Source organism: Paroedura picta, chromosome 16, assembly GCF_049243985.1.
Source record: "Paroedura picta isolate Pp20150507F chromosome 16, Ppicta_v3.0, whole genome shotgun sequence".
Classification (NCBI taxonomy): domain Eukaryota; kingdom Metazoa; phylum Chordata; class Lepidosauria; order Squamata; family Gekkonidae; genus Paroedura; species Paroedura picta.
Genome location: NC_135384.1, coordinates 1,206,169 through 1,460,297, shown reverse-complemented (window position 1 = coordinate 1,460,297; position 254,129 = coordinate 1,206,169). Strand labels below are relative to the sequence as shown.

The window sequence follows — 254,129 nt, the reverse complement described above, 5'->3', positions numbered from 1 at the left end:
AAGAGGACTTGAACCTGGGTCCCCCGGATCCTAGTCTCCCATTATTTCCCCAGGACTAGCAGGGTCTTTCCTGCCGACTCGCACAAACAAAAGCCTTGAGGGGAGGGGGGAATGATGCTAGAACCAGCCCCGAACAGACTCCCACCTGCCCCCGTTCCTTCTCCTTTCCCAACTTTCTCATGTTGTGAGGTTGCTGCAGAAACGGGGAGGGGGGGGGCTGGACTCTCCCCGCCTGTGCCTGCCAGGCTGCACCTGCAGCCGTTCGGAGCTGCCATCCAAGAACGGCAATTAGCCGGCGCGTTTACCCCATCCAAGCCTAATTAACGAAATGGCCCACAAATAACGCCCAAGTCCCGGTAATCAATTACATTAACCCGTGAGAACGTTCAGCTGCAGCACAGCATTCCGTTTGGGTCCACAAGCAGCAAGTGAGGGAACCTCCACATCCCAGGGCACTAGTCCTCGGGATCCCAGAGTCAGGAAACAGCCTCAGGGGGAGGCCTCGGCCTCGGCCTCTGTGGCCCGTTGGTGGGACCTCCAGACATACTGGCTGGCCCCTGTGTGAGGCAGGAGGCTGGACTTGATGGACCCCTGCTCTGACCCAGCAGGGCTCCCCTGAGGTCCTTAGGAAGGCCTCGGCCACCACGCCCCATTGCTGGCCCTCCGGAGGAGCTGGCTGCCCCCTCAGTGAGATGGGAGGCTGGACAAAGCGGCCAATCAATGCACCGCCGGGGTGGGGAGGGCTTGGCTTCCTGGCCTGCCCCACCCGAGCTGGGTCTGAGTCCAGCCGCTGCAGCATTACCATGGGAGCAGGACTCAGACCCGGCCAGAGGCAGCAGAGACGAGGCAAGGGAGCTGTGCCCATCGCAAGATGCTGCGGACAGCTCAAGCCCGGTGGACGGAGGGGCACTGTCCAGCAGCCACCCCCAGCCCCTGACCGGCCGCACGGAGGGAGAGAAAGATGACCTGCAGAGCCCCATCCAGGAGGGCATTGCTCCAACACATGCCCCATGGCAATGGAACATGCCTGGGGGCCAGGGGGGAACCTGGATTTGTCTGGGGCCAGCCCAGGACTCCTCACGGGTGCCCACTGCAAGGGGAGATGCCACACTCCACGCAAAACCAGGCTGCGCGTCAGCCAAGGCGTGAGGCCACTTTCCCTCCTTCCGAGGGACCCCTGGGTGTTACCTGCGCATCACCTTGGGGGGAGGGAACACTTCCCCCTCTGCCTCCCCCTCCCTGTCTCTCTCTCACCCCCCCCCTTCCCCCTCCCGTAGCCCTCCGCTTCTGCCTCAAGGGCTCACCTGGGCCGGGCTCTCAGAGACGGCCGCTTTGGAGTGGGGCGCCAGCTGTTTGCGGCCTCCGCTTCCAGCCCCGGACGAGCGGCAGGGGACCTCACGAGGAGAGGCTTTCCAAGAAGCGCAGGACCCCAGCTGGGCCGCACAGCAGGGCCGGCTTTTGCCAGCTTTCAAGTCATTTATTTTAATGTTATTTAATCAAACGCATCGCCACCAGCTCTCTCGCAAGGGTTCGGGGAGAGGGCTAGAGACACACACACAGGTGAACGAGCCAGAGGGCGTCACAGATGGGCTGAGAAGGAGCCTCGGGCGGGGCCGGGCTCAGCGGCAGAGACCCTGCTTGGCAGGCAGAAGGCCCCGGCTTCCATCTCCGGCGTCCCCTGTGAAAAGGCCGCGGATGGGAAAGAGAGACAGCTCTGACCTTGAGGGACCGGGGGCTTGGCTGGGGGCTTCAGAGAAAGGCCGTGCCTCGGGGGCAAGCAGCTGCCCAGGTTCAATCCCTGGCAGCTGCAGCTAAATAGAGCAGGGGGTCGGTGATGGGAAAGACCCTTACCTGGGGATGCTGGAGAGCCACTGCCAGTCTGACCTTTGCACCAAGGGTCTGATTCAGCAGAAGATGGCTCTGTGCATTCACAAGGCCGGTGTGAGAGTTAGCATGGCATGTTCCGACGGAGCCACGAGGGTCCCTGAGTGTTGGAGCCACGGAGTCCACCCTTCAAAAAGCTGCAAATTCCTCCAGGAGAACCGGTCTCCATTGTCTGCAGAAAAGCTGTAAAAGCGCCAGGACCCACCTGGAGATTGGCAACCTGAAGTCCTTCCCAAGCTTCTTGGGCAGGGCTAGAGAGGATCAATTGGGGCACAGCAGCGCCCTCTGCAGGCGGCCTTTGCAGCTGTCCCGTTTGGCTTTTCCAAAAAATTCCGAAAGACAATTCAGGGGCTCGAAGGACTGCAGAAGGACGGCTGCAAGGGAAGCAAGCCTGAGTCCAGGGGCACGACAACCCCCCCCCCCAGTTTTATTCAAGGGTTGTTTTTGTGGGCACGCACCCCGTACCTGACGGAGAAGAGGGCACACACACAAGCACCCGTGCCTTGACCCTTGGTCCTCCAGGTGCCCCTGGACTCAGCCTTTGCCCTGTGGCTTCAGACCAGCACTTGAATCTGCTGCAAGGGCAGGCGTGGAGCAGAATCCGGCCCAGAGGAAGAGGACAGAGGGGTGCAAAGGGATGCTGGTCCTGGGCCGGAGGGCCAAACTGGACGTGCTGGTTTTCAAAGACTTGGGCCTCTTGAAAACCTTCCTGAGACGCAGCTCGCTGGCTTGAGTCATTCAAGGTTCTGAAGGGCTCTGGGTGCAGCACCCCATTGCTCTGTGTGTGGGGCTGGACTCAAAGTCAAGAGAGAATTGCTTATCAAGGAAAGAACCATGGGGCATGGTGGAAAGGTGGGACGGTCAAGGGCCCAGCCACAGGGCGGGAAATTCCTGGAGATCTAGGGGAGTTTGGGGAGGGAGAGGCGTCAGTGGGCTCCAGAGTATTCATTTTCTCCAGGGGAACTGATCTCTGACAGCTGCAATACCTGGAGATCTCCAGGCCTCACCTGGAAGTTGGGAACGCTACCTCGGGCGGAGTTTGGCTCCACAAACAGCTAGCAAGCTTCTCCTGCGGTCCCTTCCAAGCAAAACTTATTCTCAGCCTCTGGGATTATTCCGCAAACCCTGATTCTCCGTGCGGCGCAAAATCCCCCCCCCCCCAAACCGAGTGTGTGTTTCCATGGGGAGCTAAAGATAGACTGGGGAGGGGGGAGTAAGCAGTGGGGTGAGAAGAGGCTGGTGGGGTGGTGGGGAGGAGGGGGTGCCAGAACAGGGAGGGGGAGCACAGAAAGGTGTGAGGAAGGAGAGGGAAGAGGAAGAACGGGAGGTGCGAACGGCACGACGACGGAGAAGAGGGTGTGAGAGGAGTAATGTGGCGGAGGCTCGGGGGGGGGGGCTGTGGGGGGGGAATTCTGTGCGCAGGACGCTGGAAGAGAAGCGGAGGGGGCAGAGGGGTGCGCCTCCCTCCTCTCCCCCTCCCCAATGTGCTCCCTTGAATGCGGCTGGAGTCCTGCCTCACTGCAATGCAATTGGGTGTGAGCAGGTTGCTCCATGAACGGATGTCCCCGTCAAAAGATCCCAAAAGATCCCTTGGGGCTCAAGGGTGGTATTGAATGGCGGTGGGAGGCAGGAGGGCTCTGAGCTTCCTGCCCCACATCCAGCCTCCAAGGAAAGGGCCACATTCAAAGCAGCCTAGCTCTCCCTTGGCTCTCCTAGCAAGCCGCTCTCCCGGCCCCTCCCGGGACAATCCTTCTGCGTCAGCGAGCGTCACGAGTGACACCCATGCGTCAAAAAGAAATAGTAAAAAGGAAGTGGGGGGGGGAACCCACGGAGAGGGGTGGGGCTTCCTGGCGCACCTGTACAAAACCTCGGCCCAGCTGGTGGGAGGGAGAACTCATCTCACCTGAGAGGGGAGAAGAGGAAGCAGCCAGCTGTGGAGACGTTTGGGGTGCCCTGGGTCCTCCAGCCTGCATTTGGGGCCTATCCCTGTTTTTGCTTCTGCCCCCAAGATGAGGGAGGGCGGGGGCTGGAGTTTAGCCGGAAGCCACTTGTTTTGGTTGCCCCCCCCCTCCCCCCGGATCAGACCTGACCCATCGGCCTCCTTTCGCGATCGGGGCAAATTGGTGGCACTCGGAACGGACATCTCTCCGCAAGGCCCGGCCAAGGGGAGGGAAGGCACCGCGGCCTCGGGAGAAAAGAAGGTTTTCCTCCATGCAGGGGCCTTCGAGAACAAAAGCCGGCGGCTGAAAGAGCCGAGGCCGGAGGGAGCGCTGGCCTGACCTTTTCCCCAGCCTCTTAGATTTGGCACACCTTTTTTGATGCTAAATCAGTGGCAGAGCGGGGGAGAGACACTTATATTAAAAAAAAAAAACGCTCCCCTCTTTTCTTGGCTCTCTGGCCGATCTCGTCTCTTTTGTCCTCCCTGCTTTATGTCCCGGTGGCCTTTCGCATCTCCCGCCTCCCAGGCAGGTTCCCACCAGAGCTCCCTTTCACTGTCCGAGCTCCAGGAGGGGCAGCCGATTCTCTACGCTTGTAAGAAGTGAACTTTTCAATCCGTCAATATTTAACTTCTCCGCGGGGGCCTCCCCGTTCCAGCTCCCTCTCGCTCCCCACGCCAGACGCTCCCCCAAATCACACGGCTGGCGCTCCCCGCTTCTCCCCCCCCCCAATCACCACCGCAGCCCCTCGGCTGGCACCGTGCCCACTGCCATAGTAACCCTCTTGCCAGATGCAAGGAGAGATGGGCCCGTCTGTGTAAGACCACAAGGCCAATGTGGGAAGCGTCAGCACCTGGGGGAGGGAACCGAGTGGGGAGACCACCCAGCCGCCCTTTCGAAATCTCTAATCTAATTGGGAAAGGGCCATTCCATTCCCATGCGATCACGCTCCCGGCCAAGGAGGGGACGGGGCTCCCTTCGCCACTCTTTAGCGCCGAAAAGCATGAGCAGAGCATGCCGGGAGGCAGGAAGCCGGGGGCCTCTGGGGAGCCACCTGCTCCGCGCATCAACTCCCCACAGAAGACGGCCATATCCCAAGTCTTGGGCCCATTGCGGCAGCCCTGGGGAAGCCCGGGTCCCACGGACTGGCCTCCCGCATTGGGAGATGAAGGCCGCCCGGAAGACCCTCCCAGCAAGGACGTTCACAGCTTTCTGCACATGAGGCTGCCTTCGACTGACCCGGCCCCTCGGCCCATCCGAGGTGCTCTTGTCTAAGGCAGGGAGCAGCTCTCCGGGGTCCCCCGCAGTGGAGTTCCGCGTCCGCTCCTGCCCGGCCCTTTCTAAGTGGCTTGAGCTCCAGACCCGCTGCATGCCCAGCAGGGCTCTCCCCTGAGCCACAGTCTGGCCGGCACAAGAGGAGCCCCGGGCGCTCCGGGGAAGTCGGAAAGTGCCTGGGGCTGGAAGGGGGGCTTCGTGACTAGCCCAGAAGGGGCCGAAGGAAGAAGCAGCAAATGTCGTTTGGACAAAAATACTTTTTTCTCTCACCCAGCTTGCTCTTCTGTTAGAGCTGTTCTCACAGCAGTTCTGTCAGAGCTCTCTCATCCCTACCTATCTCGCAGGGTGCCTGTTGTGAGGAGAAAAAGGGATGGAGATTATAGGCCACTTTAAGACTCCTTTGCAGAAAAAACACCCCTTCTTCCCCAGCTTCTTCTTTCTCCATCCAGTGGCCCTTTTAAGACCAACCATGTATTCTTCTGGACATAAACGCCCGTGTGCACGCAGGCCCTTCTATGCAGAATTCAACTTTGTTGGACTCCAATTTTGCTGTTGCCTTTGTCATGAGCTTCCATTATGCCTTGTGAAAAGGTCAGTGTCTACTTGGTTTCTGGCTTTGTCCCCCCCCCCCCCACATACACACACACACTCTTCCTTTGTCCTTAGAAACCGACAGCCATTGTGTGAGGCCGTGTGTGCATACACACACACTCTCCAAATTATGAGGGCAGCCAGAAATGTGCACTCTGCACATAAACACCCAGATGCCTGCAAGAGCCGTCCTGTGGGAGGGCTGGCCGGACCCCCTGAGATGCTCGGAACGGACCCTCCCTCTTGACCCCGTCCGACTTGTGTGCCCGGACCCCTGGCCGTGAGAGGCACCCCCCACCCCGCCCCATGCCCACCCTCTCTGCCATGGGCACCACTGCCATAGAGAGGGGTGGGGAGCTCGAGGAGGGAGGAGGGGCTGACACCATGCAAAGGAGGTGAGATCAGAGTTTGTACATAAAAGGGAAATGTCATTAGTGTTACTTTAAATGGAAATGCAATCAAAGGTTCTTCCCGCTCCCTTTGTCTTAATTAGGGACTATTGATATGTGTTTCTTCCTTCCCAAGCAGACTGGAAGGGTGTCTGGGGATTAATAAAGTTCATCAAATGAGCTCCTCTTCCCCCCCCCCCCGCAGCCCCCCAATGCCAGCCTTCCAGGTAGCTCCGCTCCTCCCTTCCCCACTCTCTGGAGCGGCCAGGGGCCCAAATCTAGGGCAAGGCGTCAGGAGGTGTATCTGCGAAATTGCACAGCCGGAAGCAGCCAAGCTGCTACCTCAGCAGGTGTCAACCCCCCCCCCCCAAACACACACATCCCCAGCAAGGTGCCACAGCTGTCAGGGGTGAGGGAGGTGGTCCTGCAGCAAGGACAGGCAGGCAGGCAGACAAGGGAATTGAGGAGAGCGACAGAGAGAGAGAGAGAGAGAGAGACTGGTGCCCAAGGAAACAGACACAGGCGCATGGACACGGAAACAGACACATTTGTTAGCGCATGCAATTGCATGCGCCAAGGCAGACGCACACGCAGTCCCTCGTTCCCAGACACAAAGAAATGAATACACAAGCACGACAACCACAGACGAAGCCAGGGCTGCACACGCCTGCCACAAAGGCAGGATCACACCGCTGCTCCCCCGGCCAGGGTCGCTCTCGGTGGTGGCTCCAGAATCTCAATCAGCAGCCAGGGGGTGAGTTCTCATGCAAGCCCTCGGCCTGCCCCCAGTGAGCAGCCCTCCTGGTCCCGTGCGCTCTGACCTGGGCGGAAACGCCGCTGCGTAGTGCAAGGCGCATTTCAGGGGCACGAAGGGGGGGGCAGCCATGTGAAAAACTGCTCATGCTTGGACACAAAGAACTATGGCGACGCACACAATACACACAACTGTGTTTGTGCAAGAATAGCTGGGTTTATTTTATACCCCACTTTCTACTCCCTGAGGGAGTCCCAGTGTGGCTTCCAATCGCCTTCCCTTCCTCTCCCCACAACGGACACCCCACGAGGCAGGTGGGGCTGAGAGAGCTCTGGGAGAACTGCTCTGTGAGGAGAGCTCTAAGAGAACTGTGACTAGCCCAAGGAGGAGGGGAATAAACCCGGTTCTCCAAATTAGAGGCTGCGGCTCTTTAACCACCACGCCACGCTGGCTCACTGGTACGGATGGCTCTGGTTGGCCCTGCCGCTTGAGGTCTCAGGAACTAAGCCGGATCGGCCCTGGTCAGTACTTGGATGGGGGCCCGGCACGGAAGGCCAAGGTTGCCGCGCAGAGCCAAGCGATCGCAAACTACCCCTGGGCACCTCCGGCCCTGCAAAGCATACAAGTTGCCCCAAGCTGGCTGGGACCCAAAGGAGGGTGAGGGCTGGCCTGAAGGGCTTAGATCTCGGAAGCTATGCAGGCCAGTCCTGGTGGCTTTGTGGAGGGCAGACCAGCCAGCCGGGGGAGGAAACAGCCACGCAGGTGGAGGAAACAGCCACCTCTGCTCGCTTGGAAAGGGCCACCAGGGAAACCATGAATCCACGGTGATTCAGTGGTGTGTCCCACCTGTGGCAGCCTCCAGAGACACGTCGCTCCTGGGCAGATGCACCCTGCTTTCAGGGGAGGGGAGACACACCACACCCATTCCCAGTTCCACACAGGTCCCTCTCCGCCACCTCCAGCCCCGGCTTGGCGGAGAGGTCAGGGGCTGAGAAGTATCCAGGAGGGGCTTCTGCACGTCATCCCTGCCTCTCTGCCTCCACAGGGCCCCCAGTCCCAGGGGAAGAAGAGCCAAGCCCACCCACCTGCCCTCCTCAGCATCTCCCCCCTCTTTGCACAGGGAGGGTCTTGGATGGAGAAAAGTCTGTGTGTCCGTCCCCCCCCGCCCCCCCCACCCGACGTCCACCCTGGAAGCTCTTCTACCATCCGCAGGCGGTGGGAATGGCAGGACATTTGCTGGTCTCCACTCCTGGGGCGTGATTGATGGCGGTTTTAAATTAAAATCCTATATATTTCCCCCTCTTTTAATAAAACCTGGTTTCTAGGATCCCCCTCCCTCCCTCCCCCCTCCCCCCTGACTTCGCCATCCCACCCACCCCCGTCCGCCCCCAGATAGCATGACGGACGTCTCCTTTGTTCCCAAAGTTTGCTGAGCAGAGGCAATTCCAGCAGCAGAGAGGCTATTTCAAACCCTCCTCGCAATCTGTCGCTACTTTTTTTTGGGGGGGGGGGTGCTGGAGAACAGGCACATTTGGGGTTGGTCCCAGGGAGGGGGGTGTGTGGCAGAGATATACCCAAGAGCCCTTTCCTGCCAGGGGGTGCTGATTCTGACCCGGTTTGCAGCAGGTACTAGATGGGGGGGGGGCGCTTTGCAAAGTGTCAGGAGCCAAGAATGACCAATGAGGACCCCCCCCAGTTCCTCTGCCATGCCTAGTTGGGGAGTTCCTCCTCTTCTGATAAAAGCCAATGAAGCAAAATGAATTTTGGGCGAAGGAGGGCAGGATCCGGGGATGCGGATGCAGGAAGACGGAGCCACCCTAGCAGGCAGAGAGCTCCTTGGGGAATGTTCATAAGGAGACTTTCTTCACGCGTATATATAGAGCTGTTAACCAATCAGAATTCTGCCTTGTGTGAGCCAATCAGAAGGCAAGGCTAGGAGCCAATCAGGGCCTGGCAAGCCAGCCAGGTCTCCTTCTGGCCCTCACTGGGATGGAGAATCTCAAAGGTTCAGCTTTAGTCCGAAGGGGAACCTGAGAAGGGGCTGGGGGGGGGGGGGAGTTTGGAGGCTGTTTATTTATTCAGATTTTTGCCAACTGGAAATGCAGCAAAATGGTGACTGCAGGAAAAACGCGAAAGAATCGCATGTTCCTCCTTACGACTTACAATTCCATGTTTTAGTTGCTGCTTTTATGTTTTGTATGTATATTAACTCTTGCTTTTTAACTGCTTCAATGCTGTATTTGGCTTTTGGGGGGGGCTGATTTTATTGGTTTGGAAATGTGATTTTTGTCACGTGTGTTTTTAATGGTTTGTGCACCTGGTGGCCCTTATAAGTGCAGACGGGCGGGAGACCAATTTTGTAACTAAAATAAATAATATTATTGAAACTACAGCTGGAAAGTCCAGGGAGGTGGAGGGGGGAACTCCACCTCCCTTGGGAATGGCTGTTTCAGGGGGAAACTTTGAATCCGGGGCACCTTGAAGGCCAGCCAGGCACTGTACGTCAGCAGAGACTTACAGGCACTTAGCTCTGCTCGAAGGCTGCTTTGCAAGATCGGAACCAGCCTTGGTGGCTTGCCGGTCACTTCCAGATTGCTACTTCGACATGCCGCTTGCACCCAGCTGCCCGGGCTGCCCCCTCCCCCAGGTGCTGAGATGTTTCACGCTTCCAGTCCCTTTGCAGCTGCTCCCCCTTTCTGCATGCATGCGGCAGACACAACCTCAAACCTGTCCCAATTAACACCTCCCTGGGAATGTGGCAGGCAGGCAGGCCTCGGTGGAAGGAGAGGAGGGGCTCAGTACAGGGGGTGGATCAAGCCCTCCAAAAATGGGGCAATGGCAGCAGAAATGAGATTGTCTCTGAGCACACGCAGAATGCCCTTCTCATTGGCTTCCTCAACCAGCCTCCTCCCCATCCACGCAAGGTGAGGCTCCCAATCTCCAGGTTTGGAAAGTCCTGGAGATTTGGGGATGAGGCCTGGGGGAAGGGAAGGACCTCAGTGGGGTCCCATGCCAGAGCAGCCATTTTCTCCAGCCCAACTGACCTCTGGAGGTTGGCAACGCTAGAGACAGGCCTCTCTATCCAAACGGAAGCCAGATCCCCAGTCGTAACCTTCACTGCAGAAGCTGAGGTCCTGCCCTCGGCAGAATTGGAACTCAGTCCCTCAAAGCCAGGGAACGAGGAAGCAGCCTCCACCCTAGAGGCCACGGCAGTCCTAGGATTCCGGGCAACCTGCGTTTAAATCTCCTCTTCTCCCATGGATGGGTGACCTTGGGCCCTTCACAAATGGCCAGCCTAGCCCACCCCACAGGGGTGTTGTGACCGAACAGAGGAGGGGAGAACAACGTTTTAAGATGCTCCAAACCTCAACTGTGGGAAGAAAGGCTGGATATAAATAAATAAGTGCCCCCCTGGCCCCCCATCAAGATGTGTGCTTCTTTGCTCCTGCATCCCGAGTCCTGCAGGGAGAGGGGAGGGGGCAGCACTTGGGCGGGGGGGGGGGTGGACCGGGTGCATGAAATCCATCAGGACCGCTCCCCGGGCCCCTTCCAACCAGCGAACTGCACGGAAAGGAAGTGAAGAAGGGAGAGGAAGCAACATCTCTGTGCCGGGCCCCTCCGCAAAGTCATTTTCTAGCTAATTTTGAGACTCTGTGATATTTTGGAGCTTTTCCCGCTGCCGCGGCAAACCCAAACAGAGGGTTATTTCTGATCCGTCTGACAAGCAGCTGCCTGACCTTTCGGAAACCGACTTTGCTTCTCGATGACAGGAACTCATCAAGATGTGCCGGAGCCTGATGGCGAGAAGGAGCTCCTGGCAGGGAGGGGATCATACAGAGACATGACGCACAGCTCCCGCTCCAACGCCTCCAAAACCGGCCGGCATCCGAGAACGGGAAGAAATCGCTCGGCCATCGCTGCCTCCCGGCCGCCGGCCCCACCCTGGGAAGGAAGCACTGCTAGCCCGGGGGCAGCCTTCGGCCCTCTTGCGCCCCTGAGCGCCTGCTGGGGATTTCGGGGGGGCAGGGGCAAGCGGGAGGCCTCCTTCTCTCTCCAGATGCCTCCCTCTGGGGCTGCTGGATGTTCAATCAAGGGGGCAGCTCCCACCCCCCAGGGTCCGAGGGTCCTCTGGGTCACTGGGAACTGCCCCATGATTGGTCGGGCCTGGCCACACTGGTGTGTGTTTGTGTGTGTGTGGAATCTCTCCTTAATTTGCAAATTGGCTCACTTGCAGGAGTCACCTGATCCTACTTGCTGCTTAAGTGCCCTGTTGCCTTCTTAACATTTTAATTGGTGTGGATTCCTGGCACTGACATGCTTCCGGGTCTCCCTCTGGCCCCCGCCCTCTCTAGAAGCTCCACCGCTTGTGTGGAGGCAGCATGCGTCTAGGCCCCAGGGTTAGGGGCCACCCAGGGGCCCTGCTGTGGCTCTCTCCCCACCTTGAGGCTGCTGCAGGTCTCCTCTGAATGGCCAGGAACAGGGCGGTCTGGTGACCCGTCTTCCCTTGCACAGGCCAGGCCGCTGAGGGGCAAGCGATCCAGTACGAAGGGAGCGGGCTTGGCCCATGGAAGAGGGCTCCTTTTTGGCACGCCCCTGACCCACCTCTCCTGCACGGTCTTGCCTTCTTCTCTGCCACAATTCTGCCCCTCCTCTTACCAGAGCCCGGCCAAGCCGAGGCTCCCACCGTCCTGGGTGGGGATTGCCCAGGGGCAGAAAGGGGGGAAGCTGCCCCCTCCAGGCCTCCCTCTGCCCTGCAAGAGCTGCCCTTTCCCCTTCAAGCCACCCCCCTCCTGCTCGGGACCCCAGGGGCCCTCCGGGATGCACCCCCCTTCTTTCCCGGATCCCGCGGGATGGCCGGTCCGGGGAGTGTGCGTGTGTGCGTGTTGTACTTTGGGGAGGGGGGGGGCCTAGCAAAGAAAAGCCCCCTCCCTCCAAGAAGGAGACCAGGGTCAGGACATCTTCCTTGGCACAGTGTGCGGCTTGTCGCCGGGCAACAAGTTGCCATGGTTACCATTACTGTTGCCCAGGGCGATGGCCGGCGATAGGAACACCTCCCCGTGGGGTGTGGTGGTGGTGGTGGTGAATAGAAATGTAACATTCCTGCAAAAAAGGGGGAAAGGTGGGGGGGAGGCTTGTGGGCAATTTTCCTCTCCCCCCCCCCCTCCCCCTTGTTTTCTCCCCTCCCCCCCTTGCCCTCCTGGGGGGGGGGATTGCATTGGTGGAAATTTAAAATATTGGGAGTATTTGCTTGCATATCCACCTCAAGCCAGGTTCTGTCCTTCAGGCTCCGGAATCGTCTCTGAAGCCCACCTCTCTTGACATTCTGCTGTGTACAGAGAGAGCGGCATGTTTGCAGAGAGGACGGGGAGGAATTAATGTATTCATGACTTTATTGGGAGAGAGAAAATGTCTCGTTTTGGGTCTTCCTCCCCCTCTGCAGCCAGCCCCCCTTCCTTTGCCCCCCGGCATTTGCAATGTTTCCTTACCCAGACTGGGGGGGGGGGATTAAAACAAAAGGAGGAAAAAGGGCTCCTCTGTGCATGGGAAGGGGGGGGGGACCCAAAACAAAGCAGAAATGCAAAAATGAAAAAAGCTTTGGAAGTTCTTTGGTGCTTTCAGCGTCTCTCCACAGGCCCCGGGGTCCCTGGTGGAAGGGGATGCGAAAGAAGGGAGGGGGCTGTTTCTCTTGGCTTTCTTCTCCTCCCAGCCCTTCCTGTCCCGTGTCCCCCCCCCCCAGCACAAAACCCTCCGTCAGTCTGCTGCCCCCCTCCCCGTTCCCCGTAATGAATCCCCCTTTCCTTATATTCCTTTTTTCAGACTGAGGAATCTCACCTCAGTCCCTCCAAGATAAAGGAGCCGGCCTCCCGAATTAAGCAGGCGTCTTGCAGAACAGTCACTGCTAATAGAGTCATCGAGGGAGACGGGAGCGCAGGCCAGCAGGCGTGAGCCTCTGGTTAACACCTGCGGCACTCCACGGTCATGGGGGGAAGAGAACAGACCCCCCACACACCCCCTCCATGCTCACACACACCAGGGGCCTGGTCGTACGGTACGAGGGACACCCAACAGCATATATTTCGATCTTCTTTTCATGCCCGTCATGCTACATTCAACACACGTTGGCCCTTTCGTACCAAAAGATGCAGGCATGTACAGGTAGGCTGTTGCTACCTGCTCACAATCTCCTGCTCCACTGAAATGGAAGCTGCCACAGCATTTACTTATTTCTTCGCTTTTGTTTATATCCCATCTTGCTCCCCAGAGGGGAACTTAAAATGACTTGCAAGCTTCTCCTCCTCTCCAGGTGACCCTCACCACCACTTTGTGAAGCGGGTGAGGCCAAGAGCCCAAAGCCACCCAAACAAGCTTCCACGGCAGGGCGGGATTCGAACTCGAGACCCGAGCCCGACACTGCAGCCCTGACGCTGCAGTGGCTCTCTAACCGCCCATCTGTCAGTCTTTCGGGTGCCGCTAGCTTCTTTTCATATTTCGAATACCCACAGACTAACATGGCCGCCCCACTCACCTGGAATCTGAAAGGTCAGGATCTAGCCCAGGGGTCCCCCGGCATGGTGGGTGGCCATGGCTTTTTTAAGGGTGCTCCTCTTACTGCTGGCGCTGGGCCTTCCTCGGCTACGCGGCTGGCACCCTCCCCATGCGGCCGTTCTGTGGCTCAGCCAAATCCCAAACACAAATTCCAGAGGCTCAGAAAGGCTTGGGACCCCTGCCCAGCGGCATCCTGGCCTTCGCCCCTTCCCAGGTCCAGCGGGATCCTGACTCTAGTGGACCTGCCCTGTTTGAGCGGCAGCCTGCCCTGCAGGACGGGCTCGGGACTCCACCAGGGGGCAGTGCGGTGTCACGGGTCCTGTCCTGCGTCCCTGCAAGGAACACCGGAGGGTGGTCTTCCACCCACCCCACTTAGCCTTTGGCTGGCCCCTTCTGTGGCGGCCAACCTCCAGGTAGGGCCTGGGACTCCCTGGCAACTACAATGGAGCTGCAGGCTGTAGTTGCCCTGGAGGCCATGGCTGTTTTGGAGGGTGGCCTCTTTGAGTATCACATCCCTGCTGGGGTGGCTTCCCTCCTCCTCCTCCCCAGGATGCGGCCCCAAATCTCCAGGGATTTCCCAAGATGGCGCTGCTTCCCTCCCCTCCACCCTCTGGCCTCGTGCCCCCTTCTCTGCTCTGGGAGGGCTCCTTATGGTTCCTCTCCCTCAAAAGCCAGCTGGGCCAGGGCGGGCGCACGGCAGAGGGGCGTTTGATTGATGAAGCCCCCTTTCTCCCGCTGACAGCCCGGCCGGCAGCTGCCCTGTGGCTTTGGGGGGACCCCGCCTGCCAGGAGGGGGCTGAAGAGGCCTGGTGGGAGAGGGGAGACAGGCGGAGGGCAAAGAGGATGGAGAGGAGGCAGGGAGAGGGACAGGATCGGGGCCCCAGGGTGACAACCGTTTTGTGCCCGTTTGGCCGATCCTAGTAGATTTTGCGGTTCCTTTGGGACTCTGCCTGGGCCACGAGGGCAGCCTGGCTCTGCCTGCCTCGGCCCGACCCTGCAGGGCCTGCGTGGGAGGAGGGTGACAGGAGTGTGGATGGCCTGTCTGGCCCTGCTGGCCCTGATGACCAGCCTCTTGTAGGGGACAAAGGGCAGCCCAAACATTCACCCACGCCGCAGTAGTGCCACGTGGCTGCGAAAGAGGCCACGTTGCCGCAGTGACCCGTAGCCATCGGGAGCAGCTGCAGGACTTCCGAGGCTGCTGTTCTGGCTTGCCCAATCTGGCTGGGCAATTCTTGGGAGGTTGGGGGTGGAAGGGGGGAGGATGTGATACGATACAGCCCCCCCCCCCCCCCGAAGCAGCCCCTTCCTCACAGCCTCAGGGAGAGGCCAGGAGATCTTCTGAAATGACAATTTCTCTACAGCCTCCAGAAAGCAGTTCTCCTGGAGGAAACAGCAGCTTTGCAGGGTAGGCTCCTGGCTGCCCTTCTGGAAAGCTTTGGCCAGAATCAGGGATCCGGGACAGACCCAGGCAGTCGGAAGGTCAGGCTGACACCCCCCCCCCCCCCAGTGTCATTGTTTCCCAGGCAGTGGGCTGGGGCCAGGGGTCAAGCGAGGCGGGGCGAGATTTAAAGAGACAGCGTCATGGCCCGTTAGGCTGCCAGGGGATGACCGCCGGGCGACAGCTGTGCTGATTTGGGTGCCGCAGAGCTGCTCCCCCCCCTCTGCGCAGTGGCATTTTCAGGGTGGGGTGGGGGCTGGCGCTGCTTTGGTGCCAACGGGTGCCAAGACCCCTTGTAGGAACGTGGCCGCGTGTGGGAGGGTGGCCCCGCCAGGTTTGAAGATTCCTGAGGATTTGCGGATAGTCTGGGGAGGGCAAGGAGTGCCCAGCTGTGCCCGTTACTGTAGAGCCCACCCTGTAAAGCGGCCGTTTTCTCCAGGGGAGATGGGCAGTTTTATGACTCGGAAGCCAGGACCCGAGTTCAAGACACGCACAGGGGAGGTTTTGACAGTGGGAAAAGGCACTTTGTCCTCGATCAGGGGCTGTCTCTTCCATACTGCAACGCACTGGAGATAGGTCCAGGGCTACACTCCGACCCAGCCTCTGGGTTTTAAACTTTTGAACCAGAAAATATCAACTCCGTTTGTCACATGGGAACCCTGACCCCTCTGTCAGGCCCAGCAAGGTCAACGAAGCAAGGGATGCGAAAGAAATCACCCCCCCACCCCACCCATGGCTCTCAGCCTGGACCCTCCACCGCTGCCCACCCCCACCCCCTTGAGAAAGGCAGCCAAAACACCCCCAGGCCCCCTCCTCCTAGGCAAGGAACCCCAGAACCCATGCTCATTAGCAAGTGTGGAGACAGGAGGAGAAAATGTGACCTAATTGGGGAGTGACCCCAGGCGACCCCTGGCGCTGAGCCGAGCGGCTGAGCGGCTGAGCTAATAGATCCCCCCCTCCCCACCCCACCCCACCCCGCCTCCATCTCTGGCTCCCCATAGCCCTGCCGCTCACGCTGGAGGGGACCCTGGCACACAGTTCTCCCAAGGCATTCCCGGCTCAACCAGGCCAGGGGAATCAGGGTTTCCGGCAGTTTCCAGTGGAAGCCAAATTTCATCGCCAGGTGAACTCCGATGTTGTGCAAACCCAAGTCGTAAATGAAGCCATTTCCGGAACGGCCGCTGAAGACTCCTTCCAGAGGGCGGCCACCCTGGCCTGCAGTAGGAAAGCCGGAAGAGAGACCCACAAGATTTGGGGCGGGATAGGCTGGAGTCTCTTGAAAGCTGACACCCCCCAAAGCTGGGTGGTCCCTAGCTAGGGGACTGGGATCCAGCTCTTCTCCGGGAGTTCCCAGACAAAGGGAATGTTGATTTTGGAAGCAGAAGCCCAGGAATCCAGCTGGTCCCGAATCTGGCTCTTTTACTGCCTTGCTTCCTACACCCCACATTGGTGTGTCCGGCAAACACGTTGAGCCCCAAGGCCCTAAAGCAGAATTCACATTTCAGCTTCGCAGAGCGGTTTTGTCTATTTCAAGTCAACTGCATCTGGAAACTTACATTTGGTCTCAAACCTGCTTCGCTGCTTTCAGAACAGAACAGAATGCTGGGGCAGGAATTATCTGGGGACGGGACGGCTTGCGGCTGGGGTCAGAGAACCACAGAGCCGGAAGGGGCTTCCAAGGGTCATCTAGTCCATCCCCTCGACCTTTTCGACCCTGCAGGAACCTTTGGAATTCCGACACAGGGTGGTGAACACAGCCAAAAATGGCGGAGCTAGCCACAAAATGGCTGCCAAGGGAGGCAGACACAAGCACACACACACACACACAGAGAAGGAGAAAGCCATAGTGCAGAGGGAAAGGGAAGTAATTAAAAAATACCTTGGACTAGAGGAAGGAGAAAGCCCACCTCCGGCGGCAAATTGCCCCTGAAAGGTTATTTTGATCTGCCTAGCCAATCAGAGCTCCAGTGACCAATCAAGGGACCTGTTGAGCAGCCGCCTGATTTGACTTCACGCACTTTCTGATGACACTAGGTGGGCACCATGTTGGGGACCTCTGCCCTGGAGAAACCCAAGTGAGGTGACTCCCCGTGAAGTCACTGGCAGAAGAGGCTTCCCCCTCAGACCCCCCCCCCCAAGCCACATACACGTGCGTTTCCTCAGCAGCCCAAATAGGTTGGTTCAAATCAGGCACGAGGCCCGTGGGAACCGAGGAGAAAACAGAACTCACACGTGTGTCTCTCCCGCCCGGCGCAGGGCAAGGACCCAGGCCCAGGACAGGGAAATCAAGGGGGACACCTTTTGCCATCCATCCGGACACTTCTCCAGCTCCAAAAGTCTGCAGCTGCTGCCAGGTCTGCTCCTGGACTCCAGCAGGACGTGCAACGTTGGCGTCTCTCCGGCTCCGTTCCCAAAATAGCTACTCAAGCCCCTGTCTCTTTCAAGCACTGACAAGGTAGAGAAAGGCCCAGAACACAAGGGGGGGGGGCTGTCACCGGGGTGGGACACCCCGCCTGCTGTGATCTGAGCACTCTTGAGTGTTGGGAGACGGGCTGCTTCAGGAAAGCACTCGCTCCCTTGCTCGCTTGCCCGGCCTCTCCACCGCTCCCCCCCCCCAAAGCACCCCCCAGCTCCCTTTGCTGGCATTCTCCATTAGATCCTTGTTCCGTGGGACAGACACAGCCCTGGAGGGGCAGGGCGCGGATGCTGCCAAAATCCATCACGTTAGCGGCAGCTTTGCTGATCCAAGTTCTCCGTTGAAGAAGGAGATGGGAGGAGTCAGAAGCAAGGTCAGGGGGTGTGTGGAGCTGGCAGCAGCAGGGGGGCAGAGAGGAGAAGCAGGAAACACACTGGGCCCTGCGTGCCCCCTCCTCTGCCCAGGGGGCCACTGGCTTTTCTTTGGGATTCACTGGCTCTGCTGTGGGCAGTGGGGGATAGGAGGCCTAGCTGGCCCCCCAGCCAGGACAGTGCCCAACAGGAAACATATCCCACGTGGACTACCCCCAAGCTGCCAAAAAAGATGCCCAGAGGGTCTTTCCCATGCACAGAGCACCCCTCAGCAGAAGGCCTTCCTAGCCAGAAGGGTCGGGTGGGCAGCAGCGAGCTGGCAGTACTGGGGAACCTCATCTTTTTGGACCTTGCCAAGAGCTGTGGCACGTTCTCCAAGAGGGCATGAAACCTAAAAGCCAGGCATTTGCACGGGGTGAGGGGCAGGAGCTGGGCTGGTGCTTTAGGGCTAGGAGCTGTCCAGACTACACTTCTCCCTCATTTGCATCTTATGGGGTGGGAGGAAGGGGTGGTCTCCACCTTCTTGGTGCCCCTCTCGGCATGCTAGAGAAGGAGCAGATTGCCCACCCTACCCACCATCGGTTCTCTCCCAAACTCCCCATTTTTCCCCCACCTCCAGCCCAGAAAGAGGCCCTGCTCTCCTGGTCACCCCCTCCCTGGGCCAAGAAGCACCAACGGACGGTGGCCTTTGACCTTGTGGAGCCTCAGGCCTCTGCTCAACCTCAGGGCCCAGCTGGCCGTCTGCTCCACAGCCCGGAAATAAGCAGAGTCCAAACCAAGCTGCACAAGAACTTCTATAATCAACATGATTCAACAGTAAAATTCCACCGACAAAGCTAAGAAACTCTTCCATCAAAAAAAAAAAAAAAAAGATCGAACAAAACTCTGTTAAAGCTGAAAAAGACCACATTTTTTCTCTTTTTTTTTTTTTTGTGTTGTTTTCTTTTGTTTCCTGCCCAAAGCAGGAATTGCTCAACCACGGAGCCAGTCTTAGGCACCAAGTCCTGCCTCTGTCGCGATTCACAAACTTCACACACGATAACTCAGCTTCAGGAAATCCACCGGATGCGCCCGTGCGGGAGCCGTTCAGTCACCGCCACGTCCTCCCTGGGCCGGACGGCAGAAGCCGGGGCTGATCGGGGAAGCCCCTGCCGCGTTCTTGCCACGGATCGACAGGGGCAAGGCGGCCATTTTGTTCCGGATTCTTCTGCCGACCGAATAAACAAGGAGATGCTTCCAAAATGGCCACCGGCAGATAAATAGGCCATCCTCTTCCAATATCAAATCCCAGATTGTGCTTGTCGGTCGAGTCTCCCCGATCCAAACACGGGTAGGGAGAGGGCCCCCTTCCTCTCGTATCCACGTCAACCTCTGTGCCCCCAAAAGAGCACCGGAGGACCAACCACAATGGGCTCAAGGTTTGGAGTGCAGGGGGGGCACAAGAGATGCACCACGTCAGCTGCGGGCGGGCGGGTGGGGTCTCTAGTCAATGTTAGAGGCCACGTTTGGGCACCTGTTGGGAGGGGACGACGACGGGCCTCTTGAGCCCCTTTGCTGAGGGACCCGCAGTGGGGAGAGGCCAGTCCCTCCTGCCCCCGTCGTCCGAGGGGTGTACCGGAGGAGAGAGGACGGCATGCCCACCTGACCGAGCCACCAAGAAGAGGAGCGGAGCCAAACTTTCCGCCACTTGAAAGTCACGCACCATTTCCAAAATCAATTCCTAAATTTCAAAAAACGGCACCTTGGAAATTTCCATCGTGAGGGGCACTTTAGTGGCGGGGTGGGAGGGGGAAAGGTAAACCTCAACCGATTTTTTTTAAGGCAATCATGGAATCAGATCAGCAGAGCTTCCGCAAACGCAACCTTTCCCACCCTAGCTAGGGTCTTCCTCCCTAAAATCTCTCTCCCCACCCCCCACAGCATTGTCTGAGGCATGTTTTCTTTTTTAAAAAACGAATGTCAAGAAAATAAATTCGAATTTCTGCATGGAATTGACTGACTGAGTAAATGGGTGGGAAGGATTCTTCCCAAATTCATTGTGGCCCTTCTGGGTTGACGGGGAGTGTGGCTCCCCCAACAACAGGCACCTTCCGCTGGGCGGCTTGAAGCCAGAAAACAGGTATTGCGGGGCCCTGTTCACCTTGTCCACGCCTCATTCCACGGGGGGATCAGGACTGGGGAGGGGGGCTCAACCCTTTTGTGGGCAGAAAGAGAACGGGGGAAGCGGGGTGAGACCGGACTGGGAGGAGGCCAGCTGTATCCCACGTTCTGTCAATCCCAGCCAGCCCAGAGTCCATCGTCGGAAGGGGAAGATCCCCAGGAGAAAAGGATCCGCTTCCCAGTAACCCCCCCGACGGCTGGAGGACGACTCAGGCACTGACCCCGCTGTCGAGCGTCCGGGGCTGGGGGGGAGGGACGGGGGGGGTGGCTCGTCCCGTCCACCCCGGCCAAGCTGAGTTCTCCCCTCTCCACCTTGGCGTCGGAGGGTGTCCAGCCGCCCCTCCCTCTCATACTTTGTAGTAGATGTTGGCGGGGCTCTGCGGCGGCATCTCCTGGACGATGTAGACGGGGTGGCCGTAGTCCCCGCTCACCTTCTCGTAGTGGGGGCAGAAGGCGCTGTCTGAAGTCCTGAGCGGGATGATGATGTCGCTGGGCTCCGAGCCGTTGTTGTTGCCCCCGCCGGCCCCGACCCCCCGCTTGGGGCTGGTCAGGGTGCTGAGCGAGAGGGGCGGGTGGTGCGACTCGCTGTGCTTGGCCTGGCGCCGGCGGTAGCACAGGGCCCCCGTCACGGCGGCCGCCACCAGCAGGACGAAGGCGGCTCCCCCGGCGGCCCCGGCGATGATGGGCACGTTGGACTGGGGCAGGGGCCCGTTCTCGCCCCCCACTTTGCCCGTGGTGTTTCCCGTTGGGGGTCCTGTGAGGGGGCAGGGAAGAAAAGGAGGCTTAGTGGAGACCTCCCGGGAGGGCAGAGGCCAGGCCCTCCGCCTGACTCGTCCCGTTACACGCTTGCTTTTCTGACTGCACGGCTGGCTCCCAGCTGCACAATGGAGCCTCTACCCCATGGGGCCCTCAACACTTCTCCTGGGGCGCTTTTGCCTACCAAGGCTTCTGACTGGCCACCGGGTATTCGGTTGCCTTGGCAGCAGATGCCAGCATGGCACAAAGCTCTTCCCTGGCAGACTGGAGGTTTGCTGCGGCTGCCATTTTGCAGCTGGCTCCGCCTCCTGCAGAAGCCATTTTGTGGTGGCCATTTTGTGGCTACGTCTATCACATCGTGCCAGGATTCCAAAGGTGCCCCCGGGCTCAGGAAGGTCCGGGGCCCCCGCCCTGCCCCCACATATCAGCGTGGGAGCAGGCTAGGCTGAACCCAGGTGCAATCCATGCCACTAAATATAGGACAGAGAAGAGCTATTTCCCCATAAATTATGTTTCCCAAGCCACTCCCTGTGGGCCATGTGGGAGCGCAAGAAAAGACTTGCTGGAGATGCTGGCGTTTGATTCCCCACGGACCAGATTTGGGGGGCAGGGAAGAAGGGGAGGCCGGAAGCCATAGGATCCCCGCTCGCCCTGCAGAACAGGAGCCCCGAAAGAACGGCCATCCATCTGAGGGAGGATTGGGCTGCTTACCGGTCCCCCCCCCCGTCCCCCCCGCACAGCTGCCGCGCTCTCAGAGAGAAATTTCCGCAGCCTTGGCAAGAGCAGGCATGTCCAAGCAGCCCCACTTGGCGGGCAAAGGGGCTCGTTAGTGTCTGTCGTCTCTGGTTAATGGAGCTAATTGCCTCCCCGATCCCTCCCCTGGCCCGGCTCTGCAGGGTTCACTTCAGCCATCAGCATCAATAAAGCTCAATCCGAACCCACGCTCGGCTCCCTGGCCGCTCCCTGCCACGGAAGAGAGGCGGGAGAGCAGGAGGCTCCCCTGCAGCCGGGCCCCCAAAGCCACCCCCCTCCCACGCCTGGGCCCAGAGGAAGCAGCCCTCGCCCTGCCCTCTCCCGCCCGGCCGACAGCCCCTCTGCGCCTCCGAGGTGGAGCCAGCGGGCTCAGGGCCGGGACCCCTGGGTCCCCCGAGAGCAGGGAAAGAGCGGCCAGGGGGAGCCTGGACCCTGGGGGTCCCTGGGAAATGGGATGCCCGCAGCCCCCCAGGGTGGGCTTTCCTGGGTCTCACCAGCACTCATACCCTGAAACCCTGCTTGGCCTCTAAGGTGCTGACGGGTAGATATTCCTTCAGAGCCAATTTTCCTGACATGCTCATTGGGACATTCTTTGGGAAAGGTGGAAAACACCGCCGGGAAACGGAATTTCTTTGGGCCCTGGTGTTGAGGAAGGGGCAAGGCGGCAGGTCACTTGGCTCGGGGGCCGGTCCAGGCAAGGAGGGCGTCCCTGCCGGTCTCTGGGCATACCTGGGTTCATCTCCTTGCTGGGCTCAGCGGCACCTGACGACCCTCGCTCCTTCTCAGCGGGTGTGTCTGGAACTGACTTCTGGGATTTCGAGCCCGTGTTGGGATCTGGGGTCAAGGGCAGAGAGAGAGAGGGGGGTGGGCAAAGGCAGAGCCAGCAGCTGAGGCAGGGCGCTCCCAAGGGGGGCTGGGGGGTCGGCGAGGCAGCCTGCCGTCCCTCCCTCCCAGAGCACCACCTCCCCCCCCCTGCTCGGGCACCCAGGGTGTGGGCATGTCGGTCCTGGGAACCTGGAGAAATGCAAACTAGGCTAGTAGGTCAAGCTCCCATTTCAAAAAGCTGCCTTTTGAGTCCCACAGAATTCCGCATCTGCCAGAGCACGGGATTACACAAGGAGCTCCTCCTTTTCTTTCCCAGCCAGCCCCCAGAGCTCAGGTCAGCCGAAAATACTCCTTTCAGTGGTTTTATTATTGAGCCGAAAAAGAGTTCCCAAATTATGGAACGGGGCGAAATGCTTTCAAATTTAAAAACCCATCTTCTGACTTGGGAAAATTTCAAATCTAATAATTGGAAAAAAACTGAAATGGCTGATAAAAATTTCGGGAGAAGCTCGGTCTAGCAGATGCCCCCCCCCCACGCAGCAAATCCATTCCTGCTCTAGTTTGCTCTCACAACAGCCCTGCAAGGAGCGCGGAGGAAGGAGCAGCCCTGTGACCTTCACAGCGAGGACTCCCATGTCCCAGAGGCATCCAGCCCATGGCTTGTTCTGAGCCAGGCGTGCCTGATCCGAGGGAGGGGCAGGGAGGGTGAGATTGCAGGTGCGCCTGAGGGGGTCTTGGCACCCTGGGTGGGATGACTCCCCCAGCAGGGAGAAAAGGAGACCGGAGCTGTGTGAATCCACTCCCCTTTGCTCCCGCCCTCCCTGCTTCCCTGGCAGTAAGGAGTTGGTCTGAGTAAGCCCCAGGAGGTACCAGGCCTTGCCAGTGCAAGCCCCCAAATCCAGAGGATTCTGAAGGCGGGCAGAAGGCCTGACTGGCATACACATGGAGGGACTGCCCCGTGACCCCCCAGAGCTGCCAACGGCCCCCGTGACCTCTTTAGTCCCCCTGGCTCCTCTCTCTTTCCAGGGAACCCAAGAGTCCCGGCTCCCAGAACGATCTGCTCTCGACGAGTGGACCTCATTCCTGCCCCAGGAGCCCCAAGATTCAGGCGCCTCTTCCCCCAGCCCCTCCCCACTCCCATGCACGAAGCCTCCCACTTCAGACCCCCCCCCCCATCTTCAGCCCCCGGGCAACTTACGCTGGCCGACTTTCAGGACCACTTTCATCCCTTGGGACAGGCAGGCTCCCCCCTTCGTGTTCTCGAGGCCCTCCTTGGTGCCGTCAGACGTCGCTGCGGGAGAGAAGGGACAGGTCAGCCACGGCTTCGCGCTGGGCACAGGCCCCGCTGGCCTTCGACAGGGGACGGGGGAGCCGGAAGACCCCGCAAGGGAAGAGGTAAACGCGCCGTCGATGGATCGGCCGTCCCCCGCATCTGACTTCCACCCCCACGGCTCTGAAGGGGCACGGCACCACTACCGGGGGTCCCTGAAGCCCCCAAAATATTTCAGGGGTTCCTCCACTGCCAGAAGGTCCAAAAAAGCTGTTCCAGGGAGACTTCAGGTGTGACATAAACCTGGATCATCGCCACTGATGTTTCCTAATGGTGTGGGGCAGAGCTTTGGGCGTTGAACTAGCAGGGGGAGATCTATCGAGCAGGGGCCGTTGTGGGAAGAATAAAATGGAGAAGAAGCTGCCCCAAATGCCTCGGAGGAAGGGGGAGATGAAAATGCACAGAAGACCAAAGCAACCATCAGTCTCCTATGCCCACTCCAGAGGCACCAGGCACAAAGCCCAGGCAGGCGGTGACTTTGCTTCTCTTCGGGACAGGCTACCCATAGCTAGTGGGGAGAAGGAGCCGGGATGGCCGTCCTACCCAAACAGGGGCCCAGGCTGTGCCTCTCTGGGGTGGATCACAGAGGAGGCCACAGATGAACTTCCCTGCCAGGGCTGAAGATGCCAAGCTCAGCACCACCCAGTGGCCCTCCTGGCAAGCGCCAGGCCGCCAGGGGCTCTTCCACGCCCTTCCGAGCGAGACGATCAAGCATCTGACTCAGAATGAGACGACTGCGGCCTCGTCCGTGTGCCGTGAACCGAGCCAGGTGCGGCGGGGGAGAGAAGTCCAGGGCCTGCCGTGGCTTGTTCTGACTGCGGGGATCCACCCCAAGGGGCTCCCCAAAAGAATCACAAGCGTCAATCACAGAAAGAGCCCCCCCCTCCTTCCTAACTTACGCTTCTGTCCCTGTTTTTATGATTTATGTCTTTTCACTCCTAAAAAATGGTTTGAAAGGCGTTTGTGTGCGGCGGGTGGGTTTTATTGGTTTTCAAGTGTGATCTTGATCGTGTCTGTTTTAAATCACGAGTCACCCAGACGGCCCTTGTGAGGGCAGGGCCAAATATCCACTGGTGCGGCTAGGTTTAAGCACGGTGCGGGTCATAGGACTGAAGTTCTCTTCGTGTGGGTCTGGTCTTCCTTTGCACCCTTGGTCCACGCTCCCCCCTCCCCCTGGCCATGGGCCTCTCCCACCCCTCTCCAGACACCCCCAGGACAGGATCCACTCTGGATCCACTCAAAACAGCCTCAGCGGCCCTGCAGACCCGGTGGGCTCTCCCTCCAGTTCTGCAGGAAGAGCTGGGCTGGATGTGGGGAGAAGGGAGAATTGCGTGCCGACAGGACTCTCTCCCTGGCAGCTGCCAGAGGCACTGGGAAGACGGGGCCGTCGTTTTGTTTTAGATGTGCTTGGCTGAGTCCTCACAAAAGAACACTGCCAGCCGGGGGGGCGGGGGGGACGCCTTTCAGGGCCATTGACAGGATGCACCAGGGCCTCCGCAGGATGGGGACGCGGCTCAGGGACGGAGCCCCTGGTTCTGCTGCTGCCCCCACCCGGAGAGTGCCCACTGCCTCGGAGTCCCTCTTCCCTGGTCAGGAAGCGAGAGGATCCAGGGCTCGGGCAGGTCTGGAAGTCGCCCTGTTTATACCTGTGTGGACCCACAAAGCAGCAGGGCCACAGGTGGCTCTGACCGACCGGCAGGGGCTCTCTAGGTCCTCAGGACAAAGACTAGCGCCTCACCCTGGAGATGCCGGGAACTGAACCCGGGACCCCCTGCACGGCAAGCAGATGCTCTGCCCCCGAGCCACGGCCCCTCCTCCTCTGCTGGGATGCTCTTCACCTCCTGTGGGTGCTCACAAGCACCCTGGCTTCCACTTCCCCTCCACAGCCCCCTGGGCCGAGGCCGGCCTACGGATTCCGGCACCCTACAGCGTCCCTTGGCCTTGAAGCGACCATCTCCGCATGATGGGAGTCCAGGAGCGCCTCTGAAACCAACAAGATTTTGGGGGTATAAACTTCGGGGCATCACAGCTCCCTTCGTCAGACAGCGGAGCCCCCATTTGTCTCGGGTGCAGCAAACTTCCCTGCCAGACCCCCTTCCTCAGACGGGTCCGTCAGCCTCCCTCCGCCTTGCCCTTCACGTTGGCCAAACCTCTGCCCCCAAACCTGTCTCGTGGGGCAGCCGCCTTTCCCAACCCTCCAGAGGCCCTTTGGACCCTGACCGAGGTCCCCCTGCGGCTGCAGAAGCAGCAGAGGCCGGACGGAACAAGAGGGTGGGCTTTTGATGCCGATAGGGTCAAAGTGACATTCGGGACCCTCCTCGACACAAACAAATGAATACCGTCCTCCTGACATCCTCCCCTGGGGGTCCAGGGAGATGCTTTAAAAAGGCGCCAGCGTTCCTTTGACAGAGCTAGAGGTGTCGGTGGGGCCTAGTGGTTAGAGGGTCAGGGGAGAAAGACCCAAGTTCGAATCCCTGTTCTGCTGGGTGACCTTGAGCCCGTCTTCCGCTCCATGAGCTTCTCACAGGGTTGCATCTCCTTGGCAGGCAGAAGGTCACAGACTCGTGGAATCATAGAGCCGGAAGGGGCCTCCGGCAGAATGCAGAACGGTCCCCGGTCCAATCCCTGGACCAGGTAACCGATGCTGGGAAAGACCTCGGCCTGCACACCCGGAGAGCCGATTCGGCATAAAGCCGCTTGAGGTGTTGGGGGAGGGGTGTGGCTCAGAGGTGCAGCACCCGCTTGGCTCCCCCCAGGCCCCCAAGGCCCCCAGCCCTTATCTGGAGGAGCCGCTTGGGAGGGCTCTGCTCCTCACTCGGTCGCTCGCGAGGCCACGATGCCCCAGCTTGTCATTTCCTCTTCCATCACTTCCTGTCCACGGGGGGGGGGGCATCGCGCCTCACAGCCCCTCCCCGGCCCCCTCCCTCCTCCCACCAGGCTGTCTCCCTCACTCCCCTCATGCATGGCTGGGCAGAAAGTCGTCTGAAAAAGGAAACTGGGTCAACGCGCCTTCGCCATCCCTGAGCCCCCCCCCCATGCCGATTCTCCTCCGGGGGCGCTTCCATCAGCCGGCTTCCGAGGGGTGTCAGGGAGGGGGGCCGCCCAGCAAACCAGTGGACCGCCAGGCCCAGCAGAAGGATCTGTGACCTTGAATTGCCTCTCCTTGGATTTTTAAAAATGCCTTTCCACATTCCCCGTCTTCCCCATTCTTCCCCCCCCCCAGAACTGCATCCTGCTACCCCACTGGAGAGGCAGTGGTGGGGAAGCAGGGCGGGGGGGGGCACGCAGGGCGGGCAAAGAGCCCGTCTCTTTCAACAGTGTCTCCTTGCCGAAGGCGCAGAGCGGGCTACAAAGCTGGGAGAACTGAAGACGGAAGAAAGACAGAAAGAGGAGATATTGTGTGTGTGTGTGTGTGTATGCAATTGTTCGGGGCTGGGGTGGGGGGAGAGGAAATCAGAGACGGCTCCTCGCTATCCGCTGCTGCACCCAAATCCCCCTAGACCCTGGCCCCGCACACCGTGGTCTTTCTCCCAGCGGGTCCCTCACCAGGCGGGGAGCCAAACTTGGGGGGATACGTTGCCGCTGAACAAAGGTTGCGTTGGGAGTTTTCTGGGAGGATGGAGGGAAAGGGGGGGTCCCCTCACTCCCCCCTCCCTACCCAGTGGAGAGAGAACAGGATGCGGGCACAGGGGAAAGGCTGGCTGGTTACCACGACATGGTTGCCGTGGTACAGCCCAGTTGCTGGCTCCTCGCGCAGGTTTGCCGGGAGACTGTTCCCATGGCGATGGCTGAAGGGCCACCCCAGGCATCCGGAGCCGATGCGACAGGGATGCTGTGGGATACGCGGGGGGGGGGGAGAAGACTCGGCCCCCCTCACCTGCCTCGAAAGGAAAGCGTCAGCCATGCCGAATGCCACCCTCACCCCCAGGGGGAAAACGGGCCAATCGCCACCTCCTCTCTCCCCTCGAATGCGGCAGTCGCTCCTTCCTGCCGGTGCCATTTTAACCCTGGTTGTTTCTGGGAGGGGGCCTTGGGCAAGGCCTCCCCCCCCCCCCGGCTTCTCTCAGCTGTGTCCTTCTGAAGACTTCCCACTCCGCCAGATTTGCCTTTCCTCATCACTCGAGCCCGGGGCCCGCTTGATGCTGGGGGCATGGCCAGCCACACAAGTTGGGGCAGCCACTGACAGCCCCAGCCAGGGCCTGGGGTGACTCCCCTCACCTGAGCCACCCGCCTCCCTGCCCTCCTGCTGTCAGCATCACTGGGAAAAGTGGGCACATTTGGCCCTTGCAGCTGCATAAGCAGGTGGTGGAAGAGCCTGAGACAGCAAGGAAGGGCACACGACCAGGAAGTTGGGGAGGGGCACACAGGGCAGCGGGGGAGGGCGGGGGGGGGGGGGAGGAACAGGGAGCAGAGTGGTGGGGAGGGGAAGGGAGCCCAGCATCTCCCTCTCCCTCTCCCTCTCCCTGCCCAGGCCCCCACAGGACCGGGTCTGCTCTCTGCTGCCTGTGCGGCCAGGAGAAAGGTCCCCGTGGGCACTTACTGATGATGTAATAGTCCAGGTTGGTCTTGAACTCATGGCCCCAGAGGTTGGGGCTGTACTCCTGGAACTTGATGGTGAAGCGCATGTCCTGCTCAGGCCGGTCGCAGGTCAGCAGCAGGTTGGGGGTCCGCAGGATCTCGCAGCGTTCAGCCTGCTCCGTCTGGACCAGGTAGAGCTTGTAGTATTCATAGTCCTCCGTGGAGAAGGGCCCCAGGGGGACCGAGCGCGGGCAGATGAGGTCCAGGCGGTCGCCAATCTGGGGGTACAGGACGTAGCCCCCCTCGTTCTGGAACCTGCAGGGGCACAAGGCGGCAAGTCAGCCAAGCAGGGGGAGTGGGGGCGGGGAGGGGGCCGGGCGGAGCCCCACACTGCAGGCAGGTTCTGGCAAGCGGCAGAGCGGGCAGGGGGGCAGGCTCACGTTCGAATCCCGGCCTCTCTCGCAGAAGTTGGTCGCGCGCTTGCAGGGGCAGGGGAGTCTGCTGCCCCACAGGAAGCCACGGTAGGAGGAAGGGGGCTCACCGCAAGCGGCCAAAGGATAGGGTCACAGAGTTGGACTGGGCCTACAGGCCATCTAGTCCAGCCCCCCAGCTCAATGTAGGATCAGCCTAAGCGGCATCCAGGATAAGGATTTGTTTAAAGACCACCTCCTTAGGCAGTCAATTCCACTGCTGAACTACTCAGATGGTGATCCCCCCCCCTCCCCAGTATCTAGCAGGAACTATTCTACATGTAGTTTAAGCTCTCCTCTGGTGCCAACAGGAATCTCTCCCTGCCCTCCTCCAAGTGGCCACCACCTATTTCAAGAGAGCCACCCTGTCCCCTCTCCACCTCCTCTCCTCCAGATGAACCTTCCCAAGTCCCTCAGCCTTTCCTCCTAGGGCTTGGTCCCCAGGCCCTGGTCATCCGTGTCACTCTCCTCTGCCCCCTCTCCATTCTGTCCACCCCCTGTTTGAAGTGAGGCCCCCAGAGCTGCCCACAGGACTCCAGGAGGGGTCTGACCAGTGTGGTATACAGTGGGACATGTTGTGTTTTCGATGGGATTTTCCCAGACTGCATTTGCCTTCCTTCCTGCCGCATCCGACTGTCTGCTCCTACTTGGCTTACAGTCCACAAGTACCCAAAGCTCTCGTTCACACACATCGCTATCCAGAAGTGGATCTCCCATCCAGTCCGCCTGCTTCTCATTTCTGTGACCCAGATGGAGGACTCTGAGCTTCTCCTTCCTGAATTGCATCTTGTTCTCACTTGCCCAGTTCCCAGCATGTTCAGATCCCGCTGAACTCTGTATCTTCTGTATCTACTCCTCCCAAAGCCCAAGCTTGCCTGGACGTGAATTCTTGCAGGGACTCCGCTAGACGCACTCAGCAGTCAGAAAAAAGACACTTTGCCCATGCACTGGGACCCAGAAGCAGGGCTCCAGAAGCAAGGCCGCCTTGCAAAACCTCAGCAATTCTGCACCTGGCCAGTGCCCGGCCAGGAGATTTCCCAGGACTCCCCACGGAAGTTGTCTTGAGCCCAGGAGGGAATCAGATGCAACATGTCTGTGACGGATGCGCTTCAAAGAGGAACCTGTCATTCCAGCAGGTTTGGAGGCTCAGTTAAGATCTGGGGAAATGCACCTCCTGAAGACAGCAAATTGCGGGGCGCGGGTTGCCGATTTATTCCATCACACGCTTGCTGTCAAGCACACCGGAAGGCAGACTCAGGGGGAGACAGACCCCGTCCCATTCCTCCAAAATTACATCTGACAGCCATCAAGGCCAAAGGCCCTTTCCCTCCCCTACTGACTGCTCAGGCTCCCCATAAGTATTTCGCATGGGATGGAGACAGCCGATGGCTCAAATAGAGACCCTGGGGCCGGATGCAGTGGGTCCCTTCTTTGCTCAGAAGAGCCCTGCTGGGTCAGGCCAGGGAGGGTCCAGCCAGTTCCCTCGGAGGGCCAACCACAGGGCAGAGAGGCTGAAACCTTCCCCTGACAAAAAGAAGAGCTGGTTTTTCTATACCCGACCTTTCACTACCAGAAGGAGACTCAAAGCGGCTTACAATCCCCTTCCCTTCCTCTTCCCACAGTAGACAACCTGTGAGGTAGGTGGGGCTGGGAAATCTCTATGGGAACTGCTCTGTGAGAACAGTACTATCAGGACTGTGACTGGCCCAAGGTCACCCAGCTGGCTGCATGGAGATAAGTGGGGAATCAAACATGGTTCCTCCAGATTAGAGTCCAACACTCTTAACCAATACAGCATGCTGGTTGTCTAAGAACCAGAACATGAGAATAACAACCTGAGAAGACCAGGGAGGGTCCATCTAGTCCAGCATCTGGTCTCACACAATGGCCAACTGGCTCCTCTGGAGGGCCAGCCACAGGGCCCAGAGGCTGAAGTCTTCCCCTAATGTCCCCTCCTGGCACTGGGATTCAGAGGTTGACTGCCTCTGAATGTGGAGGTTCCCTTTAGTCACATGGCTAGAGGCCACTGATAGCCCAATCAGGCCCCAGGGCCTGGTCTCTACCAGTTTTTGTGAATGAGGATGAAAGTGACTTGCTTTCCTTTCAACAGTTTGCACCACGTTTATTTTTTCCTCTTCAGTCAAACAAGTTTTGCAGGTTTCAGGGCGGAGGGGGGACGACAAACCTGCAAGTCCTGTTTGCCAAACAGAGCTGAGTTTACGCAAGGCGAGCAGCAATCCCTCCTCCAAACCCTCCTCAGCACTCAGCAGAATCCTTCTCTTGCTCCTTGCCTCTTATTTAAAATGCCCGGCCTGCCCTGTCCTCCAGCTCTGAGATGGGGAAAGATGCTATGAAACCATTTCAAACAAACCTGCAAAAGTCCCCCATTCAAAGGTAGCCGACTCAAGCGACCATTTCGGAGGGCAGCCGTGCTCGGCCACGCAGAACAGTCAGATGCAAGTCCAGGGGCACCATACAGCCCCACAAGAGCTCTACGGAGCCCCTGGCCCTGAACCGCCTGGATTCAAAGGGAATCAAACAACAACGCGAACCCCCTTGCAGGTTTGCACAAGTTAATTCCACTTAGCCTGAACCTCCATTTTTCCACCTCTGCCCTTCAAAAAAACGAGTGGAATGGAGCTCCTGCCCCACCCCTCGCAGCCCCACACGGCCCTTGGCCTGCCCCTCCCCGTGTGAGCAGGACCAGAGAGCTGACAAAGGATTCCAGCCAGTATTCAAACCTGTTGACATCTGACCCCGAAGCCGCCTGGCCTGGCCCCCTGGGACAGATCAGCTGCCAAAGGAGATAATAGCTGGAGGGGGGGAGGGAAAGGGCCAGTTATTTGGGGGCGGGGTGGAGGCAGGGGGGTTGTTGAGTTATCCATGCTCAGATGCTGGACACTTAGGGATGGGGGGAGGCAGCTATCGGGGACATCTCGGGCAGCAGAAGGCGGACCAGGCAAGCCAGATAAGGGGGAGACCCTTCACATGACTGGCATCCCTTCCCATGCACACTAAAGTTTCTCCCCAGTATCAAACGCCGCTGGCCTTCACGGTTTGCTCTGCTGCTCCAGGCCAAGGCAGTGACCCATCTGCATCTCCCTGTCCTTGCTGCCCCAATGGATCGGCCACGATGGGGCTCAAAGGTGCTCCTTGCTGCATTCCAGGTCGGTTAAATCATCCATCCGCCAGGATCAAATTCTCAACAGGACAACTGACCTGGCTTGTATCCCTGGTTGGATAAAATGGGAGGATTTGTAAACACCCCCCCAAAAAAAACCCCACAGTTTCCTCCCAGATTCTCTGTGCTGCAGCGAGAGGAATCCGAGGAGACCCCGCCCTATCCAGGGGCTTGGGCAGCAGAACCCAAACGTGGCATGTATGATGGGCAGATTTGGGGTGATGCCGCCTTGACAGCCCAGATGGATGACCTTAACCAAGAGAGGGGCAGGAGGAGGGGGACCCCAAGGATGGCTGGGCAGCTGTGGATCCCGTCAGTCATGGCTTCCTTCTGGCTGGGGCATCAAGTCCTGGGGCCCCTTGAACACCAGCTAACTTTTATTCACGGCATGAGCTTGTGCCCCTGGGCCCCAACTGTCTTCTGCCCAGCCTTGGGGCATTTAGGATGTGGGACCCTTCGGGGTGTGAAATCTCCCTGACGGCATGGCGATAAAGGCAATGGCTGCACGCTTCCGCCTGATCACACAGGTATCGGAAACCGGCTGCAGTCGTACGGATTGGCTTGCCTTGTTCCTGCCCCTCGGTGCCTAAGAGAGCCGCGCGGGACTTTTGGAATGTAGTTTTTCGGCAAGCCCATAGAAGGAGGCTCGCAGACAGGATGCTGATGTTTATGCCGAAGCCAAAGTCAAGTTAACCTTATCTCACAGCTGGGCGCCAAGATCGGTACGAAGAACTGTGCTGCCGCTCATGTAAACTTCGGGAAAGGCCATGCGGGCAGAGTCCTGCGAGCAGCTTTGGGGGGGAGGGCTGTAGGGCGGTGCCAGAATGAGAGCTGGAGACCCCGGCTTACTGGCCCATCCTGTCAGGGCTTCATCTCCCCCAGCCCCCAAGGAGAGGCTATGGACTATGTCATTGCATTGTTTGGGGCGCAGGTACCTGCGTCTGTGTGTTTTTTATCTCACTGCAGTCAAATAAAAAATCCATGAAACGTTTTTCCTGCTTAGCATCGTTTGGGGTGTGTTCATGCTAGGCCCTGCTGGGCCCCGGGTCACGGCGGAAGGGGCATCAGCATATGGCTAATCTGCCCCTCTTTCTATCCCGAAAAAACAATGAGCCGGGGAACGTCTGAAACAGACACCCAGAAGTAGCAAAAGGAGACTGGCACAGCCTGGTGAGTCCAGGCACCTTTCCTTTCCTTCCTTCCTTCAGAAAAAGCACCAAGTAAAAAGGTGGACCAGAGCCAATCAACTAAAGCTCAGTCCAGAGAAAACTGCTGGTCCGGTCTGTACCTTTACCAGCCTCCAGGTAGGAATCACATCCCCACCTTCCCCAAGCCCCTCCCCTTCACCTTCCAAACCAGGAGCTGCTAAGGCTCGCCAGAGGGGTGCTGCACACGGAGTTCTCCTACCCTCCTCCCACCCTAGAGGGGCCTTCCTCCCTCCTTGGATCGGGCCCTGCTCCAGGTGCCATTCTACACCTCTAAGAGGAACAGATTCAAGGCTCACAGGGGTGGCGGATCCAGATCTACAGATGGAGAGGCAGATTTTGTCTCCCGGCTCCAACTGGTTCGCCGGCTGCGGCTTTTCCCCGAGAAGCAATATGTGGCGGTTTCCGTCCACGCCGACTGCCGCTTACATGGGGGGCTAATGAGGATATATTTGTTTTAAGCCAGAAACCTGGCACAGGAAGACTCCAAACAAACAAATAAGGGCCCTGACGGGGCTGGGACCAGGCAGGAGGAAAGCCAGGGCTTCAGGGTCCCTGAGCCTGTGGAACAAGAAGGCGGGGAGGCTCAAGGAAATGGCCGGCAGGACCTGTTTCCGTGGCCACGGAGGCAGTGGGCCTTGGACCACGGGAACGTCTGCCACACAACATATCTGCTAGCCAGATCTCGGCAGCCCAGCAGGGTCAGCCCTGCTTAGATGGTGGATGGAAGACCACAAAGTAGGAAGCCACGCAGAGGCAGGCGACAGCCACCCCACCACCCTGGAACATCTCCTGTCTTGACCTGGGCAGCCCCCGTCAGCCTGATCTCGTTAGATCCTGGCTGCTAAGCAGGGTCGGCCCTGGTTGGTATTTGGGTGGGCAGCACAGGGCTCCTACGCTGAGGCAGGCCATCGCCAGAGGCAAACAAACGCGATGGGGAGGCCATCAGTGGCCTGTGATCCGGGGTCAGTTTCTACCACCACCAAGACTCCTCTCGGGTTTCCCTGGTGGAGGTCAAAACGGCTACCAGAGGGGCAGAAGGAGACCACCATGCAGGCGGCCCCCTTAGAAAGAGGCATCTTCCCCAGGAGAGAGAGAGAGAGAGATTCTTGGGAACATGTGACTTTCTTACGGGCCACCCATTGGCTAGTGTCTGTGATGTCGCTGCTCCTGAATCTCACACCCCAACACGTGGATCGCGCATTTTTGTGCTAGGTAGAGAAAACTTCTATTTCTGTCTTTAGTTTATGTCTTTAGGGGCCGGGGAGTCCCCGTTCCTGCAGATAAATGCCAAGGCAACCCTTAAAAAAAATAAGCCATTCTCAACGGGGGGGGGGGGCTGTCTTTTCCGCCTGCTGTGCCACGCGAGGCACTTGTTACTCCCCCCGCACTAAAGGAATGGCTCGGCAACACAATCACTCCCGTTTTTTTTCCTTGACACAGGAATGCATCGCTCCGCCACTGGCACAGATTCGAGCACTAAAAATAAAACCCCATTTCATTTTGCTGTCTAGAAAGTCCCTGGGAAGCACATTAAGGAATATCGACCCTCCGTACAAAAAGGCGGCCCGGGCCTCTCCAACCGGCCCAAGCCTTCAACTCGTGGGGACTTTTCTCCCCAGCTGGAGTCGGAGCTTGCAAAGGTGCAAAGTAACCTGTGCCTGCCCACCTGGGCCATGCAGCCTCGTGCTTCCATGCGCACACGCCCATGCGCTCAACACCGCAAAGAAATCCCCCCTCTCTTCGCTCTGCCCTGCCATCCAAACGCACACTTAGGGCCAGGAGGAAAGGGGCCGCTGACTATGCACAGAGCACACGGACGCCGTCTCAGGCTGCGAGAAACACACTCCCCAAAAAGCGGGCGCAATGCGCAGGCCCCCACCCTACCACACCCCGCCCTGCTCCTGCAACGTGGGCACAGCCCAGAATTCTCGCCCTCCCGTCAAGCCAGCTGCAGGGAGGTGAAGCAGATCTGCTGGAGCGATACATACGAGATGAGGGCCAGGTTCTTTCTCCGTGGGGCAGCCTCCCCACGGCTCCAGGGAGAAATGTTTACTGGGGAAAGGGCCAAGAAGAACACTCTGGCAGACTCCTGGGATTCTCACTGCCCTTTAGACAAGAGGGATCCTTTCTCTGGCCTCCTTGGGCACACCCTACAGCAGGTGTGAGGCGAAATCCCTCCTCCAATCCCACCCCCCCTCCACGGGACCATCCCCAAATCTCCCAAGCCGCAGTTGGAAACCGAACTTAGCATCGAGGCCCTGTCTAAGCATGTGGGTGGAAGGAAGGAGCCCACCAGCAGCTTTTTAGCCTTCAAGGAGGCAGGAGGAGATGCGTACAAACCCCTTTCCCTTCCTCTCCCCGCAACAAGCACCCTGTGAGGGAGGTGGGGCTTAGAGAGTTCGGAGAGAACTGTCCCTTGTCCAAGGTCACCCACGTGGCTGCATGTGAAGGACGAGGGAGGAATCAAAACCTGGTTCTCCAGGTCAGAGGGCTCCGTAAGTCCTGACACCACGCTGGCTAAGTAAAAAGATCGAGGGGGGAAACGCTGAAGTCCTAGCTCTAACCACTCGACCCCAAAGCTCTCCGTTATCACGCCTGTCCCTGCAACCTCCAGCTCCCTTTGGGTCCAGCCAGCCACCGGCTTCCAGGTGTGGCCCAGAGCAGGGGTAGTCAACCTGTGGTCCTCCAGATGTCCATGCACTACAATTCCCATGAGCCCCTGCCAGCGTTCGCTGGCAGGGGCTCATGGGAATTGTAGTCCATGGACATCTGGAGGACCACAGGTTGACTACCCCTGGCCTAGAGTTCTCCTGCAGTTACAAATTATTATTGTTATACTATTTATTGGATTTACATCCCGCCCCTCACCAGCGTCGTGCGGTGGCTAACTTCATAATTAAAATGCAGCCTGAAAATGACACTAACCTACAAATAAATACCTTAAAATAGCAAACTGCGTCCAATTAAAAGACCGGAGAACTGGGCAACGACAAAACGGCTGCTGAGGGGGAGAAAGGGCTGCGGTCACCCCACAAACCCCGAAAGGGCAGAGATTTCCCAGCCGGGAACCAGCACAGGGTCGGGGGAAATACCTGGAGGTTAGGGGGTAGAGCCTACGGAGAGGGATTAGGGGAGGGGAGGGGAGGGCCTTCACCTGGAGATCAGGTGTAATCCCAGGAGATCTCCAGTCCCCACCTAAAGAACAAGGCAGAGACCCTTCCCATCCTGACCGTCTGACAGCCTCTACCCGGCCCCCCATATTCTCCCCCCACCTGCGAGCTCTGCCCCCTTCGCCCTACAACCCAGCCCCTGCTCATCTCTCCCAAGGTGCACCTTCAGCCCCAAGGCCTCATCTGTCACCTCCCCCCCCCCCAATTCCTGCAAGGGCAAAATGCCTGCAGTTGCCATAGCGACGCATGCCAATGGGTGGGGGGGGGCATGGAGGGGCCTCCCTCTGAAGGCGGGTGGGGAGGGGGTGGCCGGCGGAAGGGAGCCAGTGGGGCAGCCCCTGCAATTGGATCTGGGTCGGGGCCGGAGTGCGAGGAGATGCCGGGCGTTGGGCTGGGGCCTGTGGCTTTTTGCCCTGCAGGAGGGTGACCCCCTTCCCCGCCCTGCCTTCCCCACACTCCCCCCTCCTGCAACGGGGTCATGAGCCCAGCTGGAAATGGGGGAGGCGGGAGGGGAGACACAATGAGAAGCGACAACTCCGGAAAGGAGCTAAGGAGCAGAGGGGGAGGGGGGAGAGGAGGGGAGGGGAGGGGAGGGGAGGGGAGAGACCCTGGGCTGAGCCCTGAAGCCCTTCTGGGGACCCGCCCTGATCCTCCCTCCCCACAGACCTGTTCCCAGCAGAAACTCTTCCTTCTGTTCCCCCCTCTCCAGACCCCCACCCACTCGCTCAGAGGACCCAGAATCCCAGGTTTCAACCGCTAGGAAACACCCGTTCCTGCTTCAGCACTCAATGTAGTGCAGATGCTTTCCCCTTCCCTTCTTCCACTCTATCCCACAACAGCTCTGCCAGGTAGGCTACCTGGTGGCAATGGGGCCACCTGGTAGATTCAGAGCCGGGTCTTCTGGGCCTCTGCCTGTGATTCCATGCTGGAAGGTGCTCATGCCCTTTGCAGGACACCCAGTTTTGCCCCCCACGGACCCAAAGGCCCTGCCGGAAGCCACAGAGCCAAAGGCCTGGTCGGAAGCCGGCCCATCTCCTGCGCCTCATCTGAGACACCTGTGGCCAAGCGAGTCACACCTGCTCTGGGGCAAGGCTGAAATCGCTCAGCACGTGCTCAGAGGCCCTGTGCCAAACTCAGGCATTTCCAGAGGTCCCTGGGGCTGCCTCTTAGAGACACAGCGGGTAGAGAGCAAGCCTTCCCATGCTGGAAACCAAGGGGGGTGGGGGGTGAAGCACAAGGTTTGGGGAGGGAAGGGCCCTCGAGGAGATCTAACCCTCCAAATCTGGTGTTTTCTCCGGGGCCGTCAATCTCTATTGGCTGGAGACCCGTCGTGATTCCAGAAGATCTGCAGGACGCATCTGGAGGCTGGCAGCTCTGGAAAGGAGCAGGGCGGTGTTTGAGAGGGGAAGGGGGCAGGACATCTGGTCTCTTGGGGGTTTCCATCTTCTGGCAATCCTTAACACGCCAGAGAGTGAAAGTGGTCTGGCAGGATTCCCTGGGGGGGGAGGGGAGGGGAGAGAAGGGGAGAGGAGGTGGCGAGGAGCACCCCTTCCCCAGCCCCACGCCAGCCCCCAGAGCTGGTCAGGAAATCCCTGCAAACCCTCTCTCCCCAAACAGGGGCACAAACAGCTCTCCCTGGGCCCCGCCATCTGTCTCCTGCCGCAAGACTCCAGGCATCCATTCCCAGCCCCACCCCACCCCACCCACCGGGCTGCAGTGCCCTCCAAAATGCCCGGCTCTGCCCAGACGCCTCCAGAATGCCGGTCACGGCCCTGCCAGGACTGGCTTTCCCACCGCTGGGGAGGGGGGAGCATCTCTTTTGATTCGGCCTCTTCTGCGCTCGCTCGGCCTCCCTCTTGCTCTCACGTAGCCACACCTGCGCAGGAGCCCTGGGATCTTTCTCGCCCGGACTTGCCTTCCCGCCTCCACCTTCCCCAGCTCCGTTCCTGAGGCCACATTCCCGACATTTCTTTGGTGCGTTCCCTGATTCCACAGAGCTTTCCGATGGAAAAGACAGATGGGGCGGGCCAAGGTGTGCCTCGGAGGCCTGGCCTCCCTCCCGCGCATGCACACCCGCACAAACAGCCAGCCCCCCAAGGCGGCCTCGGACCCCTCCCCCTGCAGATCCCCTCCCCTCCCCTGTCGCCTCCCCAAACCTGGCTGCTGCTCAGACTCAGGGGCTCCCTCTGAGAGCACCAAGCAGGGCATCAGAGGTGGCAGAAAGCTGTGGGCCTGGATTGTGTTCAACATGTGTTGCCGTCTTTCCCCAAAAGGGTGACCCAGTTAGGAGGCAAGCCCCCGACAGTGGTTTTGAGGCCCCACGAAAGGGGGCAGACGGGGAGAAGGGCAGACCTGGCCTTTCAAGGCCACGATCCACCAGGCACAGTCCTGCATAAGCCACTTTGAGAGGGCGCACAGCAAGGCCTGTGGTGTGCAGGATTCAGAGAAGGGGCATCCTGCGGGAGGACATCGGAGGAGATGCGCATTTGGTGTACAGGGAGTGGGAAATTCCAGTGACGCTCAAATTCTCTCCTCCAGGGAGGCTTCCTGGTTTGGGGGCCTGTTTCCTCCCCGCTTGCCTGTAGAACAGTAGTTGTACCGGCTGCAGACAAGAGCTAGCCAGATGGTGAGGCCTCTTTCTCCCCTTCTGTGCAAAGCTATTCTACTGTTTAGGCATCCTGGTGCTTCGCCCTCTGCCCACTCAAACTCTGCTGACCCTGTGTGCCTCCAGACCGGGGTGGGGTGGAAAACACCGCCAACATCGCTGCCGACGGATGGCGAGCGGAGAGCAGAGGAGGTTGCCGGTTGCCTGCCTCTTGCACAGCGGCCCTCGGCTCCCTGAGGCTCCCCAGGGCTGACCCCGCTGGGCCCCGAGGTCCGACACGCTCGGGCCAGCCGGGGCCAAGAGCCAGGCCGGGGCTTGCAGGCTGCGCCTCCATTTAATTGATGGGAAGGGCCCGTTTGGCGGCTCCCCCCCCCCCCGGCACCAGCACCGAGAAGCAGCGTCGCCCGGGCAGGCAGAGTCCGAGGGCCGGAGGGCAGCCGGGCCCGGCCGGCGGTTGGGAGAGCCTTCCCGGCTGCGTCCCACGCGGGGGCGGCTGGCGGCAGCCTGGGTGGCAATGCCGTCGGGCGGCTCTAAGCCCTTAAGAGGTTAAGGCGATGATGAGGGCTGGGGGAGGTGGGCATGCCTTGTCTTGAGAGCCGCCGCCGCAGCAGATGATCTCAGGGGCGTGGAGGCGATGATCACCCTCTGCAAAATGCGGAGATGCTCGCGGGGGACCTCGTCGCCACTACGCCTGGCCGAGACGAGAACGGTGTGAGCAAGAGCCCCGTGGCTGCGAGGGGGTGAAGGGGAAACTCCCGGACATTTGGGGAGGGGAGGGCCCTCGGGGGGGGGGGTGCAGCGTCACAGAGCCCCCCTCCAAGGCAGCCGTTTTCTCCAAGGGAACGGATCCCGGATGTCTAGAGAGGAGCTGCCTGACCTTTGTACTTCCACGCACTCGTATTTTTGTATCTTTTGAGAAGTGGTGTTCATAGCAATTTTAAAGCTAAGATTTTACATTTGAGGATCTTGCCAACCGTTGACATGGTATGTTTTAGCTGTTGTGACCCACCCTGAACCCCTGGGGAAGGGCAGGCTAAAAGTACACTCGTCAATCCATCCCTCCAGGGGATCCCCAGGTCCCACCTGGAGGCTGGCATCCCTCCAAGGGCAAATCCGAAGTCAAAGACCTGGACGATTTTTCAGCCAGCCTTCCAGAAGGAGCCTGGTCCACCTGGTCCGCCATCCAAGGAATGACAGCCAGGGTGTCTTCAGATACCACGCTTGGCCACGGCATGACTCACAAGCTGTCAGGTTTCACCTCCACAGTCATAAGGACTAGAAACTTGATTTTCACCTCCAACTTGGAATCCAACTTTCCCTTCCTCTCCCCACAACAGACACCCACGTGCTGGCAGGAGCTTGTGGGAATTGTAGTCCACAGACGTCTGCAGAGAGGGCCTGCCCACACCTGCCCTAACCTTGGGACTGGGGTGCAATTCCAGCTCACCTCTTATTGGTGCACCCTGGATAATGCTAAAGAGCTGGGACATTTGGCTACCAGAGGAAACTGAGGGAAACAGCGACACTGTAGTAGCCTCGAATGCTGATTTATGCACAGGCAGGAGAGAGCTGGCAAGGAGAACTTTCCCTCCCCCTTCCCAAATACCAGAGCATCCAGTGGGGACAGAGAACAGGAAATACTTCTCTACACAATAATGGATTAAAATGTGAACTTTACTGCCGGAGGATGGCCACAGGGACGACAGCTTTACAAGTGGGTCAAACGAATTAGTTGAGGATAGGGGCTAAAGGGAACCTCCGGATGCAGAAGCAGTCAACCTCTGAATCCCAGAACCACAAGGCAACATCAAGGGAAGGCCTTGGCCTCTCTCTGCCCTGTTGCTGGCCCTCCAGAGGCCCACATGAGAGACAGGAGGCTGGACTGGATGGACCCTCCCTGGTCTGGCCCAGCAGGGCTCTTCTGATGTTCTATGTTTTATTTATCCACCATAGAAGGCTCTCAATTTTGCCCCACTTCTTTTAGTTGTAGAACGCTCTGGCCGGCGTCCGTTGTGGTCGTCTCTGACCACCATGCCCTTTGTCGGCCTGGTTTCCCTTTTCCACCGACCGATCCCAGGACAATTGCTCTCTCCACTGAGTGGGATCGGAGTTCGTGATCTTGCCTTCCAGCAACAGATCAGGCTTTATGTGCAGTAGCACTTCCTTGTTTGTGACTTTTGCTGTCCGTGGAATCCACCCCAGTTTTAATCTTTGTACATGTCTTACGGTTGTTCCCTGCCCTAAGCGATGGAAGGGCGGGATAGAAATTTAAAAAATAATTATTATTATCTTCTAATGACAACCTTGCGCTCTCCAAAGCGGGCACGGACACGCCCCGACGTGGCTTAGCTCTTTTTAGGAGTGCCCTTGAGATATTTAACGGTGTTTCAAGACAAGTGGCCCACTGGTGCATGCGGCAGCCTAGAGGGCTGATGCTTCGGCTCAGTGGAAGAGCCTCTCCACGGCCTGCACAAGGTCCCAGGTTCAATTCCCCGCATCTCCACTTAGAAGGGCCAGGCAGGAGGGGATGGGAAAGACCTTTGCCTGAGACCCTGGAGAGCAGCTGCCAGCCTGAGCAGACAATTCTGACCTTGACAGGTTGAGGCCCTGACGCAGCAGAAGGGAGCTTCATGAGGTTTAGTTTCCTCAACCCTTAAGCAGCTTGAGGTTCAAAAGTAAAACTCCTGCAAGCCAGATGTGGACCCCCAGGGCTGCCAGTTCCCCACCGGTCAGCTCATGCATCCTTCTAGGAGCAGGTTTGGCAAAGACTGCAAAGTGTATGTAAGAGTTGACCCTTGAACCCCCAGGAGGCCCCAACTGTGCTGGTCAGAAAGGGAGACCTTGCCCCCCTCCCCAATTGGCCCACAGGCACACAGTGATAGACACAAAAAAGACAAACTCCTTCGGACGGCAAAATAGCTAAATGATAACAGAAGACGGCTTCCTGGACAAAAAGCAGAATGTTAAAGTTCACATCTGCTGGGCAGAACAGGCTCGCAAGGAGGGGGGAGCAGGGAAGGGGGGAGCATTCTGGTGCCAAATCTCTGGGCACAGCTCTGGAGTGCTGGGGGGTGGGCTGCACAAAGACCCCGGCCACTACTAGGCGTTGCTCTTAATTAGATTGTGTTCATGTCCTGATATGCTGATTTGCCTGCTAACGGCGTTATTGGACATCTTGGGTGTCCACGACGAAACAATCAGAGAAATTTCTCTGAAGACGACTCTTCCCTCCAGAGCCTGAGATCTGGACTATTCAGACTCAGGCAGGTTCCAGGGGGAACAAACACTTGGGCATAAGATTAACTCTCCCTCTCTTGGCCACTGACTTTCCACTCCCCCCCACCCCCGCCATTCCCAGTACCTGGCCAAGGTAATTTGCCCGGCCCTGTTTGCAAACACATTTCCTGAGGCGCCTGGCATCTGAAGGACCTGGGCACACAGATCCGTATCGATTCCTCTTGCAAATTATTGGTTGCCTGGTCACCACCTGTCCATTTAAGATAGGGGGGGAGCGATGCATTTCAGAGTGGAAATAAATGGACCATTTCAAATCTGTAATCCGAATTCAGAGGCTGCTGTAAGGGAGCCGGTTGGTGAATTCCAATTGGCAGCCTGAACCCGCCCCTCGGTGCATCCCCGTCGGCCATTAACTGGGGGTCAAACTAGACGCGGCGGTGGAGGAAAGACTCGTGATCTATTTGCTCCCCTGGGAGAAACAAAGATACATCGATGATCTTGCTATTGTGTTCTTACGGAGGGTCCTGTCAGTAGACCATCTCTGATTCTGATCACGTGCCTTAAGTTACTCTTGGATCCCGTAGCTACAGGCATGAGACCGTCTTCTCCTGAATCAGACCACCGGTTCCACAAGGTATTACCCACTCAGGCCGGCAGCAGCTCTTCAAGATCACAGGCGAAGAAAGGCCTTGCCTATCACTTACTGACTGGTCCTTTTCTCTTGAGATGCCGGGGATTGAACCCGGGACCTTCTGCATGCCAAGCAGGGGCTCTGCCACTAAGCCATGGCCACTGCCTGAGCAGCTTGGGGTTTAATGTGGATTCAGCTGCACTCAGGCCTCATAAAGAAGCCACCGCTTGTTTGGGCCGTGCAGAACGCTGAGCTTCTCCCCTCCCAGCATGCCAAGGCCTGAAGACAGGAGTTTGCTTTCCTCATTTAGTAGGACCTTTGCAGACCACCTAGTGAGCGCCCACTGCGGCCGGCTAGAATTGGCTTCCCTCTCAAGCCCTGGTGTGCCGCACAAGAGCAGAAGGGGACGGGGGAGCAGGAACTAAATCAGGTTGCGCCTTAGTTACCTGTTAAGCCAGAAACCCCTTCCTCTGCATGCCCCCCCCTTCCCATTTCGAAATTCCTCTCTCTTGAGCTTCAGGAACTCCCACCGTTAATGCTGCCTGACGCCACGTCTAGAAACGTGGCAGCTTCGTTTTGCTCCGGCTTCCCGGGAGCAACTTCCCTGTAGGTGGCAAACGGAGCATGAGAGCTGTCTGAGTCTCCAATCCTAGAACTGGAGCGGAGGGAGATCAAGGGGGAGGCCAGGAGGGCGTTGAGGGAGTGGCATGAGTCAGGAAGTTGACCTGGGGGCTAGGGTGGGGAATTCCTGGGCAGGGCACGGTTTAAGGAGGGGCGTTCACCCTCCAAAGCAGCCCTGTTCTCCTGGGAGGCTGATCTCTGCCATCTGGTGATCAGCTGCAAAATGCTGGGAAATCTGGGACACAGGGAGCAGTTTGATAAACATGAGAGAGGAACAAATTGGAAAAAGAACTATTTAGTGGCCGCAGTGTCAATTTAGGATGGAGGGGGGGTGTCTTTCTCTATCATGGGTGTGTCCGAGAGAGGCATTTTCTCTCAGAGAGACCCACCTTGCAGGGTTGTTAGGAGGATGACATGAAGGTAGGAAGGAAAATACCTGCCGTTCTAAGTTTCTGAGAGTAAGGGAGGCTGGAACCGAATCAGGAAATCATTTCTTCAGGCTCTTGTCCAGGGGTAGTCAAACTGCGGCCCTCCAGATGTCCATGGACTACAATTACCATGAACCCCTGCCAGCGGTTGGCTGGCCCGCTGGCCCCTGGGTCTCACTCTGAGACCGCGCAAGGGCTGGCAAAAAGGTGCTACGGGCCTGAGAGACTGGCCAGCGGCTTTTTAAAAAGAACACAAATCATTGATTTTTAAAGGTGCCTGGAAAACCGAAGAGTGTTCTTCAAAGTTTTCCGCTGTCTCCCTTGGCAGGGAAGGCCTCTCTCCTGATGCAACTCAATAGGGACCTGGGACTCCCCCTTTCAAAATCATTTTCCTCGCATGCAGATTTAATCAAGCAAGCAATCACGGGCTGAGGCATCTTTGATCACGGAACAGGCCATCCTCGAGATGCATAAAATGGAGGAAGTGAAAATCCCTCTGCTTTGGGTCGAACCCCCAGATTTAGCCCAAAAAGGAGGGGTGCCTTGGAAAGGGGCCGCTGCGGACCCAAAGCGACTCGAGGCAGATCTGCAGCAGCAGATTGGGCTCCCGCACCCCCTCTTGCTCAAGTCCAGCCCGGGGACGCCAACGCAGAACGCGAGAGCCCTCGGACAGCACCGAAACAAAGGGGTCCTTTTGCCACCTGCTGTATCCTTGACTCTTAGGAGGGGGAGCGCATGCATGTAAACTTGCGCGTAACATTTTTTGCACCAAACTGTTCCAAATTGTTCGTGACCTAATTAACGAGAGCTCCACCGGCTTCCTCTGTCTGCTTGTCAGGAAAAATTACCTCGGGACGGCTCCCGGCATGTGCTTCGGCCTACCTACCTCACGAGGGCCGGCCTCCCCGGTTTCAAAGAGCCATGCTCCATCCCCTTTCCCTCTCCCCAGCATATGTGGAGTCGAAGCAATAAGAATTTGTGGCCCAGAAGGCAATAGATAAATATAGAAATCCCGAAGTTTGCTCTCATGGTTGGAAAAAAACATATAACCAGGTGTCTTTCGACACAACTCTTAACAGTACAAGGGTTTTGGGGAGGCCCTCTCAGGTCCTGAGGAGGAGACCGGCAGAAATCAGGGCAAGCTTCTATGTACCATCAACTTTTCTTTTTAAAAAAGAAGCACTGCTTGGAACAGATTGGCAAAGGGTTGGCTCTTGACGTTCCCCCCGAATCTGCTGCCTCACCCAGGCGAACAAAGGCCCACTCTGAGCTTTGCTCCTAGAAGAGTCCATCTTTAAGTCACGGGCTACAACATTAGCATCAAATATTCATTTCCAAACCAAAACCACATTAAAAAAAAAAAAACTGGACGCTGAAGATGCAGAACAGAAAATATTTCACGAATAACCCTATACCGTCAGCAAAACGCACACGATTCAGGCGGAGGGGCGGGGGCCGTCCTACTTTAAGCCTTGCAGTTCTCTAAGCCCTTCTCATTAACGTCTTGCTGGTTCCCAAATGTTCCCTCTTTCTGCCTTTCAGCCATAGAGCCCACCGGGTTGGACTGAAAACCCACTTCCTGCCCCACGCTAGCCCCCACGACACAAAAGAACGGCCTTGCTCACAAGTTACACTGAGTGCATGTACACCCAGCATGTCTGCAGGGACACTTGCTTGTTCAAAAGAGCCAACGCAACTTTCATTGTGCAAACAAAACTCGACAACCGAAGCCAGGGTAAGTGTGGGCTTGGAACCACACACTGAGCAGCAGACACAGTAAACGTGCCCCGGGAATCGCTCGATGCTCGCAGAAAGGAAAACCAAGCCATGGTTAAGGGACGGTACACGCGTTCACCATCAGTTGTGACCAAGGACACCATGCGGGCTAAAAGCATGTTCTTTACACCAGGGGTAGTCAACCTGTGGTCCTCCAGATGTCCACGGACTACAATTCCCATGAGCCCCTGCCAGCCGGCAGGGGCTCATGGGAATTGTAGTCCGTGGACATCTGGAGGACCACAGGTTGACTACCCCTGCTTGACACGACTCGTGAATAAGGCTTCACCCGATTTCTAAAGCAGCGGGCTTCCCGGGGCATCTCCAGGTCGCCCATATAGATCCGACGTGGCAAATTGCTCGCCGCCCGAACAGTCGGCTGTTGATTTAACAAGAAGGGCTGATTTTTGAGTGGCTCCGGAGGAGGACCGATTGGTGGCCGGGCCTCCGCCGCTCCCGTGCAAGACGCCCGTCGCACAGGTGACAAGATGGCCTCTTCACCAGCCCCCTTCCTGCTTCCGTTTCCAAGGGGCTCTTGAATCGCACAAAGGTGGGGAGGGGGGGGAGAGGAGGAGACAGAGCGAAAGCCCAATGAAAAGCCTGTGGTGGCGGAGAATTAACGGCACAAACAAGGGCCCCCTTTCCCTCATTCTTCCCTGCACAATAGTGGATGATTTGACCAATTGGACACAATGCCGGGATGATTTGGCCCCCAAATTTGAGGCGGGGGGAGGGGGTGGAGGCTGGTAATCTAGCTGGCTTGATGGACCCCCCAGTGGAAGTCTTGTTTTTCAAGGGCTTAATTTGCGCCCTGCTATTTGCTGGAGTTCAGGAAAATAGAGACCATTTGGTGCCCCTTCCGCAGTTCCCGTCTTCTCGAGGCAGGGGAAGCTGCTCCGGCCGGGTCCAGGGAAGCCAAGAGGGGCAGAAGATGGCGTCCGGTTAAATTCCCCCTCGGATGGGTTGGGCGGCTGAGTTCTGTTCATCCGTTTTCCAACAAGCCTTTAGATAAATATATTTCAGCTTTTAAGCGAGGCGCTGGCTGCTGGTTTTTTGATTGATACGATTGTATCGTGTTAGTTTTGTAATTTTATGTAAATTGTATTTTTTCAGGCAGTGGGGATGATGCGTATTCTGGCAGTTGCTCGCAGAATAATCTTGCAAATAAAGATAGCGGTGCTTAGGGTCCAGCCGATGGCCTAATTCGACTCTGCGGAACATTTTCCTCCTTAATCCCACGGCCTGCAAATTCCTGCATCCTTGCTTACCACAGCGGCCAGCTTCCAAGAGCAGACCCGAATGGAGGTAGCCAAGCCCTGCGGTTTACCACCAGCATCTAATAATCCCAGGAATCCTGCCTGGGATTTCCATGCATAGTCACCGTTTTTCCTCTGTGATGTTGTTTAAACCTTCCAGACACACAAAAGCAATCTGAGATCTCCACCAGCTAACAGGCAAATGGATTTCAGAAGCTAATTAGGCTAACTGGAGTCATTTGGGAGCACCTCCCTGCCCGAACCGCCTAGCTTTCCACCAAGGGCTTTCCACCAGGCAGGCACTGGGCATCGAAAGGCTCAGCCGGAAGCGACAGCAGGTTCTCCCCATTCAAAGCAGCAGAACAGGTGAGAAGAGAACCCAAATCGTGTAGGGGAAATAGAGCCAGGAGGGAGATTGTTTTAAACAGGGCAAACAGAAGGTACCCGAATCTTGCGGCAGACGAGCGCGATTCGGGTCCAGCAGCAACTTAGAGAGCAACAAAATATTGGGAGGGGGAGAGCGTTCGAGGGTCAGTCCTTCCTTCTCCAGACAAGAGTGGGACTGGGGGTCTCTCAGAGATGCTACTTGTAGCTGATGAAGGGAACTTGGACTCCCAAGAATCTAAGCTCTTCCGGGCTCAAGCCCACCTCTCCCACTGCAGACCAGCCTGGCCGCCCTCCACCCAGCTCTCTTCCCACTTCCAGAAAGTCATTGGGGGGGGGGCTGCTCCTGCTTCTCCCCCCTTCTTGTCTCGGGTAGCCCCACAAATGCATCCCTGCCACTAAAGACGGGACACAATCCGGCAATGAGCCCCCCTGGGGGAGCACAAGGCTGCCCTCAGCACCAGTGGGTGTGAATTACGGAGGGGAGGGGGCCGTTTGGAAGTGCTCCTTCAGGCCCCGAATGCCGGGAGCCGGCTTGGGAGGAGGAGGAAGGAGCAAGGGAAATGCTCTACCTCTGGCTTGGCAGCACTTGAAAGGGAAGGCCACGTCGGCCACAGCTTTGCTGAGCTTGATTAGGGGCGTTAAATTATTTGCTACCTTAATTTTATCAGGAATTTCAACATTGTAAGCAGAGAATTCTTTAGAGACGCCACGGCGGTGGCAGCCGAGCTTTTCCCTGGCTCCAGGATACCGAGCTGTCGATTCTAATAAAAAGGAAAGCCGAGATTTACTGGGCACATCAGCAGATATTTCAGCGCAAACATGAGCGATAGAAAAAGACACATAATCACTCGCATTATAAAAAGAAAGGGAGAAAGATCTCTCTCCTTATCCACACAAAAAAGCCCGTTGAAGAACATGACGGTTTACGCTCGTGGCAATTTCCACAAGAAGGTTTTGAGCCAGAAGTCCTGGTGGGGGCCAGAATATGATCCCCGTAAACCGCTGCTGGATCGTGGAGTGCCAAACACAGCCCCCCAGAGGGATCCTCCGGAGAGCCCCTAAAAGGGCCATGTCTCTTCTCTGAAGTCATTTATGCGCAAGAGGCAAATGAACATAATGCGGTTTTAAATGGGCAGGAAACCAGACTTCAAGAATCGGCCGAGAGCCGCACAGGAAGGTGGATTTACGGTCACGTGTCAATTTTCATGGGCCTCCCGTGACACCTGCGAGCAGATGCACACCACCTGAAGCAGTCTGTTGCCCCCCAAACCCCCATCGCCGCCACAGAGAGCTCAACCAAGTTGCCGACTTTTAAAAGCTCTTCTTCGGGGAAAATCTTTTATTTTTTATGAAATCACTCATTCAGAAGTATAACGGATGAGATGCTCTGAGCTGCTGCAGTTGGTGACACACTTATGGACCCAGGTGACATGGAGCTGCAAGTGTCCACCTGAGGAGCCTTGCCCAGAAGAGGAAAGGGGGCTGATGGAAGGGGGGGTGCAGAAGCCGAGGTCTCATGGTGAGGAGGCAGAAAACTTCCGCAGGCTAATTCCAGATATGGCCGAAAGCTGCCAAGTGGCAGGACAGGGAATTCGAGTCCAGGATCCTAGCTCTTGGACGCATCTTGGCCGTTTCAAGGAGGCCCCAGCAGGCCTTCTCCCGGGGGGTTTCCTTCCTCAGATAGGGCTGCAGCTCTTGTGAGCTAAGGGAGCATCTCTGGTTCAGAACCTGCATCCCAAAAGCCCCTTCCGGGCTGCAAATCAAGGCGGTCACCAATCTGTGTTGCTCGTTTTAAAAAAATCGATTCGCTATCTGGCTTTGCATCCATTTGTTAACAAGCCGACCGAAGACAGATCTCAACCTCTGATTAAAACGTTAGTCGATTAATCCTTCTAGTTTATTGAGGAAACCTGGAGCCGCGCTGACAAAACGTCTGAGGATCCAGGAGACAGAGCGTCCGTGTAGCTCCCCCCACTCCATAACTGTCCCCAGGTATTTGGGGTCCCCCTGGAACCCCGGCAGGTTGCTCCATCCCATCCCATAGGAGCATCTCTCCCCAGATGCTGCAAGCCAGATAAGGAATGTCGAAATGCCAACGGGGAAAAAACCAGTTTCTGACGCCCACAACAACGCAGCCTTCCGAAAGGCACGCCAAGGCCTGGGAGACAACTTTGGCTACGTAAACAGTCGTGCATCAGGGCCAGGCAGCGTTTGAGAGATTCCGTGTTGAAATTTGAAAGATTGATTTTTTTTTTCCAGAAGGCAAAACTGGTTTTGCTTGATTGCTCCAGAGAGAAAACACATCACTTTAATTTCAAAAATATCTCGTTTATCCCCGGAGGCCTGAGGGATGGAAAGAGGGGGTGGGGGGGAATAACTGAACATGTAAAAAATGGGAATAGTTTGGGGTGCTTCTTGGAAGAGGACAATTAGATTTCTCTGCGAGAAAAATGTTAAGGCTTCTGGCCGACTGAGAGCTGACAGAGTTCCCTGGGAAGCCTTGGTCTTGGCATGTGTGAAAACAGGAGACAGTTGCTTGGTGAGGAAAAGTCCCTCTGCACATGCCCCGAGAGACTCTTGACCAGGGGTAGTCAAACTGCGGCCCTCCAGATGTCCATGGACTACAATTCCCATGAGCCCCTGCCAGCGAATGCTGGCAGGGGCTCATGGGAATTGTAGTCCATGGACATCTGGAGGGCCGCAGTTTGACTACCCCTGCTCTTGACTGTTCCTTCCCATATTCCTGGAGTCACACGTAGTGACTGTAAATTCAGATGTGTGTTTTTGGAAGACAAAAAATCTGTTATGTGTTTCGTATGTCAGCGGTATACGACTATATTCCTAAATACTAAAAGGTACTGGAAGGTTTTGTTCTTTGTATGTTACCTGAATTTTGGGAAATGCCAGGCAAAGATTCTCGACTTCGGTAACAAATAAACCACATTTGTGCCTTTGTATCCTAACTACAGGGATATTAACAGCCTCTTAGGTTGTGACAAGGCGAGTTCCCTTATTGACAAACGAAATTTTAGGATTCCAGCCACTGCAGCCGCATCCACTTCTATACCTTTTATGTATCACTTGGTTCTTTAGGACATGACAGCACAGAACCTGAGACATCTGTGGATCGTCGGATATGAGTAACCGGCAACAGAAAAAATGTCCAACAAGCCAGAAGGTTTTTCATTTCAGGAGGGGAGAAAAAATGCATGAAATGCCACCCTCCCATGGACCTCCCACCAACACACAATAGACACCCCTCGAATGCAGTCTCAATGGGCCATTTCCCCCAATTCCCCTTTCCCACCACAGACGCCAAAATGCCATCCCTTAAAGTTCCCCCTGTCCCCCAGGAGAAGGATTTCACGGGGATCAGCGGGCTGCCGTGGGCCGGGATAGGTCAGAAAAGTTGGTCCTGCCCCTGGGAAACGGCTCTGGACCCAGCTCTTGACCCTCCCTCCCCTGCAGGCGCTTTGACCCAAGCGGGGGTGAGAAGCAGTTGCCACACTTTGAAAGGGCTCCATGAATACAGCAGGCAGGTGAGTTTGGGCAGAGGGCAAACTTAGGAACACCGTAGAGGAGCAACGTCTGATTTTTTCATACAGTGAGGGATATCCGTGCCTCAAAGACGGTCTCTTCAAAGGGAGGAAGATAAAAATCGGCAGAATTTAAAGCTGCCTGAAAACGATGCAGCTTCTGGGTAGCTTCCCAAGGAAGATTACAGCCTGGCACAATTATAGGTCTGAGGAAGCCGGCAAAGGTCATCCAGTCTGCCCTAACCCCCAACCACACTCCCCGGCAGGGCACCTCCGTGCTCAGATCACTTCTACGAGGTCTGTCGGCAGAAGAGAAGAATAGCAGGCTATGATCAGCACAAATTACAGCCTACCACAACCCAGCCGTGGGGAGGGGGAAGCCAGCCGGGGCCTCTGGGGCCAGGGCCTCTCACCCGGCAGAAAGTCAGGAGAGGAGTCAACACAGGTGGGTCTTTAATTCTAGAAAAACAAAACCTCCCGGCCACACCCTCACCTCTCTTTTGGGGCCGAAACAGACACTACAATTACCCAAAGAGCAACTGCAGCACCTGAGATGCTGGAATTTAGGCATGCCAGGAAAAGCCAGTTTTAAGAAGGGAGGGAGGGCAAAAGGAAAAGGGCCGGCCGGCCTGCCTGCAGGATTACCAGAAGGACAAATATTGCAAGCAGCACGGCACGCTCCCCACGGGGGTCTGGGGCATTTTGGTCAGGAGGCAAAACGCTTGCTGGTTTGCATTTTTGTCCCGAACTGGTTCTGAAAACGGCTCGGACTGGATCATCATGAACACACAGGGCTGCCCTGTACTGAGTCAGACCCCGTCTAGGTCAGAATTGCCTGCTCAGACTGGCAGCTGCTCTCCAGGGTCTTCCCCATCATCCGCAACACGATGCTTTTGACTGGCGATGCCAGGACTTGAACCTGGGACCTTCCGCATGCTGGGCTTTCCCACTGAGCCAGGGCCCCTGACCTGACTGAAGCTGAGGTCTTTCCCCTCACCCCCTGCCTGGCCCTTTCAACTGGAGATGCTGCCAGGGATTGAACCTGGGACCTTCCGCGTGCCGGGCAGAGCCCCTACCGCTGAGCCAGGGCCCATGCCCTTAACGGGGAGCTCCAGTTTGGGAAGGGGGGAAAGGCACGTGTTTCTTCGTCCCACAAAAACAGAGGAAGTGGTGACAGCAAAGGCCTCCAGGCATCTCACCGGCCTCCTTCTAGCCACACTCGTGTTTCGGTGCAAAGAGATGCAGCTCCGGATCCTCAGAGCGCGCGATGACCTCGCCTGCCACTGGCTCACAAGCAGCCGGAGGAGCGGGGAGGGAAACTGAGGCAGCGAGCAAGAGAGAGCGTGCGTGGCTTGCCCTCGGCCACACAGCGGGTTGATTGCAAGAGGAGCGGCTTGGAGGGAGGTCTCCCACATCCGCCCGGGGGGATTCTCCCTCCCTGGCTCCACAGTGACGGAGACGCATGCCAGCCCCAGCTACCGACAGGACAAACATCCTGAAAAAGTTCTGTGCGCCTCAGAAGCTCAAGCCTTCCCGGTGCCCCTCCTGTGCCCTCTCCGACTGAAGAGAGATGTCCATGAAAGGCTAGATCAGCCTCCAGGGCTGGCAAACTTCGTGGGCTTCCCTGGCTGGCACGCCAGGCTGTCTCTACACGGCCGCCCCGAGCCACTTTCTCTGCTCCTGCTAACCGGGGGTCTCCCGCTGGCTCCGCAGACTAAGGGAGCCTGGACTCTTGAAACCTCCTGCCTGGAAACCATGACCTGGACGGGCCAGGCAGACCTCAGAAGCTATGCAGGAGCATCCCTGGTTTGTACTTGGATGGGAGACCCCTGAGGGAGTCCGAGGTCCCAAGGCAGAGTCAGGCAATGGAGACCCCACAGGCTCTGCCATAAGTCAGCTGCAAGTGCCCCTGGACCTCCTGGGCTTGCCTCTAAGGCTGACCCACATGTGTCCCCAGATGAGGATTACAAGGAGCTTTGGACGGAAAGACAACAGACCAGTGCGGGAGGGAGCGGTCATTTGTCCTGAGCCTCCAATGGGTCGACAGAAGATGCTCCAGTTGATTGGGTGCCGACTCTGGGCCCACTGCCTGAGCAAAGAAACCCATTTCGTGCCAGCCTCAAGATAGGACCTGGAATCACATTTCATCTCCAGATGACAGCGATCAGTTTCCCCAGAGAAAATGGCAGCTTTGCAAGGCAAGCTCAAGGGCAGGCGGGAGATTCCAGGCGGAAACGCCTTCCCAATTCTCACCTCTACAGGCACCCCCTCCCCCAATCTGCAAGAATTCCCCAGGACAGAGCAGGTGACACCGTGCAGAATGGGTGAGGCACCCACACCCACCGGGACAGGGGAGACGGATCTCCTGAATGGCCACATGCAAAGATCAGCCCTGGAGTGCCTGTTGCAGATCGGTGATCTGATCCCTGAATTTTATCTCTGGGTATCCAGGTGGAACCGGACTCCGGCTTCCTCCAAATCGTGGCACCCAGCAGATTCAGACAGCTGGCGCCAATCCGGGAACCGGTACAGGCCAGAAGGAGTTAATGTGTCTCCACCCACCCCTTGCGTCTCTAACTGACCCAATTCAGGGCACCTGCAGATCCTTTACGGGAGTCTGAGCCCAGCCTAAGGCAGGCGTGGACATCCAAACAGCGCTGGGGGATGAAATCCTAGGATGCTCCGGGAAATTTTCACAGCATCTGAGCTTTGTGGAGTTCTGCATGCCAGGGATTTCACACTCCGTCCTCAAGGAATCCCTGCCTCCTCTTGGGAGTGAATTAAAAATTAAAAGCAGAGCCCCAAACACAGAATTCCCAGGTTCGGTTTGTGAGAAGGTGATCCCTTTGGGCATGAAGCACAGCTTCAGAAGGTCCTCAGGAGAACGGCTGAGATTCGAGTCCAGTTAGCATCTTAAAGACCAACAAAAGTTTTGGGCAGAAGCATTTAGAGAGTCCAGGTGTCCATCGTCAGAAACAAGCAGAAATGGAGACCTTGAAAACACAACTTGTGGCTCGATCTAGATTTGGCAGTTTTCAGAGCAAAATTCTGAACTCTGAAGACCTGGATTCTGCGTCCTGCATCTCTGTATCTATTTTAAATATACATCTCTATTATTTAATGGGGAGGGGGCCCTGATGGGACACTGAAACACCTGTCCCTAGTGATCCTATCCAGGATCACATTCCTGCTTCAAAGAATTCCCTAAGTGCAGCTTCTCAACTTTCCTTTACAGTCTTAAGGACTAGAAACTTGATTTTTTTTTTAAAAGACACCTGCATAATGGTTCTTGGGATATGAGTTTTGCCCGGAACAATCTGGTAATATTTGGTGGGCAAATATAAATATCGACCAGTAGCCAAGCCAGTCAAGCTTCTGGGAAGATTGATCAAGCACACGCTCAATACCAGCACAGCTCTGGATATGCAGAAACGAATTCTGCCACGCTAGCTTGGACATGGACCGCCTTATGCCGCCCTCCAAAGTATTCTGTGTACCCCATTTCTGAACTACGTGAATGGGTATTTTTTGTGTTCATCCCTGATTCTGGATGGTGTAAATTTCAAATTCTTGTTAATAGAAGAGTACAAAATAAAGGGAGTTTTCCCCAAACAGAATATAAATTCCCTGTACAGGTGTGCAGAGAGGGGAGTAATTGAAGATCTCTCCATGGTGGTGGAATACGCAGAAAACAGCCTGCGTACCGTACGATAATTTGCCACAAGTGGTGCGATTGCGTTTCTATTGCTGCATTTACACGCTTGCTTCCGAGGTTTTATGTCACGGGTCCACAGAGGAACATCTGCAAAAACGCTCAGGGATGGCCATCGACACAGAGGGCGTCATGATTTTGAAAGTGTGCAACCTTAGAAGCAGTAACTGAGATTCGTCTCTGCCACGTTTGTGGGCCTGCAGACGGGAGGATTTGAGTTTGGGAAGAAGAGGTTCTCCCAGGGTAGCCTCTCGTGCCGGAGTGCTGGGCGATCAAGGTGTAAGGCTCTCTTTTGGCTCAAAAACAGTGATAAGGACCACCAACAGACCCTGAGGATACCTGCCCTTAGGAAAACATCGGCCAAATTCCCCTGTCCTCAAGGCGATTTTGGCCACATCACCACGGAGGGGGAGATGTTCCCCCCCCCTCCCGCCACGGCCATTCTGGACCTCCAGATGAAAAAGGAAGGAGAGCTTTTCATGTTGGAAACCACTTCAGTGTCTTGAGACGGCAGCCAACCAGGCCTTGCCTTTGAACCAAGAGATCGACTAATGAATTCGCACAAAGCACCGACACAAAGGTGCACGTTAAGAAAAACACTCCAGATAGTGCCCTTGCTGAGAGATGGAAGGAAAGGCAAGAAAATTTACAATTTAATTTTAATTCCCCGCTTCATCCAGAATAGCTGCCAGCTTGCATCCATATTTCCAGGGACCTCATAGGTTGGGTCCCGAAGGGGAGCCGCCCGAAATATGCCTTCCTTCCTCGCTACAAGTACGGCGCAGTCCCAACAACTATATTCTGGATTCTCAGATTATTCATCAACTAAATATTTTTAATTCCAGGAAAACGCCAGCCTGCAAAAGATTCCACTACAATACATCTGTTAGCCTTTCTTTAAAATGTTTCCTGAGCTCACGGATCTACTGATTCACGGGTGCGGCACTATTTATCTGCGGGGGAAGAGACACCCCCCCAGGCCAAGCTCTCATGCACACCGGTCAATGGGGCAGCCGATCAGACACAGCCCGATCTGCCAGCCTCAGTCCCCGGCTCCCAAAGCCACAGGAGACGGGCCCAAACCCATGTCAAAGTCCACAAACTGCGTCTGTCTCCAAACCCATCCTGTCTTCAGGGAGGCCCCAGGGCGAGTTAATGCCAAACAGAGAGAGACAGAGGTGAAAGGAGCCTAGGAGAGCAAGATAAATGGACATCCCCCTCCCCACGCCCCCCCTCCTCAGCCGAGTTGGGCAGAACAGATAGAAAACCGGCTCTGTGTGCGTTCTGTCTGGATGCAACTTTTCCGGGAAGGAGTCTACTCCGGTTGCTTGGTTTTAAACAATTCAGAGGGATTCTTCAGAAGCAGAGATTCTAAAGTATGAAGGCGTGGGGGCGGGGAGGGGGGGAGGCTGGCCATTCTATCCCCCCTCGACCGACCCACAAATAAGCCTTCCGCACCCTCCAAGCTGCCCCAAGGCTTCCCTCAAACGGACACCCCCGATCTAGTCCTGTTCCCCTGGCTCGTTCCAACTGTGCCCACAGCATGAGAGTCCAAGACCACAGCCCCCCACCCCACCCCCCACCCCCAAAGGCTGGGGGCACAAATACGCAGGGAGTTCTCTGGCTCAGCCCCTGGGGAAATGGGCAAGGGAAACATGCTGGCACACTTCCCCGTCGTTTCCGTGGGGGGTTCCAGACAACTCCTCCGTGGATCGCACCCCAAATCAAGCCCTCCCCCCCAATTACTGTCTCCCACACCACGCGAAGAGGACGGGGCCCGGCCAGAAGGGTCTCACTCTAAAACCGAATTCATCAGTTAAAATTATTAATTGGGAGCGCCTGTCACTCTGTTTCGATTATATCGCAGAGAGCCAAAATGTGGGGGAGGAAGGAAGCATTCGGAAATATTACCTCCCCCCCCCCTCCCGTAGTTTCAGGAGGATTGAGGTGAAGGGAGGGAGGGAGGGAAGAAAAGAGGGGAAAACATGCACTCTCTCTCGCTCGCTCTCTTTCTCTCTCCATGATTTAGGCAAATAGACCTATTAAGCTCTAATATATATTTCTGTTGCTAGGAAGCACGCTCTCACATGGCGAGAGAAGCACAAATTGTGGCACTTATGAATCACAGGTTTTATGTGCTAGATTTTCTGACAAACAATTAACACCAAGCCCCCTCCCCAAAAAGCAGGCAGCCATTCCCTAATGCTACTTTCTAAAAAGAAGTGATGTAATTCGTGGATCGCAGGACTCCAGCGCAGGCCCTGCAGCCGCCCGGCCTCCTTTCCTCCTCGCCTTTAAAGAAATGTGTACAACGGAGGGCTTGGGTTTCAGGAGTTATTGGGGGTTTAACCACAATTGTTAACAGATGGAGTCATTTCTGGGCTGGAGCGGAGTGCGTGTGTGTTGTGTGTGTGTGTGTGTGTGTGTGTCTATCCGCAGGACTCTGTGTGAGGAAGAGGGCTGGACGTGATCTTCCCATCTCCAGAATACCTCCAGCACCACCAGGGGAAACGGCCAGGCAGGCAAACTCCAGCTAAAGGAAAGGCGGCGGAGAGAGAAAAATCTTCTCGGTTTGACCTATTAAAGCTCTGATCTGGAAGAAATGGGCCTGAGTGCGTCTGGGCACACATTAGGATGGAAAGAAAAGCAAGCCAAGAAGTTACTTCCACAACTCCCGGCCCCTTCAGCTGCAGCCTGCCCAAGAGAGCCTGCCTCCCCCCCCCCCTGGGCCTGGGTCTGGAGATGTGTAGTTCTTTATTTCTTTAAATCCGCATATCCACGCGGAGGGAAAGAGGTCTGTTTCGAATTTCTGCTTGTTTTCAGATTTGTGTAATCCGAACCCTGTGCCATTGTTTCTTGGATGTCTCCTCCTGCAGAGCGTGTTGACTTAAGCGCTGTAATCCGCCTGGAGAAAGGCGGCCTATGGGGGGGGGGGAGGAAGCGGCCAAGATCAAAAGCCCAGGAGCCACGCTGGCTGCCCATGCAGCAGACGCAAAGTGGAAACCACGGCCCTAACGCCCGAGCCACATTCCCCGTTTGCTAGCAGGCCGGCCTTCACCGGTTTGAGTCCTGCTGACCTCCCCAAGGGCCCCGGAGCAATTCCCAGACCAGGTGCTGCCTCACCTGGGAACACGACCCCCGCGGCTTTCTGAGCTTCCACGCCCGAGTGGGAATGCCCTGGTGGAGCCCAGCGGGTGCCTGGGCCACAAACTAACTTTTCCTCACCAGCAAGAAAAGCGAAGAGGGGCTAAGTTCAAAGGAGGGGCGGCTTGCCCCTGGTTGGACCCCCCCTGCCCCCTCCCTTCCCTGTCTGGCCACTCAGCCATGAAGGGCTTCTCCACAGGCAGGCAGGCAGGCAGGCAGGGAGCCAGCGCTCGCTCGGGGAATGGGGCAAAGGGAAGGAAACCAAATGCAACGGGGGGGGGGGGGATCCACACCTTGAACATTCTGGCCGTGGCTGTTCTGGTCTCCTGAGAGGGGCCGCCATCGCGTGGCCCCCTCCCCTCCCCTCGCCATTCAAAAACATTTCGAAAGTTTGCACCCAAAATAAAAAGGGAAAGCGCTGGATTTTGAGCCCCTGGCCCCCAGTTAGACTTCTTTGCGGCTCGGAGTCTCCTCCTGCTCCGCTTCCCCGGAGTCCGGCCGCCCCAAGCGACCATTTCACGCCAGCGAGTCCCGAGTTCTGTTCCCGGGGCTTTGGCGACCCGGGAATCCAGGAGGGCTCGCGCGGCTTTCCTGTTCTTAAGTGAGCGGCGAAGAAAGGGCGGCCGTCCCTGCCCCCAACCCCCCCCCCCCCATTCCTCCTCCTCTTCTTCTCCCCAAGCTCCGCTCCCCCGCTCGGCGCAAGGGGGGCCCCGAAGGATGCCCCCCGCCCGGCCCGGGACTCACTTCTTGTTGGAGGAGTTCCAGTAGATGGGCTCCAGGCTGAGGCCGTCGATGAACCAGAGCTCGAGCAGGGAGAAGAGGAGCCCCCCGTAGAAGCCGGCCCACGACGCCCCCGGAGCCATGGCCGAGCCCACACAGCCCGCGGCGGCGGCGGCGCCCAGGGGGGGGGTCCGCTTCGGTCCGGTCCGCTGGGCCTCCCTGGCGCCGGGCTCCTCCGCCTTTGTGCTCCGGAGGGGGCCCGGCTGCTCCGGCTTCTCTTCGTCTCCTTCTTCTGGGGGGACGGGGGGGGGGTCCTAGAGCTCGATCCGGGGGTCCGCCGAAGTTTCAGAGATCCTCCTCCTCATTTTCCCAGCCGCGGCGGGGTCGATCCGCAAAGTTTGAGGCGCGCGCCGGGATCCCGGGCAGAGGATGGAGGCGCTCCCGGTGCGGGGGGAGGGGAGGGGAGGGGGCGCGGCCGCATGCCTCCTGCCTCCTGCACGGGCTGGGGGGGGGGCGTACAGGCGAGCAAAGGGGGCAGACCCCCGCCGGCTCCCGGGGCGCCCGGGAGAAGTGTCATCCACGCTGGCTCCGGCGGGACTCCTCCGGGCGGCGCCGAAAGTGGCGGAGGGCGCGGGGGGGCGGCCCACAGGCTCGGGCCCCGGGCGAGGCGACCCCCCCTCCCCCCTGCTGCTGCCGCCGCCTGCCGCCTGCCGGCTGCCTGCCTCTCGCCCGTCCTCCGTCGGGCCCTCGGTCCGGGCGGCTCCCTCGGGGCAGCGGCGTCGGGCTCTTTGGCGGGGCTGAGCCGGGAGAAGTCCAGCGCGGACGGCGCGGCTGGCAGCCGGGAGGGGAGGGGAAGGGAGAGGGGAGGGGGCTTTTGGCGAGGGGAGGGGAGGGGCGGGCGGGAGGCGAGGCGGCGAGCGGCAAAGTCTGGCGAGCCGCCGCGATCCCTGCGCGTTCCGGGAGCCGGAGTCAGCCGGCGCGAGAAGATCCGGAGTCCGGATTGTAGGCGCGCACCCGCCACCCGCGGGAGAGCCCGGGAGCCCGGCAGGAGGGGCAGGGGGAGGGGAGGGGCAGGGGGAGGGGCAGCCCCCCCGCCCAGAAAGAGCCCCCCAGTCCCCAGCCCCCTTCCGGAGGAGGCGATGCCCCGAGGGGGAGGGCAACGTGGGGCTCCTTCTGAAAACGGGGGAGGGGAGGGGAGGGGGGGGGAGGGGAGGGGAGAAGGGCGGGGTGCTCTCCCCCCCTCCAGGTGTGATGAAGAGAGGTAGACAAATGGCAGGGAGGGGTTTCCAGGGAGTCAGCAGAATTATTTATAGAAGGAAGGGATTGGGGGGGGGGGGGGGCAACAAACATTTAGGAAATCTGGCCTGGCTGTGGAGTTTGCAGGGGCAAGGGACTTCTTCCAGGGATGATTCCAGGGGGCAGGACCCACCGGGAGGTGGGGGGGCTACACAAGGGCCAAGGCTTGCTCTCCTCCCATCTGGCCACTGTGGCCCCTAACAGTAACTCACCAGGCAGCAACTCCCCCACCCAGAAAAGAAGCTCCCCAAAACAATGGGGGGGGGACCCAGGAACTGGCCACTCCCTGAGACTGAAGGGAATGGGACTCTAGCCCCCCCCCCTAGCAGAGCTTTGGTTCCCCGGGAGAAGGCCCAGCTGAGCACCCTGCCTGTCCCACAGGCTCAACATTATGCAACCCCCTCCTGGGGGACAGAGACCCCCGATGCCGGGCCCAAGTCCCCACGGCCAGCTCAGCACTTTTCCTACTAGAGCTGCGATAGATTATTAACGAAGCAGCTTCTCAGCGAGAAACGCAGGAGCCTGAATGGCATTCGGACGGACCCTGTTGAGGAACACGGGGGGGGGGGGCGTGGGCAGGGCTTTCCCACCAGTTGCCTTTCGCTCCATTGCGGGAGGGGAAAGCAAGGTTTCCCTGTGGTCCAAAGAGCGCTTTGTGGGGAGGAGATGAGGCCTCCTGCTGGCCTGACCCCAGACTCCCTAATGGGCTCCCCAGCTGGCTTCCAAACTTCTCCCACCACCCCCATTTATCCTCACAATACCCCTGCAAAGTAGGCTTTGTACAACTGGCCCAGGGGCACCCAGCAAACGTCTACGGCAGACTGGGTCTTGGAACTGGGGTCTCCCAGATGCTAGGCCTTCCTCCCACTGACACAGGGGAAATGTCCTAAATCGCTCTTTCAAAGGGAGCCCAAGCACAGCTGATGTCTCTAACATCTGGACCGCAGGTGTGGTGGCTCTGCACGGAACCGCTACAGGTAGAAGGGAAACTGACGGAGGGTCAGACCAGGGAGGATCCCTCTAGGCCAGCCAATGGCCAGCCAGTTCCTCTGGAGGTCCCACAAACAGAGCACAGAGGCTGAGTGAGGCCTTCCTCCATGTTACCTTCTGGCTCTGGGATTCAGAGGTTGACTGCCTCGGCCTGTGGAGGTTCCCTTCGATCACCATGGTCGGTAGACCTCTCCTCCGGTCTGATTCCCCCTTTCCTCCCCACAAGGCCCCCAGCAGAACTTTCGGAGACCTCCCAGCCTCTGAAGACCCCGCCCCTTCTGTTGACAGGTCTGCTTACTCTGCAAACAGACAGCAAAGACTTTTATTTATTCCCTGGGAGCAACAATTCGCCGGCAGAACACTGTGCAACAAGATATAATGATGGCCATTCATATTAGACTTAAAAAGAGAGGGAGAAATATCAGATCAATATCAGGACATTAGCTGCATCAACAGCTTTACACGAAGAGAGTTAATGGGCCGGGCTTCATTCACAAAAATATCCCTCTGATTTCTCCTCCCAGCCAGGAATCCAGAGAGAAAAGGACAAGCGGACGGACCAGCGGACAGGGAAAGGCACACACCTCCCAAACACAGGGCCAGGGCGCAGGGGCAGAGCCTCCGCTTGGCCCGCAGAAGGTCCTGGGTGCAAGTCCCAACATCGGCAGTTAAAAGGACCCAGACGGAGGTCACGGGGAAGTCTCTGGAGAGCTACGGCCAGCCTGGCTGGACTATCCTTCGATGGACCGAGGGCCTGTTTGGGGAATGCTGGGGCTCATGGCAGACGGCGGCCACTCTGCCCCCCCCCCCCGGCACGGACGAGGCCGAGGCAAGCACGGCTGTCATCAGGAAGGCCCTCCTCCTCTCCCCCCCCCCGCCTCCATCTGAACCTGGATATTAGATCTAATCCAGAATTATTCTGACCCAGGTGGGCAGGGCACTGAGTTTTAAAAAAACTTTTGATACTGATTTATAAGTGGCTTTCTACCGACTACATACGGGGCTTTATTGCTAGCCGCCCTGAGTCTACTGTCGGAGAGGGGCGGCCAATACATCAAATCAAATTAATATAATAATAATGCTAGCAGTCCGGTCCTTGCGTGTTCAGAGCAGGCCCTCTGCTGCCGTGGGTGAGTGTGGCGGCCTGGGGGCTGTGGGGGAGAGCACCCAGTGGGTGACAGAAGCAACAGGCTTGACAAGGGGGCCGTGAAATAAATGAGCTCCAGATAGGGATGCCAGCCTCCAGGCGGGGCCTGGAGACCCCCTGGAATTGCAGTTCTGATGTCCGGGCAGAGGGTGTTGGAGCAATGGTTGCCAACTCTGGGTTTGGAAATCCATCACGATGGGGGCCACAGGGCCAGAGTCTACCCTCCAAGGCAGCCATTTTATCCAGGAGAGCCCCTCTGTTGTCAGATCAGCTGTAATTCCAGATCTCCAGGCCCTGCCAGGACTGGAGTTGGTAAGCCGAGGGTGGACTCCAGCGCATTGCATCCTCCCCCTCCCCAGTCTGCTCCACAACTCTCTGCCCATTGCCTAACCCGGAGTTGGCAACCCTCTGGACTACCCCCCCCCCCTCTCCCAGCAAATGCTGCCGGCAGTTCCTTCCGCCGCGCAGAGCCGCCTCGGCCTGGAGAAAAGTCCAGACCCCCCAAAGCCACGTCACAGGCCGGCCTGGAAGGGACCGACCCCCGTAGCTCAAGCCGGGCCCTGGGAAGGCGGCATATAAATCAAACCCATCCGGCGAGCTGGACTCTCGGCCCGAGATCTGGTTTGGTCCAAAGGACAAACATCTCCCGGCTTTCACGAAGTTCTTTGGGAGGAGAAACTGCACCATCCCCTCGCCCCCCCCCCCCGCATTCGGCTCAGGCTGGAGAAGGGAAGGGGCGCCCTCTAGAGGCCAACACGAGAAAGGAGCAGAGCAGACCGAGAACAAAAGAGAAACGGAACGCCTTCAAAACAAAGAGCAAAAGCAAAACACACCAAAAAACTGTTGTTGTTGGGTGTTTTTTTTTTGGGGGGGGGGTTGAGCCCCACGATGGCGTCACTAGCTGACATGGGACCGCGGGAGGGGGGAAGAGGACAAAGCGGGGTCTCTACCCGTCAGTTCCCCACAGGGGTGGGCTCCAGGGAGGAAGGTGGGCAAGGGGCTTGCATCCCAAACGTCAGGCCAGGGCATGAGGCCTGGGGCTCTGGGGGGCTCACAGCTGCCCCATCCCTGCCTGTCCCCAGGGGCCCAACCCCCTGCTAGTGGCAAACCCTGAGCCCCTTCCCGCAACAGCACAGGTGGGCTGTCAAAGGGCCAGTGAGCATCAGCGCTCCGGATAAATCCGGGCTCTGGGGGACAGCCTTCTGGATGACAATGCAGGAGTTCCCAGCCCCGAACCCCAGCAGCACGACCCGTTAAAAGGGCCAGGCAGGAGGGGATGGGGAAGACCCTTCTCTGCCCTGGAGACCCTGGAGAGCAGCTGCCGGCCTGAGCAGACAATACTGATGGTGATGAAGCAAGGGTCTGATTCAGAAGGCAGCTTCAGGCATGCTGATGAGCCCCCATTTCCACCCTAAGGATAAACAGATCTCTGGCCACAAGCAGAATCCAGCCCCGGATATCCCTGGGGGACCCCAGTTATTCCCCCCCATCCTACTTTACAGAGCAGGAGGCAGCACAGGATGGCGGGCTTGGGGGTCTGCCCCCTTTGGGCTGAGAAATCTCCCCCCCCCCACTTTGCCTTGCCAGAGGCCCCCGAATGCAGCGCCTGCCTGCCTGCCTGCCTGCCTGCCTGCCGCCTTCTCTACAGCTAATTGTTCTGTACCTGGCCTCACCTTAGGAAGCCGGGCCATTTAGATGCAAATCACCCAGGAACACGCTCAAAGTGCCTGGGCACGCCGGGACCCCCGCTGGCTGCGCAAAAACCAGCTACCCCCACTGTGCCAGACGAGGCCCTCTTGGCGGAGAGACGCTGATGGGCAGGAGGCACGCTGGCTGCAGCCTTTTGCAGGGAGATGCTGAGCAGGCTGGGAAGAGATGGGGCTGGAGGAAAGGAGGGGAGAGGAGAGTCAAGTCCCCCTCGACCCCCCAGGGCCCCCCACCACCACCACCACGATGCCTCCACGCCCTCTTTCTAATGCTCTGCCTTCTGCAGGCCCTTTTCCCTCAGCCACCCTTTGGCCATTAATTCTGCCTTACTGATCTAGAGTCCTGTGGCATCTGAAAGACAGACACATTTGTGGCAGCAGCTTTTGAGACAAAGGCAACTGTGACTGCTGGGGTAGATGCACGTAGCCCAGCCCTGCTGGAATTGGCCAGGGAGGGTCCCTCTAGTCCGGCATCCTGGCTCACAGAGGGGCCAATCTGTTCACCTGCAAGGCTAATGGGGGGGGGGAGGCTTCCCCCTGATTTTGCCCCCTGGCTCTGGGATTCAGAGGTTGGCTGCCTTCTGAGCTTGGAAGTTCTGTCCCCATCCCTTTTCAGGACTTTTTGGCTTGCAGCAGGTGGAACCCCCACCCAAGTTCGATTTAATTCATTTATATCTTGCCTTTTAGGCTGGAAATCTGGAGAGGTCCACATAGTTCTCCTCTCTTCCATTTGTCCTCACCACAAACCTGTGAGGTAGGGCAAGGGTGTGGCTGGCCTGAGGTCACCCCGCAAGTTTCCACGGCACCCACCCTTCGAGGACCGGTTTCTAGGCCAGCCCAAGGCACCATTCCCACTCTCAGAACGCTCAGGGCTAGAAGCTTGCTTTTAAAAAGGGGAAATTCAGAGAGCAAAGAAGAACACAGAGCTAATAATAGCAGCCCGTCCTTGGCACTTGCGCTGGTCCATCGAGTCCCCAATTGGAGGGGGTGGAGGGGGAACACAGACACACAGCTGTGTTGATCCGCCTCCCTCCGTGCAGGAGGCCAGAGTGGAGCCCTCGCCCCCGTTTCAAAATGTACCGGACAGGCATCGCATTGGAGCCGGCTAGCTTTCAAAATGGTAGAGTGCCAACCTTCCGCTTACACAGAGCGCTTCCTCAAATTAGCAACTCAGCAGAACAGAGAGTATTCGAGGCCAAGAGCACAAACATATCCCTAATTAAAGGCAAAGTCTTCCCTACTTGGGGAAGGGGGAGAAAACGGCAACGTTTTCTTAAGGATTAACTTGTCCTGTTTGCAATCACAGAGCGATACGGATGCCAGCTCTTCCGGAACGGCCACTGATCTCCAGATGACAGAGATCTGCCCCCCGGAGAATACTGACATCTTTGGATGAGGACATTGCACCTTGCCAAGATCCCTCCCCAGGCTCCAGGAATTTCCCAGCTTGGAGAAAGTGTGTGGCAGACACGAAGGACCACTAGAATACCGCATGCAAGACACCAGAGCCAGGGCAAAGGATCCCGGCCTAGCAGACCAACCCTCCTTCCCTGAGACCAGGTGTCCTCTCTGTGGAGAGAAAGCTGCTCTCTTGAGAAAGGGGCCCAGACAGAAACCGTTCCCTTCCTGCCTACTCAACACGGCAAGCACATGGCGTCCCCATCCCGGAAAGCTAGTCGCTCTGGACATAGGGTCGCCAACTCCAGGGTGGGGCATTCCTGGAGGCTTAGGGGTGGAGGGGACCTCAGAAGGGTCCACCCTCCAAAACTTCAGTTTTCTGGAAAGAAAGAAATCTAATGCAAAATAATAATAATCATCATCCCCAGGCCCCACCTGGAGGTTGGCAACCCTCTCTGCACAAAACAGGCGAGTCAAAACAGGCGAGTCTCAAAGAAGTGCCACCCTGGGATCAAGCCCCTCGGGCAGCCTCCTGTTTCCAATCAGGCCTTGCTCTGGTTTCGGAACAATTCCAGGTGGCCTGTCCCCGCCTGAGCACACCAACCCCCCCCCCACCCCCCGTCTCCCTTCTGCAAATCCCATTCGACTCTCCATTTCCACACCATTTCCTCTCTCCCGGAGCGGAATGCTTTCTGCACAGGGCATGCAGGCAAGAGAATCAAAGCGGCAAAACCGACCGTGAAAAAGCAGAGACCCGAAACTGTTGACAAGAACAGAACGAGGAAAGCAAGGGAGGGAAGCCGGGCACGCCGCCTGACGTGGTTTAGCTGGTCCCACACAGCCTCTCCCCCCCCCCCAATCCCTCCGGTCACCAGAGAAGGGAACAGGTCCACCTTCACCTGTCGGTGTGCATGCAAAGCGTCATGTTAAGCCAGGGCCACCCATCCATCTGGGCACCCCCTGAAATCGCCCGCACTCAGTGATCTTAGGTTGGGGGTCCCCCCGGCCCGGCCTCTCTGCCCTATTGCTAGCCCACTGCGTGAGACGGGAGGCTGGCCTGGAGGGACCCTCCCTGGCCTGACCCAGCAGGGCTCTTCTGATGCACTCAGAGAGGTCCATTTATGCAGCAGCAGCTGCCCTCTATCAGAGCAAGCCAGAGCAACCATCCCAGAAGCTGCAGGGCACATTCAGATCAGAGTATCTGCATGGAGTATGAATTCTTTATTTCAATTCATTTGTCTCCTTTTCCCCTCCCAACGGGGACTCAAAGTGGCTCACAGCCTTATTCGCACAACAGCCCTGTGAGGCAGGGCAGACTGAGGAGGTGTGCAACTGGCTCAAGGTCACCCAGCAAGAGTGGAGCTCCAGAATTGGCTGCTCAGGCCGGCAGCCGCTCTCTGGGATGTCAAGGCTGAATGAAGTCTTTCCCATCCCCTCCTGCCTGGTCCTTTTAACTGGAGATGCCGGGGACCGAACCGAGGACCTTCTGCTCCGCCATTGAGCCAGACGCCAAGTGAAGCCCTGGGGGGCGGGGGGTGTCTCCCTCCACCTTCCCAAAGCTAGGAGCATCTCTTGGAAGTCCATGAGCCCTCTCCAGTGGCCCTCTTGGGCCGCCGAGGGCAGAGCTCCAACAAGCACCAGCCCCCCCCCCATCTGCTTCAGGCGCTGCAGAAAGACTCGGGAAGGGAGCCATTCCTGAGCGCACGCTGGCGGGTGCACCAGGGCCCGTTCAGTTTACATGGTTGCCAAGCAACACTCACTCCGTGTGAGAATTCACTTTGGGGCCATTAACGGCAATGATTTATACCGGAGCTGAGAGGGCCGGGCTGGAGGGGTAGGGGGAGAGAACACGGGGACAAACACTCGAAGCCCCCTCACCCAAATCCCTCTGGCCACAGCTGCCCTGGCTTTAACGGCCTTTGTGCCAATGGCTGAAGGACCCCTCCCCTGCTAGGAAAGGCACCCTGCTTCTCCACTGCCCCAGACCTGGAGGCCCCTCCACGTGCAACTCTATGGTAAGCTGGAGGACCACCATCCTACTTCAGGAGGGGTGGGGGGGGGGGTGGGCAGAGAGAATCCCACCCGTAACTGGAAGGGCTTTTGATTTGGCTAAAACACTATTAAGACACATTCAAAGCAAAGTTGGTTTCAAGCGCACAAGGAAGAGGCGAATTTTAAGCAGACCTTGAGATAACAGTTTTACAGACTGTTTTATGTATGGTTCTCTGTTATAATGTAAACCGCCCTGAGCCTCCGGGGAGGGCGGTATAGAAGTATGATAAATAAAATAAATAATAAATAAATAAATAAACCCTTGGAGTGAAGAAGGACCTTCCAGCCACCCCGTCCACAGCATGAATGCCATCTCACGCATGTTGCTTCCTTATTCATCGTGGCTGGTATTGCCTCCTCAACAGGCAGCTATTCTCCAGGGTCTGCATCAGAGGTCTTTCCCATCACCTGCTACCAGATTCTAACTGGAGATGGTGGGGATCGAACCAAGCAGATGCTCTACCACTGAGCCATGCCCCCTCCCCAAACATCCCCTTGGTCCTTCAAGGTCAGCACTGTCCACACCTCTCTCACAACCCTTCCTCCGAACAGCCTCTCTGGGCGGCATTTTGCAAAGAAACGGGGGAAAGCAGGCTACAGAGCATCGCAAGAAACCCCAAGCCCCTCAAGAGGCGGCCAAGGCTGACACGGAGCCTGCGTAGGACCAGACCGCCCCCTGGTGGCGCAGCCTCGGCCCACAACCCATCGGAACAAAAAGCCCGCCAGGATTTTCCTGGGCAGGAAAATAAGGAGAACTTTAACAGGGCAAGACAGTTCCTTCCTCCCCACATCATCACCCCAAACAGCAGACGGGACATTCCAGGGCTGGGGGCTCGGAATCTTTCTGTAGTTCCTGCTTGGACTTCTTTCCTGGGACCGAAACGCCTGTGAAGATGGCAGAAGGACCTTGTGTGATTCAAGTGGGCAGCCGTGTTGGTCTGAAGCAGCACAACAAAAACAGAGTCCAAGAGCACCTTTAAGACCAACAAAGATTTATTCAAGGTGCGAGCTTTCGAGTGCAGGCACTCTGTTTTTGTCTTGCGTGATTCGACAGCCTGCGAATTAACATTTTGTGCGATTCTTTCATGCCTCACTCGGTGGGGAAATGGGTGGTAAAAGTGAGCACAATATGTGTGTTTGGGAGACCGGGTGCACTGTTTTATGGTATCGCAGTCACCCCACTCTGAACAGAAGTTTCAGCGCATGAAGAAGGACGGATGATTCCCCAATGCGCTCATGCATCAGGCCGTCACGCCCTGACAAGGGGAATCAAGAAGCCTTACCGGCCCCCACCCATCCCACCCACCCCAGACCGCTCAGCTCTCAGCATTCTTGCGGGAGCCTTTGGAAGAACGAGACCATCAAAGGTGCAATCCTTTAAAAAGTTTATTAAATCTCTACAGCTTTGGCCAAAGGTCACACTCTCTACAAAAGAGGCGGGTACTAAAGAGTAATATTCCAAATACGCTCTCTGTAGAGACCCCCCTGTCCCCTAACCAGACCGTATCACCACCACCCCTTGTCCAGCAAGTCAAGAAAACAGAAGTGGCTCCCATGGCAGAGAAGAGGACCTAAAGGAACCTGGAAGATCCTATTATTCTACTTATCTTTTTGGTTTTTAAAGGAGACACGCTGAGTTGTTCGCTTTCTCTCTCTCTCTCTCTCACACACACACACACACACACACACACACACACACACGGACTCTCACACCCCAGGTGCCACAAAGAAGCCTGAAACCTCACCTACCCTCTTTTCCAGTGGGGACTTTTATTTAATTCATTTATTTATTTCATTTATTTGTTTTTATACTTATTCCCCACCATTCCCGAAGCCGGCTCCTGGCTTGTTAGACAAATTCATAAAGTCACATTAAAAACCCCATTAAAAGGACGTAAAAATTTCATTAAAATCAAGGCAAAATAATAACACACAAAATTTGGTAGAAAATATAGTCCCACCCCCACCCTACCACTTGAGGGGGGAGGGAGGAAGATGGCTTGAAGATGGCCAAGCAATCGGTAATGGGAGGGGGGACACTTCGATCTTCCTCACCAACCCTGGCCTCAACCATAGAGCTGGCGGAAGAGATCCGTTTTGCAGGCCCTGCGGAATGCCGAGAGATCCCGCAGGGCCCGCAGCTCTCCCGGGAGCTCATTCCACCAGGATGGGGCCAGGACCGAAAAGGCCCTGGCCCCTGGTTGAGGCCAGACATGCTTCCCTGGGGCCTGGAACGACCCCTTTGGGGGCAAGCACAGGAGTCAAGCCAGAAAGCAAGAATCTCAGCCTGAAGGGCGGGAGGCTCTTGGAGGGCAACCAAATCCCCCTTTTCTCCAGACCGATGAGGAAGTCATGGCTGTTGCCAGGAAGGGAGGCAGGAGCTGTGGTCCACCCCCAAGCCCACATCAGTCCCGGAATGAAACAGCATCTGCCCCCCCAGTTTCCCCGCTCCCAACTCACAAAAGAGGCCCCCTCGGCCTCCGAGTATCCACGCCCTAAATGGGGCCACTTCTCCCAAACAACTTCCACTTTAGCCTATGTACAACCTTTACGGACACACAGACATGCGCTCCATGTCCACAGGTACTGGCCAAGCCCCGCTCAGGACACTCGCCCGCAAAACCCGGCACTGTGCGCATGACCGCCCCCACCAACTCTTCAGGAGACACACGGCCAGTCTCGAGCCTCCGTGGCACCTTGTGGCCGGTCACGCGACTGACGGGGGCAGACCGGCTCCGGCAGCCGAGGCACAGAGCCACAGCAAGAGGGAGTTGCTCGCGGGGGCCTGGGGAGAAGCGGGCGGGCGGACCCCGCTCTCCTCTGCCTCGTCCCCGCTGTCCGCCGGGTCGGGAAACTTGCGCTGGCCGGAAGCTGTGGCCAGGATGGGCAGGCTGGGGTGGAGGCTGAGCAGAGGAAAGGAAAGGAGGAGAAAGAACAAGGTCGGGCGGGGCCCATTGTGAGCCACTGGACTGACCCAGCAGGGCCCTCTGGCTCTTCAGGCGCCCGTCCACAGATCCCATCCCAGAGCCGGCCAAGAGAGCAGGGGTTCCCGCCAGAAGGAGAGAGCCACAGGGCCAGTACCTGATGCCGTTGACGCAGTCCCGCAGGGCCTGAAACTGGAGGACCGGCTGCAGGACAGGGTGGGGGTCGCTGCTCGGAGGCTGGCAGGTGTCCCAGACGCTGACCAGCCCCTCGGTGTCTCCGCTCAGCAAGTACCTCCCGCTCCTGTGGAGGAAAGGACGCAAGCCCTCGGGCAACTCCGACCCAGCTGATACCGCTCTGTGGCAGACCAGCTCACGCCACAAGGGTGTGGGGAAAGGGGATCTTCCCCAGGTGTGCCCCTCGCTTCCCACAGAGACTCCCCCCCCCCCAGTATTTCAGCCCATTCTTTGCTGGTGAGGACCCAGGAAATCTGGCCTTCCCAGTGGAACGTGACATCAGGGAAACGGAACAAAGTGGACACTTACGGATCCAGGTCGAAGTAGAGCCTCTGGTTGGTGGCCACCGTCCGGGACATGGAGAAGAGGACCTCGCCGGGCTGGCGGAGGTCCCAGCACAGGATCTCTGAGTCCTGGGGGAAGACGGGGGACGACAGGGAAGAACACGACTCAGGGCTCAAACCAGACCCCCTAAAGCTCTAGCCTATGTCGGTGAATGGAGGAAGACAGACACAGCACTGTTGATTTTAAGCATTTATCGGCCTTCTTTCTCCCTCGCAGGCCTCAAGGTGGCTTCTATTATTCTATAAACCCCGCCTCCAGCCACTCTTAGCCACACCCACCCACCTCCTCTTCACCCCTCCCCTTCCTGTGACAATCCCTCACCTTGCGGCCTCCGCTGTAGAGGCAGAAGCCGTTGGGGGAGAAGAGGGCGTGTGTGACCCCTCCCCGGTGCCCGTGCAGCAAGGCCAGGGGGTCCCCGTCTGCCCGGGAGTAGAGGCCAACCGTCTTCAAGTAGGAGGTGCAGGCGTAGACCGGCTGGGTGGGGCTGAAGGCGATGCACGAAATGATGCCAGACTGCCCTTGCTTCTTAGCTGGAAAAGGGGAGGGGGTTGGTCCACGTGAGACCCTCCTTCACGCAGGGTGAGGTCACTCCCAGAGACTCTGCTGCCCCCTCCCCCCTCCCTCTTTGAGGGCAACTCACCAAAGGTGGGCCTGGCCTCGCACATCCGGCCTGGGCGGGACGTCTCGAAGACCCTCACCATCTTGTTGAAACCGCAGAAAAGCTGGGAGCCGTCTGGGGTGAAGCTCAGCGCGTGGGCAGGAGCCAGCTCATCCTGTGCGGGGGGGAGGGGGGTGGGAGGGAGGGTCAGCGTCTGGCCAATCCCCGGGGAGTGATGCGGGCAGCCCATGGGCCGGGGCCACCCACGCAGGTACTGACCAGGTGGTTGTACGAGCGGAAGGTCGCCCTCAGGTCTCCGCAGAAAGCGTCCCAGAGGTGGATGGGGTTGTCACGGCTGCTACTGGCCACGCTGCAGAGGAAGAGGGCGCTGAGGGACAGCCAGGGACTGCTTGGCTCCCAGAAGAGCTACCGGCAGAGAAGGAGGGCACCCAACGGATGAGATCAGGGATCCCCGACGTGGCTCCCATGGGCACCAGCCACTTCCTTGGCACCCACCAAGTGTTTTTGAAAGTAGTCGGGGGCCGGCGGAGAGTTTTGTCCAGCAAGGCTTCCAACTGGCCACTGGAGATGGTGTTTCGGCATGAGCTGCCACCATAGCACCAGACCCTTCACTGTAAGGCAGCCCTTTTGTCACTGGGCCCACCATGCTGTGTCCACAGGCTCAGAAAGGTCGAGGAGCCCTGGGTTAGCCCACGGCTTGCTCTCACGGCGAGCATCTCAGCCGGGGGTCTTTCCCCCCTACAGTCAACCCAGAACTTCATGGATGCCCAATCCTACAGGCATTTATGTATTTTAACAAAAGCAAGTTCCTAGCCCTGACTGTGCAGGTGACCTAGAAGGTACAGGGGCCAAAGACCGAATCATGCAGTTGCCTGGGCTTCAAACCCCTGCAGAGCCCCGACCTTCCCCTGGACCCAGAGCAGCAGAACTGGGCCACACCGACCAGCAAATTCTCCCATGTCCAGATTCTTCGCAGGCTGCAGAGTCCCCTCCCTCCCTCCCTGAGAAGACCCCCAAAGAGCAGCAACCTTCACCCCCATGAAAGGCAGCTTGCAGCCCCCAATCTAAACTTCCGGCCACCAGCTTCAGTTAATAACTTCTGTGCATTTATCTGCAAGTCTCACTGAAGCGGCTGCCCCCCACGTCCCTCCAACTCAGGCTGGGGCTCAGCTCTTTCTCTGGGCCCCACACACTAGGGGGGTGAGCGGGAGGCACGAAAAGGGGAGCGAGACTTACAAGCAAGTCTGTGGGTCGGCGGAACTCATGAGCGGGAACCAGCAGTAGTCGTAGATGGTGTCTCCTTCCACCATGCGCAAGACAGGGCTCTGCGGGGGGAGAGAGCAGAGATCGGTTGCCCACACATATCCGCGCAGGCAGCAACGAGACTCCCGTCAGCGTCAGCCTGTCTGGCTCATGTGGAGGTTGCCCAAAGCGGGACTCAGGTCTGATGGAGCTACCTCCTAAATATGTCCTCTCTGAGTCTGCATTTTGTGAAGAGGACTGAGATCCCACCCCTCCAAGAAGAGACCCAACAGCTGACCCGATGAACCGAGAAGTGTAGCACTCCAGAGCACAACAGAGCAAAGAGGCACCAACAGCAACGCAACAGAACTCCCCGTCGGCACAAACCGTGGCGCATTGAATGGCTCGAGGCGAGAGCAACGCGCACGGAGGGGTTGCCCAACAGCAGGCATCCTCCCCGCCGGCTGCCACCTACCATTTCCGCAACTGTCCCCCACTCTCTTCCGTACAGCTCCGCAGGGAGGTTGTAAATGCGCAGGCAGTTGTCGGCACTGTTGGTGAGCAGGCAGGTCCCGTCGGGCGCCCTGAAGAGAAGGGCCGCAGAGTGAGGAGCGCAAGGAGATGTGCTGCCCTGCGCATTATGCCAACATCACCACACGCGTATGCATCCAGAAATGTCTTCAGAGAAGCAGAGTGCAGCGGGGCCAAACAAAGATCTCAGAAATTAGGGGAAATGGGCTGGGTTGCACAAGGGGACCCCGAGGAGGGCCAGCTGCCTTGACCCGGGGAAGCGTCACACTTCACACCTTTGCCCTCCAGTCGCTAAGAAGTCTTAGCCTTCCACCTTCCCTCTTAACCCCGCCCTCCTTACTTTGCCTACAACTGCCCTCCTTCACTTCTCCGCCTCTCGTGGACTTTTGTGGGGCCTTTGTTTGCTCTGCCACGTGGCTCTTTCCTCCTGAGCCTCTCCCCCACCCTCTGACCTCAACCAAATTTCGCCACCCCAGCCACAGACCCACCAGCCCAGGGCTCCCTGACAGCCTGTCCAGCGTCACAGCCTTGGTGGGGGGGGGGGGGGAGGTACTCAGTGGTCCTAAGGAAGGCCATGACAATGCAACAGCAGTATCAGAGCTCCCCAACCAGCCACCCCACCCTGGGTTTCCAGAGTGACAGGTTCCCTCACTCCCTAACGAGCAGAGCGCAGGCCAAGAGGAGCAAAGCGAGGTACCGTTTGCAGACAAGGCCCCCCGAGACCCCTTCCCCGTCCTCACCATTTGCAGCCTTTCAGGAAGTTCTCCGGGATATGGCCGTACTCTGCCCACGAACCGGTGAGAAGCTGGGCGGGCTCTGAGAAGTCATAGGCGGGGAAGCTAGGAGGGGAGCAACATCAGAGGAGAGCTGGTCTCAGGCAGGGCAACCCCAGTAGCAACCAGGGCCAACCCTGCTTAGCTTCCAAAATCTGACAACAACGGGCTCCCCTGGGTCATCCAGGTCAGAGCTGGCCCAGTTTTGGAGGCAGAAAGTGCCATCCTGGGGTTTTCAAGACAAGACAGGAGCAGAGTTTGCCACTGCCTTCCTCTTTACCCTGACCCCCGACTTCCTTGCTGATTTCCCATCCAAAGAGTGACCCCTACTGAGCTTCTGAGAGGCGACAACATCGGCCTAACCACTTTGGTCCTTGTTTACTCTGCCTTTCCACCCTCCCCAGGGACCTGAAGGGGGCTCCCCCAGCCCTCCCACCTGCTCCATCTTAGCGTAACTGCACCCACATCCCACACACAGGGGGGCCCTAGAGAATGAACCAAAACTGATGGGGGAAAAACCCCAACCTTAAGAAACAGCAGAGTTTGGAACCCAAAGGCCAGGTGAGAGAAAAGCGATATTTTGAGAAATTAAGCGAAACATATCCGTCGATTACAGAGTGCCCTGAATCTCAGTGTTAAAAACATTGACACGAGCCGCCCTGGAAATGGCAAATAAAGCCCTGACATTACTCTCTCACTCAACTTTTGGCTGCCCAACCCCGAGAACAAGCTCCACTCTGCACTGCCCCGTCCCTCTTCGGCCTGCCCGAGGACCAAATGCATTCCTAGGAAGAGCCCACACTCACTAATATTCCCCGCCTTCCAGGGCCACTTCTGCTCCTTCGTCTCCTGCTTCTTCTTCTTCCTCTGGGTGCAACGATGCAGCCTCCGGACTGGGCTCTTCTCCAGGAAGTTTTGGTCCCAAGATGCTCTCTCCCTGGCCATCCTGGTCTCTGTTCAACCACAGCACCTCAGCTGCAGGTTCCAGATCCTCTCCTGCTTCCAAATTCCCGTCAGGCGGCTGGTCCAGTTCCAGAGCTTCTTGATTCTCCGGCAGCGGCTCCGCCTCCATCATGCAACCCTCTTAGGGCCCCCCTCGAACCCGACTCCTAAGAGGCACTACTAGGACCGTGCTTGTGTCGGCTTCCGCCCAAGTCCCGGCCAGACTTCTGGATGGAGCATGAGCAGACAGCAGCGCCAGGTGTCCTATGCATTCCGACACAAGAGCAGGCAGGGGAGCCACCAGCAAGAAGGGACAAGGGATCTGCAGGCAAAAACACAATTAACCCCAAAAGCCACACCCAGATTATCCCACTGGTTTTCCCAAGCAGGGCAGTGAATATCCCATCCTCACCTGGGCAGGAAGCAGAAGGCTCCCAAGGGAGCAGCCAAGTTCCCAGTCCCTGTGGCAAAGGAGGGCCGGGAAAGCCACAAGAGCTTGGGAATCCTGGCTAGCAGCAAGACAGACACCTGCCAGGGGCTACCCCCCTTTTCACTGCCAGAAGGAGTCTCAGAACGACTTACTACCCCCTTTTCTCCAAGGGAGACCCCACATAGTTGCCCCCACCCCACTCTGGGCCATGGGCGGAGGGGCGAAGTTGCCAGCTCCAGGCAGGGGAAATGCGGGAGTCCTGCGGGTGCAGCCCCAGAGAAGACCCTCCCCAGCAAGAGCCCCCAGCAAGAGCCGCCCTCACCTCTCAGCGCGTCCTGCAGCCCTGCGTGTGCCAGCCCTGGAGGCGGCCATGACACCCGCGCGCCCCGCCCCCTCTCGCGAGAACTGGAGGGGAAGGCGAAGGCGCGTGCGCAACAAGGCGCTAGTCCGCAAGGTCCCGGGAGAGGAGACCATAGAGATGGGCAGACCTAGACGGGGCGTGTGCACTGGGCAGCACTGACAAACGAGACGCCTCCCGGGTGTCTCTCAGCCCAGAGGTGGCAACCCAGACAGGGCCTTGCCTACATTTTGGAGCCTCCCGCCCCAGCCATGTCCAATGCAAAGGATAGAGGGCTTTCATTATAGAGCTGCAGCGGCCTAGAGCGGCGCCGCGAAGCCTCGGGGCCAATGGCCGCTTACCGGAAATGCGCGCCTCTCGCGCGAGCTGAAGGCGGAAATGGAATTATTTTTCTTGCCACTTGCCTCTTCCCACGGCCCCGCCTCTTGCTTCCTCACGGGTATCGCGAGGTTTCGACGCCCCAGCCGGGCTTCGCTTCTCAAATCTCGCGAGATCCGGCTTTCCGGCTTCGGTTGCTCCCCATGGGAAGGCAGAGGGACCGTGGTCCGCCTGCAGCCCCGGGAAACACCGGGAAGGCTGGTTCCCACGTGCAGCGGGCAAAGCCAGGGGCACGGGACAGGCCTGTTTCGCCGTGCACTTGGAGGACTGGCTGTGCATACGGAGTTCCGTGCAACTAGAAAACTGGCACAAAAGGAAACGCCCCTCTGCAGCTGGCTTTCTTCTTGGAGGGTGCTTGCAGTCCCCACCCATCATGCAACTCTCAAGCCACCTCTGCATTTTTAAGACTAGCAAAGTTTTATTTGAGGTATAAAGGTTTTCGGTGTGCGCACCTTGAATAAAACTGGGTTGGTGTCAAAGGTGCCCCCGGGCTCATGTTTTGTCCTGCTTCAGACCAACGGGACAACTCACCTAAGGGTGTTCTTCCAGCCAGTCCCAGGTACAACTGCTTCTGAAAGCAATGTGGAGCAGAGCTCTTTTGTGGCTAATTCTTTTATTATGAGGTTTTTTAAAGTCACTTCTTATATTTGGAGTATAATACTGTATATAATCACTATAAAATAATAATTAAAAATATATAAATGTAAGTTCATTCCCAGATAAATCCAGAGGCTGTGGGTCCTTTCTGTTTCCTGCCACTTGGAAGGGTCCCTCTGGATGTGGCCTCCTGCCATGGCCAGCGGTGGCTGTAGTGTTCTTGACAGAGGCCTGCCTGTCTCCTCCAGGGTTCTCCGCTCTGCCTGGTTTCTTTCTGCAAAGGGCAGCTCCCCTGCCCCAACATCTGGGCATGCCGTGGGGGGAGGGGGATGCTTGCCGCTCCCCCTGCTATAGACGGAGCAAGCCCAGGAAGGTTCCGTGGGGACTAAGGATGAGGGAGGCGTTGAAACGAGGGACGCGCAAATTCACACGGTCTCCTTTCTGCAGGTGGAATATACCTAGGGGGAGAATTAAACAGTTCAAGGACCCCAGCTTTGAACAGGGATGGGCTACATTCTGTACAGGCACATATAAAGCTACCTCCTGCTGAGTCAGACCCTTGGCCCAGCAGCTCTGACCAGAAGCAGCTTCCCCAGGGCCTCAGGCAGAGGGGTCTTTCCCATCACGGGCTGCCTGGCCCTTTGGACTGGAGATGTTGAGGGCTCTGCCACTGAGTCGCTACCACCCCTGCCCATCTTGCAGGTCTCCTTGGCTATATTTGCTTGCAGTAGAGCTGAAGGACAGCCCAGTTCTGAAATGCTCATCTGCAGAAGAGATGCTGGTGGGCAGGATCCAGCGTGCACCTAGAGACTGGGTTTCATGGGCAGTTCTCAAGCCAGGGCTTACAAATGGCCAGCTTGTACAAATTCAACAGGTGAAGCTTCCCAGCACTGTTTCCAGGACCTCCAATTCACCATATTCTATCCCCTCCCCATCCCTCAGGTGCTGTGGATTTTGCCCCGTCTTCCTTCCTCTCCCAAGCTGGCCCTGCATGCCCTTTCTTCCCTCACCTCCGCTGTAGCAGCTGTTGTATGCCAGCTCCAGCTTGGCCGGCATGCTCTGGATGCAGCGGAACAAGGTCTCAGCCTGCCCCTCTGGCCCCAGCCGCCGCAGCTCCTGCCCCATCGTGAAGGTGTGGTCATGAAACAGCACCTGGAAGAAGGAGAGGAAAGTGTGCAGAGTTTGGGTCCCTCTTGGACAGCTCCATGGCCAGTGGGCCGGAGAGGGCGAGGATGAATCGCTGGGGGTGGGAAATCCAGTGAGGTCAACCAGCCCCGCCTCTCTACCAGCACTGGGAGGGAGGGCTCACAAATGAGTCGCAGTGAGGGTCAGGGCCCCAGGCACTGTGACCCCCTGCTTCCTTGGTGGTGGGAAGGGCTGTGAAGTCACGGCTGATGGATGGTGACCCTGCAGGGTTTTCAAAGGTTTGCCATGGCTTGCCTCTGTGGAGTGACCCGGGATTTCCTGCCCGAGGACTGATCAGGGCCGACCCTGCTCAGGCAAAGCGAAAGCAATCAACCCAATGTGTAGGTACAATACATGTCTTTTACATTCACCATACATTTTTATAAACTAATGACATACCAGTAATACCACTAAAGTATCCGTACAATTCCTGATTAAGCACAAAAATGTTATATTTACACAATAAGTCACCAGAGCCAAGAGCCATAAAAATAATACAATCCTCCCCTAGCCTGGAAACTCCCGGTGGCAGCTGGGCTTGCTTATCAGGCCAGCCGGGGCCACCCTGGGTGCTTACCTGACTGTAAACAAAATAAAGTCCAGTGTGCTTCACAATCACGTCTTGGCCGCTCAGTTCCAGGGCCCGGCCCTGGTGGAGGAAGGTCGCCCACCAGATCTCTGTGGTGTCCCCGTCACCTAAAGGAGGCAGGAGAAACCACAGTTGCCTTCCCTTCCCTTCCTCGGCTGAACAGGACAGAGATGCCTGGCGCAGGGAGGGTGTCCCGTTGTGACATTTTTGCTTTCAGCCAGTTCACTACGGGTTGAAATTCCACTGGTAAAACCATTCTCTCAGAATCCTCTGCTGGAAACCTGAAAGCCATCATTCGTCAACAAAGGGAGAGTCCAAAGTGAAACCGGCCCTGCAAATTCATCCGGAAGTCTTCTCGACCACCGTTGGCCAAGCAAAGCCAGGAAGTCGGTGGGACCAGCAATGCCAGCGGCTGCTGCGGAAAGCCCTGGTCCTTCTGGCACTCCAGCAGGATCTAAGCATGTCCTCCCATAAGCTGTGTTTGTTTTCCCGCCTGCTGTCAACCCCCTTGGTATGTCTGATGAATGGGCCGTCGTCCACGAAACTTTCCGCCTCAATAAATCGGCCTTTCTGTGAAGTGCCACAAGCCTTGTTGAAGCGTGAGCCAAAGGATTTACGGCTGTGCTTGCAAAGAATATAAATATTTTACAGGTCTCAGCTTCTCAGAGCTGGACAATCATTCAGAGGCCCTACCCAGCACTTTCTAGAGAGAAGAGGAAGGAGAGCGGGGCCGAGGCTGCACCGTGGCAAGGAGGGACAGAGTCGGAATGAAGCCAAGAAGCGGGCAAATGCCAGGGAAAGGGGGGCAGAGGCCTGGAATGGGAGAAGGAATGTTTGGGGTTTTATACTTGACTCCAGTGTGAAAATGGAAACCAAGGAGAAGAATGTGACCCAGGAGAAACGTCAGCAAAATTAGATACAGACAAACAAGCAAGGAGGCCCCAGCCTCAGTCTGCTAGAGCTGGGCTAGGCTGTGAGCAGTAGGGCCTTAATCTGTAGGGTCACGATGGGTCAGAAGTGGCTGGTAGGCACTTAACCCTCACCAAACACCGCAGGGAAGGGGGTGAGCGGAAGGAAGAGAGACGCACATTTGCCAAAGTGGGAGAGGAGCTCTGGAGAAGGAGAACCCACAGCCCAGAAAGAGAAGCAGCTACCAAAACTGGACCTGGGGTACAGATGGAAGGAGAGCCAAGAGCTATTCCCCAAAGCAGGAAGAGGCAGCGGGTGGGAGGGACAGCAGGGCTCCAGAGGGAAAAGGGGGCCAAGAGAAGGGGGGGGCTTCAGCCAAACGCAGAGAAAGAGGCCTGCTCAGTAAAAGATGGGAGAGTCAATAAGAGAGAGAGAGAGAGAGAAGGAAGGAAGGAAGAAGAGCGTGGGATGCACATTCCTCTCCGGTGACCCTGGGTGCCCCCTCGCTGTCGCTCCCTCTTACAAAGCACTCTTGTTTTGCTCGCCTGGTTTTGGAAGCTGCCACGCAGAGACAGTTCCAGATTTTGGGGGACCCATCATTCTGTTCCCTGGAGGGGCCCTCTGCCTTCGGGAGAGCACACAGGCCTCCCCTGCCCTGCTGCGGAGGGAAGGAGGGAAGTGGGACTCACCGCTGCTGGATTGGCGGACGGGAACCAAGTGCAGGACGGACTGTTTTCCTGGCAGGAAGAGAAAAAACACGGCTGTCAGCTCCGGGATGGGAGATTCCTGCAATTTGGGGAGGGAGGTGTGGGGGGGGTATAATGCTGCATGGTCCCACCCTCCAATTTCCTCCCCGGGACCTAATCTCTGCCCCTGGAAAGCAGCTGTCAGTCCAGGAAACCTCCCGGCCCCGCCTGGCGGTTGGCAGCCCTACAAGAAAAGGCTTTGGCCTGGCCCAGCTGTCCCCTGCCCCAGAACTACTCCTCTTCCCCTTTGGCCCTTATAACTGAGGCTGTTTTTGTGCCGCCAGGAAACCCACAACCGGCCGTGGCCTCATCCAGAACTTCCGAGAGGGGCGATGAGCAGAGAGGGGCTGTTGGTCTCTCTCCCACGGCAGGCACTGTGCAGACGGTATGTCGTGACAGCCCTGCGATGGGCTCTGCGGCACCCCTCTCGCCTTGCACGTGTGTCGCCCCCTCCCTTTCTCTTGGCAGCACGGACAGCAGCACAGCCTCCACCCCTTCGGCCCTGCGGGAAAGGGCCACGCAACGACGGATGCACCTCTGCCATCACAAGGAGTCGCATTCCCAGGGTTCTTTCCCCGGCAGGGCCCCCCGTGCCTTTTCACAGCCCCATGCCAGGCAGGAATCCAACAGATGCAGCCGTTTCATAGCACCAAAGTGGAGAGGGGGGATTTCGAACTTGCTGACTTTCTCCCCGCTTTGCAAGAAACACCTTGGCTTGAGTAGGCTCAGCTTCCAGATGTGGAAGCTGAGCCAGCTCAGCCCTGGAAGGGGGTCCACCCGGAAGAGGAGGGTCACAAGGCAGAGGCAAGCAATGGCCAACCACCTCTACAGGGGAACAACTGGGTTAGAGTCCACTAGCACCGGAGGGGACAACTAGATTTTGGGAAATGAGCTTCTGAGAGTCCTGTCCCGCTTTCACTCTCCCAAGCTTGCTCGGTCTCCAAGGTGCTTCTGGACTGTAATTTCGTTTGGGGGGGGTGGCCGTGCTGGTCTAAAGCAGCTGAACAGAGTTGGGGTCTGGGGATGCCTTTAAGCCCAACAGGCACAGAAAGCTAACCATGGCCTCAAGGAAGCCACAGGTGCAAACAGGTTGCCGAAAGCAACACTTGTAAGCAAAATCGGGTAATCCTGATTTGCTTCCTCTTTGTTTTGTTTGCACAGGACAGGTGATTCAGGAGGTGCATTTTGCAATGGCCTACTCACTGCGTGGGTGGGGGGGCTCCCGGGGGATCTTCCGCAAGTCCCTCTTCCTCCTTTCGGGGGGTGTCGGAGGCCTCTCCTGCAGAGCCCAGGACATCTGTAGGTCGCCAGCCCCCTGGAGCTAAGACAGAGAGGTATGTCACGGGTAATTTAGCTCCTTGTCCCCCCTCAACCTGGGCATGTCATACCAGGAGGATGCCTGGGATGGGGTTCCTAACTCTGACCTGGGAAAATCCTGGCAATTTGGGGGCAAAGCCTGTGGAGGGAGAATTTTGGGGAGGGATTCCATCTAGCATCTCTACCAAAGAGCTTGCCTCCTCCTCCAGGGGAACTGATCTCTGTAAACTGTAATTCCAGAAGAAATCCAGGCATCACCTGGAGGTTGGCAACCTGGCCCAGGTACAGGACAAGTCACCAAAGGGACGGCCCAGCCTACATCCCTGGACAATCCCTGGCCTTTGAAGAGCACCGCAGCAGCCGTCTCTGCTGAAAAGGGGGTGACCAGAGGCCAGACTGGGGAGAGAACTCATAACAATAATTCTTCCTCACCGACACCCAAACCTCGGCCCAAAAGCACACAGGGACTTGCTGAGAGATGCAGTAGCTGACCTCTTCTTTTCTAAATGGCTTCTGCCTCATTATTTGCTCCCCAAACTGCAGAAAGTCACATGACGGAATAACAACTACTCTACGCTGAATAACAGCTGCGGGGATTGTTTTTGCAGGACACTGGAAACAGGAAAGTGTTTCTGAACATCCAGGCCTGGATCGATAAACGCAAATAAAGCTGCGAATGGAATTACTTGAACGGCACGGAGGCGGGGGAAGGATGGGCAGCAGGCTGAGTCAACACGGCATTTTCAGGCAGACAGAAAAGCTGTCCCTCGTAGGGAGCACTGGCTTTCTTTTCCAAAAGATACACAGCACAGCCGCAGTGCGAACACAGACAAAGAAAGATTCAGATGGGTCGCCGTGTTGGTCTGAAGTAGCACAATAAAATCAGAGTCCGGTAGCACCTTTAAGACCAACAAAGATTTATTCAAGGAGCTTTGACCAACACGGCGACCCATCTGAATCTTTCTTTCTGTGTTCGCACTGCGGTTGTACTGTGTATCTTTTGGAAAATAACAATTTTTAACCCCCCCACAAGAAAGTGACGGGGAAAGTACCCTCTGGTTCATTTCCGCGTGCAGAAGAGACCGTTAAAGCCGGGGAGGGGGGGGCAGCAGAGAAGGCTGCAGCCACGTCCCGAGGAGGCACACCAGATGCAGAGAAAGCACACCGGGAAGCAGCTGGATCTGTGGGTTGGCAGGGGACCAGATCGCAGCTTCTGTTTAGCAGGCACACAGTAATAATGTGGGTCCCCCCCCCCATGGCAGTAAAGGAACAGGAAGTTCAAAGGGGAACAGTGAGATATGGGAGAAGTGGAGAAGGGATGGGAACTGGGCTGGTCTCAGGAGGACACGGGGAGGCCGGGAGCCCTGGTGTCTCTTCCCCGGCCTTGAATCAGGCCCTAACCCTCACTGGGGTCCGAGTTTTTGTCTCCTGTTTCAGAGTAAGAGCTTGCCACAGAGCACGTGCAGAGCCCACCACTAAGGGTCGGTTTGAGTCCAAGCCTGCCTGGGCAAGGGAGCTTTCTGCAGATGCTCAGAGACCCGTTTCTCCCCAGTCTCCGCTTGAGATTAAAGGCATTGTGCATATATCCGGTCCCTCAAGCTACCTTTCCTTACATGACAATTGCCTGGGGATCATTGAGGGGTGGATTCCATCGATCCCCCTCCCCGTTGATTGATTCCTGGCTATGGCTGGGAACTCATCTGCCTTCCCGGCGCTGGCCAGGAGCCCGACTGGGATTTGGAAAAGCCATCTCTCCGCTGAGGAGAGGAGGCTGGCTTTATTGACGTGCCAAATAAACTAATCCCGTTTCTCGGAAAGCACAAGGGGGAGGCGGGGAGCCGAAAGGACGCTCTGCGGGAGAGGTTGGAGGGCTCTGTGTGCGCATGCAAAAAAGGCCATTTCTAGTAGAGCAGATTTGCTTGGGAGGAGCAAGTTTAAAAGGTCCCATCTCATGAAAAGGGGAGGGGTCCCCTTGAATGGGCCAGCCGGCAGCAAACACGCCCAGGTGCCCCGGAGGAGGCTGCTGCATGGGGCTTGGGTCTGTCCTGGACCCCTGGTGGAGGGGAGGGGCCCAGCCCTTGCTCCCTGTCTCCCTGGCCCCCGCCTGGACCATCATCATTTTGCATCATTCAGTTAGGGGCGACAGGAGACTTCCACATCTCCTGGCGCTCTGCACATGCTTAGAGGCAATGCTTGCTTATTAATTTGAGGGGTTTCAAAAAGTGGGTTTCCCTCTGGTGCATCAGCGCGATGCCCCCCCAAAGCGGGCAGCCCACCAGGATGTTGCCAAGCGAGCTGGCCTTGGAGTCACACCTGGAGCCCGAAAAATTGGGTTCGTCTGGCTCTTGAAGCTGTTGACTCCCTCCTCTTGCCGAGAGGATGCGGCTCCCTCCATCGCCCTGGCCCCTCCTGCCCCTCGCGGGCCCACCCCCAACCTCGCAGCTGGAGCCAAGCAGACCCCGTCGTCTTACCTGGGGGGTCCTGAGCGGTCCTTCGTCTCGGTGCCTCTGAGCCCGCAGCCCTTGTCTCAGCTGGGAGAGCTCCCCGTGCAGGACCCCCAGGCGCTGGTAGAGGCAGAGGGTGCAGAGCAGGCAGGCGGCTACCCCCACCCCCAGGGCACCCCCACCCACCCAGAGGGCCACCAGCAGAGAGGGGCAGCGGGGGGGCTCCAGCCTCAGCCCAGCTTTGGCCTTTGGTCCTGGGGGAGTGGCAGCTGGAGTTTGCATTCTGGGCCCCCCTAAACTCCTTCTCAGAGACGCCCTTTCTGTCCCCCCCCCCCAATCCGAATGCTAGACACACACGCCCACACAAATTCCTTCCCGGACGGCAGATCTCAAAAGCTGGGTAGGTGGACTCTAACTAGACTATGGCAGAGGGCAGGGAAGGGGGGCCAGGAGTGGGCGTCCCAAAGCCCTGGCCCCGACCCCTTGGGCCTGGCTCAGATCCTCCAGTCCAGAAAGCCTGCCCCACAGCCCAGCCCATGGCCCCCACGGACGCTACCAAGCGCTTCTGGCCAAGGGACGCCTGAGCGGAGCTCCCCTCGCCGCCCTGCCCGCTCTGCCCATCTCGCTCTGTGCCACCCGCCCAGCTCAGTCCGGGCCCTTTCCAACGGGCTCGGTGCCAAAAGGGAGGCCCCTCCGAATCCCCGGAGCAGCCGGAGCGGGCCCTCGTGCCCCACGGCCGGCCTGGCAGCGCTAGTGAGCAGGATCTGAGCGTGGGCCAAGGCAGGCGGTGGATTGTGCAATGCCCGAGGGGGTTTGAGGAAGCTGCTCGGTGCCCATCGCTGCCAAGGTACCCGCCCAGCCTGGCACTGAGCCAAGGTGTTATTCAGCCCTTCAAGGAGAACCAAAGGAAGTGCTCCTCACCACCCAGGCCTCCCTCCCTAAGTGCCCAGTGCCCACGCCGGCACCTCCCACGGCTACAAGCTAGGCTTGCCAACTCCAGGCTGGGAAATCCCTGGGAAGGGGTGGGTGGGACGGGGAGGGACTTCAGCCTCACAGCCCACCCTCCAAAGGCCCCCCCTGATGGGGGCCTAAAGCAGCTTACATTGTTTCCCTCTCCTCCATTATATCTTCACAACCACCCTGTGAGGTGGGCCAGGCTGAGAGCATGTGACTGGCTCGAGGTCACCGACCAAGTTTCAGTGGCACGGGTGCAGGATTTGAATCGAGATCCGGACCCTCTTCGCCACTACGCCCCACTTGTTCTCCCGTGCCCATTACCTCCCAGGGGACTGATCTTTGACCTCTGGAAGCCAGTAGCCGTTCTGGGAGATCTCCAGATCCCACTTGGAGGCTGCCCCCTCTCCTAGAAGCCGCCTGCATGTCTCGCCCCATTGAGCATCCGGGTTTTGAGGTCAACGAACCCAAGCCTCCCAGCTTCTCCCCCCTCCACTGGCTTCAAACTGAAGCCCTCAAACCCAGGACTCCCCTTCCGCCCTGTTCCTACTGGTGGACGGAGATCCCGGGCCAGGAGATGGGCCAGGCTGGCACAGGGAGAGAGGAAGAAGCAGGGCGGCTTCCCAGGGCAAGAACATGAGAATTCGGGGGAGGGAGGGGGGAGGGGGGGAGATTTACAGCTTTGGCTTCTTAGAGGTTCTTGGGACAACCCTCAAGACCTTTCCTTGCTGGAAAACTCACCTCTAGTGGCCAGCCTCCAGGTGGGGGCGGGAGATCTGCCAGAATGACCATTAGTCCTGTTCTCTAAGCCTCCTGCAAGGACTAACCCTCCTAAGGGGAGTATTTATCCAGTAAGGCTGTTATCAAGAAATTTTCATTAATTTTTTTTTTCATTCAGTGTTAACAGTTATAATAATTGTGGTCCCCACTCAATTCATCCTTCACTTGCCTCCACTTCCTCCCCCTGCCCAACCCCACGTCAAAGTCAGCCGATGGCTGGAGGGGAAGGGCTTTGAGGCTCCCTTTGCTTTCCTCGGCCAATGGGGAAGGTCCCTGTCGTTCCATTGGCTCTCAGCTGGCCCAGTTGGGCGGGATTAGTCAAAGCTGGCCACTTCCTGTCCGTCTGTGTCTTGTGACACCTCCTGGTGGCTGTTCCTGGAACTGCAGACTGCATAGACAGATGTGGCCTCCGTGGCCTTAGCCGCTGGACAGAGGCCTTTGAAAGAGCTCGGCCGCTTCCCACGTGTGGCAGAATAGCATGAGGCGTAACAATTCACAACGCTGCAGCGCCCAGCGGAGGAAAGAAGCGAGCAGCACTTGGAAGACAATAGAATCCACAAAGGAAACGTGGCCACTGGGCGGGACAGTCCACACCTTTGGGGAAACACGGGCCTTGTGCCCTTTTGGTTGGCAGCTGACGCTGGGGTCCAGAGGCTCTCCGTGGGACTCTATGAGAGGGATGCGGGTGCAGCTTCCGCTCCTCTTTCCCGGCTGAACGGACGAATGGACCACGGAGCTACTGGTGATGAACCCTCGAAGTGTCCACAGAATTCCCAGGGGCATCGACGGGACGTGAGAGCCCCTGGTGCCTGGACCCGGCACGGCTAGAAGCAAAAGGTGCTGGCAGTACAGAGCCAGCGCCTGCGTCCTTCCTCTGCCCCGTCCCCCCCAGGACCGAGGCACGCTGCTCCTCCCACGTTCTGCTCCGTCAGTGGACTTGGAAGAGGCCGAAGTAGGTGAGGTAGCGGTCAGCCTTCAGCTGGACGTTGGGGATGGTCTTTAGCCGGATGGTCTCATGCGGCCGGAGCAGCACCAGCCCGGAGACGTGGCACACCCTGAGTTCGGCCTTCTGGGGGCCAGAGCTGGTGGGGCGGAACTCCTCCACACAGCGCAAGGCCAGCTGGCCCCCCAGCACCACGTCTAGCTTCATGTAGTTGGTCTTGTCCTCGTTGAAGTGGACCTGGCAGGGAAGAACAAGGCGGCAGCGAGAGGGCCATGAGTGCCCGGAGAAGACGGCTCCCAACAAGGATGGGGAAAAGTCACCGGGGGGAGGCCGAGCCGCGGCTACTGGCCGGGGGGGGGGCCCAAGGAGAACCACAACAGTTGCAGGCTCAATCCGTGGCAGAGCCTCCCGTGAAAAGGACCACTCAGGGCGCGGACGGGATGGCTTCAGACCCTGGAGAGAGAGCGGCTGCCATCTGAGCAGGCAAGGCTGAGGGTGGGAGACCAAGGGGGCTCCATCTGTCCTCAGCAGAGGCCTTGGAGGCCCTGAGCCCTGCAGCGCCCGTCCATCCGTCCGTCCCCCCAGCCTCACCTGGCAGTAGAGGTAATAGAGGCCCTTCTTGAGCACGGTGAACTCCCCGCGGCTGCTGTTGTAGCGCAGAGGGCTGCTGGTGTTCAGCTTGGCCTCCGCCCAGCCGCAGATGGTCCCGCTGCCGTCTAGAGCAGGGCAGGGAAAGAAAGGGCTGAGGCCCTGGGCCGAAAAGGGAGAAGCCCAGAGCTCTCCCCCTGCCCCCTCCCCCCGGACAGCAGCAGAAGCCCTCCCTCCGCCCCAAAGAGGCCCTGCCCAGAAGGTGTTACCTGCCTGGCTGCCCCCGCGGCCCTCCGTGGATTGCACTGGAAGAGAGACGCTTTGGTGAGGAGGGTGGGAGGTACGCATTGGCCTGGGGAGGCTTCCCTTTATGGCTGGGAGCTGGCACACCGCCCTGCCTGCCACGGGAGAGGGAACGGACCCGCCTGCGGAGCGGTCAGACACCAGAGACGAGCCTCCTGGCGGCCCCCCAGCAGTGTCTGGCCTTGGGGAGGGATCCTCCCCACCCAGCAGCAGTCAGCCCCTGAATCACGGCTCCAGGGGGCAGCCTCAGGGGAAGGCCTCGGCCGCTGTGCCTCGTGACTGGCCCTCCAGCGGAACTGGCAGAATGGGCCCTCCCTGCTCTGATCCCGCAGGGCTCTCATGTCTACGTCCATAAGTGGCATCACGGGGCAGACTTGAGGCGAGAGAAATCCGGGAGCAGGGAGGAAAGCAGGAAGTTAGGGGAGAGTAAGAAGGAATGAGGGCGGGGACACAGGAATACAAAGGAAGAGGCCCAGGCTGGCCTGACTGGTCTGACCCAGGAGCATGAAACATCTCTCACCTTCGTAGTGCGCTGCCAGAACAGTGCTGGCTCTGGATGAACGGCGCTTCCCTCTGCCGGCAGCTGAAAGGGAGGGGGGACATTGTTGGCACAGGGGGCAGCAGGAAAGGGGGGGGGGAGCTGTTGCCTAGCAGGACCTGCACCATTTCCCTTAATTCACCTCCTGCAGCCACCATCCCCTCCCCACACCCGACAGTTTTTTGAGGACCTTTAAAACAAATTAAGAACTGCTAGATTGCTATCCCGCTGTAACTCTAAGTGATTATGTACTAGTTCCCAGGTCTTGGCTTCATTTTTAACCTTATCCTTTTTTGTTGCAGAGGCATAAGAGGAAAAGTGGAGGCTGCCCTTACTTAACACAATGAAAGTTGCCAACTTGTCCATAGTTACAATGCAGTATTGTAACATTGCAGCAATCTAACCTTGCCTGATCTGAAAGAACTATGTGGGCCTCTACAGCACCAATATGGCACATGCCTGTGTGGGCTGTTTGCTGCCTACTAACCGTTCCGGCCCCCCAAAGCCACCCTGCCAGTCCGGTGGCTGGATCCAAATGGCGCCCAACTCACCTTGTCTTCGCTGCCGCAGTGCCCCCTGCTGGGCAAAATGGTGCAGCAACTTGCCCTGGCTGTTCCAACTGGTAGAAAGCACCACCTAGAGGGGCAAGGGGGGAATGCAGGACAGAGACACCCAATCGTCATAAAGGAGGGGAAAGAAGCGGTCAAGCGGACTCTTGCAGGCCACTGCCGTGGCTGCCATGCCAGCATCCCAGAAAGTGAGACGTTCTGGGCTGGGGGTGGGGTGAGGCAGCCTTAGCTGACTATAATCCCTGCCCAAATCAAAAGATTAATTCCCTGAAGACAAACCTGGCCAAACACCCCAACGGTGGCCATTTGCAAGCCCTGGCCCACCAGCCGAACACCAGACCCCGTCTCCTAGTGCAAGCCGGACCCTGCCCCCCAGCCTCTCTTCTGCCCGGGCAGGGGGGCTTGGCAGCAGAGCCTCGGCTTGGCATGCAGGAGGTCCCGGGTTCAGTCCCTGGCAGCATCTCCAGTTCGAAGGACCAGACTGTAGTTGATGCACAAGGCCCGCCTGCCCATGACCCAGGCCCATCTGAGTAGGCTAGACTGACCAAGCTGGACCAAAGGCCAGACCCACTATAAGCCCGTGGGCCCCCAGCCCAGTGGGGCGCGTGCATACAGATCACCCCAAGGCCGAACCTCGACTGCTTCCCAGAAGAAAAAGCCACCTACTGGATCGATCGCCTCCGTGTCGTCCGCAGAGAGGATCTCCTGCAAACCAGAGAGAGAAAACGGGAGTGTCGTCATCTTATGAGGTCCCACGAGAGCTCAGCGGGGAGCCCCCCCCCTGCCCTCGCAGGCTTCCCTTCCCAACCCCTGGTCCGTGCTGCAGAACCAAGCCCGGCGTGGGTGGCCGCTGCCACCACTCGGAGGTCAGGAGGCCAGCCAGGCCAACGAGGATCCCTTTGGATCACAGTGGAAGTGGGCTACTCAGGACACAGGCCGAGTGGATCTCCAGGGACACCTTCTGCCCTGAATCAAACTCGGCTGGTCTTTGAGCCACGTTCTCTTGCGTCAGAGCAACACGGCGACCCACCAGAAACAGATTCTGTCATGTGGGGTGGTCTTGTGCGTGTTCCCCTTCACACAGGCCCCAAACGCCTGGCTGGACACCCTTGGAGCGTCCCCAGTCCCGGCTGACTTCAGAGAAGAGGCATTTTAGCAACGTAACAGTTTGGGCTGATTGAGTACTTTTGTACCTGGGATGTGCGTGTGTGTGTGTGTGGGGGGGGGGGTCACTGGCAGAAGTCCAGCCCTGCGGAGATGGAATGTGTTTGGGGGGTTAGCCTCCTGGAGGCGGTTGCCACGGACACACAGCAAACAACTGCCCCCACATCCCTGCACAGGGAAACAAGGAGGCTCTGCGATTCCGCCCCGGCTGCTCTTGATCCCCGCAAGGGAGGCAGAAGACCCCGCTCGCCTGGAGGCTGGGCTCCGGAAGGGCCAGGGCACTGCGGGAGGCGCCAGTAAAGGGAAAGCACTCCCCACGGGCCCCAAAGCCCCCTCTTTCCGCCGTTCCCCACCCGGATCCCCAGGCCTGGAACTGGGAGGTTCTCGCCCCCCCCCATCCCCCCTGCTTGACAGCTGTGCATGTTTGCAATTATCGCTGACCGGGGAGGCAGATGTCAGAATGTGGCTGCAGAGGAGCGGCCAGAGGGTGTTGGGAGGCCAGCCCAGCTGCTGGGTGTGATCCGCTGGGTGGGGTGGGAAAGGAAAGGAAAGAGCTCCCCCTCCCTTTGCCTCTGACCCAGGGGGCCCTGGCAGACTCCCACGCTGTGCCTGGATATGTGATGCGCCAGCAGGTCCTCCCCAGGTCTCCACTCAGGCGGGGGGGGGCAACCTTAGCGCTGTCCGCGTGGGCCACGGGCTGGACTGAGCCGGGGGCACTTGGGGGGCGACGGGCAAGCCCTGCCCTCCCTTCTGGGCCGACTCTTGGCAGCGGCCTCCCGAACCCCCCAGGGTGGTGGGCAGCTCCGCCTGGAGCAGAGGGGCGGCCACCCAGGGCGAGCGCGCCCCCCCCCCCAGCGCTGCACCGGTTGGACTTCCGCCTGGGGCGCGGCCGGCAGCGAGGCCCTCACCTGCGTCCGGGCGGCGTCGGCGGGCCGGGGCCAGGCGGCCAGGAGGAGGCTGAGCGAGGCGAGCAGGAGCGCCGAGGCCGACGCCAGCGCCAGCGCCAGCAGCGGCAGCCGGGAGGGCGGCGCGCGGGGACGGCGGCGCCTCCCCATGGCCGGGCCGGGCGGGCGGACGCGGGACAGCAGGCGGCGGCGGCGGCGGAGACGGAGCAGGCGGGCGGGGAAGGCGGCGGCGGCGGCAGGAGGAGGCGGAGGCGGAGGGGCGCGGCGAGGGCGCCCGCCAGCCCAGCCAGCAGCAGCGGCGGGGAAGGGGGGGGGCTCTGTTTTGGAGCGCGCCCTGCACGTGTCTGCCTGGCCGGCCGGCGCCCCCGCGCCCCCTCCGTGCCCCCCTCTGCTGCCGGGCGCCGGCCGGGAGACCCCAGCGGGAGCGGAGGACCCTTCGCGGGCGTCTGGCAAGCGCGGCGCTCCGGCCCGGCCGGCGCACGTCGAGTCCAGTTTCGGGGGCCAGAATAGCGCCCCCGCCCGGCTCTCCGGGGATGTGCGCGCAGGGGCCCCGCGTTACCAACTCTGGCTTGGGAAACTCCTGGAGGTTTGGGGTGGGGCCTAGAGGGGAGGGGCTTCGGCAAGGGATCAGGGCCGCCCTCCCCAGGGGGAACTGCTCCGCTGGAGATCCGCGGTAACGGCGGGAGGTCTCCAGGCCCTACCGGGAGGCTGGCAACCGTAAAACTGCAATGCCTCTTCCTTTGCGGTCGGCCAGCCTGGCAAAGAGGACGAGAATGCCCGGGGGTGGGGTGGGGGCTAAGGCGGGCCAGGAGGCGCTCTGGAGACGGCCATGGCCGCAAAGGATGCTAAACATGGAGGCGGGGTCCCAAGTTCACTGAAGGGAGACATTTCATCTGCAGGAGAGAAAGGGTGCCCCCCCCACAAGTACGTCGTTTAGGAGCTAGCCCCCCCCCCTTCAAAGGACTTGAGCACCCCCTGGTCACAATGCTCTTGAACAGTCAGCCAATTGTACAGGGCAGGAATCAAACCCAGGGCAGCTGGACCCCCCCCCCCCATTTCCAAATGCACTTCCACTCACACCACTTCTTCCCACCCCGCAGCCTCTGCTTGGTGCCTTTAATGCCCAGTAGCCCCTGAAGGAGCTGACACCCTTCTCTTCCCATGTCTTATCCTCACAACATCCCTGCAGGGTAGGTGCAACTTGAGTGTGTGTGAGTGCGGCCCAAGGTCACCCGGCCAGCGTCCATGGCAGAGTGGGGATTCGAACCTGGGCCTCCCAGAGATTTTGCTGACACTAACCAATATGTGTTTCCCCAAAACATGGCAAAGACAGCTGTTTCCCGACCTTCTCCCCAGAATAACCAGCAACCGGCTTCTTCAGAACCTGGAAGTTCTTTTGGATAAAAGGGGGGGGGGCTTTTTCAGCACTGCTCAGCATGAAAGCACCAGGAGGCAGCTTCAAACGGGGGGGGGGGAGTTCACCTGCAGTCACCTTTCTGTGACTCAGAGGCCCTGCCCTCTTGCTTAAGGTAGTGCGGCTGAGCGGCCCAAGGTGTTGGCTTTAAGCTCCAACCCTGCAGAGGGATGTGGATTTGAATCCCACCGCTTCCCATGGATTCCTTCCTCAGCTGTTAGCAGCAGGGTTTTGCTGACTTGGCACAGCTCCCGCAGTGGGCGGAAGGGGGAGGAGAATTTCCCACTGCTGACTCTCTGCTTGTTTTCTCTCTCTCTCTCAACTCCTGCATTTCTAGATCCCAGCAGCCCTGCTTTCCCCAGCCAGCGTTGGTGGTATAGTGGTGAGCATAGCTGCCTTCCAAGCAGTTGACCCGGGTTCGATTCCCGGCCAACGCAGCTGCCTTTTTGTCCCCTTCAACCTTTGAGTTGCTCATTTGCTATAAAAGGCAAAGGATGTGCCTTTGGCCCCAAACAGGCAAACTCTGGCGAAAATAGGATTTTACGTAACGCCAGCTGCTGAGAGTTTTACTTCAAATCCGCACGTGTGGCAGACATGCTAAGCCTTTTGCTAGGCTGGGAACAGAAGAGGTTCTCCTGGGGGCTGCGCCTCCCTCTGGGAATTGGCCTGATTCTACTGCTGCGTTGCAACACAAACAGCCAGAGGCTCCCCCCCAAATCCTCCAACTTCCCCTGCAGGCTGACTGGCAGGAGCCACGGACAGGGAGTCATGCAGAGATACAGCAAGGAGCCTCTGTGCAAGTCCGTATTCTCCCGTGAGCATTGGTTCCCCATGTGGGGAATTATTGTAGGAATTATTGTAGCCAAGACTAGTCAGCATTAGCTGCATCAGACTCATTCATCTTGTAACACTGTATGTCCCATTAAATACCAACAGTTCTCTCCAGAGGGGCAAACAGCTCAAAACCTCTGCCAAAGGAGGAATGGCCTGCCATCAAGAATCACAAAACTGAGAAACCTGTGGGGCATTTCAGCCTCCCAAGGCACTCAGTGGGTGACCTCGAGGTTGCTATTTGCTGCAAGGTAATTTCAGAAATGGACTGCAACGGATTACTGAGTTTAAAGTTATCACATTACTGTGGAACCACCGGGGCTTAACAGAGATACTGGACTCTCATCTCACCAGACGTGCCAAGTCACTCAGTTCTCATATATACCCAGGATTAAATTTTTTGGTCTTAAAGGTGCCACTGGACTGTTAACGTTTATGATCCGTATGCTGCTTATTTGTTCTTCATAGACCTTACCCATGGTATTCCAAACTTACATTATGTATTGTGACCCCCCTTATATGTAACACTTGAGATGTTTCAATGTTTCTGAGGAAGGGTCTTGCTTATATCTAGAACTGAACTTTATTGGCATTTGAAGTGTGTGCACATGCAGAGGCTTACACCAGGATTACGCTTAGTTGGAAGGTGCCCCTGGGCTCAAACTCTGTGCCAAGACCAGATGTTTCACACCACCACCCTCTGAAACTAATTTCTTGATGTCACTTTTTAAACGTTCTATTGCAAGCTACTTTAAGGACTGGAAAGGGCAGAAAAACAACACGCTCAAAATGTTAAAGGGAGTTCTGTAATAAATACAGTCAACGTTAGTAAAAAGTTTTTTATTTTTATTTTTTTGTTCCTGAAAGGTACAGGTTTTACGCTGCTGGAAAGAGAGAATTCCAAACATCTAACAAAATGACAGTTTTAAATAGTCCTCTAAGCCAACACAAGAATCACGGCCGGCCTCTCGAGTCACTCGCCCTCAGCACAAAGTGGTTCTGAAAGAATTGTCAGACTGTGCCCCCCCCAAAAAACAAAACAAAAAGGGAACCGAAAGGGACCCAGGAAATGATTCAACTTTTAACATGCTTTGCAGGAAAATGAAAACTGCCAACTTCACAAAAAGTTTTTAAGAGTTAAAAACAGTTATCAGGCGCTTTTTTTATTCCCAGACTGAAAAGGGGAAAAGAAAAAAAAAACACCCCACAGAAAGCATCTAAATTCAAGAAACTTTTTAAAATTTTTCAACATAAATAATTCCTGGCGGACATGTAGAGAAGCATTGGTATATCTGCAGCTGGAAAGGGGGGGGGGGGCACCAAAACCGCACAAGACCTTTGGGCTGCCAGATATTTTGCTCTGCCTCAGAAAGAGGAGCGCTCAGCTTCTTCGTCCTGCTGGCAACAGGGAACACGCCTTGCTTTGCGGTGCCCCACCCCGCAGGGTGCGTGTGTAGCTTTATTAGGTAGTCTGAGAGATTATTATTTACAAGAGATTTCTGAAAGTTAAAAATGCCGAAAGTGGCAGCATGAGGAGCTTAAAACTCCTTAGTTGAGGGAAAAATAATAACACAGAAGGGGGGGGGGGAATATCTCTGCATGTAACAGGATACCCCCTTCCCCCCCGCCTGCCACTGATTCCCAGAGATGGCTAGAAGGGAGATGACGCCCTGGCTGATCTCAGTTGTCTTCATCGCTGTCATCTGGACTGATGGCCGGGCTGGTGAGGCTGTAGGTCGGAGAAGTAGGGCTGTAGCCAGGGGAAGTCGGGGAGTACGTAGAGCCTTTGGGGGACGTTGGAGAGTAGGTGGGTGAGGTCGGGCTGTACTTGGGGGACGTCGGGGAGTAAGTGGGGCTCGTGGGGCTGTACTTTGGAGAGGTCGGCGTGTAGACGGGCGATGTTGGCGAGTAGGTTGGGCTGGTTGGGCTGTACTTGGGCGTGGTGGGGCTGTACGTGGGTGAGGTCGGGCTGTACTTGGGCGAGGTCGGGCTGTACTTGGGGCTGGTTGGGCTGTACTTGGGCGATGTTGGGGTGTATTCTGGGGAGCTGGGGCTGTAAGATGGGCTGGTTGGGGTGTACTTGGGGCTGGTTGGGCTGTAGCTGGGGGAGCTGGGGCTGTAGCTGGGTGACGAGGGGGTGTAGGTTGGGGACTGCGGGGTGTAACGGGGGCTGGAAGGAGAATAGCTTGGGGAGGTGGGGCTGTAGGAGGGGCTGGTAGGGGAATAGCTAGGGGAAGTTGGGCTGTAGTTTGGAGAAGTGGGTGTGTAATTGGGAGACGTCGGGCTGTAGCTCGGAGATGTTGGGCTGTAGCTGGGAGAGGTCGGGGTGTAATTTGGAGATGTTGGGCTGTAGTTGGGGCTGGTGGGGCTGTAGCTGGGCGACGTTGGGCTGTAGCTGGGTGACGTTGGACTATAACTGGGGCTGGTGGGGCTATAGCTAGGTGACGTTGGGCTGTAACTGGGGCTGGTGGGGCTGTAGCTCGGTGACGTTGGGCTGTAACTGGGGCTGGTTGGGCTGTAGCTGGGCGATGTGGGGCTGTAGCTGGGGCTTGTGGGAGAGTAACTAGGCGATGTTGGGCTGTAGCTGGGACTGGTAGGACTGTAGCTAGGTGACGTTGGGCTGTAACTGGGGCTAGTGGGAGAATAACTAGGTGACGTTGGGCTGTAGCTGGGGCTGGTTGGGCTGTAATTTGGGCTGGTGGGAGAATATGAAGGAGATGTTGGGCTGTACGAAGGAGATGTAGGGCTGTAGCTGGGACTTTGTGGTGTGTACCCTCCAGGGGACCGGGGTTCATAAGCAGGAGAGGTTGGGGAATAGCTGGGAGACATGGCTCCACCTAGAGGAGAGGAGGAGAAACAGCAGTTAGCTCACCCTCCCATCTTTTGAGGCCCAAGGGGTGCATGAAGGGGCATCAATGTCACTGCTCACCTGGTGAAGGGATGTATGGGCTGGAAGGCCCAGGAGAGCCGGGAGAGCCCGGGGTGGGAGACCAGGCTGGAGAATAGCCTGGACTGAAGCCACTAGCGTCTGAGGCGGCGCTGGGAGAGAAGCCAGCAGCTCCGGGAGTCATCCCACTGCCTGTGTACGAAAAAGCAGGGAGTTAAAACCGGACACGAGGCCCATCCAAGTTAGGAGACAAGAGATAAAGCCATTTGTGTGTGTGAGTGAGAGAGAGAATGAAGATACACCACCTTCTGATACAAAACGCGGTGCGTCATAAAGTCTTAAGCAAAACAAGCCCCCCAACAGGGCACTCCAGGATACCTACCAATACTCGGGGACCAGGCCACATATGCTGGGGTGGCCCCTTGGTTCCACGGAGTCATGGCAGGCGACATTCCACCCATGGGGCTGGGAGCCGACCCAAAGAACATGCCAGTGGCTGTGAGGGATGTTAAAGTGTTAAGAGAACAACGTGAGAGACCCCATCGTGTGGGTAAGAGCCCTGCCTTCCCGCAAGGAGGACCCCTTGCTTCCTTCCCCCCAGATTTATCCCCCCAGCTTCACAGAACCCTTCCTGGGTTCCCCTCCCACTATATCAGCCTCCACATCATCCCACATTTCTCCTTCATCCAGAAGCTGGAACGGACTTTCAGCTACTCCCAGGTGGGACGCCCATCACACAAGCCCCTGCTGCCCCTTCCCCCCAAGACAGTCCTGAAGCAAGGGAGGAATCGCTGTGCGTTCTTGCTTGGTCCCTCCAAGAAAGGGGAGCAGCAGCAGGTAAGGGATTCCCACCCCCTCCCGGCACGTGTTGCCACAACAGCAGGCCCCGGTCCGCTCCCACTGCCCTCCACGGCCAGGATTCTCCGCCCTGCCCGCAGCCTGGCACTTACGTCCGCCCACGCCCAGGCCCGGGATGTTGGTGGGGATCTCCATGCCGTATTTGCACTTCTCTGCGTCCAGGAGGAGGTCGAAGCAGCCGGTGCCCGCAGGGGCGAGCTGGCCCAGCATGATGTTCTCCGACACACCCTTCATGGGGTCGCTTTCGCCGTGCACGGCTGCTTCCATCAAGACGTCCACCTGCAGCAGGCACCCAAGGTCACTCCCTGCCCTGCCCTGCCCCTCGCCCCTCCGCCCCGGCCCGCCAGGCGGGCACCCAGCCTCCCTCCCCCTGCTGCTGCTCACCGTCTCCTCAAAGGAGCACTTCATGAGTGGCCCCGTGTCCTGCCGGTTGACCCCGTGGCGAGTGATGGCCATCAAGTGCCCGCGGCACGTCATGGTGTCACAGAGCAGCGCCAAGTGGCGGTAGTTGACGTAGGAGCCGTCAAAGGAGATGACGTGGTACAGCTCCCTCTCCAGGGCCTTCCGCACCGCCTCGATGCCAAGCACCTGCCAGCAGAAATCGGCCCCAGGAGGTGAGAGGAGCGGTGCCAAGGCACTGGATGCCCACCTCAGAGTGAGAGGCCGTGGGCCCCCAGCAGCACTTCATTGGCCGCAGGCCTACAGCGTTGATCCCTTCCTTTCACTGCTCTTCCTGCACTTCTCCTCTGCCCTGCACCTGGCCTGCCTTTGTGTGACTCCACCTCCTGCAGCAACCATTTTGCGGTTGGCCCCGCCTCAAGCAGCAGCCATTTTGTGCCTGCACCCACCATGATATTTCAGAATCCCAAAAAGGTTGAGGACCTCCAGCATGACATACTCCAGAGCCACGCGAGAGTCTGTGTGAGTCTGGCCCAGAACATTCCTTTTAAGAGTCAAGGAGACAGCCTCGCCTGGTCTTTTAAAGCCAGACCTCCTCAAGCTGCGCACCCACACCTGGCTCTTGTCCAGGTCCTGCCCAAAGCAGGCTCAGCCGTCCCGCCTGGTCACCAGGGGCCGGTCCGTTTCTGAAATCCTTTTTCTAACCAGGCAAGGGCCACCCCCCTCCCTCAGCCCTTCCCTTCCAGGGTCGTGTCGACCCCCGGGCCCCAGCTCCGCCCAGCAGGTGCTCACCGTGAAGATCTCCACAATGTCGTTGGAAGTGGTGCGCACGGGGTCCACGTCCTTCTCGCTCAGCACCCGCATGAGGCTGACGCCGTCCGTCTCCAAAATCCACTCCTGCAAGGCCTTGAACTCCCCGTCCTCGGTGATGATGATTTTCTTCTTGTTGTCCGTCTGGGGCAGGTGCATGTACACCTACACAAAACAGGTGGGGAGGAAGAGAAGCGGCAGAGCGTCAAGGGTGACCCTGGAAGGAGACAACGGCCCAGGCTTGGGGGGGGAGCTCAGAGGCCCGGCCAGGATGCCCCAACCTTGCTGATCTGCTCAATGCCTTGAAGGGTCATGTCTGTCAGCATGTTGGATTCGATACAACGGAGGAAAACATCATCGTCCATCTTGTCCACCACCTCTTCCTCCTAGACGGAAAGGGAAAGGGGGAGGGAAGGAGGAAGGGTTCAGTCCCAGCCCAGGTGCCACAGAGTCCAACCTGTTCCCCGTAGACCGCAGCCACCTGGCTTTCCAAGTGGGAGGGGGCCGTGCCCGTTCCTCTCTGCTCCTTGTGGCCCACCTGGGGACGGCCATTCCGACCATCGCCCCTGCCTGCAGTGATGCCGCAGAGGGGGCTGCGAAAAGGACCCCACCAATTCACACAAGGCCAGCCAGCCACTGAGGACAGGAAGTCTACCTCCTGCGCTCTCAGGGAACTTTTGGTGCCTGGAGGCAAGGAGCAGTTTGGGGCACTGGGTGGCCCTTTCCACCCCCAGAACGGACTCGAGAGGTTTCTGACCCCTGCCCGAGCTCTGCTCCCCATCACAGGCCAGGTCTCCTCACAAGGGACGACGGGGGGAAGCTTGTGGTGCCCAGCCACAGGGCCAGCTGCACAGCCCCCCCCCAGGGTGCCCAACCCGCTCCTCGCCACCCACCTCTTGCATCTTGTTCTCGTCACTGTTCATGATGCGAATCCGCAGCACCAGCTTCTCAGCGTTGTCGTCGTTGAAAATGCAGTTGAGATCGTCCCCGAAGCCTGCGGCGAAAAAGCACACGCCGTTTTCGTTCTCCCGTTGGCCCGAGGCCGACCCAGAGCGGCCCTTCAGCCTCTGCCCCCCCCTCACCGGCATTGATCTTCTCCGCGATCTGCTCCATGGTGAGCTTGCGGTCCGTCATGTGCTTGCGGTCCAGCTCCACCCGCAGCAGCCAGGGCGAGATGCGCGTGACGTCGAAGTCGGGCATCTCGTAGTAAACGTTCACCCACTCCTGGTCCTCGGCCACCACCGTGTTCTGGGGGTTGGGGTCGTAGTAGATGGCCGTGTTGGCTGTCACTTTGCGAAGGGTGGTGTGTTCGAGGCGGCAAAGGATGTCCTGCAAGCAGGGAGGGGAGGCAGGTGAGAGAGAACCTTTCGCGCCTGCCCCTACCTGCCACCTTTTACTGCGTTCATGCTAGTAAAAAGAGTAGAAGTCCAGTTGCACCAGAAAAGCCCAGGAAACTCTGTGCAAGGGCAGGAGCTTCTGTCACTGCTCACTCAGATACAGCATTTATACAAATCAGATTTTTGTTAATCCCATTTGTATGTTTCACACCATCTACAGATTATGCCGAAATTGACGGAGTGTAAGTTTCAAAGGGTACCCTGTGCTGGCCCTGCAGGAGAAAAGCTCAATTCCAGTCCTGTAGCACCTCAAAGGCCCACAAGGTTTTTGGGGTCCAAGCTTATGACGGTCAGAACTTTGTCATAAAAGGGGGGTTTAAGTCTTGAAAGCTCACCTCCTGAGAATCTCGTTGGCCTCCCTACTTGAATCAGGTCAAAACCACACAAAGAGCTTTCACGCAAGAGAAGGGTCTGGGGGACTCTGGCAAGACAAGCCACAGGCGACGGGCAACAAGGCAGAGGGGGACTGTGTGCTGCCAGAAGAGGGGATGCTATGGGAGTGAATGAGGCTGAATTCCTTCAGATGTCTAGCTAGAGGTTTCTACACCTGCCCCTTCTGTATCACACAACCACTCTTCCCAGCCCCCCCCCCAGCAGCCCTGCAGTGTTTGGCCCTCTCGGCTACCCCCCCCCTTACCTTGGCCCTCTCCGCATCGCGGGCTGACTGGCCCAGGAGGAAGACGGTCAGCGAGGGAGTCTTGGGCTTCTTGGAGATGTTGATCAACTCCTTGAGACGAGGGACACCGAGTGTCACGTTCTTGGCCGAGACACCGGCGTAATGGAAGGTGTTCAGGGTCATCTGAGTGGCGGGCTCGCCCAGGGACTGCGCAGCCAGGGCCCCCACCATCTCGCCTGGGTGAGCCTGCGGGGATGCAGAAGGAGCTGTGAGGCCAGGGCTGGCCACCAGCTCAGCCAGAGGGGCTTCCCCCTCCCCAGACATATGCTGCCTGCTTTCCACAGGAGAGCCTCCTCTGCTGAAGAGCCAGGGAATTCCTGGCACAGTCCCCCTTTCATAATGGCACAGAATCCTTCTCAGATCACCTGGAAACAACTTCCTATCCTGCTGCTCACTTTGCACAAACTGCTCATCTCGGGAGGAGCTGGAGAACCCCCCTGAAAGTCTACCACCCCCAGCCAGAAGCATTCCTGTCCCTTTGGCCCCCCTGCAGCTGCTCTGTTCCTCTGCAGCAGGGCCTCCCTTCCCCTCCACTCACAATGGCCTGGTTGAACTTGGACTCGATCTCCCCCAGCAGCCAGTCAAAGGCCTCCCCGCTCAGGCGGAACTCCTCGATCATGCGCCGGCTGCACAGCGTGGAGCGCAGGTGGATGTTGAAGAGCAGCGTGGCGTTCTCCTGCGCCTGCTTGCTCAGCGGGTCGTCCCCGTTGACAATCACCAGCTTCTTGCTCAGCTCTTTCACCCCTGCGCCCAGAGGGAGGAAAGACAACAGAGGCCAATGACAAGATGGACCGGGACATCCTGGGGCACAGGGCCACATTCGGACAGAATTAGCCCCTGCAGCTCACCAAGACCCCCCCCCAGCATTAGGCCCTCAAAGCCTACTGTTTGACCCCCCCCATCAGGTTTTCCCAGCATGCCGCTCACCCTCCACCACTTTAATGGGGTGCAGGTCGGAGGGCAGCCGTGTGTTGATGTGGAAGATTTTCTGGGCGTTCCAGATCATGCGCAGCAAGTTGCAGGGAAGAACCACCTGTGGGGTCAAGCGGGGGCGGTCAGTGCAGTGCAGTGCAGTGCAGCAGCAGCAAGGGGGGGGCGCTAGTTAAGATCCACCGCCCCTTCCTGACCCCGTCTCAGCCCCCACCCCCAGCTCCCCTCATCGGGCCTCGCTCACCTTGCTGTCTCCGGTGGGGAAGATGACCCTCAGCACCTCCCGGTCCTCCTTCATCTTCTCAAACTCCCTCTCCAGCTCGTTCTGGATGTGGGCGTTGCTGAGGATGTCCTTCACCATCTCCTCCTGCAGGGTGCGCCGCAGGGCCCGCTCGTTGGTGTAGTCGAACCTGAACCTGGGGGGCGCCAAGGACAGAGCCGGGTGTCGGAGGCTATGGCCGCCCAAACTCTCCTCCCTTAGAGGGCCCCCTGTTCTCCAGCCCTGGAGTCCTAAAGCAGAGGAGGAAGGACTCCTGAACACAGGCCCCCCTCCTCCCCCAGCTCTGCCCGGGACTCACTTCTTCTCAAAGGCCTTGTTGGAAGGCTTGAGGGTGGCCAGGTTCTGGAACTCCACGCTCTCCCCCGCCAGACCGTCCTCGCCGTACCGCAGCTGCACCACCTGGTTGATGGAGTTGCGCACGGTGGCGTCGTACTTCACCATCACCGATTCCATAGACTTGATCAGCCGACGCTGGATGTAACCTGGCGGGGAGCGATGCATTCAAAGCCGTAAGTCAGAATCGAGTTTGGCTGCAAGCAAATATTTCTAAAACTTGAAAAGGCACTCCGTCAAGCGGAGCGTCTGCCTGAAATGCTATGCCCAGCCCCCTTCCCTGACATTTCATGGCCGGCTCGGCCTGCGTGAGCATTCCCAAGGAGCCCAAAAATTCAAGAAGGGTGGAGCGACCCGACTCTACATCCCCACACGGTGCTCCTCGCCAGTCAAATCACCCGTTTCTGCAGTTTTGACGGCTGTGTCGATCAAGCCCTCCCTGCCGCCCATGGCGTGGAAGAAGAACTCTGTGGGGGTCAGGCCGGCCAGGTAGGAGTTCTCCACGAAGCCTCTGCTCTCTGGACCGTAATCATCCTTGATGAAGTGGGGCAGCGTCCGGTGCTTGAAGCCAAAGGGGATGCGCTTCCCTTCAACGTTCTGCTGACCCACCACGGCAATGACCTGTGACAGGCAGGAGCAGCAAAGCGGAAAGGTAGGATCGGCACACGCCTAAAGGGCCCTGCGCCAGGAGTCCGGTCGGCCCGGGGAGCGGGCCCAGGCCTACCTGCGAGATGTTAATCTTGGACCCTTTGGCGCCTGACACCACCATGGACTTGAAGTTGTTGTACTCAGAGAGGGACTTCTGGGCGGAAGAGCCCGTCTTGTCTCTGGCGTCGTTCAGGATGCGGTTGACCTGGTTTTCAAAGGTCTGCCGCAGCGTGTTTCCAGGCGTCGGCTCCAGCTCGTTGTTGTGGGCCTTTTCAATAACCTGCCGGCGAAGAAGAGAAACCAAACCTCTTAAGGGTTGGCGCCCCTTTCCAAAGCAAGCCGAGGGAGCAGAGTCTTTTCCCTCACCAAAAGAACCTCCATCCAACCCATCTCTTTCTACCCTGCCTCTCCCCAACCAGTCATGCTCTACCCCACCGGCAAACTTGGCTGATTTTACACCTGGCTCTGGGGGTGTCTCCTGGGTCACCCCCCTCTGCAACAGCTACAAAGGCAGAGCTGGCACACAGCAGCCACCAACAATACAGGTCCTGGCCTCCTTGCCACTATTTGTTGATTTGAAACAAGATCCCAATTTCGGAATGGCAGTAATCTAATCAAAGTGTTAAGCAAGATCGACTGGCCACACCTCCTTGATGAAGCTGTTCCGTAATTGTGGGGCTGCCCTCTCATGTACCCACCAAACAAGCCTCTTTGATTGATGGGACAGTCAGGGGGATCTCTCCCTGTGATCTGCCTCTCCTCAAGTAACCCCCCCTCCCCCAAAGGCCTGCTTGGGTTGGGTCCCTCTCCTTTCCGCCTTGCCTCTATCACATCCTGCTTGGCCTTCTTGATGGTGTTCTGAATGTCCTGGTAGGTCTTTGCGTCAGCAATGGAGTCCCCGATGCCAATGGTGTGACCTGGGAAAGGGAGCAAAGCTTCAAAACCAGTCTCATTGGATGCCCTTCTGTTCCAGCATTCTGGGACTACAATTCCCAGGGTCCTCTGGAAGAAGCCACAACCCGCTGCCCCTTAAGGCCGCCCAATTCACCTTCAATCAGCAGCCAGTTGTTGATGACCGTCTGGATGTTGCTGTAGAAGAGGCGGGTAATATCGTGGCCCATCTCCAGGTAGGAGATATGGACCAGCGAGCCGGCAGAGGTTCCCAGCGACTTCTTGCACAGGATCCCCATGATTAGCTCTCCGTTTTCCACGATGACCTGCAGAAGAAGGCAACGGTTGGTACGGACCTGTGAGGAAAACCCTCCACGGCTGGCTGCTGCGTGCCACGTGGTACAGGCCTCGCAGAGATGGGGCATGAAGCCAAATCCGCTGGGGCTTATTGTCCTCATGGCCCAGAAAAGGACCCAGGAGGAGAAACCAGCCACCACACAGGAGCAAAGGGTGGCACCAGCCGCCTCCCGACCCTGTACCTTGGTGTCCCCGGGGGAGATGTGTTTGTAAGGCCCGCTGTCCTCGTCGTCCGGGTGGGTGCTGTGCGTCCGGATGCAGTTGATGTGCCCCGGAATGATCAGGGAGAAGATCTGCTTCCCGGTCCAGAGGGGCCGGGGCTTCAGGATGGCTGGCTGAGGCACTTTGCCATCCCACGTGGAAAGGAACATCAGGAGGTTCATCACTTCCCCCTGGAGAAGCCAAGCAGGGACAGGGAGGGCTGATGGGCAAAGAGCCGAGCACACAACTCCCCCCTTCACGCACCCGAGAGTTCAAAATTGCCAGACTGCCCCAAACTAGCACACTAATACTGCAATGCACAGAGCCTGGCCTGCCCCAAAGGGTCACATTCTGGAAAGACACCCAATTGCGAGTGCTTTGCCGTTTCGGACCAGCGTGCAATTCTACCCTGAACCGCGGCGCATTTATCACTCGCTTTCTGCACAGCTTACAAGACAGTGTATCATGCCTCATTGGATGTCCCATTCCACTGCCTTGCACTAACTTACTCTACGTAGTCCCAGTAACCCAGTAACTTTGAACAACATGAATAAACAAGCAATGCCACCTGGCCATCTTGGTGAGAAAGCGATAAAAAAAGAGAGGAAATTAAGGAGATGGGGAAAAACCCTTCCCCATCACAACTCTCCTGAGGAAAGCGGGGGCCGGAAGCTGGGCTCTCCCCGCAAGCAGGACCGCGCACCCCCCCAGCACCTCACCCTCTCCAGGAAGACGTCTCTCTTGGTGAACTTGCGGACGGCCGTCAGGGTGTCCTGCACAATGCCCATGACGGGCCTGTTGGACTGCGGAGTGACGATCATCCGAGGCACCATGGCCAGCTCCTGGATCTCGGCTCGCGTCTCCAGGGACTGGGGGAGATGGAGGTTCATCTCGTCACCGTCAAAGTCAGCGTTGTAAGGGGTGGTCACGCTGTTGGGAGGAAAGAGGACCGTCAAAACACCTTCGTAGAGCAAACACAGGAAGTCCCAGGTTCATTGTCCAGCCTCTCCAGTTAACAAGGGGCAAGGCAGATGCAATACAGAACTGATTCCCCACCCCTGAAAACATTGTTCTTGCGCACGTGTGTGCTGTACAGAAATTCTATGCGGCATTCACATCTGCAGATGCTTCTGCGATGGAATCATGCGCAGCAGAGCCAGTTAGGGAATTCCTTTCAACTCTGTACTTTGGATCAGAGCATACCCCTCCAATAGGGGACTCAGAGATGTCCACTGCATCCTGGCCCTATTTAGCCAAACTCCAGACTGGACATTAGCCTTTTGCCCACAAGTTTCCATTCAGCTTATTCAGAAAATACTTTTTGTCTCTACCACTGGGGATCTTTGAAGATCGTTCTGGAGGGATCGTTCTTCTAGGTATTCACCCAGTCTCAGATTCCAAGCTCTTCTTTGAGAAGTCCCTGACCCCTCGCCACTTCCTCCCAAAACATGGTGTAAAAGGTGGTCAGAAGAGGGCATCTTTGCTTCACCTGAGATTGAGGCGGAAAGTTGACCAGGGCAGGATGCGGACCCTGTGCCCCATCATGGACATCTTATGCAGGGTGGGCTGCCGGTTGAAAATGACAATGTCCCCATCGCACATGTGCCGTTCCACCTGTAAGATGACAAACGTGGCTGTTTGCTTTGAAGGCCAGATAAAGATCCAGAGGGGGAGCAGGGAATACACAGGGCTCCTCTGTCACGTGTAGCTGAAACTGACTCAAATCCAGTCCTGGCCAATATTGGTAATGCATAGAGAACAAACAGGCGCAAAGCAAGACAAGGACACCCAGCCATCCCTTACATTTGGCCAAACCATTTGGTGTAAGCTGCTCAGAGCCACAGGAATGGAAAGAAAGGCCACAGCTGCCTCCGAGTGCTGTCAAGTGGCAGATATGGGGGAAATACCCGTCTACTGATACAGGTACTGAAAAACTGTTAGAAAACAGGAGCAATGGCATGGGAGAAATTAGGATCCAAGCAAATCCAATCACGACTGGAAAGGAAACCTGCAAGAGTATCTGAGAAAGAAACTGCTTCTCTGTAGCTCTTAAATTTTATTGGCAGTTTCATGTGAGAAATTAAAGTACAACAACTATTTACCCAAAGAAAATCATAGGAAGCAATAATTGGATTTACATCCATCCTGGTGCATAAATTTTACCCATGCAACCGTATGAGTTTCCTGGCTATTAACATTTTATTATGTGAACCGCCACGAGTTCTTAGGAAAAGCGGCGGCATATAAATCGAAATAATAAATGAATAAGCGGTTGGTGCTTTCCCTCATCCAGGATATAGCACTTTTTTTTGCAGCGTGTTTTCAAGGGCCGCCTTTCCCTTTTCTGCCACCTTCAGTAAAAGCTTCTTTCTGCTGAGAAAACACTCCAAGGGCTCCCCGATTCTTCCACTGGTTGGGCACCCACTGATACCCCCCTCTATTCCCACCTTGGGCCCAATAAAAGCCGCTGCCCTGCACTGACCTTGTAGCCTATCTGAAGGTGAAGGTCGCTGGTCTTGGGGTGGAAGCGAAGGTCGATCCGGTCTCCGTTGTCCCGGATGATGTACTTTGCCCCCGGGTACTGGCTGTTCCCTCTGCGCACCAGCTCCTGCAGCCTAGAAGGACCAAGCGGCATCAGCAGACCTGCAGGCGGGGATGGGCCCTACCCCAGGCTCCCACCCGTCGCAGAGATGCCTCACCTGTCAATGTTGAAGGGCGTCACAATCTCAGCAAACGTCATGTTGGCTGCGATAGAGCGGGGCACGCCCACCTGATCGATCGACAGGTTGGGATCTGGCGTGATGACTGTCCGGGCAGAGAAATCCACTCGCTTCCCCATCAGGTTCCCTCGTACGCGTCCCTCCTTCCCCTTCAGCCTCTGCTTCAGGGACTTCAGGGGCCTCCCCGACTTCTGCATCGCCTACAAGGCCGAGAGGTAAATACAGAGTCAGTGTGGACAGCAGACCCTAATCTGGAGACCTGGATTTGATTCCCCGCTCCTCCACTCGAAGCCTGCTGGGCGACCTCGGGCTAGCGGCAGCACCCTTGGGCCCAGGAGACAGCAGCCCTTACCCGAGGCAGCCCCGGCAGCTCGTTGTCCACCATGGTGGCCACGTGGAACTGCAGCAGCTTCACGTCCTCCGCAATGACATGAGCAGCCGCCCCGTTCTGCTCGTTCCTCCGCAGCTGGTTGTTGATTTTCACAATGTCAGCCAGTTTGTGAGTCAAATCGTCCTGAGGGGATTGGGGAGGGAGGGTCATTTACGGCCCGGTATTCCCAGCCATGCAACCGTCAAACCACTCTCAGGGCTAAAACCACAGACGTGCTTGAAGATCAAAACTAAGAAAAATCAGAAAACAGAGTTGCCCCTGACCCTGGATGGCCCAGGCTAGCCAGATTTCCCTACATCTCAAAAGTCACCCAGCGCCAGCCCTGCAGAGTACTTGGGAGTTGGGAGACCACCAGCAAGGCCCAGGGCTGCTGTCGTGAGGCAGGCCAAGGCCACCACTTCTGGTCGTCTCTGGCCTTGGAAGCCCGGCAGTTGTGCCTTGAGAACCACCAAGGAAGTTTGCTTGTCAGTTTCAGCTATTAGAAACTGAACCCTCATTTGAATTTCCTTGTGGGAAAGGCTGTCCCCATGTGCAGCCGACTGACCCTGGACTCCCCGGGTGCCTTCATCAGGGTACTAACAAACGCCGACCCTGCTTAGCCTACGGACGGGAGCCAGGCTCCTTCTCCTCGCAAGCCCAGCCCGGCCTCCTACCTGGTTCCTGGCAGAGCCCTGCATGACAACAGCAGGCCGGACAGAGAGCGGCGGGACCGGAAGCACGGTGCAAATCATCCACTCAGGCCGGGCGTATTTTGGGTCCATGCCGAGGATGAAGCACTCTTCGCTAGAGATGCGCTTGAAGATCTCATGGACCCGCTCCGGGCTCAGCAGGATCTTCTTCTCCTGGGAGTCCTCATTCACGTGCTTCCACTCAGCGTAGAGCTCCAAGCCCGAACGTCGGATCCGCGGCTGGTAGCGCCCGCAGCCCCCGTGACCCTGGAAAAAGAATTCACGCAGGGAGGGGCTTAACTCTGAGATCGCTCACTAAAATATTACGGAAAACCCCAAAGGGATCAGTCAACACACATTTTCTGCATTACTAAAAACACAAACTAGATGGTTGCACGTTAAAGTAACGTTGCAAGAATTATTTGCTAACTAATGGACCTATAAAAATAGATACGAAGAAAAAAGGCACACAGCGCTCCCTTACAGGAAGAACATTCACTTAATGTGTGCTTCCAAACATCACCAATAAAGATAATGACAAAGGTAAAAAGTATTAAATAGCAATAACAGACCTGCTCCCACCTTTAAGAACGCTTTAAGAATGCCCCAGAGATGGAGAACAATGCTGTGGCACACAAAATCACTCCAGAAAATTTATTCAACATCTCATGGATTTGCTTTGCGTTAGATACCCAAGCACTATCAGCTTTGTTTTGCAAATTACAATTATGTATCAATCAGAAATGCTCCCCAATCAGCCTTGCATGTCTGACCTTCTCCTTGGTGATGTCCTCATCCGCTTCCGGCTGCTCCATCCCAAACTTGTTATCCATCTCCTCTCCCCCCTCGCAGATGTTCTTGCCCTTGCACAGGTCATAGACGTGAGTCAGGCGCTTTTTGGGCTGCCCTTTGGACTTGGCCAGGATGTCTTTGATCTTGGGATTATTCTGCAGAAAGGAAGGGGGGGAAAGAGGAGCCCTGTGAGAAAGGGGGGGGTTAAGGTCAGAGCCTGAACTCTCCCAGCCCCACCACTTGCCTTACAACATGTTCTCAGTACCATACAATGCACATTTACTGATTTATACCCTGCTTTTCTCCCCCCTGCTGGGATTCAAAAACTGCTTTTACAGCTTTCCCCCACAATAGCCCTGTGGAATAGGTCGGTCCCTGAGACCCTGGAGAGAGAGCTGCAGGCAGTGAGAGCAAACAGTAGACAGACCAAAGACCTGAGTCAGTATAAGGCAGCTTTGAACCCCCTGGTGTGTATGTATGTGGGGGAGATATCACGAAGGAGGCCTGCATCTCCATGGTAGAACATCTGCTGGGTATGCAGAAAGTCCCTGGTTTAATCACTGAGAACTTAAAAAGAGACCAGGTAAGAAGGTGACATGAAGGGCCTCTACCCGAGACGCTGGAGAGCAGCAGCCAGTCAGAGTGAATAATAAAGGCTCTGATGGAGTGAAGGGCGGATGCAGAATGCCTAAGGCTGCTACTCACAGCGTCAACCAGCAGCTTGGAGCAGAAGAAGCAGACGCAGCGCAGAACCTTCATCGTCTTGCCCAAGAAGCCCACGTGGAAGACGGGCTTGGCCAGCTCGATGTGCCCAAAATGGCCAGGGCACTCGGTCATGTTGCCTGTTCATGGAGAAAGGATGGAGGAACCATCAGGCCCTGGAACCAGGCCAGAGATCCCCCACCTCGACATGCTTCCAGGCCACCCACCTGCACACGTCTGGCAGCGTCCGGTCCTTTCAATAACACCCTGGCGAGGGTCCATCAAGCCCCCCAGTTTGGGGCGGCCCCCTTCGGTCGTCTTAGGATATTTTATCCCTCCTTCGGTCACCGACATCCGTTTCTGCACAGAACAACACTGGCATCAAACATTGAGGCGTGCTATTGGGGGATATACTCCCCAGAAAGAGAATGAGGAAAACACTTCTGATCACATCTCCAAGTTCAACACAAGCTCCATATGGGAGAGGGGGGCCTGGATCCATGAAGACACAACACAAATGCAGCTGGGTCCCTTTGCCCATTTCCTCCACCCTTGCTGAACAACAGTTCCAAGGCCTCTTTGATATGATACGAGCAACTGCACAACTGTTTAAATTGGAAGACTACTGGCAGGAAAAGAAGTACAATGGCAATCTCCAAATGGCCTGACTTCAGGTTCTCTTGCAAAGCCCTGGCAGGTATTTAAAAACCACTCCAGGGTCAAGGAGGTCTAGACGGATTGTTCCCAAGGAGAAATTTATTCGCATGGTTTATAGCCGGGGCTCAAGTCAGTTTCACATCGACAAGATCAACAGGCAAGGACAGAGCAGGATTTGGGTGGCAGAGCCAGGCAAAGCACCTCGAGCATCTTAGGCCAGCCTCCTCTGCTGTTTTATCCTCACAACAACCCTGCGGGATAGGGCCAGGCGGAGAAGGTGCGACTGGCCACGGGCGGGAGGGGATTTGAACCCGGGGTGACCATGGCCCATGCACCCCGGCCTCAGACTGGCCACCCTCCACCCGCCCCCCGCTTGCCCCCTTCTGCAGGGCCACCCACCATCTCGTCCGGGCTCAGGATGCCGAACTGCACGCGCTTGATGGTGCGCAGCGGGCAGGCGCTGTCCCCGGAGGGCGCGCCCCCGTGCATCCTGGCGCGCGGCGGTTTCGGCGGGGGTCACGTGACGCGCGCGCCGCTCCGCCTCGCTCGCGCAGCCACTCGTCAGCCGGGCCGTCAGTCAGGCAGCGCCCCGCCCCCCGTCCGCCGCTTCAGCCAGGCCCGAGCCCGACCGGCCCCGCCGACCGAGCCCGCCGCGGCTCGCGGAGAGACCTCGGCCCACGCTGACAAGGCTCCGCCCACAGGAAGGGGCTCCGGCCGCCTCCGCCACAGCCTTCCCGCCGCGCGCGACCACGTCCGGCCGCCTCTCCCCCTCCCCAGGTGCTCTTCCTTCGCGCTCCTCGGCGCGACTGAGCCGAGCCCGGCTCCGGCGCCGCCTTATATAGACTCGCCCCCCTGCACGGGGCTACAGGCGCCGAACGGCAAGGGCGGAGGCGGGGAAGGGGCTGGCCCGACGGCCGCGGCCTCCAATCAGAGGAGGCGGAGCTATGCTGAATGGGTTTCCTTTTAAAAGGGAGGGGCCGGAGCCGGGTCGGGCGCGGGAGCGTACCAAGTCCAGGAGGGAGGGAAGGCTGCATCTGGAAGTTTGCCGCTGAGTCTCACCTGGGCGGTTTTCTGCGGGTTTTAATTTTGTAATTCGGATTTTTTTTTCGAAGGGGCGAAGCTCCCTTGGCCGGGTAACTTTTTAAAGGTCTGTTTGTTTTCCTGGAGGTAAGTGCCGCTGAGTTCATTGGAGCTTATATACAAAGTGGCTCACGGCTGGTAACAGCAAGATATTAAAATACTAAATAATATAATCGACACAAATTAAAACAATAAATAGATTTTAACCATATTAGGAACTGCCTCCTTAAAACCTTGCTGGGTGGGTAATTTATTTAGGATATAATTAGAAAAGTTCACCTAACCATCCCTAACCAAAGGCGGATATAAAGCCAAAAAATTGCAGCCTTGTCTCTTTCTCTCTCCCCCCTCGGTCGCTAATGGTACAATCTGCGGAGGGGCGAGGACAACCGGCCTGGCTCCCAAGGGGCGGGGCGCGGTTCTGTTCCGGAACTTGCCGGAGATTCCCGAGGAGCCCCGAAGGTGGGCAGCCCGGCGTCCTATCACAGCCAGCTTTCGTCGGGAGCGAAGCCGAGGCGGATGGAATTCTCCGGCGAGCGGCCTGGAAAGCCTCGGCCTCGCGTGAGTCGCGCGGCCGCCAGACGGCGCGCCACTTCCCGGCTGCTCCGCGTAGGAAACGGCGCGGCTTCGCGGCCTACCTCGGGGACCGCGCCCGGCGTTCGCGCGGCCGCCCAGAACGGCCTTGGGGGAGCGGAGAGCCGCGGCGGAGCCGGGAGGGCTCGTCGGAGGCGGGCTGGGCTGGGCGAAGCGGCCCCCTTGGGTATGTTTGGGGTCGGGACAGTCCCTGGGGGGTCGCGGGGGGGGGGGCGGACAGCCAGGCAGGCTAGGAGAGCTTATTGCCCTTGCAGTTGGGGCTGGTGTGGGGCAGGCCAGGAACTGGGGGGGGAGGGGTGTTGCTTGGGGGGATTTAAATTGCCTTCCTCATTTCTGGGGCGTTTTTTTAGGGGGGTGTTAGGGGAGAAACCCCCTGGGTGAGAGTCAAGGGAACTAAAGTGGGGGGTGGAGGGAAGGGGTCATATGCTTGCTTTTTTGCACCGAGGTACCCTTTCTGGTTTTCGGGGGGGGGTCCATTTGCCCTAATTAGCCAAAGGCATTCTGGTTTTGGAGGGGAGTTGAATGCTGAGAGGATGAGGCTTGGTAGGGGCAGAAGGCTGGGTGGGCAGTGCCTTCCTGAGGGGTCCTTGGTATGGTGGCCCTTCAAGGTTGGGGAGCAGGAGGTGCCAGGAAGAGGGTAGAGGCCGTGAGTGTTAAGCTGTGGGCCACATTCATATAGGTTGACTGGGAGAGCATGTAGGTCTGGGGGGGGGGAAGCAACCCCAAGGTTCTTGTTGTTTAAGGGGCAGGGTGAAGTTTGGGGGAATAGGAAGTAAGGGACATGGGGGAGAAAAAGGGGGGGTATTGGCTTTGCTGGAGAATTTCCAGTTTCTAGCTGCAGCAGCCTGGCTCTGGACAGAACTATGAATTTTCAGATGACAGAACAGGCTTTTAGCATCCTGGGTGGCCTTTTGGTTGGACTCCTGGAGAATCTACAGATTTGGGGCGTGTGACATCATATGGAAATGTTTGTTTGTTTTTCACTGGGAAAACAAAGATTTTAATCTAGGACTTAGGTGCAGAATGATATACCAAAACTGTTCCTTTTTTTGGGGGGGGAGGGTTCCTGTTTTGTTAGCTTTACAGGATTAGAAAAGTGAAACCACTAACTGATTATATGATTTCAAGATGATGACCCTGATTTTTCTAATAGCTGCTAAAAAGTGCTCCCCCTCACAATTTGTAGGGCAATATACAACAGCTGCTGCGGAAACTGACAATCTAGCTGTAAAGTGCAACAGAGTTTAAAACTGACCAGGATGGGAAAACAGTTTCCATTATAGTTTCCATTCTCCCCCCCACACACACACACACATTACAGACCACAACTGATCTCTGTTTTTCTCTTCTGTTTTTCAGGTGTGAAGCAAGGCAGATGGAGCTATCTCCACAGTTTGATCTAAATTGCAGAAAATCTTGGATGTGAATCTTTTGTGACTTGTGTTGAAAGAAAGGCACATTCTTAAAACTGGACCCAACCTGCTTGTCTGCTGGTGAAGGCAGGAGGGAGTTCCCTTTGACTGCCAAAATGTCCTTGCTGGAGATCACAGGACCTGCATGGACAAAAACAAAACAGTGGAATGCAGAATTTAGTATGGAGGGGAACTGGGCAAGACTGGGTGAAAAGGGTGGGCTGAATCCTGCCATCCGGAGTGGAGTTACACCCTCCTAAGCACATTGAAGTCAGTGGGGTTAGAAGGATGCAACTCTCCTTAGTATATTTGGGAGTGATCGAAAATTCTCACACTTGAAATGGCACTATTCTTATGTCGATGTGTACGCACACATGGCGTTGAAGGAAAGAAAGGAGCAGCAGGCTCTGAGTGCAGTGCAATGCAGCAGATACATGGAGAGATGTAATTATGCAATATATAGATATAAATAGATATAAACTAGAGAACTGACAACCTCATGTTTTGCTGAAGTAGTTTTACCTAATTTCATTTTGCACTGTATTTTGTGCATTTCAAGGCCCTTTTGCAATCTTTGCTTTTCTGCTCTTCTTGTATATGCCTGCCTACTGGGGACTGACTACATGCATCTGATGGAGCTGGCTCTTTCCCATGAAAGTATTTGCTACAATAAAAGAGGCTGGTCCTTAAGGTAAAACAAAATGAGTTGTGTGGTGGAATTTTCCAGCCTGTGTGTGAGGGGGGGATTGCTACAGTGAAATGCCTGCGAGTATTCATAGGACCTAAAATATAAACTGTTCAAAATACTAGCTAACAAATATTGAACAATTGCAAAAAATAAGATTTGAATTCAGGAGCAGCTCAGAGACCAACAAGATTTTTTGTGAGTTTATACCCTGAAAATCTTGTTGTTCTCTAAATTGCTTTGTTTTACGGTGGACTAACATGGCTACCCTGTGAAAATACCACAGTGACTTCAGGAGGAGGGATTGTCTTTGGTTGCAAAGACGTCGAGAATGCAAACCTGCAGAGCCACAGCTAAATACAACAGGAAGCATTTCATACTTTTGACGAAGACGATACAGAAGTAAAAACTAAAAATCATTAGTAGGATATGTAGAAATCTGCAACCAAAAGCCTCTATAGAATAAGCGATGGAGAATGTTTTCAAGCATGTTTTACATATTGTGGAGCCAAGGTAGATATACTGCTGATCTTGGATCAGGAGAGGCTACGGGGGACAAAAGCAATTCTGTCAGCAGCAGTGCTGTTGGGAGGAAGGAAAACAGTTGCAGAGAATCCTTTAGGCAATTACGAGCACAGATGGATGGGGAAGTATCAGCTCTAGGGGAAAGAATCTGTGAAATTGACGGAGATTGAGTGATTAATATTGGCCGCAGAGCTTTGAGGCTCGATGCCCGTCGTATGTTACAGAGATGAAATTTCACTTTTTCATATCTTGAGTGGCAGCAATCATTTCTAAAGAGATGCAGTTGTTGGCATACTCAAAATTCCCTGAGCTTCCTTATCCCAGATATTTGTAATTGGGACGTTCAAGAGGTACAGTAATCCCACCACTATCCGCCCTTGAACACCTGGGGCTGCATCTTTCCTGTGGCAGAAGGAGCATTTTGCTGACGGCTGCAGGAGGTTTCTTGTTCCGGGGGAATGCTATGCACTGCTGGATTTAAACCAGGACTCTGCCCAAGAATTGGAGGAGATTCTCTGATCTTACTGCCATGGGAAAGAAGAGAGTTCTGTCTGCTGTAGGAAAGGGGAACCTGTTTTTCAAGATACCTTCCCCCTTTCTCCCAATGTACAATAGAGAGTTCCCAAACATGTTCTGTGAGCAGAAGCCACAACACATCTGGCGCATCCCAGGAAGATCCGAGCAAGACTCGAAGGAACAGAGCGATGGAGAGGGCCAGTCTCACCAAAGCGTTTCTTGGGCTTTATGGACAGAGCTTGGGCCACCGATGGCCAGAGCTCAGACTTCCTGTGTGTGGCAAGCCCCTGAGGAGCAGCCTTTTTGGCTGCAAGTTCTTGGAGAGCAAGAGCGTCCCTTAGGACAGCTGTGCATTGGTAGTGGCTCACCTACAAGACTCTTTGGCTGCAGGACAGCAAAGGCAAGCTTCTAAGTCACGGGTAGTCAGCCTGTGGTCCTCCAGATGTCCATGGACTACAATTTCCATGAGCCCCTGCCAGCATTTGCTGGCAGGGGCTCACGGGAACTGTAGTCCATGGACATCTGGAGGACCACAGGCTGACTACCCCTGCTCTAAGTGATGGGGTAGGTACTACTGCCCAGATGGGAGCCAGAACTTGTCCCCCTTTTCTTCCCCCCACACCTGACTGCCTTCATTGCAGCCCCTCCATATTACATCTTCAAGCAGGGGCAGCCAAATTGTGGCTCTCCAGATGTCTATGGACTGCAATTCCCATGAGCCCCTGCCAACATGCGAGCAGGGGCTCATGGGAATTGTGGTCCATGGACATTTGGAGAGCCACCATTTGGCCACTCCTGCTTCAAGCAAGATGTAGAAGCCTGCCAGAGTGGAGGGTGATGAAGGAGTCAAAAGGAGCAGAAGCAGGGCTGAGTAGCGCCAGAGGAAAATGGAACCTTGAAAGAGGAGAAGGGAAACGTGTGGGAGGCTTGGAGCAGCATCCAGGGGATAGGGGTGGGGGTACCCCCTTTGGTTTGTCTTGGAAGGGCGGGGTATCTGTCCCCTCTCCACTCCTGAGTCGTTCCAGACGCGTGCAGCTGGATTGCTTAAAAGGTCCCAGTAGATTGCTTCTCCTTTGATCTGGGATATGTTTCCCAGAATAGAGCACAAGGGCTGCAGTGGAAGAGCCGGCCTGGAAGGGCAGCAGAGGAGCTTGCTCCCCAATGAACGTCTCCAGAGAGGCGGCAGCAGCAGCTGTGCTGTGTCTAGAGAGAAAGCTGGGCTCACGGCCCGTCACTGCCATGAAACGCCACTTGCGGCCTGGGGCCAGGGTCCCTTGCACACCCTGACCTCTTTCTGTGGGGGTGAGATGGCCATCAGGTGAGATTTCCCTGAGGTCCTTGGAGGCAGGGAGTGAGAAAGGTGTAATAAGGTACAAGAACACCAAAAGAGCCCTGCGGGTCTGACCAGTGAGGGTCCATCCAGTACGGCATCCTGCCTCACGCAAGTGCCAACCAGTTCCTCGGGAGAGCCAGCCGTGGGGCAGAGAGGCCTTCCTAAGAACACCAGAAGAGCCCTGCAGGATCAGGCCAGTGAGGGAGCATCCAGTCTCACGCAGGGGCCAACAGCAGGGCTTGGAGCCCAGGGCCGTCCTCTGATGTTGCCTGGCTCAGGGGTTCTGAATGTGGAGCAATAAAATCAGAGTCCAGCAGCACCTTTAAGACCAACAAAGTTTATTCAAGGTTGTGCCTCTGGCCTTCACTGGATGCCCTCACATTCTGATATTTTGGGAGAGCAAAGAAAAAGGCTGTTCGGATTAATCTTCTATGGGCTTGCTGGATGGATGGAGGGTGAGGAGCTGCTTCCGGGACCAGAAGCCTGCATGGAATTGGACAGAGGAGTGGGTGTGCCTCTGGTGAAAGGGGGGGACACACCACACGCCCTAGTGAAGACAAGGTGCTGTCCTTCCATCCAACCTGGAGAAACCGGGTTTGCTTCCCCAGTCCTCCTCACCATGCAGGCGGTTGGGGGGCCTTGGGCCAGTCCCAGTTCTCTGAGAGCTCTCTTAGTTCCACCTGCCTCCTTGGGTGGGTGCTTCTTGTGGGGAGAGGAAGGGAAGGTGATTATGATCCACCACAGGTAGTGAAAAGCGGGGTGCCACACCCAGCTCTTCTTGTCTCCTTTATTTGTGTGTTTGTAGCCTGCCCTTCCCCACAGGCTCAGGTTGTGTCCCAAGATAAAAGCGCGCAATGCAATTTTGCAATTATTAAAATAATAATATAAATCTTCATTATAAGTGACTTAAGAGCCCAGTTCCCAAGCCTAGACGAAAGTCCAAAATGGCCTTCCTGCCTGGCCAAAGGCTCTCCTCCGCCAGGTGGCAGGAGTGTGCCGCCTCACCCAGCTGCTGGGTTTCGGCCATCCCGTCCCGCCTGGGAGCGGAGCGCACGGAGCCAGTGCTGGAAATGGCTGCGAGGCCCGGCCCACCCCCTGGGTGCTTCCGCAAGCCCTTTTGTCCCCTTGGGGGCTGCTTCCCCCACGCATTGGGGGCTCGGCAGGCGGAAAGGCACTACATTTCTGTTGGGACTTGAGTTGTTTGTGAAAGCAAAGTCCAGGAGGCTGTAACAGGGGAAGCCCCTCTGTCTGGGTTGCGCAGCCAGCCTCTGGGGTGGTCTCCCGGCCTCACAGCTGATTTTCAGCACCCAAATGTTGCTTCCCAGGGGGGCACCAAGAGATCGCCGAGGTGACCTGTCCTCCCCACCTGCATCCCCCAAACCTCCAGGAATTTCCCAACACCACCCCGTATGAGTCTGGAGGCTGACATTTGGGTTCTTGGCCAAGGGGGCACCCTCCTTCCCAAGCAGCTCCCAGGAGAGGGAGAGGGGGCCCCCCAGCCCCCCCCAGCCTGTTATTCCTTGAACTTTTGTGGGGCCCCTGGGAGGGAAGGAGAAGGCCTGAATTCCCTCTCGCAGAGGGGCGACGGCTGTGCTCCTCTTGGGAAATGCATCTTGATTTGGGCTCATAAATACGAAGGCCATCTGGTTGTCACGCTGCCTGATGCCTTCAAGTGCCTCTGATTACATTTGCATTTTAATGAGGCACCGGGAGGGCCAGAGCCGCTTCCCAGGGCGCCTGCAGGGGCAACTCCTGCCCCCCTCCCCCCACTCCCAGGCTGAGCGGGGGTCCCCGCAAGGGGTGTGCCCGAGCCCCCTTTCTTCCGGCCTCCCCGAAAGACCCCTTTGTGGACGCAGCTGCTGTTCGCTGGAGGAGTCCCGGGGGGGGGGGGCTTCCCTGTCCTGGGGGTGGGGGTGGGGGAGGCTGTGCAAAGCATGGTTCCCAAATGGCGGGAGGGCTGGGGGGGGGGGGGAGACCAATGGCAGCCTTCCGAGCCGGGTTTGTTGTTTTCGGCTCTCGGTGCTGAGTCATGGCTCTGGAATGCAGAGAGGCTCAGCGGCTGCCGTGGTTGGCTGGGCGCTGTTTGTGCAGCACAACCTGCTAAGGATTGTCTCCGGAAAACTGGGCTGTGGCTGGCCATGTTCTGTGGCTGGAGCTCTATGTAGGCCAGGCGGCACACATCTGGGGGCCAGCCGCACCCTCCCTCGAGCTTTGGGGCGGAGGAAGCCCTGGCTTCCCCAGCCGGCCCGGCGCCCCTGGCTCAACCCTCGCCCTTCTCTCTCGGGAGCTAGCTCCCCAAACGGCGCCCCCCCCCCTCTGCGGTTGTGGTCTGGACAGCCTGGCGTGTCTCGCAGGCATTGTGCCCGGGTGGCTGCGGAAGGACGTGAAGCATTCGGAGCACTGGGCCGATGCGCCCTTTGGCCTCCTGTTCCGCAGGTACGGTCTGTGCTGCTGCGAGGACAGGAAAGAGCCGGCACCCACGTGGCTCTAGAGGGGAAGCACCAGCGGCCTGCGGCTCCCTCTCGGCTGGGGCCACGGGGCCCTCGGGAGGAAGCCAAGGACGAGTGAGGGAACGCCTGAGGGCCCATGAAGACGCCTTCTGCCGAATCAGACTTCTCAGAAAGGTCTGCTCGGACCGGCCCCTGCTCTCCGTCCTTTCCCGCCCCCTTCCCTGGAGACGCTGCCGGGGATTGAGCCGGGGGTCTCCTCTGTGCCCACCAGAAGCTCTGCGGCTGAACCGCAGCCACTCCCTGAGCGTGCGGACTGTGCCCATGTTCAGCCCTTGTTCCCAGAGTGCGTGGGGGAGGCGGTGGGCAGAAACTTGTGCAGAGCGCACCATGCTCCACCCACCGCCACCCGGCCTCCTTACAGAGAAGAGAGAAAGGCCAGGGAGAACAGAAGTGCTGCTTGTGAACTTTCCAGGCCCCTGCCTGGCTGCGCAAGTAGGAGCCCTTCCGGCCCGCTCCGCTCCGCTCCCCAGCCAGCCGGCCGCCAGAGGAGCACAACAAGATCAGAGCTTGTGTGTGTGTGTGTGTGTGTGTGTGCGGCTTTCCTCTGAGCAGAGGCGGCCAGGCCGGCCGCTTGGAAGCGAGCTGTTCTGCACAGAGCAGGCCTTAAAGGCGCCGGCGTGGACCCTGCGGCCTGGGAGGGCAGGCGCTGGCTTGGCCCTGGCTCTCTCGGGGTGTGGGGAGGGGGAGGAGGAGGGGGGAATCCTGTAGGAGCAGAACCTCATTGGGCAACTGCTCTTTTCAGGTTTTCTCAATGGACATATTTCACTGTGAACCGCCACAAGTGTTTTTGAGAGCAGCGGTATACAAGTCCATCAAGAACTATCAAAGAAGATGGAAGTGTTTTAGGGACAAAGCCGTGAGCAACCCCAAATGGCGCACGTCCAGCCCCCCGGGTCCCATGGCCGTGTCTGAGAACTAGCCCCACCTTGACCCTTCTGCCTCCCTAGGGTTTGGTGGGGGCTGGAGCAGTGGGCCCTGCCGGATCAGACCAGGGAGGGTCCCTCTAGTCCAGCCTCCCGCCTCTCATAGTGGCCACCCGGCTCCTCTGGAAGACCCACAGCAGGGCAGGGAGGCTGGAGCCTTCCCCCGACGGAGTCTTCTGCCAGCCCTTTTGTCCAGCCTGCCTAGAGGCCATGAGCGTTTGTTTCCTTTCTGGCACGCCCCAGCCCCCCTTTCCGAACTCATTCAAAGCCAGAAAACCCACAGAGTCATCCGGAACCCAGACTGTCCCTCCGGCTTCACCAGGACTTCTTGGAAACTCTCTTGTGCGGGCCCTTTAAGTATCGCTGTCCGGCCAGCCAAAACTGCTCAGTTGTGCCCCTTTGTGGGCTCAGGGCCAGCCCTCTGTCCTTCTCGAACTGTCAAACCAGACTCTTATCTGGAGAACGGGGTTTGACTCCCCACTTCTCCTCCACGTGAAACCGGCTGGGGGGGCCCAGACTCCCTTCAAAGGGGCTTAGAGGAGGGGCTTAGAATTCCCTTGAGTATTTACAGTGGACAGGGAGAGGGGAGGGGGTCACGGGACAAGAAGCCCTTCCATAACGTTTTCCCACCCTAGAAAACATTAGGGTGCCCCGTGGCACCTTTAGGATCAACAGGCACCCAAAGACCCCTGCCCAGAGGGGAGTTTTGTCCTGCTGCTTCAGACCAGCATGGCTGCCTAGCCCGGAAGAATCAATATTCTGAAAACCTCTCTCTCTTTCTCTCTCTGACCGTGCAGTTTCTCTTGCCGCCTCCGCTGGAGGGGAATTGTTGCCTACATTTCAACCCTGGCAAACCCCTTTTAACTCTCCCTGATTGCATGAGTTTTTTTTTAAGCTTTGAAGACAAATTACGCCCCCGATGTCCGCTTCCTCAGATCCCGTAAGTGACACTCTCTGCCTTGACCCGGCTGGTTTGGTCACGTCCCCCTTGGCCACGTTGCTCAAGTCTGGCGAGAGGTGTGGCTCTGCACAGGCCACCTAGAGAGCTGCTGGGAGGGGGGCCACCAAGCTTCAAGCGGTCACTGCACCCCCCCCCCCACCACTGGAGCAGCTCCCATAAATCAGGTTTTGTTCCTAAAACTCACCTTGAATACAAGGAAACTCTTTGAAAAATGCCCCCCACCCCCTGCAGGAAGTTTGGCAGATGTGAGCAAGAGGGGCTTCCCAGCAGAGGTGGGCGCCAGAAGCCCCACGTGGGGCCCCAATCCGGAGGCCCGAAGGGCGATCATCGGGCGGGGGAGCTGAGCAGCCGACCTCCCCGTGGTGTTTTCTGGACCGGCTGGTCAGGCCGGGTCTCCTGGAGGTCCCCAGAATTACAGCTCATTTCCAAACTACAGAAATCATGGGGGGGGGGTACATTGGAGGGTGGGTGCTACAGCATCAGGCCCCACTGTGGTCACCATCCGTCCCCACAGGGCCAGGAATTCTGCATCCTGGATCTGGCGGTTCTCCCCCACTGGGGGCCAGGGTAGGGCTGCCAGCTTTGGGTTGGGAAAGAGCTGCAGATGTTGGGGGTGGAGTAGGTGGGATTTGGGGCCGTGGAGTCTGGAGCTCCCCCCCCCCAAGCGGCCATTTTCCCCAGGGGACCTGATTTTTGTAGTCTGGTGACCCGTCGTCATTCCAGCTCTGCATGTGGACAGCAGCTGCACACGAACCTGATCCGTCAGTAGTCAAACTGCGGCCCTCCAGATGTCCGTGGACTACAATTCCCAGGAGCCCCTGCCAGCAGGGGCTCCTGGGAATTGTAGTCCACGGACATCTGGAGGGCCGCAGTTTGACTACCCCTGCGTTAGATACTCAGAAACCCTTTCTCCCGGGGGACAAGCTGACTCGCCACCGTCTTCTCTGCAGGAGACCTGTAATTATCTTTCAGAAAGGAACAAACCAGTGGCCCTTCCTGCTCCCGCTCCGTGGCTGGAGATTTCCCTGTGCCCCACCGGCCCCAGGGAGTGACTCTGGCCTGAAGACCAGGATGGAGAGCCAAGGCCCTGTCACCTGGCTCAGGTGGCCCTAGGCCGGAATTGTCCACGGCTTCATGCTTCGGCAGACCGTGCCCGGGGGCCCTCGCCCCACTGGGGCTGCCTCCCCCGCTCACTGCCTCTCGCCGCTCCTGAGCGTCTTCCTCTCAGGGTGCCTTGTGCTGCTCCCGGTCCTCCCGGCTCCTCTCCCGGGACAGTGTTCAGGCCACCCCTTCGTCGTCCTCGGGCGCGTCGCAGCTGATGTTCTGGGAGGTGATGATGGCTATGCTCCCGATGATGACCCCGGCCCCGGTGATGTCAAAGGGCGTCACCGCTTCCTGCAGGACGTAATACTGCACCGCGAGGGTCACCACCACTTCGGAGTGCAGGACGGCGCACACCAAGGCCGGGTGGGCTTTCGTCACGGCGTAGCTGGCGCACAGGAAGGACACCAAGGCCAGGACGCTCACGGCCACGACGCAAGTCCAGGTCAAGAGGTCCACCGGTATGACGGGGTCTTGCAAGAGGAACATGGCGGGGAGGCACGCCAGGCTGCCCACCACGCCGAAGAGGAAGGCCACGGTGGCCAGCGTCTCGGGGAAGTCCAGGCTCCGGAAGACGACCAGGCCCACCGCGAGCAGCATCCCTCCCATGCAGGCCAAGACGTACCCGAGCGCGTCGTAGAGCTGGGTGCTCTCGTCCAAGTTCAGCAGGTCCGGGACCACCATGATGAGCACGCCCAGAGTGCTGCCCAGCAGGCCGAACCAGTCGTAGCCCGTCAGGCGGTTCTTCTCCATGTAGAAGGCCAGCAGGATGGAGCAGACGGTGGAGGAGCCCTTGCGCACGGTGGTGGCGTTCCCGCTGGGCACCACCATGAAGGAGGTGTAGGCGAAGCCGATGGAGATGACGTTGACGGAGGCGTGGAAGAGGGTGCGCCGGCGCGACTCGGGGGGCCCGCAGCAGGGGATCCGCCAGTAGCGGATGTAGCCCACGAAGAGCAGGTGGACGAGGCAGCGGAAGAAGAGGATCTGCAGGGAGGGGATGCCCGACGCCTCGTTGGCCATGCGGGTGAACAGGGCCGCAAAGCCCGCCGGCAGCCCGCCCCCAAAGAGCGCGATCAGCAGCCCCTTCATGCTTTCCGACGGGCGGTAGCGACTCCAGGCGGGCCGGAGCGGAGGGGGTGGGGAGGCCGGAGGGGAGAAGCGTAACAGGTCCGCCATGGTCCCAGAGGGCTGGGCGTGGGGGCTGCGGCCAGATGCCATGCGGGGTGCCCCTGTGGCCGGTGGACACTCGAGGCCCGGCAGTGGGGAATCCTGCAGCAGCCCTGGGGGAGAGAAGCGAGAGCATCAGGACAGCCGTGGTCTGGAGTGCAGGCCCCCCGTCGCCGTGGCCTCCGTGTAAGTCTCGCGTTCAGCCTCTGTGTGTGGAAAGGGAATGAAAGCGGTCTACCTCAAAGGGTTGTCGCAAGGATGAACACGCTATAAAGGGAATGAGCCAAACCGGAAGGGAGGGGCCTCTGAAGCAATTGCAGGTTGTGTTAAGGTCGTCTTTTTGAGCCTGCAGACACCTTTGGGGATTCTGACACAGTGGGTGTGGCCGCTGGTGGAGGCCCAAGGAAGAGGGGTGCTGCATAACTGGCCAGCTTGATGGGTGGGCAAGTAGGCGCTTTGACTCCCCACTCCTCCGCCTGAAGCCAGCTGGGTGACCCCGGCCTAGTGTGTTCTCGGAGAGCAGTTCTTGCAAAGCAGTTCTCTCTGAGCTCTCAGCCCCACCTATCTCACAGGGCGTCTGTTGTGTGGAGAGGAAGGGAATCCAGCCCCTTTGGGACTCCTTTGGGGATTAAAAGCTCTTCTTCTTTTCAGGCGCTACTGGACTCTCACCTAACCAGGGCTGTTGTTGACCGGGCTGGTGCAAGTCGTCATCCGCACAATAGCACCTTAAAAAGCCAACAAGGTTTCCAGGGTGCAAACTTTTCAGAATAAAAGTGCCCTGCATAAGACTCCCCCAAACCTCTGACAGGTCTTTAGGGTGCCACTGGGCTTAACTCTTGCCTGTCTGTTGCTGTCCCCCTGTTCATGTGCTCAGGACGCCTCTCGGGAACCCAGGGCCTCTTTGGCAGTCCTCCAAAGGGACGGCGTTCTGTGTCCAGTTCTAGAAGGGAGGGAGGCCCGGAGGGAAGGAGGGTCACGGGCCACACCTACCTCTAAGTCCCGGAACAAACAACGCGCTTCCCCACCTGGCCTGTGTCCCTTGGTGGGAGGAACTGTGACGTCAGGCACAGCTGTCTGTGACATCACTTCCTGAGAACCGATTGGGGCTGTTTACCATGCAGCTTGTGGTCATGTTCAGAGAATTTTTTGTTTTGGGGGGGGGACATCAGTGGAGACTTGTACAGTGGGGGAAACCGGATTGGGAGCACGGAAGGCCTTGTGTTTTCTCATCACCACCTATGTTTGTGTGTGTGCACATGCGCACGTAGGCCCTCCCCCAAGAAAAATATCTCCCGTGAGTCTGCTAGCAAGATGGGACTATTTTTAACATTTCGGGTGGAGATGATGTTGCGATTAGAAAGGTTAAGAAAACAAGAGGGCGCAGAACTGAACTCCGGAAAAGCGAACAGCATTTAGATTTCTTTTAACGATAAGCTTTTGAAGTTTAACAGCAAGGGGCTTTTCCCGATAAAAATATTAAAATATAATGTCCAGGTTTGTTGCTGAAAAAGTTTGAGTTCAGTGTCACCTTTAGGGCCAATAAACTTTAATTCTGTGTATAAATTTTCCTGGGCCCACGGACCTCTGCAGGTCTGTTGCCCGTGGTGGTGGGGATCTCTTCTACTGTCACCCGGCATAGTGGTAGAACATTTAAAAAAGTATTTTTAAAAGCTTATTTATATGCCTTGTCAGCCTGATTCTGAGTGATCAAGGTGCACAGGAAGAGTTTTAAAATGGCTATAAAAACCAATGAAATAAAATAGTTCATGGCAGCTATTAAAGGGTGTTCTTGCCAGTATGTAAATAATTTCATTATTTACCAATTGTGTCTCCTGCCTTTCTGCCCTTACAAGCGTCCCCAAGGTGGCTAACTATGCAGAACATGTTTGATAAAGCCCCATTTTAAAACCATTACAATCAATCTCACAATCATTTAGACCAGGGGTAGTCAAACTACGGCCCTCCAGATGTCCATGGACTACCTGCAAAGGTACCTGCAATGCCATGGACTCCCGGCCAGGACCAGCCGGCTGGACGGCGCATGGCTCCGCTTGGGTCAAAGGGCAGCACGGTCAGGGCCCTTCCCGAGTGACCCCCACAGCCGGTTGGACAGCACCTGATGAACAGCAGTCAGAATGTCTCAGGCGGTGGCACGTCTCCAGCGAAAGCGACCTTGGTCCCCAGAGAACCAGAATTCCCGGATTCCGTGAGAGCAGGCCATGATGCCGGAACCGGTTCACGTGCCAAGTGTAAACAGACACTCACACAGCTGCCACAACTCCAACCGGGGGCCTTCTCTGTCCTTCCCAAACGACTGAGCGATTCTCAAGTCTTTTCTCTCAAGTCTGTCCATGAGAATGCCTTTGTGCCAACATGCTATGACCAACTTTTCATTGTAAAGTGAAGCCTCGGGGGTGGGGGGTGGGATGCAGCCCCAACATCCGTTTATGGGGCTAGGAGCTGGGCCTGGAACTGGAGTGGTCAACCTCCAGATGGTAAGCAGAACAGAGACACTATTAACAGAGTTCATCAAAAGTTCTTTATTCTTACATCATGCCAAAACCTGATCCACCAATACACTTTTTGAGGGAAATTTTTCTTCAGTGGCACAATCCAATCCAAAATATATTACTCGCACGAAGTATGACCCAATAACTTTCTTAAATGCATCTTAACACAGAGTATACCATAGAATCTTCTTAATTATTAAATACGGTTATCTGGGGGACTGAGTAAACATGGCCACAGCCTGCAGTTCCCAGGGGTGCCTGGAATTCTCCCGAAATCATAACTGATCTCTGGACTAGAGATTGAAAACGGCTGCTTCGGAGGTCGTGCTCTCGAACATGATGGTGTTCCTTCCCCTTCCTGAACCGTGGCCTGCCCAGGTTCTGACCCAGCACCTCCAGGAATGTCCGAACATGGGACTGGCAATCCTTCCTGGGACCGGGGAAATAACAACAGCGAACCTCTGAACATGCGCTATGCAAGCGCACCAAGCCCGTGTCCCCTCAGGAGAAGAAAGCTGAATGCAGGGGCCCCTTGAAGAACCACCATGCTTGATTCTGGGGGGGGGGGGAGCTGATGTGTGCGCACGCACTTCTCCAGGCACCGCACTCTTTGTTGGCCTTCAGGACTCGGCCTTCGTTCCGTAGCTTCAGACCAACACGGGGACCTCCTCCCGGATCCATCTGCACAGTAAAGGCACAGAGATGGCAGCCGATCCCACTGGGTCCTATTTGCTTGGCACGCTGCCTCGAGTTCTGCGGCAGAGACAGACAGGGAAGGAATGTTTGGAATCAGTCAATCCGTATTGCTGCTGCTCCGGTCACCATCAGTCTGCTCCAAACTAGGCGGCTAAGCTTTCTGCAGGCAAAACCCAGGCTGTCCCAGGCTGTGGACTAAGCTTGGTTCATAGGACGCCATCCCCGCTGAATCCGGGCGAGAGAAGCAGCCAATAACTCTCCTAAATGCACAGAGTTTGTGACCAGCGATGTTCACTTCGGGCTACAAGCTTCTGTGTGGGTGCAGAATTCCCCAGAGTTAACCGCTGCTGGTCTCAAAGGGGGCCCTGGACGCAGCCGGTGTTTTGAGTGCTTCGAACATGGTGAGGGGGCCATCCGGTTTGACCTTGGGCCAGCGGCACCCGCTTGGCCTGACCGACCTCCAGGGCTGTTGGGAGGGTGGGCCGGAGGGGCACAGAATGACGTTAAGGCCCCTGGGGAGAAAAGAAGAAGAGTTGGATTGGCTTTTCAGTGCCCAAAGGGGCTTCCCTTCTTCTCCCCACAAGGAGACACCCTGCCAGGGAGGCGGGGCTGAGAGAGCTCTGACAGAACTGCTCGGGGAGAACCGCTCTAGCAGAGCCGGGGGCACCCAGCTTCCTGCGGAGGAGGCGCCGAGCAGGGCTGAAGCGCTTCTCCGTCCGCTGCGCGGGGGTCTCAGGCGGCCCAAGGTGACCCCGGCGGCGGGGTTCGGGGCTCGGGCGGGCGGCGGGGCCGGGGGGGGGGGGCGGCGTGGGCGTGGCGCGGGCGGCGGGGCTCTCCCGGGCCCGGCAGGGGGCGTCGTGCGGCGCCGCTGCTGCTGCTGTTGCTGTTGCCGCTGCGCACCAAGGCGGCCCGGAGCGCGGCGAGCGGTGATGTCAGAGGCGGCGGCGGCGGCAGAGGCACAAGCAGAGGCACAGGCGGCAGAGGCGGCGGCGGCAGAAGCAGGCTGGGCGGCGCGGAGGAGGCGGTGGCGGCGGCGGCGGCGGCGGGGCTGAGAGCGGCCCCGGCCCGGCAGGCTGCGAGCATGAATGGCGGCGGGAGAAGAAGCCTCCACCTCGGGCCGCCCCCGGACGCTCCCCGCGCCGCCCGCCCCCAGGTAAGCCCCGACGGCCAGGCCAGGCCAGGCAAGGCAAGGCGGCCCTCCCCTCCGACGCCTCCACCGGGCCCGGAACCGGAGGCGCGCCGGTGCCGCGGGAGAGGAGGGGGCCCGGGCCGGCGGGGAGGGTCCTCCCGGGAGAAGGGCCAGCCGCCCCTCCCCTCCTGTCCCCGCCGCGCCCTCCTGCCCCGGGCCGCCCTGACCCCTGCTGACCCCCAGCGCCGCTCCCGCCGCCTCCCGGGGCCCGTGCGCGCGTGGGCAGGGGCTCCGGGGCCGGGGGCGCTCGTGGGTGGGGGCGGGGGGGGCCGCGGAGGCTCCGGGGCTCCGATCCCAGCTGCTGGGCGCGCGCCCCTTCCAGCCCCGTCCGGGCAGCGCGTGGCCGGGCTCTGGGGCAGCCGGGCGACCCCCGGGGCTCGCCGTCCGGCCCCCGCTCCCTCCCCCCCCGCCGCAAGGAGAGCGCCGGACACGCCCTGCAGGCGGCCTCGCCCCCTCGCCCCCCGAGCTTTGGGGAGGGCCGTCCCCACCTGCCTGGGCCTCCCCTCCCTAGAGCCCCTCGTGCCCCGGGCCCCTGGCATGGGCCTGCCCGCTGCCCTCTGCCGCGCGCCCTGTGCAGGGCTTGCCCCGCGGGCCGAAGTGGAGCGCTTGTGCCGGAGGCGCGCCGAAGAGCGGCCCTTGAGCCGGAGTCCTGCGCTCCCTCTGCCAGAAGTGGCCCCCGAGTGCCCATGGGGTGGGGGTGGGGGTGGGGGTGGGCCTCCTGTGAAGGGCAGGGGGCATGTTGTGCCTAGCGGTGCCCCCGTGGGCCATGCTCGGTGCCCGGCTCTGTTGCTGCTTGAGCAAAACGATCCTTAGGCGACCCGGAGGGTTTGGGGCAATGCTGCCGGAGGTGTGGGGGGGGGCTCGGCCAGAGGTTTGAGCAGGGGGGTGGGGAGAGATCGAGACCCCACCGACGTCAACACAAGATGGCACCCCCCCTTCCGTGACGCAAGAGATGCGCGAGCGAAGGCACCTGCCCACTGCCGGGTCTGTTTTCCAGGCCTGTTTCTAGGCTCTCACGTGACAGACTTCGGGGGGGGGGGCGTAGATAGTCGAGAGCGATTCTCCCACCCAGGCGCACACCCTTTTCTGGCTTCAAAATGTCCCTACCCCGTTTTAGCCTCGGGGGCCTTCGATCTGGGAAGTTGCCACAGAGTGGAGGACGTGTGGGAGCCGCGTGGGCCTCATTCAGAACATGGAGAAGGAGATAGGCACGCCACATGTATTAGTTATTTATTTATTATAACAACAACGCCCCCTCCTCTTTCTGCCCCGTTGGGGCCACAGGGCGGCTTGCGTCATTCTCCTTTCTCCTGCGTCCTTCTGGCAAGGAGCCGAGGAGGTGGGCTGGGCCCAAGGTCGCCCGTTCTGCTTCCGTGGCTCAGCGGGGGTTTGGCCTCGCTCTCCCAGATCCCCCTGCCACGCCGCACTGGTGGCCTGGCTTAGCTGCGCACCTTCAGGCAAAGATGGCAATGCTTGAGGTTTGAAGCACACCTTTGCTCCTCTGCACCTCCGTGCTCCGCGGTCTCCCGTCGAAGGCCTTCTTGTGCCTGCAGCCGTGCTCCAGATAAAAATAGTTTTCACTGTTCTGGGAATCACGTGCGCAAGCAAGCTGCTCAGAGGTGCTTGTGCTGCTTTCCTGGAGAAACGCTGTGAACTCTAACTTCCTCCCATAAACACGACGGCTGTGTCGCCTCGGGTTCAGGATCGCTGCTCGGCGTCCACGTTGGATTTCCCAAACCGAGAGCGCGGTCCCAGGCCTTCCACCGGCCGGTGGTGTGTGACAGGGAGGGCGGAAGGTTCGGAAGGCTGGTTGCCGCTAGACGCTGTTTCTTTTGATGTGTGTACGCGGCCAGGACGAGGCACTGTTGTGCGTTCACGGACCCACGCGGAGTCCCACCAGGCGCTGCTGACGTAGTCCTCGTGGCCAGCTGGCAGCCATCTTGCTCCGATGCCAGGCTTGGCTGAGGGCATTTTCCGGGAGGGGGGAGCTCCTGTCTGTCTCTTCTCTGGAGAGCGGCCGGCCTTCCCGATCCTCCGTGTTGCGTTGCTCCCCCCCGCCCCCCCCCCCGTTCTTCTCTCTCCTCTATTGTCAGTCGAGTTCTCCCGCTGCTGTGGGTCAGGCCGCCTTCTCCCTGCTAACGGGAAGGATCTCAGACGGGAAAGGTCACTCCTCGGTGGAGAGCGTCCAGCCGCACGTCAGCAGAGGCCTGGCTGGGTCGCCAGGAGCCCCAGAAGGCCGGGGGAAAGGCTCCTGGCGCAAAACCCTTCTCTGTGACGTCACACACGACCCGCGTTGGAGGCTTCAGATGGTTTCGTGCCGCTGGACTCCCTCTTGGCGCGCCCGAAGCGCCCTCCCTGCCCTCGATGGGGCCCGTGAGAGCCGTCCTTTGTGCCGGGAACTGGAGCAGGCTGCTGAGAGGCGTCCTCTGTGCCCTCCGTCAGAGCGTGCTCTTGAGAACCGTCCTCCGTCTCCTCGGTCGGGACGTGCCCTCGAGATCACGCAATGTGGGCTAACGACGGCTCCACATCCGCAATCGACCCCTTGTGGCTCCCAATCAGGGTGGTTAATAAGCAAGAGGGCTGGGGCGGGGGGGGGGGGGAGACGACAGCGAGCAGGAGAGGGAGAACGCCGGGCAGCCGAGGAGGAAACGGTGGCGGGATGTCCTCCGGAGGAAGACGGCCACCTCCGGATCCCACCAGGGGATTCATTAATAAACACGCCAACCCCCCCCCCCCCCGCTTCTGAGTCCGACCCTGAGGGGCCTTCTGACCCTGTGGCTCTCGGGTAGAAAAGGTCTTTGACGTCACCTATGACCTTTCAGCTGGAGATTCTGGGGACTGGATCCAGATCTTCTTCGTGCCGAGGAGATGGTGGGAGGCTCTCCCACAGAGCCTCAGCTCTCCCCCCCCCCCCCCCGCTCTATCCTCACAGGCCAGGAGAGTAACGGACCTGCAGAGATTTGTAGGGCTCTGTGCGTTTGAACTGGACCCTCCCACCAGCCACCGCAGCAGGAACTGGAGCCCTTAATATGCATCCCGTCACGGCTTGCCCGTGTTGTTTTGAATTAACGAGGACGCTTTCACCCTGCCTTTCCTCCCAGGCTTCCAGGGTGGGGCCCACAGCCCTCCCCTCCTCCATTTCCGCCTCACCACAACCCTGTGAGGTAGGCGGGCAGGTTTTGGGAGAGGGCAGTACCCAAGGTCACCCTCTGTGGGGATGGGGTTGGCATCGCCCAGGGGGGGGGAGCGTGAGGATGACTGAGTGGTGCCCAAACCATCAGAAAGCCGGGGAAACGGTGGGGTTTTGCATTGCCTTCGAGGCAGGGATTTGCATCTCAGGGGCGTGGCACAAGACCCTCCGCCCGGCATTCTCCCCGTCTGCTAACATCTTACAAAAAGCAGCCCCTTCCTTCACTCCTGATGAAGCTTCCTGATGCCCATCCGATAACCCGGTGTATCCTTAACACGCCAAGTCTCTCCCCGCCCTCCTGTGGAGTAGAACTATCACCTTTCCCGAGCAAAACACCCTCTTTCCGGTCAGCAAGTATCAGAGATCAGTGCGGTTTCTGTAAGTGAAAGGACAGAGCGTGCCCCAGGGGTTCTTCTGGATCAGGGGTGGTTTGCCTGGCCTGCCCCTGAGCAATGCTGCGTGGTCTCCCATCCAAATACGAACTGAGGATGGCCCTGCTTAGCTCCTGAGATCTGACTTGGCTCTGCAGCTCAGGGCCAGGAGGCTTTTCCCGGCCTCCGGTCAGTTCCAGCCCTGCTTAGCACATGGGGTGTGTAAAGCGTGCCTTTGCACAAATCCCGTTTCCCAAGAGGCATTCTTCGCTGCAACAATCTAACGCTGCTCTCTGGCAGAACTTACTGCGCATTTTTGGTATGCTGGGGAATTGCAATGAGTTTCCAGGGTGTGTAAATATGCTTGGGCGTGCCAGAGATTGCCACAGGTCACCTGAAGTTCCTGTGCGCACTGAGCATGCGGGTCTCTGAAGTTCATGGCTGATTGTTATGGATTTATTGAATACAGTCGCCTCCTACCCTTCCCCCAGGGAGGGCCTCCCCTTCTCCTAACCCCTGGTCCGGGGATGGGCAAACTGTGGCATGCTGGCAGGGGCTCATGGGAACTGTAGTCCAAGGACATCTGGAGAGCCACAGTTCGGCCAGCGCTGCTTAGTCCGTTAAAACTCACTGAAAGATTTTATGTTGATGCCTGTGCTTGAAGGAACCTGGGGGCACTTTGGACGAGGAGTGTCTTTTTCTTTCTTTCTGTCATGAATTGTTCTTGTGGCTTTGAACGGCTCACACGGATGGGCTCAATTAAACTCAACAGTGTGGGGTTTTTGTGTGGCTAAGAATTCATACCGGAGCTAGACAAGGCTGGGAACGCTCCTGCCATTCTCTGCACTTTGGTTCGTGTCCGGACGGCCTGGGAGAATGGGTTCGTGGTCTGTTTTGCGGTCGGTGGTCCTTTGAGTATAAAGAGCGGTGGCCTCTTTGATGTGTTTTTGATGCGGTGAAATCAGGTGGGCGATCAGGAGGAGGCTCATGGGAACGGTATGACATCGCGGGCAACGCAGCCAATAACTGTGCTGCTCTTTTCTAAGCCTTTGCTCCCTGCCCTCCGATTGGCTCTGGATGCTGTGACGCTTGGCATGGGCAGGTCTGGTGTTTTCTGGTGACGATGCTGTAAATATTTGTGGCTAGTCACGAGATCGAGTCCCGCACCCTCCCCCCCCTACATGCAGGATCCAAGTTCGAGAGCTCATGTTTCTGGGCCTGCAGCGGATGCCTCTGGCGGCCGCCTTGTTTGCTCTTGCCAGGAAAGTGGCAGCTTGCGTCTTCGGCCTTGAGGGGGTGAGCGGAAGGGGAAGGGAAAGGAAGCCATCGCTTTGTCTCGGGCGGGGAGAGAGAGAACACTGTTGGTGTTTCTATGGTGACACCTGGTGTTGTTTTTTTGGTTAATGATTCGTGAGCGCTCGGCCACTTCCTTTGGCTCTAGAGCAATTTTCTTGTCTCCTTTGAAAGGAAAGAAAAAAAACCCATTGGGGTTATTTATTAGCTTCGCAGTAACACTCGGCCGGACAGCCCACGAAATGGTGCCCGTGTCCACCACCGTGGCCTCAGTCTCTTGTTTACAGAGGTGGACCTGGGTACTCTCACACCCGCTGACTCGGGGCTTTGCATTTTTGCGTCTTTCCAGACCTTTGGCCTTCCATCAGTGGTCTCCCGTTCTTTCAGCTACATCTCATTTTATCTTCGCAACAACTACCCTGTGAGGTAGGTTAGGCCGAGAGTGTGCGACTGGCCCAAGGTCATCCAGAAAGCTTCCTGTGGCAGCGTGGGATGGGAACCCGGGTCTGCCAGATCCTCTGTTGACCCTGATCCCGCACGGCCTGACTGTGTCCTGTGTTGACACACACACACACAAACACACACACACACACAGACCCCACGGTTGCCTCCCTTTCCCTGTGAAATGGACACGGGCACGTTCCCTCCGCTTAGTCCGGCTGCTCCTTTCTGCATCTTTCCCGTGCCACAAATAACCTCTGGGTTTGTCGTGTCCACGGAGGGTCATTGTCCGTGGGGTCGCGATGGGTCAGACACGACTTCGCAACTAACAACAACAACATCCTGTTGTGAGGCCTGCCTCTCACAGCGCAGCTTGGTTATCAGACTCTGCGTTCCAGCCACATCCCACACTCTGAAATAAAGCCATGCCTTCAGGATACACAGCACAAAAACTCTTGCTGTTGTGAGTACACACTGCACTCAGACCTGCCTCCCCTCGCCTTGGCTTCCTAACCCAAGCCACCGTTGAAGGCGCAGGATGGTTCTCTTCAGCAGTATAAAACCAGAGTCCAAGAGCACCTTTAAGACCAACCAAGATTTATTCAAGGCGTGAGCTTTCGAGTGCAAGCACTCGAAAGCTCACGCCTTGAATAAATCTTTGTTGGTCTTAATGCTGCCCCTGGACTCTGGTTTTATTGGGCTACTTCAGACCGACACGGCTGCTCATTTGTATCTGCAGCAGTGCTTTCCCGTCCTGTGTAGGAGTTCACTTCCTTCTTACGCCGGTGACCTGGATGGCCCGCTTCCCCGCTGCCTTCAGACCTTGGACGCTAAACAGGTCAGCTCTGTTTAGTACCCGAATTCCTATCTGGACGGGAGGCTGCGGCACAGGCCCTGGGTCACCCCGCAGAGGTAAGTAGCGGCAGCCCCCCTGTTTGTCTCCCACCTGGCACACCCTTCGGATCTCGCCAGGCCTTGGCTGCGGCTTGACGGCACTTTCCGACACCGCTGGAGAACCGCAGAGCAGACCGTGGAAGTGTGACAGATCACATCCCCGCCTTTGGTTACACCCAGACGTAATATTGACACACGCGCATGAAAGAAGCTCCAGTTTCTGACATCGTGGCAGCTCGCCCCTCTGAGCGAGCCTCCTGCCCGGATCGGTTACACGGCAAGGGTACACGGCACACAGGCTACGGCAGCCCATCGCTGGCAGCTACAAAGCCCCCCCCCCCCCCCGCCTCCGCTGCCCGCTGCATTCTTTCGCAGCTAACCTTGGGAGGAGCGTGCAAACGGCTCCGCTGAGATCACAGGCTCTCCGGAAATGGAAGGGGGATCGGGTTCCCTCTGCAGTGCAAGCTCGGAGCCTCGGCGTGCAGAGAGACGCTGGAAAACTTGTAGGGGGCCGCAGGCTGCGTGGTGAACTGCAATGGGGCCCGCTGTTGCAGCTCTCCTAACGCGGGGAGCCAAGACTCTTCCAGGGCGGGCGGGCGGGCGGTGTTTTTTCTGGCAGCCAGGAGCCCATGTTTAAGACCCTGCAGTGAAGCAGAATGACGTCGCTTGTTCGCAGAGCTGTTTTCTGCTCTGGAGGAGAGGCCTGTAGCCTTGACCCTGAGCAGAGGAGTCTGGATTCGAACCCAGGATTTATTCCAAGCCTCTCCCCCTCCCCCCGCGTTTTGTTTGTTTGTTTGTTTGGAAGGGAGTTTGTGGCCCAGAGCAAATAATGAAATTGCCGGTGGTTTGCGAACGCTGCACGACAAAGGTTGCCGAGGATTTTTCTCTGTTCAGGCGAGAGCCCCTGCTTGGGCTTTCCCTTGAGGCTGGTCAGGACTAGCAGGTTTTAAAGAGTTGGAGGGGAAAGCCCGACATTTTGGAACACAACGGTTCCAAAGGCACAAAGCGATATTTGGAGAGCTATCGGAGAAGTGGCGGCAGAGTGCTCAGATCTCCCGGGGACCGAATACTGGAGCAATTCAGGGTTGCGTTATTTCTCCCGCGCCGTCCACTCCCAGTCGCTGGCATCCAGAAGTGGTGGGGCACGCTCCAAGTTGTTCGGTGGCTGCGTGGAAAGTTCTAAGCGTGGATGACGAGGGAGGTTGAGGTCGGGGTTTTATTGCATAAACACGGGACGTTCGGGCGGATTGGAGATGGTGTGCAATTTTTCTGTTAGAAGGGCGGTCAGGCCCATTTCAGCTAGAGATGTTGCAAGCAAAATTCTTTCTTCATGCGTGGGGCCAAAGGAAAATGTTAGCGTTCTGTTTGTCAATAAAAGGGAATCGCTTTTATTGTTAGTTTCAGTGGCCTTAGAAGGGGGACCAAGAATTGCACCGAATGGAACTAAAACAGTTCTGCAGAGCGTGCAAAAGGGAGCTCCTCCATGAGGCATTTGGCTGAGGTCGACCCGAAACTAAACAGCATCTGCTGGGCCCCGAACCTCCCTCCCTTGGACCCATAGGACTGAACAGACCATCCATGGGGCTGTTAGGTTGCCTGCTCTGTTAGCATGTTATCTTCTTTGTTTATTGTTGTTATTATTACTGTTGCTTTTCATTTGTTATAATCGCAGAGTTTGATGTACTGTTCTTGTTTACATTTCGTGGGAACCGCCCTGAGCCTTAGGGGAGAGCGGTATATCAGTGTAATAAATAAATAAGTAGCAGATGGCTTCTAACAAATCCGCCATCTCTGTCCTGTTCAAGAGAGAGAAGGGAAATGGAGACTGTCAGCCCTTTGTGAGCTTCCCCTTTCCCGTCTCCTGTGCGCATGTGGGATCCAGATTCCTCAGAATGTCTTCCCTTTTTAAAACCCGTTTCTAGTCCTCAGGAGTGAGGCTGGCAATACCGCTGAATGTGGGACGGTGTTTTTTGTTGGGAGCCAGTGTGGTAGAATGGTTGGAGTGTCAGCCCAGGACAGCGTTTCCCAGGGGACCGTTGGTGGTCATGGGGAGGCCCACCAGTACTGCCCTTGGGGCATGCCGTAAAGGGTGGGGGCCTGGGAACGGGGAAAGCAGCACACCCGAGTTCAAATCCCCGCTCTGCCTGGGAAGCTTTCTGGATGACCTTGGGCCGGTCACACTCGCCTCTGAATCTACCGCACAGGCAGATAAAAGGACAGTGACACTAGCCGATTTGAGGAAAAGTAGGGTATAAATGAAGCAAATAAATAAATAAACTGAGCCGGTTCTGGGAGGGTGGTATAGACATTTATATAATAATAGTAATAAAAACGTCCATTTCTGGGGGAAAGAATAAGGTTTTATACCCAACCCCTGACTCATATCCTCACCAAGACAGGCCCAGATTTCCCCCACATCTTGTCTTCCTTCAGCATTTCTTTTCCTCCCCTTCCTCTTCTGGTGATGATTCTGTTTGCTCAGAGCTCGCCTATATTTTATGGATCTGATCTAGAATATGACCTTTCCTGAGGTTGTTTGTTTATTTATTGACTTTATTTCTGCCCCACTTTTCCCTCTAACAGGAACCCTCAGGGGCTTCCGTCATTCCCTTCTCTGTTTTACCCTCACAACAACCCTGTCAGGTAGACCAGACTGAGAGAGTGTGAGTAGTTAGCCTGGCGAAGTCGAGTGACGCAGGTAACAAAGAGCTAAAGCAGAGGGTAACGTTTTGCATCTCTTTCTCCCCACCCCAGAGGATCCTGTCCAGGCAAGTGTGGAGACGGAGGCTTGAGGAACAACCACAGAGATGCTCAGTAGATGTGGCTGACGTGTGCAGGTAAGCGGCCGTCCATCACCTTTCCCTTCCCTGAAACATTCTGGGCCTCATCCAGCCCTTAGATCAGGGGTAGTCAAACTGCGGCCCTCCAGATGCCCATGGACTACAATTCCCAGGAGCCCCTGCCAGCATTCGCAGTTTGACTACCCCTGCCTTAGATAGTCCAGGGCTCCCCCATAAAGTGGGCACCCTCCCTGGCCCCTTTCCTGGTGCCCAATAAATGTTTTTAGAAAGTGGGCAGCGTCAGATGCGGCTTTTGTCCATCATGGCTCCTGATTGGCCACTGGGTTTTGACTGACTGGCTCCACCTCTCGCGGCAGCCATTTTGCGGCCACGCACGCCACTGCGCGGAACAATCCGGAAGGCGTCCGCAGGCTCAAAAAAGTTGAGGCACCCCCTCCAAAAATGAATTTTAAAAAAATTGTAAAAGTTGGGGTCGCCAGGGTTTAGACCATCCCGCTTAGGTCTCTAAGGCAATATGGCCTGCTTCCAGGCCCACCACGTTTCCATGGCAACCTTGGCTGTATCTAGGCCAGTCACTACTTTCCGCCTGTGTCTCTAAGGCAACGGTGGCTCTATGTAGGCCAACCACAACCTCTAGCTCTGGTCCCTATGGCAACCACGGATCTAGTTGCCTCTAGTCGGGCCTGTCTCCATGGCAGCGTAGGCTAAGCTTAGCTTCGTTGCAGGTCAACGTCTTCTAGAGGCTCCGTTTTGGCTCGCTGCCTTCTAGAACGTCCTTCGGGGCCATTGCTAGGCGTCCCAAGAGTTCTCGTTCCCCCTCGCCCCAAAGGTCTCCTCCCCACGCCTGGAACGTCAGGATGCCAGCCTCCAGGCGGGACCTGGGGATCCCCTGGAATTGCAGCTCCTCTCCGGACAGAGATCTATTCCCCTGGGCAAGATGGCTGCTTTCGAGGGTGAACTCTAGCGTTGTGCCCCACTGAGGGCCCTCCCCAGCCCCCCAGAGCAATGCTAGCTGGGCCTGGCCTCTGGCCTCCACGGGCAGCCCTGCTCGTCCGCTGAGGAACAGCTGGATTTGAATCCAGTAGCTCCTTAGAGACCAGCAAAATTTGTGGGGAGGGGGATGAGCTTTCAGGGGTAAACCCTCCCTCAGGCCTTCATTTCGTCATGTATCAATCCAATTATAAATAAGTGGTGACACAATCTCTCTGTTGGGGTTTGAGCCTCCGTTCTAGGTTCTTGAGCCACTGGTTCCCTGTCCTAGAGACTTTTAGGATCGGAATTCCGCAGCTGTTAACGTTATCCGCCAGCACCATGAATGCCCGTGACACTCAACAGAGCATCCCAGGCAAAAACGGGGTGGCCTCTGCCTCTGAGGGGCTTGCAGTTTTATTTGGTTTCTTTCGTCCCCACCTTTCTCCCCCGTGGAGACCCAAAGTCTCTCATCTCATTCTCCTCTCCTCCGTTTTCTCCTCACTACAACCCTGTGAGGTAGGCTAGGCTGAGAATGCCCGACTGGCCCAAGGCCGATCTGACTCTCCCTCTCATATTTAAATTTAAATGAGACCGTGGTGGGCGGTGCTACTCGGTATGCATTTTGTGGCAGGTTAACATGATTCACCAAAATCTGAGTGCAGGAACACCTGAGAGGCTAACAAGATTTTCAGAGTGTGAGCTTTGGAGGGGAGGCGAAAACAGGAGTTTTGACTCTGGAGAACTATCCTGACAGTCTCGTTGGGCTCTCAGTCTCGTTGGACTCGAATCCAGCTCCTGGGCGGGAGACCAACATGGCTGTCCTCTGAAACTGTGAGTCAGAGAGCACATTTTCAGATGTGTGTTATCAGCGGGCAGAAGGGTGTGCGAGCGCCTGAGGAAGTGGGCTTGGGCTCACGACGGCTGACGCCACCGTCGGTTTTTATCTGTTTTAAATGTTTTTATCCCACACGCTGTGAGCAGGCCTCACGACCCCCTTCTGAGGTGGATTTGGCTGAAGGAAGCGGCTGGCTCAAGGTCGCCCCGTAAGCTAGCTTGCTTGCTTGCTTGATTATTTTTATTTGTTTGTTTGTTTATTTATTTATATACTGCCGCACTCAAATGTCTCGCGCCGGTTTACAGAATTCACAATTTGTGGCTCTGTGGAGATTCAAACCTGGCTCTACTTGGGCTTTGACCCGCCCTGTGGCAGTGCATGGACACGGAGGCCTGTGTCTTTAGGGTGCCACAAAACAGTGTCCTTTTGTTTAAAGCAGATTAAGAGGGCTTGACAGGCAGCCCATGAGCCTGGGCCAAGCCTCGCTTCAAATTATTATGATTATTACTGCTATTACTATAACTATTATTATTAATATGGCTCAGGGTTGCCAACCTCCAGGTAGATGCCAGAAAACAAGCAACCTGCCAGTTGGGTGAAGCCAAACCTATAAAGAAACTGGCGAAACCCGAATAAAAGGAAGAATACTTTCCTCTTACGCCAGTTTCTTTAGAGGTTTAACCTCCGTGCAGAGCCTGGAGACCTCCCCAGAATTGCAACTGATCTCAGAATCCAGAGTTCAGCTCCTGCGGAGAAAAAAGCTGCCTGGGAGGGCAGACTCTGTGGCATTAGACCCCAATAAATCCCCTCTGCAGATCCTGCGCTCCCCAGGCAACACCTTCCCGATCGCCATGAAATTCACAACTCGGAGCCGGCAAAACGAGCTCCAGGCAAGGGCTGCCTAGGTCAGGGCAGAGGGGAAAGCGTCCGGGGCTGTTCAGCTGCAGCTGCCTGCAAAAGAAATTTAAAATCCTGGTTTATCAGAAACCTCAGGAGAAAGGGTAATGCGTGGTGGGGGTGGGGGTGGGGGCGCTGGATTTGGAGCTCAGTTCTGCCAGGGGCAGCCTTGAACAGGGAGTGGGTAAAAACGGTGAGGTTTTAGAAAGCAAGCCAGCATTGCGTAACGGGGCAGGAACCTTTTCCCCTGAAGCTGGCCGTTTCTCTGGGCACAGAACGGGCTTTTTTCGGTTTTAAAAGAAACCAGACCGCAGGTGAATTTTCCCCTCCTGGCCTTGCCTCCCCGTTCCCTGGATGCACGAATTAGACCTCCCCCCCCCTCCGCTCCCTGCAGTCTGCTGACCTCAGCCTCTGTGACTCACCCTCAAATCCATCCTTCTTGTCCTCTTGTTTATGTTCTGCTTTCGGGCCTTTGTTCTGTTTCCACCCTCCTCCCCTGCCCCTCCATCTGAGGCTGCATGGAAAGGGAGCACCGCCCGACTTGACTCCGAGATCCGGTGAATTGAAACCTGTCCTTGCTGTTTCTCCCCCTCTCCCCGCTCAGGGACTGGAAAAATCCATTTTTGTTTTTCTCTCCTCCTTTTGGGGATGCGTGTTCCTCTCCAGATCCTGGCGGCGTTTCACACACCGACGCGCGGAAAAATGGCAAATGTCTGAAGGGTCCCTCAGCTTAGAGGTCCGTTGTGGTGCTCTTGCAAAGAGGTCAAAGAGGCAGGAAATGTTTCTGGGTTTTGCGTGTCTTGCAGAGTGTGGGCTGTTCCTTCTCTTTCCGTTTTTTTTTCCCTTTATTTGCTGACCTCTGTGCTTCTCAGCCTTGCACTTGTGCCACAATGCCTCTGTGTGCGTGCAGAGTGGCTTCTGTTTACCGCTCGGAGGGATTCCGGTGCCATCTCTACAGGGGTGGGCTTCCATGCCAGAGGCTCCAGTTGCCAACTAGCCCAGGATCCCTGTGCCCTCCAGCCGCAGTCTGTGCTGTGTTCATTCCCAGCCCCTTCCTCAGGGCTGCTTCCTTTCCTCGAGGGGGTGACAAATCTGTGGTGGGAACTTCTGCGCCCAAGACTATCTATAGACGGCTCTGCGTGTCCTTTGCGGCCACAAGATCTCAGTGATCCGGAGAGAAGCCGGAGATGCCGTCGTCTTTGCACGCGCGGGGCGGCAGAGGCTGTTCTGGGATCGGGTTTGGGGACAGAAACGGCCAATGCAACAGAGCTAGGCTGAGGGAACGGGAGACTACCATCAGGAAGGAGAGAGGGTTTCCTGGGAAGCCCAGAAATTGGGGCAAGGGGACCAGGGGTGGGCCAGACCAAGCTAGGGTCTCTTGGCATCCGTGCCAGGGGAAACCCAGTGACGTCGCGCTGCTCAGGATTCTCCCTCAGGGACTCTTCCGTTCTTCCTTGGCAAAGGCTCCGTTTGGGGGCTGCCCCTCTCCACATCCTCATCCGCGTCCTCTTCCCGTTTGCCGTTGTCCAGCCCCCCCCCCGCCGCCCCCTCTCCCTCCCCTTCCCCCTCTTCTTTCTCGCTCCGCCGTCATCCGGTTTCCATAGAAACTCCCTTTCCGTTTGGATACTCCTGTCACCGCCAGGAAGGGATTGTGCGTGCGTGTGTGTGTGTGTGTGTGTGTGCGCGCCCGCTTGTGATATCCCCTCAAGGAATTGTTGTTGTCATTGTGTGGCGCACGCGCACACCCACCCCCATGCCCGGGCGCAACCTCAATCTCCATGCCTGCCCAGGGTCCCCGCAGCCTGCCCGTCTCCTCCGGTTGGCGTGAGCGTGGGGCGTGCACAGGCAGAGAGAGGGTGCAGAGGGGGGTCCCGCCTGGCCACGGGGCCGTGTGCGCTCCCCCCCCCCTCTTTTGCACACACCCCTCTCGAGGGGATGGAGTGGGCTTTCAGGGACCAGGCGACGTGCCGAATACAGGGCAGGGTGCCAGGCCTTGGCGTGCAGCGTTGCCAGTCCGAGAAGGATGCAGTCAAGCATCCCGGCGATGGGGCGGCCTGCTCCAACCGGCCTCGGTGCCTGCTCCAGGCGGGAGGGAGGGAGGGAGGGAGGGAGGGAGGGAGGGAGGGGGCCGGGCGAGCTCGTTGTCGGCTGCTAATCCGAGCTGGCACTGCCTCCGTTTCCTTCAGCCATTTTAGGCCGCCAGCCGAGGGAAGTCCTGGAGCAAAATGGCTCCCGAAAGGGGGGAGAAAAGTCCAGGGGGAGGAGGAGGAGGAGGAGGAGGAGAAGCTGGCCCCGGCAGGGAAGCGGGAGCACTTCTCCCCACGCAGGTCCTCGTGTCGGCCCTGGTTGTGTCCTCTGGCTTCGCTCCGTGTGGCTCACGTGGCTGGCGACGCAGGGGCAAGGACGGGGCCTCCCGATCCCCTGAGTTCGGCTGCTTTCTCCCTCCCTGCACTGCAGGCAGGAGGAACTAGTTGGCCCGAAATGCCACCCAAATCCTGTCCCGCGACTTCTCAAGGTGGTTCTGAAGAACCGTGTCCCCGGATGCCTGCGCTAGTGTAGCTGTCCTCTTCATGACAATTCCTGCTTTTCTCCCCCACTGGGGTTTCAAAATGGCTTTTAGAGCATGGTTCTTCCCGCCTCCCTTGTCTCACAACAACCCTGTGGGGTAGGCCAGGCTGAGCGTTAGTGATGGGCCCAAGGTCATCCAGTAAACTTCCATGATAGAAGTGGGGAGTCAAACCCAGATCGCCCAGGGTCACAACTGGCCGCTCTGTCTGCCACGCTGCCTATTCCCGTCCAGTTCAAGCCCCTGACAGTCGAGGCCGTCCTGCTTGATTAGGCCGGGCCTAATCACTGTCTTCTCACCTCTTGGGTTCCCGTAGCGATTACAAGCGGCAGTTTCTAATCTGGAGAACTGGGTTTGCTTTCCTCCGCCTGAAGCTAGTTGGGTGACCTTGGCCCAGTCACAGCCCTCTTAGAGCCGTTCTCTTAGAGCTTTCTCGGCCCTCCCTCCCTCCCAGGATGTGGAAGGGAAGCCGCTCTGAGACTCCCTCGGGTAGTAAAAAGCAGGGTGCAGAAAGCCAGCTCTTCTCCTCCTCATGAGGAAGCCGTGTGCTCCTTGCCTTCCTCACAGATATTTATGTATTTAATTTACTTTGTACAAACCTCACCTTTTTCTCCCAAGGTGGCTTTGCATTCTTCTCCCCTACGCCCTGTGAGATCTCTGGGTCTGTGGGGCCCACCCAAGGGTGCCCTGCAAGCTTCCATGGCAGAGCGGGGGGCTCCTCTGCTCAGACCTAGGAGCCTCCCCTGGCGGTGGGTCCTGGATCCCGTAGCTAAGCCACCCCCCACCCTCCCTGCCCTTAAAGAGGGCCCTGGTCTCACAAGCCCCTTTCTCTCCCTCTCAGCAGGTGTGAGCCAGCGCAATGGCCCTGGTTGTGGAGTTCACAGACGCCAGCCACGCCAGCACCCTCCTGGTCCAGCTGAACGAGCAACGTCTGCGCGGCCAGTTCTGCGACGTCACCATCATCGCCGAAGACACCAAGTTCCAGGCCCACAAGAACGTCCTCGCCGCCTCCAGCCCGTACTTTAAGGAAGTGCTCCTGGAGGAGTCGGCCGCCCGCCAGCCCAGCCAGATCCTGGAGCTTCCAGACGTCCAGGCCGAGGTCTTCTCCGACATCCTAAACTTCATCTACAACGCCCGCCTCTCAGTGCCCGGCCCAGCCGCTGCCAAGGAGATCGGGGTCGTCGGCCGACGCTTGGGCATTTCCCGCCTGGAGAACCTGGATGACCCTCCGGCCAGGGCCAAGATGGACGACTCTGGCGTGGCTTCCTGCAGGCCCTGCAGCTCACCCATCGACCTCACCTGCCCTTCCCGCTCGACCGAGCCCTCCAGTCCTCTCTGCTTCCACGATTTGGCCAAAGCGCCGAGCCCAGAGCAGGACCCTTGCCCTGACACCGAGACGGAGACGGCCAAGATCCTCTACAACCTCAGCTCCGCGGCCGCCGTGCCGGCGCCACCGCCTGACCTGGCCTTCATGCTGAAGGGAAGTGTCGCTTGGGACCATCACAATCCCTCTGGGAAGCCCCCCGCGGCCGGGGCCGAGACGGAGACGCCCCACGCGCCCGCCTCGTCTTCCTCATCCCCGTCCGGCGCTTCCTACCCGGCGAGCAGCACCCTCTGTTGCGGGACCTGCGGCCGCTCCTTCACGACGGCATCCGCCCTCGGCCTCCACGCGAAGCTCCACCGGACGCGGCGCTCCCTGTCCTGCCGCCACTGTGGGAAGAGCTTCATCCACATCAAGCGGCTGCAGACGCACGAGGTGTCATGCAAGGGAGAGGAGAAGCCCGAGGAGCCGGCCCCCGCGGCTGAGGCGCTGCCCGACCCCGGCCTCCCTCCCAAGGCGGCGGCGGTGCCGTCCTCTTCCAAGAAGGCCCTCCTGTTCCGCCACCGGGGCCTGCCGCGGCTGGACTATATCTCCGACCAAGACCACTTTGTCAAGGTGGTGGACGGCCACATCATCTACTTCTGCACCGTCTGCGAGCGCTCCTACATGACTCTTTCGAGCCTCAAGCGCCATTCCAACGTCCACTCCTGGCGGCGGAAGTACCCGTGCCGTTACTGCGACAAAGTCTTCGCCCTGGCGGAGTACCGCACCAAGCACGAGGTGTGGCACACGGGGGAGAGGCGCTACCAGTGCATCTTCTGCTGGGAGACGTTTGTCACCTACTACAACCTGAAGACCCACCAGAAGGCCTTCCACGGGATCAACCCGGGCCTCATCTCTTCCGAAAAGACGCCCAACGGGGGCTACAAGCCGAAACTCAACGCGCTCAAGCTGTACCGGCTCTTGCCCATGCGCTCCCAGAAGAGGCCGTACAAGACCTACAGCCAGGGGCTGATGCCGGACAACCTCCTGCTGCCCACTCAGCCCATTCCCCTGGCCCTGGGGGATGGGGACTCCTTGGACGGAAACTTGGTCTCCTCTCTGGGGGCCAATAACGTCCCTTCCGTCTTCGGCCCCAACAGCGGTTCCTTAGAGCTGCCTGAAGCAGAGCGCTTTCCGCGGCAGGAACCGATGGGTGCTGCAGACGCGTCCGGGCTCCCTTCTGCGGCAGACAAGATGCCTAAGGATGAACAGCCGGGGCCCCTCGGCACGGAAGTGCCCACGGTCATCGCCTACGGACGCCCGGCCTCCTCGGTCATTGTCCACAGCACTTCGGTGCTGGCACAAGCCCCCCCCTCCGTTATCACGTACAAGAGCAAGTCTTTGGATGCCCCGTCCAGCAGCCGGCCCCCTCCCCCACAGTCGCCACCGCACTCCACCGCCGCGGTGAAGCCCATCAAGAAGCAAGTGTTGAAAGAGTACATCCAGTCTCAGAAGGCCGCCGAGCAGGCCGCGGGTGAGGAAGGGAGCGACCTCGGGCCCCGGGCCAGGGCCCCCCGCGTCGGGCGTACCATGACGTACACGGCCAAGCCAGCCTACGTGGGCACAGCCTCAGAAAGCCGGTCGGCCCCACTCTGCCAAATCACTGTGCGCATCGGGGAGGAAGCCATAGTCAAGCGGCGCATCTCCGAGACAGACCTCATGCTGGACAAAAGCAGCCGGGTTGGGGGCAAGCGCTTCGATTTTGGCGGGGAGAAGCAGCCGCCGCCACCGGCCCTGGCCCCCCACGGCAAGCGCCTCGACCGGGGCTATGCCAACGAGAGCGGAGAGGAGGAGAGCGACCGAGGGGACGCCGAGGACCAGCTCTGGAGGCCCTACTACAGCTACAAGCCCAAGCGCAAGGCGTGCAGCACAAGCGGAAGCGGAGGCGGTGCTGTGCCCAAGGTGAAGAAGTCGCGGTGGCGCCGAAGACTCCGCTCCCTGCGCTGGCTGAAACGGGCAGAGAAAGCGGAGGAGGAGGAGGACGAGGAGGAGGAGGAGGAGGAGGAGGCCAGCGTGGGGAGCAGCGACCCCGCGGCTGCCCAAGTGCCTGCAGGCCTCGGAGGGGCTTCGGACAGCGGGGGGGCGGACCCTCCTCCGAAGACGGGCTGCGGGCGGGGGTCCGAGTGGAAGCACGAGTGCGGGGCGTGCGGGAAGCTGTTCTCGGCCCTGAAGAAGCTGCGGAAGCACGAGCGTGTCCACGGCCGCCTCGGCAAAGACGACCAGACTCCGGCGTTGCCGCACCGCGTCGGCCGGAAGCCTCTGGTGAAGTTCACGTGCGCCCACTGCTCCAAGGTCTGCAAGACGGCGGCGGCGCTGAGCCGCCACACAAAGCGGCACGAGGGGCAGCAGCCCGAGGAGCCCTCCCTGCCGGCCCTCCCCACCGTCATTGCCTACTCCAAAAAGACCCCCGAGTTGCCCCCGGCATCCCTGACGCCGGTCGTGAAGGAGGAGACCACACAGGAGATGCAGGTGTCCTCCTCCAGTGGGGAGCCTCCGGGGCTGCAGCCGGAGCTTCCGGAAGAGGGACCCCTCGCCATGGTGGCACAGCCCCCCCACGGCTGCCCGCTGGCCCCGCTGCCGGAAGAGGAGCCTGCCGAAAGCAAATCCCCGTTGGGTGAGCAGGCTCCCGCCCCCCCGCCCCCTTTGGAGGCTGCTCCCGGCCTCTCCGCTCTGCCGCCGCCTTTGTCCCGCTCCCTCCAAGACCCCGTCATCTCCCACACGGGCCGGATCCAGAAGCAGGCCCTGGCCCCGCCGGAGCTCGAGGTGGAGCGCTACCCGGTCCAGGAGTACCCCTTGCCCCTCTTGGTTCCGGGCAGCTGTCGGACCAGGAAGGACCTGGAGGACAGGGCCTCCTTCCTCACGTACCCCACCCCGATCCCGTTCAACGCGGTGGGCAAGGCGGGCAGCAGCGAGAGCGAGGGCAAGGTGAGCTTCTACCCGGACCCCTACCACTTGATGTACGGCCACCAGCTGCTGGCCGCCTACCCCTACAACTTCACGCTGCCGGTGGCTCTGAACATGGTCGTCCCGGACGAGAAGGGGCAGCCGCTCCCCTTCCTGCCCAGCGTCTTCAGCTACGCCGTCAATCCCTGCCGCAGCGAGGCCCACGAGGGGGGGGGGGCCCGGGTCCAACGGCAGCATGGCGATGGGGGGCAGCGCCGGTCGGGAGGCGAGAGGAGAGCCCGCCGCCTCCGAGAGGCTTAGGAAAGGCCACCTTCTGTGAGGGGCCGAGGACAGCTGGGGGGAAGGCCCCTGGAGGGAGATCGATCGCCTGGGGTGGTGGGGGGTTTCCCACAAATCTCCCCCCTGTGGTCTTGAAATGTGGGGGTGGGGGGAGAGGCGGACGGAGCACCAAAGGACTGGGCCGAGATTTACTGCTGTGTGTCCTGGGGGGAGCAGGACGTGGTTTCCTGGCCCCATAAGCCCCCACCCCCCCTGCTTCACAGCCACCGCAGGGCAAAGCGGGGCCCTGGTAGGGTAAACTTTAAAGTAGCAAACATAGGTACAGGGTAATCCCTCTTTCCCCCCCCCCCCCAGCCCCACGTGACTGCCCTCCCTTGCTCTGAGGGAGGTTTGCACAGCAGGACGCCCTCCGGCCCCCTCCCCTGCCGCACACAGCAATACCTGCTCACACCTGGGCACAGGTGGCACCCCCCCCCACCCCCGTGACTTCCTGCCAGGCAGGGGAGGGGGCACGGGCAGAGCTCTTCCGCAGACCCCGCCCCGCCTTCCAGCCGTGCCCCCCCCCAGCCCCCATGGTGTTGTCTTTCTGTGGGCGGGGGCTCCCCTCCCCTCCCCGGCCCCCCTTCCTCCTCTCCTGGCCTGAGCAAGGACTCTTGTTTGCAGCCAGCAGGCTCTGCAGCTGCCGAGGAGCAGAGCTGTTTTGTTTTGCAGCCTGAATGAGATGAATCACATTTTCCTTTTGGCCGGAGGGAGGGAGGCTCCAGGGGGGAGGGGGCCGCGCAGGAGGCTCTGCAGCTTGCCCGGCCCTTGAGAGAGAGAGAGAGAGCCTTTTCCGTGGTTCTGGGCCGGCCAGAGACTTTCCAAACCCTTCATGGGAGAGGGGAGGGTGTCGCAGAAACCCACTCGGCACTAGCGGCCCCCTTCTCAGCTGCCCCCAATGGGGTGGGGTGGGCGAGCAGACCGGGTTCCACTGTGTACTCCTTGATTTTTGCCATGCTTCACGTCCATGCCCCCTTGTGTCCCCCCCCCGAAGCCGGTTCTCCTCCGGCTTTGTGCATCTTCCCACACCCACCCCTGCAGTGCAGACAACTCCAGATCAGCAGTAGAACTCGCCTGTGAAAATTTTGTTTTGAGAAATTCCTCTTCTGCTTTGCAAGAGCTCCAACCGCCTTGGGGGGGAGGGGGGGCACACAGTCTCTCTTAGCAGAGGCTTGTCTCCTACGGAGCCTGGAGTTTCGGGCAGAAGTCTTGGGGGGGGGGGGCATTTGTAATGGGAATGCGCATTCTCCCCAGTAAGTCCCATTTGCATTACAAACCAGGCTGAAGAAAGGGCTGTTTTGCTTCGTTTGGGGGATCCCAGCACAAGGTCTTTGTAGGTTTTAATTAGCGTCTGTTTCTCCTCCGTCTTGCTTGTGAGCCCAACCCCCCCCCCTCCACCACCACTTAGCCTAGATTATTATTAATTTTTTTTTAGGATTAGGGACACAACTGATCCCAGAGCTGCATTCCAAAAGAAAATTCTGCCTGGTTTGGGGAAGTGATTCTTCTTTGTTTTTTCAAATATAAGGAAAATAAACATGTCAGTCCTGAACACCAAAAGCCAAAGGGTAGAAAAACTGCAAGGGTGGCGGGGGGGGGGCAGAGGGGGCTCCCGAGTTCCTGCCGTCACCCGGATGAAACCCTTGCAGATTTCAATAGGTGAAGATTTATAAAGGCAAAAATGGACCAAAACCAGAGGCTGTCGCATAACGTGGCCAGGGGGGGCTTGCCATACAGAGGGGAAACGGAGCAGCTCTGAGAAGCAAAGACAGCAGAAGAATGGGGAGTGGTTTTGGCCACCAGGAGTAGGAAAAAGAAATAGGGTTGTCTGAATCCAGCGTTTTCCCAGGTGTGCAAGCGTCATTAGCATGGGGCAGCTCCGTCCCCGGCCCACGTGCACCTCTGAGAGGCAGTCAGAGCTCCCCTGCGAAGGTAGCTGATGTCCAGCGACCAAAACCAGTTTCCCAGGAGGAGATGGCCACTTTGGAAGGCAGCGGCACCCGTGGAAGTCCCTGCCCGTCTCAAGCCCCGTTCCTAAAATGGCCGCTGGGTCCCACTTCTGGAAGGGGCCACTTCTCTGAGGCATGCCTGCCTGGCTGGGTTGTGTTTTGCCTCTGGGCAGGGCCTTCTAGGGAGGTCCTGGGGAGGGGCCATTGAGCACTGCCCAAAGCTGGAGGGGGGGGGGATTGCTGCCTGCCCCAAAACCACACCCACGTCCTCCACACACCATGCAGTGGCGCCTGCAGCTGGTGGAAGCCGACTTTTAAGGCTCTGAATGGAGGCCATGCGGCCAAAGGAGTGTGCAGCATGCCACAGTGGAGGAAGCGCATAAATGCATGCTTCCCCCTTGCCCCCTCTCTGCAGTTTCACAAGTGGCCAGTGTCATTGTTCCCTTCTGGGGCTCCTTCGTGGTGCCCTGCAGGGACCAGACCCCCCCCCCCTTGCCCCAGCCCCTTTACTGCAACTCAGTGAAGGCAGAGTCCTCTCCTCCTGGTGGACCCCCCCGCCCCCCCGCATTTCTCCAGCCGAGTCTTCTGGAGGGCAGGCTGGGATCCAGCTCCCCTGGGGCCCCCTCCCAGAGAAGCCAGCAAAGCAGGGCTGGCCCCCTCCCCTAGAATGCCCATGCCCCTCGGCAGAGGCCCCCACAACAAATAGGCCCAGAACTGGCTCCAGTCCGCAGTGTGGACACAGGGTGGGGGGTGGGAAGGCCTTCCTTTGCCGATCCTTCCCATCTCCTCTTGCTCCCAGGGGCGGCCGAGGGGTGTAGCTGCCGATTGCAGTCAAAGTGGCCTGCCAGATCCCAGTTGGGGGGGGGGGAGACACCCCCTCCTTTCCTAGGCCCACTGAGCCCCCGTGCCAATTCCTGCAGCCTCGCCAGGAGGAGCTTGGAGGGAGGCAGAGAGGAGCAGAGCGCCCCCCATCTGTTTGGGGGTGCTGCAGACGCCCTCCCAGTGGTGTGGGGAGGTTTGGGGCCACCCGGCAGGGGTGGCGTGGGGCGGAAGGGCAGTCACAGATCTGTACATAGCTGTCCGTCTCTCCGATCTTTTTGCACTTTGTCACTGGGAGGGGGGGCCTCCCAGCGATCGTTCGGCGTTTGCTACTGAATGTACCTTTGTCTTTTGTTTTTCGTTTTCTAGAAGCACCTCTAGCTAGTTTCATGGCACTTTAGAGATTTACTGAAGCCGTTTAAGGAAAGAGAGAGAGACACACACAAAAACACAACCAGGAAAACACATACCAAGGGTTAAAACAAAACAACAAAAAAAAAGGAAAAACGACACAAAGAGTATTGTTGCTGATGAGGATGACGATAATCCCTCTGCTTTTCCCCGGTCTCTGTTCCCAGTGTGACAGTGTGAAGAGTCTGTTAGACAAAATGCCGTATTTATCTCTTCTGCATCTTTGTGTGTAATTCAAATAACTTCTCCCCAATAAAAAGACAATATATGCTCAACTCAAAAGCCTCCAAGCCCCTTCCACACAGGCGGTGCCAAAGCGCGGGTGGGGCCGCCGACCGACCGACCGACCCTGCTGGGCTGTTGTGGCCGGCCACGGGCATTGGACCGGGGTCCCCTGTGCGGCCCTTGGCTGAGCCCCCCCGAGTGGGGTCCTGTGGATTGCGGCCAAGGGCTGTACCCGAAGGCCTTCGGGCTTCTTCCTGGACTGCGCTGGCTTTGGGCTGGGTCCCGCCCGGCCTCTGCGGCTCCCGATGGGGCTGCGTGGGGGGCAGCAGGGGGCACTTGCGCTGGGGCCAGGGGGGCAGCGGGCGAGCCCTGCGCTCTGGCACGAGGGAGGCTGTCGCAACTCTGGGCAAACAGGCCTTCCCGGTGGGGCCGATGACCACTCCGCCTGGCGCCCCAGAACTGCCGCCCGCCCCCCTTCCCCAAGGGGCGCCCCTGGGCGCGGGCAAGGGGCCGGGTGAGACCCCTCCCCCAAAGATGGGCCGGGCTGGGTGCACTGCCCCGGCCGCTGGAGGCTCCCCCTGCCAGGCCGGCCGCCTGCCTCCGCTCCCCCTGCGGGCGGCCCCCTCGCCCGCCCCCTGCAGACCTTGACCCTGGCCGGGAGTCCACTGACCGCCTCGCCGCCCGCCAGACCGCGGCTCCCTCCGCAGCGGCCCACCATGCCCGGCCGCCTCCTCCTGCGGCTGCAACTGCTGCTATTGGCGCTCGGGGCCTCCCTCGGCAGCCAGGTGAGGGGACCTCTGAGCACGTGCAGAGCGCCGCCCGAGCGAGCGGGGGGGAGGCGCGAGCGGCGGCCCGGGGAGTCCGCCGAGCCGCAGGGAGGTCTGCCCCAAGCCCCTCCGGCCGGACCCCGCAGCTGGCCGGCACCAGGAGCCCCCCCCCCTGCCCGGGGCCCCGCTCGGCATCATGGGGGCTGTAGTTCCCAGCCGGAGGCCCAGCGCGCGGGGGGAGGTCAGGTGGCTTTCCGGACTCGACCGGTAGACTTCCTGCCTGCTAAAAGGCACAGGAGCCCAGGCAGCAGCTGGCAATTCCTAAAAAAGATGCTGAAAAGATGCTTCTGTCGGGAGGCGAAGTCTCGACAGACAGCCATTCATTCAACCGGTGAAGAGGTTTAGGAAACTCGGCGGCCTGTTGAATTCCTGCCTGCCTCGCGTCAATGCAGAGGGTCAGCCTGCTCTGCCTTTGCGCATTTCACTGTCCGAGGGTAGGAGGAGCCGTCTGTCGTGGCTCGGAACTGGGAGACGAATGGCTTTTGCACGCCCCTCCCTGCTTTCTTTGCTCGGGCGGGCGGAAAACGAAGAGGAAACCACGGAGCGGTTCGGTTCGGCCGCCTTCCGAATCCATCGTCCCCACGAGACGCGGAACCCGCGGAAGGACTCGCGGACAGCCTCCCGGGGTTACCCGAGCAAGAGACCCCCCTCCAGGCTGCCCCCTTCCTTGCAGCGCCTTTTCCGAGGGGGCGTTCCGCTTTCCCTGGAGCAAGACTGCCCCCGCGCGGAGCGGTTAGGCCATTGCAGCGGCGACATCTGCCGACCGGTTCCGGTGGTGCACGGCCCATTAGTTCGCTTTACGGCTGCCCCCTGCTGGCCGAAGGCGGTAATGTCCCCTTTCTCTGCTTTCCCAGTATGACCAGTGCTTCCCAGAGATCCCCAAGGAGGCAGGGGCCCTGAACATTGGACAGAAATGGGCAGATCCCTCTCCGGCGGCCACGCTCAGCATAGATCTGCGTAAAGTCAATAGGTAAACAGACGGGGATGGGGAATAGGGGTGCCAAACTCCAGGGGAGGCCTGGAGCCCTTGCAGAATTATAATTGGTCATAAAAGATCAGTTGCCCTGGCAGACTCCGGGGCTTCAGAGCCCGGCTGAATTTCTGCCAGTCTCCGCCCTCCTCACCCTCCACCCCAACGCTCCAGGAAGGCCCCAGGACTTTTAGCCGGGGAGCCAGCTCTGCCCCTGGTTCTGATCCCCACAGCCCTTTGGAAACAGGAGGGGTCTGGGACGGACCCGGGACCTTCCCAATGCAAGCCAGGGGCTCCGCCTCTGAGCTGCGGCCCTCACCCCGCCCCCAAGAGAGCATCTGCCGGTAGCCGGGACCCCTGGATTCCCCCCACCCACCCAGTGGGGCCCAGCCGGACAGGGAGGCCCTCTGAGCAGCTTCCTCCTCCTCCTCCTCCTCCAGCACAGCCTCCTCCTTTGAGTTCCGCACCTTCGACCCGGAGGGCGTCATCTTCTACGGGGACATGAGTCCGGGCAAGGACTGGTTCGTCCTGGGGCTGCACCAGGGGAAGCTCGAAATGCAGATCCACAACAGCATCATCAACACCAGCGCCCTGGGGGAGCAGCGCATTGACGACGGCCAGTGGCACCAGGTGCGGGGGGGGGCGCCTCTGGGGGGGCTCGGGCCTCTTTCCCTTCTCTGGCTGCCCTCAGGGATAGCTCCAGGTGGGCGGCCACCGATTCTTAAAAAGCCACTCGCTCAGGCAGGGTAAGGCCTGCAGCCCTTTCGGCCCCCGGTCGCCCAGCCAGAAAAGGGAGGATTTGAACCTGGCTCCTCCAGGGCCGAGCCCTGCGGTGCAGCCGCCGCCCCGTGTTGGGGGAGAGTGGAGGGGGCTGCCACCGCCCGTCCCCGAAGGAAGCTTCTCCTTCCCCCAGATCTTGGTGAAGAACGAAGGGGACCGTGTGGCCCTGGAGCTGGACGGGAGCAGCCTGCTGAGCCTGAACGAGGTCTCCCACGCCATCACGGAGCACCCCTTCCCCGAGATGCGCATTGGCGTCGGGGGGCTGCTCATCCCCACCAAGGAGCTCATCATTCCGGTAAGGGAGCGGCCAGGCAGGGCGGCCCAGAGACCGGCAACATGCTGAGCACCCTGGGCCTAGCGCGCTTCCCTCGTCTAGCAACGTGTATCTCCCCCGTCCCCCCGTCCCCCAGCCGCAGCTCCTCCCTTCTAATGGGGGCAGAGGGGGACAATTTGGGTGCTGCTGGGATCCTACCCCGGATGTGTCTTCTTGGTGTCCCCAAGTGTGGGGCAGACATTGGGTTTTGCCATGAGCCAAAGAGTTGGGGGGACAGTCGGGGGCTCTTCTTGGAGCCTGTGGTCGGCTGGGCTGCGCTGCCACCATGTTTCCTCCCTCCCTCCCTCCTTCCCTCCCTCCCTCCCTCCCTCCCTTCCTCCCTCCCTCCCTTCCTTCCTTCCTTCCTTCCTTCCTTCCCGTTGGTTTCTTTGTCTTCCAGATCCACCCCGCAATGGACGGCTGCTTGAGAGAGTGGAACTGGCTGAACACCAGCAGCACCTGGCGGGAGGGGGCTGCCCTGGAGGGCGAGGGGGCCAAGGCCTGTTTCCCCCACATCCAGAGGGGCAGCTTCTTCTCCGGAGGGGGACTGGCCAGCTTCCTGCTCTCAGGTAGATCTGCAGACAGGGCTTTTGGGTTCTGAGGGCAAGCCGGGCCTGGGGAGGGTGCGGATCAGGGCCCAGCTCCCTGGCGCCAGCGTGGTGTAGCAGTTAAGAGCAGCGGCTTCTAATGAGGTGACCTGTTTTCGATTCCACACTCCTCCCCTTGCAGCCAGCTGGGTGACCTTGGCCCAGTCACAGTCCTGTAAGAGCTGTTCTCCCAGAGCAGTGGGTAGGTGGATATCTATTGATGGCTGGTAGCCTTGATCAGTCAAATAAAACTTCCACGGACAGAAGCAGTGTACCTCTGAGTTCCACTTGCTTGAGAAGCAGGGTTGACTTCATGCTTGGTTCTGTCCTCTCTGAAAGCTCTGCAAGCCTCATGACCTCCCTCCCCCCCGAGCCCCCTCCCCTTCACTGACCCAGCCCCTGCCCTGCTCTCTGCAGAGCTCCCCTCTGGACTCAGCCTCAGCAAGGAGAACTGGACGCTGGCTGTGAGGGCCTCGCTCAGTGCCAGCCCACAGAGGGGGACCATCCTGGCCGTTTCACCTTTGGATCAGGCCCCCGTGCTCAGCCTGAAACTGGAGGACGAGGTGAGATGTGCAGGAGGGGGGGCTGCAGGCTGAGGCCTGCCAACCTCCAGGCAGGGGCTGGAGTTCTCCCAGAATTCCAGCTGATCTGCCGACGACAGAGACCGGGCCCCCTGGAGCAGAAGGCTGCTTTGGAGGGGGGCCCTATATCCTGTGGGGGCTCCCCCCAAGCCCTACCCCCGTCACGCGCCACCTCCAAATTGCACCCAATTCCAGCCCAGCCCAGAGAAGGCTACTCTTTGCAGGCAGAATCTGGCTTTCCTGAGTGATCCGTTTCCCTGGAGGTGCTAAAATCCGGGCTCCTTTGGGGCCTCCTGGGCCCCTGTGCCACGGAAGGGAGCAGAGATTCGCATCTCATCCCTGACGGGCTCCTTGCTTCTCTCGCCAGGAGGTGGTGGCCCAGCTGGGGGACAAGACGGCTCTCTGGGTCCCGCTGCCCTGGGTGGGCTGCCCGGCTTCGGACCTCCTGCTCGACATCACCCCCACTGACCTCACCCTGCAGCTGGGCTCCCTCGAAGTCTCCAGGCAGATCCAGGAGACGGATTTCAAAAGGCTGCGGCATCTCTGGCTGAGTGGGGACGGCCAGCTCTTCATTGGGGGGCTCCCCGGTAGGTTTCCACCCCCAAGGGGGATGTTCAGCGCGACCCCCGGGCCTTGGGGGCTTGGGCGGGGCTTTGAACCATTCCCCCCGTCCCGCGAAGTCCTCCGGAAGGGAGTGTTTTTAACGGCACTAATTTCCCAGGGATAATTAAGCGGGACGTTTTGCTGGGAAGCGAAAGATCCCTGCTGAGGTTTCCCCCCTTGGTCCCGCATAACGTTGAGCCCGCTGGGAAGGGTGGGCTGCAGAAGTGAAATGACCGTGCTCCTCCTCTTTCCCTCCCAGGGCAGGGCGACCCCCCTCAGGCTGTGGAGGGAGCCTTCCTGCGGGGCTGCCTCCACGAGATCCAGGTACAGGGCCGGGCGCTGGACCTCGACTCTGCCCACTACAAAAGCGATACCATCTGGGCTCACAGCTGCCCCCGGAACGAGACCCTCCACCTCCAGAGCTCTGCCGGTGGTGCTGAACTGGGGTGCACGGTGCCCATTCCCACCACACCGGCAGCCTCGCCCCTCCCATCCTAGCATCCGGCTCCCCCCTCCCTTCCCTCTCTCTCCCCCCCTCCCTCCCCGAAGAAAACCAAGCAAGGTGCTGTGTGGCTTCAGCGTAGTGGCCCTGTTTGTGACAGGGTGGCCTTGGCAAGACAAACCTTCCTGTGGCCCCGTGGCTAGGAGAGGGGTGCTGGGGCGCATGGTGTTGTGGGGTGAGTGGCCAGGGGGGTGCGTCCTGGCTGTGCAGCCCTGGACTCCCCCCTTGTGATTCATGGCAGAGGGACAGCTGGTTACGCCCTCTAATCCCCTTTTAAAGTTGTTTATTCCTGTGGCCATCCCTGCATCCTCTGCCAGCAAAGTCCACATTTTAATCCCTCTCAGCGTAAAGTGGTGTTTCCTGTGGTCTGTCCTGAACCGACTGCCCATCTGCTTCCCTGGATGCCTGAAAGGCCGTCCCCTCCCCGGGCTTCTCGGGGCCACACTGCGCACTGGGAGATGCGGTCTAGAGTGTCCTCAGTCGGCCCCAGCCCTGCTCCACGAGAGCCAATCGCAATTTCGTTCCAGTTTCATTCTCTGCTGAAATAAATGTGACGTCTACATTTTGGGGAAGGAAGCAAGTGGGGCACAGTTTCGGGGGCCAAGGAGTTCTGCGGGGCCCTCCTGGAACTGTTCCCCAGGCATTTCTGCCACACGCTCTTGAGCCTCAGCAAAAGGTTGGCTTTTTCTTAAGAAGCAGAGGGGCGGGGGGGGGGAGGCGGCTGAATTGCACAGCACGGGGGCTGCAGGGAGGTGTGTGTGGGTAGCCAGGAGAAAGCCCTCCCCAGCCCTTGCATATGGGGACCCTTGTGCTTTGTTCCTCGGGGGTGATTAAAACGGTCAACTGGAGTTGTGTTTGCATTCACTGTCCTTGCACACTTGTGGGGGTGGGGGTGGGGGTGGGGGGGGCTGTCCTTGCGGTATAAGGGTGGGAAGGGGTGGGCTTGTCTATGCCACAGTAGTGTGGAAGCCCCCTCGAGTTGCAGCCGACTTATGGCGGGCCAGGAGGGTTTTCAAGGCAGGTGTCCGGAGGTGCTTTGCCGGTGCCTGTCCCTCGTAGTGACCCAGGGCTTCCGTGGGGGTCTCCCATCAAGTAGGAATCGGGGCCGACACTGTTTAGCTTCCGAAGTCAGGCTAGCCTGGCCCGTCCGGGGGCAGGGCAGTCCCTGCCACCAGCATCTGATTTGCTTGGGCATGCAGCTGGGGGCCGTGCGGGGAGCGGCTGCAGGCTGAGCAGGAACCTTCTTGGGCACAGATACACACCCCCAAACGGACACAGGAAGCTAAGCACCGTGGCCCAGTGTGATAAGAAGGTAGAGGCAATTTTCAGGTCTAGCCACATACCCCCCTTTATTCTTACTGGACATAAATCTCCGCTTCATGGTACAGAGAACTGCTAACCTAGCCCCCCTCCTGGGGGGAGTCTGTTGATTCTAGGGCCCTCCTGGCCAGGACTCTTGGAAGCAGCCGTAGGGTTATCCGTCTCCAGATGGGGCTGAAGGTCTCCTGGAATCTATATATCTAATAGTGATGTGTGCCCCTCCCCTTTCTGCGGATATCTAAATCTGCAGAGTGGGACCAAACTAACACCAAACGCTTCCTGCAAACTTGGGGGACCGCCCAGGTTTGCAGAAAAATCTGAATTTTTTTTTTTTAACGGACATTCGGAGGTTTGAATCTCCTCGAAATGAAACGATTGTTCTCTGGGCACCCAGATCCTTGCCTCTGGGACTGAGAGACTGGCTGGGTGATACAAACAGAGCTGCCCTGCTGGGGAGGGCAGAACCCCCTGGCTGCTCTCCCCCCAGCCCTGGAAGAAGAGGCAGCTGTGGAGGGAGAGGGAAGGGACTGGGCCAGAGGCCGGCCTTCGTTCCAGGAGGGCCGTGGAGTCCAGGCTGTGAGGAGAAGAGGTCAGCGTTCCCCTGGAGCAGCATAGCGGCTAAGGGGCGGCTCCTCCGTGTAGCGGCTGCCATGCCAGTAATCTAGTCCTGCAAACGCTGGAGGAGAGCTTTGCCACTCCTCTTCAACAGACGCTGCAAGTCCCGGACTTGGTGGCGCCGGGAATGTTGTTGCGGTCCAGATCCGGAGGAACGGAGCCGTCCGGCTCCCAGAGGTTCAGCTCCTCAAAGACCTCCATTTCGATCATCTCCTCCTGCCAGGGGATGGGGATGCTTCCTGTGGAGAATTCGTCGTAGAACGCCTTGTCTGCGTCGTCCAAAACGACGCCCTTCACCGTGGAGAAAGCACCCACGTCGCTAATGTCCTTGGCGTAGACCACCTTGGGGTCAGGCACAAAGGGGGGATCCAGCAGACCTGAACACAGGACCGGGAGGGGGCCAGAGACGGGGGGGGGGAGGGGTTAGGCAGAGGCAGACTCAGACTCCTTCACAGAAGATCAGCATGGGATCCTCGTTCTTTGGAGAACGTCCCCCCCCCCTCGCCAAGAGAAGCCCCTCCACACCCTCAGTAGACTGCAGTTCCCCGCAGGATTCTTGGGGGGCTGACAAATGTTGCAAGTGAATTTATTATTTTCATTCATTCATTCATTCATTCATTCATTCATTCATTCATTCATTCATTCATTCATTCATTCATTCTAAATGTGTTGCTTGCCTCTCCCCGGAGGCTCGAGGCGAGTTACAGCAGATAAAAGCCCCAATAAAACCATACATTAAAACCCACAAAAACAACCATACACACAAATCACAATAAACTAAGATGCGGCAGAAAGCTCAAGGCTTAACTAAACCTTCCCTCGATACCCCATCCTGGCGTGGGGTGGGGGGAGAAAGAGGCCGCCAGGTGGTCTTTGCTACTGCTGCTACAAGGGGACGGACGGACGGACGGATCCGCACAAGACGTTGCTTGGGTTTAGCAAACTCCAGTGGAATGATTATCACAAGCGACCCCTCGATCAGCAGCGGGACGGGGGAGTTGCAGGGCGCTGAGCTTCGGCTTGGAGGGGGCAGAGGGAAATGAGGGGAGATGCTTCCTCCTACCCACGCGAGGACTGTCTGTCTGTCTGTCTGTCTGTCTGTCTGTCTGTCTGTCTGTCTGTCTGGCTGGCTGGCTGGCTGGCTGGCTGGCTGGCTGGCTGGCTGCTGGTGGGGCAAGAGGTCCCCCTCACCTGACTCGAGGCGGCTCCAGTTCATCTTCTGGAAGAGCAGGTGGTTCTTGACCTCAGAATTGGAGTTGTTTTTGAAGCCCAGGCGCTGGGCAGGGTCTTTGGCCATCAGTCCCTCGCAGCACGATTGGCACTCGGGGCTGAACTTTTCGTTGTACACCACGGGGTCGTGGAGGATGCGGCGTGTCACTTCCTTGTTCTCGACCTGTGGCAGAAGGACAGAGGCAGGGGCGTTAAGGGGAAACCCACCATTCTGACCCACACAGAATTAGGGTGTTGCGTCCCACGGCTTGGACAAGGAAGGGGCCCTGATACAGTTCTAGGGAGGTGGGGGAGGGGAGGGTCCCGGGATTTAAATAAATTGTCTGGCTATTGGGTTCAGCCGTAAATGTTTTCTGTACAACCTTTTGCTGTTTGTTGCCTCCTGTTTCTGCATTCCTATCTTTAGACCAGGGGTAGTCAACCTGTGGTCCTCCAGATGTCCATGGACTACCACCCCTTCTTTAGACTACTAAAGCTCTTGGTTTGCTCAAGGATAGAGATTTCCCCTTGTGGCTCACAGAGAGTTGCCCAGACTATTTTAAACCATCCTCAGACTCTCCAGCTCACCAAATAATCTGAAAACAATAGCTGGGGAGGGGGGGTCACAGATCTAGGGGGCAGAACCCCCACCCCCACCCACTGGAGCACTGCCTATGTCCTTGGCCCAAACGGTCCAGCCATGAACCTGCAACAGGCAGATGGGGGCTCTGTTAAGGACAGCGGGGCATAGGGTGGTGGGAGGTCCGAGGGCTGCCAGCCTACAGGGAGGTGAGGGAGACACCCCCCCCCCCCAATTGCAACTCATCTCCAGATGGCAGAGCTCCGCTCCCTGAAGGAAAGGCCGCGTGGACAGCTCCTTTTGTCATTTCTGTAGGGAGCCGTACCTTCTCTCCCCTGTTCCGGAAGGCTCCTTTTGCCGCAATCATTTCAAAGAGAGTGACGCCCAAGGTGAAGTAATCCACGCTGTAGTCGTATTCCTCCCCCTTCAGGAGCTCTGGAGCCATAAATCCTGCAGGGGGGAGGGACGAAAGCAGAATCGGGTCCTGTTGGGGAATGTTTTCCTCAGGGCCCCCCCTCCCCAGCAGAGCCAGCCCCCCAAATGCTCACCTGGTGTGCCCGCCATCCCTTTGGTCTTCTCCTGCCCCTCTGGAATTAACGTGGCCAAGCCCAAGTCTGAAATGCGGACATGCCCTGGGGAGAGGCGGGGAGGGAAGTGGTCAGACACCCAGAAACGTCTCCATATGAAGAAGCATGAAAAGGGATTTTCACAAGATGAAGAAACTGGCTCAGTCCTCTCCGAATCTCAGACTACCCAAATCTGGCTTCCCAACAGAACTCTGCAGTCTTCAATCCCCGGCACTGCCAGGGAAAAGGACGAGGCAGGAGGTGACGGGGAAGACCTTTCTCTGCCTGAGACCTCGGAGAGCAGCTGCCAGCCTGAGTAGGCGATACTGACTGGGAAGCACCCAGGGTCCAATCCGGTCTCAAGCTGCTTTGTGGGCTCCTGGGAGCAGACTTTGTGCCATTCTCTAAGCAGCTTTGTGTCTTGGGTCTTCCCCCTGATCCGTTAGCAAGCCCAGCCTCTTGTTCCTCCGAGAAGCCGTCTTGCCTTGCTGTGGGCGCCTGCCTGCCTTCCCACCTGTGGGGTCTTTACCTGTGTCGTCCAGCAAGACGTTCTCCGGCTTGAGGTCCCGGTAGATGATGCGGCTTTGGTGCAGGTGCTCCAGGCCGCACAGGATCTGGGCCGTGTAGAAGACGGCGCGGGGCTCCTCGAAGCCCGGGTTATTCTCATCGACGTTGTACATGTGGTACCTGGGGAGGGAGGGAGGGAGGGAGCGGTCGAGAGCACAGGTACTCCCCTCGGGGGCACAGGAACACCTCTCAGAATCGCCAGATGGCCCAAATTCCCAACGCTTCATTTTAAAGTGCAATTGTTTTTGTGAGGAAAAGATGCCCTTTTCCCCCCTTTCTTAACGTGTTGAATTCTGGTGTTGATATTTTACCCGAGGGAGCACCCTTTGGGAACCCAAGAGTCACACTGGGCCCCCTTTGGCGGCCTACATGCCGGCAGGATGTGGCATCAGGGCTTCTTAGCACCCCCTTTGGAGTCCCCACCCAGGTGAGGGCCGAAACTGCACTCTGAAGAACGCCACCTGCCCCCCTAAGCCCAACACAATGTGGGCCGATGAAAGGCAGCAGATCCACGGTCCCAGATTTTCATTGGGGTCCAATCGTGCAGCCTTCTTGCTGAGGGATCCAAAACGTTTTTGAGCCTGTGGGCCGCCACAGGAGGCGGACCCAGCCACAAAATGGCTGCTGCAGGAGGCGGAACTAGCCACAAAATGGATGCCGCGGAAGGCGGAACCAGCCCAAGCGGTCCCCACCCCCGGGCAGTGCCAAGCCTTAGGGTTGGGGGGGGCGTGCGTGGCGCTCTCACCTGAGGTCTCCTCCGTTCATCAGCGTCATGATGAGGCAGAGGTCGTGCTTGGTCTGGAAGGCGTAGGCCAGCGTGACGATGAAGCGGCTGTGTACTTTGGCCAGGATCCTCTGCTCCATAATCGCCCCCTGGGAATGGATGGGCAGGGCAGGCGTGAGTCACCCGTGTGCCACCTGCCCGTAGCTCAGGCTCTCGGCCCACCCAGCCGGCAGCATCCCAGGCCCTGCGACGGTGGTGGGTGTCTGTGCACCAGCAGAGAAAGCGGCTCCAATCCACAGTCGAAAGCCAGGAGGATTTCAAAACAAGCCAAGCCCAGAAGAAGTTTGCCAGAGCCTGCCTCAATGCAGCCAACCTGGACTTCCTTGCCGGTCTCTCTGCTTCTGAGAACTAATGAGATTTGGGCCAAAGGGTGTCAACCCCCCTCCCTGGACCTCTGGAATTTTAATTCGGCACCCTTCTGCCTTGCTTCTGAATACACCAAGCGGCCCTCTTCCAGTCCTGTATGGGCAGGTGCTGAGAAGAGCAGGATTTGGGTCCAGGAACCCCTTAAAGACCCACCACCGACCTCTCACCTACCTCGCAGGGTGCCTGTTGTGGGGAGAGGGAGGGGAGAGGATTGTCAGCTATTTTGAGACTCCTTCAGGCAGTCAGAAGCGGGAATAAAAACCGTTTCTTCTTCTGCTTGTATGGGAATAAAAGGAAGCTGACTTTGGGATATGCCAACAATGAGCCTAAGGCCATTTCTCCACGTGGCTGAAGGAAAAGCCTCCATGGGTGGGGCACCCCCAGCAGCAGCAGCAGCAGCAGCAGCAGCGGCCCCACCTGAACCTCCCCCCCTGCCTCCTCCCCCCCCCCCGGCTTGCACAGGCCTGACAGTGATGTGCTCTGACACCTTCTTTGTGGGCCCCGTTGGCCAAGCCCGTGAGCGGCTAAGTCGCAAGCCTCTTTTGGCTGCGGGATTAGAAGGGCTAATTTTATTGGGCCAAAAATAATTTCGGGACAGAAAGAAGGAGGGTTAGCCTGACGGGAGGGAGGGAGGGAGGGAGGGAGAGGGGGGGAACGGGCTGGCTGAGCGCATGGATCGTCTCGCAGCCCCTGCCCAGAGAGGAAATGGGGCAGGCCTCTGGCCCCTGGCTATGGCTACAGAGCTGCAATCCGGAAAGTGCAGCCAAGAGCCCCCCCAGGAGAGCAGCTCTCAGAGCATGCAGGGATTTCACTGCCGGCCGCTGCAAAGGGAGGCAGTGGGCCTTCCCCAAAAGGACATTCAGGCTTTTCCGTCAGAGGAGAGCGGCACTGGGTTGCCAGCTCTGGCCTAGGGAATCCCTCCAGGTTGTAGCTGCTCTCTCCTGGGATTACAACTGATCTCTGGGCAACAGAGAAACGGGGCACTTTGGCATTATACCTGCTGCTCTTCCCTGGCCACGGGGGGGGGGGGGGAGGGGGGGGATGGGGATGGGGCTGCCACCTGCAGGCTGGGAAACTGCGGGGGGGGGGGGGTTGGGGGATGCAGCCTGGGGAGGACAGGGCATTCCTAAACCCATCCCAGTGAAGTCTCTCCCTTCCCGAAACCACACCATTCCCAGGCTCTGCCACATGTGAGTTTGCACAGGAGCCCTCATTGCTCTGGGGTCTGCTTCTCTGAGAAGCGGGGGGGGGGGCAGCAGGGGGCTGGGAAGAGGAGGGTATAGCCTCAGCTCCGTAGAGCACCATGCAGAACACCCTCCCCAAAGCACCCAGTGGGTGCAGGGGATCTGTCCACCTGCCCTCCCCACGTTCCACGGGCAGATCCCAGGACTCTCCCCACCCGGCCCTGGCCCCCTAGCGAGGCCGGGCTGGGTCTGTATCCCAGAGTCTAGCCAGGGATCCATTTCTCCAGCACTCTCCCCACCTGGAGCCGGGAACTGCAGGAGGCGGGACAGAACTCTTTGAATATGGGAGGAGGCAAAGTGGTCCATGGTCGGTCCCATCTGCAACATCGTGCGTGGCCTTCGGGCGCCCTGCAGTTTGGGTTGATTCCCGGGGTGGCCAGCCTCCAGGTGGAGGCCTGAGAATCTCCTGACTACAGGGATGCCAACCTCCAGGCCTGGAATCACAGCCCAGGCGACAGGCAGAGGGTCCTGGACCTCCCCAAATCCCGCCCACTTCCAGCCCCACCCCAAAGTCTCCAGCGCCAGCACCCCCTGACAGAGATCTCGTTCCCTTGGAGGAAAGGGGGGGGGCTCCTTACAGCCTGCTGTGGTTCCTCCCCCCACCCTGAAACTCCCCCCACCTCCAAAACCTCCCGGGCTTTCCCACCCTGGAGTTGGCAACACGGTTGCTTCACCACCGAATCTGGATTCACTCAGGCCACCGGGGAGCCGCCTCCCCCCAAGGGGCTCCATGCGACACGCCCAGTGGGCTCGTAGCACGCGCTCTTCACCTCGTAGCCTTGCCGCTTCTTGAGCCGCTTCTTGCTGAGGCGCTTGTTGGCGTACATCTTGCCCGTGGCGCGCATCTGGCAGGCGCACACCTCCCCGAAGCCCCCCTTCCCCAGCACCCGGAAGTCCAGGAACCAGTCCTCGGAGACGCTCTGGGCCTCCAGCCACTTGAACTGCAGGAAGCGCAGGAAGTGGAGGCTCTCCTTGTACTTCCCGAAGGCCTCCTCCTCCAGGAAGGCCAGCAGGCGCTGCTCCGACTCCTTGAAGAGGTCGGCGTGGCCGTGCCTCGCGTCCTCCTTCGCCCGCAGGATGGCCTTCTCCTCCAGGAAGGAGCAGAAGTGCTGGGAGGCCGAGTCAAAGTACTTGTTGATGCTCTGCTGGGCGCTCTGGGGCCTCTCCGACTCGTCCGCCGTCCGGTACGCCTCCATGTCCAGCCACAGGCTGACCACCGGCCGGAACTCGGTGGTCTCCTGGAGGAACTGCTGGAAGAGCTTCTTGCCGATGGGTTGCCTGGTGCAGATGTACTGGAAGTCCAGGTCCAGGGAGTCCTTGAGGTGCTCACACTCGGAGATGTGCGGCAGCTTCAGCCTCGCCCGCATCCTCCGGTCCCGGCCAGTGGTTATCTTGGTGTCCCCGCGGGCAGCCACGTAGGCGGTGTTGGCCACCATGGTCTCTAGGCCGCCGATGTCCATGTTGACGGTGGGTCACCTATGAGGCGGGGACACGAGGACATTTGAAGCGGGGAGTTGCTACCCCCTTGCTCCGGGACTGCCAGGGTCACTGCGGGGGGCTCTCCCCTCCCTCCCAGTGTTCTGTTGGTGCCCAAAGATTTACAAAGGTTGGGGGCTGCTGGGCTAATGGATTGCTGGAGTCTTCTGTTGAGTGGTAAGCTGCCCACGTACGACTCCCCGGTCCCTGCTCCTGGGATGCTCAGCCTGGGGCCCCCGCCCAAATCGCCCCCACCCCAAACCCCAGCCAGCTGCTCTAGGGAGGGTGAGCCAGGGCCTGGGAGGGCACGGGAGGCGGCTGGCCTAGGAGCGAGATTAGTGTGGTGGGGTTAGCCAGTAGCCGAAAAGGTGAGGCCCTCATGCTGCCTGGAAGGCTTTAGGGAGAGGTCGTTGGGAGCAAGGATTAAGGAGGCGGCCAGCTGGCCGGAGAGAAGGAGGGCACAGCCTGGGACCTCTGTGTTTCGTAAGCGCTCCAAGGCGCAGGACTTCCCCTCCGTGGGCCGGAAACGCCAGGCCTGCAAGAGGGGTGTCTGGGGATGGCAGCCACTGAAGACCCATTTGGGACTTGGCACTGCACAGGGTGGCCAACCTCCAGTGATGCCAACCTCCAGGTGGGGAAGACCGAAGAAAGTGTGTTTAACCTCCAGGTGGGGCCTGGACATCTCCCGGAATCACCAGTGATCTCCAGGCCACAGAAATCCATTGCGCTGGAGAAAATGGCTGCTTTAGAGGGCGGAGTCTATGATTTGAGACCCTGCTGAGGTCCTGGCCCTCCCCGAACCCCACCCTCCCTAGGCTCCACCCCAAATCTCCAGGAGCTTCCGAACCCAGAGTTGGCATCCTCGAGTGCGGCCTTGCCTCCCTCCGATCTGCTCAGAGGCGTCCGAGACAGGCAGGCGAGCCCTGGCAAACGTCCCCTGCGTCAAGAAAGACGGGTGGGTGGCAGAGACCCCACATCCAGGCAAAGGCCTCAGCAGCCCACGAGGCTCCTGGCGTGGCTCATTTTGCCACGAAATCCCGCAATCCCGTTCTTTGACTACACAGCTATAGAAGAATTTGGCTCAGAGCAACCTCACCAGGAGAATTCCCCCTCAGATGCTTTCCAGGGCCCCAGGGATGCCAATCTCCAGATGGGACCTGGGGATCCCCTGGAATTCCAGTTCGTCTCCAGGCGACCAAGGTCAGTTCCCCTGGAGAAAAGGGGTGCTGAGAAGTGGACCAGGCAGCATTGTGCCCCATGGGGGGCCTGCTCCGCCCCAAGCCCCACCCACTCCTGACTCCCCCTCCCCAAAGTCTCCAGACTGGTGACCCCTGGGCTAGACCCTGGTGAAGGTTGCCTGGCAGTGGTGACCCTGCTGTGCAGCCAGAAAGATGCTTCTTTCGTTGTGGCCTGCCACGCCCCGCTCTCTGGGCCCCAGCACCCTGGACAGGGGTGTGGCTGGATCTACCCTGCGGGTCCTTCTGAGCACTGCTGCCCAGAGCGGACGGCCAAGATGACCCCGCAGGAGGTGGCTCAGTCCTAATAGCCTTTGTGCCGAGGAAGCTCTGGCTGCCTTAAAATAGCCACCTACTTCTTAAAATAGACTCTGCCCCTGCAGAGCTTTCTCTGCCGTGGCTAAAAACGTTGCCAGCTCACAGCATGTGTGTGTGTGTGTGTGTGTGTGTGTGTAGGGGCTGGTTTGCAAGAGCCGTGCATCCCAAACGGGGGCCACGTGGGGCGCTTTGGCAGTGGTCTGAGTCTCATGCGGTTGGGCAAGGGACCTGTCCGATCCCATTACAGCCTTGGCTGCAAAACCTCCGATAATCCACGCCGTAAGCGGATTCCGTGGCCTAAGTGGTGCTCCGTAGGACGCTGCAGGAGCCTCGGTCCTGGGCCAGGGCCTTGGACGTGGCCTCTCGCTAGGAGTCCCTGCTCTCTGGGAGTTGCTGGGGCCCCGGGTGGAAGGGCTGTGCCCCGAGGCGGGTGGTCCCAGAGGGCACTGTGCCACAAGTGGCCAAGCGGCCACGGCTTCCCTTCAGCCACACAGCTGAAGTCCAAAGCAACATGTTAAAAATCTGCATAACCAACCAGATCTCCAAGGGCCCATCCGAAGCCTTGCTGGGCCAAAGCCACAGGCTCCGAGGAAGGGGCCAGGAACAGCAAGACTAGAACCCCGGCAGGCAGGCAGGCAAGGGGCAGGCAGGCAGGCAGGCAGGCAGGCAGGCAAGAGGCAGGCAGGCAGGCCTTTGGAGCAGGCCAAGAGGCCTGGCCTTCCCAGTTCAGCCAATTTGGAACCACTGTCCACACTGTTCAATTTCGAAGACGGCTGCTGTTCCAGAAGTGGGATACATGGTGGGCAAACGACCGGGTTCAGTCTCCGGTGTTTCTGGGCATGGGGCCCAAGCTGGGGAGAGACCACCAACCTTGTCTATGTCCCTCTTTGTTGTTTAATTGGGTTATTTTATAATTTTTTCTCCCACTGGATTTTTAATTGCTCAAATGTTGTAAATGTTTATGACGGGGTGGAGAGGAACCATTAAAATGCTTTAAATAAAAAATAAATAAATCCTGCCCTGCTTGCTTTGAATGGTGACCACAGCCTTAGCCTTGCCGTATTTGTTGTTTGTGGGGCTGCCTCTCTCCTGTGCGTGGCGAGGACAGCTTGCTCCTCTGAGCAGGGCCTTCTCCAGCTGGCCCCTCAAGACCTGCTCCAGGTGACCCAGATCAGACCCCCCCCCCGGAGAAAACAGCAGGGGTAGTCAACCTGTGGCCCTCCAGATGTTCGTGGACTACAATTCCAATGCAAACCCTGGCAGGGGCTCATGGGAATTTTAGTCCATGGACATCTGGAGGCCCACAGGTTGACTACCCCTGCTCTAAAGCGCTGTCCCCTACTAGAGTCCCCCCCCCTCTGCCTTCCCCAGGCTCTGCCCCCGAATTCCGTGGCTTGGGGCTGGCAGCCCATTCTTCCTCCCATCTACCATCTCCTGAGCTACGCAAAACGGAAGGATGACGGAGTTGCCATTTTTGCACTGTGCAAAACAGTTTCTCCGCCCTTCACCTTTCCACTCCCCTGCCTGAGCCAGGCTCCCAGCCATCCTTGGCTCTGCCCACTGTCGCTCCTGCTGCCCTGAGCCCCGTCAGGACCACTCTTGCCTGCTCAGGCTGGCAGCTGCTCTCCGGTCTCGGGCAGAGCACTTTCCCATCCCCCGGGACCAGGGCTTCGGACTGGAGATGCCGGGGATTGAGCCGGGGACCTTGTGCACGCCAAGCAGGGGCTCTGCCGCAGCAGCCCTGGCAAAGCTGGACACTCCCAACTCTCAGTGTTTTGAGACACACTTGCATCTGGAAAGACTTCGATTTTAAACTGACTTTCGGAGTCGTGCAAATTCTCCCCCGATCCTCCACCCTTCAAGATGCAGGGTTTTTTTTCTTTTTGCAATGCAGGTCCCTTTCAAAACACATCTTTGAACTCTCCAAAGCCCTGGCCTGGCCTTTGAGCCCCCCTCCCCCGGAGACCGCCCTACTGCTTCCCCGTCCGGTCCTGGCCGCCTTCCGGAACCAGCCTCTCTCTGCCAGCTGTGCCCCCCTGGGTGGCCCGGCAGGACTTCCTGTCACCCGCTTGAAGTAGCACAAAGAGGGGGCTGCTGACCTCCAAAATGTCACTGCAGCCCCCTGGAGTCTCTCCCTCATTTGCGCCTCTGCTCCCCCTCCCCCTCCCCGCTGGGCCTTCCGCTGCCCTCCAGGCAGGGCCAAGGGCTCTTTGCAATAGTCCTGCCCCCCCCCCGCCCCCCCCGCATCTCACCATCCTCCCTTCAACCTGAGCTGCAGTGGGTGGCAGGCCGAGGCTGGGAAATGCCTGCACATTGGGGGGGGGGCAGGGTTTGGGGAGGGACCTCGGCCGGGTGCCACACTGCAGGGCCCACCCTTCAAAGCAGCCATTTTCTCCAGGGGAACCGATTGCTCTGGACAAGACGAGATGTCGCTACAAGAGACCCCCAGGCCTAGGAGCAAAAGACCCCCACCTGAGACCCTGGAGGACGCCTGCCTGTCTGAGCAGGCAATACCGACGTTGTCAAGGGCCGATTCAGCCAAAGGCAGCCACCCTACAGCGGGGCACCTGGCCGCTCCAGGCTCCATCCCCACCCTCCTGGCGATGTTTGGGTGGACCCAACCCCCCCTTCTCTCCGCTTCCTCCCTCCTGCCCCACCCGGAGCCCCTCCAGTCACCCTGACCCCGCCCTGCCCCCTCCCCAGGGGGCCCATCACTCACTGTGTGGCGTCTGGAGGGCAAAGGGGCGTCAGCGGGGCCCTCGGTGCTCCCCCCGGGGCATCACTGCTTGCTGGGCACCTGGTGGCAACTGTCAGCCCACATCCCGAGAACGGCCAACTGGGGGGATTAGCTGGAGGGCCCGGCAGCCCTCCCAGCGGCAGATTAGCTCCCCCGGCCCTGTGGGAGGACACTCCACACGCCTGTCAGAGGCAATTACCGAAATCCCACTGGCTTTGTCCACAAGTCAAAGGGCACCCAGCCCGCAGGTTCCCAAATGCTCCCGCGATCCCAGCAGTCTGGGATGCCCCCTGGCAGGGTGGGCGATGGGGGGTGGTGGGTCATAGATCGGGGAGACCCGGGTTCGAATCCCCACGCCTGCCATAGTAGGCAGTTGGGTGACCTGGGCCGGTCTCACACTCTCGGCCTCGCCTCCCTCACGGGGTGGCAGAACACGGGGCGGGCTCAGAGGCTGCCTACTTCTGCCCCTGAGCTGCACCTGATCCTGTGCCAAAGCCAAGTGCAGAGACATGTTGCAAACATCCCGGACCTGAAAGCTGATCTTCAGATGTTTGGCTAGTTGCAGTCTTCTCTTGATCTGTTTCCTCTTTGCAAGGGGGGAGGAACTATGACCCCTCTTAAGTGGGTTTGCCAGGTCTGGGTTGGGAATCACCTGGAGATGTTGGCAGCCCAGCCGGGGGACAGCAGGGCTTGGCAAAAGGGGGGTCTCCGTGGGGTCTAATGCCATAGGCCCCTCCCTCCAGGGCGGCCATGTTCTCCAGGGGGACTGATCCCCGATGTCCAGGGATCAGCTGTAATCCAGATCCCTCCAAGAGACAGGCAAACAATAAAAGAACCACAAACTAACAGAAAGGGTTGTCCATTGCTAAGGTGCACTGAGACTCAGCAGTCAAAACGCCGCTGCAGGCAGCTCAACGTCGACTCTGCAAAGATTTGGGCATTCAGAAAGCCAGTGGGCAAATATTCCCGTCTTCAGGGAGGGGCTGTGGCTCAGGGGCAGGCCCAGTCCCCTGCATCCCCTATCAAAGGCTCCCGCAGCAGATGATGGGACGGGCCCTGCAGAGCCGCTACAGGCCAGAGTAGACAATACCTGGACCAGTTTGGGGAGGGATGTGGCTCAGCGGGGCAGCGTCTGCTCGGCACGCGGAAAGTCCCCAGCTCAGTCCCCAGCATCTCCGGTTTTAAAAAGACGGTCTGAGCAGAGAAGACCCACCCAAGATGAGATTTGGCAGACAGCAGAAATCCTGCAAATTCATGCGCACAGAGGAGACTTTTCAGAGAGCAGAAAATTCTAGTAACTAGAGCTCTGTGTTATGCTAGGGTTGGAGGGGTTTGTAGGCGGAGCATTTCGACTCTGGTTCCTCCCATTCCTTTGCACCCTAAAGCTCTCCCCCCACCCGCCCCGTTCAGGGTTCAATCCCACCTGCTGTCACCAGAGGGCGCCTGGACACCTGTGGCTGGTGGGGAATCTGGCATGTGCCAACTAGCAGCAATGGGGGGGGGGGCACAGATCTGGTGCTGGCGCCGGGCCCAGCCTGGACCCCTTCCAGGGACACTCATCCGTCCTCAAGGCAGATGGCTGCTTGGGAGGCCACAAGAGGCTTCATCTTCCCACCACGAGGGTGACGGCTTCCGCCAACCGACGGGGAGAGAAGCAAGGCTGGCAATGGGTACCTTTACCAGGCAGAAATGCCACAGGCTCAGCTCTGCCAAGCCAGGAAGTGCTACCATAGGGAGATGTTTCCAGGACCCCTAACTGCTTGGGCTCTGGCTTTCCGCTCTTGTGTTGATCCCAAGGGGACCACGTGCGATTCCTCCATTTGGCCCTCACTGTCACCCTGTGAGGCGGGCAGGCTGGCCTGTGAAGGAGAGGGGGAGGCAGAACACAGCCAGGGAGCCCGGTGTGAGCCAGTGTGGTAGGGTGGAGAGAGGGGCATGCTGGCACCACAGGCAACCCAGGCTGAAATTGTTCCAACTGCGGGTGATACCCTGGGACCCCTCAAAAACTCTCACTCTGGCCTACATCACAGGGTTGTTGTTGTGAGGGAGGGGAGAGCGATGCTGACAGCTGCACTGACCCTCAACAGGAGAGAACAGAAGAATACACATAAAGTATGTTCTTGTACCTGTACCTTAATGGCCTACAAGGTTTCCTACTCTTCAGTTTCCTCTTTGTCCCTTTTGCATCATTCGTTCCTGTTCCCTCCTGGTCAAGGGGTTGATGAATGAGTTATCAGTTCTCAGTTCTTGCGTGTGTGTGTGTGTGTGTGTGTGTGTGTGGAGGGGGGGAATAAAATGGAGCTTTCCATTTGCAGCACAAAGCATAGCTTACGGTTTAATCCATTTTACGTTTTATGGTTGCAATAACACCGTTCAAAACTACTATCAGAATTGTGTTTTTTTTTTCCCTTTAAAAAAGAGAAAGAGCTTTGGCTGCAAACTTTAAAACTGCATTTAATTCTCCCGAAGAACTGCTAATTAACCCAGGATTCAGGATTGTGGCATCTGGCTAGGAAAGAGCAGGAAGCAATTAATTAAGCCGAAAGAGGAGAAAAGGAGACGATGGGGGTGGCATAGAAGGACTTTGGGTGTCCACCCTGGAGGGACGGCGCTGCTGTTGTGGTTTGTTTTGTTTTTAAAGCAATCACCACTAATCAAGTGGGAGGGGGGGAAGCAGAGAAAGCATCTTGATTCTTCATGGACATCAAATATTGGCTGCCGTTCTAGATGAAATGGCCGGTGGAGAAGCATCCAGGGGAGCTGTGGGTGTGTTCACAGCCAACGGGGAGAGCTCTGCGGGAGAGCCCCAGTAAGAACTGGCTCCAAGACAGCGTCTGGGGTTCAAAACTGGACCCAGCAGACAAGGGCCGAGAGGCTCCGTCAGAATCAGCCCATCTTATCTTCCTCTTTTTAAGGGCCAAAACCAGAACCTTCTTGGGCGAGCCACAGAGACGAAGATGAAGCCAGAAACCAGCCGGGGGGGGGGGGTGTACAGGTTACCCTGCAGTGCGGTCCTCGGGAGAGCTGGGAAGCCGAGGAAAGATTTCTCCAGGCCAAGCGCGTCCCCGGCCGGCCTTCATCTCTCCGATGGGTCTCTGAAGGCAGCTGTCCAAAACCAGCCAGGCAGCAATCCAGGGGTTTCTGGAAAAGCTGGATTCTGTTCTCTCCGCGGGAATCAGGAGGGGGTGGGATTCTGAGCAATGTATTGATGGCCATCCGGCCCGTCTCCTGCCCTTCGGCTGCCCAGCACCCGTCCCCCCTCTCAAAAAGACCCACAGGGGAACGTTCCGGCCGACTGACTCAGTTTGGCACACCTCCCCCACCCCCAAAGTACTGTCCTCACAAGCTCACAGCTCCCACAGCCCTGGTTGCCAACCCTGGCTGGGAAATCCCAGGAGATGTAGGAGGAAGGCCCTGGGAAATGCAGGAGATGCCAGCAGGAGATCAGGAAATCTCTGGAGATTTGGGGCCTGGAGTCTGGGGCGGGGGAGACCTCCAGGGGTCTAAGGCCACAGAGCGCCCCTTCCGAAGCACCCACTTTCTCCAGGGGAACCGATCTCTGTCAACGGGAGGTCACTTGTCAGACTGGCAGATTTCCAGGTGCCGCCTGGAGGTTGGTAACCTGTGTGCAAGGGTGGCCCACCCAACCAAAGGCATTGCAGAGTAAGGGTAGCCCCCAGTGCTGTGCAGCAAGTCCTCCAGCCTGTCTTTGTGAATACGGCTTAACCCATGCAGTTTGGTGTCATTCCGGGAGCGCTCCAGACTCCACCTGGAGATTGGCAAGCCTGCCATGATGGGCCAGATCCCTCTGCCTCTGCACCACCCTCGGCAGCCATGCAGATCTGTTTCCCGTGACCCCCCTCTCCCCCAGACTCACATTCCCTCCCCCCTCCCGCCTTGAGCACCTTCCCCCTGTGTATCCCCCCGGTCTCCTCCCCTCGCCCTCTCGGCTGTTCACTTTAGACTTTGGTCCGAGACGTGCAAGAGACCTTTCTCCTCCTCTCCAGGCTGACGACCTCCACACATTTGGGCCAGGTTGGACTCCTTCGCCTGGAGCCGACGTCTTGGGGGAACCCAGCCGGGGAGCTTTGGTAGGGCCTGACGCATGTACTAGTGTGATGTGCCAAACCAAGGCAGGCTCTCACCTAATGCTGGAGTGGCAGCTTAAGATTGGCAGTTCCCAGGTGGGGCCGGGAGTTCCAGCTGAGTGCCAGAGGGCAGAAACTGGGGGGGGGGGCACAGCAGCTTCTCCAGGTGACAGATCGATTGGCTGCTTTGGAAGGAGGAGTTAGTGACATTGTGCCCCATTGAAGTCTCTCCCCTCCCCAAGCCCCGCCCTCCTCAGGCCGAAGCCCCTCCCCCAAACCTCCAGGAGTCTCCCGGCCTGGAGTTGGCAGCCCTGGCCCCAGCAGCTCACGGAAGCTGACTCTGAAATGCCGTTTGCATGAGGCATTCCGGCTTCTTCTTCGTGTTCCTCGCCAGCGTTTGCATAAAAGCCCCTGATTTTGCTGGGACTTCCTGGTGATGCAGGGCAGGCAGGCAGGCGGGCAGGCGTTAGGAAACCAGGAGCCAGGGGTGCCCGGACCCGTTCCCGAAGGCGCCTGGGGCCCAGGAGCCTCGCCTCCCTCCTCCCGGATCACCAGCGAGGACTCATGGCTGTGGCTCTTGACCCACTTTTCCCAGGGAGGAGGAGGAGGAGGAGGAGGAGGTGCCAATGGGGAGCCGCTGGAGGAGGGAAATGTGGGTCACCCTCAGTGCCGGAATGCCAAGCGGCTGCATCACAAAAGGCCCGAGGCCTGAAAGTAGCGCAGGGATGTTTGTGCAGCCAGGGAGGGGGGCTGCCAGCCTCCAGCCGGAGCCTGGAGACCCCTGGAATTGCAGCCACTCTTCATCCTGGAGACCCTCTGCTGTGGATGGGAGGGGGGCTCCATCAGCCAGTCCCCTCTCTACAGGGGGGAGACCCGAAGCCTACCTCTCAGGGCAGGTGTTGCAACAAAGTCCCCCGAAAGTTATAAAGCGACCTCCCTGAATGCTGCCTGTGCCGTGGGCGACACCTCCTGGGGCCCGAATACCTACCAGACAAGGTCCCCGGTTCAACCCCCAGCAGCATCTCCAGCCCAAAGGGCCAGGCAGGAGGTGCTGCGTGAGAGAGAGCAGCTGCCAGTCTGAGCAGGCAATACTGACCTTGGGGGACCAATCCAGTAGGTGGCAGCTTTGTGTCCCCACTTCGGCTGCACTGGGTTCTAGCCTGGCCAGGGGCAGGGGGCTAGATCCAGACAGGACAGGGCTCCCCTCCCCTTCTGAAATGGGCCACTCAGCTCAGGCTGCCCGGTTCCGGTCAGGGCCCGGCCTTTGCCCTGATTGTTTACCCGCCTGCCTCAGTTTCCCCATCTCTGCAATGGGAAGTCAATGAGGATGTTCTCGGCCGCTGTTGACGGGAGCTCTGCAGGCATGCCGGCCTTCTGGCTCAGCTGCGGTGACCTGATTTGAGGGCAGCGCTTCAGCGCAGTCCTTGAGGAGGCGATCCTGGGAGGATCCGGCCGGCCGCACGCCTGGCCTCTTACTCACAAGCCGCAGAAGAGCGGCTCATTTCGCAAGGAGCATCGGCGAGAGAAAACCGCCAGAGCTCAGCTCCGACCCTGCCCAGCCGGGCCGCATTCCCCATCTCCTTGGCCAAACAACTCTGCCCTAGATTGTTCACCTTAAACTTCGGGGCGGGGAGCCTCATTTCAAGCCGTGCAATTGCAGTTGTCAGGTGGGTGTAATTGGGCATCCTTTTTTAAAGGCAAAGGGATTTAAAGAATGGCAGCAGACCAGAGCAATCCTGCCTCTCGCGGTTCGAGAAACAAACAAGCAATCTAACCCTCTTAGGGCACACTTTTTACAGACTGGGGTGTAAACTTAACCTGCTTGACCTCTGGCCCAGCCTCAGTTCGAAACCAAATCCCAGGTGAAAGAGCGTTCTTGAGCCAGAGTGTCATGGCCAGACGGAAGGGACTCCATCTTGGCCTCAGTTCTTCCCCACGGCCTGGGAGCAGCCCCCAGGCGGGGCCAGCTAACCGCTTCTCCCTGTCTCCCAGCCCTCTAGGCCAAGAGATAAGGAGTAATTAAATTTTCCACAATGGGGGGGGGGGGGCTGTCAGGGCTGAATGCAGCTCTGTGTGACCCGGGGGAATTCCTCCCCACTCATGCTGCCAGGGGACCTGAATTTCCACACTTGGTCATTACAGGCCCCTCCCTGCTGCCCCTAACCATGGGGGGGGGCGGCCCCCTCCTTATCTGCTCCCTGGCTGAAAGGACAAACCAGATAGAGAACACAAAAGAGATGGAGGCAGGCAAGTTAGAGGGCTCAGACTACCAGGAAAGCCAAAATAAAACAAGCTCTACCCTGTTTTTTGGGTGTGTTTGCATCAAATAGATTGGGAGCTGATGCGGCAGAGAACTCTTGCGGGGCCTGAAGCGCTGTCTCAGGCTACCTCATATCATCTTTGGATCCTTCAAAGGGTCCATGGGGGGGGGCTGTGGGGTTCCCCTCTTTTATCTGCACCAACAGGCTTGATTAGCCAGCTTGATGGCTGAGGTAGGATTTGAATCCAGGCCTGCTGCCCAGCATATTGCTACTATTTTGCAAATTTGCCTAGAGCTGGATAATATGTCTAGACTGGTGGCCGAGGACCAAGCATGAGTCTTGACCCCCCCCCCCGAATGTCTCTAGAGCCCCCCCCCTTTTGTCTTCCGTTGGCCTTTGTATTGTTGATGCGGCCTCATCCCCTCCCAGACAGCTCCCTAGCAAGCAGAGCCTTACGATTGCCCTGCGGAGTAGGCCGAAAGTCCTGAGCCCCGATGGAGGAAGGCAGGCGGAGTCTGGGACGGGCAGACTTAGGGAGTGTGGAGCAGAGGTCAGGCTTGACCCTCTCTTTGCTTCTTGCCCTGGGCCCACCCAAACAATGACCATTGTGTCTTTTCCATCACAAATACCGTCTGGTCTCCAGCAGGGAGGGGCTTTGATGCCGCGCCTGTCTTCTGTGGGCTTTGGGTCTCTTTGATGTCCCTCTCTTTGATGCCGGCCTGTGTCTTGTGGCTCCCGTGTCCTGATTGGTGGGGAAGCGAATGAGCTAGCTGGGCAAGAGGGACAGGAGGCCGGGCACCCATCCACACAAAGTCCCGAGGTGCTGGGTGCAACGTTGGAAGCAACAAATCTAGTTTGGGGCTACTTGTTTGGGGCTGTACTCAGTCTTTAAGCCTAATGATTAACACGGCCCCAAAACTAAAACCTACAAGTGCCGCCTGGCCAGCCCACCCCACCCCAGCTGCTAGCAGTGCATTCTCTCTGTACTTACAGGTCCATCCTTTGCCTCTTCCAGAGAGAAAAGGGAAGCCCATTTCCCACGGAACCGGGGGGGGGGGTTGGGGGGTTGGGGGGCTGGATGCCGGTTGTCCTTTCAGCGACTCTCGCGGAGTCCCTCCCGGACAGCTGCAGTGCTGCTAAACCGTCTGCCTTTGGGAAGGGCAGGAGGCCTGGTTGGATTATGGCTGGAGGGCACAAAGCCATGCCCAAGGGTGGCCACCTGGCCGAGACCCTCTTCCAGGAGCGCAGGGTGTGCATGGGAGAAGGAGCAGGCCAGGATCCCATTAAGGAATGGGCCGCAGTGGCCAGGAGTCCCCGTCCCCCCCTGGCCCTTCCCGATCTCCACCATCAAACCAGGCCCTTTGGGTCACCTGGAAACAAAGGAAGGGCAGAAGGAGGACCAGCCCTCGCTTGACCCCAGGGCTGAGTTGACCTGGCCAGGGCACATTCCCAGGATAAGCACCCCCCCCCCCCGCCCAAGCCCCCAAAGAATCAGCCTCCGCCCGCCCAAGAGCCTCAGCCTCTGCCCTTGCAAGGCCTCAGGATCCATGATATGCATCTGGAGGACAAACCTTGACTCCGGTTTCACCGTTGAGAGCAGGCTCATGCCCAGAATTGAAGCATTTTCGGCCTTCAAGGTGCCCCGGACTCAAACGTTGTTCTGCGGCTGATCGACTCAGGAGGGTCGGTGTCTGGTCCGAAGCGGCCGAACAAAGTCTGAGTCCGGGGGCAACCTAAGACCAACCCGCCCAGGAGCTCTCACCTGCACGCTCCGTTTTGTTCTTCAGACAAACAGGCCGGACACCCCCGCCCCCCCCATCTTTCTATCAGGAAGGAATTCCTATGGGGCCAGCCCCGGTCTGGCCCTTCCCATCCCTGAGGCTGTTGCATCAGGAGGAGGCCCGGAGCAAGGGGAGGCAGCAGGCAGAGAGGAAGGCCCCACCGGAGGCAGGTCGGCTCAGCCAAGGAAGCCAGGCTCAGACCGGGCAGCTGGCAAATCCGAAAGATCTGCTGTAACTCCAGGAAATCTCCACCCCCCCCCCCCCCGAGGCTGGCAACCTGACTGTTTCCATTTCTCCATTTTTTTTTATGTTCTCCATCATAAAAATGTTTAGAATAAATAAATGAAGCCAATATTGCCTTCTGCACATGTTCAGAGACACTCCTCTTGGGCGTCCCACATTCCAGGCCGAAGCACTCAGATGGGCCAGGCTGCCCACACAGAGAGATTCGGAGCCTTGGGGGGGGGGGGGTAGCGGGTTATAATATCATGGGGTGCAACGCAGGCCCTTTCCGGGGCGCGGGGGTTGGGGAGGGGAGAGACCACAATGGGGCCCCCAGCCAATGGGGCGCTCAGCCGTAAGAGCGGGCGATCTCCAGCTTCCCCCTGGAGCTTGGCAAGCCCTTCTTTGCAGGCGGCCTGATCCCGGCAGCCCGGAGATGGGTTCCAGTCCTCGGAGCGGGCTCCCCCGGGCCCTTTAAGGCGGCCGCCCAGCCCGGGAAACCCCTGAATGGGGCGAGGAGAGGTGTGTTCGGGGGGGGGGGGGCGACAGGTGGGGCCGGCTGGGCGGAGGCGGGGGCTGGATTTGCATATTCATGTAGGAGGCGGGGCGGGGCGGTCCCGGGCGGCGGGGAGGGGATAAAGAGGGCCCGGCGGCGCGCGCCTCCCTCTCTTGCTTGCAGCGGAGAGCAGCGCGGAGCATCTCCCCGGCGCCCCCCGCCAGCCTCGCCCGCCGCCCGCCATGGCCGTGGAGAAGGAGAAGAAGACGTGCGGGCAGCTGCTCGGCGAGTGGAAGGAGTTCGTGTGGAACCCGCGTACGCGCCAGTTCATGGGCCGCACCGGCAGCAGCTGGGGTGAGTCCGGGGGGGGGGAGGGGGGCTGGGGGCTGCCTCCCGGGGGGGGGTTCCCCGCCGCCCGCTAGGACCACCGAGCTCCGGGGCTCCCCCCCCCCCCACACCAGCCCGCCCACCCGCAGCCCTCGGGGGGATTAGTTCGCGGGGGGGATTAGTGGTGGCGGGGAGGGGGCGAGAGTGGATTATTGGGGAGTGGGAGACAAGCCGGCCTCGGGGGGGGGGACGGACCAGGGCCTCCCGGGAGAGATGCCGGAGGGGGGGGTCGTTTGCAGCGCGGCTGGGTCGGGGCCAAGGACGCTGCCCGGGGGGGGGAGATCTTCCTGCGCTAGATCGAAAGGGGGGGCACGGAAGCCCTGGGGGGAGACGCTGCCGCGAAGGGTCCGCCGGGCGTCCTTTTGCAGGGGGGTGGGGGCTCGGAAGACCTCCCCGTCGGCCGGGCTTGGGGGACCGCGACCCTGGTGCCTGGCGGAGAAGGCCGGGGGGGAGGGAGCCCCCAATACGCGGAGCGGTTCTCCCTTCGGAAAGAGTTCTGTTTAGGGGGGGGGGTTCCGCGGGGCCCCCTTGCAACTGATTTGGGGACGTTAAGGAAAAGCGTGTTAATTTCAGGGGGGCGGCGGGATGCGTGGCAGGTGGAGGCTCCCAGCTGCTGATGCGCGGCCGCCTTGCGTTTTCAGATGGGGGGGGGAGATCGTGGAAGGTCTGGTCGCTGCTTAGGGAAGGACATGCCTGCCGAGGGGGGGGGGCAGAGGCTGTGGGCCGTGGGGGCTGCCTTGGGACCCCGGGTGGGCCTCGAATACGGGGCGGGGGGGGGTCTTGGCGTCCTGAATTCGGAGCGGCTTTTCCAAAGCGGGTGTCTTGAAGAGGGAAGCGGGGGGGGGGGGTGAGGGTTTCCAGGTATTTTTCTTGGGGCCAGAGTTTTGGCGGGGGGGGGGCTGCTCTCCTCCCCCACTTGGGTGATGCAGCGGAAGGTGCCTCTGCGGCTGGGCAGACGGCAAACTAGGTCACTCCTGCCTCTTTCTGCAGAGTTCGCTCAAAGCCCCCCCCCCCCGTCTGTCAACAAGCCCCCCCGGGAGGGCTAGCTAATTGCAGCTGCCCCCTCCCCTCCTGCATCTCTTCCCATACATCTTCTGCCCTCCCCCATTTCAAAATTGGCCATTAGTTTGCTTTCAAGATTCCCCCCCCCCCTGTTTCTGTGCTTCTTTCCATTCCCCCAGCCTGTGCGCCCCCCCAGCTCCAAAGTGTGCTTTGATCAGGCCCCCTCCTCCATTGGCCAGACCCCCCTCCCCATCTGTAAGCGCTGTTGCCTTCAGACCTCCTTTTCCCAAGAATCACCCCCCCCCCCGCCAATATGGCTTCCTGCATCGGGCTGCGCCTTCTGCAGGCTTCTTGACCCCCCCCCCCCCCCGCATTTGGATGGGGGGGAATCACCTGGTGGAAGGCCAGCATTTCAGGCGGCTGGAATTGGGATAGTTCCACCTCCCGTCTTCCGTCCCACTCCGGAATGCTGTTTTCCAAATTTCCACGGGGGGGGGGGGTAATTTTTCATCAGAATGTGCCCCATCATGCTTTCTTTACATCTCTTCTGGCCCCCCCTCTCCTGCATTTGTATGGATTTTTGCATTTGGGGAGCTGCTGCACTTTCCTGGCTGCCTTTTCTGTGCCTTTGAATCTGAGGGGCAGATGCCTTCCCCCCCCCCCCCCCCGCAAAGCGTGCTTTTCTCCCACCCCCCCTTGCCTCTTTAGGCTCTGTCTCTTATCTCAGTTTATGGCTTTCTCCGCCTGGTGGCCTCCCGGCCAGAGGGGCTTGTGGGTTGGTGATCTTGGAGGGGGGTTATTGGCAGAGGATTTACTTTTAGCCTGTCTTGCATTTCCCTGCAGAGGGCTTGCCTGGGGCCCCCCTTCCTCCGCCCCACTGCGGCAGCTCAAGCGGATGGGGGGGGGCCTTGCTGGCCTCCTCCTCTGCTTGGCTGGAGGCTTCTTGCCTTGGGAACTGCAGAGGGACAGCAAACATGGGGGGGGGGCTGTTGGTGCAGCCTGGGCCTGGCCGTCTGCAGATGGTGCTGGAAAGGGGGGCTTCTTCTTCTTCTTCTGCGGCAGAGGCCTGGCCGGCTGCTCCGGTTATTCCCCTTAATTCCCTTCTCACCGTCGGCCCTCTCTGCCCAGGAGGCAAAACCAGTCTGCCCAATATGCCATGCACCCCCTAATAGCCTCCCCCCACCCCGTGCCACAGAGTGAGCTCTTGGAAAAGGAACTCCCCATTTCAGTGCTGGATCCCACTCAGGTTTGGCTGGTGCCAGGGAAGGGAGTGAGCTGGGGGGGGGAGTAGAGAGCAGGGGACAGAACTGCTGGGAGGTTGGGGGGGGGCTGAATGAGAGCTTACTGGGGTAGCTGTAGAGGATGAAGTCAGGAGGGGAAGAATTCATTTTCAGGCCTTTGATTCTGGCAGCCGGGATCGGCTGGGAGGTGGTCCTAGGGGGTTCTTGCCCGTGGGAGGGGCTGCCTAGAACTGGGTGATGGGAGAGCATTGTACCCCCCCCCTTGCAGATTCCCAGCTTCAGCAGAAGATCCCCTCCCTCCCCTCCTTATGCTCCTTGTGTGTCGCTCTGTCCAAGAGGTGCAGAGAGAAAAACAAACGTACAGTTACTGACGGCCAGCAGGGCAAGGTGTCAGACTAGGGTCTGGGAGACCCAGGTTCAAGTTTCTGCTCTTCCATGAAAACTGACTGGGTGACACTTTCTCAGCCTAGCCTACCTTGCAGGGTTGTGGCGAGGCTGAAATGGAGGAGAGGGATGCAAGCCCCTTTGCCCCGCTGTTGGTGAGAAAGGCGTGGCGTAATTGAAATACATATGGCTCTCATGGGCCAGCCCTACATCTACCAGGGATAAATCTTTTTTTGGGGGGTGTGTGTGTGGATTTTCTACAGATTGTAGAAAGGAGCAGCAGAAGTGAGCAGTGACTCCTGAGAACTCACCCCCTGCCACAAATTCTGTTTGTGTTCATGGCCCTGGGCTCCTGTGGGTTTCTACGGTCTAAGGCAGCAGTCTTGATCGATCCCCTTGGAAATTGCCCCTCCCCAGCCGTGGGGTGCAGGTGTGGGGGCTGCTGTCCACTGGGGTATCTGGTGGGGGCCTCAGCTTTCTGGGCTGTGAGTCGATTTGAAGGGGGAGGCCCAAAGTACAACTTTCAGACTTAGGGGAACTTGAAACATCACCCGCTCGGTGGTGTGTTTTCTCTCCTTTAGAAAGGCTCCTGGTTTATTTGAGGCTGAGACCTACAAGTGTGTCTTGAGTCGTGTTAATGCATGGGTGGTGGTGGGGGGGTTTGAGTAGCAACATGCGTGGGCAGTCCCTTTGAGCCTTAATACTGGGATTACTACAAATTTACTCCCGGTGCTGAGAAAGGGCCCAGTGCGTTTTCCACGCCTGCCTTCTTCCAAGGCCTCCTCTCCCTCCTTAGCTCTTGCCGGTGCTGGTGGGCACATTTCAGTCCCCAGAGAGAGAACTGGAGGCTCTTGGGATGGTGCTCATTGGTACATAATGTTTTGAGGTTGCGCAGCTGGTGGGGTTGGTGTTGCAACCTGGATCCGGGAAGGTCAGATGCTGATCCCCGCCCTGAGAATCCGTAGCAAGGAGTTTCTTCCCTCCTCCGTAGAAACGCAGCAGCCACCTATTTCGGTCAGCGCACCGTGGCTGTTGCTCGCATGCGCTCCGCCATGGCAGAGACAACTGGGAATTGGAGGAAGAGGTTTAAACTCCCATGTCTGGGGGGGGGGAGCTGGGGGCTTCAGCGAGATCCACAGGAGGTTGTTTTTTTTTAAGGCATTTCGTGGAGTCCTGGGCCAGGTGAGCCACTCCCCCTCAGATTTTTATCACAGATCAGCTGGGCGGATGGAGGGGGTGACCTTGCTCCCCTCTGCCGTTTGCTGGGGAGATTAAAGGTTCTTTTGATGGCTTAATCATTTGGTGAGCCTGCCTGCCTGCCTTCTGGCCCGCCTCTTTGTCTTCTGTTCCCCCTTGAAAAGTCTGTCTCGGCTGTGCCCCCTCCCCCTCCGTGGCCCTTGGGGGATTCCCTTTGCATCCAGGCAAGACGCAGCGAGGGGCCACCTTGTCCCCTTTAGAAGCTGGACAAGTGGGGCACCCCAAGTTCTGTCTCTTTGGATCCACGATCCCGTGCCCTGCTCGTACCCCCTGGGAGCAACATGGGCTGGCAGGATGGCGGCTCGGGGCCCAGGAGAGGCGGTTGCCTGGTGGGGTCATGCAAGGACGCTGTGCCGGCCTCCCCGGAGGAGGAGAGGTGGCCCCCACCCTGAGTCCATCGCGTCCCTCCTGGAGCATCGAGCTGCGGTGCTGCCCAGTCTGGCAGGGAGGCCCGTCACTGGGAATGGACTGGGAGCCCAGATGAACCTCTGTGCTGCCCACTGCACTGAATCCCTTTACCTAGCGGTGGGTGGGCAGCCTCGAAGGAGCTCCGTGTCCCCGACATTTGGGCTTCTGGCAGTCGATTCTAGGTGTTGCTGCCATCCGTCCCCCCCATTCATTGTCTCCCTAAATGCAGAGGGCTTGCAACTGGGGGTTAAGGGGCCAGAGTGGGGCTCTTTGCCGTGGGTATCGGCTGCCGCGGCTTGCCCTGCTGGTGACCCACTTGTGATCTCTGGAGACAGCAAGGAGGCTGGTGGGGCCTCTCGGGTTTCCCCCCTCCTTCAATCACCTAATTAAATTGGCACGCAGCCCTGCTTGATAATGAGACTGGCAAGGAGGCCGGGGAGGCCTGGGTGTGCCCCGGGCAGGGGGTGCCTTGCCCCGGGAGGAGCGGGTGAGACCGGGGGCTGCGGAAGAGGCTTCCAGGGCCACTCTGCTGTAGCTTGGCTGTGTGTGTGTGTGTGTGTCTGTGTTTGGGGGTGGATTACAGAGGTTCTGGGGGTGTCTTGTGCTCTTGGGAGGGCACCGAATGGTGGGCGGGGTGAATTTGAGAGGGTAAGAGGCGGCTGCACTTGTGGGGTGATCTGGGGCTGCCCCTCCAACTGTGTGCCTTCTTCCCCCCCCCTCCAGCCCTGATCCTGCTCTTCTATCTGGTGTTCTACGGCTTCCTCACGGCCCTCTTCACGCTCACCATGTGGGTGATGCTCCAGACGGTGGACCCAAATACTCCCAAATACCAGGACCGCCTCTCCATCCCAGGTAAGGCCACGCTGCTCCCTCCATGAACCAGGCAGCGCAGACTTAGTAAGGGAAGGCCCTGGAGGGGTGGGCAGTGCTGGTTTCAGCCCCTGTTTACCTAGAGTCCTTAAGCTCCAAGAGGAAGCACTCTTGACATGTTCAGAAACCCTTTTGTCTCCTGAGCCCTAGCAGGGAGAACAGGTGCTCCGCGCCTGACGAAGTCCAGGGGGAAAGAATTAAGGCCACGTCAGGCTCTCCAGATTGTGGCTCTCCAGATGTCTTGTGGGAATCGTAGTCCATGGACGTCTAGAGAGCCACAGTTTGGCTGCCCCTACTCTAGGGTAATCCTATTGGGTCCTTGGGGAAAAGGAGGGGGGCAAAGATTTGGGAACCGTTCTCCCTCCTTCCGGCATGTCCAGAGCAACATTGCTCTCCCTTTTCAGCAACCCTGTCGGGACGGGTTTATGCATTAAACATTGAGAGCTCGGACGAGATTTGAACTCGGGTTTCCCACGGCCGACTCTGAGCTAGGCCCGCAGAGAACAGGCGGCCGTAGTAGGCCCTGCATCTGCGCATGATGCCCGCAGCATCCCGAAGGGCAGATCTGCCCTGCTGCAGGCATCAAACAGGTTCAGCCGTCACATCCTCTTTGTGGAGGATCCCGGGAATTGTAGTCGGAAACAGCCGAGCTTTTTAGAGACGGTTGCTTGAGATTGCTCCGGGGCACAGGCTGGTCTCAGGGAAGGAGAGGGAGTGCAGGAAGGCATCTAAGCCGACATTGCTTTTGCAGTGAGATGTATTGATTGTGGAGACGGGCTCCTTGCTCATTGGCACTTGGATGACTGCCCTGTGGTGTCGTGTTGTGTTGTGTGGAGGAACGGCCTGTCCTTGGAAACCAGGGCATGACGGAGCTCGCGAGAACCTCTGAGCTCACAGACGTGCCCGGCCCACTCCTGTCAAGATCCACCCAGGACTCCCACCTAGGGCAAGCCAGCATGGAGGGGGGGGCACTGATGCTCTTCAGGGACTCAACCCTCCTGACTGGAGGCAACGGGCATACTCCTCCAAGTCCCACGTGGTTCTTTGACTCGGCCCCGCAAGGAAGGGGGGAACTTGGCGCCTTTTGTGGCCACAAAATCACCCAGCTCTGGATCTGGCAGCTGATTGGGAATATAGTTCCCACCTGCGAAATAGTTGCTAAGAAGGAGCTGAACTGGAATCAGCTCCTCTCCTGCAGACCACTTTTTCTGTCCTCTGGAACTACGAAACATTTTTAAAGGCTAGCATAAAATAGCTCCCTCTGTGCTGCGCGCACGTTGCTCACAAGGTCCTGGAGGGATGCTCCCATGGGTGCACGAACCAGCCGCGAAGGGGCAGTTGGGTCTCCAAGGGGCTTTGGAGAGACTGGGCGGGGGGGGTCCAGTAGCCGTTGCCCTCTTGAGTGAGGCTTTGCCTGGCTCTAATACCCTCCCGTCTGTCCTCCCCCCCCCCCAGGCATGATGATCCGCCCAAAGACGGACGCTCTGGACATCACCTACAACGTGACCAACACGGAAACCTGGGATAATTACGTGAAGGGCCTGAACAATTTTTTGGCAGGTGAGTGAGAGTGACCCCCCCCCCAGTCCTTAAAGTTGCCAACTCCTTGAGATTTGGGGGTTGGAGAATGGTGAGGGCAGGAGTGTCAGGGGGGTCTTGAGCCAGAGATCCCACCTACCGAAGCAGCCACATGAGCAGTGGTGGGGTGGCCACACTGTGGCTCTCCAGATGTCCACGGACTATAGTTGGGTCACTCCTGGCAGGGGGGGGGTGTTGACAAGCCCCCCACTAGACCCTCATGCTGCGTTGTTGGTGTGCAGCTGCTGTCCCCTGGCTGTGGTGTGTGGACCAGCAGGCCAAGGGCCTGCAGTACCCCTTCCGGTGCGAAATGCACCCGAGGTCTTTTCCCAAAAAGACTTCCTCCGTTTGGGCCCAGAGTTTCCACTCTCCTGGGAGACTAGCTATAGCTCTGTCGATCGTTGTCTGCTGTCTGCTGAGAGCGCAGCAGGCATGCAAAGAAGAAACGGCCGAGAGACTGAGCTGCAGGAGGGCCCCAGTTCGAATTTTGCCCGTGCTGCAGACGTGCCTTGCAGCTGTAAGCAGGCCCTGCTTTGGGGCCTCCCTCCAGCAGTGGCAGCATACTCAGGAGGTCACACATGAACACCCTTGGGTGCAGGTCGGTAGGGGGGGGGAGGTTATTTCTTAAATCTCTCAGCCTCTTGGTGTGTTGCCGGCACTTGAGGGCTGGATCACCTGTTTGCCTTCTGCTTCGGCTTGGTCCCCTTCGGTTGGTGCTGAACGTGCATCTGAACCGGATTTGGAGTCCGAGGGCATGCACACAGAGGCTTACGCCCAGAATAAGATGTTGGTGCTCTTCAGAGTGCAGCTGGACTCGGCTTTCTTCTATTGCTTCAGGCCAGCTGGGCTGCTGCATCCAAATTGCGTTGATGCATGGCCTCCCGTGCTTAGGAGCTTCTGGGACCCCCAGGCTATAGAGCCCTCTCAGCCAGTCAATCAAGCCTCCCTATTCGGGGCGGAAGACCTTTGAATGAAGTCTCCAGGGAATTGGGGAGGGGCTGGGGGGCTTTTTGTGGAGCAGTTTTGGCTACGGGGGATTCTAGGCTAGCGGAAGCTGGAAGGGAAGGAAAATTCTAAATGCCTTTTCTGGATGAACGCCGAGCGCAGCTCACTCCGGGCACCTTGAAGCCGAACGCTGCCTCTCAGCACTGATCCATCCCGTCTCCTCTTGCAGATTACAACGATTCCCGGCAGGCTGCCAACAACGAGCTCTGCGTCCCGGGACGCTACTTCGTGCAGCCGGACAACGGGGTCCTGAACCACCCCAAGCGGGCTTGTCAGTTCAACCGCACCATGCTGGGCAACTGCTCAGGCCTCGTCGACAACACTTACGGCTACCAGGAAGGCCGCCCGTGTATCCTCGTCAAAATGAACCGGGTAGGTCATCCTCCGCTGAGAGTGGCCCCTATTCGTGGGTTCTGTCCCCCATGCTGTGAGTTGCTGTGGCCCTTGGGGGTACCTCCCTGTCTTGGGGATGCCCTGGCTGCCAACCAGTTCCCTTGCCCTCCTCTGTCCCTCTGGACACAAGGCAGGAGGGGGGCTGGGGCTCCGTGGAAGAGCCTCTGCTTGGCGTGCAGGTGTCCCCATGTTCCATGCTGACCTTGATGGAAACAAAGCTCTAATTTAGTGTAAGGACATTTCTGGGCTGGGCGGTAGAGCATCTGCCCAGGAGCCAGAAGGTCCCTGGCCTCTGCAGCTAAAAGGATTGGGGAGGACGAGGTGGGAAATGACCTTTCTCTGCCAGCTGGAGTTGGATACTGACTTTTTCTCTTTTCTCTTTCCAGGTCATCAACTTTTTTGCAGGTGCCAACAAGACCATGAACATCACCTGCTCGTCAAAGGTAAACCTGGGACCGTGTCTTTTCCTGGCTTCCCACCTCTTTTTCTTCTTCCACCAACTGCTCATTTCATTCATTTTACCTTCTCCTCTCTTCACAACCATGGTCCCCTCAGAAATTCAGGTCTATGATCAAGGTAAGGGCCCATCTCCTCAACAAGATGGCCTGGACCCATCTACCAGGAAGACCCTGCCCACGGGTCGTGCCGCCTTTTGGAGGTGGTGGTAGAATCCCAGAGTCTTTGCCCACCCCGGTAGCTCTGCTGGTAGCCAGATTGAACTCCTTGCTCCCTGTAGTGCCGATTCTCACAACCAGATTCTGTACATTTCTGCCTCTTCTGTCCCTAGCAACTCTGTACCAGTTGACATCTCCCATAGACAGCCAATACTTCCCTATTCCTTTTGTAGCGCTGTTCTTTTATGTGTGTCCCCCTCCCCCGCCCTCGGGGCCTGCTGGAACATCTGCCGCTTGGTCACTTTTCAGTCGTACAAAACGTGATCACTGACGGCTTTTTAAAAACCGCCTCCCTTCACGAGCTCTGCAAAAACTCGGTTGCGACTTGGCTGATTTCTGCTGGGACCGGAGAGACCCTCACATGTCCCTGTGAGCAGGTTGTCCCTGTGGGATCCAAGATGCCGGGTTCCTCCTTCACTCCGGAGTATGAAATACTATCGGCACAATGCTGCCTTCTGGGGTTGGGTCCAATGAATGTGCTCCTGTGTTTTGTCTCCTGAAAACAGAAACCTCAGGAGGCCTGTAGCTGACAGCCGTCCTGTCTGGTAGCTTCACAGTTCTGTAAAACAGACTGAGGAAAGGGTGATGATTCTCCAAAATGTCGGGGCATCCTCTGCTTTCTGTTGGTGATCTCCCTTCCCTCGGGGATCAAAGGCCGGGTGAATGATTTGCTTCATCACTTTGAGATGGACATAACGTATCTCGGTGCATTTTTTGGCATTTTGGTTAGTCAACGAGAAGGGGAGACAAACTCCTGCCCCTCCAAAACTACTTGAAAACCACGCAAAAAGCACTCCCTGCTCAGCAGCTGCTGCGGGTTCTGAGAGTCCACAAAGCTTTATTCAGCCTTTAGGCACATAAACTGCTTTCTCTAAGGAAACCTTGTGGGGAGTTCTGTTTTGAGGCCGGACAGCAGCAGGGGATGCCCAGCCCTTCTAGGAACAGGGCCTCTTGTTTCTGCTCTCTTTCCTTTCCATCGGCTTATTCATTCTGTCTTTCCTCCCCTCCCTTCCGTCAACAGAAAAAAGGCTTCCTGGAAAAAATAGTAAGAGTGCCGTCGGGGGGGGGGGTTGGGGGCTATAGGGCGAGGGGGGGCGTTGGGGGCACTGTGGTGGTTGTAAGCCCAAGGGGTGTGGGAGGTGAGCGTAGAGAAGCAGGTGGCCAACATGGATGGAAGGGCTTGAGCTGGCGATTAGCAATCATGGGTGGGGTGGAGGGGATGGGCTGGGCTGGGGGTGGGAAGTTCTGTTGAGTTTTTGCAGGGTTTCAAGGCAGGAGAAGTGGAAAAATTCTTGGCCATTCCCTGCCTGCCCTCAGCTCCGCTGGCCTTCCTTGGGGGTCTCCCATCCAACAGATCCAGCCTGGCTTCTGAGGTCTGGCTAGGCCCATAAGGGAGGCAATTAAGGGGGGGGCGGTACTATTACGGATGGGTGCGGAAGGGAGGGGGCAAGCTCTGATGTGACACTTCCCTTCCTTCCCGCAGAAAGAGGAAGATGCCCAGAAATTGGGAGAGATTGAGATGTTTCCTGCCGGTGGGAGCATCGACTTGATGTACTTCCCCTACTATGGGAAAAGGGTCCATGTAAGTGTTGAGTCCTCTATCTTCCTCAGGTGCCAGCTGGGGTCTGGAGATCCCCCCAACCACCTCGGGACTTCCTTTAGATGTCTGCTGATGTCTTGGGGTGTCTTGGTGCCCCCGTTTTTCAGCAGGACGGAAGCAAGACTAGACTGGGATGTTGTGGTGGGCTGGGGGGTAAGGTTGCCAGCTCTGGGTTGGGAAATTTCTGGAGATCTTGGGGGCGGAGCCTAGTTCAGGGAGGGGGACCTCAGTGGGGTATAGACCCATAGAGCCCCATCTGCCAAAGCAGCCATTCTCTCCAGGGGAACTATTGAGTCTTGAGATTGGTCGTAATTCTGGGAGATGTCCAGCTAAGACCTGGAGTTTGGCAACCGTCGATGGGAGGGGCCTGTGGGGAGCGGAAGAGCTTTCCTAGTAGGGCAAGTTCCACCCGGAAGTAGCTTCACTTTCCCCTCTAAACAGCAGCTGCCGCGAGACCCCCTCCTCGCTCCTGCCTGGGACTTGCAGTGGTGGGTTTTGTGGCATAGGTTTTCGCACGGAGACAGCAGCTGGCTTTTGCTGTTCATCGCGTGCCGGTCCTTCAGCATCTCCCGGGCCCTCACGCCTCACCTTTCCTCCCGCCCAGGTGAACTACACGCAGCCTGTGGTGGCGGTGAAGTTCCTCAACCTCACGGCCAACTTCGACCACCACGTGGAGTGCCGGGTGAACGCCGCCAACATCGCCACAAACGACGACCGGGACAAGTTTGCCGGACGCGTCTCCTTCAAGATCCGGGTCAACAGGGATTGAGCTTCTCCGGGCCCCTCCTCGCCCCCTCCCCACGCCCCCAGTGCCCTCGAAAGCTAACTTTCCCGTGCAGGCTCCGTCCGCTGCCCGAATGGGACCTCGAAGGGTTGGCGCGTTGATGCAGAAGCGAGGGGGGTGCTGGTGGGCATCTGGGACTGGGGGGCCGTCTCAGTGCTGCTGCTCACCTGAGGGTCGCTAACCTATGCTACTAGACAATCCCGGCTCCCCCCACCTGAAGGCTTGGCTTCCTTCCGGCCACCCCTCATCCGCCCCGGCCTTCTTGCCCCTCTCCTGCCGCCATCTGGAATGCTACTCGGCTCGTTCTAACCACATTACTCGCTGGCCCCCTTCCCACCCCCCACGTAAGGTCTGTGGGGAGCTCAGAGGCTGTGACCCTTCCCTTGACCCCCCCCTCCCCAGAGATTTCCTAATATAATAATAAATGTATATAGTTATTTTTTATATATATTAAAAATTAAGGTACTGCTGAGTCCTCGGTTTTCCTGTGCTACACGCGCACCTTTCCGCACACGACTTCTTCTTCCTCCTTCCGGCACAATCCCCCCTTGCTGGTCTTTTGTGCCCCTCTAGGTCTCCCCTAGAAACCTATTAAAATAGCTTCCGGGGTGCAGGTTTGAGACTAGGGTGTGTTCTAGGGTGCGGACTCTCACTTTCCCAGCTGTTCATCAAAGGACAGGGCTGAGTTGAACCGTTCGGCTTGTTGGCTTTTGGGAGCCATTTTGTCCTCCCCCAAAACGTGTGGTTGTCAGAGTGCAAAATAACTGCGGAGGGTGGGGGCTGAAAGCCCATGGCTTTCACCCTTGGGTGGGCTGAGAAGCAAAATGACCGCTGTCTTTGGGCAAAGCCGTGAGAGGGACAAAGTGGCCACCCCAAGTCTTGATAGAATGGTGGCCATTTTGTTGCAGGCCAGTCCGGTCTGTAATGACGGGGGACTTGTGCATCGTTAATGGCAAACGAGCCGGCTGTGGAATACAATCTTGAAATCACAAAATGGGAGCCTTGGGGCATAGAGGCCCAAAATGTCAGCCATGGACAATGCCCAAGCTAGCCTGGCATTTGTTTTTAAATTGCAGTCGACATTTTGGACAAAAGATGTGTCCATGAAGCGTGGCCATTTTGCTGTCCTAGCAAAAGGGTGTTTTTGCAGCAGCTGGGTATGCTGCTTTCTGGTCTTGATTCTCTACCCCCCTGCGTCCCTCTTTCTAAATAGGATCTGCAGGCTGCGGGTTCTTCCCCCCCCCCCCAGTTGTACAGTTATTTGAGTCTGTTCTCATAGAGACAATTTGCACTAAGGGTAATATTTGAGAATATTAAAGCCCCTGTCCCCACCATAATGGGGGAGGGGATGTTAATTAATCTCGATAGCAGTCTCTTTAGCCACCTTAATTACCTGATGGACGTTTTTGCTTCTGTAGATCCTTCTGTCTGATCTCCCTGCCCCCTCCCCCCACAGGTTTGGTTAATATTTATTTCAATAAACAGGTGTGCTTAAAAGAAAGCAGAAGTTCGACAACACAGGTTTTTTTTTTCTTCTTTTTAATAAATTTTGCCCTTTTTAACTTAGGCTGCATCTTTGAGAAGTCATTTTGTGCATGAATGGAAGGAAGAACTTAAATTCTTGGCTTTTTAACTTTTTTATTGTTTTTTTTGTTTTGTTTTTATTTGCGGAATTATTTAATTGCCTGTATCAGATTTACTGTAAAAGATGAGAAATAAAAAATTTAAAAATCTAGCCTTGTGTTGGAATTTTTCTGAACCTACAGATCACATAGATTCTGAGTTTTGTGGTAACTCTTGTGGCACTTTTTCCGGGACTTGCTTTTGAGTCAAAGTTGATTGTCAGAGCCACATTCATGGGGGAGAGGGGTGTTTGCATGCATGCGGCTGTTGAGAGGTAGGTGGGTACATGTCTTCTGAGCAAAGGGTCTGAAAGGAGGAACACGTATTATGTGCTGCCCCTGGGCCATTGCAAGGGCACTCTTTGGGAAACCTCGGTCCCCTTCTGGCCTGGAGAAGTCATGGAGGGTGCACATAAATAATCCCCCAGTTAACTGGGAGATCCACCAAGGGACTGGCGGCCGGCAGGCTTCCAGAACTTAAATCCCATGGGTGAAGCTGATACTTGGCCAGCCCCAGAAGACAAACAGCTCTCATTACAGGCTGGCTTTCTTTTCAGTGGGCTGGGAAAGGGCGGGGGGGGGGAAGCCTTTGAAAAATTGGATTCTTCCTTTCTCATCCCCCCCCATTCCAAAAACTGCCAGAGATGGGGTGGAGCAGCTGCTGAGGGGATGTTGAGTGGGCCCTGTCCTGGTAACCCAGATCCTCAAGGCCATGTCATGGGTGGGGGTGCCCTGTGGATTTTGCCCCTCTCCCCAAAGCAGATCCTCCGCTCTGAATTTCAGCAGGTTTCCTGGAAGCTGTTTTCACTGCAGGGATTTGGGGGGGGGGGGCTATGGGATGTGTCCTGCATTGTGCCAGTCTGCCCAAGTGCTGTTGGCACAAGCTGTTTCCCAGCCTCCAGCTGAATTTCTTTTTGCTGCATTTCTGATTTGGGGATTCTTGAGGAACCCTTGCAAAGTTTTCTGCTGGGGGGGGGTCTTGGAGAGGGCCTGCTGCCCCCCCCCCCGGACAGCATTAGAGGGGCTTAGCATTTCTACTCTGTTGACTCACCTTGAAGCGAGGGCAGGTGGCAAGCCCTGCTGGAAGAGGCCCAGCCCAGCCTCCTGTTTTGAGCAGCGGCCAGCCCCGAGTCATGCCAGGGGTGGGGTGGAAGGCGGAATCCCTCCCTTGCTATTGGTGTTGTGAGGTAGACTACCCCAGCATACAGAGGTTCTTGGGTGGCTCTGCCTGTTTGCCTCCCCTTCAGCGAGCAGGGCATGGAGGCAGATGCCTCCCCTCGAGATCCCTCTTGGCTCTGGGGATTCAGTGGTCGGCTGCCTCTGAAGTGGGCACTGCCTTGAGCCCCCCCATCCCAGACCTCTCCTCCGTTAATTCTGACTAATCCCCTTCCAAAGCCGCCTGTGGGCAGTGGAACAACAAAATGTCATTTCCTGCTGCAGCTGGGCATGGGGGCTGCCCGATCTCCCGGCCAAGGGCAGGGCAGATGCCAAACCTGCCGGCGGGTGGGGGGAGTCCTGCTCCGGGGCCAGCTGGAAGGGGGGGGGTTGCAACCCTGCAATGCAGCACCTGAGACAGCTCCAGAAAGTGGGGCAGTCTCCGTGGTAACCGGGAGCGCTTCACTGCAGGAGGAGGGTTGCCAGGGCGACCGGGAGCCAGCCATTCATTGCAGAGGGAACAGAAGGGGGGGGGAGTGGGGGGCGGGGCCCCTCCAGCGCTGCAGAGATCCTGCCCCCCCCCAAAGCCAGGACCAGAGACAGCTCCCTGGCCTCAGCTCTGCAGAGAGCTCCTCTGCACGGCTCCCCCCCCCCCTTCTTGCAGCGCACTGGAAAATGGGGAAATGCACTGGAACAGTGCAGTGGAAAGCCAAGAGTCTCTCCCCCCCCCCCCACTTTAATTTAAAGGCGGCCTCTGCAGCCTGTCAGCTCGTAAATCGCCCAAGAGAGAGTTTGTTTGGCTGTCCCGGGTTTCGCCAGGCCAGAGGCTCTGTTGGGCAGAGGCCAAAGGGAGGGACCCTTGCCTTTCTCTGCCCCCCCCCACACACACGTTAGGGGCCTGATTAAAAGAGGCCCGGTTTCACTGGGCACGCTGGACCCACCGCAGCCTCTGAGGCCACACTGGGCTCCTGGGCTCGGCCCTCCGCTGGCAGCCGGTCTGTTCCCCAGGCCTCCCATCGGGGCTCAGTGGGGCTGCCTGGAGAGTCCCCCAAAGGAAGTCCACGCTGCAGAAAAGGGCAGCTTTGGAGGGAGAGTCTGCTGCTGCTGCGGCCGTTTCATGGCAGACATCCTGTGCTAGAATTCCAAAGCTGCCCAAAGGTAGAAGAAGCTCATGCCCAGAACTAGGGGGCCGCAAAGCTGCTTCTCATTTCTTAGAGATGTACGAGAGATTTCCCCCCACCCCCCGGGGAGGGGGCCGGTCTGTCTCTCCCCACCTGTCTGGCTGTGCCAGAGAGGCCGCTGCTGGTTGCTCTGCCTGCCTCGTCAGTGGAAGGGAAAGCGCTCTGCGCACGGCCAGAGGTGCCCTTGCTTTTACTCCCCAAATACTTCGAGTTGCCCGTTGGGGCTGGAACTGGGATCTGCGGTTTATCCCTCCTCCTGTCCTTGGGGAATCTCCTCCTCCACTTGGCACATTTTAAGCTGCCGGAAGCCGCTTATGAGACACACACAAGAGCATGCCTGTGCGCCTGAGCTCTAAATAGAACGCCACTTTGCACCCCCAGAGCACTTGAGAGCCTTTGGAGCTCTGGGCCCGCGTTGCCTCGGTACCCTTCCCAACAGCCCTGCGAGATAGGCCGGTCGGGTCCGACTGCAGGCAGGGCCAGGCTGAATTTGGAGGCGAAGGGCAGAGGCGGCCTTGGCCACGGCCTGGAAGGATGTGCTGGGCAGGGCGGCTTGTTGGTGGGGTGGGCACCCATAACCATAATCATAGTAGGAAATGACAGGCTCTAACAGGGGTACGAGGCAGGCAGGTGGGGAAGGGATGCGGGAGGGAATTGAGTGCTTGTGCCCCCCCCGGCCCCTCTCTCCCTCCCTCTCTCTCTCTCCTCCCCCAGGCTGCCCTTCTGTCCTGCTGCCCACCCGGCTGCTGGCCAACCTCCGCTTCCCAGCCACAGGACAGCCTCCTCTGGCCAAGCTGGGGAGGGAAGCCGGTTGGAGCTGGCCTGCGATGCCCCACACTCTGCAGAGTCAGGAGAGGCTTTCTGGTGGGGAGGCAGGCCCCGGTCGCTGGCCCCCCAACCCCTTGCCAGGGGGGCAAACCAAACTCCTCCCTGCTCAGGGTCACCAATGCTGGACACGCCGTGCGGTCAGGCTCCTGGTCCCCCAAGGTCAGTTCTGTATGGCAGCCACTGTCCAGGGTCTTGGGCAGAGAAAGGCCCTTCCCTTCGCCCACCACCTCGTCCTTTCTTAACTGGAAATTGAACTCAGGGCCTTCTGCACACAAAGCAGAGACTCTGCCACAGAGCCACGGCCCCTCCCCATTCAGCTCCCTTCTACTGACTCAGACCTTGGTCCATCGAGGTCAATATTGTCTCCTCGGCCGGGCAGCTCCTCTCCGGGGTGTCTCAGGCATCAAGGTCAGTATTGCCTGCTCAGGGCGGCAGCAGCTCCTCTCTGGAGCCTCAGGCAGAGAAAGGTCTTTCGTGTCACCACCTGCCTGCTCCTTTTTCACTGTCGAGGTTTGCGCTCCCCTCGGGGCCTTCTGCATGCAAAGCAGAGATTCTCAGATGTTGCCCAATTTCAACTGGAAGCGGCTTCCTTCCCGGATAGCCACGGGCGGAACCCAGCCCCAGATGGGCAAGATGTCAGTGCCCCCCACGCAGCCCGCCCAGGGCATGGCTGGATGTGGGCTGATCTGGCACCACCACGGGGCCAGAGATGGGCGTGACTAAGAGCGGGGAAGGGGGGCACCTGGGGGAGAGGGACCCCCGTGGGGTGGGATGCTGCACCCACCAAAGCAGCATCTCTGTAGTGTGGGGATGGGCTGCAATTCCAGGGGACCCCCTCAGTCCCACCTGAGCACGAGCATCCCTACCTAGGACTTCAAACACCATATAAAATTATTTATACTCCAGTATTACTACTTCTTTCCTCCAAGCTCCTTTGAACGAATCATCTTGAGCGGTAAATAAGGAGCCACAAATAAGGGACTATTTTGTTTGTTTGGATTGGATTTCTAGACTGCCCTCCCAGCAAGACGGCTCAGAGTGGTGTACAAGATTCTGTGAAATACAAAGCTGAAACAGGTAATATTAAGCTTTAAAGTTAATTTGAATAAATAACAGATGGTTAAAACAGCATAAGGATAGATTCCAATGGGTCGCCGTGTTGGTCTGAAGTAGCACAATGAAATCAGAGTCCAGTGGCACCTTTAAGCCCAACAAAGATTTATTCAAGGCACTCAAAAGGCATTTCTGCACTCGAAAGCTCATGCCTTGAATAAATCTTTGTTGGTCGTAAAGGTGGTATTGGACTCTGATTTTATTGTTAAAACAGCAGAGATGCTTCCACAGAACTCCTGCTTGGCTGGAGCCATAAACAGATAGGCAGATAGGCGTTAACTCTGTGATCAAAGGTAGCTTTCCTAAAATAGGGCCAATCCAGAAGTCACGATTAGCGTCATGGGTGGGGCATTCCCATATCATGGAGATGGGGAGCTAGCCCTGTCCAAATTGCAAGGGTAACCTTCTCTGCGTAAGGCAGGCCAGAATATCTCCCTGTAAGAGGGCTGAGGGGGCAGCGCTGAGGCCTGCCAGTTTGGGGGCTCTGCTGCAGTGAGGGCCTGGCAAATTTCAAATATAATCTGGGATAATTGCGGGTGGAAAGATGCCAACGCACTGGGTAGAGGACAGGCTCCAAGCTCCAATAACTGAACTGGAGCAATCTAGGTCTTGTACGCGTTTCTTAATAATTAATATGCACTTTCCCCAAGTCTTAATAAGCCATCCTTTGCTATTTTGATACATACACGATTTATTATTTATTGGCATGATTTATAGTCTGGCTGGGATTCCCGGCTGATGACACAGTTACGTCAACAGGATCCCCACGGACGGAGCCATCGGATCGGACTTGGAGAAATGTGGGGACCAGGCACGGGTGAAGTGCAGGATGAATGTTTACGCACCATGTCAGGGTGGCCAGTCTGGGGCTGGGAAAGCCCTGGAGATTTGGAGATGCAGCTAGGGAAGGAAGGGCAGGCTTTGGGGAGGGGTCTAAGGATACCAGGTCCCACCAGGGGATTTCCATCCTGTGTCAAATGCTGCAAAAATATACCTAATGCAAGCCTACAGACGTCAGCAGGTTGCATGAATTATACACAGGGGTATAGTCGCTGCACCGAATACACATAGAAGACACAATTAGCAAGAGGGAGAGGGGGAGTTCTTGCAGTTTCTCCCTCTCTTGCACACACACACACACAAACACACACACACACACACACACACACACACACACTCATTGTCGGTCTTGGCCCCTGGCCCAGACGCTTTTGTGAATGGAGCCTGGAAGCACAGAATGTTCCCAGCCCAGCTCAACTGGCCAAGAGGCATCTCTCCGGGCTGGGCCGGGCGGGTGGGAAGAGGCGGGTTTGTCTCCCGCTTACGTTCCCGAACTTAGGGGCAAAAGGAGAGCGGCAGTCTTTCCCTCCCTGCCCTAGCAGGGTTTGCTGTGTCTGTTGAAGGGCAGAGGGTGGGGATGCCAACTCGAGGTAGGGAAATTCCTGGGCATTTTAAGGATGGAGCCTAAAGATGGTGGGGCGTGGGTGGGGGGGGGGGACTTCAGCAGGGTCTGGCACCTTTTCCGGATCGTTTTCCTCTGCGCTTCCCTTGTAATTCCATGGTAACACCTGGAGGTTGGCATCCCTGGATATCATGCCCCTTCCAAAGCAACAATTTCTTCCAGTGAGCAGATCTGGATCACCTGGAGATCATTTGTGACCGTGGGAGATCCCCAGGCCCCAGATGGCCGCCCTAGCATTGGGGTCACTTCGCTGGGGGCGGGGGGCACTGCAGGCCTTTGCTCTGCAATAGCATGGGGGGGTGGATGGCCACTCTTGCCCTGAGGATGTCAGAAGAATCCCTGCAGGACATACCTGGACCCTGCTGGAGAGCCCGCACCCTCCAGCTATGGGCAGCAGGAGCTCCACAGGGGCACGCCCCCTCTGCAGCAGCCCTTTCCTCCAGGGGAGCTGATCTCTGCAGCCTGGAGGGGGAGATCCCCAGACACCACTTGGAGACTGGCATCCCTGCTTGGAAGGGGGCTTGCTGGGTCCTATATAGCCTCCCCCCAACACTCTTGGCTCTGGGTCCACATGCAACAGCCCCTTCACAGGCCTTCTGCCCCCCCTCCCCAAATGTCACTTCTGGCTCTGAAGGAGTTAATCCCCCCCATGTGGCTCACTAATCCCCTCCCAAGGACAGAGGAAGAACAGAAGCAGAAGAGGCCCCAGCTTATGGGATTTTCCAGAGGGGAGGGTGGGATTATCTGCCTGTGTGTGTGTGGGGGGGGAGTTGACTGTCTCCTCCCTGTTTGAATTGTGCAGCCAGGGCCTCCCATAGGCCTATAAATACCCCCTTCCATTGGGAAGGTGGCAGGACATGTGGGTGGGTGGGTGGGTGTTTTTTGGAAGGTGGGTGGGGCAATCCCCTCCTGGGACTTTCATGGTTGGGGCTGGGCTGCAGGGGGCTGGAAAATTTAGAGATGCCTGAGCTGAGCCTGGAAGGGGGGGGGGCAATCACGGAGGCTTGCTTCACAGCTTTCAAAGGGTTTCAACAGGTTAAGAAATGACCAGGCCCAGCAAGCAGGGGGAGCTCAGCGGAAATTGGTCCTGGACCCTTTATTCATTTGCAGAAAGAAACTCTCCTCCTCTTCAAGATCCTCTTTAGGGCACAGGGGCTTAAAATTGGCCTCCCCTCCTGGCCAGTCGTGAATTCTCTGGCCATCTAGTTCTGTGCTGGTCACCAAGTGCTACGGGGGGCAGGTTGGGGGGGGGGGCAAGAGGAGAAGGGCCTGACGCTCACCCATCCACCTGGGGGATGTTTCAACGGAGCCGTCAGAACTGACATTCCCTTGGTCTTGGCGTGGGGGCAGCCCTTCCATTACCTGCCCCCCCCCCCTTTGGCAGGAGCAGCAAGAGGAGAAAGGGGAAACCAGGGCTTTGGCAAGCAACCCTGGCAGGCTCCTCTCCCATTCACCCCCCCCCTCCCACTGCCCCCAATTTTGCATTTCCCATTCATGGAGTCCTGCTTGTTCCCTCTTGGATGGATGCAGCTAAAATGGAGCCTGCAGGACTCCCCCGATGCAATGCTGCCCCCTGCTGGTGCTCCAGCAATATCGCACCCTGCTCCTTAAAACGCATGATGTGCAGCTTCCAGTTAAGGCCACGAACCTTCCCCCTAAACGGGACACTGCCCTGGGCTGGATGGTTTTGCCTGCTAGTCTGTCTCTGCAAAGCCCCCCAGAAATTTTTTAGAAAGGTTTTTTTTGGGGGGGAATTCAGTTTTATTTAATGTAACAAGGGAGTTTTCCAGGTGGGGGATACTACAAGAAAAAGCGGCATACAAAAAAACAGAAGGCAGGAACGGAAGGGTTGTATACAAAAGTGATATAAATGCATTAAAAGAAATGGGGGCGCACAGGAAATCCCCACTCCTGGATGTTGTGAAGGGGGGGGTGAACTTGGGAGAGGTGTTCCAAAAGGTCAGGGGAGGGCCTCAGGGACCAGCCTAGACCCCCACCCCACCCCATTCTCCAAACACTCACTAAACCTCCCTCCAGGGAGACTGGGAGTGGTTGCCCTCAAAGAGGCAGCGGGAACCTGACAACGCTGTGACAACGCTGACCGTTACAGCCAGGGTGGAGCACAAAACATGTCTAACAGCCGCCAGCGAGGGCCAGACTCCCCCTCCCCCTGGATTGGGACCCCACCAAAGGAAGCAGAGTAGAAAAAAAGCGCACAAGCAGCACCTAAAATACAAGTCCCTGGCTAGGACCCAGCCGTACACGGGCAGTAACGCCAATGGCCATAGTAACCCAAGGTCCTGAGTAACGCACGGGGCTCTCTCCCTAACTCCCGTCCATAAATTCGTTGCACATGATCTGGTGCAAGCAGAAGCGCTCGGGGGGGGGGGGCGGTGGTGGTGGTGACAGTACTTCTGATTTGGCAGTGGTCTTCCTTTAATGCACATTTTGTTGGATGTAGTGAAGCAGAGTGTCCTCTTATGGGTACAGGGAGGGGTAACGCAAGAGGCACGAGTGACTGGACCAAGGTCAAGGCCTGTGGGAGGGGCTTCCGGCTAAACTCTGCCTTTGTGCCTGGGGCAGGGGAGCCAGAGACACCCTTCCAGTGGGGTAGGACCAAAAGGCACCGCTCTGTCAGTTGGCAGGACTGGGACTGCCTGAGAAATTGCAATACTGGCCCCCGGCAGCAGGGACGGGCTGAGACCCCCGCCGTTCCCAGTGGGAGCAGCCGAGGCTAGTTTTACTGCTAAGCTGGTAATGCCCTTTTTCGGAAGAGAGTTGGGAGCCCCCTGCTCCAGGAAGAGACGGCATCGACCGGGGTGGGGGGACGGAGGAGCCCCGGTCCGCTGGGGGAGCGGCCCTAGCCAGACCCTCCCGGCTCCTCCTTCAGCAGCAGCCTCTTCCCACTGTACGGAGAGGACACGCCACTTCGCCTGCGGGGCTTCTGCGGGCTGGACAGAAAAAGGAGAGAGCAAGAAACGGCCGTTACAGAAGCAGACGCAAGACTCGAGGTAGCGAGCCCAGCTGCATCCTGCCAAAGCAAAGGCCTTCTCCAGGTGTGTGGGGGGGGGGGGGGGAGGAGCAAACCTGCTCAGGTACAACCCTCTCCCACAAACCACACAGGCTTCTCGGTGTGAGGGGGGGGACGACCAAAAATGGGGTTCTGCACTCACCCTTTCCCTTGTCTGAGGCCGTCCTGTGCCTCTTGGAACTCCAGGGCTTCGTTCAGTTTTTTGAACATGAGGTATCGCTCACGCCCCTTGATCTAGGACGGAAGACGGGAGAAAGCATACGGGCTAAATTGGGGGGGGGGGGAGGGGGTAGGCCTGGCCTCACCCTTCCTGCCAGCAGCCCTTGCTCTCCTGGGCGCGAGAGAAATCTTTCCTTGCCAGCCAAACAGGCAGCTGCCGGCCCTCAAGAGAGAGAGAGAGGCAGATGAGCCCCACCTTGAGGACGTAGATCTCTTCCACGCTGCTGGAGGTCTCTTCCACGTTGCCGGAGTTCCCTGCGGCATGTTGCTTCTTGGGCTCGTTCTCTGCCGGAGCCCCTGCTGGAGAGACGACCCAGAACAGCGCCTTGCTGGCCCCAGCCCACTGGGTCTCCCTCCCCCCAAGCCCCACAGAAGATACCCCCCTCAGCCTTGGAAGCTGGAAAACCAGGGGGGCCGTCAGCAACGGCCCTGTGCGTGGGGCGCCTCTTCCCAGCCAGCCCCAAGAGCCTCATCCTGTTTGCACGGTTGGCTCCGCCTCCTGCAGCCGCCATTTTGGGAGGGCTGATCCCCCCAGGCCAGGCCAGAAAGGGTCCTGGTGGCCAACCCCTGCTTGAGGCTATGCCTTCTCTCCTGAGGCCAGCCCCACACCTCTCTCCCTGCTGCCCCCCATCCGACCTCCCCGAGCCTCCCTGCCGAGCACGGCACAGTCTGGGGCCCCACGTCCCAATGCCCCCCCCGAACTATTACCCTTTGGGGGGCGTTCCGCACAGGCAGCCTTCTGAGCGTTTTTCTCCTCTATCTTGCGGTCCCGGCCGGGGCAGGCGCAAACCCGGACTTCGAAGCAGCGGCGGCCAAGCAAGAGCCCTCTGGGGGGGGGGGGCGGGCGAGAGGGAGGGAGGGAGGGGGTGCAGAAACAGGGGCAGCCCTTAACACGCGGTAGAACAAACGAACCCGCCCCTGCCCCAAATGCCTAGCCCAGCCAGGAGTGACCGGACGACTCGTGACCATACGAGGGACGAAGCCGCGTCCAGCTGCAGGGGTCTCCTCCACACCCCTCTCTGGGTGGACAAGGACCCCCTTGTGGAGCCCCTGGGCAAGCAGCCTCTTCCAGGGGGCTGCCCTTGTTCACACACTTCTATCCCGCCTTTCCCTCGGGATCCAGGCTGCTCACGATAGCAGCTAAAAGCAGAAATGGAAGCAAACCGCAAGTCCCCCCCCTTAAAAGGCGGCTGCAATTCGCCCCCCCCCCCCCGAGACCCTTGCCAAGAAGATCTCCAGGGACGCCCCCCCCACCCGTTTTCTCCCCAGTCAAGAAAGGAGATGGAGACTCACTGCTGCGATTCCAGAGTCACGATGGCGAGGATGGGGCGGCGGTTCATGCCCCCCAGGCAGGAACTGTGACACATGAAGTTGTAGAGGATTGTGCTGCACTCCGACCCAACCTGGGGGGCAGCAGAGGAGTTAGGCAGACCTGGGCACGGATGCCTCGGAAAATGGAAGCCATGGCAAAAAGGGTCCGTCCCCCCCCCTCCCCCAAAAAAGCCCTGCTAGATCAGGGCAGTGGTTCCTCTAGCCTACCGGCGGCAGGCAGGTGGCCCCCAAAGGGAGGTTCTAAAGCCTCCCGGGAAATGGAACCGAGGTAGACTGCATCTGAACAAGGAGTCTCTATTCTCCACCTCCTGAGGCAGCCATTGTGTGGCCTCAGAATTTCAGTGGTCCCTGCAGGTTCAAAATATTTGGGGACCCCTGCCCTGGAGGATAAGCCATGAGGGACCCGGAAAGGCGTCCAAATTCTCCGTCCCATGACAGACGGAGCCTCGTTTTCATCCTCCACCGGAGACTTCGGGGGATAGCAACCCACGGGGTGGGGGGAGCAGGGTGGGAGACAGTTTCCCCACACCTGGACAAGGCCGTCAGCCGGGATCCGCAAGGCAGTTCCTTGCAGCAACCGTGGCAAAAGGGAAAATACCAACTTCCTACCTGCGGCAACTCATAAGGAACGACCACGCTGTGGCGCCTGGTGTGCTCGTCAGAATGGTACATGGCGCTTTGGTTCCCTTCGACGCGGATCAGGTGCTCAGCAGGGACCCCGTCTGCCAGAAGACACATCCGGGGGGGGGGGGGAGAGGAGAGGGGGCATTTGGCTATTTGCAGGGCTTCATTCCATCAGATCTGACAACTTTATCCTCAGTCAAGACTCAGAAGTCACTGAGAGAATGTATCCTCTGAGCACGCACAGAGAGCTCATTCTGCATCTAGCAAGAAACCATAACCAGATCCATGGACACTCGAGATCAGAAGATTTCTTCTTTCCCCCCTCCCTTCTGCATGCAGCTTGGCTCGGTCTTTCGAGTTACCTATAAAGATCCTGCTGGCGCTTTGGGATACACGGGGGGGGGGGAGGATCCAGGTCTGCTGCCACCTCCTGCTCGAGGCACACTCTATTATGGACCCCCCCCCTCAGGGGCGTGGAGAAATGTGCAAACGGCCCTGGGGGCTCGGGCAGGGAGTGTGGCGCGAACAGACACCAAAGCTCAGCTCAAGCCCTCAGCCACAGTGCCCCTAAACACGTGCAGAGGTCCACCAGCAAAGACCCACCACCAGAAATCTGGGACCAGACTGGGGGCTCAGAATATGGGACGGATCTTTGCCCCCCCACCCCTCCCCAGACCTAGATCTCTGGGCCACGGGAGGAGATTCCACTCACCGCTCTGGAACTCCGGGGAGCGTTCGTGGTGGGGGCAGCGCTTCACCACCTCGGCCACGTGCTCCGACTTCTTGTAGACGGCCGTGGCCCGGATGACGGCGCCCGGGGGAGGCCAGGAGGACACCTTGACCAGGACGGGGCAGGTCTTGCCCAGCTGGCAGAAGAGCTTGTTGAGATCCTCTGAGTACTGCGGGAATCAGAGGGGGAGGGGGGAGGAAGAAGCTGGTGGGACGCCTGGCAGACCTTGTGGAGAACCCCCCCCCGAATATCTAGGATCCCCCGACCATATTGATGTAATTGGAAACACCCCAACAGGTATCCCATCCGCCTCAAGGCCCTAAACTTCATGCCCTCCGCTCCCCAAATGGACAGAGCGTGAAACCTCCGAGCCCCACACCACCAGCCCCCCCCCAGTCCATGCAGTGTGAGGACCCAAAGCCCCCCCCCCCTCCACAGCACTAACCTCTCTTTCCAGCCCCGGGGGATTCAATGGGGGGGGGAGAATCGCCAACTGCACATCTCAGACCCTCTCCATGCTCAAGCTCCTCTAACGCAGAGAGCAGCATTGGCGCATCGGGGCAGGAAGAATGGGGAAGAGCAGAGCATGTTTGGACTTGCCCGGGAAGGGGGGTGGCCAAGGAGGGGGAGGGGGATTCGGTTTCAAGGGACAGAAGCCCCCCCCCATTCCTCTTCGAGGGGCAGTATCCTGCTTGATGCTTATCTTGCACACTGGTCCTGAAGACATGCACAATGCAAAAGGGTGCGGGTGGAACTACGCCACGCTCCGAGGCTCAAAGAAAGTGGAGCCGTGGAGGCCCTCAACGCCATGGACCCAACCGGCAGAGAGGTACGGGGGCCGGTTTCCTGGCAAGCAGAGGACCCCGGGGGAGGGGGGCACAAAGTGCACACAAAAGCTCCTGGGAGAACAAGGGTTAGACAGCGCTCCCCCCTGCATGTCTGTGGCTGCTTTTCTACTGGCATAACATGCGGAGAGGAAAAGTACCGAACAGTTTTCAGGTTCACAAGCTGTGGGGTGGGCTGTTTTGTTCTGCTCATTCTGTTCCCGATTGGTTCCCTTTATGGAACGGACGCAAAAATTTCAGATAATGTTTGGATCTGCGGGTGAACGAGCTCAAGGGAAGGGAAAAAACGGTACCAAAAGAACGGACCGCAGACTCAATCTGGCACAAGAGAGACAAAAAACAAAGCAGGTGTTTCCAGTCGGGGTTGCAGAATTTAGAAGCACCCCTAGTCCTTTTTTTGGGGGGGGGGGAATACCAGGAATGGCTCCTGGAGCACCTCTGTGGGTCTCTCCGAATGCTGAACGAGAGCCCTGCCCCATGGGGAACACGCCTACAGCTCCAGGGGCGAGACAGTTATGGTCTGCTGCTCCAGACCAACATGCAGGGTGAATGTGTGAGAGCCCCCCAGATAGAGCTTTCCCCTTCCTAAGACAAAAGGGCAGGAAACAACCCCCCCCCCACACACACACACACACACTCCTTACGGTGCAAGTGACGGACTTGGCCGTTCCGGACGGCTCGAAGGACACCTCAAAGCAGTGGTCCCCAGCATAGTCTTCGGTGGAGGGGACGGTGGAGGAGGTGGTGCAGGTCGCCGTGTTCAGGCCGTCCCCCAGCCCCTCTAGTATCGTGTCGGGCAGGTCATCCAGGTCCCCTGGGGGCTGCGAACCCAAGTCCATCGTCATCGCCATGTTTAGGTCCTCCTGAATGGGAGGGGGGGAAAGGGCATGACACACCTGTCCTCCCGAAAGCGGAGGGGCTGCCTAGACCCAGGCACTGGCTGGGATCCTATAACGTGATGCACGAGGGGGGAGCATAAGCCGACTCTGCACCGTCCTGCTGGCACGAGAGCCAGGGCAACAGCTAGCGTCTCCCTGGCCGTTCTTAATTATTTCGTTCCTTTACTAGCCCACTTTTCACCCTAAAGATGGCTAATTTAATCTCGTCTCCATTTTATCCTCACAACCACCCTGTGAGGTAGGCTGGACTGAAGGCGCAAGTGTGTCATGTCGCCAGGAGTTCCTAGGCTTCTCTGATGCCCAAGGGACTCTCCATGACAATCTCCCCCCCCCCTCCACTCTGGCCACCCGGTTTCTGCCTGCACTCACCATGTTATCACGGAACCCTAACGTTTTCCAAAATTCAGTGAACGTCTCACTATTCAGTGGGGGTTCCAGATCAGAATCCGATGACTGCTCCATCTCGCCCATCAAGCAGCCTAAGAGAAGGGGGGGGGGTCAGAAAAGCACATGATTCAAACATGTTTCAAGGGCACTGATTCTTCCCAAGCACCCCCCCCTTTCACGGCAAAGGCCTTTCCTTGTAGCGTTGCTGTAATCACGGTTTCCATCTTCTGTACATTTTCATGGAGTCTTGTCACATCTTTTGTCCTGACAGGTTTCTCAGGGAGTCTGAAACCCACCCCCCCCCCAACCAAAAGCCCTGCTCCTCCATCCATTTGCTAGTCTTTAAGGCAGGGGTAGTCAAACTGCGGCCCTCCAGATGTCCATGGTCCCCTCCACCCAAGTAGCATGACCTTCTCCGAGACTGCTCTCCCACCCAAAGGACCCCCCTGGCCGTCTCCCCCCCCACAGGAAACATCACCCCTCTTCTGCAGGTTCCAGCTTGTGGAGGAGGGTATGCCTGATCAATCCCCACTGCATTCAGCAGCAAACAATGGAGTCCCCCTATCCTGGCTGCCCATAGAAAGGAGACTGGGGCATTTCCCCCCAGGTGAGGGGCCGGGAGACAGATGCCTAGGGTGCTGGAATGCAGCTGATGGGGGGGAGGGTGTCTGCCAGGCCCTCACAGATCCTCACCTCTTGGCTCCATACCTGAACAGGTAGGCACCTGGAATGGGGAAATGCCCCCCTGGCCGTTGGGTCATTCCCTCCTCACCCCCCTCCCCCAGTTTTTCCAAACTTCCAGGCTCCAATCAACAGGCAGCTCCTAACACGCCCAACTATTAAGGAACCAATTTTTCAACTGTCATGATGACACCCATCAACAAAACCTTTTCAGTTCCGATTAGTTAATAATCCGAACACACAGGGCCATTGGCCTCTCAATGGAACCTCCACGTTCAGGGGCAGAATTCCTGGGACCGTCAGAAGCCCTGCTCGGTCACCGCAAAGCAGCAATCGGGGACCCAGATTGAGCCACATCAAGCACAAAAACAAGAGTCTTTGAAGTTATTGCTTTATTGAATTCTACGGAGGCTCAATGCAGCCCCCGCCATGTTGTTTCTTTCTCCATCCTCTCCTCACAACAGAGGTTCATTTATTACCAGTCTTTCTCACCCAGACGCCAAACTCACATCTCATGGGGGGGGGGGTGTTGTACTGTACTGTCCACAGAAGGGGTTTCACTTCTGTTTTGATTTTATTGTTTATGGCTTGAGACAACAGCTAAATCTGGGGAGGAAAGGGGGGGGGAAGTGGTTCTTCTATGGGAAGCGATTTCCTTGCCACGGAGCATGTTGGCAGCATTCCTGCACTACGTAGTTTGACTTACTTTCTCGAGTCACCTGGAGCTACGTTCTGTGAAGGCAAAGGGGCGGCAGGTTACAGTGGATGAGCGATTGGGATGGGAGTGTCCTGCCTAGTGCAGGGGGTTGGACTAGATGACCCAGGAGGTCCCTTCCAACTCTGTGATTCTATGATTCTGCATTCACCACAGACCTAACTCTGCCTTGGATCCCTACAACGTTCGGATGTTGTGGACAAAACAGATGTTATCTTCCTTCCCCAGAACAGCAGATCTCTAAAACTGACGGGCAACTGATTCGGGACAAAGAGGAATTTATCTTCACAGTCCACACTTTTATTATTTGTTTACATATCCTACCTTCCTAGTACCCAATCAGGCCCACCAGGATGGCAAACAATCGAAAACAAAGCGATTCACTAACAATGAATTGTCAAAGGTGTTTGCAGCAGGAGTCAACTGTTGTGGGTTTTCGGAGCAGTGTGGGTGTGGTCGGGTGGCTTTAGTCCCCGGTGTTTTGTCAGTCACTGGGGCAGGCATCTTTGGAGGGAGGACACGGCAAGACGGGAATCTCTCTGTGCCAAAGTGGCCTTGTCCTACCCCTCAAGGTGCCAGCCAGTGACTGGTGAAACACCAGGGATAAAACTGCCAGACCACAGCCACACAGCTGGGAAAACGCACAACGGCCCTTATACAAACACTCCCTAACACCAGTTAAATCCCAAACGACCAAACGTATTTACAAACACAAAATGCAGCAATTAAAACCCCGGGAAGGCCGGACCGAGCAAAGAACTCTCCACCCAGGGGTGGAAGGTAGTGATAGCCGGGCCAGAGGAATCCCCATGGGCATGGGCTCTTCTAGCACACCTACGTGTGGCTCTTTTCCCTATGTGCACCACGCGGCCATTCTAGCAAAAAGATCTCTGACTCTTATCACAAGGTCGGCCTGCAGAATTAGGGAATTCACACTTCTTTGCTACCTGGTTATCCACTACCGTTCTGGTATGCATGCTTTTTATCTCGCATGCCTGAGGAAAGCTGTGCATTCCTACTTATGACGGCTGCGGTCTGGGCCTGCGTCTTGCAGGTGTGCGGCCTTGACCGTGTCCCGGCTGGCACAGAGGAATTCCGTCTGCGGCATAACTGAGGCTTCTGCTGGGCACGGGTGCGGAGGCTGGCGTGTTGAAACGGCTCTAAACCAAAACGGATCCAAAAGGGCCTCTCTCTGGGGTATCACGGATGGGCCAAGAGTCAAGAGAACCTGTGGGACTCACTGCCACAAGATGGTCGGCATCTTAGGTGGCTTTAAGTGAAGCCTTTGCCTCCATTACCCAAGGGGACTGTTCAATCCCAGGCGCCTCTGAGCCCCGCCTCCAGGGGGAACTTCCTGTGGCCCCCAAAGCCCCCCCCCACCCCTGGGGACAGGAGGTCTCCAGCCCTTTGCTCTGGCCCAGGGGGCTTCTTTTTAGCTCCTCCAAATTAGAAACATAGAACCATAGAGTGGGAAGGGGCCACACAGGCCATCTAGTCCAACCCCCTGCTCAACGCAGCATCAGCCCAAAGCATCCCTGGGGGGCGGGAAGATGAGGCTGCAAAGGCCCCGTGACTTTCCCAGGGCGTATCAAACAAAGGCCCAGGAAGCACATTTCGACGCATCTTCCCACTTAAAATTGCACGTTGCAGTGATGCCTCTCTGCAGAAGACGACTTCAAAAAGCATCGCAGCCCCCCCCCCGCAGTCACTCGTGCAACAGGCCCCGCCCCCAGAGAGACGCCCCGCCCCCAAAACGCTCCTGGGACGTTTCTTTGCAGCCTCCGGAAAAGCGAAAGCGGCCGGCCCGGGCGGAACCATTCATCACGGGGCGGGGGGGACAGGGGAGCCCGCGCGCTCGGAAAGCGCCCCCCCCACTTCTTGAGCTCCCCCCCTCTCGACCCAGGAATTTAACCCGTTCATCGCTGCAGGGGCCCAGCCTCGGCCGGCAGCGCAAGAGTGGACACCCCCAACCCGAACACCCCCCCTAATTTCCATGGGATCGTCCGGTCCAAGTCCCCATCCAAGCCTGGGGGGAGGGGGGAAGCCCGGAGGGTTCCCACGAAGGGGGGGGGGGCGCCTTGGCGGGCTCGGGTCCCCCCCCCCGTCCTGACTCCGCGGCATCCACGGGGGGGGGGGGTCGGCTGTCACTCACGCAACACTTGGCCAAACTCCTCGCGAGTCGGACTCCGGGCCGCCAAGCCCGGGGGCGGCCCTGCTCCATCCCCCCCAAATCACCCCGACAGCTCCCCCTCCCCTGCGCGCAGCATCTGCTCCCCGGGGCAGGGAGGGTCCCGATCCCGCGTCAAGGGCCCGCAGTGGAGGAGGGAGGGACGGAGGGAGGGAGGGAGAGGGGGTGGGTGGGGGGGGTCCCCTATCGGCCGCGATCCTCCCCTCTGCTCCCGAGGAGGCGCGCTCGGGGTGGTTCCCGCTCAGAGGGGTGTGAGTGCGGAGTCCGGCACCCGGCTCTCCCCCCCCCGGGGGCTCCGATGCCCCCCCGCAGCCCGGCTGGCCTCTGCGCGGGGGGCTCACCTTCCTCGCTCGCTCGCTCGCTCCTCGGGGCAGGGACGCTCCTGCCGCGCGCGATCCGCCTGCCCCGCGAATGCCGCTTGCACCGTGCAGCCGAGCGGACCCACGCGCCGGGGATTCCCCGGGCCCTGCTCTCGCGAGGAAGCCCGCCGAGGGGGGAGCTTGGGCGGCCATCTTGGGAACGGGCAGGGAGCCGGGCAGGGGTCGCGGAGAGTGGGTGGGTGGGTGGGCGGCAAGCAGCGGGACCAAGCTGCAGCCAGCGGCACCCGCAGCTCCATGCGGGGACGGCGCCTCCAGGTGCACGCCCACTGCGCCCGGCCACGCCGCTCCCGGGGAAGGAAGGGCAGCTGCACCTGTGGAACTTCCACCTGTTGACAAAGCCCCCCCCCCCCCGCTGAGTCAGCCCCAGGCAGGGCCCCTCCCCAGACTTCCTCCCAATTGCTTGCTGGCTTGGACGCGACTTGGGGCGCCCCTCCCCTTGTGATGGGGGGCGTATTGGGCGGCCCCTCTAAGTAATGGGGGGGGGCAATAGATCCTGTTTCCAACCAGATGTTTCTGGGGTGGGAACCGAGAAGGAAGAAGGCGACATCTGCTCCCTCCCCCCCCCACACACACACAACTACTGGTTTTCAGGGGTAGACTGCCTGCCTACTTGGAGGCTCAGTGGAGGCCCACATCAGGCAGCTGAGTTCCACCGATACATTTGCAAGGTGGCAATTCCAAACAGCCCTCCCTCGGCATCGGGGAGAGGATTAGACCTGCATGGAAAAGGAAGTTTGCCCTGGGGTGGGGGTGGGGGCGGAGGAGTTCTGACTTGCCCCCGGAATGCAGAGGCGGCACCAACACGTCGCTCTGGCAGCTGCATCTGCCCCCCCCCCCCCCGTCTGGTGCATTCCTGGGCCTTCCGCTGGAGATCGTGCAAAGATCATGGCAAAGTCCACCAAGCCCAGCCTCTGGCCTCAGCACGGGCCGGCCAGTCACCGAGGGTGCAACCCACCCTGCCCCCGTGTCCCTCCTCAGCATCAGGTAGCTGCCTCTGGCAGTGGAGGCTCCATCCGGACATTGTGGCGCATGGCATTGCTCCGTCCCCCCCTTCTGGATGGGCCTGGATCCCCTCGGGAACCATCATCGGAGCTTGTGACCGAGGGACAAATGGGAGAGTCGGGCCCCTTGAGGACCAGCTGCAGTGTGCTTTCTGCAGGGGGCCAGCGTTGGGGGGCAAGCCCACCCTGCCAGGAGCACCATCTAGTGGCAGCCCCCCATCTCTGCTAGCCTCCCACCCTCCCCTATTCTGGCCTGCCAAATCCATCTAAAGAGCCGCCCCCCTCCCTAGATTCTTCTGGTCAGATTATTTCGAGAGCTGCCCCGGAGGAGACCTGGGGACCAGAGAGTGGTACCAGCCATCTTGGGCCCCATATCTAAGGGGAAGCGAGAGCGAATTCAGGCTGGAGCCGCTGACCCTACAGGGACCGGAGCCCTCAGCCTGCGTTTCTACTCACAGGGGGGTAATTAAAGCAAAACTCATCATGTTTAATTTCCATCAAGGGAAAGGTCAGAACATGCGTGATGGTCTCCCTGTGAGAGGGACACCCCCCCCCCCGACACACACGCAACATTTGGGTGATGACAAGAGAGACTGAAGAACGAGGCAGATGCCAGGCAGGAAGAACCCCCCCCCCACCGCAGAGAGACCACCTCTCCCCCTAAAATCACATGACACAGAAATAGAAATGCAGATGGATTTTATTGCCACAGCCAGCCAGGAGGACACGGAAGTCCCAAAATCAAGAGTTGTTTCACAGACAGGAGCAGAGAGGAGAGAGGCCCCCAAAGACCCACAGCTAAGAGGAGAGGGAGGGAGCCCCCCTCCAGGCAGCTCCAAGCAGAGAGGCCTGCCTCCTTAGATGGGGGGGGGGAGCAAGAGGAGAGGCTCAAGAACAGGGAAGAGGGACCCATTTGGCGACCGGCCTCCCTTCCGGACCCCTGGAAGGTATCTCTGGGAATGCTCTTAAGGGGTGGGAGCTTTCTGGAGACGGTTGCTCTGCTGGCCACCTGCAGGGGACAGGGCCTGGGTTGACAGATCCAGGTTGGGATACTCCTGGGGAATTGGGGGGGGAGCCTGGGGGGGACAAGGACCCTGGTGGAGTGCAGTGTCCAGCCTCTAAAGCAGCCATTTTCTCCTGTAGTCTGGAGATGAGGTCGAATTCCGGGGTCCCCAGGTCCCACCTGGAGGCTGGCAACCCTAGCACTTCCAGGAAGAACCAACAACATCGGAAGGCCGGGGGCTTTGGGGGCTTGGAAGTTCTCCCGACATGCTTGGTTCTTGCTCAGAGGTCTGCTTTCGCTGCTGGGAATTGGGGCATGCGCGGGTGCATCTCTCCGGCCTACGTCCACACCAGGCAATCTAGCTTCATGCGCTGCAGCCCCAAAGCAGAGAGGCGCGCTAGCAAGAGGTCAGAGTTTTCCAGTAGAAGCTCTTGCAGCCGACTTTTCGGGCGCGAGGAGGGGGGGGAGGTTGCCCCGGCACGGTGGACCGGAAGGAAGGATGCAGGGCGTCTCGGTGGGGGCGGCCCAGGGCAAGCAGCTCCTGCAGGAACGGCTCAGCAGACCATGCCTGGGTGGGTGGGTGGGTGGGTGGGTGGGTGGGTGGGAGGGAGGCAAAGAGGGGAGACGAGAAAGAAAAGGTTTAGGCAAGTTCAGGCAGGCCGGCAGGACCCCCCTTTGGGGGGAAAGCTCCAAGCAGCAACAGGAGGAAGGCTGGAAGCCATGCAGCTGAATGACTAGGCTTGCCAACCTCCAGGTTGCAGCTGAAGATCTCCCAGAATCACAAGATTATTTGCAGCTCTGGAGGGAGCATTTAGCGGCATTATCCCCTGCGGAGACCCATCTCCTCCCAAAGCCATGCCTTCCCCAGGCGGCAAGTCCAGTCTCTGAAGCTGGCAAACCTGCAATGACCCCCCCCTCCCCCAATCCCTTAGTCAGACCACAAAACAGAGACTAGGATTTGAGAGCACTGTGACTCTCGGCATGGCTATTACCTCGCCCGGGGAGGTGGAAGGAATCTTTCCATCTGCTGGGAATGAAGCAAAGTTTGACTCCAGTAGCACCTTTAAGACCGACCTGGTTTTATTCAAGGTGTACGTTTTCCATGTGCAGATGCGCTGCTTCGGAGACATGCCCACAAAAGCTTATACACCTGCGACCCACACCCTCACACACACACATTTTGGGATATGCCCAGTCAGCGCACCCAGACCTCTCGGTCTGCAAAGGCTCCACCTCCACTTCTGACTCACCTTGCTTCTGGGGTCTTGGAGTTCTCCAGCGCTGGCCAGGTGAGACCCCCCCAGCATCCGAGAGGCAGCCAGGAGGAGAATGCAGAGCTGCAGAGACCTCATCTTCACAGAGGGCCCTCCAGGAAAGCAGGGGCAGGGATCCCATTGCACCCCTTTTATAGGGCACCTGCCAAGGTGACAAAGTGATCCAGCGGCCAATGGGATGGCAGAGGGGTTCAGGGGGGCAGTCACTGGGGGAAAGAGGCTGGGCCTCTGCCGGAAGCCTCACTAAAGGATGACAAGTTCGCCCAGGAAGGGGGGGGGTATCTCAAGCACCAGGTGGCAGAGAGAGGCAGCAGATAGAAAGAGCAGGCCACCGACCGGCTGTGAAGCCTGGGCCAAGCTTCCTTCTTGCATGTCTAGCACAGAACAGCTGGATTCAAACCCAGGACCACCTTAGAGACCTGGGGTCTCAGCATGAGCTTCCAAAAGACAAAGCAGAGCTCAGACCCTGTGGCCCCCAAAATGGCTACTGCACATGGCACGGCCACCTTTTGAAACGTTCTATTGTGGGTCTCACAGGGGCCTTCCTTGCAGGGTCGTGTTGCAAGTAAAACCCTCTCCTGACCCCAAGATTTGCTTATTTGGAGCCTGGGAACTGACATGAGGCACTTGTAATAAGTTGTAATAAGTACCCAAGCACCTCCAGATCCCCCCTAGATTGTAAACAAGAGGCAGGCCAAGATGGGCCTTGCATGGGGTGACCCAGCCGTGGAAATGCAGAAGGCCCAGGCTCAGTCCCCAGTGACTGGCATGTCATGCCAGGATGGGCAGGGCAAGGAGATGGTTACAAGGGAGGCACAGCCGATCCAGCAGCTGGATACCCTGTTCCCCAGTGGACGTCATAACCTAATTGACTATGCTTGTTTTTTGTAAAGGAATGTGATATTTCCCCCAAAACATGTGTTTTTGCTTTCTGTATGAGATTGGGCATTTTGTTAAGAAACAATACCATTTAGATAAGATTTACTGATGGTTATAGAAGGTTTATTTCATTGTTAGTAACACACAGGGATGTTTTTAAAAACCACACTATAAGGCAGTGATACAGAATAATTGCTTTTTGATGCTCTGGGATTATTATACATACATACATACATACATACATACATACATACATACATACGTGTGTGTGTATGTATGTATGTATGTATGTATGTATTACTGGGGAGTTATATTTTCAGTTGTGATGGGAGTTTGGACTGACTGTATGGGCTTTATTGTCTTTTGTTATATAAGTGGCAGGAAACTATAGAATAACATTCATTCTGGCCACTCACCGCGTCGCAGGATTCCCAATGGGAGCTCCGGGCGACAGCTGCAGAGGCTGCCCCGAGGGCCGCACTGGCAGGCCGAACAGGCGACGCGGGCTCTTTGGGGGGGGGGCACACGCCACGCCCCCCCTCCCGCCAATCTCCAGGAATTGCACAGCCGGAGCTGGCAACGGAGGCGGCGGGGAAGGTGCCCTCGGTCCTGGCTGGGCGGAGCGGCGGCGGAGGGCGGCGAATCCACCGGGGCGGAGGGGGGCCGCTTCCGCCGGGCGGGGGCCGTGTCCGTGTCTCTCTCCCCCCCCCCCACGCCCCCGAGGCGGCTGACAGCACGAGGCCGGCCGGCGCCGCAAGCAGGGAAGCGCCGCCGCCGGCGCCGCGACCGGGAGTGACCCCGCCAGTGAACTCTGAATGACCCCTCTGCCCATCATTACACTCACCTGCGCCGGCCGCGCGCGCTCCCCCCAGGTGCGCGCGGGACAGCCTCGGCTCCCCCAGGCCCCCCGTTGATTGGTTCCCCTCAGGTTCTGTCTCTGGGCAGAGAGCCTGCCCTGTCCCAGGGACCCTTGGCGGGGATCCAATCAGCTTCGGGGCCTGAGGCGCCCCACTTTCTGGTTGGCTGCCGGGGCTCGACCGAAAGTAATAAAAGTCCGGCCTGAGGCGGGATCCTGACAGCCAGCTGGACCTGCCCTGAGGGGAAAAGAAAAACGAAGACGAAGACGCCCCAAGACGAAGACCCCTGAGGAGGAAGGCGAAGAAGCCCCAAGAAGACGAAGAAGCCCCAAGACGAAGACCCCTGAGGAGGAAGGCGAAGAAGCCCCAAGAAGACGAAGAAGCCCCAAGACGAAGACCCCTGAGGAGGAAGGCGAAGAAGCCCCAAGAAGACGAAGAAACCCTATGAAGACGAAGCCCCAAGGAGAAGAAGCCCCCAGAAGTGCCCGTTCCCTGTTCCCGGTGCGGCGCGGCCGAGGACCCTGCGGAGGGAAGGCGGCGGCGGCGGCGGCGGCGGGACTCCTCTGAAGCGCCCTTGGCGCGCCCCGTTCCCAGCGAGAGCGACGCCCAAAGTCCCCGCAGCGCCCGGCGGTCCTGCTCGGCCAAGCGGTTCCTCTTCTTCTTCTTCTTCAGGGGCAGCGGCTGACGGGGCGTCTCTGGCCGGAGGAGACCACGAGCGGCGCCGGGCAAACTGGCCGCCCTCAGGCTCCTCGGCAGAGACGGGTAAGAAGCCCCCGCTGACCAGAGAAAATAAAGCTATGGGCGCTGGGGACGGGTTGCCTCTGTGGCAAAACAAAAAGAGCTGAAATCACAAGGGGGGAGGGACGCTGGGAGAGGTCTGGTGACTGGTGCCAAAATGTTTCATATGCACAGGGTTAAAGGTGCCAAAATGTTTCTGCACAGGGTTACAGGTGCCAAAATGTTTCTGGACAGGGTTACAGGTGCCAAAATGTTTCTGGACAGGGTTACAGGTGCCAAAATGTTTCATACGCACAGGGTTAAAGGTGCCAAAATGTTTCATATGCACAGGGTAACAGGTGCCAAAATTCTTCAAATGCACAGGGTTACAGGTGCCAAAATGTTTCATATGCACAGGGTTAAAAGTGCCAAAATGTTTCATATGCACAGGGTTAAAAGTGCCAAAATGTTTCATACGCACAGAGTTAATGGTACCAAATTGTTTTTCTATGCTCATGATTACTGCCACCCATTGGTTCTTGTGCACATAGGAATGGTCTGGGTACAGGTGCCAAAATGTTTAATTTGCACAGGGTTACTGGTACCAAAATGGTTTTATATGCTCATGATTACTGTCACACATTGGTTCTTGTGCACATAGGAAAGGTCTTTTACTGGGTTCAAAATGTTTAATTTGCACAGGGTTACTGGTACCAAAATGGTTTTGTATGCTCATGATTACTGTCACACATTGGTTCTTGTGCACATAGGAAAGGTCTTTTACAGGTGCCAAAATGTTTAATTTGCACAGGGTTACTGGTACCAAAATGGTTTTATATGCTCATGATTACTCGCACCCATTGGTTCTTGTGCACATAGGAAAGGTCTTTTACAGGTGCCAAAATGTTTAATTTGCACAGGGTTACTGGTACCAAAATGGTTTTGTATGCTCATGATTACTGTCAAACATTGGTTCTTGTGCACATAGGAAAGGTCTTTTACAGGTGCCAAAATGTTTAATTTGCACAGGGTTACTGGTACCAAAATGGTTTTATATGCTCATGTTTACTGCCACCCATTGGTTCTTGTGCACATAGGAAAGGTCTGGGTACAGGTGCCAAAATGTTTAATTTGCACAGGGTTACTGGTACCAAAATGGTTTTATATGCTCATGATTACTGCCACCCATTGGTTCTTGTGCACATAGGAATGGTCTGGGTACAGGTGCCAAAATGTTTAATTTGCACAGGGTTACTGGTACCAAAATGGTTTTATATGCTCATGATTACTGTCACACATTGGTTCTTGTGCACATAGGAAAGGTCTTTTACTGGGTTCAAAATGTTTAATTTGCACAGGGTTACTGGTACCAAAATGGTTTTGTATGCTCATGATTACTGTCACACATTGGTTCTTGTGCACATAGGAAAGGTCTTTTACAGGTGCCAAAATGTTTAATTTGCACAGGGTTACTGGTACCAAAATGGTTTTATATGCTCATGATTACTGGCACCCATTGGTTCTTGTGCACATAGGAAAGGTCTTTTACAGGTGCCAAAATGTTTAATTTGCACAGGGTTACTGGTACCAAAATGGTTTTGTATGCTCATGATTACTGTCAAACATTGGTTCTTGTGCACATAGGAAAGGTCTTTTACAGGTGCCAAAATGTTTAATTTGCACAGGGTTACTGGTACCAAAATGGTTTTATATGCTCATGTTTACTGCCACCCATTGGTTCTTGTGCACATAGGAAAGGTCTGGGTACAGGTGCCAAAATGTTTAATTTGCACAGGGTTACTGGTACCAAAATGGTTTTATATGCTCATGATTACTGGCACCCATTGGTTCTTGTGCACATAGGAAAGGTCTTTTACAGGTGCCAAAATGTTTAATTTGCACAGGGTTACTGGTACCAAAATGGTTTTATATGCTCATGATTACTGTCACACATTGGTTCTTGTGCACATAGGAAAGGGCTTTTTACTGGGTTCAAAATGTTTAATTTGCACAGGGTTACTGGTACCAAAATGGTTTTATATGCTCATGATTACTGCCACCCATTGGTTCTTGTGCACATAGGAAAGGTCTGGGTACAGGTGCCAAAATGTTTAATTTGCACAGGGTTACTGGTACCAAAATGGTTTTATATGCTCATGATTACTGCCACCCATTGGTTCTTGTGCACATAGGAAAGGTCTGGGTACAGGTGCCAAAATGTTTAATTTGCACAGGGTTACTGGTACCAAAATGGTTTTATATGCTCATGATTACTGACACCCATTGGTTCTTGTGCACATAGGAAAGGTCTTTTACAGGTGCCAAAATGTTTAATTTGCACAGGGTTACTGGTACCAAAATGGTTTTATATGCTCATGATTACTGCCACCCATTGGTTCTTGTGCACATAGGAAAGGTCTTTTACAGGTGCCAAAATGTTTAATTTGCACAGGGTTACTGGTACCAAAATGGTTTTATATGCTCATGATTACTGCCACCCATTGGTTCTTGTGCACATAGGAAAGGTCTTTTACAGGTGCCAAAATGTTTAATTTGCACAGGGTTACTGGTACCAAAATGGTTTTATATGCTCATGATTACTGGCACACATTGGTTCTTGTGCACATAGGAAAGGTCTTTTACAGGTGCCAAAATGTTTAATTTGCACAGGGTTACTGGTACCAAAATGGTTTTATATGCTCTTGGTTAATGTCACAAATTGGTTAATAGACATGTGGGAAAATGGTTACTGGTGTCCAATTGGTTCATATGCATGTGGGAACTCCTGGTGTCCTGATCTCGTCACAACTCCTGAGGACACTCCTGGATCCAGTTTCCTGAATTTGGCTTCTGAGGACCCTGCTGCTTCCAGATCCCCGAATTTGGCTTCAGATGACCCTGCTGCTTCCAGATCCCCGAATTTGGCTTCTGAGGACCTGCCTGCTTCCAGATTCCCGAATTTGGCTTCAGATGACCCTCCTGCTTCCAGATCCCCGAATTTGGCTTCAGATGACCCTGCTGCTTCCAGATCCCCGAATTTGGCCTCTGAGGATCCTGCTGCTTCCAGATCCCCGAATTTGGCTTCTGAGGACCCTGCTGCTTCCAGATTCCTGAATTTGGCCTCTGAGGACCCTGCTGCTTCCCTGCTGCTTCCAGAATCCTGAATTTGGCTTCAGATGACCCTCCTGCTTCCAGAATCCTGAATTTGGCTTCAGATGACCCTGCTGCTTCCAGATCCCCGAATTTGGCTTCAGATGACCCTGCTGCTTCCAGATTCCCGAATTTGGCTTCAGATGTCCCTCCTGCTTCCAGATTCCTGAATTTGGCCTCTGAGGACCCTGCTGCTTCCCTGCTGCTTCCAGAATCCTGAATTTGGCTTCAGATGACCCTGCTGCTTCCAGATCCCCGAATTTGGCTTCAGATGACCCTCCTGCTTCCAGATTCCTGAATTTGGCCTCTGAGGACCCTGCTGCTTCCAGATCCCCGAATTTGGCTTCAGATGACCCTCCTGCTTCCAGATTCCTGAATTTGGCTTCAGATGACCCTGCTGCTTCCCTGCTGCTTCCAGAATCCTGAATTTGGTCTGTGAGGACCATGCTGCTTCCTGACCCCAGGCTCTGGCTTTGGACCTCGTCTCGGACATCTGACTACAGTCTGGCTGTGAATCTTTCTTTGGCTCTTTTCCTGGCTCGGCATGACTGCATTCCCGGACCTGCTTACTGGATGAACTGTCTCTCTGGATTAGGACCACCTGGACTGGATTCTGGTTTCTGGTTTGAGCACACATGCCCTGGCAAAGCTAACTGGCTGACTATATGCAGCCCAGCAGGGCAGCACGAAAATTGAAGATAGTGGAGTCAAATGTTGACGGGAGGTGACCTGGACCTGCCTAGAAACTAGTTCAGCTGCATGTGGGAATCCTCCCAGGTGCATCTGAACAATTTTCTAACCATCTCCAGATGACTTCCCTTCAACATGGGTTGTGTTACCATGTGCTCAGGGGAGGGGGGTGTCATTTTTGCTTAATGGGGCTCAGAAGTATAGTAGTTATAAGTGTGGACTGCCAATCTGCCATAGTGGGTTTGAATCTGCCCTCCCCTACATGCATCCAGCTGTGTGAACTTAGGCTAGCCACAGCACTGAGAAAACTGCTGTAACAAATCAGGAATATCAGGGTTCTCTCAGCTTCACCTCCCTCACAGGGTGTCTGTTGTGGGGAGAGGAAAGGGGATTCTAAGCCACTTTGAAACTCCTACTGGTAGAGAAAAGTGGCACATAAGAACCATCTTCTCCAGTAATATCAGGGCTCTCTTAGCCTCTCCTCCCTCACAGGGTGTCTGTTGTGGGGAGAGGAAAGGGAAGGGGATTCTAAGCCACTTTGAAACTCCTACTGGTAGAGAAAAGTGGCACATAAGAACCATCTTCTTCAGTAATATCAGGGCTCTCTTAGCCTCACCCACCTCACAGGGTGTCTGTTGCGGAGAGATGAAAGGGCAGGCAACTGTTAGCCGCTTTGAGACTCCTACTGGTAGAGAAAAGCGGCATATAAAAACAACTTTACTCTTCTTACCATGTGCTCATGGGAGGGGGTCTCAGTACTCTAATGAGGCTCAGATGGACATGGAAGGGGGTCTGGGTGTCCTTACCATATGCTCATGGGTGGTGGTCTCTGTACTGGTGCTTACTGGGGCTCAGGTGAACATGGGAGAGGGTCTGGGCTGAGTTACAATTTACTCATGGGAGGGGGGCTATCAGTATCAGTACCATATGCTCATGGGAGGGGGGGTCTCGGTATTGGTACTTAATGGGGCTCAAGTGGACATATGATGGGGTCTGGGTTGGGTTACCGTGTGCTCATGGAGGGGGGGGTCTCGGTATTGGTACTTGATGGGCCTCAGGTGGACCTGTGATGGGGTCTGGGTTGGGTTACCATGTGCTCATGGAGGGGGGGGTCTCGGTATTGGTACTTAATGGGGCTCAGGTGGACCTGTGATGGGGTCTGGGTTGGGTAACCATGTGCTCATGGAGGGGGGGTCTCGGTATTGGTACTTGATGGGGCTCAGGTGGACCTGTGATGGGGTCTGGGTTGGGTTACCATGTGCTCATGGAGGGGGGGTCTCGGTATTGGTACTTGATGGGGCTCAGGTGGACCTGTGATGGGGTCTGGGTTGGGTTACCATGTGCTCATGGAGGGGGGGTCTCGGTATTGGTACTTGATGGGGCTCAGGTGGACCTGTGATGGGGTCTGGGTTGGGTTACCATGTGCTCATGGAGGGGGGGGGGGTCTCGGTATTGGTACTTGATGGGGCTCAGGTGGACCTGTGATGGGGTCTGGGTTGGGTTACCATGTGCTCATGGAGGGGGGGGGGTCTCGGTATTGGTACTTGATGGGGCTCAGGTGGACCTGTGATGGGGTCTGGGTTGGGTTACCATGTGCTCATGGAGGGGGGGGGGTCTCGGTATTGGTACTTGATGGGGCTCAGGTGGACCTGTGATGGGGTCTGGGTTGGGTTACCATGTGCTCATGGAGGGGGGGGTCTCGGTATTGGTACTTGATGGGGCTCAGGTGGACCTGTGATGGGGTCTGGGTTGGGTTACCATGTGCTCATGGAGGGGGGGTCTCGGTATTGGTACTTGATGGGGCTCAGGTGGACATGTGATGGGGTCTGGGTTACCATGTGCTCATGGAGGGGGGGGTCTCGGTATTGGTACTTGATGGGGCTCAGGTGGACCTGTGATGGGGTCTGGGTTGGGTTACCATGTGCTCATGGAGGGGGGGTCTCGGTATTGGTACTTGATGGGGCTCAGGTGGACCTGTGATGGGGTCTGGGTTGGGTTGCCATGTGCTCATGGGAGGGGGGGTCTCGGTATTGGTACTTGATGGGGCTCAGGTGGACCTGTGATGGGGTCTGGGTTGGGTTACCATGTGCTCATGGAGGGGAGGTCTCGGTATTGGTACTTGATGGGGCTCAGGTGGACCTGTGATGGGGTCTGGGTTGGGTTACCATGTGCTCATGGGAGGGGGGGTCTCGGTATTGGTACTTGATGGGGCTCAGGTGGACCTGTGATGGGGTCTGGGTTGGGTTACCATGTGCTCATGGAGGGGGGTCTCGGTATTGGTACTTGGATGGGGCTCAGGTGGACCTGTGATGGGGTCTGGGCGGCGTTACCATGTGCTCATGGAGGGGGGTCTCGGTATTGGTACTTGATGGGGCTCAGGTGGACATGTGATGAGGTCTGGGTTGGGTTATGATGTGCTCATGGGAGGGGGGGTCTCGGTATTGGTACTTGATGGGGCTCAGGTGGACATATGATGGGGTCTGGGTTGGGTTACCATGTGCTCATGGGAGGGGGGGGTCTCGGTATTGGTACTTAATGGGGCTCAGGTGGACCTGTGATGGGGTCTGGGTTGGGTTACCATGTGCTCATGGGAGGGGGGGTCTCGGTATTGGTACTTGTTGGGGCTCAGGTGGACCTGTGATGGGGTCTGGGTTGGGTTACCATGTGCTCATGGAGGGGGGGTCTCGGTATTGGTACTTGATGGGGCTCAGGTGGACATGTGATGGGGTCTGGGTTGGGTTACCATGTGCTCATGGGAGGGGGGGTCTCGGTATTGGTACTTAATGGGGCTCAGGTGGACCTGTGATGGGGGTTGGGTTACCATGTGCTCATGGGAGGGGGGGTCTCGGTATTGGTACTTAATGGGGCTCAGGTGGACCTGTGATGGGGTCTGGGTTGGGTTACCATGTGCTCATGGAGGGGGGATCTCGGTATTGGTACTTGATGGGGCTCAGGTGGACCTGTGATGGGGTCTGGGTTGGGTTACCATGTGCTCATGGAGGGGGGGTCTCGGTATTGGTACTTGATGGGGCTCAGGTGGACCTGTGATGGGGTCTGGGTGGCGTTACCATGTGTTCATGGGAGGGGGGGTGTCATTTTTACTTAAGGGGGCTCAGGTGGACATGGGTGGGGGTCTGGGTTGCATCTGAGAGCCAGCTTGGTATAGTCGATACGATGGTGGACGGCCAATCTGGAATAGCAGGTTTGAATCTGCCCTCCCCCACATGCAACCAGCTGGGTGAACTTGGGCTCACCACAGCACTGGGAAAAGCACTTGAGAAATCAGAAATATCAGGGCAGTCTCAGCCTCATCTCCCTCTCAGGATGTCTGTTGTGGGGAGAGGAAAGGGAAGGGGATTCTAAGCCACTTTGAAACTCCTACTGGTAGAGAAAAGTGGCACATAAGAACCATCTTCTTCAGTAATATCAGGGCTCTCTTAGCCTCACCTCCCTCACAGGGTGTCTGTTGTGGGGAGAGGAAAGGGAAGGGGATTCTAAGCCACTTTGAAACACCTACTGGTAGAGAAAAGTGGCACATAAGAACCATCTTCTTCAGTAATATCAGGGCTCTCTTAGCCTCACCTCCCTCACAGGGTGTCTGTTGTGGGGAGAGGAAAGGGAAGGGGATTCTAAGCCACTTTGAAACTCCTACTGGTAGAGAAAAGTGGCACATAAGAACCATCTTCTTCAGTAATATCAGGGCTCTCTTAGCCTCACCTCCCTCACAGGGTGTCTGTTGTGGGGAGAGGAAAGGGAAGGGGATTCTAAGCCACTTTGAGACTCCTACTGGTAGAGAAAAGTGGCACATAAGAACCATCTTCAGTAATATCAGGGCTCTCTTAGCCTCACCTCCCTCACAGGGTGTCTGTTGTGGGGAGAGGAAAGGGAAGGGGATTCTAAGCCACTTTGAGACTCCTACTGGTAGAGAAAAGTGGCATATATAAGAATAAACTCATCTTCTTCAGTAATATCAGGGCTCTCTTAGCCTCACCCACCTCACAGGGTGTCTGTTGCAGAGAGATGAAAGGGCAGGCAACTGTTAGCCGCTTTGAGACTCCTACTGGTAGAGAAAAGCGGCATATAAAAAACAACTTTACTCTTCTTACCATGTGCTCATGGGGGGGGTCTCGGTATTGGTACTTAATGGGCCTCAGGTGGACATGGAAGGGGGTCTGCATGGCGTTACCACATGGTCATGGCTGGGATTCATGGGATTCTAGCGCAGTAGAGCTATTAGGGGGTGGGCAGTAGGACTGCAGAGGAGAAGAACAGGGAGTCACCTAAAGAAGGATCAGAGCCTTTGGGAAGTGCTGTGTGGGAGACCCAGTTACCAGTGAGAATCCAAGTTCCAGGTGGCTCGGAGAGCTCTGCAAGAGCGGCTGCAGTACAGAAAGAACTGGACGTGACAGAAGAAAAAGAGGAAACCCACCTAGCTGGCTACTTATAGCTGAAGTGAAAACAAAAGTCTTCTTTAATTGCTAATAATAAAGCATAAAATTACAAGTATTATTACATATGTCTTATTCCTTGTTATTACAAATGAAACTGGTTAAATAAAATATTACCTTTTATAGTTTAAGATATCTTTGAACTTTATTCTGTATTTTCTTATATTTTCCTGCCACTTATATAACAAAAGACAGTAAAACCCATAAGCATCTATATGGTCGTTCCAAACTCCCATCACAACAGAAAATAGAACTCCCCAATAGTACTTAATTATTAGTATCGCCTTGCCACTACGGCCTGCTTTGGAATATGTCCTGGAGGGGACTGTGGTCACAGCCTATTTAGCTCTACTCAGAGTTTAGATTTGGCCTCATTTTAAACACGTCCTTGCTCTGTTTACAGCTCTTAAAGCAGCAATACATGGAACGTATCTAATTGGAATTTGCAATATCCATCTCCTAATATCACAGCTATCCATGCGAAAAAGGCACGTGCTCGGTCACACTCCAGTAAGACAGGCAAATGTGAACAAACAAATAATAAAATAGATAACAGCTCTGGGACAGAAACAGGGTGATGAGGAAGGCCCTCCCTTATGCAACCCCCCCTCCCCAGGCAGCTTCTGTTGGCTCCTCAGAGCGATGGAGGCTCCTTTAGCGCATGACGGTCACTGGGGAGTGAACCCGGGACCTTCTGCATGCCCAGCAGAGGCTCTTCCACTGAGCCACCAGGGCCTCTCCCTGGGCTGGAAGGAAGCAGGCCAGGATGGGCCTTGCATCCTGTAGCCCAGCCTTCTCCCCCCCACAGGTGTGCCGAAACTGATGAATCAAGAGCACAGGCTCAAGGCCACCAAGGAGAGACAAATCAACAGAGCCTTCAGCTGTGCCTGTTTTGCCTCATGTTCCTGCTTGCTGCCTTTTGTGAACCTGATTTGTTGGCGGCCTTAAGATTTGCAGAAAGGCAAGACAGAAAGTAATTTTAACTAAGTGCACTTTACATGACCAGGCATGCTAGTATATTTATTATTAAATGTTCAGGAACACAGATATTTTTTTGATTTTTTTTTTTTTTTTTGCTGTTTCAGGTGGGCAGCCCTTTGCTCAGCAGGTAGATGGGGGGCTGTCTGTGCGTGTGTGCAAATCTCTGCATACCAGTCAAAAGTTCTCCATAGGGAACACTCCAGGGCAGGGGGGGAGGCAGGGGGGAGAAAGTGACCACCTCTCCAATCACCCCCCCCCTTTTGCCACCTGCTCCCACTGACTGGTTCCCCCACAACCCCCCCCAGGGGCAGAGCCACCCATCCCAATCAGGCAAAAAACAGTCCAAACGTTAAATGTGACTTTATTTGAATTCTGAAGTGGAAAACACATTTCTCTTCCCGACCCTGGTCAGAAATTGGAGGGAGGCAAGAAAACCAACACCGTAACTTGAACACCGGAGGACACTTAAAGCCCCCCCCCCCCAGGAGGCCAGGCTCCCGAGCTGAAAGCCAGAGGAGGAAGCAGGGCTGAGGGGGACGGAAGAATGGCAGGCGAACCCCACCCCCCAGCTAAGACCAGCTTATGGGTTCTGGGGCTCTCGGGGCAGGCGGGAAGACCGAAGGCCCATAGGGCAGAAGGCGGATGGGGGAGGGGGGCATGGAGAAGTTCATTTTTGGCTCCCCTGAGGAACGTGCAGAGGATTTCTTTCAAGGAGAAATTGAAATTGCCCTGCCAAGTTGGGGACTGGCCTCCCACCCACCGCAGAATGAAAATTGGGGAGGGGATCAGGAGGGGGATCCAAGCAGAGGAGGCCCCAGGGGGGAGGGGAGTGTGGGGAACCCCCCCCCCCCGCCTGCACCCATCAGCAATCCGTGGTGATCTTGGAGGAGAGCTCTTGGATACGCCGCGCGCTGCAGCTCTTGCACAGGATGTGGCCGTCCAGCGGGTAGCAGCCACGGCCCTCCCCTTCCGAGGAGAGCAGCAGCCCACATTCCTGGGGGGGGGGAGAAGAGAGGAGGGCAGGTTGTGAAATGCCACATCTCCCCCCACAATCACAGCGGACCCCCAAGCTACAGAGACCAGTTCCCCCTGGAGAAAAAGGTATTCTACTGCGAGGTCCCTCCCTGACCCAAAACAGCTTCCAGTTGCACTGGCCTGACCCACCACTGGCCTTCCCCCTCCCTAGAGTCCAGGGACCCTCACCTCACACTTGTAGCAGCCGATGTGGAAACTGCGGTCCAAGGCAACGATCCGCACCGTCTCCTCTTGGCCCGGCTCCGGCATGATGGCGTTTCCACACACTGAGCACCGGGGAGCAAATTTCCTGGGGACAGAGAGCAAGAAGAAGGAATCAGCAGCAGCGTCTCCTGCCAAGCTGGGAGGCAGCTTCCCCCACTGAGAAAAGGGCAGCTTCCGCCACTGCGGAATGGCTCCAAGGGGAGGAGCAGGCAGCATCCCCTGGGCCGCCAGCCAGCCTGGGCTACCAGGTTGCCCCAGTGGCGTCAAGCCCTCTTTGTGCCCCCTTTGCCCTCCAGCCCCTGAGGCAGCAAGCGGGGCGAGGGGGCGGAAGACCAGGTACCGATGGAAATCTTCAATGCAGTGGATCTGGCTGGTGGCGTCAACCGTGAAGGGAACGCCGTCCAAGCAGCGGTGGCAGACGACGCAGGTGAAGCACTGAGGGTGGTAGGCCTTGCCCATCGCGCGCAGGATCCGGTCCATGATGGGCTTGGAGCACACAGAACATTTCTCCAGGGTCACCTGGCAGGGCGGGAGGAAGCAGACATCCCACCCCCCCTTGGTCAGAGGCCGCTGTGTCCAACTGGCCAGCTGCCTTCGCCCGTAGTTTGTGGCATGGCTGACTTGCTCGAGCCACCTCAACAGGAACCTTGTCGAGCTCAACACCTGCGCACGGCACGACCCAAACTGCAGCTGGGTCCTGCAGACTGAGCACTAGAAGGCCCCAGATCCCTCCCTCCCTCCCTCCCTCCCAGCATCCCCAAAACCTCTCACCACTCACAATGTAGCAGGATTCGCAGTAGGATCGCCGGTCGATGGCGTAGAAAGGCTGTCCCCGAAGGTGGCAGCGGCAGGTGGCACAGGAGAAGCACTCCACGTGGAAGACCTGGTCCATGGCCACGCAGCCCGTGCCGTCCCCCACCACGTTCTCGCCACAGCGGGCACAGCGGCCTGGGCCAGAGGGGGACAAGAGGTAACTGGGAGCGCTGGCCTTGGGGGCAAGAAACGGAGTGGCTGGAGGGGGGGGGGAGTGTCCAGAAGGGGGCCGTGACTCATGGAAGCCCCCTGGTTAGTTTCTGAGATCGGAAGAGATCAGGCCAGCCTGGGTTGTCCCCGTCCCAATATTCATGGCACAGTTTCAGCATCACGCACCATGCTTACAACAGCCCTTCGAGGCAGGCCAGTATCATAATCCGTGCATCGCATGTGGGAGGGCAGAGGTGAGCTTTGAGCCCAAAGACCTCCAGGGCAATGCTGCATTAATCAGGGTCATGGTGCTGCAGCTTCTAGGGTTGCCAACCTCCAGGGGGGTGCCAAGAAGAAAAGGACCCGCCTGTTGTGTGAAGCCAAACCTAGAAAGAAACGGGCCTAGGGGGAACAATTTTTCTTCAAGGTGAGCGAGAGCAAAGTCCAGATACACAAGCCGTTTTCAGACCAAAACTGTTCATCAGTGGCTCACAAATGAATTCTTAACATCTATTCAGATATTCTTATTTTCTAGCAGATTCTCTGAACTGTCTTTTCAGCTCTGCTTGCCAAGTTTCCAAACGTCGTCTCTCATGGCCAAACAACGAGAGAAGTGCGGCTTGCCCATTTCTAACAATGGCCGCTCCTTTCTAGGTTTAACCTCCAGGCAGCAGAGGTCAGTTTCCCTGGGAGAAAATGGCGGCTCTGCTGTGGGGGCTCTGGGGCATTCCACCCCACTGATGCCCCCCCCCAAACCTCGAGGAATGTCCCCATCCAGAGCTAGCCACCCCCCCCGGCTGCCCCAGAGCCCTCCAGACTCTCCCCCCTTCCAGATCTCCCCTTCGGGTTCCTCACCGAAATACTCCCCGGACGGAAGGTTATTCATGTCATACACCAGTTTCTTCGTCAGCCGATCCAGCTCCTCTTCTGGGCGGCTTGGGGGAGCCTGGGGGGGGGGGGGGGAGACACAAAGAGTCCTCAGTACAGGGAGAAGCCACAGGAAGCTGCACCAGCCAACGAGATGCCTTCCAGGCCCCCCTTCCCAGGCAGCCCGGGGGCCAGGTCTCCCAGCAATATCACGGCTGCCTTTGGGGGGCAGACTCCCTGGGCTCCTCCCCCGGCAAGGCCCTCCCCAGCCCAGACCCCACTCTCCCGTCTCTCCCCCTACATCTCCCGGGGCTTCTCAACTGGAGCTCGCAAGCCTCCCTCCTTGGTACCACGTCTGCCTTGCCCTCTTACCTGATGCTGGTACCTCACCCCTCCGGAGGTGGCTGGCGCCTGCGACTCGTCCTTCCCCGGCTTCCCCAGCCCGGACGGGTACGGCCCTCCTGGGGGGCTCAGCTTGGCGTGTCCTCCAGGACCAGCGTAGAACTCGCCCTTGCCATACCAGGGCTCCGCATCGTGGGGTCTGGCCCTTTGCCCCGGCTCCGAGGCATACTGAGGGGCCGGCTTGGCCCCATAGCTGGGCCGTGGGGACGGAGGGCCGTACGCTTGCTCAGCCTGCCGGCGGGGCTGGTTGTAGCCCGGGACTGGCTGGGCCACCTTCACCTGAACGTTGAAAAGGGGGCCGGCCGAGGTCGAGGCCGTGGCGTAGGAGGCCGGCATCGGCTGCGGGAACGGCTTGGGGGCTGCCGTGGCCCGGTGGTAGCCTGCTCCGTAAGAGTCGCCGGGGACGGGAGAGCCGTACTGGGCGGGCAGCCCCGAGGAGGCCGGGTAGGCTGGCGCTTGTGCCGGTTGCCCTCCGTAGTTGCCCTTGGCATAGGAGTCGGTGGCAAAAGCGGCGGGCTTGGGAGGGGGGAAGGCTGCCGAGGGGGAGGGCTTGTATGGCCCGGCTGGCTTGCAGGCGCCTGGATGCAGTGGGGTGGGCGGGTACGAAGCAGAATCCATGTTCTGGAGGAAGGCAGGAGACCTGGGTCAGGAGGGGAGGAGACTGGGCGGGGGGAGCCCCAGGGATTCCCCCCCACCCCCCTCTCGCTTCCCTACCTGCCTCTCCCCCTGGCAGTGCCCGGCTGTGCTCTCCATATCTGCCAACATGTTGGTGAGGGAATCAATCTGTACATCGATGCTGGAGGAGCAGGAGGGCCGCTGGTCTAGGGAGGAGCCCTGGGGGGGGGGAGAAAAAGAGGGGGAGGGAGATGGGGGGTGGGGCTACTTTTGACTGTGGGGCCCAAAAGAGAGGTAGAAGGAAGTCCGGTCGCCCACCACCCCCCGACTCTTCCCTGTGCAGCTGGAATCCCAACCGCAGCAACTCGCGGGCAGAGGTTCAACAGGGGTGGCTTCCCATGCCACACCGCCTGCCTAGCGAAGGAACCTCGCCCGGCTTCTCCTCGGCCCAGCTCACCTGCCCATGATAGCCTGAGGGAGAGGGGCTGCCCCAAGAACTTGCCAATCCTTGCTCCTCCTTGGCCGGGTAATGGTGCTCAGCCGTGGGGTCCTGGGGGAAGGGAGGGGGGCCTGGCACAGAAAAGACGGAGGGAGGCAGGTCAGAGTTGCAGGGATCGCATTACCCAGAACCCCAGCCTTCATCTTCTCCAGCAGGCTGTTGCCAACAGGGGAGCCTCAAGACCCTGGTCTTCTGCTGGCCTCCGTCCACCGCCTGTCATGGGGGCGGGGGAGACGCCTGGCTTTACCACGACAGAGCAGCCTATCTCCCCTCCACACCCACCCCCCTGCTTGCCTGAGTGCCCTGCCCCCACCACACCTGTCCTGCGACCGTCTCTTCCCAAACCCAGTGCTCATCTGCTAAAGATACCCAGGGTTATACAACCGGCCGCACGTGTCCCTCCGCAGAATGCTCCCTCCCCAAACCTCGCCACCTGGCCCTTCTGGACCCCTCAACTGCCTGCCGGCGATGCGTCCCCTTCCCAGCAGACCTCTTACCTGCCACAGGGGCTGGGTACCGATGGGCCGGCCCCGTTGCGCTCATGGTCCCGTTGGCCTCCTGAGCTCCGTACCCGGGCCGGGGAACCACAGGGCCAGTCGCAAAACTCTTCTGGGGCTTACAAGCCACTGGAGTGGAAAGCAAGATGCCGGGAGCCCCCGAGACACCCACCTGCTTGGGCGGCAGCCAGGTGGGGCCGGACATTGTGAGCACAGCTGGGAAGAAAAGCAACAGAAAACTCAGGTCTGGGGCACACAAAATATTATTATTATTATTATTATTATTATTAATTATATATTTGGATGCCAGTGTCCTGGAGAGAGGGAAAGCAAGGCAGGTCTGGGAAGCTGAAGAAACTTCAGCTTGAAAACATTTAAGCTGTTGAAAACATTTAGTAGCAGCCTTTCTACCTCGTGGGAACTCAAGGCCCCTCACAATATAAACACAAGGAAATGGCTCATGAGTGAATGGACAAAAACATGGTGAAGGGAATCCAGTGTATGTAGGGGGGGGGTTGATGCACACTGGTCCCCCCCCCCCAAAAAAATCCTTATTTTAAATCCATGCTGCTTGTGGAGGATTGGAGGCTGACTTTGGGGCTGAAGTGGGAAGCTCAATGAAATGACAAGGCCCTGGTGGAAAAAGCAGGCAGGGAACTATTAGGAAAAGGGTTATTAAAAAATATAACAGCCAAGAGGGTCGTGCCCCTGTCCGTGCGGGACTGCTTAGGATTCTGGGTGCAGCTCAGGTCACTGAAGGCCTGTGCGGGGCTGGAAAGAGATCCAGAGCTGATCCCAGATGGGGGTGGGGGTGGGAGTCCTTTCCCTGGGCGGAAGGGCTGGGGAGTCTGGGAGTCTGAGGGGAGACAGGATGGGGGGGGGGATGAATGGAGGGGGCTTTCCTTTCTTCCTCTCGCAATACTAGAACTCAAAGAAGCCAGGGGGAAATAAGCAGAAAACAGGAGAAGCTTCTTGACCCCAAGAGCGCTTGAAATGTGGGTTTGGTTGCCGGAGGGTGGAGCCGACTCCGAAAGGAGCAAGCTATCAAGAGCTCCTAATCAGGGGGGCGAAAGGGAGCCTCCACCTTCCAAGGCAGTCTACCTCTGAATCCCAGGGCCAGGAGGCGGCATCAGGGGAAGGCCTCTGCCCCCGACCCTCCAGAGGAACTGAAGTGAGGCCGCATGGACCCTCCCTGGCCGGATCCAGAGGGGTTCCCCTGAGCCCCCTCCCCACCATATGGGACTCCACCCTGCCCCCAATTCCGCCCCCCGCGCTGCCGTGTCCGGGGTGGGGAGCGGGACCCCCAAGCCAACCCCTGGAGAACCCCTCCCCTCGTGGCCCAACCCCCTCCCGGAACCCTTTGGGGGCGCCGGGGGTCCCCCCGCTCCGCCAGATCCGCCGCGGGGGTGCCGCTTCCCCGCCCTCCCGGAGCGAGACCCCCAGCGAGACCCCCAGCCAGGCCGCCCCTCGCCTGCAGCCGGGTGGGGCGGGGCCGGGGCGCTGCCGCGGAGCTCACCGGGGGCCGGAGCGGCCGGGCTGGCCCCGCCGCGCCGCAGGTTCGATCCCGCGCAACTTTCCTCCGCCGGCCCAAAGAAACTTTTTAATGGACCCCCCTGGGTGACGTCACCGCATTCCAAAGGGTCACGTGGGCCCTGGGAATTCCTGCCACTTCCGGTGGGCGGGGGGAGAATGAATGGGCAGGGGGAGGGGCGGCGGGGCTCAGGCCCCCGCGGGGGGGGAGAGCCGGGGGGCGGCGAAGGACCACGTGGCGCAGGAAGTCGGGGGGGGCGGGATCCCCTGGGTCCCCTCCCCCCCAGATCCCCGGGGTGTGCCGCCCGCGCCTGGCTGGGATCGCTGCCCGGGCATGCCGGCGCTGGCATCCCTCCCTCCCTCCCTCCCTCCCCTTCTGTCATCCGCACACCAGCCCTGCGGGGTAGAGTCGTCTGAGCGCGCCTGCCGGGCCGGAGGTCCCCAGTGCTCGCCCCCATCCCTCGTTCAGCCACCCGGCACAGCGCTGCGGAGCATACGCAGAGTGCCTTTCCCGCCCCAGCACAGAACAAGCGAGAGCGTGACCCCCCCTCCCACCTCCCCCCTGGAGAAAAGAGCGCGTGGTGGGGGTCCCTGGCGCCCGCCTCTCAGGCCGCCCTTCTCCCCGAGCCCCAACCGGCCAGGGCGGCTTCCGAAACGGGCGTGGGGAGATGAGGCCTCGTCGGAATGGCCGGCCTGGTGAAGACCCCGGCCCGACCCCCGGGACGACCGGCCCGCCGAGCCCTCCATGGCCATCGTTCGTCCGGCAGCCTCGCCTCCCTCGCAGGGCTGTTGTGAGTATTCAGGGGCGTAGCCCCGGCGCAGCGACCAAAGGAGGGGGCGAAAAGGACCTTTCTCGGCCTGGGACCCTGGCCAGAAAACCACCGCGGTCCAAGTCGACGACCCGGGCTCTGGTCCCCGGTGTCCCATGGAAACCCCCACCAAACACACTCCCCCAAGGGAGTCTAAATGTGCCTTTCAGACTTCCTCCTTGGAGACCACCAAAGCGGGTCCCTTTTAGATGGTTGCCACCCAGGGAGAGCTCAGTGGAGGGGGGGGGGTGAAACCACAGAGCCCCCCCCCACCTTTTCCCTGAAGATCAGCTCTCCCTCCAGGAGGTCTCCAGGCTGCACAGGGAGGTTGGCAGCCTTAGGACTCCCAGAATGGGAGGGAAGTGGACTGGGCCGTTGATTCAGGGCAGAGGAAAGGAAATGCTGCCAGAGGAGGCAGTGATGGCCACAGGCACAGAGGGCTTTGAAAGGGGATTAGGCGGAGTCCTGGGGGAGAGGTCTACCAGGGGCTGCTAGCCAGGCGGCTCAAGAGAACCTCCATGTCCAGGGGGAGTCCCCCTCAGGGGAAGGCCACAGCCTCTCTGGCCTGCTCTTGGCCCTGCAGAGGGGCTGGCTGGGTGCCGGACTAGGTGGACCCTCAGTGGCCTGGCCCAGCGGGGCTCTTCGGCTGTTGTTGTGCCGTGGCTTTCCTCTCACATCGCAGGACCGGTGCAGCCTCCAGAGTCAGGGGAGGGGCGGTCCCCATCCTCCCCGAATTTCTGGTGATCTGAGACTCTGCTCAGGGGAGGGACCAGCCTTTGGCACATGCTCAGAGACACTCTGTCTTCAGGATGACTTCATGTTTTCCCGGCTCCAATCCTGGCATTCAAAATAGGTTCCGGGGGAGGGAGCTGAGCCCCCCCCCCACCTGCACTTCTGCCAGAAGACCGGGAAAGGGGGGGGCAAGGAAATGGCCTCCTGTGAGCAGGTGCTTCCTTGCCACTCGATGTGCAGCGTCTGCTGAGGGAGTAACAATGCCAGGAAGTGGGGGGGGGGGCAAGCAATGCAGCCCATGCTGCGATCTGCAGGACCAGGGGGAAGCAAAGGCAGCCTGTGTGTGTGTGCTGGGGGAGGTCACCCCTGGGGAGCAGCTGGAGAAAGCACCCAGAGGGGGCAGGGGAGAAAGCCCAGCGCCAGAGAGGATGGGGGGGGGCAGTCTTCCTGAGTGGCTGGGCCATCCCTTTTCCTGAGAGGTCTATAAATACATGCCCCCCCCCCCCGTCCCGACACACACCTCCACCCTCCGTCCAGGGGAAGGAAGGAGGTGACCGCATCATTTCCTTTCCAGCTTGCACCGAAGTTATAAAGGAGCCTCCCTGGCTGGGTTGTCGCCGAGGCTGGTTCTCAGAGCGCCGGGACTCCTGGAGGGCCAGGGGGGTCCAGCTGGATCTCTGCCCCCCTGCCCACCACCGACAGGAACCGGCCCACTTCACAGCAGTCCCTGCCGGCCAGGGGTGAGTGTCTGGGCCAGGGTCCTCGGTGGGCAGCCTGCTTTTTGAGGGGGTCTCTAGAACAGAAGGGGCCAAGGCTGGCGTCCTAGCGGGGGCCAAAGAATCCTGCCCCCCAAGGAGGGAGATCAAGACCAGTCGCTGTGAGCTTGCCTGGAGCAGGCAAAAAGAGCAAGAGTCCAGGGGCAAAACAGGGGGCAGGAGAGGAGCTTTCCTGAGTCATAGAATCATAGAAGAGTTGGATGGGACCTCCTGGGTCATCTAGACCAACCCCCTGCACTATGCAGGACACTCACAACCCTCTTGCTTCTCCACTGTCACCTGCCACCCCCTTGAACTTTCCCAGAATCAGCCTCTCTGTCTGATGGCTCTCCAGCCTCTGCTTTAAAATCTCCGGAGATGGAGAACCCACCACCTCCTGAGGAAGCCTGTTCCACTGAGAAACCGCTTCTGGAGGTTTAGACAGAATTTCTTTTGAATCTGAGTCACTGCTAACTTCTTCGGATGCTGAAGGCAGAGTCAAGAAAGCTCTTCCCCTGCCCCAAGGCCAAATCCCGGAGTCCTCCCCTGCCCCTAAAGAGCAAACCCGTTTTCTTCTGAGTAGAAGCTTTCGTGTGCATGCTCAAGGTCTGAGTCCGGCGGCAACTGCAAGACCAACAAAGTTTTGTTCTGGGTCTGGGAATTTGTGTGCTCACAGAATCTCCTAATTTACCCAGAGCAGGTAAACCAAGGCCTGCAATTCCCTTTGGATGTTCTCAGGAGCGTGAACGGCATTGGCTCCAGTTCAAAACGGAAGTGTGGGGAAAGAAAGGAGCAGGGTCTTGTCAGTTGTGGATCCTCGTCTGCAGAATCGCTCTTGCATGCACACTGTTCTCTCCTCCTCCTCCTCCTCTTGACTCATGCCCCCTCCTCTCCTGCAGGCAGCATGGCAGGCCCAGGCCCCCCCAGCTATGTGCAAGAATTCACCCGTCACTCCAGGGACGTGCTGCTGAACCTGAACGAATTGCGTGTGCGCCACATTCTCACGGACGTCACTTTGCGTGTGGGAGGGCGCCCCCTGCAGGCCCACAAGGCAGTGCTCGCCGCCTGCAGGTGAGTGCCTGCCCCCCTCAAGGCCAAGGTGCTCGGAGGGGCCGTAGCACGGGGGGGGGCAACAATGTGGGAGTGCTACTGAGCCCCCCCTCTCCGGAGGTTGGTGGCCAGTTGGGGTCTCTGTGGTTGCCAGCTGAGGGTTGGGAATGGCCTGGAGACTAGGGGATGGAGACTGGGGATTTTTTCTCCAGCGGGGTGGATTCCTGTGGCCTGGAGATTAGCTGCAGTGCTAGGACATCTCCAGGCGCCACCTGGCTGTGGCTAGGGGTGGGCAGAAGGGGCATGCTATCATGCTTGTGATAGCAAACGCTTGGTGTGCCCCTCCCAGCATCGCCCCACGGGGAGCCACTGCCACGGAGCGGTTCAGGTTTGCATCGCCACTTCCACCAGGGAAGCTTGCTGGGTGACCTTGGGCCCTGCACAAAGCCTTGGCCTGGCCTGCCTCCCAAGGTTGTTGTGGCAAGGAACCAGCAGAGAGTGGAATGAGGTTTTCTAAGCCCCTTTGAGTTCCTGCAGAGGGGAGAACAGTGGGACGAAAACACATCAATTGCTTTCCAGCGGCTTCTTCTACTCCATCTTCCGGGGCCGGGGAGGCCACGAGGTGAGTGTGCTGCGGCTGCCCGGCTCCATTGAGCCTGCCGGATTCCAGGCGCTCCTGGACTTCATGTACACCTCACGCCTACTCCTCACGCCGGGCACCGCCCCTGCCATCCTGGCCGCCGCCTCCTACCTGCAGATGGAGCACGTGGTCGAGAGCTGCCGCCGCTTCATCCAAGCCAGGTAGGGCCAGGCAGGGAGAGGGCGGAGCCCTGGGACCCCTCCAGACCCCCACCGCACCCCCGTTGACAGCAAGAGAGAAGCTGCAAGCATTAGGGACTCCATGGGGGCAATACCACGTACTTTAACATTCCCCGAGGGACCAAGTCCAGACAGTGGCACAATGTCTTCTGAGCACGCGGAGAGTCCCGAGTTCAAAATCTGGCATCTCCAGTTGGAAAGGATCAGTCAGTGGGTGGGGCGAAAGACCTGCCTGGGACCCCTGCTGATAAGAGAATTCTTCCGGACCAAGGATGCCTCTGGAGAGGGGCAGGAGGTCCCAAGGGCAGTCCTTGGCATCTCTAATTAAGCGTGGGACAGACCCCCTCCCTGAGACCCCAGAAAGCCCCTGCCAGTCCGAGCAGACAGTGCCAACCTTGGTGGCCTAAGGGTCGGGTTCAGTACCTCCCACGTCCAGGTGGCTGGATCTCAGGGAGGTCAGAACTGGGCTCTTGGAAGCCGGGCACGGCCGCTGGTGCAGGTGACCCTCTCTTTTTGTCCTCCTGCAGCTACGACCAAGGGCCCTTCCTCTTCGCTCCTCCAGCTCCCGGCTCCCTCCCGCCAGGCAGCAAAGAGGTCCCCCCTGTGGTGGAGATCCTAGGCCCGGTGGCCAGCCCGCCTTCCGCCCCCTCCTTCCCCCCCAAGGACAAGGAGCTGGGCTCAGGGCCGCCCCTAGGAGCTGCGGGTCAGTCTCCTCCCGGCCGGCCGGCCTCTCCTCCCGGCTCCAGCCGCTGCGTCCCAACCCCGGACTCCAAGGCCTGCAACTGGAAGAAGTATCGCTTCATCGTGCTGAACGCCCTGCAGAGAGACCCGGTCGGCGGGGGCCAAGGTTCCCTGGGGGGTCCAGCTCCAGGCAGGTGAGAGGCCTCGGCCGAGCCCCAGCACTTCCCCTCTGGAAACGGGCAGGCGGTGCTGAGCTGGAGAGGGGGCCGGTTCTCAGCCCTGGGTCAGGAGAGGCAAAATAAGAACGGTGCCCCTGAGCATGTGCAGAGTGCCACCCATCACTAGCGCCTGGGAAGGCCGTCGGAGATGCGAGCCAGGTGTTCTGGGGCTTTCCCCTGAATTTGTGTGTGTGTGTGGGGGGGGAGGAGCAGCCCCAGGTTTGACTTCAGGTGGTCTCAACACCTGTGGAACAGGAGGCCTCTCCCCTTTCCTCCCTGGCTCGGCCTCCGATGGCACGGCGAGGAAGACAGAATTCGAACAGGAGTTGCTTTCTTGGCACCGAGCTGCACCTTTTGCATTCCTGCCTGCTTAGAGATGAAGGGTCTGACTGCCCCCAGCAGAGCCAGGGTCTCACCTCCCTCCCTCGTGTCCCCAGGGTGCCTCCAGAACAGACCCACCGCTGCCCCATCTGTGACCAGCCAGCCCCCTTGCTGTGCTCCCATTCTCAGGATGATGTTTCCAGGGGCCGCACTGACCCCTTGGGCATAGGTAAGTGGGGGTCAAAGACCTTAGAAAGAGGCAGCCTGGGCCTGGGCAGACCGAGGGTTAAAAAGAATGCCGGGGGGGGGAGTTCTTTTGCATCCTGAAGTGTTGGGGAAGGTATTGCAGGTGCTGCTACTGCTTTGGACAGGACTAGATGACCCTCGTGGGTCCCTCCCAAGATTCAATAAATAGATGATACAAAAATATTCTAAGGAAAGTCCTCTTTTGGGGGCAAGCCTCTGCCCCAAAACATATGAAGAACTGCTTGGATATGAGTTCCTTGGGGCATGTGCAGATTGCGTTCCTTCCTCACTGAATAACAGCAGTCAGTCCCTGTACAGCAGGGGCTCCGGCGGAGGCAGTACTAAATTTGTCAAGGCCCGGGAGGGAGATGCTTCCCTTTGACCTCGCATCCATCCTTTCCCCCCTCCCAGGCTCCAGCCAATGCGACGGGCAGGCTGGTCTTCCAGGGTACCAGGATGAGGAGGACGAGGAGGAGGAGGAAGAAGGGGGCAGAGCCCCGGCACAACCCCCCTCTGAGGAAAAGCCCTACAAATGCCATTTTTGCAACTCCGGCTTCCGATACAAGGGGAACCTGGCAAGCCACAGGTCCCTGCATACAGGTGAGGGAGGAGCACTCAAGCGCAGGAGGGGTGAGACGAAGGTGTGTGTCAGAGCACTGGTCAATGTTAAGGTTTGGGGTCACCTCTAGGGCTCAGGCGGGGCCAGGGCTGTGTCCTCCTGCTGACAGCTCACAACCAGGAAATGGAGAGCAGGGATTTCTCAGTGACGGCCCCTCATCCCCATCCCAGAAAGATTCTCCCTAACACTCTCCTCACATCACCTTTTGGGCCCAGCAGAAAAGCACCCTCACCCAAGGGGTGCTCATGGGCACCGCTAAAACTTTCCGAAGGGATGCCATCTCTGCGCTGGTCTTCCCGAGGGGGTGGAGAGCCCCCGGGGGGAGGGGTTGTGCAGGAAGGAAGCAAGTAGGTAGGTCTAAGCCCTGGCTATCACCTGGCCGTTTTGAGTAGCTGAGCAGGCATGAGAAGGGGGTGTCGAAACCGAGGGAGGCCCCGGTCACTCCTGCCAGCTTCCTGGATCAGTACCTGGGCTGCCTCTCACCCTCAGGAGAGAAACCTTATCGCTGCAGGATTTGTGGGGCCCAGTTCAACCGGCCGGCCAACCTCAAGACTCACCTGCGCATCCACTCGGGGGAGAAGCCTTTCAGGTGCGAGACCTGCGGCTCTCGCTTTGTGCAGGTGAGACGGGGGGGGGGACGTTCACAAGGGCTTCTCACTCCACATACTGGCAGGGGTACAGGGGCTGTGGGCCTTGCCACCTAGGGGTGCGAGTAAAGGCCACTCCAGTGGGAGTTATGACTTCTTCAGCACCCTCCGTCCCACCTTTGAAAGCAGCTCCTTTACCTTGTCTGTTTACCTGCAGGCTCAGAGCAGCGGAGGGCAGCCGTTTCTTAACACATTGGGGGTGGGGGTGGGGGGATGGTTTATGAAAGACTGATGGGGAAATTAGCCTATTAGAACACACCCGTCTTGTGCCCCCCCGGATGTTTGTCTCTTGCACTAAAGACGTCCCCAAATTTCGCACGAAAGCATCGGAGATCAATTAGGCCTCGTTTCTTGTGCCTAATCGGTGCCAGATCTGGTAATCATGAGATGGGTCCAGAGTATCAGGTGACTCCTGGGTCCTGCAGATCAGTTGAATGTTGTCCCAGGTGCAGCAAACCAGCAGCATGAATGCCACTGAAGAAATGCAGCCACCGAAATAGCGAGGCAGGCAGAGCAGATGACCTGGTAGTTCTCCAGGGGTTTGGGGCCTCCTTCAACTGTCCTCAGCAGCATCATGTTGCCCCTGGAATGCAACTTTGTTTAGGCTTTCATGTTGCCCTACTTTCCACGATCCACTCACAAAGTAACTCCGCTTCCCAACACAAAATACAAGGCTCAGTTCACACCAAATGAGTTTGTGTTCTTTTTCATGTTGACTGTTTATTTTTTTTTTTTGTGGGGAGGGAGAGAATTTGCACAACAGGCTGTGTTTTTATGAGCATTTTGCAGAGGCCCCTCAAGGTTATAGCCAGTCCCCCCAGAGCTTCCCACGTCGCCTGACCCTGCTCCAGCTCCTCCCACCCGGCCTCACAGCCCCCTTGCAAGAGAGTCCCAGAGTCCTGGCCTCCTGTCCGAGAGCCAGAGGGACTGGCGGATATTATTATTACTATTATTATTATTATTTAATTTTTAGACCGCCCTGCAAACACTAGCAGGGGCTCATGGGAACTGTAGTCCATGAACATCTGGAGGACCACAGCTTGACTACCCCCAGGACAGCCACCGAGTGTTGGACATTTTAGAACTTCTGCCTAAGTTGTTCCTTTGCTTTTAACTGAGGCAAACAGATTAGTCCCGCTGGACCCTCCTCCTCAATCTCCTCTGCCCCCCCCAGGTAGCCCACCTGAGAGCCCACGTCCTGATCCACACCGGGGAGAAGCCCTACCCCTGTGACACCTGTGGGACCCGCTTCAGGCACCTGCAGACCCTCAAGAGCCACATCCGCATCCACACGGGCGAGAAACCTTATCAGGTGAGGGGGGCTCAGTGGAGGCCTTGGTGGTGAGGGGTCAGGGGGCTTGGTGGGGAAGTGGAGCGGGAAACCTCACGGGGAAACTCTTATCCTCATTTGAAGGGGTGGATGGAATTTCGGGGAGACCAAATGTTGACAGGGGCTCATGTTTTATCTGGGATTTTCTTTCTACCTGCCTCCTATGAGATAATATGTTGTTATGCCCAGTTAGAGAATCTGTACCGATCAGTTCTCGCAGAAACGTTTTTTCCAGCTGTCGAGGCTGTTTGCAGCTTTCCAACCCCTGCTGGGTTAACTGCGAGGTCTCTGCTCTGGGGTCTTTCCAGAAAAGCAACCAAAGGCCTTCAGAGAGTCTGTTGTTGGCGGGCGGAGGGGGGCATTCAGTTCTCTTCCTTAGATAAGATATTATGGAACAGTTGGAAGTTTGGGGAGAAAAAAGAAGAAATTAAAATGTTTCGTTAGATGGAATATAGTAGACAGAGATCGTGGCTCAGTGGCAGAGTGTCTGCTTGGCATGCAGAAGGCCCCAGGTTCAAGCCCCGGCACCCCCAGCCAAAATGATCAGGCAGCAAGTAGGTGATACGCAAGAACATTAGGAGATCCAGGTGTGCTGCTGCCAGCCTGGGTAGCCAATATTGGCTGTGCTGGGCCAATTTCCTGACTCAGCCGACCTTTAACTGCCAAAGACCCCGGTATTTTCACCATAGAGGTAGAGCAGCACCCCAATTGTAGTCCATAGCAAATCATGTCCCATGGAGGGTTTCAGAGGGGGGCCAGCTCCTCAGGGCTGTCCCTGCAGGCTCAGAGGCCGCTTGACCCCGGTCTGTTCTTGGCAGTGTGAGACATGCAACCTGCGCTTCCGCCACAAGAGCCAGCTGCGGCTTCACCTGCGACAAAAGCACGGCGCCATCACCAACACCAAAATCCGCTACAAAGTGCTTGACGGTCCGTACGCCACCCTCTGCTGAGCGGGCAAGGCCCTCCAACCACCCGCCGACCCACCTCGGGGCTAAGGCAGCATGAGATTTTGAGTCTGCCGCTTGGAAATGCGTCTCCCGCACCCGGTTCCATAGTCCCAGTACTTCAAGAGGGGGAGGGCGTCTTGTTCGTCTCAGGCCCCACCCAGGCCAGAAACACCCCCCGAACCTGAGATCCAGATTTCAATTAAAGATCCTCAGCCTTTTTGAGCAGGGGGGGGGCACACTACGGTGGGTGCAGCTACAAAATGGCTGTCCCAGTTGACCTTCAGTCATGCAGTAAAGATCTTTGCTGTAATGAGAGTTTCTGCCAAAGCAACGTTTAAAAAAAAACCCTGCAATGCCAATCATAGCTCCTTTGGCCAATCAGAAGCCCTCCTGGGCAAAAATTCCCCTGGAACCCACCCACTTTCCAAAAAAACTTGATGGGCCCAGGAAAGGTGCTTGCAGGTGCGATGGCATTCCTGGGCACAGCGAGGGCCCTCGATGTTGGTATTCCTACAGGTTTGGAAAGTTCAAACGGTTATCTTCTGGCCGACTCTACTCTTGGTGTTACTCCAGGGTGTGGGGGTGTCTGACAGTGTGGATGCAGAGCATCTTTCCTCAGGACACAAAAGGGCAGCCAAGAAGGAAGAAAAGCCACCTCCCAATTTGTGAGCCAATATATTAGAGTGTCCCCCCCCACTGCCCCAATTCTCACACCGTGCCCCTCTCACAGGTGGAGAAGGAGTGCGGGGGTCTCTTAATTCTGCGGGCAGAGCTCAGGAGAAGGGGCGGCCCTCCCTGGCATCCCATGGTTTGTCACGATGACTGGACTGGGAGGCATCTCCTCCTGCCTTGCCTTCCGCCACTTTAGTGCCAGCCTCTTGTGGCAACATTGTAGGGGGTGCTTAGGGACCTGGCTGGCAGGAGGGTGGGCCCAGGAGCAAGCCAAGCCCCTGGAGGGCATCGGTGCCCTCTCACTGGGCCACCCTAAACGCTTGCTTGGCAAACTTGCAGCCCCCACACCAGACCACCCCGCCATTTCCCCTGGCAGAACACCAGCTGGTCACGTCTTCGAACAAAGTGGCTGATGACGTTTTCATGCTAATTTTGAGGGATTTATTCAGCTAAAGAGAACGTCCAGTACTCTTTTCACGTTTAATCTCTCTCTCTTTTTTTACTGTTATTTTACTGGGGGAATTCCCCTTGTCTGTAATCTGCCTGTTTTTCTTTCTGCTGCTCCTAATGCTTTCCCGTCTGTAACAGGATGTTGTAACGAACGGGATCAGAGACACTGCTCTAGAAATATGCCCCAGGATGGGTAGAAGTGAAGGAGATAACAGCCTCTCCCTCCCCGCAGGGGGGCTCACTGGAGGGGGTCCCTTGGCTCCTCTCCAGGCACAGCGGAAGGAGGAGGGGTGAGAAATCTCTTCCCAGTCTCTTGGCCACTTAGGCAAGGTGAACTAACCCAGGGTGTGTCTCCAGGTTGCCAGCTCTGGGTTGGGAAATTCCTGGAGATTTTTTTTTGGGGGGGGGGTAGAGTAGGGTTCAGAGAAGGGAGAGACCTCAGCAAGGTATGCTGCCCTCTGAAGCAGGCATATCTTCTCCGGGAGCTGATCCCGGCTGTCTGGAGATCCGTTGGAACTCCAGGAGATCTCCAGGCCCCACCTGAAAGTTGGCAATCCCAGACTCTGAGGGCGAGCTGCTTTTGCCTTTAGAGTTTGATCACACTGGGAAGAAATAGATTCCCGTGGAATGGAGGGGGTCGATCCTGGGGCTCCGTCTGCCCTCCCCACGCAGAAAGGGAGATCCGGGAACTTGGGCCAAGGTCGGAAACGGACTCCAATGTCTGATCTCAGCCCGTGGGGAAAGGAGGAAGTTGTAGCTCTGAATGGCAGGAAACAGATCAGAGAGGCTGGCTCCTTTTTGATCTGGGCAAGGGATGGGGAACGGGGGAGGGGGGCGGAAGAAATCGGGATCTATTGATGCTTTAAAGGAAATTATTTATGGACGCTGATGACAAAACTGTCTCTTTCCACGTGGTCCGCGAGTGTTATATTCCCAACTTAATTTCAATAAAGCTAGCGTTGTTTGGGACCTGCATTGTTGACGTCCGTACTTTCCTTCCAACTTGTGACTCTCCCGGACAAAAGCCCTCTCTTGTTCCCATCCGAGACACCCACAGCAAGCACCGGGAGAGACCCGGATCAGAATCCAATTCAGGAGAGTCCCGTGTTCGGCCTCACTGGGAGGCAGGTGTGCAACGGGCCTGAGAGGTCACCCTGCAAGCTCCCTTAGTGGATGTTCCCCCCCCCTCCCAAGTCTTGCAGGATGTTCAAGCTACTCCCCCCCCCCCCCCGTGACTCCTCTTCTGGGCATTTCCCAGTGGAGTCTCCCTTTGACGGCCTTTGGCTAGAGAACGGTGCCTTTCAGGCATGGGACAGGCGGCCGTGAAAGATGAGAATCTTTGGTGCTGCACTTGTGTTACTTCTGCCTGGGGCCACCCACCCACTCACCCACCCGGCCAGCTGCGGCCTGATTTTCTGCCTAGTGTGCGCTTCCGGACTGGCTGATGCATTTTCTCCAAAGGAGGGTCAGCCGGTGCTGCTTCCTGCCCGAACAATGCCTTCCGAGGGCAGCTGCATCCTGCAGACCAGCCCTGGTGGGCCCTCTTCCCTGGCCTGGGGTGTATGCGGGAGGGAGGGGAGCATTTGTGCTGGGAACCTCAAGCCCCCCCCCCCCCCGCCTTCCCTTCCCCAGGAATTGCCCCCCCCCTTGCAGGAGAAGAGACTTTTTTTTGCGGGGAGCGGAGAGGGAGGACAGGCTGCGACCCTCCAATTGCCGCTCGCGGTCCAGTGAGGAGCGCTGAAGCAAGTCCCGCCGTCCTCCTCCCCCCCCCCCTCCGAGCCTCACAACGGCCCTGCGAGGTAGGTCGCCCAGGGCCGCAGAGGGCTTCCCGGGCAGATTCGAGCTGGGATCCACGCCTCGCGCCCGCACTGCGACCCTCCCTCACCTGGCCCGGCCAGAAGCCCCCGGGGCTCCGCGCGAGAAATGACGGGAAGGAACAGGAGACCCCCCCCCCAAAGAAAAACAAGCGGCCCCCAGCAACGCCCCCCGCCAGAAGCCCCGAGTCCACGTGCGCGGCCCCCGCCTCCCTCAGTGCGGCTGCGCCAGCCCGACCCCTTTTCCCTCCCGAGTTTTTGGCAGCGGCTGAACGAGCGACCGCGGGGGGCGGAGCTTCCCGGCGCCCTCCGAGCCTGGCGCGCCTTCCTCGCGTCCCCGGGCACCGCTGGCCGCCGCCGCCGCGCAGTAAGGAGAGCCGGGGCGCGTTCGTGCCGGGGGGGGGGGGCGAGGGGCGGGACGCGAACCCATCTCCGGGAGGGAGGGAGGGGGGCCGCCCGCGCGCACGGGGAAGAGGGGTCGCCCGAGGTCGCACGCGCACACGCGCCTTTCTCCGGCGCAGGCAGGCAGGCAGGCAGGCTCTCAGGCATCCACGCGCGCACGCACCCCCCCCCCCCGTCTCCCGCTGGACTTCGCCCTTCCCGGCGCCGGGGGAGGAGAGAGCCGGGGAGGGGGAGTCCGCAGCGCCCCCCCCCCCGCAGTCCCTGCCGTAGGTGGCGGCGGCTTTGCCCTTTCTCTCCTCCTTCCCCGCAGAAGCCGTCTGGATCGCCCGCGCGTGCGGTCCCGCAACTACCTGCATGGCGCGCCGGGGAGCCGCGCGGAGGAAGGGGCTTGGCAGCGGCTGACTGCGCGGTAAGCAGGGGCGACGCAGGGCCCGGCCTGAGGCTGGGAATCTTGCGCCATGCTTCGTGTCTTCGGGTGGGTCCCCACGAATGTAGCGTTCATTTATTGGCTTCCCTCATTCTCCAGTCCTATCCTCACAACGACCCTGTGAGGTAGGGAGTCTGAGAGGGCGTGACTAGCCCGAGGCCACCCAGCCACCTCCCCTGGCAAAGCGCAGGTTTGAACCTGCGCCTCCGAGATCCCATCATGGGCGCATGTGGTGTTCTCCGGTTCCTGGAGGCCTCCCAGTGCCAGGCTGGAGTTCTGTGCCCATAGGCCTGGGGAGCAGTGGGGCCGAGACCCTCTGCACAGGCTCAGAGCCCAAGAGCAGCCCTGCTGGATCAGGCCAGGCTCCCCCCTGTCCAATATCTCCCATTTGGCCCCAGAAGCTGCCTGGGGGACCTCGGGGCACTGACCTCCTTCGCAGTGCGAGGACAAAGTGGAGCAGAGCAGAACCATGTGGGCCCCTCTGGGGAGAAAAGCAGGGTATAAAGAGAGACACTTCCTTGGGGTGTATTAAAGACTTGTTCAAGGCAAGTGGGAAGGAGCTCGGAGGGAACCAGCACCCAAACGGAGTTGCGTCTCTTCTCCCTGCCCTGCCTCTCTGCAGGATCCATGCCCTACCAGGCCGTGGTCCACCCGGAGCCCCCCGATGGGGGCTGGGGCTGGATGGTGGTGCTGGCAGCCTTCATCCAGTCGGCCCTGGTCTTCGGGGTCATCCGCTCCTTCGGGGTCTTCTTCGTGGAGTTTGTGGAGTACTTTGACGAACTGTCCCGGCGCATCTCCTGGATCACGTCCATAGGAATAGCCGTCCAGCAGTTTGTCAGTGAGTGGGGAGGGGGTGCGGGGTCGTCCCAGGGGGGTCTCTGCGGGGACCGGAACCTGAGGGACTCCCTCCTCCTGCTTTCATGGGGTGAATTTGACGTCAGCCCAGCCTCACGGCCGTGTTGGATAACTTTGCTGCTGCTGCTGCTGCTGCTGCTGCTGCTGCTCTTACGTGGTTTTCGTTTCTGCGGCGGCCAGAGGGGGAAGGGGCTGCAAACTAGTGGGTGGGTGAGCGGATAAGGGGGGTAGGTCGGTGGGAGCCACACCCGGCCACCCTCGGCAATCCACTGATGTCCTCTTAGGGACCTGCCCCTCTCCAGCCCACATCTGAGGGCAATGGGGGCGACCCAAAGACGGAAGCGCCCTGACCAGCCCCCACCGTTGGCAGGTCCTGTGAGCAGCGCCCTCAGCTCCCGCTATGGGGCGCGTCCCGTGGTGATGGCCGGCGGGTTCTTCTCCAGCCTGGGGCTCTTCTTGGCGTCCTTTGCCACCAGCCTCGCCCACCTCTACCTCTGCATCGGGCTGCTCTCTGGTAGGTTCCCCCCAACACCCTCGTTCAGGTTTTAGTACTGTCGAACCGGAATTATAAAACCACCATTTAGGGCTGGTTTAATCCAACGCTGTCCTAAATAAAAAGGTCTTCAGCGGCCTTGCAAGGATGGAAAGGGAGCAGGCCGGGTGCACCTCCCCGGGGAGGTTATCCCAGAATTGTGGGGCTACCACCAAAAAGGCCGTCTGCCCCGTAGCCACCAAACGAGCGTCTTTGGTGGAGTGCCCCTAAGACTCCAGACTCCGCAGCCGGGACGTTGGAGAGGCCACTTTTATTTGTCACTTTTATTTGTCGTGCTTCTGAGGGGTCAGAGGAGGAGGCAACCGAGTGACTTGACTTTCTCGGGAACTGAGGAGAGCTCACGCAAAATGGTGGGTTACTGCGTGTGAGAAGGACAGAGGAATCGGGCCTGGTTTTCGCTCTCCTCTTCTCATCCCCGGTGTACGTCTCTTGGCAGGTTTCGGCTGGGCCTTGGTCTTCACCCCCTCCATGGCCTCCATGGCACGGTACTTCAAGGCCCGCCGGACGCTGGCCACAGGCCTGGCCTTAACTGGCGTGGGCCTGTCTTCGTTTGCCTTCTCCCCGCTCTTCCAGCTCCTGGTGGACGCCTATGCCTGGCGGGGGGCCCTGATGATTGTGGCGGGCATGTCCTTCAACCTGGTGGTGTGCGGGGCCCTCATCCGCCCGCTCACCCTGAAGGAGGACCTGGTGGGCCCGCTGCCGGGGGCCTCGGCGGAGACGGGCCTGAAGAAGCTCTCCTCGCTCTTTGGCCTCCACCTCCTGTCCCACTGGCCGTTCATGCGCTTCGTCCTCGCCGTCACCCTGATCAACACCGGCTACTTCATCCCCTACGTCCACCTGGTGGCCCGGGCCAGAGAGCTGGGCTTTGACGAGTACAAGGCGGCTTTCCTGATGTCCGTGGCCGCCGTGGCGGACCTGTGCGGCCGCCTCTTCTCCGGCTGGCTGGGCAACTGCCGGGCTTTCCGGCTGGTCCACATCTTGGTGACCTGGACCTCTCTGACCGGCGTGTCCTTGGTGCTGATCCCGGTCGGCCGCAGCTACCCGCTCCTGGTGGCCATCAGCCTCGGCTACGGCTTCTTCTCCGGGGCTCTCACGCCCGTCGTCTTCTCCATCATCCCTGAGATCGTGGGCATCAAAAACATCTTCAGCTCGATGGGGCTGCTGCAGATGATAGAGAGCATCGGGGGGCTGCTGGGAGCGCCCCTTTCAGGTAGGGTTCCCACCCCACCCACCCCGGTCTAGGAATTCAGACCCAGTGCTTGGCTGCTTCTCTGCTTCTTTGCTAATGGGAGGGGGGGGGGGTTCAGCGCAAAGCAGATTCCAGTGGGAAGAAGTCTGAAAGTAAATGAGAGTGCCTTTGAGCATGTGCAGAGTGTATTTCTGTCCATGAGGACTACCTGCCAATTTCCCACCTGCTAGCTTGCCAACCTCTAGGTAGGGTCTGGAAATCCCCAGAGAACAGAAATGTGTTTCCCTGGAGAAAATGGCTCATTTTTTTGCGATATATCCCACCAAGGCCTCTCCCTTTCCCAGTCTGGTGAGCTGGGTTTGATTCCCTGCTCCTCCTCCACATGCAGCCAGTTGGGTGTCCTTGAGCTAGTCACAGCCCTCTTAGAGCTGTTCTCAGAGCAGTTCTGTCAGAGCTCTCTCAGCCCCACCTACCCGGCAGGATTGTGTTGAGGAAGAAGGGAAGCCAATTGTAAGCCACTTCGAGACTCCTTTGGGTACCACTTTGGGTAAGCCACTTTGAGACTCCTTGACTCCTTTGACAAGCGGGGTATAAAGCCCCCTCTTCTCCAGGCTTGTGGGGTGTGTGCTCTCCCCTCCCTCTCTCTCTCTGTTCCAGGTTTCCTGAGAGACGTCACAGGCGATTACGTTGCCTCATTCCTCACAGCCGGCTCCTTCATCTTGGCGGGAAGCCTTGTTCTCGTCACCTTGCCCGGCTTCTCCGCCTGCACGACTCGGCCTACTCCGCAGGAACTGTCTGCTGCGATGGAGACTGGGGAACACTCCCCCTTAGGGCCGGCTCCTGTCCATGGGGGGGCCCCCTCTCCCCATGAGCGTTCCCCCTACGAGGCGGTGTCCAGGACAGAGAAGGCGCTCCCCGACAGCTGATGCAGAGGTAGACCCACGGGCACTATGGCAGTGGCCAGGACCACAGGGAACAGGTGGCATTGCCCCCTCGCCAGGGGAGGGACGGCAGGGCTGAGGGCTCGTTCTCTCAGGGAAGGAGGGGGGCGATGCTGGCAGGAACCAAGATCTAACAGCCGGGTCTCTGCCGGGGTGCTGCAGCCGCACTCATGGAGGCCTACCCAGCACAAATTGGGCCCCCCCTCTGGGAATACCTGCCAGAAGCTCTGTGAGCCAGGAGGAAATCCCCCCCCCCCATTTCTCCTGTGTGTCCCCCTGTGCTAGCTGTGAGGGTCTCTGCCTCCCTCCCTCCGGCCCTCCCACTCTTTCCTCGCTTCCACTGCGGGGGGGGGGGGGGGCCGCCACCCTGCCTTCTCAGCCTGGGATCTGCACCCGCAGCACAGCGTGGCTTCCCGAGAGCTGCTTCACCAGCTGAGCTGTGTCACAGTTTTGTTGGCCCAGGCTGCAGTCTGGGAGACAAATGAGCCGAGAAACTGAGCAGCTTGACGGCTGCCTGCAAGCTCCCTCGGGGGGCGGGGCGGGGGGGGCTGGACGTAGCCCCCTAGGCCGTGAGCGGTCCTCTCCTCTGTGCCTTTCCCCCTTCTGGCCGGAAGGGAGCCTTTCAAGCTTGCCTTCCTGGGCAGGGTGGTTTTTCTCCCTCAAAAGAGAGCTGATCGCAGGGCAGGTCAATCCGATCGTCTGAAGGCCGCAACAACTCTCCGTTCCATGATTCCGGGTGACTTGAAGAATCCTCAGACACGGTCACAGGACGGGTCCGGCCTGCTGTGGATGCCCTGAAGTTCTGTGGGCCTGGCCTGGGGCATGTTCGGACCAGGCGAAAACAAGACCAGTATGCTGTTTTGATTTCCCACTGTGCAAAAACCTCTTGCAACCGGCGTTCTTTTGCTGCGTCGTCAGCATAACACACTCACAGGGCACTTCACAAGCCCGTTTTGACTCTCTTTTTCTCAACACCTTCGAGAAGAACCACGGCCTGCACTTCGCCCCCCCCCCCCTTCACACCCTTTCCTGACTCCCTTGGAAGAGGCCTTTGCTGCTACTGGAATCCCAATTTGGCCAAGGGAGGAGCGGCTGATGTGAAATGCCGGAGATTTTAACATTTATTGTTTGTTTATGATAAAAATGAGTTTTCCTCCAAGCATTTTTTAAGCCTTTCTGTTCTTTGGACATGTCTGTTACTCCTTGTTTCATTTGAAATGGTGGAAAAAAATGAGCAGAGGTTGAGGTTCTGAATTCCCACATTCTGCCCTTTAACCCTGAGAGGAAGGTGATGCTGGGTGCCAGAATGAAGGGGAGGCCACATTTGAGGGGAAGGGGTTTGGTTTGTGGAGGGCGGGGAGAAATGCCCTTGGCTGGGAGTGGCCACCCTGGCACTGTGCCAGTCACGTGGCAGAGCTGAGCCAACATCTGGAACAACTGATTGTGCGTATCTGAAGAAGTGAGCTGGGACACCCGTTTCTTTTGTCCTTAAGGTGCTCCTGGGCTGTCTGGGCTGTTTCTTTGCCCAAGGGCCCATCCTCGTCTTGCTGGGCTCAGCCCCAAAAGTGGGGCCCCTTCCACTGTGCTCTCTAGGGGTGTTGTCTGCTTGAAAAGCGATTCTGGGTTTACGGGGAGGGGGCTTGTGGGTACAGCTGCAGGTGTCCAGAGGCCGTTCCTGGCCCCCCAGAGTAATCCAAAGCTTGCAAAATGCAGATAACCTCTTGCGGTTGCTGAGCAGAAGAGCTGGAAACTGTGGGGTGGACTTTGTCCCCCCGCGAATCCAGGTGGCACAAGCCTGGCCCCCTCCCTTGTCCAGCTTCCCAGAGGTGCCCTTTGGAACCTGCTTTTTCTCTGTAAAAGAATTAACTGTCGGAAGGGGAAGCCTGGAGGGGAAAGTGAAGGGGCTCCACACGCGAAGGGGCCCCTAAGAAGGGCATTACAATGAAATCCTGTTTTCTGGGGCCAAAGGCATTAATGCTGCTCTCCGGGTAGGGATGCCAACTCTGCATCTGGAAATTCTTGGAGACTGGGGGCAGGGTTTGGGGAGGGAGCTTAGCCGAGATGTGAGGCCAGCATGCCAGGAGACCTGGTGTCTGTCATCTGGAGATGGGTTGTAATCTGGGCTGCCAGCTGTGGGTCAGGCTGTCCCTGGGGATTTCAGAGGTGGGCTGGGGAGGGAAATAGGGGCTGCCTGGCCACTGGTAAGGGGGAGGGAGTCGGGTTGCCAGGCTCAGGTTGGAAAACTCCTGGAGGTTTGGAATCTGCAGAGGACACGGGCCCAGTGGGACACAAGACCACCGAGCCCAAATCATCCGTTCTCTCCCGAGGAACTGACTGGTGTCGTCTTGAGAAAGCTGGAATTCCAAGGGATCCCCAGGCCCCACTTTTCTAAGAAGTGTTCGTTTTTATACCCCACTTTTCACGACCCGATGGAACCTCAAAGCAGCCTGCAATCACCTTCCCTTCCTCTCTGCACAAGAGGCACCTGGTGAGGTCGGTGGGGCTGAGCGAGCTCTGACGGAACAGCACTATCAGGACTTTGACAGCGCCCAAAGTCACCCAGCTAGCTGCATGCAGAGGAGCGGGGAATGAAACCCAACTTGCCAGTTTAGAAGCCGCTGCTCTTAACCACGAAACCAAGCAAAGAGGCTGAGGGACAGGCTTGTATGGTGCAAGTCTTGTGACCTTCACTTCTGAGAATACACTTCTGGCCCAGCAAACAATGACTGTAAATACCGAGTGGGGAAATAACAAATTGCCACAACATGTCCCAGTTATAAACCACGTTTTCAACGCTTTCCTCAGTGGCAACTATACAACACGGCCACCCATTTGAATTCCTCTGTACAAATCCTCAAGCAATTATGGCTGCTACAAAGTTGCTTGTAGCACTAGGCAAGTAACAGTCATTTTACGATATTCTCATTGGAAGCTTTATATACACAACCCCAAAGAATCACCAACGGAGGAGCAGAATTGCGAGGCCTGCCTGTTAACTGGGAGTGGCTTCAGCCAAGGGAATGCAGAGGGTGAGGGGGGCTAGGGGAGTCTTCCTACCTGGCTCATGTGGGCAGGGCCGGGAGTCCAGGGCTGAAGCAGCCGCGGGGTGCTGCCCTGACCCATATTTTGTAGCCCACCCTGGATTGGCCCTGTTGAAAACTTCCCCCTTTGCATATGGGGAGGGGGCATTGCTTTGGCCCCAGGTGACTTCTAAGAATGAGATGTGCCCTTGGATGACTTTGGGTACCTCTCAAAGATGTCTGCGCTGTATCCTTCGGATGGATGACAGGACGGATCATGGTGCCAACCTCCGGGTGAGAAAGCCGAGAAGCTCTGCCACCGAGCTTCTGTGTTTCCGGAGTGCGGATCACAGCGGGCCACTTAAAGCCTTTTATCCACCTGCTGCCCTATGCCAGGGAAACAGGAATCTTCTAATAAATCATGGCCCAATCGGTGGATGTCTAAATCTGTAGATTGGGGCCACACTGACCATGAACAGATAGTTCTGCAAACTTGGGGGCCCTCCCCCCGGGTTTGCAAGAAAAAGAAGAGGGGATTAATTTTTTTGCAAACCCGGGGGGAGGGACCCCAGTTTTGTAGAACTATCTGTTCATAGTCGGTGTGACCCCAATCTACAGATTTAGACATCCACCGATTGGGCCACGCTTTATTAGAAGATTCCTGTTTATTTAGATCTACTGAAACTATGCTGTTTCCTGTTCCCTCATGCCAGAGTCAGGAGCTGATTTTGCAGCAAAGGGAAGGAGATTTTCCTTATTCTGTTGCAATAACACATATGCAAAGTTTCTGCCAATCAACGCCTTAGGACGGCAGAGCTATTACCAGGAAGTCTGTGCTAACCCCAGATGCACAATTCTCTGGAACCTCTTGCACAATTCTCTGGAACATATCCTAATGACGCAGAGTGATTTGACTTAGCTCTCCTCTCTTTGATGCTCCCTACAGGTCCTGTGGGGAGCGCCCTCAGTACCTGCTATGGGGCACGCCCTGTCAGGATGGCTGGTGGGTTCCTCTCCAGGCTGGGGTTGCTGCTGGCCTCCTTCTCTGTCCACGTGACTCACCTGTACCTGAGCATTGGTCTGCTTGCCGGTGCCCACAGGGCATAGACCAAGCCCATGGCTTTGAGACCCACCCCGAATTTGCTTCCTATATATTATTGATATGTTCAGCAATCATTTTTTTTAACAAGCCTCCCCAAACATTATCATTAGTATTATCATTGCTTTTACTATATTTATTGCCCGCCCCTATCAGCAAAGCCGTCTCGCGGCAGGTGACATGTTTTGAGCCTGTGGGGGTGGGGAGGGAAGGCTCTGGGCCGCCTTCTGCCAGGCCAAAGTGGCCTCCCCAACTGCAGGCCACCCCTTGCTAAGCAGCTCAGCACAAAACCTGCCTTTCCCAGGCCCCACCCCCAGCCCCCCGGGATTTCCCACCCTAGAGCGCTGGCCATGGGGCGCTGGGTGGAGTCAGGTTCCGGAGAGGAGCGAAGTAGGTTGGAGGTTCAACCTGGGAAATGGGACACACCTGTAGACTTTGCCCCCAGATCTTGTGCTAAGAGGCCTTGGGGATGTGGGCCGACAAAGGCCTGTGGTTGGTCTTTCACCTCCTTTTCTCACCTCTCTCGGGAAGAGAAAGCAGCAGGAAAGGGGGTCCGGCTTCCTCCTTTTCTGCAGCTGCTGCCAAGGAGCACCTCGCCCCCTTGCAACGAGGAGAAGGCAGCTGTCTCTGGGGCAGAGCGGAGGAGCGATGTGAACAGCCCCACGGGGCACTCAGGGGCCCGCTGCTCAGAGGGGGTCTTTCCCAGCAAGACGACCATGCCGCCCCAGGGGCCCTCCGCTGAGCCTCCCGATGGGGGCTGGGGCTGGATGATCGTGTTGGCGGCTTTCCTGGAGACGGCCCTGGTCTTTGGGGTGATCCGATCTTTCGGGGTTTTCTTTGTGGAATTCATGGGTTATTTCGGGGAGCCGTCTACGGCCGTCTCTTGGATCTCCTCTGTTACCATGGCCACGCTGCTGTTCACCAGTGAGTATGCGACTCAAGGGCCTTTTGGTGCACAAATCCAAACGTAGGACTACACGGGTGGCTGAGATGCACTCGGCACATGCCCTGGAATACTCTCGCTCGTCTTATGTTGCATATTCCTGCAAGGTGCTGGGTGGGACTCAGCAGTCACCATCAGACTGGGGTGTGCGTCTCTTGTATAACCTTATTGTCTCTAATCTGGAGAACGGGGTTTGCGTCCCCTCTCCCCCCCCCATGTGTAGTCAGCTGCCTGATCTTGGGCCCATCACAGTTCTTTTTTGGGCTGTTCTTGGACAGCATTTCTCTCAGAGCTCTCTCAGCCCTCGTACCTCACAGGGGAGAGGGAAGTCCACCAAAACGCATCAGCCAATCAAATTTCTGGTCCCTCCCGCTTCCTAAAACACCTGGCAGGCACCAGGAAAGGTGTTCACAGGAGCCCTAGGGGCACCAAATTGGTGACCCTGTCCTGGGGTTCTCCTCCTAGTTCTCTTCCCACCCCAGCCTGGGCCCATGTGTGGGGAAGAGGTTTTGAGCCGCCCTCTTTGGTGCCCCCGACAGGTCCTCTGGCCAGCGCCCTGGCTGCGCAGTATGGTGAACGGCCCGTGGGGATGGTCGGTGGGTTTCTCTCGGGGCTGGGACTCTTCCTGGCCTCCTTCGCCACCAGCCTGCCTCAGCTCTACCTCTTCATTGGTCTCCTCACAGGTGAGCCAAGTCCTGTCTCCACAGAGCCACCCCCTTGTCCCAGCGGCCGGGGCATCTCTGGCTCAGTCTCTGGGGGGCTAGGGGTCCACGTTAACCCCTTTTCCTTCTGTGCCCTTCAGGTGCCGGGGGCACCCTCGTCTTCTCCCCCTCCCTGGCCTTGGTCGCTCGGTATTTCAAGCGGCGGCGCACCCTGGCCAACACGGCCGTGTTCTCCGGAGCGGGCATGGCTTCCCTGGCTTTCTCCCCCCTCTTCCAGCTCCTGGTGGAGTCCTACGGCTGGCGCGGGGCCCTCCTGCTCGTGTCCGGCATGGTCTTCCACCTGGTGGTGAGCGGGGCTCTCCTGCGGCCACTGCCCCTGGCCCCAAGGGATGCGGTGCGGCCTCCCCTGCCGGGGAGCCGATGGGGCCGGTGGGCCTCGCTCCTCGGGCTGCCTCTGCTCTGCCACCGACCCTTCGTGGTCTTCTGTGTCTCCGGAGTGCTCATCACCGCGGGCCACTTAATGCCTTTCATCCACCTGCTGCCCTATGCCAGGGAGACGGGCTTCGACGAATACCAAGCTGCCTCCCTGGTGTCTGTGGTGGGCATCGCCGATATCGTGGGTCGCATCGTGGCCGGCTGGCTGGCCAGTTGGGGCCCCCTGCGCCTCATCCACCACCTCAGCCTCTGGACCCTCCTGACGGGCGCCAGCGTGTTGGCGCTGCCCCTGGGGCACAATTACGCCCGGATGGTGGGCATCAGCGCCGGCTACGGGTTCCTGGCGAGCGCCATCATCCCCCTGAAGTTCTCCACTCTGACGGACATTGTGGGGCCAGACCAAATCATGGGGGCCATCGGGCTCATTAACCTGATGGAAGGCTTCGGGGCTCTGGCCGGGCCCCCGCTGTCGGGTAAGGAAGCGAGACGGGGCCGCTTCTGGGGGAGACCTCCAGGCAGGCCCAGCAGGAGGCTAGCTCAGGCACGGAGGAGCTGCCGGGACAAGAGGGAGGAGCCGTGGCAGAGGAAGAGCCTCTGCTTGCCTCGGAGGAGGTCCCGGGCTCAGTCCCCTGCAGCCTTCTGGGGAGGAAGGAGTCCTGCCTGGAGCCCTGGGGACCTGCTGCCCTTCGTGCCCTTGACCCCCCCCCCCCAAGGGCATGATGCAGTAGAAGGCAGGATGACACTGTGGCTCAGAAAGCCCCAGCCGAAAAGGACCAGGCAGCAGGTCGTGGGGAGCCCCAAAGCTCCAGGGTCGAATGGCGCATGGGGCATCATTCTGCAGCCAGGAAAGGGGGAAGGACCCCCGTCTCCCCTCCTCAGGGCCCCTCTGATCTGGGCTCCCCGTGGGGACGGAGGGATTGCTGCCCTGCAAGCCTTCTTTTGTCTTCTCCCCTTTTGCAGGCTGGATCCGGGACACGACCGGCAGCTACGTGGCTTCCTTCCAGGTTGCTGGCTCCATCCTCTTTGTGGCCGCCCTGGCTCTTGTGGCCGTGCCAGACTACCTCCCCTGCTTCCCCGCAGACAACCCCAAGGACGCCAAGCAGAGCGGGAGCCTTGCCCCCCAGAAGGTGGCGGCTTTGGGGCTGAGTGGAGCTGAGCCGCCCGAGGCCTAGCTTTGGAACTGGGGCCGGGGCTCTCCAGAGCAGAGGCTCCGGTCCATGGTTCCCCTCTCAGTCCATATAATCAAACCCTGGGGCAGGCGATGGCACAATCGTGGGCGGGGCCATGGCTCAGGGGAAGCGCCTCTGCTTTGTACGCCAAAGGTCCCGGCTTCAGTCCCCAGCAGCACCTCCAGCCGAAAGCACCAGGCAGGGGGTGACCTCTGCCTGAGCCCGGGAGAGCCAGGATCTTGACACCTGAATGCAGCTGCAAGGGAGGCGCTGTGGCCCAGCGGAAGAGACTCTGCTTGACATGCAGAAGGTCCCACATTGAATCCAGCTACAGGGGTCAGGCTCAAGACCAGAAGGGCAGAATTCCTCCTACAGAAAGCACTTCACAAAGAAAGGAGAGAGGGGCATGCAAAACACACACACACACAGGGAAATTAAACTGCTGCAAGACTCAAACGGGTTTTTATTTTCTTTTGTGTCTCTCTCTCTTTCTCTTTCCCCTTCAAGGCAATGACTCAGCCCAGCCCAGCCCAGCTTTGCTTCAGGTAGGGCTGCAGAATCAGACTCCAACAAGGAGCAGGTGAAGCCAAAGACTCTTGGGATGCCAACTTCCAGGTGGGACTGGGGATTGCCCAGAATTACAACAGAGACCAAGGGGGGGGGGCTGTAGAGAGCCTTCCCAGCTGCGGCCCCGATGCAGACCCTGGGACTCCTTCAGAGAAGCCACAGCCATTCAAGCCTAACTGAGAGAAAGTTGTAATGTCGAAGTCCTGAGTTCTTGGCTGGAGAAGGCCAGTTGCCACCACGGACAAGAACCCGCCACAGCCTTCGCATCTCATACGGCGGGACTCGTGCTGGTGAGAGCAGCAGGGGCTGAACACGGCACCAGCAGGACGTGGGGCTCCCCTTGGGCCCTGGGAGCCCTTGCCCCCTCGCCCCCACAGGCCCCGCAGCCAGCAAAAACTGACGGGAGGGCCAGGAAGACCAGGCTGGCGGAGAGGATGAAGGTCCCGCCCACCAGGAATGAGACCGTGAAGTTTCCTGTGACGTCTCGCAGGAAGCCTAGGAGGGAATCACAGGGCAGAGAGGAAGATGTTAGGGGACCTTTTTTTGGGGGGGGAGGGGGCTTAAAAATGGACTGGGACAACTTCTGCTAATAGCTATGTGGGTAAATGGAGCCTCCATGTTCAGAGGCAGTGTGCTCCTGACTGCCGGGCTGCTGGGGGCAGAGAACAGGGCCTGAAGGCCAACCAAAGAAGCCGCTGCTATTCGGATGGCCATTATGACCGAGGCAATGCTGAAGTCCATCGACTGTGCCTGGACTGTGGAAGGGCCATGGGTCTGGGGCGGAGCACCTGCTGGGCACGCAGAGGGTCCCCGGTTCAATCCCAGGCAGCATCTCCAGTTCAAAGGGCCAGGCAGGAGGGGACGGGGAAGACCTTTCTCTGCCAGAGACCCTGGAGACTGCTGACAGTCAGAGTAGACAGTACCGAGGGCCTGATTCAGTTTAGGGCGGCTCTTTCTGTGTGGAGGCTCACGTGGCTGGATCCAGCAGGGCTCCTCTTCTTACATCCTGGAGCTGGAGGGAGTCGGCGCCCAATCCAGCCGGAAGCCCCCCTGAGCCTCCCCCAGTGGGAGCTGCGCAAGGCCCTTCAGTGCTCCCCACCGCGGCCTTTTAGCTCTTCCCACTCTTTGACACACGCAGTGAGCATCGCTCACGCTAAGCCCTGCCCCATGCTGAGGGGCTGTTATCAAACCCGTCACAAACCGCTAAACACGCTTGGCTCCTCAGCACCGCCAGGCCCTTAAGGGACGAGAGATCCGTTCTGTCTGGTCATCCGGAAATGCCAGCTCTGGTGTCTCACCCCCTGCTGCCGACTTCGGCAAAGGGCCTTGGTAAGGCCTTAGATGCCAGCTCACCCATCCCGCGGCTCAGGTTTAGCAAACGTTACCCCAATTTGCAAAGGAGCCGAGGTCTTGTGAGGAGCCCTGGGGAATAAGGATACGCCCTGAACTGGGTGACCCGGGCTAACCCCCCCTCATCCCGTCTTGGAGGCAAAGTTGGGTCTGTCTTGCGTAGCGCTTGGATGGGAGACCTCCAAGGAAGTCCCGGTTGCCACGCGGAGGCTGGCCAGGGCAAACCTCCTCCTGGGTCACCATCAGTCAGCTGCGAATTGAAGAGCTTTCCACAACCACCAAAGGAGTCCCTGGAGTTGGAACCTGCAAGCTCTGCAGTGAGCATAAAAAAAATATCCAGCAGGGGGCATCAAAGCTTAGTTAGGCTGGGAACTTCCTGGAATTCTTCAAACCCTTTCCTGATTGGCTCGTGGGAAACTCCCTGCTCCTTTGAACACACTTCCTCCCTGCTTGCCTCCAGAACAGCAGTTGAACAAAAGAACGACTACAGGCAAGAGTTATAAGTTAGTCAGGTCTCTCCTCCTCCTATACGTGGCTGTTTCTCTTAATTAAAAAGACTATTTTATTCTTTAAAGAGC

The 254,129-nt window shown here is 58.0% G+C and overlaps 15 protein-coding genes, 2 long non-coding RNA genes and 1 other non-coding gene across 29 annotated transcripts in view; 8 read left to right on the top strand and 10 right to left on the bottom strand.

Moving 5' to 3' along the window:
* Positions 1-18,382: 18,382 nt before the first annotated feature.
* EFNB3 (ephrin B3) lies at positions 18,383-58,889 on the bottom strand. Of its 4 annotated transcripts, none has more exons than XM_077314061.1 (5): positions 58,050-58,886; positions 27,966-28,258; positions 23,294-23,386; positions 22,000-22,104; positions 18,383-20,515 (listed from the first exon to the last, which is right to left on the bottom strand). In XM_077314061.1, exons 1-5 carry the CDS (start codon positions 58,166-58,168, stop codon positions 20,109-20,111), a joined length of 1,017 nt encoding a protein of 338 aa, XP_077170176.1. In that variant the 5' UTR covers positions 58,169-58,886; the 3' UTR covers positions 18,383-20,108. The 4 variants fall into 4 exon arrangements, with proteins under 4 accessions (XP_077170176.1, XP_077170178.1, XP_077170177.1 ...); XM_077314063.1 differs by lacking the exon at positions 58,050-58,886 and adding an exon at positions 47,568-47,608; XM_077314062.1 differs by lacking the exon at positions 58,050-58,886 and adding an exon at positions 37,680-37,807.
* Positions 58,890-67,982: 9,093 nt separating this feature from the next.
* Positions 67,983-75,276, bottom strand: WRAP53 (WD repeat containing antisense to TP53). Of its 2 annotated transcripts, none has more exons than XM_077313743.1 (11): positions 74,977-75,276; positions 74,089-74,546; positions 73,250-73,348; positions 72,454-72,562; positions 71,973-72,061; positions 70,995-71,085; positions 70,758-70,890; positions 70,439-70,647; positions 70,082-70,185; positions 69,696-69,839; positions 67,983-69,517 (listed from the first exon to the last, which is right to left on the bottom strand). In XM_077313743.1, exons 2-11 carry the CDS (start codon positions 74,355-74,357, stop codon positions 69,322-69,324), a joined length of 1,443 nt encoding a protein of 480 aa, XP_077169858.1. In that variant the 5' UTR covers positions 74,358-74,546; positions 74,977-75,276; the 3' UTR covers positions 67,983-69,321. The 2 variants fall into 2 exon arrangements, with proteins under 2 accessions (XP_077169858.1, XP_077169859.1); XM_077313744.1 differs by lacking the exon at positions 74,977-75,276 and adding an exon at positions 74,637-74,793.
* Positions 75,277-75,827: 551 nt separating this feature from the next.
* On the bottom strand, positions 75,828-90,774 carry TNFSF12 (TNF superfamily member 12). The gene is made up of 15 exons (XM_077315346.1): positions 90,623-90,774; positions 89,925-90,444; positions 88,519-88,557; positions 87,835-87,919; positions 87,266-87,328; positions 86,712-86,747; positions 86,446-86,570; positions 85,842-86,091; positions 85,375-85,735; positions 83,734-83,941; positions 83,205-83,592; positions 79,360-79,407; positions 77,750-77,868; positions 76,998-77,139; positions 75,828-76,445 (listed from the first exon to the last, which is right to left on the bottom strand). Exons 1-15 carry the CDS (start codon positions 90,772-90,774, stop codon positions 76,336-76,338), a joined length of 2,646 nt encoding a protein of 881 aa, XP_077171461.1. The 3' UTR covers positions 75,828-76,335.
* Positions 90,775-91,700: 926 nt separating this feature from the next.
* On the top strand, positions 91,701-91,772 carry TRNAG-UCC (transfer RNA glycine (anticodon UCC)). The gene has a single exon. It is a non-coding gene; the product is annotated as a tRNA-Gly (tRNA).
* Positions 91,773-92,991: 1,219 nt separating this feature from the next.
* On the bottom strand, positions 92,992-109,578 carry POLR2A (RNA polymerase II subunit A). The gene is made up of 29 exons (XM_077314833.1): positions 109,163-109,578; positions 108,334-108,466; positions 108,110-108,246; positions 107,386-107,559; positions 106,598-106,879; positions 105,906-106,067; positions 105,533-105,753; positions 105,316-105,448; positions 104,323-104,447; positions 103,553-103,763; positions 102,815-103,024; positions 102,433-102,601; positions 102,207-102,301; positions 101,461-101,664; positions 101,135-101,357; positions 100,702-100,885; positions 100,368-100,539; positions 100,121-100,226; positions 99,732-99,937; positions 99,155-99,379; positions 98,203-98,449; positions 98,014-98,114; positions 97,402-97,506; positions 97,103-97,285; positions 96,296-96,499; positions 96,004-96,190; positions 95,436-95,549; positions 95,096-95,245; positions 92,992-95,003 (listed from the first exon to the last, which is right to left on the bottom strand). Exons 1-29 carry the CDS (start codon positions 109,250-109,252, stop codon positions 93,847-93,849), a joined length of 5,910 nt encoding a protein of 1,969 aa, XP_077170948.1. The 5' UTR covers positions 109,253-109,578; the 3' UTR covers positions 92,992-93,846.
* A 367-nt stretch (positions 109,579-109,945) lies between these two features.
* On the top strand, positions 109,946-112,551 carry LOC143826273 (uncharacterized). Its single transcript, XR_013227040.1, has 2 exons — positions 109,946-110,603; positions 111,797-112,551. It is a non-coding gene; the product is annotated as an uncharacterized LOC143826273 (long non-coding RNA).
* Positions 112,552-120,263: 7,712 nt separating this feature from the next.
* On the bottom strand, positions 120,264-122,091 carry LOC143826154 (solute carrier family 35 member G3-like). The gene has a single exon (XM_077314799.1). It carries the CDS (start codon positions 121,619-121,621, stop codon positions 120,581-120,583), a length of 1,041 nt encoding a protein of 346 aa, XP_077170914.1. The 5' UTR covers positions 121,622-122,091; the 3' UTR covers positions 120,264-120,580.
* Positions 122,092-125,674: 3,583 nt separating this feature from the next.
* ZBTB4 (zinc finger and BTB domain containing 4) lies at positions 125,675-148,264 on the top strand. 2 transcript variants are annotated; one of them, XM_077315628.1, is made up of 3 exons: positions 125,675-125,929; positions 134,909-134,991; positions 141,070-148,264. In XM_077315628.1, the coding sequence occupies exon 3, from the start codon at positions 141,085-141,087 to the stop codon at positions 144,790-144,792; it is 3,708 nt and encodes a 1,235-aa protein (XP_077171743.1). In that variant the 5' UTR covers positions 125,675-125,929; positions 134,909-134,991; positions 141,070-141,084; the 3' UTR covers positions 144,793-148,264. The 2 variants fall into 2 exon arrangements, with proteins under 2 accessions (XP_077171743.1, XP_077171744.1); XM_077315629.1 differs by having other exon boundaries at positions 141,067-148,264.
* A 522-nt stretch (positions 148,265-148,786) lies between these two features.
* On the top strand, positions 148,787-154,225 carry SHBG (sex hormone binding globulin). Its single transcript, XM_077314494.1, has 8 exons — positions 148,787-148,999; positions 149,896-150,011; positions 150,452-150,641; positions 150,925-151,086; positions 151,505-151,673; positions 152,109-152,254; positions 152,640-152,859; positions 153,135-154,225. The coding sequence occupies exons 1-8, from the start codon at positions 148,931-148,933 to the stop codon at positions 153,371-153,373; spliced, it is 1,311 nt and encodes a 436-aa protein (XP_077170609.1). The 5' UTR covers positions 148,787-148,930; the 3' UTR covers positions 153,374-154,225.
* A 426-nt stretch (positions 154,226-154,651) lies between these two features.
* On the bottom strand, positions 154,652-166,491 carry GRK1 (G protein-coupled receptor kinase 1). The gene is made up of 8 exons (XM_077315045.1): positions 166,377-166,491; positions 161,399-162,104; positions 158,980-159,107; positions 158,197-158,354; positions 157,650-157,733; positions 157,427-157,551; positions 156,504-156,705; positions 154,652-155,689 (listed from the first exon to the last, which is right to left on the bottom strand). Exons 2-8 carry the CDS (start codon positions 162,086-162,088, stop codon positions 155,400-155,402), a joined length of 1,677 nt encoding a protein of 558 aa, XP_077171160.1. The 5' UTR covers positions 162,089-162,104; positions 166,377-166,491; the 3' UTR covers positions 154,652-155,399.
* An 8,885-nt stretch (positions 166,492-175,376) lies between these two features.
* ATP1B2 (ATPase Na+/K+ transporting subunit beta 2) lies at positions 175,377-188,560 on the top strand. The gene is made up of 7 exons (XM_077313911.1): positions 175,377-175,596; positions 180,645-180,773; positions 182,247-182,351; positions 183,544-183,746; positions 184,154-184,210; positions 185,925-186,023; positions 186,646-188,560. Exons 1-7 carry the CDS (start codon positions 175,485-175,487, stop codon positions 186,808-186,810), a joined length of 870 nt encoding a protein of 289 aa, XP_077170026.1. The 5' UTR covers positions 175,377-175,484; the 3' UTR covers positions 186,811-188,560.
* Positions 188,561-195,906: 7,346 nt separating this feature from the next.
* Positions 195,907-206,433, bottom strand: TP53 (tumor protein p53). 2 transcript variants are annotated; one of them, XM_077314138.1, is made up of 10 exons: positions 206,179-206,433; positions 202,236-202,345; positions 201,612-201,830; positions 200,105-200,291; positions 199,378-199,490; positions 198,730-198,839; positions 198,145-198,263; positions 197,633-197,733; positions 197,360-197,451; positions 195,907-197,137 (listed from the first exon to the last, which is right to left on the bottom strand). In XM_077314138.1, exons 2-10 carry the CDS (start codon positions 202,335-202,337, stop codon positions 197,047-197,049), a joined length of 1,134 nt encoding a protein of 377 aa, XP_077170253.1. In that variant the 5' UTR covers positions 202,338-202,345; positions 206,179-206,433; the 3' UTR covers positions 195,907-197,046. The 2 variants fall into 2 exon arrangements, with proteins under 2 accessions (XP_077170253.1, XP_077170252.1); XM_077314137.1 differs by having other exon boundaries at positions 195,908-197,137; positions 197,633-197,736.
* A 1,469-nt stretch (positions 206,434-207,902) lies between these two features.
* LOC143825965 (uncharacterized) lies at positions 207,903-210,988 on the bottom strand. Its single transcript, XR_013227000.1, has 3 exons — positions 210,791-210,988; positions 209,472-209,637; positions 207,903-208,789 (listed from the first exon to the last, which is right to left on the bottom strand). It is a non-coding gene; the product is annotated as an uncharacterized LOC143825965 (long non-coding RNA).
* A 10,573-nt stretch (positions 210,989-221,561) lies between these two features.
* On the bottom strand, positions 221,562-227,965 carry LOC143825003 (thyroid receptor-interacting protein 6-like). Of its 2 annotated transcripts, XM_077312896.1 has the most exons (10): positions 227,816-227,965; positions 226,300-226,515; positions 225,761-225,873; positions 225,403-225,522; positions 224,659-225,309; positions 224,275-224,365; positions 223,235-223,404; positions 222,797-222,975; positions 222,421-222,541; positions 221,562-222,211 (listed from the first exon to the last, which is right to left on the bottom strand). In XM_077312896.1, exons 2-10 carry the CDS (start codon positions 226,502-226,504, stop codon positions 222,080-222,082), a joined length of 1,782 nt encoding a protein of 593 aa, XP_077169011.1. In that variant the 5' UTR covers positions 226,505-226,515; positions 227,816-227,965; the 3' UTR covers positions 221,562-222,079. The 2 variants fall into 2 exon arrangements, with proteins under 2 accessions (XP_077169011.1, XP_077169012.1); XM_077312897.1 differs by lacking the exon at positions 224,659-225,309.
* A 73-nt stretch (positions 227,966-228,038) lies between these two features.
* On the top strand, positions 228,039-239,100 carry BCL6B (BCL6B transcription repressor). Its single transcript, XM_077312898.1, has 10 exons — positions 228,039-228,620; positions 229,945-230,110; positions 231,025-231,196; positions 231,755-231,976; positions 232,522-232,869; positions 233,331-233,443; positions 233,872-234,060; positions 234,569-234,699; positions 235,901-236,038; positions 236,875-239,100. The coding sequence occupies exons 3-10, from the start codon at positions 231,030-231,032 to the stop codon at positions 237,004-237,006; spliced, it is 1,440 nt and encodes a 479-aa protein (XP_077169013.1). The 5' UTR covers positions 228,039-228,620; positions 229,945-230,110; positions 231,025-231,029; the 3' UTR covers positions 237,007-239,100.
* Positions 239,101-239,817: 717 nt separating this feature from the next.
* Positions 239,818-245,465, top strand: LOC143825005 (monocarboxylate transporter 13-like). Of its 3 annotated transcripts, XM_077312899.1 has the most exons (6): positions 239,822-240,306; positions 240,652-240,750; positions 241,391-241,606; positions 241,994-242,137; positions 242,613-243,386; positions 244,023-245,465. In XM_077312899.1, exons 3-6 carry the CDS (start codon positions 241,396-241,398, stop codon positions 244,289-244,291), a joined length of 1,398 nt encoding a protein of 465 aa, XP_077169014.1. In that variant the 5' UTR covers positions 239,822-240,306; positions 240,652-240,750; positions 241,391-241,395; the 3' UTR covers positions 244,292-245,465. The 3 variants fall into 3 exon arrangements, with proteins under 3 accessions (XP_077169015.1, XP_077169014.1, XP_077169016.1); XM_077312900.1 differs by lacking the exon at positions 241,994-242,137 and having other exon boundaries at positions 239,818-240,306; XM_077312901.1 differs by lacking the exons at positions 239,822-240,306; positions 240,652-240,750 and having other exon boundaries at positions 241,454-241,606; positions 241,908-242,137.
* Positions 245,466-248,910: 3,445 nt separating this feature from the next.
* LOC143825986 (monocarboxylate transporter 13-like) lies at positions 248,911-252,090 on the top strand. The gene is made up of 4 exons (XM_077314466.1): positions 248,911-249,349; positions 249,908-250,051; positions 250,171-250,938; positions 251,426-252,090. Exons 1-4 carry the CDS (start codon positions 249,142-249,144, stop codon positions 251,635-251,637), a joined length of 1,332 nt encoding a protein of 443 aa, XP_077170581.1. The 5' UTR covers positions 248,911-249,141; the 3' UTR covers positions 251,638-252,090.
* The window catches only part of SLC16A11 (solute carrier family 16 member 11), a 5,843-nt gene continuing 3,782 nt past the window's right edge, over positions 252,069-254,129 (bottom strand). For all 3 annotated transcript variants that reach the window (XM_077314464.1, XM_077314465.1, XM_077314463.1), the window contains one exon: positions 252,069-252,696. In XM_077314464.1, the coding sequence (XP_077170579.1) occupies positions 252,470-252,696 (227 nt within the window). In that variant the 3' untranslated portion in view covers positions 252,069-252,469. The remainder of the gene's footprint in view (positions 252,697-254,129) is intronic.

Coding starts and splice junctions, on each gene's coding strand:
- EFNB3 (XM_077314061.1), bottom strand. CDS start 58,168: ATGGCTCCGGGGGCGTCGTGGGCCGGCTTCTACGGGGGGCTCCTCTTC. Junction 28,259..58,049: donor TGGAACTCCTCCAACAAGAA/GTGAGTCCCGGG, acceptor GTGCCCCTGCAG/GTTCCAGAACGAGGGGGGCT. Junction 22,105..23,293: donor GGTCCTGAAAGTCGGCCAGC/GTAAGTTGCCCG, acceptor CCTTGACCCCAG/ATCCCAACACGGGCTCGAAA.
- WRAP53 (XM_077313743.1), bottom strand. CDS start 74,357: ATGATGGAGGCGGAGCCGCTGCCGGAGAATCAAGAAGCTCTGGAACTG. Junction 71,086..71,972: donor GCCGACCCACAGACTTGCTT/GTAAGTCTCGCT, acceptor CTTCCTCTGCAG/CGTGGCCAGTAGCAGCCGTG. Junction 70,891..70,994: donor TCCGCTCGTACAACCACCTG/GTCAGTACCTGC, acceptor CCCCCCGCACAG/GATGAGCTGGCTCCTGCCCA.
- TNFSF12 (XM_077315346.1), bottom strand. CDS start 90,774: ATGTTTAGCATCCTTTGCGGCCATGGCCGTCTCCAGAGCGCCTCCTGG. Junction 87,920..88,518: donor ACACGGAGGCGATCGATCCA/GTAGGTGGCTTT, acceptor TTGCCCCTCTAG/GTGGTGCTTTCTACCAGTTG. Junction 87,329..87,834: donor ACTGCGGCAGCGAAGACAAG/GTGAGTTGGGCG, acceptor CCTCCCTTTCAG/CTGCCGGCAGAGGGAAGCGC.
- POLR2A (XM_077314833.1), bottom strand. CDS start 109,252: ATGCACGGGGGCGCGCCCTCCGGGGACAGCGCCTGCCCGCTGCGCACC. Junction 99,380..99,731: donor CCAAGTTCAACCAGGCCATT/GTGAGTGGAGGG, acceptor GCATCCCCGCAG/GCTCACCCAGGCGAGATGGT. Junction 97,507..98,013: donor ACGAGAACAAGATGCAAGAG/GTGGGTGGCGAG, acceptor CTTTCCGTCTAG/GAGGAAGAGGTGGTGGACAA.
- LOC143826154 (XM_077314799.1), bottom strand. CDS start 121,621: ATGGCATCTGGCCGCAGCCCCCACGCCCAGCCCTCTGGGACCATGGCG.
- ZBTB4 (XM_077315628.1), top strand. CDS start 141,085: ATGGCCCTGGTTGTGGAGTTCACAGACGCCAGCCACGCCAGCACCCTC.
- SHBG (XM_077314494.1), top strand. CDS start 148,931: ATGCCCGGCCGCCTCCTCCTGCGGCTGCAACTGCTGCTATTGGCGCTC. Junction 149,000..149,895: donor GGGCCTCCCTCGGCAGCCAG/GTGAGGGGACCT, acceptor CTGCTTTCCCAG/TATGACCAGTGCTTCCCAGA. Junction 152,860..153,134: donor CTTCATTGGGGGGCTCCCCG/GTAGGTTTCCAC, acceptor TTTCCCTCCCAG/GGCAGGGCGACCCCCCTCAG.
- GRK1 (XM_077315045.1), bottom strand. CDS start 162,088: ATGGACATCGGCGGCCTAGAGACCATGGTGGCCAACACCGCCTACGTG. Junction 158,355..158,979: donor ATGAACGGAGGAGACCTCAG/GTGAGAGCGCCA, acceptor CTCCCTCCCCAG/GTACCACATGTACAACGTCG. Junction 155,690..156,503: donor CTGGAGCCGCCTCGAGTCAG/GTGAGGGGGACC, acceptor TCCTGTGTTCAG/GTCTGCTGGATCCCCCCTTT.
- ATP1B2 (XM_077313911.1), top strand. CDS start 175,485: ATGGCCGTGGAGAAGGAGAAGAAGACGTGCGGGCAGCTGCTCGGCGAG. Junction 180,774..182,246: donor GGACCGCCTCTCCATCCCAG/GTAAGGCCACGC, acceptor CCCCCCCCCCAG/GCATGATGATCCGCCCAAAG. Junction 186,024..186,645: donor ACTATGGGAAAAGGGTCCAT/GTAAGTGTTGAG, acceptor CCTCCCGCCCAG/GTGAACTACACGCAGCCTGT.
- TP53 (XM_077314137.1), bottom strand. CDS start 202,337: ATGGGCGAGATGGAGCAGTCATCGGATTCTGATCTGGAACCCCCACTG. Junction 198,840..199,377: donor TTCCTTATGAGTTGCCGCAG/GTAGGAAGTTGG, acceptor GCTGCCCCCCAG/GTTGGGTCGGAGTGCAGCAC. Junction 197,138..197,359: donor GGCCTCAGACAAGGGAAAGG/GTGAGTGCAGAA, acceptor TTTTCTGTCCAG/CCCGCAGAAGCCCCGCAGGC.
- LOC143825003 (XM_077312896.1), bottom strand. CDS start 226,504: ATGTCCGGCCCCACCTGGCTGCCGCCCAAGCAGGTGGGTGTCTCGGGG. Junction 225,310..225,402: donor ACTGCCAGGGGGAGAGGCAG/GTAGGGAAGCGA, acceptor GCCTTCCTCCAG/AACATGGATTCTGCTTCGTA. Junction 222,212..222,420: donor TCGGCTGCTACAAGTGTGAG/GTGAGGGTCCCT, acceptor CCCCCCCCCCAG/GAATGTGGGCTGCTGCTCTC.
- BCL6B (XM_077312898.1), top strand. CDS start 231,030: ATGGCAGGCCCAGGCCCCCCCAGCTATGTGCAAGAATTCACCCGTCAC. Junction 231,977..232,521: donor CGCCGCTTCATCCAAGCCAG/GTAGGGCCAGGC, acceptor GTCCTCCTGCAG/CTACGACCAAGGGCCCTTCC. Junction 236,039..236,874: donor CGGGCGAGAAACCTTATCAG/GTGAGGGGGGCT, acceptor TGTTCTTGGCAG/TGTGAGACATGCAACCTGCG.
- LOC143825005 (XM_077312899.1), top strand. CDS start 241,396: ATGCCCTACCAGGCCGTGGTCCACCCGGAGCCCCCCGATGGGGGCTGG. Junction 241,607..241,993: donor AGCCGTCCAGCAGTTTGTCA/GTGAGTGGGGAG, acceptor CACCGTTGGCAG/GTCCTGTGAGCAGCGCCCTC. Junction 243,387..244,022: donor GCTGGGAGCGCCCCTTTCAG/GTAGGGTTCCCA, acceptor TCTCTGTTCCAG/GTTTCCTGAGAGACGTCACA.
- LOC143825986 (XM_077314466.1), top strand. CDS start 249,142: ATGCCGCCCCAGGGGCCCTCCGCTGAGCCTCCCGATGGGGGCTGGGGC. Junction 249,350..249,907: donor GGCCACGCTGCTGTTCACCA/GTGAGTATGCGA, acceptor TGCCCCCGACAG/GTCCTCTGGCCAGCGCCCTG. Junction 250,939..251,425: donor GGCCGGGCCCCCGCTGTCGG/GTAAGGAAGCGA, acceptor CCCCTTTTGCAG/GCTGGATCCGGGACACGACC.